This window comes from Hemibagrus wyckioides, linkage group LG10, assembly GCF_019097595.1.
Source record: "Hemibagrus wyckioides isolate EC202008001 linkage group LG10, SWU_Hwy_1.0, whole genome shotgun sequence".
Lineage (NCBI taxonomy): Eukaryota > Metazoa > Chordata > Actinopteri > Siluriformes > Bagridae > Hemibagrus > Hemibagrus wyckioides.
This window is the reverse complement of record NC_080719.1, coordinates 13,536,808-13,825,165: the sequence shown is the minus strand read 5'-3', so window position 1 is coordinate 13,825,165 and position 288,358 is coordinate 13,536,808. Positions and strand designations below refer to the sequence as shown.

Below are 288,358 nucleotides of genomic sequence, written 5' to 3'. Positions count from 1 at the left end.
ACACTGAAGGAACTAAATAAACATCCTAATATCCTAAATTACTTCCCAATCCTGTCTCTGGATTAGCCTAAATTGAACAGTTTGCCTTTTTTCCTACTCTGTCAAGGCTTTATTGAATTTGCTATGGCCTTGATATGAAACTGATGAGTTGAAAGAGTTGTGTTAAATCAGAGAAAACATTCAGCTGTGTACTGGGTAAGTGTGGAAAAACAGCGCTGCAGATCATCTGTGTGATGAAAAAACATGCAACAGAATATTTAAAGCATCAGTTCAAGCGAAAAGGAAATTTTCCCCAAATGCACCCAAGTAAAAAAATTAATCAAATTCTAATATCATTAAAATATACTGGAAACACATTAATATACTTACAAACAGATTTCTGTGCTTAATGAAAATATCATAAGCATATATTAATCTTAAATGTTAGCAGGTATGCTTTGATCAGGGGCGGACTTAATGATTTGGGGGCCCTAAGCGATTCCAGGTATGGGAATCTCAAGCATGTGCAGTACAATAGGAAAGTTCCACTATTCATGAGGGGGGGCCCCGCATTTGAAAAGATGTAATACTAACGTTAAAATCTTAATGGTTATAGACAGACCATACAACATATGATAGAAAAGTTATAAGTACTATATGATTTATATAGGCTTCTTGGTATTGGTCGGGGCCCCCTAATTCCCGGGGCCCTAAGCGGCTGCTTACCACGCTTATTGGTTAAGTCCGCCCCTGGCTTTGATTATATTTGAACTTAGCGTGGTCTTTTTTATAAATACTTCACCATAGAATATAGTTTAGTTCGGTTTCATAAATTTAATCTCACTTAAACAAGTCTTCCTTTTATGTTATTTTGCTTATGTTAAATTTAAAGTTTTTAATAAATTTGTCATTTCCTTTGTAAAATGATACCTTCTTTTTTAAAAGGTACTTTGTGTAAATCAGAAGCTATTTATTTTAGGATGTTCAGGAGGTCTTGTTTTTATTCTTGCCTTCTTTTTTTATTCATTTGCCTTCTGTAATTATTTTATTATTTTTATTAGTAGGGGAGGAACTTTGATTATTAGCATGTAATTAGCAAGTCTGAATAAACCACTCTGGATTTTTTTATTTGTTAAAGAATTACGTCATACTTTTTTTTTTTTTTAACAATATGTAATTATTACCACAAAAATAAGGTCATTCTTCTTTTTAATTATGGCTGACAAACTATAAAAAGTTGATCCCTGACACTAAAGTCTCCTTCAAAGAATAACTTCAACAATTACAGTTACAATTTTCGTTTCATGTCACAAATATTGCTTTTTTGGAGGCTCAAAGATTGTTATTTATGCACAGCATGAGATCTTCACCATAAGCATAAAGGACATATTGTGCACACAGATTCTGATCCAGTAACCACTGTTTCAGGATTTACTTACTACTGAAATATTTACTAATATTTTGCTTTTTTGGAGGTATCAATAAACGGTACGAGTGCCTCATGTCTCACACAGAAAAGGTCTTGACGCAGTTCCTTCTATCTCAAGAACTATTCCATTTTGGCAGCAGCGTGCATTTAAATAGAAACTCATGGCTGCCTGTTAAAGATAGCATAAAAGTGCTTTTGTGTGAGGAATATTGGCTCATGTTGGATTATCAGTGCGATATATTTACTTTTTCCTTTGTTTTTCTTTGTTTGTTCTTATTGTGGAGCAGCATAACAGCATGCTGAGGGACAAACATTGCACTCAATATTGACTTGCTACCGAACATTGAGCATGCTGGGACTGCATTTAAAGCCACAAGGAACGTTTTTGCAGCACAAAAGTTTCCTATAGCGGTAGAGGAAAAGGGTGAAAGAACAGTTCCTGCTTAAAATTCAGGGAGCGAGGGAGAGAGCGAGAGACAACGCTCTAAACTCACAAAGCAGGAGTAAGACTGAGGAGCTTTTTTAGTACATGCCCTGTGGGTAATGGAGTAAAGTCAGTGTGTCTTTGGAATACTGTAGAAGGGGATCACTTTGTATTTCTGTATTTTTAATTTTTCACTAAATTTATCCAACACCGGTTGGATGTGTGTATAATTGTTTGTGCATTTCTTTCTCCCTTCATCTCCTGCCTGTCAGTGCTAATAAAGGTGGCATGGCTTTAGTGCCTGTCAGTCTTAAAACGGTATAGGCATTGTGCCTGTAAGTCTTAGCAAGGAAGGCATGGCCTATGTGTCTTTCATTCCCTGGATAGTGGCATGTCTTATATGTTTGCCTTTACCCCTTGTCAATCTTAGTAAAGAAAGCATGGCTTTGGTGTCTCTCAAAAGAGGCCTGGTCTCTGTGCCGGCCAGTTTCAGTGAAGGAGGCGTGGCATATGTTCTTGTCCATCCTAGAAAAGAAAGTATGGTTGTAGTGTCTGTCAGTCTTACTAAAGGGGTCACAGCATTTAGTCCCGGTGAAGGAGCCATGGCATCTTCAAAAATGCAATTTTAAGATATTATCATAATTTCTTCTACATAATGTCCAGAATATGAGATAAAAGTGCAGAAGAAATTTTCAATAAATAAATAAGTTAAATAATTCTCAATTATTAAGAGTTAATCAAGGATCAAGGATGTGGTGTTAATAGAATCGTGAAGGTGTGACTGTCTCAGTATGGCTCAAATGAATATGCATATCCATTCAGCTGCCTCTAATTGCACACAAGCACGACCAACTAAAAAAAAAACTTTTAAACTCACAGAGATGATGATTATATATGAGCCAAAAACAGCAGCAGTTGCTATTGGATACGTTTCTATCATCTTTCCCATTACTGAGAAATGGATTGTAGCATTCTGCTCATAGCATTGCTGCAGTTTGATGCTATTTAATCAGAGAAGCAGCAATAATGTATGCAGCATTGCACTCACTTTCTGACTTCATTTCTAAGTCATTTATAATAATAATAAGTGTACTTTTTTTTAAGCTCAGGTGGTGGTCCAGTGTTCTGTTCTTGCTCCTGTCTCTCAAAACTGATTTGTTCAGTTCAATGAAATGGTTGAGGCCAAACAATTAACCCCATCTGAATTGAGCTGAACAAAATGCACAGCTAAATTAACTGAAGACGATCGTTTTTCATTAACTATCCGAGTGAACTCAACAAATCGGGTTTTGCTGTGTAGTCTGAGGGAAACGTATAGATTGCTAGAGCAGAGCTGAGTTCTGTTCACATGGCAAGGCATTGCATAAACTTAATGCTGTTCATTATGTTGCTTTTGTCTCCTCAAGTCTGTCTTTTGTGTTCTTTCAACAGCTGCCAGTGGCTCTTGGAGACTCATATTGTCTAGTTTTTAATGCTTTGAATAAGAAATGACAGTAGAGGAAATGTTTGTTATTGCATCCTAAAATGAAGTCTGTTTCAGTTGATGTTATTTGAAACAGTTTTATCTTTCAAATGAATAGCAATAATTAAATTAACTGTCCAGTGTGCATACCTAGTTAAAATGTTTGTTAACAAATTCTCAAATCTGATTGGTCAGAAGGTGATTAATTTTCTAAAACAGCAGTTCTGACACCAGTTCCTACTGTAATTCAAACAATATTTTTAGGTTTATGCGATTACTCTAATATGTTATCGATTCTTGCATAGCAGATGGTGGGTGATTAAAAATATCACAATTCTCAAAGGCAATTTTACAAAACACATTATAAACTATATGACCAAACATAGGCTGACATCTGAGCATGTCCTTCTTTTCCTGCTATAAAAGCCTCCACTCTTCTGGGAAGCCTTTCCACTAGATTCAGGAACAAGGCTGTGGAGATTTGTCCATTCAGCTACAAGACCATTAGTGAAGTCAGGCGGTGATGTCAGGCAAGGAGGCCGACAGAATTCCAATTTATCCCAAATCAGTAAAGTGGGGTTGAGGTCAGGGCTTTTTGCAGGCCATTTTAGTTCTTCCAAACTAGTCTTGGCAAACCATATCTTCATGGAAATTGCTTTGTCCACAGGGCCACTGTCATGATGGAACAGGTTTGAACCGCTTAGATCCAGATAAGGGAAATCTTTAATCTCCAGCAACTTTCAACTTTGTGGAAACTGGTTGTGGAAGACCAACATATAAGTGTGAAGGACAGATGTCCACATATCACAATATATAGGTGTGATAAACTGTAATACAGTAGTGTTGCATTTAAAAAAAATGTTTTAATCAATAATAATAATAATATTATTATTAATAATAATAATAATAATAATAATAATAATAATAATAATAATCATAATAATAATCATCATAATAATCATAATCATAATAATGGTTTTTTATTAATTTCTACATTTCATAAACAAATATATATTATAAAGAAATATAAACAATTATTTTTAACAATTATATTTAAAAATACATTTCTTCAGGTTTGGAGCTTTGTTTTTCTTTCATGGGGAAAGTCTTCAGGACATTTCTTAAATCATGCTTCCTTACTTATTTTCCTTGTTTCCAAACTCTGCCCTCTGGCCAATCAGGTAAAGGATGCAAGCAAAAGAAATTAGGAACAGAAAAACTGAGAGCAATGTATTTACCTGAGATGTTCTTGTTTCTCTGCTGACTAATCCAGGTTTTTATTTAAAACATTCTGGAGTAGTATGATTAACGTAAATGTACTAATAAATGGACATAATACAGTCAGACTGATCAAACATTTTAGCATACATGACACTGCTATATGTCATAAGAACCAAAAGTGTATCTTTTAATCTGGATAATATGGTAAAGCAAGAAAATCTAATTCATCTGTTGCTTTAAATCTGTTTTAGTGCTGACCTTCCAGCCTTCTTGAGAGTCCAGATTTTGTGACTCACTGAGGTATCAGTGTTCACCTGCTCCCTCCTTCATCAGCAGCCTGTGTGGCTCAAACACATCGCCCTTCCGCTTCACCTCTCATCCAGCATGCTGCGTGAACCAGAGCGAGGGAGCAGTGATTGACGGCTCTCACAGTCTTTTCCATCTCCTCTGCCGTCTCGTAAGAGCTTAATGGAGCCATCACTTCCTCTTTATGTGGGCCAGACGTCTGGTCTAACGAGACCCCCTGCGTGAGGACGGCCTGTGTGCATCACGCGCCACAACTTTTGCATCACATGACTGCACGGTTGAGTGCTTTACCTGTTTTTTTAAAGCTCTGTGGGAAATTTGAGGACAGGAGAACTTTCTTGAAATCATGAACTTTTGAAGCTAATAGGCAGAGATTACAGCTCAGTGTCTGGAGGGATTTGCTGATCTGTTGATTGTTACCCATTTAATTAAACATTCATGCCGTTTGTCTTGATCCATCATATATTTCTTGTGTAAGTATGTCATATACTATGTCATATACTGTATCATATCATATTATATCAAGTCAATAAGATTCAGTTTCCACCTTGAAGTTATAAATTGAAGAATTAAATTATTTTATTTAAATTTCTTATACCACAACAACTTGACGATAAGTGCTCTTATTAATTCAATAAAGAACAACATGCCACACTTTTTATCCATTTAGAGTTACATTTAATGGTGTTGAATTGATGAAACAAATAATTTTTGTACTTACATTACAGCAACTGTAAACAGACATTCACTCACTACTTTACTTGGGATTGAGATACACCATGTGACCAAATGTACATGTGTGCGTTCCTTAAACTATTGGGCTAAATTGGAAGGACAGAATCGTCTGGAATGTCTTTCCTTTCACTGGAAATTGGGTCTCCTCACCCAACATCAGCACTTGACCTCACTAATGCTCTTGGGGCTGAATGAGCAAATCCTCAAAGCCATGCCTGAAATCTAATGGAAATCCTTCCCAGAAGAGTGGAGGTTGATATACAGGCAAATCGGGACTAAATCTGGAATAAGATGGGAAACTCATATGGTGTTATTGTTGTGGTGTACACATACTTTTGACAATAATTACACATATTTGTGTCTCAAAAGAGGAACGTTTCAGTCCAGGAAAGGCATATCAAAATTTGATCATATGAGAAATTCTAGAAGACAAAATTACAAAGCTGTTCAGTCAGTTCAGGGTATTCCAAAGGTAGTATTGGGAAAACAATGGGAAAATTGAGAAGCTATTTTTGTTCTAGCAATGTAGTATGTACAAATTTAGCTGCCTTTCCTCGCTGATATTCTGCCTGCAGATGTTCTTACTTAGACACCACTCATTTGGCTTTCTAGGTCATTCTTACCAACAGATCTGGGTCAGCCTTAACAAAACCTGCGATACAGAACGAACACAAGAGCTTTCTCAGTTTTCCCTCAACTGCGAAAAGACATACTATCCCTTGACACATTGTCAGCTTTCCCAGTGTTATTTCTCACAGTTTAGGGCATTTTTGCATGATTGGGCCCATTAGCGTCAAAAATCCAAACACAGGCAGCGTTCCTGAGCTGGCGGGAGCAGAGAGGCACAAACAGCTGGGGTCTGATGGTGACGGCACAATTCACAGCTGTGAAATCAACTCAGCTGCTGTTTTACAAGATAGAGAGTTGGGAAGAGGGAGAAGAAGAAGAAGAAGAAGAAGAAGAAGAAGAAAAATCACAAGTTTCATGTTTCTTTTCTCAAGGCTACATTATCACTAAGCTGTACCTCAGAGAAGTTCTGTAAGAGTTTGAACATCTGTCTGCATGCATCACCCACTGGATTCCTTGGTGATTTGCTTCCAATCAGGTGTGCTGTCATGCCTGCCTGCACCCACATGGTGTATTTATAAACTCAAGGTGGTGAACATTTAACACTTCTTCACCCATAAGAGGAGAAACATCCAAGTCTGTCAGTCACAACTGAAAACAGGACTTCTTAATGAAATGTAGAAAAACGACATTTAAATGCATTAATGCCAGAAGCTAGTCATCTCTCTGAGGACACGTAAAGCTTTTATAGATTTCAGTGTTCCTGAGGCTTGGATTGTGTCTTTTCAAAATTCAGAAATGTCAGGGTTACATTCTTCTTTGAATCACCCTTTAAGGGAACAAACTGAGAATCTCAGCTTTTCCATTTTTCTGCATGTTATCCTTATGAAAATAAAGCAAGGTCAATCAGACAAATGTGTGATGTATGGATTTCTGTGATGTATGCAAGTATTCACCCTACACTTCTGTACATTGTGTAGGGTTACCACCTGTAATTGAAATGGATTTCATTGGCATTTTTACTTTTACATTTAACTTTCAGAATTTTATTGGCATTTTGTTGGATTTACAACATGTCTAGATGCAAAATATTCCTATAATTGTGACACTAAAGGTAATTAAACCAAATGCTGGTATATTTGGCAATTGTTTTTGGCAAAATTACAAACACTGCATGGAGATTGCTGGTGAACAGCAATTTTCCAACAGATTCTCATTTGAATTGAGGTCGCAGGCCATTATAACACATTCAAACATTTGGTTTTCAACAGTCAGTGTAGTTTTGGCAATATGCTTGGGGACGTTGTCCAGTTTAGGGTCATCTTATACCCCTGCCTCAAGTCTTGCAGATGGGTTTTCATCTAGAATTGCTTTCAACCATGGCCAGTTTCCCAGTCCACGCTTATGAAATGCATCCATATAACATACTTCTCCCACCACCATGCTTCAGTATGGGGATTGTGTCCTCAGGGTGATAATCAGTTTCGGGGTTCTGCCAAATGTAGTCAGGGCCTAAAAGGTTTTATCTGACTGAAGAGTTGGTCGAATGTTTTTGCTGACTTTGTTAAGGAAATTTGCTTGTTTGTTTAAGTGGATCTTACATGGTAAGCTAGCCTGCAAATTAGAAAAACAACAAGACAGTATGTATTTATGCATTTTCATTACACATTGTGTTCGTGTTCTCAGACATGGTTTTGACATTACTGTCAGCTCAACATGAAGCAGGATTTCATTGTAAAGTTACAGTGTGATTATTGTGTATTTATTTATTTTTTGTTTGACAAAAATGTGCACACTACAGAATGAATTAAGATCATATAGTACTTGTGTGCCTTCCTTAAACTATTGGCATAAGGACAGAATTGTTTGAAATGTCATTCGTTTAACTGGAACTGGAAGCCATGCCTGAAATATACTGGAAATCTTTCCCAGAAGAATGAAGGTTATTATATAAGCAAAGAGGGACTAAATCTGGAATGAGATGGGAAACTCATATGGTGTGATTGTTGTGGTGTACACATACTTTTGGCAATATATTATACATATTTGTGTCTCAACAGAGAAACATGTTTCAGTCCAGGAAAGGCATATCATAGAAAATGTCAAAATTTGATCATAAGAGAAATTCTAGAAGACAAAATTACAAAGCTGTTCAGTGAGTTCAGAGTATTCCAAAGGAAAACATTGGGAAAATTGAGAAGCTATTTTTGTTCTAGCAATGTAGTATGTACAAATTTAGCTGCCTTTCCTCGCTGATATTCTGCCTGCAGATGTTCTTACTTAGACACCACTCATTTGGCTTTCTAGGTCAACAAGATGACAGTATGTATTTATGCATTTTTATTACACATTTGTGTGCGTTTTCTCAGACATGGCTTTGACTTTACTGTCAGCTTAACATGAAGCAGTGTTTCATTTTAAAGTTATAGTGTGATGACGATGTATTTTTTTTTGTTGTTTGTTTGTTTGACAAAAATGTGCACACTACAGAATTAATTAAGATGAAATTGGTTTGTCAAACTTGACTTGCACCAGACAGGTGACTGAAAGTGGCCATGCAAAAATGGTCAATCTGTATCTTATATCTCAGGTATAGGGGGGAAAATGATCATTCTTTCAGTCCAGTTGTGTAAAGTTGTGCAAAGTATTGAATTGCATTAATGAAAGTAATTGCATTAACCAGCCAACAAATATACAAATTGAATCCTATCAAAAGGTCTACATTAGTGAGCCTATTTTATGTCATTTTACAACTCAGGAAATCTCATTGGATACAAAGATTTTTCACAGCCAAGTGACTACAACATTTGTTGTCTACATGCTCCTGCAACCAATAAATAAATTCTTATCCAGTTTGATAAATGAGGCCCATTGGGTGCAGGAAACTGAGTAGGATCTGATTTCCTTTATATTAGCAATGGGCCTGGTTTTAAATTAGCCTACCCAGGCGGCTCCTATGGCAAGTTTTTTCCCAGCATCCTTCTTGCGGGACTGTGTCTCCACATCCCTCGAGCAGGGAATGGGAATCCTGAGAGACCACTAACCCTGTTAAATTTTTACAAATCCTACTCTAATTCTTGCTGCCTACTCCATAAAGAATTCACCTTGGAGGCAAGTGGATATTGCATATTTCTCAAATTGACCCAGAGATCAAATTCAAACCCTTTTTTAACGGAGTGATTTTCTGTAGTTGTGCCAAGTTCAGCCAGTGCAGTTTGTCCGCAGGATCGAAACTGCTGTATCAGTGTCTGATAGTTTGTTTTGGTTTCGGCACTGACTGTTGAGAAGGAATCATTTCATTTCATTTTCTGAGTGAAAGAAAGTAAAGAAAATTGAATTGGACATGGCTTTTCCTTTGGTTTTGAATTCCACCTATCCAAAATTAGCTGAAAACTGATGGTACTGCAGGTTTTTTCAGCCTACTCCAGTTTCAATTTTCCCCAGAGGCAAGTGGATATTACATATTTTTCAGTCTGACCTGAAGATCAAATTCAAATTCAAACTTTTTTTATGCAATCATCTGTAAGTGTGCCAGGTTCAGGGAGCGCATGGTTATAAAAAGCTGGTTTAGATAGCAGCAATACAACTAGACCGTATATATATTTATATATAAATGCCAATCAGGTGCCTCACATAGAGGTGAAAATATCTCATAAAATGAAAAAAAGCAGCTCAGAAACACTGTAGAGGAATAACCCACAGTGCTCTAGCACAGATGGAGGCGAAACCCCACTGAACCTCTTTCAGAATCAGCTGCATTTTCAAAAGCCCACCCATGGGATGTGGTGAGAGACAAGGTTTCACCTTACACATCCAGAAACAAGCTGATGCTTCTAAACAAAATGCTCCATAGGGAACTGCAGGCACAGGATGAGACATGAGGAAACATGTGAAGAGTGTTATCATCACCATCTCTCTGAAGACACCCTCCCATCCCCTTTCTATATTAATCATCTGTTTCTGCAGCATTCGGCTTGATCTGGATGAAGGCCTGGATTTTCTTCTCATTTTAAGACATGAGTTGTAGCACTTTGGTGGCTCTGGAGCAGCATTTCCCAAACGGGGCTTCCTCAAACGGTCCATCTTCTTCAATTCCTCTAGCTCCATTCAAACCCAAACCAGATATTCAGTGATCCTGATGCCATTTAAAAGGCATCATTCAACACTGGCCACAAGGTGGGAGAATTCACCCCGAACGAGATGCAGGTCCATCGCAGGGCACTATACATACACACACATACATGAGAACACAGGGAAAACATGAGAATCTGTAGCACACACAGTAATCTGATCTCAAGATCGAAACCTAGGACCTTGGAGCTCTGAGGTTGAAATCCTACCTACTGCTACCTACTTAGAAAGATCAAAACATGATGGATGTAGTGCACTGTAGTTTGCAAATTTGTTTATGGCCACCAATTTCCTGTCTTCGGATGTTTTACACAGTGGCCTTAATGACTTCCAAAGGTATCCTGATGGTTACCAACATTCATGTTGTACATAGACAATGCTAAGAAGGTTGTATTGAGTTTTTATCCAATTGTTGAGAGATTACAAGTTTGAATCCCACTGCTGTCAAAGCCATCCATAACCTGGGAGTCCAAGAGATCAAACTCTGTGTGGGATGAATGTCTCCTGTCATTCTCTCCTGTCAGTCACAGTCACACTTGCCAATCTTGGGAGTCTGTGATCTCATGTTATGTGGAAGAGGGCAGATAGTATTTTCCATTGAGTGTGTTATGCTGCAGTGTAAAGCGAGTATAGCAGCAGAAGTGACCAAATTAGGGAAATAAGGAGGGGGGGCAATCTGTGTTCTTTAAAACCCTCAGTTTACACAACCCTTAGAAATGATCTGTTTACATATTCTGGTACATATACAGTTTGCATAGATTCATAAAGAAATTCCAGAAGTATCAAGGACGTTTCAGGCACTATCTTTTATTTTCAAGGACTATACCAGAGATGTCATTCAAGCATATTTTTTTTATTTCTTCTTTAAAAGAATAACAATAACTTTTACAACAGACACAATACACATTTGTGGTCTTTTCAAAAAGCCAATTTTTATATGCCACCTTTTCCAACCATGCTGGATTAAACTTGTATTTCCTAGACATTGCTTCATCTTCACAATAACAGCAGTATACTCCAGGTGAGTTACAGGATCTGCCTCTGTCAAAATGAGTGAGAGAATAGCAGAAGGAGAGGGAGGCGTTGCAGCAGTCTGCCATATTTTGAGGGAAAGGATTGTATTTGTGTTCTATCAAAAATAAACACTTCTAAGTTATTTAGCAATTTCTTTTTTTTATTAATATTAATTTCTAATATTTCAGTCACTATGTAAGTACCACTAGATAAACAATTGCTATTTTGGAAAGTTTTCCAGTATTTAAAATTATAAAAAAAAAAGCACCTTATACAAACCCTGCAAAAGTATGATGACAGATTAGAATAAAACATGCTGATCCCATTTACTTTTCACATAAATATTATGCCGTCTTGACTGATTGCAGTTTAGGTTTGGATTAAAATGGTAATAGTTTTACATGCACTGACGGCTGATTAGATTTTCTGTTTTATATGGAGAGGTTGGCAACATAATAATTACTGAGCATCTCTGGGATTTAAGCCTCATCTGAATCTGTCATGTCAGTGATATTTGCAGGCTGTTCTTGCATGCATCTAAAAAAAATACTCCATATTTCACCTTTGGTCAGATGACCCTGTTGACATGTTGGTAAAAATTGTGTTATATTCTGTGGGTAAAATAGGTTCTGTGCTTTTTTTGGAATTGAGACACTCCAGGAAGCACTCTTATCACCACTTGCTTTAACCAAGTCCAATTTCAAGGCACAGAATGACATTTAAAAGGATGTTTCAGAGAAGTGGCACTTCTTGTAAATTTTAGGCAGGTTCCTAGTGCAGGCATAGTATATCTAACATTTTACAGTCATGTGACCTACTGATGATCAGCCACAAAACCTGTAAAAAGGATTTTTTAATGAACAGTTTATTTATCAATGAACAGTTTACATTAAAATTAGTTGCATGTTGTTTGGAATTTTTAGCATAATGGCCAAGTTTACATCATGTATTTATACAGATTGCTTGTCCAGTGCAATTGATCATAATTACTACAGATGTCCAAATATAACAGACATGTCTGGAAATTGTATCCTGTCTGATTTGTACTAAAGTATTTCATGGCTGAGAAAAAAAAAATCCAGTGTTCATCATTCAATTTTTCTGGCCAGTGTCAAAACCCAAAAAAAAATAAAAACTCTGGCAGGACGAGCAGCGGGGTGGGGGGGGGGGGGGGGGTGGGGGGGGGGGTGCAGGGGGAACCCACAGCAAGCATGAACAACAAGCCCAGAGAAATGCTGAGAAACACAGCAAGACTTTGCACCCTACCCAGACAAACAGGGTGGTATAAATACACCAACTAATGAGACCTAACAAGGCTCATAACAAGGAACAGGTGGGAACACTGATCAGGGGGCTGTGCTTATTGTAAAGCTGGAGCAGCTCTGAGCAAAACAGGAAGCACAAACTGGGAAAAACTGTGAAGTAAACAACCAGGAAGCTCAAATGACACCTGCTGTAAAATAGTAGAGAATGTTCTTGAAACTTGTTTTGAGAAAGTTCCGAAATTCGAATTAGGGATGACATTAAAAGTATATTTTTTTTCAGGCTTTTTTCGTATGTGTTGGTGCCAATACTTATATATATATATATAACTTTAGCATTAATTAAGCAGGGACAGCATGGAACACTGTATTTAGCTCTGTTTATGTATGTTTCTGTTAAAAAATTAGTGCGAAGTGCCATGAAGTGCATCTTGACTCCAGGGGAAAGGAAATGCAGGAATGTGTGTGGGTAGTGGGTATGTCTTAGTGCTCAGCGCTCCCTGAACTGACGTAAATCTGCTTCTCTGCACCTTTGTTTCACAATCAAATACCTGTGTGCGTGTATGTGTGTGCAATTTACATCTTGTGTACTTACTAATATCCTCTCTTGCTGATAATGCTCTGTGGCTCTTGATTAAGGAGGATACTGTTTAAAAATTTGAGACATTTTTATTTAGAAGGTATGTTTTACATGGTATGGTAGAAACATTCTGGTGTTTCTTTTCTTATATTTTCACAGAGATCAGTCTATATTCTGCTTGGCATTCATTGCTAGTGTTAATTGTGAATATCTCCAAAAAGGTATCAACACGTGCCCTGACAATGTATGGTGTGGTATCAGAGCTTGTGTGTTTAACCATAATAAGATAATATATTGAACGCATATTTGTCGAGGGATTAGTTGTTAGCACGTATTAGGGTTAGAGGGTTCGATATCTGTCTATCGTGTGTTAGGAGTTTGCCTGTTCTCCCCATGCTCTCTGGATCTACCCCAGTCATGTGTTGTTGGCTGACTGGCATCTCTAAATTGTCTATGGTGTGTTAGTGTGTGTGTGATTGTGAGATGGGTTGGTACAATTTCCAGGGTGTCCACCACCTTGTGCCCTGTGTCCACTAGGATAGACTGCAGGCCCCGTGTGACCGTGTAGGATAAGAAGTACAGAAAATGGATGAATATATTTTTTTCACTGGATGTTAGAAACATTTTGACATGACTGATTCATATTTGAAGCTAAAAGATGTGATAAATGGAAGAAGGTGTGTGTTTGATTTTTTATTTGCTTTTTTTTCTCGCTGTGTTCTGTTCCAGGTGTTCAGTAGACTGTGATCATTTTTACAGTTTCATATGTTCTCACCAGGAACAACCAATAAAAACATACTGTTCTTTCTCTCCCTCTGTTTTATTCTCTGCTGTTTCCATCCTAATTCCTTCTTCTTACTCTCATTCCACTCTCTGTCTCCCTCTTTGTCTATCACTCTATCACTCTTTCTCTCTGTCTATCACACTATCTCTCTCTTTGTCACTCTCTCTATCTCAATCTCTCTCACTCTTTCTTTCAGTCACTCCTTCTCTATGATTCTTTCTCTTTCTATCTCTCTTTCACTGTCTATTATTCCCCATTCCTTTTATCTCACTTACTCTTTCTCTATCTCTAGCCTTCTCTCTGCCTAATATTCTCTTTATCACTATTTCTATGTCTCACTCACTCTCTGTCTATCTCTCTCTTTTTGCTTGTCTCTTTCACAATTTCTGTACGTCTAGCCATCTCTCAACTCTTTCGATCTTTCTATATCACTCTACCATTCTCTATCACTCTCACTCTTTCATTTTCAGTCTAATCACTCTCTGATCTGTCTCTCTCATTTTTGTTCTTTCTCTGTCTCTCTGTCTTTCTCATACTTATCCTGTCTATCTTTCCCCATCACTCTGTATTTCATTCTCTCTCTCTATCTCCTTCTATCAGTGTCTTTCTTTCATCCTATCACCTTCTCTCTCTCTGTCTATCCCTAACTCTCTCTCTCTCTCACACACACACACACACACACACACACACACACACACACACACACACACATTAGCTTACTCATTACAGTAATTACTGTTTGTCTCTTACTGGCACACAGTCACAGAGTACACTTATAATTTTCCATGTTTAAATACATCTGCAGTGAGGGGTAAGAACCATGCAGTTGAGCTTCTGTAGTGTGTGTGTGTTATGCCTCCTTTCTTATACCTTTTGATTAACCCAAATCGGTACAGGTGTGGTAGTGCTTACATTTTTGGTAGTTATAAATGTATATCTTCTTTCACATGTAATATTAACCACTGGTAATCACAATGATCAAGTTAAAGCCACTGCTTATTATAACTGTTTTATAATATTTTGCTCGTGTGTGTGTGTGTGTGTCTGCGTGAGAGAGAGAGATATTTGATTTAATTGCTGCATTTAAATAAAACAGCAAGGCATTCTTTAAATCATTACAGCAGGAGTGATAATTGATGTGCTGCTGGGAGAGTGGGAGTGTCACATCAATGCTGGAACTGGTGTCATATCAGCATCTAACTCTAATTCCTACAAACATGTCCACCCTGGACTACAACACTGAGCCTACACAATCACTGTCACATCCTGTTCACCTGATTACTGATTGTACTCATCTGCTTCGTATTATAGTCTTTCTATACAGACTCTGGCTGCTCAATGGATGAGCAATGCTCAGTGAATTCTTGTGGGATTTCTCAAGGTTTGTTGTTTGCTTGTTTTTTATTCTGGTTTTATCTATAAATAAACCATAAATAACTGTGTCTCATGGGGTTTTTTTTCTGCCAATTTTTAATAAACATTTTCACCTGCAACTGCAGACATCTTGGCCTCCTGACAGTAAGAAGTCATGGGTTTGCTTCCTGATGACTTGGTGTATATTTTTGTCACAACAAGAAGTGATGCGTTAGTATGTTTTTAATGGGAAAATTTGCCAAAAAACTGTATTGCTCATTCTTCCCTGCCACCTGGAAATGTAGTCAATCGACCATGGCATGTTTCGTTTTTGACATTTGCTTCTTTATTTTTGGACTGAAGCTATCTCTCTTGGTTTTCCTTGAATTCTAGTTAATTATTTATAGTACAGATGTACCTTTTGTACTACAGACATCATGTGTTCTTAAGAGATACAAATACAGACATGTATAGGATGCACTATTCATTTTCTTTAGCTTTTATCACAAGGCATTTAGGTGAGATTAAAGGTGTGCATTGGGAATGGGATCCAGCAATTCTGTATACACACTGTCTACTTTAAAAGAAACATGAGTACACCTGTGCATTCCTGCAGTTATCCAATTATCAAACCTGTGATCATGTATAAAATCATGCAGCAACAGGTCAAGAGTAGATTATGTCTGGCTGGTCTGAGTATTTGAGAGGCTACAGAAACTCGAATAAGCACTTTTTACAACTGTGGTGAGCAGAAAAGCACCACAACCGTTCAAACCTTCAGGCAGATGAGCTACAACAACAAATGGCCACATCAGGTTCCACTCCTGTCAGCTAGAAGCAGGAAATATGAGGCTACAGAGTGTACATTCCATGGTCAGTATGGGTTAGTAAAATGCTAACTCACTCTCTCACTGTCCTTATACTGTAAAAGCCATGTTAGCATTTAAAAGAAAATACTGTGTTATTGGGATGTGGCAGAATTTTATCTTATTGTTAGGGCAGAATTTGACCTTGTTGACTTGGTCTCTACATTTTTACATTTGTCCAATCCCTGCAGTTCTTTCAGATTACTTCAAACATTTAAATCATTTTAGCTTGGTTTAAGTTTTTATGTTATTGCCTGATGAAGGATATAAACTGTTGGGTTCAAGAGTTTGAGATATCCAGTGGGCATGTTGTGGAAACTTGATGCAATTTCCAAACTGGCTAGGCTTCAGTTTTGCGTAGGAGCTCTGCGGCTATGAGTTATCACTCAAAATACGCCAAAAAGACTCTTCTTTTCCCCTTCCCTCAGAAAAAAAAGAGTAAAATATTTTGGCATAAAAAAAGATTAAATATGCCAACAATTAACTTTCAAATCAGATACTTTTACAAATTATTTTAATGGTAATGAAAGTTAGAAAGTCAGAAGATGCTGGGTTTTACAAAAATACCAAGTGCTTAGAGTAAAGGAAGATGACACTCTCTTTTTTATTTAAGACACCAGAATGTACATTTTCTTATGAATTACTGTATGTAGAAGAAAGAAAGTGTGCATGTGAACAATGCTAGTGTCTACAACTTGGCTAAACAAGGCAAGAGGCAACTTTTTCCCTCTCTAGCTCCTGGTGGTTACCATAAGAAACTGTATCTGCCCTGGTTTCACCTCTTAAAGACATAGACACACATTTCTATAAATACATAAAAACATACAGTAGCATTGTACATAATGACTAAGTTTTGACCTCATACACAATAAATTCATTGGATGCTACCACCACAAAGGCTAGTCCTTGCCACTCATTTGTTTACCTGAAATAGCCTTAAAATAGAATTAAAACAGGAAGAAAGCTTCAAAATAATCTAGTTCAAACATTTGACCTTGACTCTGATTGGATTTATTCCAAAATCTAATCAGTTCATCTGCTGGTTGCTTCCTTAATTCGCTATAAATCACGGAAATATTCAACCAGTCATTTTTGAGATATAGAACAGTAATCAGGGATGAATGGACAAACAACCTGAAAACGAAACATCTCCATCGCCTAGTGGCAGAGGCATAAAAACAGGAAAAATCTGGAAATATTAGAAAGTTGGGGTAATAACTTTAAAAAAAAACCTCAAATATTCTACCTCAATAAACTTGTCAAGGTGCAACCAGCTCTAAATTACAATCTGAGCTGTAACAGGAAGTGAACAATAGACAAAAAGATGAACTGAGTCTCTGGATTTGGATTCGTCTCAGCATTTGTTCACCGTTCGGCGTCAGAGAGGAAGATTGTAATTAAGTGCACCGATGCATGAGGTTTCGCTATATGCTATCAGGCCACGATAGGTTCTTGCTAGCACTCAAGACTTTAGCTTTCTTTGTCCCTCATGGCATAGTGATCCATAAATCAGCAAAAAGAAGAAAAAAAAATCAAGATAAAGGAAAGTGATTATTAACTTAATGTGTCTGGGTTCTAGGGTGGTAGAAGATTTTCACGGTTCAGTAAATTGCCTGTGAAATGTGACGCTGTTCTTTAACTACCAGCGAAAACATTCTGCAGTGCTTCAGAGACAATTATCAGAGCTCTCAATCACACACACTGCTCTGAAAGTCAAGCAAGGACCTCATAAGTCCGATTCTTTAAAGTGCTCTGCTACAAAGTCACAAAATAAAAAGTTCACCACTATTGTTTAACAACCTCAACCAGAATAAAATTTTCGTGGGACTAATAAATTACGCCTGCTCAATAATTTAATACTCCTAGGCTACTTGGGTAGAACTGTGACTATTAGGGGAAAAAAGAAAATATTACCATTTTTTCAACAGAAAATTTATTTAATGTAATTAGAAAGTTAGAAAAACAGATTAAAACAGATTTAATATGCTTAAGCACCAGAATATAATTTATAATTTAATTAACAAAACGGAAAATGGAGTTTTTGTGTGCAGAAATGCCTTATTAGAGAAGTCAGAGGAAAATAGCCAGATTGGTTTTAGCTGCCAGGAAGGATATAGTAACTCAAACAGAAGACTTGTCAGTCAGGAGCAGGAATCTGAGGCTGTCATGGGCGATGAATTGCATGACTGTTTCTGGAACAGGATCACCAATCATTGCTGATGATGTAAATCATGATGGTAGCAGTGCTTTATTTATTGTTTCATAGTCATCTGTTGATCAAAGCCAAATGTCCTCTTGAATTGGCCTAGCTGTTCCAATACATTTGGAGTACATATGTATGTATGTGTGTATGTATGTAGGTAGGTAGGTATCTCTCTCTCTTTTTCCATCTCTCTCTCTCTCTCTCTCTCTCTCTCTCTCTCTTTCTCTCATATATTTTCTGTCTTAACTCTGTTTCCAAGAACCAGCATTCTGTGTTTTAACTCAACCACCTGGTATATGGAAACATTTCCAGGCTTTTGAAAGTCAAAGCAAGGACCAGACTGACTCACAGGAACAAAGACAAGCTGTGATTAAAGCTGAGCAGACACAGAGTGGTGTCCATTACTCCTTCTTCACCACCCCTCCCACCCCCCATGGATCTTTATGCAGCCTCTGAGATAAAGTAAAGATTATCCTGGCTGTCCAAACAGAGACACTACATGTCCCTAATTGTTCTTGACACCAGCCCATGTTGAAAAGGTTATTACAAACTCCAGCTTTTGTCCAATTAATGAGGGAAAGAGAGGGCGACAGGTAGACGCATATGCTCAGTCAGACATGTTAGATACAACTACAGATACAGTTAGTTAGTTAGTTAGTTAGTTAGTTAGTTAGTTAGTTAGTTAGTTTTTATCATTGTAACAGAGATTATTTTGATTGCATTTCCACCAAGTCCAGTATGAAATAATGGACCTGTCAATAAATTAATAGTTTATTTATCATTGCCAATTATACCACAGTTGAATTCTTGATAAATAAAGTACCTTCAAATCTGTCTTTAGTCACCATGGCCTAAAGACTATAAACAACTGTATGGTCTTCATCAACTTCTGGTAACAACAAAAAACACAAGAGATGTGGTCATATTTCACCAAAAAGTAAACCATTATTTGGGAAACAGGTGGAAAAAATAAGTACTGCCTATAATTCAGAAATGCCTGAGGTAGAACCACCTTTAGCAACAATAAATTGAAGTAAACAGTTTCTGTAGTTGTTTCAGTCACTTACCTCATTTTGGAGAAATTTTGCAGACAACATTGACTCTGTTCATTGATGTTTGAGGGCATTGGTTTAAGATCCAGCCACAGCTTCTCGGTTTGGTTGAGGTCAGCACTTTAACTTGGCCATTTCAGCCCCTTGATTTCTTTCTTCTTCAGCCATTCAGATGTCCATTTGCTTGAGATCATTGTCTTATTGCATGACCCATTTTCAGCTAAGCTTAAGCTATGGACAGATGGTCTCACATTTGTCTCAAGAATATTCTGGTATAAAGTGGAGTTCATCATTGACTCAGTGAAGGCAAGTTCCCCAGGACTTCAAAACAATCCCAGATCATCATCCCTCCACCACCATTCATGACAGTTGGTATGATGTGTTTGTGGTGACATGCTGTTTTTATTTTTCTCCACACATGGTGCTGTGCATGATGACCAAATATCTACACCTTGTTCTTCTCATTCCAAAAGATATTGTTCCAGAAACTTGTGGTTTGTACAGATGCAATTTTGCAAACCGAAGTCATGCTGCCATAATTCCTTTGGGAAAAGAGAGACTTTTTCCTAGCCAGCCTTCCATGAAAGCCATATGTGTTGTTCTTACTGTGCTGTCATGAATATAAACATTTAATGTGCTTACAGAGGCTGTAGGTCACATGATGTAGCTACTGGGTTTTTTCTTCATATCTCTGAGCATTAAACGGTCTGACCTTGGACTGAATCTACTGGGACACCCATTTCTGGGAAGATTGACAGTTGTCTTGAAGGCTCTCCTTTTGTAAACAATCCTTCTCACTGTTGAATTTCAAATTATTTGGAGATGGCCAAATAACCCTTCCCAGATTGACTATTGCTTTTCTGACGTCATGGCTGATGTACTTTCTTCTTAATATAATGTAGACACACACCAAACTGCTCCAGAACTTTAAACTGACATAGATTTAGGATATATTGTCTTCTTAGTTGTTTTTCTATGTCACATGTCCTTATTTGTTTGTCTGTAGAATTTGGTGACTACCAAACAATTGTTAATGAAGAACATAGAACTGGAGGAGGGTGTACTTTCTTTTTTTATGATTTTATATAACAATAGTAAGTGGACTAAAATGTGTTGTTATATAACAAACAAAAACGTAACTGTTGATATGAATAATTTGTGTGATAAAATTGTTCTGTGGACAATCCAAAACAGAATATAATTATAAACTGTTGTATAAAAGTCCAAATGTAAGAGAAATAAAACACTTACCTTTTAATGTTTAAAGCTAAAATACACATTTTAAAATTAAACCTTGAAAATTAGAATTTTGCTCACATTCAGATTTTAAAATTTGAGTTTTGGTGATAAAATCAATTGATCATTGTAGGATTTTCATATAGAACTTTAAAGCAGGTACTTTAGAAATGCAAACAAAACAGATTTGGTGATTTAATGCAGTCAACATTCAGAAAGTGATGTAAGGTGACTGTTATTATTCTATGTTCATTTTTATAGATAAAAACACAAAAATCGGTTGCAAATACAAAAAAAACCCCATCAAGCTGTTTGCAATTCCAGTTATTACAGGGATTATGTAAATGAAAAGATACAGTTTGGCTTTTATGGGGGGAAAAACAGAAAATAGTAAATAGTAAATTATTAAAGCAGATTCAAATAACTAAGTAAGAAGTTTACTTACTTCGCACCAGAACCTGGTTTAGAATTTAAATGATTTTGTTGCAGTAGAGTTGAACATAATCATGAATGAGACCTGTAAAAAATAAACAACAAAAATAAATAAAATAAAACAAAGAATAAAATGATTTAAAAAGCTTATCTGACAATAAGACAACATAATACTAGCTAAAAAGAAAATCTGATTTAATCTCAAAGACACCACGAGTGAAAATATATAAGAAAAGTTTAAAACAAAGTAATTGCTGTAATCACCCTATTATTCAATCTTCTATTTATGATCATCTGCATTGAATACTCGTGTGATAACATTCTAAAGTGTTTTATATTCTTAAAAAATTCTAGTAAGCCAGTACTTAGCTGAAGAGATCATTGAATGTGGGTACTGAGGCAAAAATGTTTGAGAAGCTGTATTAGATCACATCAAGTCATCATTCTTGCACCATCGATTTATCCATTTAATCTTTTCATTCATCTGTTCAGATCTGATCCCATGGCCTCTCAGATCGTGTTATGACTTTTGATGTTTATCACATGAAACATTGTCGGACGCTGCTGATCTGTATCTATGGGAGACTGCAACTGTAAAGAAAATAGAGCTTTAGCAATTCCTTACAGAGATCTCATCTGTAGTAAAAGAATGAAGAAGGCTGGTTCTTGCTGGTAAAGTAATTTCACACTCGGTCATGGTGTGGCTGATGACTCAGGCGCTTCACATGGAGGCAGTACATATGATGTCTATGCACTCCGGCTTGCACTCTTATTAAATATAATGTCAAGTCAAAAGCATATGTAAACTAAAGATACTTGTTGATTCCTCAGGTGAATGCTTCACAATCAGCATTGTTTTACTGATTCAGAAGTACACACAGCATGACCACCTGCTGTGAAAACAAAGACAGAAGCAGAAAATGGTAGTTTCCTGTGTATACAGGGAACAAAAGAGAAAAGGATTTTCATGGAACATAATCAAAACCAATCCCAAACAGAATGGAACTATAAACTGATATTTTTAATAGATGTAAGAGAAATAAAACTTCTTAGTTTTTAATGTTTAAATCTAAAATACAAATAAAAATTTTGAATTTTCTTAAATTTGAGTTAATAAATAAATAAATTCAACTGATATAACCATATTGAACTCTAAAACAGGTACTTAAATGAAGAGATAATGGTAGATAAAGGTAAAGCATTAAAACAGATTTAAATAACTAAGTAAGAGGTTTAGTTACTTCGCACCAAAACCTGGTTTAGAATTGAATTACATTTTCAAAAACGCAGACCAAATCATGATAAAAGAAAATATGATTTTAAAAAGTTCTTATTAAGTGATTTGTGTCTGTAAGATTTTAAAATCTGCAAGGAAAGTATTTTCCTATCTTCCTCTAAGCAGAGTAGGTTATCATATACAGCATAAAGAGTGGATTTAACCTTTTATTTCTGGTTTCCAGCTAAAGGCAAGGAGACGACGACCATGGAGTGCTGGAACAGGAACATGAAAATGTTGTTTCGGTTGAGAACAAACTGAAAAATGAAAAGTAAATGGTTTCTAATCCCTGCTCTAAACTCTCTTTGCTTAAGGTTCATTAAAAATGTTTTTTTTTTTTTTCTCCAAGCACAATTCTGCAGTGTTGAAAGCAATGAAATTCTCATATTAAGTAACACAGTGTACTTAATTGTACGCTTGGACAAATGAGAAGAAAACACAAAAGTAAAACTCCACCCTGAAGCATATAAAATAATTTCATACTGAAAAATATATATTGTGTTCAGTGATTCTAGTTTCTTGGCTGTTCCTGTATTTTCATTACTCCCTTGAGAGGTTAGCTGAGTGTGTCATGCTGACATCACAGGTGGAAAAGTGTTATTTCTACCACACAGGTTTCACCGGTGGCTTCTAAAAACAAAAGTAAGAGCTTTTTTCACTCAACATTTTCCAGCGATGCTAATGCAGCATAAATGAAAAAATCCAACACAGATCTGATGGAGATGTCATGCAAAGTTTGTACACAAAGTTCCAGGACTCGATCCCGCTATACGCAGAGTTACATCAGAGACTCGGCTCGGCGAGTTAGAGCTCCACAATGCTGATATTAGCATGAAAATTGAAGTTTTGGGAAGCTGTTTTGAGCAGATACGGTCTCCACGGTTTATTGGCACATACCTAATTATGACTTGAAGTTTTGGCACTTCAGAGACAAGCAAAGATAAAGAGGAGAAAACAAAGTGAATTACATTCATCAGGCAAAGAGAATGCATGACCTTTAATTTGTTTGTGGTTGTGTGTTTTTTGTCGGAAGCAGGAGAGAACATACTCTGACAGCTCTGTGAAGATTTGAAAAATGAGCATGCTGATGTGTACATTTGTGCAAGCTCTGTGATTAAGTTAGACTCAGCTAATAGAGGTTTATTCCTTTATTTACCCTACATCTGAGTGATGATTTTATTGGTGCCACACTCACACTTCTGTTGAGATTTTTTGCACTCCCGCTCACATCTAATTAGTGTCAAATTTGTCACATTTGCGCATGGATTTCTCCATAATTGAAAATTCATTTACAATTTTATCACATCGTAGCACTGACTATAGACACTGCCCGAAACAAGCATCCAATTAATGTGATGTGGCCTTGTACTGTATAGAGTGATACAAACTTCACTCACTCCTTAATTAAATTACACAGCTCTTTGAAAGAAGCTGTTGATATTGTGGGATTGTTTTCTTCTTACTGAGCTTCTGTTACTGTGAAGAAAAATATAAAATTAAAGAATTCAAAATAAATGTTTTAATTCTATATTTTTTAAGTACTGAAATATCCTTATCTCTGATTTCTGATCTCTGTATTTTGATGTAAACTTGAAATGGGTTTGATCTGAACCAGAAGGTTGTTTTTCTTTCTTTCTTTCTTTCTTTCTTTCTTTCTTTCTTTCTTTCTTTCTTTCCTTCTTTCTTAATTTAAAAACCATGTGTGAATTCTATTCAAGTTCAGCTACGTCACTCTTCGTCTGTTTTTTATTTGTTTTTCAATCCAGCTTGCCCAGTTATAATTTTTGTTTGTACTTGCCCCTAACATTTTGTAATCAATGTAGTTAGGTCTATTTCCAGAAATATATACAAAATAGTAGCCTTAGATAAATCACAGTGATTCTGACCAGGCAGTTACTAAGGATGAATGAAGAATAAATGCATCATGTAGCACCTCACATTCACATTAATGATGCAAATTAACTCTGTTTGTCCTGCAAGCTTCATACCTGACATCTCATTACTTCTTCATAGATGTAAAAACACACTTGTCCAACTCTTTTTTTAAAAACACATACACTGAAAAAAATGACTTTTTGGTGTATTAAAATTTACTAAGTTAACCTTCATAATTATTACATCGTAATATTAAATTTCAACGAGAACTAGAATTTCCTAAGTAAAATTTAACATACATACACATTTAATTCATGTAATAAATTAACTGAGTGGAAGGGTTAAATATTATTATGTGTTCACTCGTAATATTTAAATGTTTTATTGTCATTGCACATAAACCTAGTAGTTTTAAGTATATTTTAAACATTTTAAAAGTGTAGCGTGTGTAGGGCTCTGATGACGTGTTGTTTCATGTATTGTTTTGGTATATTTTATGCCTTCTGTTTTCCAAACAAATGTTATATATGGTGCATTAAATTTATACGTTTTTTGTTGTATGTATCATTTATTTATTTATTTTATTAAGACGTTTTGTTAAATTAAAGGGTTCCAGTCCCTGGCATCATGCAGTTGTTCCAGTTCCAGTGAAATTTCACTATTATTATATTAAATATAATTAAATAAATTTTACTCAATTTATTTATGAGCATCAAGTTAAATATTAAGTAGATTTTACCTAATAATGACAGGTGAATTGCACTTAATTTTAGAACAGTGAAATTTAATTAAAATCTGTGTGTGCAAATTGTTACGAGGAATTTATTAAGTAAATCTTACAAGTTTGTTTTTTCAGTGTACTCTGTGAACCTTTTTTACCGTTTAAAAAAAAGAAAAGAAAAGAAAAGAAAAGAAAAGAAATGAAAAGAAAAGAAAAGAAAAGAAAAGAAAAGAAAAGAAAAGAAAAAAATGTGCCTACTTATGCCTGCATTTGTATCTCTTTATTCAGCTCTATCCGTAATAGATACTACTATTTGCTAGAAGTATTAAAGGATTTTGTTTTAAAGTGTATGTAGGTACAAAGATGGGTTCAAAATAACACTAATATTTTTTATCCCACAAGACATCCAGTTAAGGCTAGAGGTGTAGTTTTACAAATAAAAATGGTAACTCAGGTTTAAACCACACCCACTACAGGTTCTAATCAGATCCTGGTCCAGTTTGTGGCATTGCATTATGCCCCTAGTGCAGACCAGATGTTTCTACAAGAATAGGAATAGCTGACAGTTCTGTGCAGAGATTTGGCTCATCCACCCACGGAAAAGCTGCCCCCTTTTAACAAAAACAAAAGCAGTGTTTATTTAAAAAAAACTAAACAAGCCAAAAGATTTCCCTCAGAAACTCAGGTTATGGTTGGGGTTAGGTTCATGTGTAGCATTGCACTAATTAGCTACATTAGTAATTATGTCAAGGGAATATCTTCACCAGGATAAGACAGATGTTTGTGTGTAGTACATTTTTATGGAGGAAGCATCTTCTGACAGCACTGTTACTCCATTACTCTAAATACAACATTTCAATATTTTTTTTTTTTTTGCAAATTCTCAAAGGCGCTTCCTAACAAGACGTTTTATTTACACAGCCATGAACAATTCATCATCCACAGTCATGCAAAACAAGTTTGTGTTTCAAGATTGAATCGTAAGACATTATCATTTCCCTGCACCAATTCTTGGAGTAAATGGTGCCCTTGAGACATGCTCTTATAAGTTGTGGCTTTCTAATGAAAGACATTATGGTCTATTTCCGTTTTTTATAATAATAACATCGGTTGTCAAGGTTTCCACCATGAAACATTCATTTGAAACTCAACTGATTTATAAAAAAAAAAAAAAATTCTAGTGCAACCCAAGGCACAGAAAACAGTCCAAACAGATAAGCATACATTGCATATTTAGAAATGTTTGGTAAGGCAACATCAAAAAAAGCTCCAACTGAGACTGAGGTGGTGAGAGAGTGCAGATTTAGCATAAGAATTGCTTCTTAGTATGTAAAACATCACAGCGACACCTTGAATTAGTTATGCAATCTCTAGGATGCAGAAGTAAACAATATCATTGCCAGCAGGAGATGAAACATGCTGGTTGATACGTTTATTAGTCAGGATATACTCAATATTGTGCTTTAAAAATCAGTGAAGCTCAGAAATGTTAGGTTTACAGGATCTGGGATAGTTCAAACTTTTTTTTATTGCATAACAGTCATTATTATTAAAATAGATTTTGAAAGGTGATCCTTCTTATTTTCCAACCTGAGCATGAATCAAACAACAATAACAAAAATATCACAACTATAAAAAATAAAAATAGAGGTGGAGTAGATGAACATATGTTCCCCTTGAGCATGCAAACATTACACCATGATCCATAAAATTAAATAAAACAAAAAGGTGGGGGAGGGCAGGGGGCGTTGGGTTAGACAGTAGGCAAGGATTTAAGGGACTTAAAGTAGGCTATAAAAGAAAAAAAATTTCTTTGAAAAAAATTTACTCTGTCCAGAACATCTCACCTTTTCCAGTTTGAGAAAAAACACAGTATCAACAGGCCATTGATATATTTTTGGAGGCTTATCAGATTTCCAGTGGAGTAGAATACAATGCCTAGCAAATCAAGAAGTAAAAGCTAAAATATCGAATTGTTTGGAGCTAAACTATGACCAGACATTTTGAACCCCAGGATCTTATTTTATATGTGCTGCCCAGGCGGAGAGGGACCTAATTTTGGTCATTTTGCCTCTGTACAACACCAAAGTGGTTTTGAAATAGAAAATAGCTTTTATTTGTCACATATACATTACAGCACAGTGAAAATCTTTCTTCACATATCCCAGCCTTGGAGGTTGGGGTCAGAGCACAGGGTCAGCCATGATACAACACCCCTGGAGCAGGGTGGGTTAAGGGCCTTGCTCAAGGGCCCAACAGTGGCAACTTGGCAGTGCTGGGGCTTGAACCCCTGATCTTCCAGGTAACGACCCAGAGCATTAACCATTTGAGCCACCACCGCATATGATATGTAGTAATCCATTACAAGCCATTTAAAACTGGCCCTCCATTTTCAAAGCTTAAATAATTATTAAATATGAGGACTATTTTCAATTTTTAGATGTCTAGAACCCAGGGAAATCACCTAATGGAGAGTTTTCTCCCTTGAGAAGATTCTCCAGGTCTTTACTGCAGCCTCCTGCTTGTTTGTGGGTATTTTTGGCTTCAGATTTGTCTTCACTAAGTGTAAAGCATGCTCAGATGGGTTGAGGTCAGGACATTGACTCAGCCATTTAAGATGCTGCATTAAGAAGCTCTTCGGTTGCTTTTCGCGGTACGTTTTGGGCCATTATCCATCTGTACTTTGAAGAGCAATGGTATCAGTTTTGTAGCATGTGACTGAATCTGAGCAGAAAGTACTGTGCTGTACATTTCAGAATTCATCCTCCTACTTCTATCAGCAGTCACATCATCAATAAACACCACTGACCCAGTTCCATTGACATACATGCCCATGCCACCTCCATGTCTGACAGATGATGTGGTGTGCCTTGGATCATGAGCCCTTCATTTCCTTCTCCACACTCTTTTCTTTCTGTCATTCTGCTACATGGTCCAAAGAATGTTCCAGAAATGAGCAAGCACTTATATTTTCTAATCTGGCCTTTTTGATCTTGAGTGTTACTTGGTTTGGCTCTTGAGGTAAACTCTCTGTATTTACAATGGATATTAAAAGTCTAACTTTTACCACATGATATGAAATTACAATATAAAATTATAGTGTACTCAAACTAAATAAGGAGCAATCAAACATTTTAGGCTAAAATAATATAAAATAGAAGTTACAGTAACCTGAATGTACCACCGTAAATGTCATCATCAACAAATAAAGAAAATAGAGCACCCCAGTGACATTAAGACACCAAGAACAGGATGTCCTTTCAAAAATTTATAAAAGGACAAGAAAAAATGATTATATTGGTTTCATTTTTTATATCACAAAAACCTGCTATTTTAACAGGGGTGTGTAGACATTTTATATCCATTGTTGTTCCTGAAGGTGTCTCTTGATTGTAGACAATGACAGTGATTCCCCAACCTCCTTGAAAGTGTTCTTGACACGGCTAGTTTTTCGTCACCAATTCTGTGATCATCCATTCTAGATGTCTTTTGGTGCTGCTGAGCTCACTATTCGTTCCTTTTTTTAAAAAAAAAAAAAAAAAGTCAAATTGCTGATTTGACCACTCACAAAGTTTCTCTCTGATCTGGTCTGCTTTGTTATTTCAGACTTAATGATGGCTTTCTTCACTTGCATCAACACTTGTGAACTGCATATTGAGAGTTCCCATGAACAGCTACCAAATGCAAATTGAACACTTTGAGATTTTGAGGAAGCAGGTCATAGCTGCTCATACAAGTCTTGCACTGTTTGCACTAAGTTGCACACAATGCACTTTATGTGGCTAGGACAACTTACTTTAAGTCCTTAGCTCTGTGTTGCCCTATGTAGCTCTATGATGTTTTATGTACTACCAGGGTCCTGGAGAAACATTTCATTCCACTGGGTACTGTGTCAGCTATATATGGCTGAAATGACAATAAAAGCTTCTTGACCTAATGAAACTGCTTATCACTCAATTGCCCATTTACTTTTGACTTTATGGAGGGAAAATAGAGGGACTATGGAAAAAATGGCTGTCATTCCTGTCACTCAAAAGGTCACTATCCATCAGCATTATAAGGAACACTGAAACTGACCAGGAGAATTTTTTTTCTGTCTTCAGCTATCCTTTTTCTGTGGGTCTGTGCCCATTAAACCTGATGTGGTCTTCTACTGTCGTAGCCCATCTTCCACATGGTTCAGCCTTTTGTATGTTCTTTTCTGCTCAGCATGATTGTAAATATTGGTTAGTTTAGTTAGCTTAGTCTCAGTAAGGAGTTTAAAACATACCAAACAGCTGCTCACTCGAATTTAGCTCTATAAGTTCCTGTATGACAGCATTTGGTTATTTGATTGAAATGGATAACTCATTCTTATGTCTATTCTTTATTTATGACAGTGATTATAATAACATGAGACAGTTATATGACCTTGATGAAGAAACTGTTTACTGAACCTGTGCTTATAATACTGCTTTATAAAAATGCATGTTTTATAAATATTATGCTTCACAGAAATAGTCATGACACTGGGCATCAGAAGTCATGTATGATGCTATATTTTGAGCTAACGTTTTGGGCCTGTTTTATCATCTATCAATTTATTTATTATCCATCAGTTTTGAATGGCTTTTTTCTGTCTATATAGACCAGGTTAGCTCATTTAAGTCTCCATATATCCATTATCAGTCACATTTTGGTGATCTTCCTGCTCCAACACACCATCCACCATTGTGTTTAATGAAGGGGATCTCTGGTGTCGATCATTTTCACATCAAGCATTCAGCATTCGACAATGATGCTAACAATGGAGCTGTCATTTAGTCATTTGCTTTCCCTAGGATTGCTCCCTTGTTTCACGTTCAGATTCCATTTCCCCTTCAGCAGATCAGGTCTGTGGTGTATTCTCTCCCCACACACAAAAAGACAGATCATTCTGACCTGCGGTTCATGCTTCAGAGCCCTTCATTTCTCATTTATGACTCACATGCACCTGAAGCGCTGTAAAAATAATGCTCAGCTCGCCGCAAACACACACGCCGCTGCAGCATTTTAATAACAGCTAATGCTCTTTCATCCATTTTTCATGTCGCACCTATTCGGTCCGTGCCGAGTGCACACGCCAGGGCCCGTGCAACCCGAGGCGAAGCGCAATATAAGCGCGGCATGAGTAATGAAATAATGACCAAAATATGAAACAGGCGCCGACTCTTGTGCTTCTTGCTGCCTGACAGGTGTTTGTGGAAGGTGTAGCTCGTGCGCCATAAAAGCTCAGCTGGTGTCTTGTGCAGTGCTGACAGAGGTGTCATAATTGCTTAATACCCAAAGGTGAGGTGTATTTTCACCCAACACTCCAACCTTAACTACCCCCATCCTTTTCCCTATGCCTATACAATATAAATAGGATTTGTTAAAGCAATAGAATTACTAAAATATTTTGGTTCTATACCCATCCAACCTTAACCTTAAACTTTCATTTGCTTAACTGAAGATATATAGATATAGCGTCTTCTTATTCCTTAGCAATTCTTTTACTCCATAATTTAAAGAGCAACTTGCAGGACAGACCAAGTTCTTCCCCTTGAAAAAACTGAAACTTTTTTTAAGATGGTACAACATGTTTAATTAAAATCATCACCGGTGTTACTGTGAAGAATTAAAAGAAATTCTTGGTTCAACTGTACCAAGAAGTAGATGAATAAAAGTTTACTAAAAGGCAAATTTAGAGCTCTATATGTTTTTTCAAATTGATCCTTTTGGAGAATCTTTAGGAGAAATAAAAGGGATACCTAGTTTGCTTAAAGAATTTTCTCTCACAGATGACTCTAAGTAGAACCACCTTAGCTCTCCAAATTACTCTTAAGGAATCAGATTTAACCCGAGTAGAAATTTCACCTAATGTTTCCATGTCTATTACTTTTGCATCGCACATGGCTTTTAACAGTGATCAGTGGCTAGATAAAAGTAAAAGTCAGATAAAGCTTACCTTGATTAAACCCGCAGAAAGCTGTCCAATACTCTAATTGATCCCTCTTCATCTCCTTCATCCTATGTACTTCAGCCTGTGACTCAAAAATCAATAAAAGCCCAACGTCTTTAAGGACATATCAATTCTTTAAATGCACTGGGAGGAATCAGGTTACCAGGTTATGGGATGCTTGTAGATCATTGATACACAGGTACTTCCTACACAGAAATCTGTTTTATTGTATAGCACAAGATGATAAGACTATGGTATCAATTCTCAATGTTCTACAAAAAAAAGAGTAATGGATAAGACAAGAAGAAGAACCAGAGTAAGCAAAGAGTCTCACTGAGTAAAAATGTTAAGGAAATCAAACAAATCCATCCCTCTATTTAGTTTTCTCTGCAATGATACACCCACTAGAGCTGGATCAACAAAACACCAGGTGCTTCTGGCAGAACATTTGAAAATTTTCATGCATCCTGATTGAGAAACAAGTAGAGATGTCTCTGTTTCCTGACTGTTTGGATGTTAGTGATCAACATTTGTGTGTGTGTGTGTGTGTGTGTTGAGGTGGAGGGATGGAGGGATGGAAGGGGGTTCAATAAATGACGGATTGTGCTCACTTTGACAACTTTGTCATTTTAATATCTACACACAAGGATGTATAGTATGATGAACTGAACAGGCTCGGTAATTAGCTTTTGACATATTGAGATTGTCTCTTCTGATGTGCTGAATTTGCCGTACAACGTCAAACCCTACTCTCTAGTCGATTCATAACAGGCTGCACTCATGACCAGGTTAACAGAGCTGTCAAGAATCTGTGATGCTTAATTAATATTCTGTATTAGCTAAAGCAGGGTGGTGCTCAGGAGTGAATTTATATTCATTTACCTTTCTTTTTTTTTAAGGTGGAAAAGGAGCCACCTCCTACCCTCCCTCACCACCTCGCTGACATGCCATCATTATACAAAAGATAGAGAGAAGAAAGCCTCATGAATTTATATAACGTTCTGCTGAGAATCCAAAGGAGTAATACCGAGCTTTGCTCAGCGAAGGCCTCGCTGCCAAAGCTTTATAAGTTCATCCAAAGCTAGTGAGGTGTAAAATGGGCTCTTGCGATTTAGCCCGAACACTCTTATGTCTCAAGCTAAGCCTGTAAAGCTGCTGTGTAATTACTGAGAGCCTTATGCACAGAGGAAGGCTTCTTTTCCCTCCAAACATTTGTGCTATGCATATTAATTCATTATCAATAGCCAAGACTCCACATTGACACTAAATCTAGTTTAAGCTGTCCAGCAAGAATAGTTTGTATTAGCTATGATTAATGCCTTACCCTATATTCACACAACCACCCGGACAAGTCACTCATGTCATTTGTACTTTGTCTCTTGTGGGCATGTATCAGCCACTGTAACTGCATGTGAGTAGGGTTTTTTTTATAGTAACCAAAAGGTATATTCTTCTAACACTAACTAGTAAGTCTCAAACTATCTAAGATACTAGAAGTTGTTTGATTCTTGCGCTATAGGCGTTTTACTAGCTTCTTTGGGAGAATAGCAAAGTACCAACGATCTCTACTAATTCTTACTAAGCTTAATTTTTATATATTCCAATATATAACAAAATAAAATGAAAAATATTTGTTGATTTTCTGTCATTTTTAAGCGTCAAACGGTAAACAGGAACTGATTGTTGTCATTGACGAACAAGTCTCCTTGTTCTGACTGGTTGGATGTTTATGGTCCACATCATTTTTTATGTTTTTGTGTTTATGTTTTTCTGCATACACTGATCAGAATCAAAAGGACAAAAGCCTTATAAGACATTGCAAAGAATTTCAGACCCAATGGAGTATAAATGGCCAGACTAATCAAGAGCTAATAGAAGTGAACACAACAAGGTAACAAGCTCAGCAGCTCAGTGATAGATGCCACTACTGCTCTGTTGTATAAATGAGATAAATGTAAGTTGCTCTAGATAAAGGTGCCTACCAAATGACACTGACACTGACTGAGTGGGAAACTGAAGAAACATTGCACCACACATGCCTTAGGATTCGGTCAGAGAAATAATTCAAGCCGATTTCAATTTGTGGTTTTAGTGTGTCATAGCTAATGCCCGTAGAATTGAGGAATACTCAATTCACCTGTTGTTGGTTGTGCTGTTGCTAAGATTCTCTGCCACACATGTATATAGAACATTGATTAATTCCATTTCCTATGCCTCATATAGATACTATTGATTTTGTGTAATGTAGGTTTTGATTGGTCATTGTGTGCACATCATCAAAACCAGGGAGAATTGTGAATTAGAGCAGTGTCCCATTTGCCACATCTATCATTTATATACAGTGGAACCTCGGTATACGAGTTTATTTTGTTCTGGGGGCGAGTTCTTAAGGCGAAACTTTGTAGTGTGGAGCGAATTTTCCCATAAGAAATAACGTAAATGCAGATAATCCATTCCAGCCACCTAATAATATTAGCAATATTACCAATACAAAGCGTATGTAAACTGTATGGCTGCTTACAAAGAACTGACCCAAGACAAGCATTCCACATCAAGGGTCCTTACAGGAACTTGTGCCACCAAGTTTGGGCTAAAAATAGAACAGACCACCCACTGCACCAACCTATCAACAAAAAAAAACACCTGAAAAATCACATAGCTTTTGAACACATGGCGAAGGCAGCGTTGGTATCGTGGGTTGACTCTTTCAAAACAGCTTTCACTGACTGAAAAAAATTTGTAAAATCCGTAAACTTGCTTCGGTTGTCTTTGTTTGGCTTTCCACCTGACGTAAACAACTTTTGAACAGCTCCTGGACATATGCACCACTTAGCCACCGTTCGGTTCGTATGCTGATGCAAATTTCTTGCAAAATTTAAATTCTTAAGGCAAAAATTTGTAAGGGAGGGCATTCGTATGCCAAGGTTCCACTGTATAGTAGTTGTTGTTTCAAAAAAATAGATTCATTATTTTCTCAAACATATGTGTAACAATACTTCATTTTTTGTATATTGATCCTCATCAGACCCCTGACCCTCATCCAGCCAATCTCACCACCCTTTTTTTTTTTTTTGCTTGCACGCTTTTTTTGCAAGATTTTACACAAAATAACAGTTATAAGGATTTTTGCTAGGCTTTAAATGATTATTTATTATCATTTTCTTTCATAGTGAGAGCTTGCCAGATCAAAATTGGGCCATATTTATTTAGACAATCTGATATATAAGAATTTTCTGCCAACAAATAAAGATATTTTTAAAAATCACTGATGTTTTTGAGGGGGAAAAAACATTTCATCGCCTTCCCTTGCAACAAATTATATTTACATACTGTATAATTATCCCTGAAACATTTCACACAAAATGGACTGGAGTTGTTGCTAGGTGTCCATGTGTATTCTGTCTTTCATCTGATTTAGGTGATAATTAATGCATGAAGTCATACTTAAGTGTCTATAATTAATTCTATTGAGCTACAGACCTGAGGCTGCAATTTTGGCAGCATCAATTCATTTTCTGAATTATTTTTATTCTGTAACAGATAGTTGTTAAAAGAAGACCCTTAAATTACAAGTTGTGGTTTTCCCTTAACTTTGGAATTAAAAACAGCACCACCCACAGGGGGATCAGATACAGACAGTTAATGTCCAGGTTTTTGATTAACATGTTCCCTGTTATATAGTACCATTGCTTTTTTTGTTTGTTTACAAATATAGATTTTCTGATATGAAATCATACCATCATTATTTTGATTTTTCTGTACTTTGTTTAAAATCAGTTTTTTGAGATTTAACTTTTTTCATATTTGAGATATTTAAAAAGAAGAAGAAGAAGAAGAAGAAAATCCAGAATATAAATTTAATTTATATTCAAATACTTTTAGTCAGCTTAGAAGCTCCATGCCTTACTCCTTTTCTTACCCTCTCAACAACTTTATTTTGTTACTTTCAGTCTCTATATAGATTGAAGACTGATAAAAATGATGCAGGGTGAAATCCAGACATCTTCATTTTCTTTCGCTTCTCTGTGTGAGTGCGAAAAATATCCCTGGTTCCTTTGCATAAGAACATCCAAGGATCCTCAGTGATAATCATGACATTCTGAACATTTCACCACTATGTGGTGTCCCAAATGCCAATGGAAATGAAGACATTTTTAGTAAAATTTACATAAAAACTTTATTTACAAAACTATTTCTTTGTAAACGCATCGAGTCGTCTCTCCAAACTTTGGCTCCCATTTTGGTTGTGATGTATTTGCCATGTATCCTTTTAAAGTCCATCACAACCTTGTGACAGTTTCCTGATCCAGCCATAAGAATGCTTTTACCTGTCAAAGGAAATCCTAAAAGCTATTTGAAAAAATTGTTCCCCTTATTTATGGAGACTTTTTGGGACACTCTGTATTCTTGTTTTTGTTCTACTCATATACTAGTCTCCTCTGACAGTGAATTTAAATGAGTTTTCCAGGGAATTGTGTGTTTCTACCTTGGATGGTGATAATATCCGATCGGTATTGCACATGATAGCGCTGCGTTTATACCACACAAGGAATCCTCTTGGTGAACGCTGTTTTCTATTCTGGCTCTCTGCATGTAGCACCGCTTGGAGATGTCACATTATACATGTTTGCCCTTTACATGCTCTCTGACCACTTTGAGAATCCATTTACCCAGAGCAAGGGAAGATTTTTTTCCCCCAAACCTGTAGTAGTCTTGTTCCTGGCTTGCGTTATCAACTATCCTGACCTATTCACCTCTGTGGAGAGGAGGACTTTCTTTCTGAAAATGCATTGATTTAACACAAGGAATGCAATTCACATCCATCTGAGCCCTGAGTGCAAATGTGGCATGTTTTTCAGTTAACATTATTTTTTATACAGTAGGGTCTAGTAAGTAAAGAATAAAAATTAGGGATGTAATCGGTAAATATTCAGAAATTGAAAAACAGCATGTTAGAAAGTGTTTTATTAAAGTCAGACAAAATGCTGACACTGGAAACTGCTTCCAAGAATGTTAATAAATGTCTATGCACAGAAAAACTTCATATCAATCATTTATGTGGACTTTTATGTGGACTGTCTAGTATACAACTCTCCGCAGATAAACTGCTACTACGAAAAAGATAACATATCACAAAGAGCGAATTAGTATTAACCTGTGATTTACCTTACCTTCAGAGCTGCTGTCACGGATCAGCAGGACCAGTGACGTCACCTGAGCGCCGCTGATGCACCTGCAGATAATTAACGCTAAGACTATTTAAGTGCAGTGCTCACCAGAGACAGCGGCGAGTATTAGTTAGTGTCTTTAGTTGGTGTGTGTTCTGATGTGCTCTGTTGCAGGCCTCCCGAGTTTCTTTGAGAGCACATCTTCCTGAGTAGTTCTAGCTATTTCAGTTCATTTATATTCATGCCTGTGAGATAATAAACCCTATCTGTTGTGTTCATAACCTGCTTCTCCTGGCTCTTCCCTCTACACACCCTGACAGAATACTCGCCCTAAAAAGAAAGGAGAGAAGGAAATTCTTCGGGTTTACCTGCAAGATGTCAGCCCCGCACGCCGGCGCGCCTTCCACACCTGATCCGCAGCAGCCACCAGCCGGTCCACCTCCAGTACTCAATCCAATCGCTGAACTGGCGGCCTCACTTCGGGAAACCATACTGTCTGCTGCGACTCCCCCGGTCTGTCCTGTGGCCAAGCCAGCACTCTACTCAGGTGAGGTATTGTTTATGATGCAATGTCACCTGTATTTTGATGCTGTCCCTCAACAGTTGCATTTAATGAATGGTTACAGTCTTGGTGTCAAGAACAGAATATACCATTTGTTGATAATTGGAGTGTTTTCTGGCAGCGTCCTAGGCTCTACCGTTACGATGGCCTGCACCCAAGCAGAGCTGGAGCAGCAGTCCTCTCGGACAACATAACCAGGACACTGCGTACCATCTGACTGGTAAGTCATACCTCAGATTACATCTATAATAGCTACTGTTCAACTCGCCAGACTAATACAAGTTCACACATAGCTCGTCATATAGAAACTGTGTCTGTCCCTGATTAGTGAGATTAAAGGATAAATTCGTTAATAACTCTCGAAATAATCTTATCACAATTAAACCTGAAAAAGGCCAAATAGGTATAGAAAAACAATTTCTTAAGTTTGGGCTCCTCAACATTAGATCCCTTGCACCAAAAGCACTTATTATTAATGAAATGATCTCAGATTATAGTTTTGATGCACTCTGTCTCACTGAAACCTGGCTTAGACCAAATGAATACATTGGCCTAAATGAGTCTACTCTGTCAGGATATTCATATAAGCATGAGCCCCATCAGATAGGTCGTGGTGGTGGTGTTGCAACCATCTGTAATAATTCTCTTACCGTTACTCAGAAAACAGGACCCAGGTTTAACTCATTTGAAGTGCTTGTCCTTAATGTTGCACTCTCAGACAGGCATAAAAAATTCCTACTATATCTTGCTCTGGCCACCGTGTATAGACCCCCGGGGCCCTACGGTGTTTTTCTTAATGATTTTTCACATTTACTCTCAGATCTTTTGATCAGTTTTGACAAAGTGTTAATTGTAGGAGACTTTAACATTCATGTAGACAATGCTAACGATGCATTAGGACTTGCATTTATAGATTTACTAAATTCCTTTGGGGTTAAACAAAACATTAATAGACCAACTCATCATTTTAATCATACACTAGACTTAGTTATATCACATGGGACTGATGTTTCTGATATAACCATTCTACCTCAAAGCGATGACATCACAGACCATCACCTCTTAGCGTACACTCTACCTGTAGAACATATTAGACACATCTCTCCATGTTATAAACTTGGTAGAACTATAACTCCGACCACTATAGACAGATTTACAAACAATCTGCCAGATCTGTCTCAACTTCTTACTAGACCCCTAAATGCAGATGCACTAGATGAAGTAACCAACAGCATAGGCAATATTTTTACCAGCACACTAGACACTGTTGCCCCCATCCGACTAAAAAAGGTCAGCGATAAATCACCTGCACCATGGTACAATAGTCATACACACGCCCTCAAGAGAGCAACTCGTAACCTCGAGCGAAAGTGGAGAAAAACCAAATTAGAAGTTTTTAGAATTGCGTATAAAGACAGTCTGTCCAACTATAGACAGGCTCTAAAAGCTGCTAGGGCTGAGCATCTGAACAATCTGATTAATCTGAAATAAACCAGAACAATCCCAGATTCTTATTTAGTACAGTGGCTAAACTAACAAAACATCAGATTTCTGGAGAGAGTATTTCAGCACAGTTTAGTAGTGAGGACTTTATGAATTTCTTCACTAAAAAAATTGATAGTATCAGGAACAAAATATTGGATGTTCAACCACTGATGGTATCCAGTGATCCAGACCAGCCTAAAGCTCCACACCTAAAGCTACAATGCTTTAACAGCATAGGGCAGGAAGAGCTAGTTAAACTTATCACCACAGCTAAATCAATAACGTGTTTGCTAGATCCAATTCCAACTAGATTGCTGAAAGAAGTGATACATGCAGCTGGAGAGCCTCTTCTTAATATTATCAACTCCTTGTTATATCTAGGTCATGTCCCAAAATCTCTTAAGTTAGCAGTTATTAAGCCTCTTCTTAAGAAACCAAAACTAGACCCTGATGAAATATCAAATTACAGACCAATTTCAAACCTTACGTTTATATCTAAAATATTAGAAAAGGTGGTGTCAGCCCAATTATGCTCCTTCCTACAGGAAAACAATATCCTTTTTAGGCCCATCATAGTACAGAAACTGCACTGGTTAAAATCACAAATGACTTGCTTTTAGCTTCGGACCAAGGCTGCATCTCGATTTTAGTCCTGCTTGATCTTAGTGCTGCATTCGACACTATAGATCATAATATTCTCATAAATCGCTTACAAAATCACATAGGTATGCAGGGACAGGCATTAAAATGGTTTAGATCCTACTTGTCTGATCGATACCACTTTGTAGATTTAAATGGAGAACTGTCCAGTGTAGTGCCAGTGAAATACGGGGTCCCACAAGGGTCAGTTTTAGGACCTCTGCTTTTCTCAGTATACATGCTTCCATTGGGTAACATCATTAGAAGGCATGGGATTAGTTTCCATTGTTATGCCAATGATACCCAGTTATATATTTCATCAAAACCAGATGAAATATCTAATTTGTCTAGACTAACTGAGTGTGTTAAAGATATTAGAAATTGGATGATCGATAATTTTCTATTACTAAATTCTGATAAGACAGAGATATTACTTATTGGTCCAAAAACCAGTACACAGAAGCTCTCGCATTTCAGCTTGCATCTAGAAGGATGTACTGTTACTACTAGCTCTACAGTGAAAGACCTGGGTGTAATATTAGACAGCAACTTATCCTTTGAAAATCATATATCCAATATCACAAAAACAGCTTTCTTCCATCTTAGAAATATTGCCAAGCTTAGGAATATTTTTATCTGTATCTGATGCAGAAAAGCTAGTTCATGCATTCATGACCTCCAGACTGGACTATTGTAATGCATTACTAGGTGGTTGTCCTGCATCTTCAATAAACAAGCTACAGTTAGTCTAGAATGCCGCCGCCAGAGTTCTTACCAGATCAAGAAAATTTGATCATATAACCCCAATATTATCATCCCTGCACTGGCTACCTGTTAAGTTTAGAATTGACTATAAATTAGCTCTTCTTATGTACAAGGCTCAAATTGGTTTAGCTCCCACCTATCTCTCCAGTCTTCTAACATGTTACAATCCACCATGCTCTTTAAGCTCACAAAATTCCGGACTTCTAGTAGTTCCCAGAATATCAAAGTCCACAAAAGGGGCTAGAGCGTTTTCATATTTAGCTCCAAAACTTTGGAATAGTCTTCTTGACAGTGTTCGGGGCTCAGACACAGTCTCCCAGTTTAAATGTAGACTAAAGAATTATCTCTTTAGCCTGGCATACACCTAACACATCCCATAACCTTGCACTCCAGTACATCTGATTAAATGCACATTATCATCTAGTACTGCTAATATTATGAACAGCAGCTACGCTAATGCTGTTCCTTTGTTTCCCTTCTTCTATCCATCCCGAGGCATACAGAGACTGTGCTGGCTCCAGTGGCATCCGGAGATGGACCAACTCCAGCTGGGTTCTGCTTGTGAGGATTGGGATATTCAAGCAGCGCTGTGGATAACAACCTCCTTATTGATTTACATAACATTATACACATGCTGTATCTGCATCACACAATTGTCACCCAAATGAAGATGGGTTCCCTTTTGAGTCTGGTTCCTCTCAAGGTTTCTTCCTCTTACCATCTAAGGGAGTTTTTCCTTGCCACAGTCGCCTCAGTCACCTCAGGCTTGGTCACTTGGGATAACATCTAGGACTGTTTGTCTGTTTATATGTTTGTTGTTTTCTTATGTTGTTTCTCATGTAAAGCTGCTTTGAGACAATGATCTTTGTTAAAAGCGCTATACAAAATAAATTGAATTGAATTGAATTGAACAGTTCCCTAATGACCGCGTGAAGATTGCCTTCATTTTATCGCTGCTGTCCAGGGAGGCTCGACGCTGGGCGGAGGCATTGTGGACATCCGAGAGCCCAGTGTTCGCCTCTGGCTGACTTCCAGGCGCATTTCAAGGCAGTCTTCGGCGCGAGCGTTTCCGCCCTCTCGGTCCACGACCAGCTGTTTGCCTTGCGGCAAGGAAACAACAGCATCCGTGAGTACATGCTGCGCTTCTGCACGCTTGCAGCCTCCAGTGGATGGAATAAGTCAGCGCTCCTCGTGGCATACCGGCGAGGCTTACAGCCCAAGATCGGACGGCAAATGGCTGTTTATGACAACTCTGCCAGCCTGGAATCCTTCATGCTGAAGGCGCAGAGTGTGTCACAGCATCTCGTACAGGTTACTGTTTAGGGGAACGACAGACCAGATACCTCACCCCGAGAAGATTAGACCGCACCTGAGACCATGTAGACAGACAAATACCATCTATCTGCTGGCGAACGTCAGCACCGTCGCCTGTGTGGACTCTGCCTCTATTGCGGGGAGTCAGGTCACTCTATTCCCACCTGTCCAGTCCAGCCCCAAAGCCCAGCATTGAGTACGCTCCACTTAAATTCTTTGATGTTCAATCCTCGTTATCATGAGGCTACTCTAATCACTGGCTCTCGCTCTTACCCAGTTAAGGTGTTATTTGACTCTGGAGCTTCAGGAAACTTCAACTCCTCCCATGTTTTGTCCGTCTGCCACATACCCCGACTGCCGAGCCCAAAGCACTACCAGATCACCAATATACAGGGAAAACCGCTGGGCCGCGGACTGGTGAAGTGGATCACTCCAGAGCTCACCCGATGTATTGGAGTGCTTCGCGAAGAGACCTTGTCGCTCCTGGTACTGGAAGATTCGTGTGTGGATATCGTTCTGGGATGTCCCTGGCTGGCTCACCACCAACCCAACATCTGGTGGAGTGAGGGAAGTATCGTCCAGTGGAGTGACTACTTACTCCAGGCTTGTATGCACACGGTCCCAGTCGTAGCTCCTGTGGAACTGGCCCTGGGATCTATGACCATCGAGAGCCCCCAGAGCTCCACCACAGTGGTCCTTCCAGACGAGTATAGTGACTTCAACGATGTCTTCTGCAAGACCACTGCCACTACACTACCTCCACACCAGCCATGGGACTGCGCTATCGAACTTATCCCCAATGCCAAGATGCCCAAGGGGCGCATCTATCCCCTGTTTGTCCCGGAACATGAGGCAATGGAGGAGTACATTCAGGAAGCGTTATGCCAGGGGTTTATACGTCCATCCACCTCTCCGGCAGTGTCCAGCTTTTTCTTTGTGGCTAAAAAGGATGGGGGACTGCAACCCTGTTTTGATTACCGGAACCTAAACTCCCATACGGTGAAGTTCGCTTACCCCCTGCCCCTAGTCCCTGTGATACTAGAGGAACTATGAGGGGCTCGCATTTTTACCAAGTTGGATTTACGGAGTGTGTATAACCTCATCCGAATCCGCCGGGGTGATGAGTGGAAGACGGCCTTTATCACACCTGCCGGACATTATGAATATCAAGTTATGCCCTACAGTCTCACCAACACACCCTCAATATTTCTAAGTTTCATGAATGAGATTCTTCGGGACATGCTTCATCGGTTCGTGATGTACATAGACGACATCTTGATTTACTCTCCAAACTGAACCGACCATGTCCGCCATGTCCGGCAGGTGTTAGCTAGACTTTGCTGTCACCATCTCTATCTCAAGTTGGAGAAATGCGAGTTCCACCAGCCAGTAATACACTTCTTGGGCTATGTCATTTCTGCCATAGGGATTAGGATGGCTCAGGCCAAAGTAGAAGCGGTGAGAGACTGGCCACAGTCACAGACAATAAAGGAATTACAACGCTTTCTGGGGTTTGCAAACTTTTACCATCACTCCATGGCCGGATATATCGCCAACACACAGCCCCTCTTACTTCCCTTCTGACAAGCCCAAGAGACTTACCTGGACCACCAAAGCATGTAATGCATTCCACAACCTGAAAGCCGCCTTCTGCTCCGCACCAACCCTGCTGCACCCCGATCCGAGTGAGCCATCTGTTATCCATCCATGTGCCTTCTTTTCGAAGAAGTTATCCCCTGTGGAGCAAAATTATGATAAAGGACACCGAGAACTGGCAATTAAACTGGCTTTAGAGGAATGGCGGCATTGGCTGGAAGGAGCTAGATATCCATTTGAGGTGATCACTGATCATCGTAACCTTCAATACCTCCGGGACACCAAGCGGTTAAACTCACGCCAGGCTCATTGGGCTCTGTTCTTTACACGATTTCAATTCACAGTCACATATTGTCCGGGGCATAAAAACATCAAAGCTGATGCCCTGTCATGTGCCCACGCTCCGGACCCAAAGTCAGAAGAGCCAGAGCCCATAATACCCCCAGAGCTCTTCGTCTCCCCTATTCTTTGGTCCCTCGATGAGGGGAAAATCTATTTGCCCACATCTCTCCATCTATGCCTGCTGGACTCGCTGCACTCCTCTCCGGGCTTCGGACATCTGGGCAGACAGAGAACCCTCTCACTCCTTCGGGACAGGTATTCATGGCCAGACATGGCGCAAGAGGTCGCTCAATTCGTTAAAGGATGCTCGGTCTGCGCCGTCGTTTCCACACCACGCCGGCTACCTGAGGGCAAGCTCATTCCACTTCCCATTCCCCATCGGCCCTGGTCACATCTGGGGATTGACTTTGTCACTGACTTGCCCTCCTCCAAGGGATACACCACCATCCTCATCGTGGTATACCGGTTCTCAAAGGCATTTAAACTAATCCCACTCAGAGGCTTGAACTACGCCATGAAAACAACAGAAGCCCTCTTTCAATTCAATTCAATTCAATTCAATTCAATTCAATTCAATTCAATTCAATTCAATTCAATTTATTTTGTATAGCACCTTTTACAATGAACATTGTCTCAAAGCAGCTTTACAAAAGAAGAAAACAGAGAAAGGGGAGGGGAAAAATGAAAAATAATAATAAAAAATAAAAACAAAAAATAACTAATTAACTAGAAATAAGAATAAATTATTAAATTCTATAATTAGACTATTTTATCCTATTTTATCCCTAATGAGCAAGCCTGTGGCAACGGTGGCAAGGAAAAACTCCCTGGGATGGAAAGGAAGAAACCTTGAGAGGAACCAGGCTCAGAAGGGAACCCATCCTCATTTGGGTGATACTAAACAGAAAATAATGTAACTGTAACTGATTAATGTCCTTTCTACAACAGCAGTCAATGACCCATGAGGAACTATTAGGTCAGTGTAGTTTCTAAGGTCGTTAAACACTAGTCCTTTGCTGTCACGGGCTGACAGATGAAATGGCATATCTGTGATGGTGTGAAAGTCCCCAAGTGGCTCTATCCATGGCTGTCTCCTGGTCCACACAGATCCATCCACAGCATCAGTGGGCACCATCAAGCGGGGAGACTCCGACCAGGTGTAGGGCAGCGGTCGCACTGGAAACTGGCAAACACTAGGAGCTCAGGAGTGGGGTGTATAGCTCGACAGAGAAGGTAGAGAGAGAAAGAGAAAGATATTAAGTTTCTGATCATGTGATGTTTAAGGACAATGTAGATTATGTGTAAAGTGCAGGCAGGGACTCTGGCAAGACTAGCTATGACAGCATAACTAAAACTAAAAGGGAGAGCCAGAAGGTCACAGACATGAAGGCTTCCCGGGACATAAAGCATCCAACCACTTCACAGTCAGCAAACCTGAGCAACTTGCGAGGGTGGTAAGATGACAGCATCCAACACATCCCAGTACACCAAACACTCTATGACCATGAACCTTCCAGATCTGCTCCTTTACCTAAGAAAACTATACATTAAAAGCTTGACTAAACAAATGTGTCTTCAGCCTAGACTTAAACATTGAGACTGTGTCTGAATCCCGAACACTAATTGGAAGGCTGTTCCATAACTTTGGGGCTTTGAAAGAGTAAGCTCTGCCCCCTGCTGTAGCCTTTGCTACTTGAGGTACTACCAAGTAACCAGCACCCTTTGATCTGAGTAGGCGTGGCGGATCATAAAAGACTAAAAGTTCGCTCAAGTACTGCAGCGCGAGGCCATTTAGTGCTTTATAGGTTAGTAACAGTATTTTATAATCAATGCGAAATTTGGCAATAATCCAACCTAGAGGTAACATATTTCTTATCTTAGCAATATTCCTAAGATGGAAGAAGGCTACCCGAGTGATATTATCTACATGAGCTTCGAATGAAAGACCAGAATCAATAATCACACCAAGATCATTTACTGCTGGACAAGATGAAACCAAAAGACCATCCACCATTACTCTGTAATCAGAAAGCTCACTTCTAGCTGCATGTGGTCCTAGTACAAGCACCTCTGTCTTGTCCGAATTAAGCAGGAGGAAGTTAGTGGTCATCCAATGTCTAATGTCCTTTACACATTCTTCTATCTTAATAAGCTGGTGTCTCTCATCTGATTTAGCTGAAACATATAGCTGTGTGTCATCTGCATAACAGTGGAAGCTAATACCATGTTTACGAATAATTGCACCAAGGGGTAACATATATAGGGAGAAAAGCAGTGGGCCTAAGACAGAACCTTGTGGAACACCGAACATAACCTTGGTATGCATGGAGAAGTCACCATCTAGATCTACAAACTGATAACGGTCAGTCAAATAAGACCTGAGCCAGGAGAGGGCTGTTCCTTTAACACCAACAACATGTTCTAGTCTATCAAGTAGAACAGTGTGGTCAATGGTGTCAAAAGCTGCACTAAGATCAAGTAACACCAATAAGGAGACACAACCCTGATCAGAAGCCAGTAACAGGTCATTTACCACTTTAACCAGTGCTGTCTCTGTGCTATGATGAGGCCTAAATCCTGACTGATACATTTCATAAATGTTATTTCTATGCAGGTATGAACATAACTGCTGTGCTACAGCCTTTTCTAGGATCTTTCACCAAGTCTTCCAGCTCTATGGCCTCCCGGAAGACATTGTATCCGACAGAGGGCCCCAATTCACATCAAAGGTATGGCGAGGCTTCTTTAAAAAATTAAATGTGTCAGTTAATCTCTCTTCCGGTTATCATCTACAGACTAACGGCCAGACCGAACGCAAAGTACAAGAGATCGGATGTTACCTGTGCGCCTACTGCCGCAATCACCAGAATGAGTGGAGCCAATACCTGCCCTGGGCCGAGTATGCGCAGAATTCTCTTTGCCAAGAAACCACCGGGCTCACTCCGTTCCAGTGCGTACTCAGCTACCAACCACCACTGTTCCCGTGGTCTGGAGAATCCTCCGAGATCCCTGCTGTAGACTACTGGTTCAGAGAGAGTGAGAGGGTCTGGGAATCGGCACGCATGCACCTGCACTGCGCCATGCCCCGGCACAAACTTCACACCGATGTGCGCCGGCAGGAAGCTCCGTTGTACCAGGCAAGCAACACGAGACCTGCGGCTCAAACTCCCCTGCAGGAAGTTCGTTACATCGGGCCTTTCACCATCCGACAAGCCATAAATGAAGTGACCTACGAGCTCGACCTGCCAGCGAGCTATCGGATTGCGCCCACTTTTCATACCTCACTCCTTAAGCCTTATGTTAATCCCATTCTCCCTCCTTTCACAGAGACAACCGAGTCGCAGCAACCCAAGGTGGATGCAGACGATGCGGTCTACCAAGTCCGGGAGATTCTCAACTCACGGCGACGGGGCAGCCGCATCCAATACTTAGTTGACTGGGAGGGCTACAGTCCAGAGGAGAGGTCCTGGGTAAATCGAGAAGACATCCTCGACCCCACACTCATCTCCGAGTTCCATCAGCGTCGACCGGATCTGCCCGCTCCCAGAGGCCGAGGTCGGCCTCGTCGTCGGTCCCAGACGTCTGGAGACACCCGTGGGGGGGGGGGGGGGGGTCGGGTACTGTCACGGATCAGCAGGACCAGTGACGTCACCTTGCCCCAGTCACCTGAGTGCCACCGATGCACCTGCAGATAATTAACGCTAAGATTATTTAATTGCAGTGCTCACCAGAGACAGCGGTGAGTATTAGTTAGTGTCTTTAGTTGGTGTGTGTTCTGATGTGCTCTGTTGCAGGCCTCCCGAGTTTCTTTGAGAGCACATCTTCCTGAGTAGTTCAAGCTATTTCAATTCATTTATATTCATGCCTGTGAGATAATAAACCCTATCTGTTGTGTTCATAAACTGCTTCTCCTGGCTCTTCCCTCTACACACCCTGACAGCTGCTTTTAGATTATAGAAAATGAATCCCTTCTGACCAATCACATTCAAGAATGCAGTAGTGTGGTACACACATGCAGTTATAAAATCAGCCATTCATGTGGCAGCAGCAGCACAATACAAAAAAAAAATCAAGCAGATGCAGGTCATGAGCTTCAGTTAATGTTCACATCAATCATCACAATGAGGAAAAGTCTGATCTCTCTGACTTTAACCGTGGAATGGTTGTTGGCACCAGATGGGCTGGTTTTTGCATTTCAGTAACTACTGATCTGGGATTTTCACACACAACAGTCTTGTTTACACAATTTTATTTCCCCATTCTGATGTTTGATGTGAACAGTAACTGAAGCTGTTAAACGTGTCTCCATGATATTATGCATTGGGCTGCTGCCACATGATTGGCTGATTGGAAAAACTGCATAAATGAGCAGGTGTTCAGGTGTTTCTATTAAAGTGGACGTGTAGTAGATAATTAGCAGGGAAAAGGAAGAGACAATGTTTGAATACATTGAATCTCTCTTCTTGCAGCTAATGTTTGATATCCTGTCACAGTTTCCTACAATTGAACATTAGCTGAACGCTGTTTGTTGTCGTCTTTGTTGTCATCTCTGTGCATTTTTCCTAGCCAGCATAAATGACAGGCATGATGTTGAGGGTGTATTGAGAGTGAGGGGATCTGTGTGTGAGGAGTGAGTCATGTAAAGAGCTCCCGTAATTAAGATTCAGCAGCAGGCTCTTCTGCCACTTTCAATTGGCACCAACATGGCAGCCGTGCAATAAATCAGCTGTGCTAAGTTCAGCCCAGAGACAGACGGATAGCGGGGAACATCGTGTCTCGGGTGTTCTTTACGCGTAGTTATGAGCAGCTGTAATCAAATTCCGATTGGAGGGAGGGAGGGTGGCAGCAGAGTGTAGGGGAGGGAAGAGCCATAACAAGCCATGGTTCTGCACGGTACGGATCAGTACAGCACGACACACCATCCGAAAAGGACATAGAGGGAATGTTCATTTGCATGCACCCTGATCACCAGGCTCTTCTGCATGCCGTCAGTTGTTTGACTGTCTCTCTCTCTCTCTCTCTCTGAAATGAGCGTTTTTTCCAAAGAAAAATAAGAGTTGCTTTTTGCTTTACCATTATACACCAGTCCCTTAAGGGAGGGAAGATGGTACAAAGAACATAAACGAGGGATCTCAGGTAGCGCTCGCTAGACACACACACGCGTCACACTAAATCTCCCAAGACCAACGACGCTTAATAGGTTTCTCAGGCACTTCCACTCCCTCTGCTAGAAACAATGTGCAGCCTGGAGGGAGCCGTACGGCCGAGCTGCTGCCCTGTTTGTTTCAACACGCTGAAAGAGGATTCGCTCAGCTGCACAGGAGAGTACAGAGTTGAAAGGCTTAGACGTATGAATATGTAACAGATGGTGTGCCTGTCTTGAAACGAGGAAGAACATTACAGTCAGTGCCTGTGGTCCTCGAATGAATCCGTTTGGAACTTCCTATACATACTAACTACGTCTCGAGTCAAGGTCATTACTATTACATGGTGATCTCTCTGTAATCGCTGTTAACATTTCAGGATTTCTCTCATCATCAGAAAATGTGGAATCTTTCATGTAGTCTGTTCAGATCTAAATGTTTTGTAATATTTCAGGCTTTCATTGTTCTTCCTTTCCTCTCCAACATCATCAGACTGAATAAAAAATCAAGTGGGTTGTTTTGTATAAAGTCTTACAAAAGGTATAAATTAAGGTTGTGTTTTCTTATGAATTCATTTATGTGATTGATAAAGCCTGGATTATTGGCTTAAATTTAGTTAAGGAAGAAACTGGGTAAGGGTGAGAATATGTAAAAGGTTTTCTCCCTTTGAGTGTGTGTGTGTGCAAGACAGACAGAGAGAGAGAGAGAGAGAGAGAGAGAGAGAGTATTGCAGACTCAACCAGCTTGAGGTGATATGACACAGCAAGAAAACTGGATGCCCTCTATTTATTATAATAAGGCTGCATAGTGTGTGCTTAGGTTTTGCTGGTGTTTTAGGTTAAATCATCTCAGAACTCACCTGTATGATTATTGAATACAAGTCTAATGATAAATCCATTTCAGCAATGCAACAGCAGGTTTTATTCCTCCACAGAGGGTCTTTAATGGCCGCCTGTAACGCACTTCCTCCTGTGAGTCTGTAAAACACATGCACACTGCATCCAGAAAAAGCACAGCTGAAGGAACACGTATTCATCTTTCTGCAGGAAAGGCATATTAGATGTTTTGTGAATACTTATCCCAGTTATTATCAGTTCCTTCATTTAAATGCCATCATTTTCAATTATTCAAATCCTTATTAACTTATGAAGTTTTAAGAAGGCTATTTTAAATGCATTAGGCATTTCAGTAAGCATTAGTTTGGTTTAATTAACATAATCTTTTGTTTTCTCACAAAACATTACAGAAGGGGGCGTGAGTAGTATGGATGGGGAGTGTATGGGGTATGGGGTATGGGGGGTATAATAGCTGTGGGGGTGTGAGGGTTATGTGTTGAGACAATGTAAGGAGTATGTGTTATGAGGGGTATCAGGACTAGGAGTGAGGGGTGTTAGGTGGTATATGTGGTATTATGGATATTTGGGGGGGCTATGAGGGTTTTGGGTGGAGAATATGGGGTATGAGGGGTATTGAGGGCCAAGGGTGTAGGTATGGAGGGTATCAGGGCGATGGGTGGGGGATATGGGGGTATGAGGGATATTAGAGCTATGGGTAGGGGATATTGGGTATGAGGGGTATCAGGGCTATGGGTGGAAGATATGCCAGTATGAGTGGTATGTGGGCTATGGGGTATGAGGGGTATCAGGGTTATGTGTGGGGGACATGGGCGGTATGAGGGGTATTAGGGCTATGGGTGGGGGACATGGGGGTATGAGGGGTATCAGGGCTATGAATGGTGGATATGGGATATAACAGGTATCAGGGCTATGGGTGGGGGATATGCGATATAAGGGTTATGAGTGGGGGACATGGGGGCATGAGGGATATTAGGGCTATGGGTTGTATAAGAGGTATTATATCTATTGGTGGGGTGCATGAGGGGTATTTTTGTTGACTTTGTGACTTTGCCTATATTCAGGATATTTCTACTCTATTTACTGTTTTTTTACCCACAAAATTGTATTGGATGAGAAACTCAAAGTAGCTAATACACTAGACCAAATACACATTGTGAGGAACAAATTATACAAAAGGGCAAAATTGTGTAATGAAACTGTGGGTTTTTTGATGAAAGTCTTCCAGCTTTTCTATTTAATATGTTTGGTATTCGGAGGAAGCATAGCATTCAGCCTGTTAAGTATTATGGACTTGAAATATTATATAAATAAAAATCATGTGTGTGTGTGTGATATTTGCCATGCATCATTCTTATTATGCCATCAAAAAGACCTCATGATATAGTGCCTTGCTCAGCTCTATGGATATTACATATCAGCTTCTATCTTGAGCAGCCATCACTGTCTCTCAGTATCTACTTTATCCCTTTCAGCCTGTTTCATACTTCACGTTGCGTGTAGCATGTTGCAAGACATCTGCGGCAGCACGTCTCCCTTATTGTGGACTGATAACATGTCCCAGGGTTTGGTTTCACAGTTTTGATGTTGTGTGATAAGACCTCCAGCTACAGTTCCACATGGAGAGCGGACAATGCTGGGGCAAACACATGTGATGGGGACAAAGCACACGTGCTAACAAAGATCGGCACTTTATCATGGGGGAGGCGTTGCTTTTTAGCACCGGGCATGAATGGACAATTAACCAACTGTTTCGATGGATTGTATCATAGCAACCAGCACTCATTAAGGACTCCATCGTCGGGTGCTATATTGAGCACACTGCCTTTGGGGAGGGCAGACAGTGAGAGGGAGATGTCTAATACTGATAGGAGGAGACAATGAGGATAACGCAGAAAGGACACAAGGGAAAATTTAGCGCTCGACTTCAAACGCTAAACACATGTGTGCTAATAGAGCTTTATGGAAGCGTATATGAAAAATGAGCAGTTAATAAGAATTTATGCAGCAGTCCCACATATGGTGAAGGTAAACAGTGTCTCGTTCTCCAGCTGTCCCCAAAGGACATGGCACTGCACAGAGCTCGGTGGCAGCTTGCTGTCATTGTCGCTAGTGCTTTTGCCAAGGTTGAATCCAATTAGATGAGGCTGGGAATGAGAACAGTGCACTGCAAGGTTGGGAGAGAGCTGGTAAAGAATGGGCATTGAGGTTGTGATAAGGTGTGAGATTATCTGTTGCTGCTGATTGATGCCTTGCCTTCATTAAGATCCCGTATAAACAAAGAGACAGAATCTTTGCATCATCTGCTATACAGAAAGAATAGAAGACAATGGGGTGCGCTCTTATAGAAATATAATCAAGCACAGCGTAGTGTTAGTGCCCAAAATGATTATTTTTCAATCAGAAGCTTTCAGTCTTCTTATAGATTTAAACAGATAGATGATTATTTATTCTTTTTATGGTTTCACCGACGGGGCAGCACAGTGGCTTAGTGGTTAGCACTGTTGCCTCACAGCAAGAAGGTCCTGGGTCCAAGTCCCAGGTTCGAACAGGTAGGGGCCTTTCTGTGTGGAGTTTGCATGTTCTCCCCGTGCCTGTGTGGGTCTACTCCAGGTACTCGGGTTTCCTCCCACAGTCCAAAAACATGTACATTAGGTTGATTGGTAATTCTAAATTGCCGATAGGAGTGAGTGTGAGTGTGTGTGGTTGTCTGTCTATATGTGGCCCTGCGATGGACTGGCGACCTGTCCAGGGTTTACTACCTGCCTTTCGCCCTATGTGCGCTGGGATAGGCTCCAGCAGACCCCCGTGATCCTAATTAGGAATAAGTGGGTATAGACAATGGGTGGATGGTTTCAACGAATACTGTGAAATATCTACAAAACAACCTCCTTTTATCATTTGCATTAATATTTACATAGACAGTCCTTCCCTCACCAGCCTCTGATTTTTTTCAGGATTCAGAAGACTTTCCAGCATCTGAAACACCCTTATATCCGACTGTTACAAAGCACTGTCACTGAACTGTCCTCTAGTTAACAACTCCATCAACACTTCTATACTTCTCTAAATGCTAAATAAATGTCTCCTCACAATAAACTTCACCATATCAACAATTGGTCACATTTTTTAATCTGTTTATGACTATCATCCACCATGCATATCCCTGTGAATGAACTGTTTAGAAAATAGAGTATAGAAAAAGTAATGGTGTACCATTCTAATGACGTTACTATAGAAACTGTAACATTTATGGAGACAATAACATATAAATAATACAAACCAGTGATTTACAAAATGTTACCGAACATTAATCAGCACCATCTGACCAGCGCTGTTAAATAATATTAGCAGATCCTTTTATCCTAAACCAAGCTTAGAAGCTGAGTACTAATTATCTTGCTCAATGTTCCTAAGATCTCTCTTCAGCTATTGTTTGACCTTCAATTTCACCCCACAACCTTCCAGTCGCTTGTTCTGAACCTTAAACTCTGAGGACCTACTGCTAAGATTCATCTGTATAATGCTTCCAACAAGATCACATCAGTTTAAAAGCCCTCATCAATCAATAGTTCCCGAAAACATCATTTAAACACTACACTAAATGTGAAAATATCCATGAATAATCCTCTTCCTGATTATCTAATACCAATCTATCATCTCAATATTTTCACTCTTATGCTGCTTGTTGCTGTGTGCACCCCTGGGAACACAGGATCAGTCCATTCTCCAACCCAGTGAAGAAAAACAGCTCCATTTCTCTGTCATAGCCTAGCGCTTTCGCCCACATGAGTGATGTGTTAAACAGTTGCTATAGATATCTTACTGCAGAGTGTAGGCAATGCACAGAGTCTTAGGGAGTGTGAAAGTCATGCACTAGAGAACATTGGAAACGACTGAGGGCCGCTGAGAGAGTGATGGAAAGCTCTGTTTCTTTACAAGCCCACAAAACTGCTGTTGTTCCACTGTGGTAGTTGCCTGTCGTATTCAACCCATAATCTAATGAGATGTTCCTGAATAGCTGGAGTACAGACTACCCCACAGTCGTGGAGCTGAAAAGGCACATTTGATGGACTCTACTCCACGCTACATTATCTCTGAAACTCTGCCTCGCCTTTGTCTTACTTCAAGCTTTTTCAGTGTAACAGACAAACACAACAGAGAACAGAAAGAAATAAAAGAAATGTGCCTCAATAAAGTGTTTATGAGCGCCAATGAAAAAAAAGAGAGCAAATTGCAAAATATGTAGATTGGTGATTATTACAATTTGCTGCTTTTCAAAGGTAAATTGTAAATTATTCAGAATTGGATCCTACTCATTGTTGACAGCTTAGTGATGATTCCTAGAACTAATGTCTTTTTAAATCCCTATATCAACCTAATTAAAAAACCCTCGCAAATCTAGTTATATTTTGTGTAGATGATTGTCCTGCATTTGATTCAGCTCTTCAGCTCACATCACAGCTGAGAGAATGTGTTCACTAAACTCACAACTAGCATGTAAAGCCTTACTTTAGCACTTGGTCAAGTCCAATCACTGATCACCACTGTTCCAAAGAATCAATCACTGATCACCATTTTCCTGTACAACCAATTACTGATCACCACTGTTCCCAAAAAACAATCACTGATCACCACTGTTCCAAAGAATCAATCACTGATCACCATTTTCCTGTACAACCAATTACTGATCACCACTGTTCCCAAAAAACAATCACTGGTCACCACTGTTCCAAAGAATCTCAATCACTGATCACCATTGTTCCAAAGAACCAATCACTGATCACCACTGTTCCAAAGAACCTCAATCACTGATCACCACTGTTCCAAAGAACCTCAATCACTGATCACCACTGTTCCAAAGAATCTCAATCACTGATCACCATTGTTCCAAAGAACCAATCACTGATCACCACTGTTCCAAAGAACCTCAATCACTGATCACCACTGTTCCAAAGAACCTCAATCACTGATCACCACTGTTCCAAAGAACCTCAATCACTGATCACCACTGTTCCAAAGAACCTCAATCACTGATCACCACTCTTCCAAAGAACCTCAATCACTGATCACCACTATTCCAAAGAACCAATCACTAATCACCACTCTTCCAAAGAACCAATCACTGATCACCACTGTTCCAAAGAACCTCAATCACTGATCGCCACTGTTCCCAACAACAAATCACTGATCACCATTGTTCCCAACAACAAATCACTGATCACCATTGTTCCAAAGAACTTCAATCACTGGTCAGCATTGTTCCCAACAACCAATCACTGATCACCACTGTTCCCAACAACAAATCACTGATCACCAGTGTTCTCAACAACCAATCACTGATCACCACTGTTCCCAACAACAAATCACTGATCACCAGTGTTCTCAACAACCAATCACTGATCACCACTGTTCCAAAGAACCTCAATCACTGATCACTATTGTTCCGAACAACAAATCACTGATCACTATTGTTCCGAACAACAAATCACTGATCACCAGTGTTCTCAACAACCAATCACTGATCACCACTGTTCCAAAGAACCTCCATCACTGATCACTATTGTTCCGAACAACAAATCACTGATCACCATTTACCTGTACAACCAATCACTGATCCCCATTGTTCCCAACAACCAATCACTGATCACCACTGTTCCAAAGAACAAATCACTGATCGCCACTGTTCCCAACAACAAATCACTGATCACCATTGTTCCAAAGAACTTCAATCACTGATCAGCATTGTTCCCAACAACCAATCACTGATCACCAGTGTTCCCAACAACAAATCACTGATCACCAGTGTTCTCAACAACCAATCACTGATCACCACTGTTCCAAAGAACCTCAATCATTGATCACTATTGTTCCGAACAACAAATCACTGATCACTATTGTTCCGAACAACAAATCACTGATCACCAGTGTTCTCAACAACCAATCACTGATCACCACTGTTCCAAAGAACCTCAATCACTGATCACTATTGTTCCGAACAACAAATCACTGATCGCCACTGATCCAAAGAACCACTGATCACCATTTTCCTGTACAACCAATCACTGATCACCACTGTTCCCAAAAACCAATCACTGATCACCACTGTTCCCAAAAACCAATCACTGATCACCACTGTTCCCAGCAATAAATCGCTGATCACCACTGATCCAAAGACAAATCACTGATCACCATTGCTCTGAGCAAAGAATCACTAAACACCACAGTGACCAGCCATTGATTATTATTTCTGAACAACCATGAACACTATTAGTTACAAATGTTTCAAAGGCCCTGACTTTTATAACATTTATCCCAAAAAAACAAAACAAAATTAAGATGAAAAATAAATAAAGAAAATGCAGTTAAATCTAATTTCACTGGTTAAAGTGTAACATGCTTAGAAATCTGACTTTAATACAAAAAATTAATCCTGTTTATATATTTTCTTACATTTTTTATTGCATCTTATTTTATTTATTTATTTGTTTGTTTGTTTATATTTTGCTTTTGACACTACATAAAATCTCTACTTAATTAGTACAGCTATAATGCCTGTCAGATTGAAGCCTTAAAGTGTCAGTCATGTCAAATATGGAACACAAGGACATGACTTTTATTTAATTTACTTTATCATTTTACATTAATTTATTCTTTATTTTTAGATCCACAATTTCTTTAAAGCAATATATATTTATCAAGATCTCATAATAACTGTATTTTTTGAGAATATGATGAGTTTTATTTATTATTTCTTTATTTGCTCCATTCAAGTTGAGTTCTTTATTTGCTCCATCACAAGTATTTTTGTGATTCTTAATGTTATAAAATTATAGGATTTTATCAAAGGTTCACTAGGAGCTTCAGCCGTGCTGTTCCTCTCAAACTTCAGTTATAACACGACTCCATTTCTGCTGAATCTAGATTCCCAGCTTGCAGGAACAGGAAAAAAGAAAAGAGGTGCTTTGTGGAAGGTTTTGCTGTTGTCTTTGTTTCTGGTTTAAAATACTGAATTGCAGAGAGGAGCACAATTACAGCAAACTAATGCCTAATGTTCAGATATTCAAATGCAACTGTTACTAATAAAAAGTCATTTGGAGTGGAAATGTATTCACTGGATGCCACAGCAAATTATTCCAATGAAGTTATTATACTTCATAAACATATTTAATTCTAAGAGTACTGTTTGGATCTAAGCTTGAGTGTGTACTTAGTAATTAGAAATTCATGAAATCTGGCCTACCAGGTTCATTTGCATCCCATGTTGTTGCTGAGAGTGAGGCGTGTATACACCATGGATGAGACACTAGTCATTTTTATTTTGGAAGATAAAAGGAAAAAGGAGAACCAAAATGAATGCTAGTGCAGCCAAATTCCAAAGTAATAACTACCATATATCTGGAGCTGTGAATACGAACTATTGATGATTTAATTAATAACCCAGTTTATGGCAAGGCTGTTGAATACAGAGAAATGGCTTCTAGGGAAGATAGACATTAAAAACATTATAAAATATTGGCAGAAGTAAGAGCTGTATTGTGATTAATACCAGCCCAAAGACTCCTGGTGAGTGCTGTAGCCTGCTGGAGCTGCTTCATAAAAACTACTAAATGCCTAATGCCAGACTGTGATGAAGAAGAAGAAGAAAAGATGAAGACTTGAATATGTCTTAAAATAGGAATTCAGCTCAAAAATTATAAATAGCAACTTGGTATTTTTAATAAAACTCTGTCACAGAATGAAAAAGAAATGATATGGCTGGTAACATTCATTATAAAATGTAAACTATGGAAACCAAAATAAATCAAGAGGTTATACCAAGTAAAAGTGTAATAAAAATCAATAAAGATGGAAATAATAAGAAGAAAGATTCAGAGTAACTGAAGAAACTGAATGTTAGAACATTTGACATTTATAAATTCAGTTGTAATTTTGTCTCGTAAAATGTCTTTTTTTATTCATAAAGTCTGACAGGTGTCACATTTTCTTATAAAAATATAAAGAAATGTTATTGTAGATGAAAAGCTTTATGATGATTGTTATAGTGGTTAGTCATGAAAGTAAATAGGACACAAACATTATATTTCACATCCAGGTTCAACAAATTTATAACTCATACATTCTGCTTATTTCTTCTGTCAGGCAGCAGATAGAGATCCACATGCAGATAAAAAAGCATGATTTGTAAAGCTTGCATACAGATCCAAAACGTGAGACAAAAATCAGGTCAGATAACAGGCAAGGGACACAGGCTGGGCAAACAGAAAAAAACTGAGATAGACAAAGAGCAAAACTGAGAAAACCAGGAACAAGATCTAATAATATCCATGTTTTGGCAACAACTAGTGCATGAAGACAGTGTATATAATTCACAGTGAGTGAGTGGGATAGAAGTCCTTATATAATGTGGCTGTGTGAGTCCAGATGTGAGCTGTCATCAGTTATCATGTGAGTTGAATGTGTGTGATGGGAGTTGGAGGCTTTGGCAGACATGTTTGTAGGCTGTATGGTGTTATGGGTTATGGGTAGTTTAGTAGGATGCTGATTCTGTCATGATCATCCCCATGATCATCTCCTTTCTATATGATTGACATCACTGATATATTGTGTATATTATGTGTGTATTATGCTTATCCAAAATATTTAAACTTATTATTTTCACTCTATTTTCCAACCTGCTTTTATTATTTTATTATTTTCTGCATGATTTGGAATTAATTAATTTCTGTCTGATTCACTGACCCAGTTCTAATTTGAAATGAAAGGTTTTTAGACTTTTCAAAAGAAACAGAGTATAAATAAATGTGTAGTTTGGAATTAAAGTGGAGAATTGCATATATTTAAAGACAACCTGAAATGAAAACCTTTTAACCATGTTAGCTCATGTCCTTGATTCAGTGATTCAGGATGTACCTGTAATAATCACTGCAAAACAAAATACAGTGGGTAGTGTTGATGCCTTCACTCCAAGGTCTCCAGTGTGATTCTGCGCTTCCTGTGATCCTGTGTCCCTCAAGGTTCTCTGGTTTCCTTCCCTCTCTTGAAAACACATGAATGTGTGTCGATGGTCCCCTGTGAGAAACTGGTGTCCTGTGCATGATAAATTCTCCAGATTCTTGACTCACTAGGATGAAATGTTTAATGAAGATAAACACATAAATAACGTTTAAATCATTTATAATTAAAGTTCAAATCTACTAAAATCTACCAACTTTTCCCCACCTCTCTAAAAAAGTCCCTAACATTTGGTATATCACTGTCACATTGGCAGTTAAATCATCATCATTATTGTCAAAGACATGTTGAGACACCTACTTTTGATAAGCTGATCCAAAAAAAACATGGATAAAACCAAAGCCCCACCCACCTAAATATGTTTCTTCAAACGTAAATGTGGCATGTTGCAAGCATGTTTTTAAGGCCTTACATGTCCATACAAGAGATTTAAAATTGATTTTCATAAAGGTCTTTCATTTTCAGCGAGACGTTGCAGAACATTTCTTTCTGGGAGTCGATGGTAATTTGTATAATTACGTGTCATTTTGTGAACATTAGGGTAAATAAATTTCACTTTGTATGTTAAAAGATTAAAGATGTGCATGGTAGGTTGACTAGCATCTCTACTGTATATTGTTGGTAGTGTGTGAATAGGTGTGTGAGTGTGTGTAATTGTGCCCTGCATTGGACTGGCACCCAGGGTGATAGACTCCAGGCTCCCTGCGACCCTGTGTAAGATAAGCGGTTCAGAAAATGGATGAAATGTTTGGTAGCACTTTAGTCACCGGCTGTGAGTATTCCCTCCACAAATTCCTCTGTGTAGGGTTTAATTGTTTCATTTGGGCAGCACTAATAGATCACTATGTCAGTAATATTCTGCTTTCAGTGCTAATTTGTCTTACCACTTCTGTCCCAATGTACACATTTACAAGTTATAAAATTAGCACTACTCATGCCAAGTGCTACAGTCTTCACACCTGTGCTTAATGATTTGTTCAAGATTTATCCTTGTACAGAAAAATGTACTTCATTTGGTTTTCCCTGAGTGGTGTCCATTTAAAATGGTCCTTTAAAGCAATGTGATTTTCATCACTTCAGTCTGGAGCAACACTTGGCAACCCTGAGCATTTTTCTCCTCAAAGTCCCCTGCGTAGGCTTCTTTTATGCCATTTGGATTGTACTCATATTTGTGCCACATGCCGTGTAAATCATCCTTAATATGATTCATGCTTCTACAAAATAAATGGTTATGGATCTTAGAGTAGTGACAACTCGAGTTGATGTAGAACCCTTTTAGCACTTTAACCACTTCTGCATACTGTTTTCAACAGTTCAGTCTGCAGCTTCATGATCTGGTCTGAGAGGCATGATGGGATTCTGTATACGTTGACATATTTGCTTTTGAAACAGGAAGTCAGAGAGGCAGCATGTTGTAGTGCTTGAGTGATGTGAACAGCCTATAGCATTCTAGATACACCACACACCCAGCAAATCTACAACAGTAGTTTAGCAAAGAACCACAGAAAGTATAATGAGAGCCTCTGAGAAGAGTTTCTTACTGTCACCTTCACCCACGGCTGTCAGCTTTAACGAGCATGACATCTTTTTGTTTTTGGAGTTATACCGTACATGTTTGATTGGAGGTCGTCTCATCACAGTTGGTGGTGCCGATTGTGATGGTGAGCCGCAGGAGACGTCAGACAATTTTTAGTGGTGGATAAAATTATATTCCTGACTCTTACCGATAGAGAAACTCTGGCGGTGTATAAAAATGGAATCGTTCTCGATATTTCTAAGGCAACAACATTCTGCATTGAACAGCTCCAAGCTGGTAAAACACTCCTTTGAAAAGTCACAAAACCACCAATTTGCACAAACTCCACCCTCCTTCAAATGAATAAACTCTAACCACTTATTCTCTCTCCAGTTATTGTTGAAAAAGGGAAAAGTGTGTGGGATGAAAAACACAGAGCTGAATCATGTTTATTGCAAATAAGCTGCTACTGTGGAGCAAACCACGCCCCTGAGGGCGGGGCATAGACATTGTAGAAAGTGTTTAATTGAATACAAGACTAGTACAAAATGAATCATCAACCTCTTTACTTAGAAGTTTTCTACAGGTATAAACCTACAAATGTGATTATTATTATTAGCAATAATAATAATAATAATAATAATAATAATAATAATAATAATAATAATAAATGTTCTATCCCAGACTTATACAGAGGATGAAGTGAGCAGCTAATAACTGTGTAATAATCAATGTTTTAAATGCTCTGTAGAGCTAGAGCAAAACTATTTAAATTGCTTAACTAAATGTATGAATGAAGTACACGCTGTTGCGTCTTGGTCATTCTACTGTCCCAATATTAAACAAACACCACCATTAGGATGCTACCCATCCGTGATGTGCTACATTGACACACTATTTAGTACAGTAGTATGCGGTTTGGGAACGCAGCCCATGACTTCATCACGTCGCCAAAACGGGGCAGGGCTGTGGGCGGAACGGAAGGAGGACATGGGCGTGGTTATGTGAGGACGTTGCGAGAGAGAAAGGTGGTGTGTGTGTATGTGTGTGTGTATGACATCACCCTCCTCTCGCTTTCTCCAAACCGGCGGCTTTAGGAGGAGCGGCAGTCCTACCATACACTCGCGCGCGCACGCATACACACACACAGCACACACACACACACGCGCGCGCATACGCGCATACACACACCGAGTCGCGCGACGCTACCGGGGGATTTAAACCTATATTTACCGCCAAATTGAGCGGCTCGGATCTCGGAAAACGCATCCATACGGGATTATTACCATTATTATTATTTATACATTTAGAAGTATATATAATATTTTTTGAAGATGTGACGGGGTTTTGCGCGTGCACGAGGAAAAGGAGAGCGGACGTTTCGTTTAGGAGCAAAAAAAGGTAAGAGCAAGTTATAAAGGCTGATAGTAAAATAAGTACATTTGGGGAATTTATAGCATTGAGTCCACTTGGATTTTTTGGATGTTATTTGACATTAATATGTTTTTAAAGTGCATGCTGAATAACTCGTGCATTTCCATGTGATCGATCAGGACTTGGTTTGTGACTAGGATGCTTTGACTTGCATCAGTTCTTTCCTTAAATGCGCACTAAAACGTGCATGTTTCACGTGCAAATACGGTGCTCGACGTGATGTACAGCGTTTAATAAGCTGTTTAATGTTTAATGTGCGTACAGTACTAAACGCGCCTGATACCCATAGACCCGGTGCCAGTGCATACCCTATCCTATATAGATGTCGGATCTTTCAAGTGAATAAAATCAAGCCTATATGACATATATGAAAACATCACATATATTTTAAAGTGCATATAGTTATATATAGTATAATGTGTTTGAAGATGAAGCTGGGACATGATGCAAATAGACGTTGTGCTCTGTGGAAGGATCGGTGTCTTGTCTCATGTTGTGCGCTCTGGAAGCGCTTTATAGTTTCCCATGTGGTTTGTTTGAAATACATCAACATTCTTATCCTTCATGTCAAGGAATTAAAATTCAAGACGACCAAGAACACTGTAAGTTTTTTTTCGGGGGGGGGGGATAGGGTGGATAGCTCCTGTATCTGAGCTGGAGACTCGGAAAGCCTGTCAGTTTCGTCTTTAGGACTTTGGGAAATCTGATGTTAGATGGAGATCATGATCATGCATTTGCTAGTGGACTTTTGCTCCACCCTAGTAGTGTGCGCGTGACTATATTATATATACACACATATATCTTGAATGTCCAAAATCACGCACAACGGATCTTGCACGACACTGAAGAATAAAATATAAAATTGAAGACTAAAATCACAGCAGAAAATCATTTATCCTGAGGTTTGCGTACTATCTGGATGCTTCACAGTATCTGGCATTGAAATTATCCATAGCTAAATGTTTTGGGCGATGCGCGCGCTTGTGCCAAATTTCGGATAAAATAATTACCGTTAAATTCGTGATCCCTTTCCAGTACAGATGTATGGTATTATTTACCCAATATGAACACAGATTTCACTGTAAAATTGTAATGGTGTAAATAAAAGTTATAGATAAAGATACAGATCTTCGTGGTGGGTCGCGCAGAGCGTGTGCGTTTATCCAAGCAAACCCTATACAGTCCAAATGACATCAAATTATTCATTTACACCACGTAGGTCGATTTATGTGTTAAAGATGTTTAATAATCTAACACTTTCACAGTCCAACTAACTTCTGATCGGGGTTTCGGTGTTCGACAACAGGATTCAGCGCATCATTTTAACCTCAATCTCATATTTAAACCGGGTTGCCAGATAGTTTTGATTGCGTTTACTTCGCCACGAACACTTGAAGACCGTCTACACTACACCAAGGGTTTTCAGCCCTGACCATGATCCTTCTCCGAACACACCTGGGACATCTAATAAAATCCCGAAAACGGCATATCGAAAAACAGTATTATGATTCATTATAAAGCACCTACTGTAACTAGGCTTTTTAAATGTATTCAAATCTGTCTAACTATCTATCTATCTATCTATCTATCTATCTATCTATCTATCTATCTATCTATCTATCTATCTATCTATCTATTTAATTAATGAATTAATTACATAACCAATTAATGTCGAATATCTGGCAACCCAAGCAGTCAGGTAAAGGCGTTCGCGTGACTCGAGTTCTCTCGTGTCGGGTTTCATAATAACGTGTAGAATTGAGCTCAGGATTGAACTATTAACCACACTAAGAAAAGAAATGAGCGATTTTCTGACTTTTTTTTTTTAATCGGAGTGAACAGCACAATGAATAGCGTCTCCTGGAATTAATCTGTAAGACACGGTACATTCACATAGACTCTATCCGAGGATATACTGCACTTTGTTTTTTTATGTATTTATTTTTGAAAGTATGTAATGTTTCTGATGCCTTATAAAATATCGTACTCCGGTATGTCCTACTGAGTGTTCTCCTAGGCAGTGTATTATCCTATGCGGTTTGTCGGTTTGAGACACAGCCATATGGCCAGTACGACCGTTGGTGTGTGACATGGCTGTTCATGCGCACTGAAGAACTATTTCTGGGCACCGTGTTAAATACGGTTGAATGCGGTTTTGGGACGAAGCCATGAGATTGGAAAGTAAATTTGACATTGCAACCGCTGAAGTAAACGGCCTCGTCGGATGGTAAATAGTGCCAGGACTGCGCATGAGCAGTATAGTTTGCTCTCTGTCCGATTTGGAGCATCAGGTTGAATAGGTATGGGTTAGTCACGTGACTTACGCAGTCCAGGATATGAGAAATGACTAAATAAATAGGCTACAAACATTTTACTTGTTTTTGATTTGATCTCTGATGAAGTTTATATCTCATAGATTAGCACATATTACATTTAATTTCAGTAAATTAATGCTATACATAAACTTCACTCTAACCTTAACTTCAGTAGCCAAAAGGAAATATTCGGTCTCTTTATTAATATTATTATTATTATTATTATTATTATTATTATTATTATTATAAATACAAGCTTTTTTTTCTTATCCCCCCCCCCGACACACACACACACACACACACACACACACACAGTGATGTAACCTCACAAATGAACTGCAGGCTGACGTGACTCGACTCGTCTACTTTTTTGTATCATGTTCATTTCGCAAAGCTTTTTTAATCGCAGGCCAGCGACTTGTATTTTCAGTGAAGTCCTTTGTATATTATCATCATTGTATTTTATTTATTTTTGCCCCCTGGCTGATGGAAAACAGAAGTGGAGGCTATCAGTGCTTTGCATCAGGGATGATCCAGCCAGCATCTCTTGAGGCTGATCAATTATCTTAATAAAAATTATAATTACAAAGCAGAATGCTATGATTGTCTTGAAGTCATAAAAACAGTTTATACTGCTTAATCAATAGCAGCACAGTGACATGTCAGCAATCCCTCTGATTCATGGGCTCTGCATATACAGTATTCAGCTTTATACACATGTATTCAGGAATATAAAATGACATTTAATATGTTCAGATACTGTATTTGTCTTGAATTTGTTGGTTGGTAAAGGTACAAAAAGTTGGCATTAAAAATCATAAATATTATTTTCATTTAAAAAAAAAGAGGTTTAATTAAGGTGTGGATTTCTTGTTTCCAGAAAATGATGGGATTTACCTTTTTCATCTAATATTTTGGAATTTCCCAGGATAAGAGTCATCCTGTTGTATGTTTAGGAGTGAAATATGATGACCTTTGTATCCTGTAGCACGCACACACACACACACACACTTTTTCTTATTATCCTTATGAGGAATTGATATTATCCTTATGAGGACTGATAGAATTTTTTAGAGCAGCAAATGACTGCTATGCCTACACTGAATTTTAACCAAAGGAAACATTTTGGCTGTTTTAGATTTTTTTAACCAAAGAAAGACTTGTGGGTACACGTCAAGTCCAAAAATGGTCAGGCATTTCTATCCTTGTGGAGACACACAGAGTACACAGTGTAGCAAGGCCCGTCTAGGTTACACCATCACTGTTAAGTCATTATCAGGGGATCAGAATGTTTATCGTTTTATTTTTCCAAATTGAATGATATTTTATAATGATACAATTTATCAAATTAATGTGAAGACATTTTCTATAAAGCAGGAGTGCCAGAGGCGCTTGGATGTATGCTGCAGCATAATTTATTAAGGCTTTTCCACCAAGCGCCCTCATTACTGGACAAATCTGCAAATTACTCAAAAAATCCTTAATTAACAATCAGATAACAGGCAGCCACAAACAAAATACAGAAGCGTGACAAAATAGAAGTGGCAAATTAATGCAAGATTGCAATCCAGGCTGAAAAAGAGACTGACAGAAACACAAGACTATAATTAAAGCTACTTGGTATAAGATTTTGGAAACAGTTTGTTCTCCAGTCTATTAAAATCCAGACAGTGTTTACATATTAGTCCAAACCTGGACCAGAGGATCATGAGAATCACACATGATACTCACCAGCATGTCGTGTTGGTCACTTAATCCTCAGTCCGTTTTACTCTTATAGTATAACAGTGGACTCTTTCTCCCTCCTGATTGGACAGCTCTACGTTTACTCTACATTCTACACTACACTCAGTACAATAGGAATACCACAGGGATTTTTTTCATTAGAAATTTTATTTTCAGCATCAACCTGAATGAGAAGCAGAATCTAGCAATCTCAGAATTCTTAGTAATTGGTACATCCCATGGGGCACATTTGGCTCACACAACCAATGTTGGGGAATTAATTCCTGCCTCCACCATGTGTGTGTGTGTGTGTGTGGAGCATGTTCACCTGTGCTTCAGAAGTTTTCTCTGGGTACTCTGATTTCCTACCCTAGTCCAAAGACATATATTGTATGCTGAATGGCATCTCTAAATTGTCTATAGTGTGTGAAAAGTTGTGGATTGGCTCCTCATTCATGGTGCCCCCTGCTTCGTGTAGCAGTCAGCAGTCACGCGAAATATAATTGGAAACAGAGTGTTTCTATATACAGCTATATTGCCACAAAGAAGACATATTTCAAAAAGAAATACATGAATTTAAGGGATTAGTTCATGACTCTGAAGTCATTTCATGGACACCTGAAAGGTTTTGTACTTTTGTCTAGGGATTTGAACTTACAAATGCCTGACCACTTGCAAAGCACTTCACTGCACACATTGGTTCTAATGTGTACATTCACAGCTGCTCATTTTCATTAAGTTAATTGTTACTAATCCCGGAGCCAGGATAAAGCACATTTCATGTTCAGCCACTTAATTTTCTTTAATAGTTTAATTATAATATGATATTCAAGTAGTTTTTAACAACCTGGATAAAATGTATTGCTTATTTCCATTTGGTGTATAGATGTGTGGTAAATATAGCAAATCCTGAAACTCTAGTTGACACTAGAATATTGTTTACTAGCTGGAATAATTAATCTGCAACAATGATATAAACTGAATCTAGACAAAACCGAGCAAAATTAAGTTCAGCTAGAGATTGTACTGTCTTATTGTTTATGACACCAACACAAGGTGTTATTTTAACTTTATTTTTAAATAGAATTATGATAATCCTATAATAAATAATAAATAAGTGATATATTTTTGTAGAATAAATATTCTACTTAGCAAACCAACATATTCTGTTACATACATAGAACTTTATAGAGGTAGGCAGCACCCTGGAGGTTTTAGTAGTCTAGCTAATATAGATATCATTTGTCGAGCCTTGAGTAGTCATAGAAGAAAAAAAAAACAACATGAAATGATGTTGAGAGGTCATAATATCCTGCTCAGCAAGAAACTCCTGCTCTGGTTCCCTCCCTCTCTTTCTCTCTGCTCCATGTTCTCACTCATGTGTGCTTGTAACTCTTTGTAAAGGTCATAACGAACAGAACGCAGGGAGGGAGAGAGACGAGGCATAATCTCATGCTGCTCGCCGCTTCATTTAGGTCTCTTGGCGAGACAGCTAAATGAGAGAAAAGCTGTGGGTGGGGTTGCACCCTACAGCCCCTGAGGTCACCACTCCAAAGGTCACATCTCGTCTCGACAGCCTGGCTGGAGTCCGGCGAGGATTTTTGGGTGACACAGGAGGATGAAATTTGTTCACTTTTTTTATTGAGCTGTCGTCTAGTGGGCCTTTACTCACTCACCTAATGAGCATGAATGATTCATCACTCATCTTCACTTTCCTCATGTATTATGCAGCATAAGGAGAGAAGGATATGACTTTTGGGGGGGGGGTGAGAGTCCGGAAGAAGGCTGGGTTGAAGCAAGTCGATGGGCCTTGAGAGTTTTCAGTGGTATTCTGATACCAAACCTGAAAATCTTCATCAGTCTGCTGATCCAAGGGGAGGATACGAAAAGCCCTTTTGTAGCACTATTATATCTTAGATCGAAGTGCTGATTGATAACATAGGCAGAGTGTGTTAAATTTCTTTATTCAGGTCTATTGTTACAGGATCTAAATCATATAATCTAGTATGGATGGCAAACAATTGTTATTCTGCAGTCTGTTATAGAATAAGGCTGAGATTTTCTTGTACAGTGTGACAAGTACTAATCATACCAATCACTGTAATCGCACAGTGTAAACTCGACTTCAAGCAGCTGCATAACCCATCTCTGAATACATGTAACTTATTAACCCAATGTGCCTTTTTTTAATATACAGTCATTATATCACTTTATATAACCATGCTAGGTAGCAACTTGGCAAGTTCTCCTACTTCCTTCTGTCACATGAAGAGGTTTAGGTAAGTATATTGGAGCAGGACGGAAACCTGGTAAGAAACAGAAGTAAGCGATGGTGACAGGGGTGATGGAAAAGGGGGTTGGCCCACTTCAGCCCTTATTGATTTGAGGGCGCTTGGAATTGTCTCACACTGCAACACACATCTCCTGACTGCCTGCTTTTCTGTCCCTAATCTTTCTCTCTGACGAGCGTGGTTAAGGATCAAAGCAGGCAGGTTGAATAAAAGCCCTGCTTATGCTTGTGTGTTGTCAGTGTGAGTTCTTCCCTTATCACTGAGCTCCAAGGATCTCTTTTCATAGACCATACTATCCATTTTCACTAAATATTAATTACAGTCACTGGTGGGTTTGAAACATCTCTGTAAAGGTGTTGAAGAAATTGAATGATACAGGCAGGTGGATTTTAGAGAAAAAAAATGTAGAAAGTGTTAAAAAAAAACCTGTCCTTCACTGTTTGTGTTTGTAAATGTTTCTTTTTAATGGAATATATCTTCAGGGAGATTGTGTGTATACTGGTGTGAACAGTACAATGAGATGTTTTCTGTCCAAATCCCAGCACGTTGGGGTCAGACGGCAGCGTCAGCTATCATTATGGAGTGAGGTTTAAGGGTTAATTAAGGAACCAACAGTAGCTTTGTAGTACATGTATTTCCATCTAAGACCCTTATTATTTTTATTTACAGGCAATCTTTTCCTTTTCAGACAGGATTTCAAGCAAAATCACTAGAAAAGTTAGTTATTTAGTGTTAGCACTCTATTTTTTCAAAACATCATGTGTTTAATTCCTTTTATATTATAGCCCTTTTCGCTATTTAACAGTTTATCCATACTTTCTATTTGTTTATAGTTATATTTAATGTTATGCAACTTCCACGAAGCGTGTATGACAACACTTTAATGATAACAGCTGATAAGACAAAAATGCAGATAGTTCCTGAGAAACTCCAAAGAGAAACCCAAAAGCGATAAGAAGTTAGTCTTACCTCTGATTGGTACAAATCCCTGACACTGGAGACTCCTTCCATCTATGAATGTTAAATTAACCTCTAATGTGGAGAATCTGCTGTAATGTCCCTGTATTTCCATTAGCAGTAAGGTTTTATAATTGTAAGAATGTACTTGAAAATCCAATATGCAAGGTGTGTACAGGAAATCAGGAAATTACTTGTAATCCTTAGCCATATTAACTTCTAATGACTTTACTGTAGAATGAAGTGTTAGAAAAATAAAATAAAATAAAGTAAGTAGTTACTGTAAGTTCTGGCATTTCACTGAGCCCAACATTTCTCTCATGATTTCCTTCTTAATTGTTAGTTTCTCTAGTGTCATTAAGCTCCTGTTTCTCTATTAGCCTTCCATTCTAATCCACTGACACACAAGTGTAGCTGATAACAGAAAAGAAACCTCATTTTCTTAAGATGAGCAATTTGCGTCGACTTGCACTCGCGGGAATTGTGCTTTCTGTACTGGCTTTGATTATAGGATTTTAGAAATTATTGATTTCTTTTTTTTTCACGGCTCTGATTAAACCCGCTTTTGCCCTCGAAGCTGCGTTTCAGTACAGCCCCCGGCTGCACAGGAAGTAGGAAACAAACCTTGTGCGCCATCACAGCCGTAAGTTCATTTATAGTTCTGTCGAGGTGCAGGTTTTATCAGCGGCGGGGTGATGAGGCTTATTAGCACCAAATTACATTACGCATGAATGAACTTAAAACAGCTGCCTTCATGTCTGCAAGCAAATGTGTGCGAGAGTGTGCGTATGCGGTGAATGATGAGAGAGTTTTGCTAGAATTTGAGGAATTTGGAAGCGTTTTCTTATCTCATTTCCATACTTAACTCTCTGTTATTTTGAAGTGCGGAGGTTACTGTAAGTTTAAAAAGGCCTGGGCACAGTGTGTTGGTATGGTGTGATAAGACCAATCTGAAATAATTCTTACCATTTACAAAAAAAAAAAGAAATGAAAAAGCCAAGAACTTGTGGAAGTTTCTCCATCCTTGTAACACATTATAGGGAAATATTGAAGGACATTCTCAAAGGGGGGTTATCACAAAATACAGGGTGGGGCGCAAAAACTTCCTTCTTTTGAAGGCAAATGAAAGAAAAATTGTGGCTGATAAACAAAATTTATATTTTGATAATGAAAGAACATAATTTCAAATTTCAAATGATGCTGTTTTAAACAAAATATCTTTAAGGTGGTGGCCACCATTCTCTATGCACTGATGCAACCAATTTCTGACGTTTCCCTCTACACGTTCCAACATGTGGGAACATTGCCCTCAAAACTGGGTGGGGCACAGAAACTTCCTTTTCCTTTTTTTGAGGAGGACAATTGAGCAGTTACTGTCAATTTACAGCGGTATGTGGACATGATTCAAAACTTTTTCGAACCGGCTCTTTAAGAAATGAACCTAGGAAATGTCTGGTTCCAACAGGATGGTGCCACGTCCCACACAGCCCAAGCTTCGATGCCAGGTTTGAGGGCAATGTTCCCTGGACGGCTCATCTCGATTCGAGGTGACATCCTGTGGGCGGTGCCCTCGCCCGATCTAACGCCCTGTGATTTTTTTTTATGTTACCTCAAGGCAGAGGTTTTTAAACATCGCCCCACAAACCTGCTTCAGCTGAAGAATGTTATTTGGCAGGAAATAGCCTGAATCCCGGTCGACATGATGGAATGTGTAGAGGGAAACGTCAGAAATCGGTTGCATCAGTGCATAGAGAACGGTGGCCACCACCTTCAAGATATTTTGCTTAAAACAGCATAATTTGAAATTTGAAATTATGTTCTTTCACTATCAAAAAATAAATGTTTATCAGCCACAATTTTTCTTTCATTTGCCTTCAAAAAAAAGGAAGTTTTTGCGCCCCACCCTGTATTAAGTTGAAAGGGTGTCTTTTACAAACTTTTTTTGTTGCAAAATAAGTGTCTATAGCTTTTCATATATGTTTCAGCTTAAAAGTTATTTTTTTTCAGATATGTATTATATGATATTAGTCACATCTGATTGGTCAGATGGTGGTGATTAATTTTCTATAACAGCACAACATGATAAAAGATCAATGGCCTTGTTCTTTAAAAAAAAAAAAATACAAACTTCTAATCATATAAACGTCTAGGCAAACGGAAGACATAAATAATCTTATCTGAAAAGAATCAACTTCATGTTGGTAACAGTGGCTCATCGTCATTTCTCACAATTATACATTACAACAAAATTGTGGAGAAATCCAGTTGCTCAGATTACTGTAATCCTCGCCTTAGTGCTATCTCTTCTGAGTCTCTCCCTAACCTCCAGAGTGTTTAAAATTCAGCTGCTTGGCTTTTTTCCAACACTCAGCACTGTATCACACCTTTGCTTCACAATTTTCGCGGGTTTGCCATAAAACAACACTTTCAAGGACTCACAGGGGTTAAATTGCAGGGGGAGCGCAGAGGAGTGCAGCTGAGCTCCAGTACTATAATTCAATGGAAATGTAAATCACAGCATGGTGTAATGGTGGTAATAATAATAATGATGATGATGTAATACGGCTTCACACCGCTTTATAGAGAAATGCTTTCATTTGGAAATATTGTGAAATATATTCCATCACTCAAGGCCATTGTTATTGTTCGAATTTGAAAAGAATCTAAAGACATTTCAATATCATTTTGACAAAACAGACAAAAGGAAACCTGAACATGTAAGCTCTGTAGTTAAATTAATCCATTACAATCAAAAAAATATTTATAATCATTTTCCATACTAGCATTTTAAAGTTTGGATACACCTGCATCATTTTCCCCAATGTTTTAGAAGAATAATAAAGATAAACTTGATTCATAGGATTCTCACATCTTCATTCCATGTCCTTGTGGCTTTCTTTATTTCTAAGGTAACAGGTAATATGTGCATGGTTGCCAGTGATGTACTGGTATCCATAATAAAAAAATAAAAAAATAAAATAAATAAGTAAATATATAAAAAATACATAAATAATAATAATAATAATAATAACAATAATAATAATTGTATTGTATTTGAATTTTTATAATAAATAATTTTTATTTATTTATTTACTTACTTATTTATTTTCTTCCCATTAGTTCACCTGCACACTTATCTTCATTCGTTTTAGGGACCATAACCAAATAGATTCTAGGTTTTATTGGATGCTTATGGCTTTTTAACTTCCAAAAAAGGGCTGTACTTGGAATACTTTCTGGAAACAAAAATCCTAGCACAATAAAAGAGTCCCCCAAAGAGACAACTGAACCTTTTAGTGGCTCTTTCTCAGAGTTTCTACAGTCATTATTACAGAAAATGATCCTAGTTGTAGTTGCAAATGCCTCTTGGTACATCACACAGTGATTCTAAACACATTCCTTCTTATTTTACATGCTTTTTGCGTTGTCATATCCAACATGCTGAAAAGTTGCTTTTAACGGTTCATTTGAACTTCATTTGAATCAAATGTTGTTTTCTGAACATTTTGAGAGACTCACTTCATGATTTCATGACGAAGAGAGCAGTCTGTGTACAAATGGTGCATCCCAGATAAAACTTCATTTTCTTTTTTACATTTTCTGTTTCGGTAGTGTTTGAGATGTTACTTTATTTCTCTGGTTGAGTCTCTTTTCAACTCCTGTAATTATTAAATCTCACCTCACAGCAGATTTGTGTTCAATTCAAACCGAAGTCTCTTCTGATGTTTGTCTGCAGTGTCTGTAGTTCACACCACTGACTGTAAATGGTGCATCATGGGAAACCTTGTTGCCCCCGACACCTTCCTGTATCAGGCCATTTACCAGCTCTCCTTTACTGTGTGACTTAAGTTGTTAGTGTGTTCACTTGGTTGATTGAGTGGCACCTAGCCAGGCTGCTGCGTTTAAAGGTAATGCATTGCCGCAACTGCTTCATCAAGCAAAGAGGAAGCGACAAAGCCGCAGGCTGTTTATTACTAACTGCTCGCAAGCTGCTTTCCAGAAAAAGTAGCGTGTGCTTAATTCATGCTGAGATTCCTGTTAACCAACAGGCATCTTTAAGACACATAGGGTGATGATGGATTCAAGCTGGAGGATTGCTGCCCTGTTTTTGTTGTTGTGTAAGAAAGTTGAATCTAAAGCTTTCATATTGATATTTTGAAGTCTCTTTTTGTATGGTATATTTGGCCATGCATCAGCACTGAAAAGTTAGATTAAGTTTGTTTATGTATAACTATAATTTATTTCTATGTATTCATTTTGGGAAGACCCAGAAAATTGACATTTTTCCTACTTGCAAAGAAAGTTCCCGTAAAAATATAGTTTACTTTATAGTTTTAATATCTCTAAAAAAATAAAATGAGAGTTGGTTTGTTTATTTACATAATAATATATTAATAGTATGTTTTATTATATATAATTATAATTAGCTAGCTAACAAATCTCTCTGTTTTTGACAACATACTGTTTTCATTGTTAGTTTTTATATTTTCTGCTGCAGTATATTCCAACATCAGTGTTTAGGGTGTTTCCACAAATAGAGAAAGAGAGAGAGAGAGAGAGAGAGAGAGTAACAGTTTGTTATCTAGTTAGCTAATAAAAGTTTGCAGTGTTGTTTTTTCTGCTTTTCCCTCAATAAACACACTTTAAGGTTTGAGTTGAAGGTGTATCGTAGCTGAATTTCATGACTGTGAGAGAAAAAATATTCACAGTCTCGCAGTCTGGTGAGAGTATGACTTTATAGCTGCTGTAACATAAGTGGTAACAGGAACTAGCTTGCTCTGGGACATTTCATAACTATAAAAGGATAAAAACTTTCCAAAGTGGCATTCATTAATGAATACAAAATTGTCATTGTTAGTATATTGCTGTGTAAAAAAATAAATAAAAATGCAATCCCATCTGCTTTAGAGGCACTGTATCATGGCTGACCCTGCGCTCTGACTCCGAATTCCTAAAGAGCTGGTAGATGCGAAGAAAAGCAGTTTTGCTTTACTAGAATGTACTCATGCTTTCTAGCTTTCGAAACACTGGGATGATAATCAGCTTTCGGGTGGTAACGGTAACCCTGTTACTGTGCTTTCCTCACATCCCCCTGACATAATAATTACAATGCTTATGGTTTCTCAGGTGTCAAAATCAAAATGTCAAAATGTAGCTCCTGAAGTTACTTTCTATTACAGCTGCATGCCTAACTTGCTTCTTTCTGGATGTGCTGGATGTATGTAATGGATGTAGACTGACACTGAGTACAGATGAAGACTCCTTGATCGAAAATAATTACCCCTGTGCTAGGAATGATGTGATTCTGTGAAAACTGAAAAAGCAGTTTAGTGTCAGCCAGGAAACAGAGCTTATCGATCGTTACTCAAAGTGAGATATTTGCTTTCCACACAGTTTAACTCGAACAAGCCCATTAATGGGGAAGCTAATTATTCTATAATTACACAGGGAAGCTCTTTTAAAATGAAATGTGAGTACATAAATTGTTACATTAGAGTATTAGAGGAGCTTCAGTACATGGCTGTGACCTGCATGCTTGGTCAAATTTACCTGCTTCATAAAGAATTTCTAGGAATTATAACACACTATTAGCGCTGTGGTAATAAATGGGTAGTCGGTATTTCATTATATTAAATGGATTCATTGGTATCATAATGCTTTTAAAAATTCCAGTCATGAGCTAGAGCTGTGTAAGCTTTGATGGTCAGTAAATAAAGGAAAAAAATAATTATTTACAGCTTGGTGTGATTGATGTAACTGCAGTCAGTCCCTCAATGATTTTTTTTTTTTTTAATTTGTGATTGTTGCAGCCAAAATGCTTGACTTGTGCTTTACATTTTTGTGGAAAACTACTCGAATTGCTGAAATTCGACAGGATTTGTCTTGTAGACTATTACAGTGAAAACGCATGTGTAATTGCTTTCTATGATAGCTGTATGACACATCTCAGCCCAAATCTGTGGGAAATCTGTGGTCATTCTGAAAAAATTGCAAGCTCAAGAGTTTACTCGATTTTGCAGTAATTTCTGCAATCGCAAAATCCTCGCTTGCAACCCCAGAGTTGATTATTTGCAGGTGGGCATTGGGAGGCAAATTATTATTCTGCAAATGGACATTTTATGCTTAACCGATTTTGGTCATGGAACTTTTGTGACACTAGATCCCTGTGAATTAGTTGTTGACCTTGAAATTAAAAATAAATATTTGGCCAAACAGAAAAAAGCAACACTAATTAGAATACCAAATTCCCTACTAAAAGTTAAAAAAGCATTTATGATAACATGAACATTTAACATTGTCATATACATATGGGATATCAACAAGTTGCAGCCTGACTCTTAATCGTTTTTATATACAAGTTTATTCGATTCTTATGCATTCGTAATCGTGTCTTCTCAAGTGCACAGAGTTAATTTACTCGATTTACTGCGTCTAACTCATTCAGATTCACGTCTGCTGCTCTCTCCATCATCGTTTCATCCTCACTCATGGAGAGCCATTATCAACATCAGAGAGGCTGCTGAATATACATGAGCACTTGTTGAATATGCAGGAACGCCAGGGAATATGCAAACAGGCTCGCAGCATGCCATGCAGGGTTGTCCGTGGCACATGAGCCAAGTGGCTTTTGTTTCAGCAAAAAAAGGCGCCGAATTGTTGACCATCGTGTGTAGAGATTGCTGGCCAGTTTGTGGAAAACCTTTGCCCATTGGTGTTAAGCATTTATAATTGCACACCTGAGTTTCCTATTACCTGATCTCACGTTAGCTGTTGTCTATAAATATACGTAAATGGGCTGTCTATGCATCACTGGTTGTGTTTAGCATCTGCCTATTAATAATGATATGTGTGTGTATCGTATTATAATCATAATAAATTTTAAAAAACTGTTTTTGTGTGTTGCATGTTGTCTTCGCAGTGTTTGGACAGCATAATGGATGAGATGTCGTGATACACTTTTATTTGCACCACTCTCAATCCCTGCACCATGCTCTCCATGCCTCTTTCCTTTGTGACAAATTTGGGCCAATTTATGGTTGTGTATAAAAGCTACGAGGCAATCCATTCCGAGCTCTCACTCTCTGATGTGCTTCTCTCTGATCAAACGCTCAGTCATTCATCAAACCCACTTCACCAGCTCTTAACTCCCTTCAGGATCTCTTCTACTACGAGGATCTCAATACACTTCCTCAGGCTCTCAGTGCATAAAGCCCAGACCTGGGACAAAACCTGTGTGCTTAGACCAACATATTTTGAACAAATAGGCTTATTCCTATTACAGTGGATCCTTTAAGCTTCCGCATGTTGTTATCACTTCCATAATTCTATGATTGTGATGGTGGAGGTTCCTTAAGCGTGGGATTAGAGTATATAGAGTGGGTATTTTTATATCCTGCATAACCTCAACATTGTCCAGGGTTATCAGTGGCATTTTATTATCTTGTTTTTTTATATTACATTTTGAATGTTTAGTGTGGTGTCAAATCCATCAGGACTCGTAAGATTGGTCAACATTGCTTAAATTAGCCATTTCTAGTAAAAGCCTTGGCTCCAAAGACAGCAATGAAAAATAGGGTTTATTTCCCTCATAGTTTTTGCCCACTTTTGATACCTAGCTTTAACAGTGGTTTTATATAACATGTATATAACTGTAACTGCATGACTTATGATTAGAATAGGGACTGATTATCAAAATGTAAGATTGATCAAAAGACTAATATCTGATTAATATCAATTGAACAGCTAAATCTTTTGCCTTTAACACACTGATCTTTGTGAAAATACACAAAGTACATTTCTTTGTCAATTCATCCCTAAATAATTCTTGGACATAATGATATTGGAGCTTCTAAAACCTCCACCCATCCATTTTCTTAACAGCTTATCCTACACGGGGTTGCAGGGATCCTGGAGCATATCTAAGGGAACTTGTGGTGCTAACCAAGCACAGGGCACAATCACACACCCACACACCCATTCACACATTACAGACAATTTAGAAATGCCTGTCAGCCTAAAAAGCATGTCGTTGGACTGTGGAAGGAAACTATGCTACCCAGAGGAAACCCCTGATGCATGAGGAGAACATCCAAACTCTCATTAGTGTGTGAACCTCTACATTCCCCCTGCCTACCAACAGGCTTTTAGGTTAATATCTTAAATGAATGCTTGCTATTTTTATTCATTTGAATCTAATTCTACATCAGGACTAATATATGTCACTGACTGCTGGTCTATACACTATGTGAGTTTTGTAGTTAATTGAACTTTGGCTTATTTCTCTGGTCACTGCGTCTGTGCTCCTTGGCACTGATCGATAATTCCATCTGTGCCCAAACAAGTGTGGGACAAAGTGCTCTTGTGATTGCAACCGGATGATTCCTGTATCGATCTGCACCAGGATGTTTTAGTACAGTTGATCAAAAGAGATGGCTGGGCTTTCCATTTGCCCTGTGCATCCAAAGAACACATACAATTATCTCTGTGGGCTAATCAAGTCTCAGAGATTACAGTGAGCAAACTGGCTTCCTGCTGCTTGCCTTTCACCAGCATATGTCTGTGCTGATACCTTTTCATCTGTAATTGATATTAATAAAGAGGGTATTGTAGTGGAACTGACATTTTCGATGTATTTTACTGATTCGTTCGCTCTGTCTGTCCTTTGGAAATGGTATTATATTCATTTTTAAATTGTAATTTAAATCACAAAGTGGTTCAAGGCTCTCACGTAATAAAAAAAGTAATTTTATTGGATGCACTGAGAGAAAAGTGTTGTTATGAAATTAGGATAAAGCATGGCCTTGAAGTTGCATTTGGGACTTAGTGATGTTCTGTGCAGAGTTTTAGTTTAATGTACTCCCAACTCTTACTACTTCAAGGTTGTTGTAGATGTCCATCACATACACACACACACACACACACACACACACACATATGCATACACACACACACTCCACATTACCATGAGGCATGTCCCGTCTGACATCACTGCCTTGTTGTGACAGTTTCATCTGTGCACTTAGTGCCCTCGATCCCTTCACTTCCTCTTTTTGTGCTTCACCCAGACAAGCGGAAGCCTTTACAACACCTACAGACACTATCCATCATCCCCTCCTTAAGACGTAGAGCCATGCTTCATATTCGTCTCCTCTGCGGTCAGTCTGTTTTTTTTCCGCTGTGGTCTTAAAGGGTGATTGCTCTGTTCTCTCCACCTTGTTCCAAACACAGTAATGGCTTGAGGTATTCATAATTCAAGCATCATTGATTTGTGGTTGCAGCCGTGCATTAGTGCTAAGGTGAAAAGAAATGTATCTTCATTAGCTTAAAACGCACACAAGCACACACCATTGAGAACTCTGAGTGAAGAAGAGAGATTTGAGAGTGGATTTTCTAAAAATTTCAAGAGGATTTTGTATCACAACCTGAGTAAACCAGTACACAGTGAAAATTTTGACATTTTCTACTGTGCCAGTTTTGTCAGGCAGTATCTGATCACAAACTGACTTGATTAGACTGTATGTCAGTATCGGCTCAGCCTGTAGCTGTGCAGCAATGTGATCAAATCCTGGTATTCACAATGTAAAGAAATCACATTCATCCAGCAAGGTTTTAGACATCTATAGGCAGACAGACTTTTTCAAGGACTGTATCGGTTTGTTGATCTGGCATGATATTTACAGAAAGAAAGCCTAGGTAAGATTAGAAAGTAAATAAAATATCAGATTCAGGGCCTCCTGAAAGTACACCTGGAGTAAATCCGCCTACTCAGAGCCTCTGGGATATAAACAAGCCACAAATGCTGACATCCTGTGAGACCTTGGCATTGTTTTCTCATCAATACGTTGCATATCCACATTGCCTTTCTGTCACATAATAATTATGTTGGTGGTTAATCAGAGGTGTAAATCAGATATGTAGCTCCTGTAGTTGCTGGTGGTATAGGCAGGACACAAGTGTGTAAAATGTTTGCTTTATTAGGACCACTCCAAAAATTATTGGCAAAATACACAGCAGTCATTAGAACACAGGCACGCAACATAAGCATAACCATAATCCATAACCAGAAAACAGGCAAGTGTGGAAAAAGAAAAACAGGAACTGCTAAAAGAACAGGGTATAGTAAGACAAACTTCTTAAGGGCTAACACAAAACAGGAAAACACAACATGATAGCAAAGCAGTGAAAGGAGTAGAACGCAGCAACGAAAGATGTGAAAACAAACATGAAAGAAGCACTCAGAAATACATTGCAAGCTGGGAGTGGGATTTTGTGACACCTAGACAAAATGAAACAAAAAAAAAATTATTTGATCATTTCCATTTAAGATTGAAGCTGTTTGATTCCGAGGTAAAACTGAACAATGAAATGGGAGCATTACTGCGGTCCTCAAGTGTGCTGGAGAAAATGCTGATAAGGAAATTGAGATGCAAGACGGATAAAATCATATTTCATTAATAAGTGTTCTAGTGCAATTTGGGACACTCTCATACACTGAAGTTCTGTCTCGGCAGCATGGTGACAGTTCTGTTGTGCCTATTCCCAAAGTAAACTTGCCTTGAAGTAATTACACTGTGGGTCAGCATCTAATTAATAAGCTAGAACAATGCAATCAGTCATCACAAACAGTTGTGAGCCGCCACGAGGCTGGCAGGGGCTGAGTGTATTACTATTATTAGTGCACTGTCGCATGCTAAGCAGGATGACTTTTTTCTCCAGTCTGGCCATTCAAATTACATTATTCATTGGGCTGATCTTTTTTGTTATCCACAGTGAAGCAGAATGTAACACAAAAATCCACTTCTTACTGATGAACAGTTGGAGGGTTAGACACCTGGCTGTGTAGAGAATTTGACCTGACAACCTTCTGGTCGCAGAGCTAACACTCCAGTAGACTAATTACAATACACAGGTGGTTTCAGGTGTTATAGATCAGGAAGTATTATGAATGTGTGCAAAGATCTTACAGTGATGGGAATTCTGGATCTTTTCAGTAAGTGAGATCATTTGGCTCAGTTCTACTCTGACTTCCTAAGCGACTCTGTGATTATTTTTTTTCTTTAATCTAAGCAAAGATAGATCAGTCATTGTTTTTCTTTGACAAACTAGGGCTAAAATTATTATTAAAACCCTAGTCTACTGTTTAATCAACACAGAAACATTACTTTGCATTGTATTTTATAAAATTAATTTTAGAGAATCTCAATCATCCTGTCATACGACTACTGATAATGCCACAGCCGGCCATATCCAGGACACTAAAGAGCAAAATTGAGTGGTAGGGATAGCATACCCTGTCTTGCCTCACTCTTTTATCAAACTAGTGAGACTAGCCAGTCGTGGGCATTGACAAGCTCTTGTATATAAAAGAAGGCAAATAGCACTTTCCTCTGAGTTTATTACGCTGTGCTTTGATGATCCGTATTAATGATCAGTATTATTATAATTTATTATAATTTGATGAATTTGATTATATTATTATAATTTGATGATCAGTATTAAAAGATGTCTGCTTCATGCATCTTGGAGAAAGCGTGTGAACCTTCATACTCCCTGGTTGGTAGATGTTGTATGATGTGGGAGAGCTTTTTTGGGGACAAAATCAGCATGGGACTACAAATCCCCTGTACAAATCCTACTGTACATTGAGAATTAAAGTAAGTATCTCTGTATCTTCTGTGTGTGCTGTATTTATATTTATCATGCTAACTGATTTCTCCTAATACAATTTACATACATTATATCTTCAATAAGGCTTCCATGGAATCATTTTCTGTGTGTGGGGCGCATCTCATTCCTTTTCCCCAGTCATAGGTAAGTAGGCCAGACAGAGTAAGGAGGCCCAGTTTCCAAAATTGTCTCAGGCATAACCCTTTCCTTTTATTTATGTTTGCCATTTTTATTGCTTGGACAAAACAATTATTTATGCAGTTGACCTCCAAAATCCAGCATTCAGCATCTAGGCAGCAAGAGCACTAGCTTATTGATAAAAAGTAAATACATCTGAAAATGTGCAATTTTTCAGTGCCACAGATATATTTGCTTTGTGATATCTACAGATGGTGAACAATTTCTGTATCAGAAATTAATTTATTATTAGAATTTTTGAATTATCTGTATCCCCCCCTAAGCTGATATAATATACAACCTCTACTCTTCTGGGAAGGTGAGGCCAAGCACTGATTCTGATGAGGAGACCTAGGTTCAATCGCCATTTTAGTTCATCTTAAAGGTGTTCAGTAAGGCTGAGGTCAAAGCTTTGTGCAGGCCACTCAGATTCTTCCACTCCTTGACTTGTCTTCATGTCTTCTTGTCAATCATGTCTTCATGGAGCTTACTTTGTGCACAGGGCCATTGTCAAACTGGAACAGGTTTGGGACTCTTAGTTCCACTGTAGGGAATTTGTGCTTCCAACTATGTGGCGACAGTTTGGGGAAGAAGCACATATGGGTGTGATGGTCAAGTGTCCACAGACTCTGGGCATATAGTGTACAATGGGAGAGAGAGAGATGAAAGCTAGTGATGGACAGCTCATGCACCGGAGGCTACATACTTCCTGCCTGTTAAAATAGAGGAGTATGTCTTCTCGAGAGCACTGAGTTTGTCTTCCACACGGATTCGCCTCATGTTGACTAAGAGCAGTTAAGAGCCTTTGCTTCCTCCTTCCTGCGAGTCTGATGGACGCTGATGTACTTGGTGGGATTTAAGTGCTAGGGCCTGCAACTTTCTTGTCATCTCATTACAGCAGAGATTCTCAAGGCTCTAACCTGCTCAAAGTCAATTCAACAGCTAATTTCTATTTATACCTTCCCTCTTAGGTGGGGTCCTATCACAGGGCTTTATCTGGTCAAAGCTCAGTGGACTTTCAAGTGGACTTTTTAAAAACTAGCTAGATAAGAAAAATGTAGGACTGATAGGTATTAAGTAACTCAACTTTATTTTGAGTTAAGGTAGTGTTGTCAATTGTCAAAGGCTTGTGAGATTTCCTTTGGTTATGCTTTTTGGGTCGGACAGAAACAGACAACCACATGTGTAACAAGAAGAGAGATTGTAACAAATCGCAATTGCAGCAAAAATAAAATAATATTAACCAAAAGTGCATAAGTAATTGAAGCAATATGATTGCAACAAAGAAATTGTACTAGAGTCATTTTACTTGTTATTGACACACACCGTGACAAAGAAACCGTTGCCTCTAATTTCTGCATGCAGTGATATACGCAAGAAGCTTCACTGGATTCATTTTGCAGCAAAAGAGTAAAACTACCATTTATGAGAATGCCTGCATTCTAAAGCATTTTCATTTACTGTGTGCTTGTGTGCCGGTGGGTAAAGCAGGAAGAATGAGTGGCTTCTGCTGAGCTGAGACCTGGCCCTGGGGTTGACCTTCTCCATGATAATTTCCCAGAGATTCTGACTCCTTGTGGACAGCTAATTAATAATTCAGCTGGCACGTTATCTATCCAGTTCATAGAGTAAGAACGAGGAGAAGGAAAGTGCTTTTTGAAACAGCAAGTCCACTCTCTTGGCCTTCTTACTTTGCTCTCACACTCCTTTGAGCTCCACTGGGTCATCACCCCAATAGCTAGCTGTCAAACACGGTTTGTGTTTTGCTGGTTGTGTCTTGGCCAACAAAAGCTTTCTGACTCTGGAGAGTATCATCTAGGGTGGAAGGATAAAAGCAAATCCAGAGCCAGGCTTGCATTTTCTGGAAGCTGTTTGAGGTAATGAGTTTTTATTATAGGTTGTCCACTCTCATTTTTCAAAATATATTTGTGCTAGGTTTTTTTTAATTAGTTAATTACAGTTTGCTTATATTGTCTCATTTACCAAACTATAATCATGGTTTTGTTGTTGATTCTTCTTCTAAAAGATCACAGACATGACAATCCTGACTATTTTTTGTACAATTTGAAGCAGGATGTAACTGAAAAGAAAAGAAAATGAAAAAAAAAAAAAAAAGGTCGAGATTCGTCTGAGGAGCCTCCACACTCAAGGCTCATTATCCAAGACAGGAACAAGGAGGAGGGGTCGTATCCTTGAGCAACATATTGTGTCACCATATTGAGTGGAGTGTAATTCGGTGCAGCCTCCAATGGCGCCAGTTAAAGGGCCTTGTACACTCAGCTTCTCATCACTACTCCACTCAGCCAGGTTAAAATTGTCAGGAATACCGAGGCCAAGGTTGTGTGCTTCTGCTCTTTTTGAAAGATGAAGCTTGCTTGTTTTGTTTTACCAATGTTCTTCAATGTTCTAACCCATTTACACAGGTTCATATTTATCAAAAAAAAATTATCCACATGCTAACATTAAGGGCTTCATAGAGAATGCTGGTGTTGCTGTTTGATGAAGAATTTTGGTGTTTGTTCGGGAACATTGGTGTTTGATGAAAAAATATGAAAAATTTTGGTGTTTGGTGGTAAGATTGCTGCTGTTTGATGAGGAATTTTGGTGTTTGATGGTGAATGTTAGTGTGTGATGGTATGAACCTTGGTGTGTTGATGGAGAATAGGATTGTCTGATGAATGATGCTGGTGTTCGGTAGAGAATACAACATACAAAAGAATGAAGACAACACACAAAATTGGAATTTTGGATTTTTTTTATTTGTTAGCCAAAATGATATTGAGGCAATACCATATCATGAAATTCCTTGATTACTGCAAAGTTTGTTATGCACTTGTTAAAAATGCAAGGTACAGCCTGGCCCCAAACATGATTTGGTATATGATCCAATTAAAGTAAAGTCTTTGTGGTGCGCCTCACTGTTTGTCAGCCCTCAGCCGAGGGTGAAATTAGAAATTACTTTCATTGATCTTTTCCATTGTTTTTCATGGCTGTGAACCTCTTGTGGCTCTTAGCTGATTGAAAAGCCAGATTTGGAGAGTGGTGGAGTTTTGTCATGCTGTTTGTTAGAGGCCACCATTACAGTTTTTATCAGCCATGAAATAGAAGGCAAGAGAGGCGTGGTATTTTAATATTCTGAACTATGCTAATGATTGCCCATATTTGTGGGAGCTTATGTATGTTTTTGTAGATGGAGTATTAAAGCGTGCCGATTAACAGAAAGTGATTCATGGCCTTGAGGTCTTGTTATCGCTTCCCCACACTTTGTGAAGAAAAAGAAAGGGTAACATTTTCAAGCCAGCCTGAAACCTCAGGAGCAATTTCAAAGGGTATTGTTAGCTATGTAGTTATTTACAGTTATGCGTTTTCAATAAAAGTTGGTGTCAGAGACCTTATTTATAATATTGAGACAAATGGATACGCAGCCATGAAAGGCACTTGGCTGATTAACTTGCCTGCGATGGCTTTTTATCTGTTGCCCGTTTGATGTATTACGTCTTTTTAAGGCTCGGTCGAATGCAATCACAAGCTGTTTCATTGCACAGAGCTCTTAGATGCACAAGATTGCCTGTCGCTTCCCTGGGGAGGTGCTCCTTCAAAATTATTGACTACCGAATGGTGAGGGAGTGTGCAAGCCGAACATGCGTCTGTTTATGTATGGGAAGGCAGGGTCATTAAAAGGACAGAGGTCAAAAAATCAGAATGTTAGGCCAAATGCCTAATGAATAGTGTGTTTGTACAATTTATCATATATGAAATGGAGCAGGACAACCTTGTGAGGCTCATTTTTATTATTAAAAAATTTGAATTTTATTATTCTTTTGCATTTACCATTGTATCCAGACTGTGGCTAATTTTCTTTCTTTGGTCATGTTACTTGATGAGAAAGCACAGGCAAAAAAAAGAGCAGAAATAGGTATTTGCTGAAGGTCTGAATCCCCTTCCCCATGCTTGGCCCCCCAGAGCTGAATGTAGCAAGACGGCTGACTCAGGTTTCTCTAACTAACCCGTATTGTGTAGAGTGGACTTTGTGGCCGCCCTCTTCATGCCCTGTTGCTAGAGTGCTAGTGGGGAATTTCCTGCCTCTTCTAGAGCTATGAATGGCCTGTGTTTCCCTGCCAAAGCACAGCTGCATAGTCTCGCCAGGGGTCCTTGTCCTCCACCCTTCATTCCCTCTCACTGTGACTGACAGTGATTGTCAGTCTGCCCTCCAGTAAAGTCTCAATAACAACTTTTTATTGCCCGAGCCTAAACAGTGTCTTCTATCGCTTCTAATGCCAGCCCAGGAGAACACATGGCAATGTCCTTAGTGGGCCTCTTAAGCACAGAATCAGTAATTGTCTTTACTTGATGCATTATTCACCAACGAAACCAAGCACTGTTGAGACAGAAAATTGAATGTCACTCAGATAAAGGGTAAAACATGGGCATGTGAATTTGAACCTGTTCTGAAATCAATACATTATACATACATTATTACAAAAAAAAGAAAGTAAAATGTCAGGAAGGACCATGGTATGTTGCCAGTGGTAACCATCTAAGAATGGTCCATATTGTTTCTTTGTCCATATGGAGCTCTGAAGAGGTCTGTATGCCATCGACCGCTGACAGGGGTCAATAAAACAAGAGGCCCGCTCTGTGAAGAGAAACAGCAACATGCACTCGGCGTTTGACCTTGGCCCTGCCTCTCCCTGCCACCGCAGCAGTGCTCTTCCATTACTGTGTCATAACAAAAGCGGAAGGTCCTGCCCTTTTAAACAGGCTAATGCCCCCCTGGGGCTGATAATATATGGCTAATCCTCTTATCCTCTGTTAGGGAGGATACCTCTGCAGTAACATTACTAGCAGGCTTGGTTATGTTCCTGCATCATCTTTCAGCAACAACTGACACAAGATCCTGGCACTGATCTGCAGGAATGCAAGGCCGTAAAATTGTTAAGGTCAGCTCAACACCAAAAGTTGCTTTTAAGTGATCACTCCAATGCCGAAATGATTATGTCGATGATTATATTGCTACACATAGTAATCACAATATGTATTTAACTGGTGAACATGTGATGTCATGGATAATTCAAGATAACTAATCAATAAACTGTTAATTATAACTAATCAAAAAGTCATTATTTTTGGACATTGTTGACACCAAGAGTTCTTAGGACAGTAAGAAAATGAAACTGGAGCCTCTGAGGTTGGTGAAGATGTGTAAGCAAGACAATAACTAATTACGATATGTTAGAATATCCATTTGCATATTGCGAGCCTCATTGATATTTGGATTGCAAAAGTCAAACTGAAAAACAAATCAAGTTAGCCTCAGCAGAGTTACAGTCACGGTACAGGTCTGTGGTGGTCAAGCAGGTGCTCAGTTTGTGGTGTGTGGAAGCTCACTCTTTACCTGTCAGGCTATATCCTTGTCTTTAACCATAGTCATGAGCTGTAGGTAGTTTCTAAAAGAATAAGATGTACAGACAGTGGGAAAAAGGTTCCTCTGTAGGGCTGCTGGACTTACCCACTGTGAGGAGCTTTAACAATCTGGGAGTCTCAGACAGAATAGCACTGTTGCTCATTTCAATTGGCAGTAGCTGGGTGAGGTGGTTTGGGCACCTTATAAGGATTGCCCACTCGTAGAGTGTTATCAGGCACATTTACATTCATGGCATTTGACAAACACCCTTATTCAGAGCAACTTTATTTCATTTCTACAACTGAGCAGTTGAGGGTTAAGGGCCTTGCTCCAGCTGTCAGTAGTGGGAACTTGGTCAGTCTTTCGATTTGAACTCACAACCTTCCGATCAGTAGTCCAACATCTTAATGACTGAGCTGGATATTGACCCAGTAATGTATACCAAGGACCTGTTGACTTGGGAACGTCTGTGGCTTCCCATGAGAAGCTGGAGTTTGTAGCTAGGGACAGAGAAGTATGCAGTATCCTAGTATGATAACAATAACCAAAATGTCAATCTTATCATACATACCAGGTAAGAAAACTATCCAGATTATCTGTGCTTGTTGGAAAGAGAAGGCAGGCTTTGGGTGCCAACATAAAAATAAGCCATAAGTGTTATGTGATCAATTGTAGTATGTAAGGATGAAGGCATATGGTCCAATCTGAGCTTTCTGATTAATGATTTTGTATTCCTTATGTTTTGCTAACAATCACTTGCTGTATAATCCCAATTTTCCAAGAGGTTTTTATGAGGCCAAAGAAAAGTAAATCATGCGAACAATGTTGGGGGACTTGGTGTCAGCGGTGCAAGACTTGGTCATAACACTCCATCTTGGATTAATCCAGCGTGTGGCCTAGTCGCCCAAGGACTTCCATACCTTCAAAGTGTCACACTGGGTGTTTAATGCACTCCTTTGTGTTGACTTTATATCCTGTAGTGTGTTCTAAAATCACACAGATAGATGTGTCAACTATTGACAAACACGTGTGGCGGCATTTGTTAAGTCGTTATCGATTGCATCTGTGAATTCATATGAGTGACAAATAGGATGGAAATACGATGATGGATGAGCAGGAATCCTATAGCAGTGCTATATATTTTAGCAGGATGTCAATGTTGTGGAGATAAGCGCCATATATTTCTACTTTTGACAAGAGGTGAGAGAGGAGCCAAGTAGGAATGATTACCACTACTGAGGAGTACAAATAAGCACGACTGGACAAGATATACAGAGAGAAGATCAATCCACATAAATGCCTCGTTTTACACGTTGCTCGTTTGAAATGCTGGAAATTGAATTTAGATGAGTTGCATCCCACTTATGGTAATGGCCGCTGCCTTTCTGCTCATCTTTGAAAGCACTTTTACTCTGCGCTCTTTCAGGTTTGAGCTTATCGAGATTGATGGGTAAGTGATGCACATCTTTAGAGATGTGTAGTGAGGAAAAAACACTTAATTAACTACCAGACTCAGGTATTTTTGTACTTTCAGTAAAGCTGAAAGTTGGATTCTCTGTAAAATGTGCTATTTTAAGACGAGTATGAAGGAGAATGAAATGTACAGTTACCTAAGATGAGCACAATATGTTCCTTCTAATAGGCTTTTGCTTATCAACAGTAAATTATTCATAGCCTATTCACAGGGACATGGACATATGGAGTACGATATATAATCTAAGACCAATAATTAAATGTTTTTTATTAAGTGTATTTAGCAAAGGAAATTCTATAACTGTTAATGTTTCTGTAAGGAGTTGTTCATTTAACATTTACAAGTAATCTCCAGTGTCAGTCCTAAAGAATTTTGGTATTTGTTGATGAATGTTAGTATTTAATGAACACTGTTAGTATTTGATTTTGAGAATGTTGGTGTTTGATGAAATTTGTTGGTATTTAGTGGAATATTTGTGATTGATGGTGTTTAATTGGAACTGTTGGGGGTTGACAGAGACTGGTGTTTCGTGAAGAATATTTCTGGTTAATGTTAAAAAAATTTGGAGATTGTTGGAAAATGTTGGTATTTGAACAATATTAATGTTTGATAGTAACAAAACTGATGGTATTTGATGGCAAGAATGTTGACCTTTGATGGAAACTGATGGTGTTTGATGGTAGGAATGGTGGTGTTTGATGGAAACTGATGGTGTTTGATGGTAATATTGTGGTGTTTGATGGAAACTGATGGTGTTTGATGGTAGGTAGTGTTTGATGGAATCTGATGGTGTTTGATGGTAAGAATGGTAGTGTTTGATGGAATCTGATGGTGTTTCATAGAAACTGATGGTATTTGATGGTAAAATGGTTGTGTTTGATGGAATCTGATGGTGTTTGATGATAAGAATGGTGGTGTTTGATGAAGAAAGAAGTTTGATAAAGAATGTTTGTTAAAATGCTCTTTTCTTTCAAGTCTTGAGGAGTCTTGCTAATGCCACTTTGTTTATCACTGAGCCTGACCTTTTTTCTTTTTTTCACTTTTGTTTTGTCTGGAGTAGCCAGGTGGTCTTGTGGTTGGTGGTTTTGTGGTTTAAGACTAGGTGGCTTTTCTTATAGCTATGCATTTTCTGACGGGTATTTAAAATTATAGGTACCGAAGATACAGTCATTATATATCATTAACAACAATGGAATTCATAATGCCTGTTTTATCTCTATGCAGTGAAACAGGCTCAGGAGTTTCACACAAAAGTGGTGAGAGAAGAAAGAGTAAAGAAGGTAAAAGGTTTTAGTAATACTTCAGTGTATAGATGTAGCCAAGGTTCCAGGTAAGCACATGAAGTTTCTAAAATAACAGGACAAATGTTTTTCATCAGCAGTGCATGGAGGTTAATACATGTATTCATATGTGCTTATGTGGTGTAGTCAAGTATGGGCGCTTGAGAGCTGGTCAATACAATTCAATTTGGATGGAAAAATTCCATATATTGATTCTTTGATTGATGCTGATGAATATTGCACAGCAGGGTGGGGTGGAGGGATGATGGTGGGATTGATTTCAGGTTGTCATTACAGGCGTTTTTTTTTTTTTTTTTCGCTTGATAGTATTCAAGGGTGGGGTTAGATTGTGTTTTTTTCACCCACAGGAGTGTAAATGTCATTAACAAATGCCATTTTAACAACTATGGGAAAAACATGTTTTGTTTTGTTTTGTTTTGGGGTTTTTAGGTCAAGTGATTAATATGAATGAGTTGTGCACAAAGCAAACAGATATACAGCATATTTATCCATATATCTGCTTCTTTAGCTATAGTATTTTATTATAATAAGACTTGTTCCTTCTTAGATTAAAATGATCAGATTACAGTACAGGGTCTTTTCCAGTCCTTTAGATGAAAACAGAATAGCAGTGGTTAGTAATAGAGAAAATATAAATAAAATCTAACCACATTGTGTCCTGCATGTTTTTTATTTTTATCAAGGAGAAAATCTTTCAGGATCGATTCGACACTGGAGGGCTTTTGGGAGATCAGATAATCTGCTTGCTCTTTAGTTAGTGTTTATTCATGCACATGATGAACGTTCCTGAGAGAGCGCTATCAAAGCTAATGATCACTCCATAAAGGCCAATGAAAAAGTAAACAGCAGTGAGTGTGTTGTGGTTTTGTGTCCACTTTTTTGAGTAATAAGTAATTGAAAGGGCCTTGCAGAGTAAAGCCATGCTAATCAATATGTGAATGAATGAAAAAGCTGAGCTGAAGTTAGCCGTTGCGCGCTAAAGTCTCCATTTCAATCAGTGTGGGAGAGTGTGTGCTCGGATGACGGCTCATGGTGAGGCAGTGTGTGAGAAAAGCTCAGTCTCACTCCTAATGATCTAACCCATATTGTGAACTATGATTGCTGGATTTACTGACGCAAGAGTTTGCTACGCTGTGGCATCAGCATTCAGCTCAGACAGATGGAGAAGTAATTCCTGTACATGTTTTTTTTTATTATTATTATTTGTTTACTCCATCCAGATTACACCTCTATCACTCCTGCTCTCCTGAGTTTTTATTCTGTTTTCACACTGTGATATGAAGATCTGATTCCTAGTATGCTTACAGGTTTGATCCTTGTTGAAGGAAATGCTAATTTGCACCACTTTTGTGGCTAATCGCACTTTCAAATCCCTTTTAGACTGAGGATTTCATTTAATATGCCATGATACCTACTGCACTGAATACAAGAATAATAGTGGAGGAGAGAAAAGTTTAGTGTGTTAGCATTAAATGAGGCACCAGGTCTGTTTCCTTCCAGATGGTTCTGTAAAACTTGCTTTACTGCTGTGGTGCTACACAATTTTTGCATATGGCTTTGCAACATGAGCTCTGGGTGGCCAATCCACCCCGATAATTGGCCTCAGTCTCCCTAGATGGAAAATTTACATTTCAGGTGTTTTTTTTCCAGGAGAAACAATAATGTTGCCTTGCATCACATGATTACTTCCATGTAAGAGCATGTCCCCAAGTGTTTTATTCATTCTGTTTATTTATGAATGTAATTTGTCTATTTACATTTGGCAAATTGTGGGAAAAAAATCAAGTTTAGTGAAAGGACCAGCTGTATGTCCTACAATCTGGAGATTAGCCCTGCATTTACGGTCATTTTTTCCACCTTAGGTTGTTCAGATTGCTAGGTTGGTATTTTGCTAAGTTCCTGGCTTGAGCTTATTAAGGGTTACAATATTCCCTAGCCTTCTACAGAAATAGTGTAATTTTGCGTTATTTTCTTACATTTTCTATGGAGAACAATTTCTTCATAGGTAACAGGAGAAAATACCCCTATACTACAGGCAGTCTGTTACCCCGATGTGACTGCTAAACATCCCCCGGTATGGTAAAAATAAATAAATAAATGACATGTGGCCTTGATTGGCTGTCTGAAGAAGTAGAAGTCTCCAATATTAGCCCTTTTTCTGTGATCAATGGGGTAAGTAAGGGTGTGGGAAACACATCTGCAAGCCTCCTGGTCCTCATTATCCCCTCAGAGGAGGTAAAGGGGCCATCAGGGTTGCCTTCAGGGCTGTCAGTCGGATTCATGTTTTGATTAGTTTAATCCAGCAGTCCAAGAGAAGAGAAGCGCCTTCTGCTGACCCTGGCCACAGGAGGACCTCTGTCTCTTTCTTTCTCTCTGTCTCTCTTCTTCTCTTAATTCGTCTCTATTTCAGCCTTTCTTTCTCAGAATGATGAGAACGAGCTGTCACTCTCTGAGAGATAGCATCGCGAGCTGACGCCCTACACAGCAGCCGTATCTCAACCCGGCCACTCAAGCATGCTTTTAGTTATCGGGGCCACCATCAAGGTCAAGGCTGATGGATCATAGAGAGGCTTTTACATTAAGCAGGAAGGGGAAGAGTCTTCCCATGGCCGTGTGATGCTGTATCATACCTGCAGGTTCAGATTCGATGCTATTTTTGGGGACGAAATAATGGAATCTGGAATAATGGATTAATTAACAAAGGTCAGAGGACAAAAGGTTTGTCATATAGTTCCTGCTGAATCTCATTTATTCAGGTAACTATTTACTGAGAAGGACGCATTATCTGAGAAAGATTTAATTTTTATAATGAGTTTTTTTTTCCCTACTCTTTTCTAATTAGTTTTCTGCGATAGAAGCCTGAAGAAGAAAGGGATCTGAAAGGAATAATAATAGCTGGTTCAGACAAGCAAAACTATCTCCAATTCATTACAGGTTCTTCTTTTGTCACTCATAACAGGTGTATGACAGAAATGATACTCGTACCAACACGCATCTCATGAGGCCTAAAGCATTGCACTCTTACTGTCGTACCAGATGACTCGCTCATTTTTGTGTAGTCTCACTTCACTTTGCTGTCTGACTAACTGACGATATTCATCTGCTTGGCATATCCTCTTTGTACACAGCACTTTCACTTTAATTCTGATATGTCTGTGTTTCATTTTTACTGACTCATATTTACTATTTTTTTTTCCCTAAATGATGAAGTACACCTGGATAAAAGCTTTCCTTGACAGTGTGTGTAACATTGATATCTGATAATAGAAGATGACAGTACAAGTAATTATGCTTTTTGGAAATTCATCGACGATTGAGTATGATGCTACGCAATGCAGAGTTACTTATAAGTTTTCTAAACCTTGTTTCTATAACTGCATGCCTAGTCTTATACCACAGCAAGTTTCCAAACTGTGACAGTATTTATTTTTGAGGGTGAGTCAAAAGAAAACCCTAAAATTTGACATAAGTTAGAATTTTAAACAAATGAGATTTTTTTTTTAGAGGAATGCTGTTACTCATTAAGCACTAGAACATTCGCATTGAGTAGAATGGAGATGATTATATGAACTAGAAAAATGTAAAATAAAAAATAGGATTTTCCATATTTAATCATTTATAGTCATATTCATAGTCTTCAGAAACTTCAGAAAAAATAATAAAAAACCTAGTTCCTGTTATCACTTACGTTATAGCAGCTATAAACAGTCGTTCTATGACCAGCCGTTCCTCCTCTCTCTCTCGAAATTAATAAGATGTAGATTGTCATGTTACGGAAAACAAATTTAAAAAGTTACAGATTTACCTCTCACTTTCCAAAAATAAGCATCTAATCAGAGAAAACATCATGTCACTGATTACACATGATTTTTAATCCGTTTAGCTGGAGTGTCTACCATACAAGTTCCTGTCTAAGTTGTTACCATGGAAACAAGAACATGCTAGAACGAGTGCATTAATTTAAACCTGTATTTGCTCTATTGTCAGAGCTGCTGTTCTAAAAAAATGACACCTTCTGAAAGTACGTTTTGTGTAAGGTGTCTTATATTTACAGAATAGTTTGACATAATGATATGAAAGAGCATTCACTGACTATTTATGTCATTTCAAAGAATTTTCTGCAAACCCCAAGTCAGACTTTATGATCAGTTTAAAAATACATGAGCATAAATACATTAGCTGCCGTGTGTTCTTTCTCTGTTACTTCCAGTTTCAGAGGACGCCTGCAAAGAGCCAAAGTCAAGGTTCTGGCGGATTATCATGGCTGTCAACGGCACTGTTTCAAGTTACTCTGTGCACCTTGCTAAATGGGTTTAAATTTTTAATTTGCTCAGGAACAAAGATCACATCATTGGAGGATAGCGTAGCGGTAATTTATTTAAGACGTCCTCTCTGCGGGGAGAGTGAGAGTTATTTTTGTTTCAGCTGAGGAGGAGAAGCGGATGTGGAAGGTCTCGCCTGTCTCTGCGTACCTGAAGGTCACACCATGAGCCTCAGCGGGTGAACAGAGCAATCAGAACAAAACAGTTTGCTTGAATAACGTGCTGTGGGACATGGGAGAAGGTTTGAATGCCGACATCTTTATTGAAGTTGTTCTAAACAGAGCATGGAGAACGTTCATGACATTTCACGCTATTTCCGAGACTCTAGAGTGAAGGAATAGATTAGGCAAATGTTGTCTAACTTGAAACTTTATGTCCTAGCAAAATAGAAATGTCTAACAGTACTAGGTGCCAACATTCACCAGAGGAACCAAGCTCTATTTTTAAGCTGCATTTTTTTTTCTTATAAGGATTAGCCAAATGTCCAACCAAAGTCGAACAGTTGACATTTGCCCACATGCACAAACATGCATGCCATTAGGAATAAATGGATGTTGTAAAATAACTGCATTTTCTATAAAAATCAGTGGTGTGGTCCAGTGGGAGACAACATCACTGTGTAATGAACAGACAACGACAGTTAAAAGTGCAAAAGCATCCAACAAGAAAATGTCTGAAAAGAGACAGAGCAGCGGGGTGCAGAAACAAAAAAGAGAGAAAAAGAAAAAAGAGAAAAAAAAAGATGTATGTGTGTGTGTGTGTGTGTGTGGGTACACTTAAAACATATTCATTAATCATTTTAATCCAACGCTGCTAAAGAAGCAAACATGTTTGATATCAAAGATAAAAGTGTATAAATTTTTGGACAATGCTTGTGATCCACTGCAAAAATATTAAACCCCTTCTGATTTTCATTTCAGTAAAAGCCTCCCACTGTCCGTAATTAACATTTCGAACACTTTTTTCCCACTGAACACACATAACCAATGTAATCAGCATTACATGTTAATGCATATGCCTAAGCACTGATCAGCAGTAATTTATTAAATTTGCCATCAAAGCTGCCACTTATCCACAGTGGGGATTTTTTATTTTTTTTCCAGCTCCTGGACTTTGCTAGTGCTTTATCATGCAGTTCATCCTTAATGAGTGGGGATTAAAGAGGATGATCCGAGCTTTGCAATCCGAGACTTGCCCCAGTCCTCTGGAGGTCAAAGTCCAAATCCTTTCAAAGCAGATATTTTAGATTTAAAAAATATTTTTTTTTCCAAATCCAACCTGTGGTAATGAAAGTTCCACTCCTCCCATGAGTGGATAAACAGTGATTATAGGTGATTATATGCACCGCTAACTAATATCCCGCACATATTTGGCAAATTGAAAAAGCTACAACGGCTGATTTCCGACGTTCTTAATATCTCTGGAGGTCGTCCACAGATTTACAGTAAAAGAGAAGTCTAATGGCGATACTGTTGACTTCGCCAATCAGTGAACAGTCTGTGAACTTAAAAAAACCCTTCACTAACAATGAAGAGCAGCTTGGCTATAAGAGGAAGTCATAATTGAGTGTGTATGTGTGTATGTGAATGATTTATCATAATTAATCCGCCAGGCCCAGTCTGGTAGCCTGAACACAGATGTGGCCTTGTGCTAGTGAGCTGATACAGTGTCACTGAAGGACACTGGTCATTAAAGCCGAGCTTAATTCCTTATCCAAATTTGATTCTCAATATTATTGGAGTAACTTGTCATCATTTACAGTAAGGTAAATAAACGATGTGGTTATGCTTCATGCTTAATAGAATCATGATTATTCAACTAATAAAACAAATGGGAGCATGCTGTTTTAGGAGACTAATCAATGATAGGCTGGTGTGATGTGGTAGAACAACACAAACTTTTTTTTTTTATTTATTAAAGAATGACACAACTTTTTTTTATCTATTTATAGTTACATTTAATGCTTTGGAAACAAGATAGCTCATGTTATCACTTACATTATAGCAGCTATAAATAGCCTTTGCTTCTCTTTTTCTCCCTGTTAACACGCACCATAAACCTATCTTGTCAGACACTGTAAAACATTGCAAAAAAAAGTTACAGCTCCTTCTTTAAATGTGAAAATGTCAGAAACCAGAAAAGCAGAAGTCCCTGTGTAAGTTGTTATTGCAGAAATCATAACATATTAGAATGAGTACATTAATATAGTTGTCTGATAGTCATTTACATAAAATTACATAACGTCTGACCAATCAGAATCAAAAAGTGCTGTGGTATAAATTATTATATTTACCAAATAGACAGCATTAATGTTATTTCTATGCCGTGGCTTTAGAAAACCGCAATGAGAAGGTTCTCATGTTCCATAACTTTTGGACAGGAGCCTTGGACTACATTGTGTATGACTTGGAGGGAGAAAAAAAAAAACATGTGGTGAAGAAATAAAATGCAATGTAACTATAGAGTTACTCTGGTACTGTTGGCTGTTGTCAGTGTGGTGTATTTAATATCTTCAAATTATTCATTTCAATCATTCAGCTTTTTCAGTTCCCTTTTATTGTAGGCCCTCCAGATTCATTTTGACCCTGACCCATTGTGGTGATTATTATTCAGTCTTTCCAGAGAGCTGCTGCTTAAATAATGAGTGCTTTTGCACTTATCTGCACTGAACATTGTCGCTAATGCAAGTCTGAGTCAGAGCGGCTGGAGCCAGAGAGAAATTTACAAGCCGAGTGATGCGTTTTGGGAAGCGTCGGCTCAAGAGAACAATGAATTAGTAGAGTGTATTGGCGGCGTGTGTTAGACAACTGGACTGTGGCTTCATGTCTGTCTCTCTAAGTGCAGGCAGATGATCACTTCCCTGTGGTTTAACATTGTTGCGCTTTGTAGGCCTGCGTTCACAGTACTTGGCATTTGTTCTCCGAGTCGACGCCCACTATCGTCTTCTGGTAAATTGCTGTGTGAAATCTGTAGTGCTGTAACTGCCAGTAAGCCTGCGCTACAAAGTGTTGCTAGAAATTAGCTTAACGTAATTCCATATGTGCAACCTGGCCGTGACTGAGCGTCGTGCATCCGGCATGATAACGAAGCGTTCATGCCATTCGTATGTTACCCAAAGTCTTGGCTTCTGACTCATATCCTCGCCTGCAGTGTCACCGTCACGCCTTAACGAAGGATTTGTTTTCAAATCCGTTTTTTATATTCTAACCCATTTACTAGCATCCCTGTGTGAAATGGATGTTGGTGCAGGCCAAACAAGTGGTCATGTTGTAGTATCGCTTTTATGGCCCAAAATCTGAAGAGTGAATTGCTGGCAATCCGTGTGCCATCTAAGAACATGGCAGATTTTTCTTTTTTTTTTTTTACTAATCAGAGTCATATGGCAGCTATATCAGACCACGAGAAGGGAAATGCTTTACAACTGTTCAATTACCCCTGCGACCTCATCACATTAATTGAATTCTGTATTAATGTTCCAGAATGAAGTCATAGTTCCGTCCACTGAATGCCCTAATCTTTGCCCTGTATGTTGCTTAGCAACCAAAGCTTATTGTTACCATAACTACATTGAACAGTGGACAAATTATGAATAATATTAACATGACCACTTATGTGACCAACAGCCATTTTATACAAATTGTTTATTGTATAATTAATGTTATTAATAATAAATTAGCTATTATTTATTGAACATTGTGGCATGCCATATTTATTTGGCATTCTTATTATTGAATGACATTTCATACATTTTACCCATTTAGGAAACTAGGCCTAGTTTTCACTTATAGTATTTATAGCGGTTATAAACAGTCATTCCCTCACCAGTCTATATTTAATCTCTCTCTTGTAGTTAATAACCAGAGTAGAGTTAGCTCATTTGATGTTTAGAAGACATTTGGGGAATTTGATTGGTTATAAATAACTGCAAGTTCCTGCATTTTGTGTTCATATGTGTGTGTGTGTGTGTGAGTGGAGTGGAGGAGTGGAGTGGAGTGAAGTAGGAGGTACTGGGTAATTTACTAATGTATCCGAATAAGTGCATTAATATAGACCTGTGATTTGCCTTGCAGCCGGAACTACTGTCCGCTTTTATAGAAAATTTCCAAGACAATCAAATCAAACCTTCAACAGCACTGTGATATAAAGACCTCAAAGAGATGCCAGGTTCAGAGAGTTGGGATAATTGTTCATTGTACATGGTCTAAATATCCCTCAGTGCAGAACAAACAGATCTGAGGGATTGAGTGTGTTGCAGGCTGGATGTAAGTGTTTGATATGTTATTGCATGTGTTATTCTATGGGGTAGAAGTAAGGGCTTAGGGGTTAGGCTTAAAAGTAGAGTTGGATCAGATGTAGCTCCACCCCCTGGACTTAAAGTTTTGCAGTCATGACTATTCCTCATAGTCTGGTGTTTTGTTCTGGGGAAATGTTGCAATGAGCACATGAATTTGATAGTTGAATGTTTTGTGTCAAAAGTCTGTGAAATGTTATATAAAAAACATACTAAACAATTCATTACTCATTTCAGATTATTTGTAATAGTTTAAAATGAGTTCTGTGGCACTCTGAATGAAGTGTGTGCCATATGGATGGTTTGCAATTTATAATTATAGACAATTAGAAGCTTTGGGGCACTAAATCAAAAAGCGGAATAAATCATAATTTAGTCCAGTATTCAAAAGCCACATTGGTGAAGCAACACCGTTTTTCTTATCTAATTTCCCAAGAGCGGCTGTTCATAGTAGCAAGGCTTTTGGAGTACTGGTTCATCACAGATCCACCATCTCCCAATTTACCATACCCCATGATGCTTTGCCATCTGTCGCTACAGTGCTTGCTTTCCACTCCAACATGTTTGAAGCCGTGAGAAAACAAACGTGATTGGTCTTTTACTTGGGTGTTGAGAGGGAAACAGGATTCAATGCTCCACCCGTGTTATATAATCCATCGTGCAGCTATTGATAGCTTTCTGACTGCATTCTTCTTTGAAGTTAGCATTAGCATATTAGTTATGTAACCATCTGATTATCGAATCTTTACTTGCTGTAAATGACACTTTATGTGGATTACTTGCACATCATATGGCACTATTCAAACTTCACCTAAGATGTGTGATATTGTGTTGACAGAGAGAACCTTTTGTTAGTCTGGGATTGGTGTTAGCATTAGCAGAGTGCTGTCCTGTAGGGTCCATGTTATATAATAAAGCATTGCAATGACTCAGAGCACATAACATCCACTAGCATGGTTAGAATTAGCACCAATAGAGAATGTGATAGACAGGAACGATGTGTGTGTGTGTGTGTGGAGTAAATTGCTGTACATTAGACATATTCCCAGGACAAGGCACTTGGCAAAGAGGCTTATAAGGACGCAGTGCAGCCCCACAGCCCTCAGGGATTGCTCTCAGCCGTTAGCTGTTATGATTGGCTAGGCTCGAATTAGAGAACCCTGCCAGGAAGAGGAATCGTGTCCGGGCTGGTTGTCGTGGAAACCATTCCCCAAGAGATTCCTGGGAAGAAAGAAGGAAGACAGGAATGAGTTTGATGAGGGAGCATCTCTGGAGTGTGAAACATCTAGATATAGCAGAACAAACATGACTTTAACTTCACAATGCTAATATTCAGTAGCTGATGTCTGGTTTTAAAAAAAAAGCAAAACACATTCACTTTTCTTCACGTCGTGTACAAGCATAAGACATTTTTTTGTGGTCAGTGAACCATAGCCAGGGAGACGGTTTTTTTTTGTGATGCAGGCTAAATACTGCAAAATTATGCTGTTATAAAAATCTTAACACAATCTTTGACAGTTAAAAATGTACTTTAATGAAAGTTACATAGTTATGCTAATTAGATATTAGCTACTTTTACATATTCTCAGGTATTTAACATTAAAATGTTATTAGTATTACTTATCTAAAACCTTTATTGCATTTAAGCTAAAAACTAACCCATTTAGCTTGAAAGCATCATTTAGCTATGTAAATAACCAATATTTACCAGGAGCTAGAATTTGATTTGCCACACAGCCAATTTGCAGTCGCTAATTAACAGTAATTAATGCTGGTCTAGCTGGTATTAGCAAAGAAAACCAGGCTAACTTTATTAAAAAAAAAAAAGTTAATATATAATATAATATAATATGATATAATATAATATAATATAATATAATATAATATAATATAATATAATATAATATAATATAATATAATATAATATAATATAATATAATTATTCAATAATACAATTCATTTTATCAAATAAGAGAAAATTGCTGCCAACTGAGCTCAGGAAAAGTTTAAACTGACAAATGTGGATGATTTTCATCTAAATGGAACTTGAAATGAATGGATGCTAAATTGAGTCAATTCAACTGATATATAGAGTACAATATCACAGGCTTAATGAGAGATGTTTCATATTTGGAATCAGTACTTTGATGGTCTAAATGGAAATGTAAGGAGTTAAAAGAAGTTTTCAAGTTTTCAAGAGTTTTAGATTTCAGTAATACTCAAGTAAAGTATAAAATACCCCAGAATAATATGTTACAACAAAGTACATTTGCACATTTCCCAGACCTGTTATTGAATATTGAGTTCTTACAGGATTTATCCAGTTTCATTGTTCACTTTAAGGTTCAAGGTTGTTATGTGATACATACATATTATATTATATACACATGATGTAAGGTAGTGAAATCGTGAGTATAAAAAATAGAATAAAATTAATCATAGAAAAATATGATAGACTTATGGTAAAATATAATAAATATATAGTACAACTTCAGGCTATACTTTTTTCTGTGTCTGTGTGTGAATTAAGTATATGCATATTTTAAATATCTATTTCATTGACTGGGTTTAAGCCAAACCTCAATGAATCACAGAGAGACGCAGAGTATGAATTATGTAAACGTTGATCTAGTGTGTTCAGGAATAGAAAGCTCTATAGCTTCAATACACTATGTCACAGAAGTCTTCATACATAGGGAAAGTGATGACTTTTTTGCCTTTAACTTAAGTTTAACTTACAAAACATCCTCCACACGATTTCCGTTACTTGTCGTGTTTCTGGCTCGTGAACTGGCGTTAACACGTCTGGTGTAATGCATGTAATTGTACTTCGAATGTGTTTCCTGTTGAAGTGGATCACAGACAGATTCCTAATCCAGATTCCAGATCCAGCCATGAGAATTATTCAATGCGTTCTTCTCTTGTCAAAGGCATTCTTAAATGTTATCTGTTTAAAATTCATGTCAGGAAGGAAGGAAAGGGAAGGAAAGGGAAGGTTAACCTTTCCTGTTATTACACACTTAAATAATTTAATTCATGTAAATAATTGTGAAATAATGAAAAAAGATGAATGAAAATGAAATAAATCTCGGCTGAGGAGGTTCATGGAAGTTAAAGTAAAAAAAGCTCGCTGGTTACAAAAAGTTTGAGAACCCTTGAAGTAAAGGATACATGATTGCAACAGTTTGAAAAATGGTGCAGCGTTTAATGCAGATTTGCTCTTGTCTTCTTCTGTAATCAGAGCACTTGGTCACTCTAGAGCGCATTCATCACGTTGAAGTTTGGCTCTAGAGATCTATGCATCATTTGGTAATCCTCTTCATACGTTTCTCTTTCATTCTCTGCTCTTCTCAAGGTGCAGGCAACTCGGGCAAGACGGAAGAAAAAGAGACGCTGAAGAGAAGAGCTGAAGAATGAAGCTACAGAGCCTTTAAAAACAACAGAGAGGTAAGAGCAGTGGATTACGGTCTAAACCAGACACGCTTCATGTATTTGATATTTCTGCCTATTCTCAGTCACCCATACTGGCCACATTTTATAAATCACACATAATTAGGTACATTTTTAATCCAAGCAGTCTGGAGGTTACCATCAAATTTCTTTATTTTTAAAAAGTTCACAAAGCAAAAAGCATATTTTTCTGTTTATATGAACTGATTTAATATTATTTACATAGACATGAATACATCTGCCTTATACTTTTATCCACAAGGACTTAAATGAAACAGAAGACTACTTTTCTACCTACTCCAGATGTCCCTGATTAGCCAGGACGTGTCCAACATTTTCTCCTTTAGCTTTGCTAATGTAATTTTTTTCTGCAAATACACTTTCAAATGTCCATAAACCTGCTTAAAAAGACATTCAGCTAATGGAGCTCATTGTTTAGTTAAGACTTTTATCAAATAGAATGGGTGGAGTGCTTTTTTTTTACATTTAGAGTGAAATTAAATAATAATCCACATCATTTCCTTCTTCCCGGTACTATTCCATCTTCATACCTAAAGAGGCACAGCCTAAGGGCAGAGTGATCCGAACTGTGCCGAGGAAAAAATTCCAGTTATCCAAAATGGCTGCCTCTAAAATGTTCATGATTTGAATATTGGTGAAATATTTGCTGAAAAAATGAAATGTTTGTTATGTACTTAGCAAATTTTTGTACTTTCTTGTACTTTAAGTAAATATCATGCTGAAAACATTTGCCACACTAAAGCGTGGTGGTGGTGTAGTCATGATGGGAGTTTTCTCTCTCTCTTTTTCCTCCTTTTATTTATTTATTTATTTATTTATTTATTTATTTATTTATTTATTTATTTATGTATTTATTTATTTATTGTCTCCTCTAGGACGTCAGTCACATTTGTGTCATATTCTTTACATTTTTAGCAATGAAATTAATGGCATTTTGCGGAATGGTCAAAGTTTAGAATATTTTTTTAAACCCCAATTAATTTTTTTTCTGGCCTTTTTTCAGTCTTAGATAACTTTGCAAATGATGTTGATTTTTGCGTAGATTTATTACATATAATTACAAGTAAGTCCTTTTCACTTTTAGGTTGTAAAGCATTAGAAAATGTGGAAAAGTTCAAGAGGTGATGAATACTTATACAAAGCGAACCATGACATACAAAGAGATTTATTAACGGGGGAAACAACTGTCACGCCCTTTGAAATGAGATCAGGGGCCTGCAGTACTGATATATGACATTTAAAGCAACTCATACTTAGAGGATGTCTTTACCTGAATAGCTGGTATGTCGTCTCTGTAATTATGTCTCCTCCTCCAGTGATCCAGTCAGATTACCTACCATCTATACCTACCCTGTTATTACCTTTACTGCCACTTGCCTATAAAGTCAGTCAATGTTCAGGCCTAGGATGTCACAGAGGTCTGCTGTGCCTCTGAGATTGACATGCTCATCATAAACACAAGACATTTCCCCATGTCTGAGTCCATCGGCGTGGTTTTACAGAGCTGAAGAGACTGATACATGGTGCCGTATGGTTCAGTGGAGGCCTTAGGCTTACATCATCCATACCAAAGTGCTGATAGATGTAGTTAGTAGTAGAAGTGTGTGTGTGTGTATGTGTGTGAGATAGAGAGAGAGAGAGAGGGAGAGAGAGAGAAAGAGAGAGAGAGAGAGAAGGGGTTGCTTCTGGGAGAAAAAGCTATACGAACACATTTTTGGTGGTGAGAATGAATACAGCAGCTGAATCTACAGCCACAGTGAGCATATTGTGAAGGATAATAACTTTAGGAGCAAAGAGCCTGGGGCTTATCTGGATGTATGTAGGGATAAATTGTAACGGCACACATATGGGTTTAAGAAAGATGCTGATACCATAAACAAAGGCTTGTATCAAAGTAATGGTGCAAAGGAAATGACCCTGAATGACTTGCATATTAATCTTTATTATTAACATTTCTTTTACTGCTTTATTTTCAATAGCACTCTCCTCTTTAGCATTGCACCTACTGATTGTGGTACTGTGGGATTTGGCCTCTTGTTGCGATGCAGCGGTGCTTTAGTCCTGTACTCTGTCCAGCTCTCTTACCTTCTTAACAACTCTGATCAAACAGATCAGCTTCCAAAGCTTTAACTTTCATACAAATTTCATCACCAACAGCATCAGGCTTATCATTTTGGTTATTGTTAACTAGCTGAGCTCAAGTGCATCATATAGCTGCATTGCATCCTGGTACTTTGAGTCCAGTGTTTGAAGTAACATCAGTATTTTCACATTGTCTTTCTCATTAATATGAGTTAAAACACTGATATAAACAAAATGGTGAGTTGGAACAGCTTTTTTTGTTATCCGTTATATTGGAGATTGCTTACATTTTTTTCTGCTGTTAAACACCATTGGAGCTGCTATTTCTGTCAGTAATGTCAACGAGAATAACAGAAATACAGCACCAATCAACAACTTAGCATCAGACTCACTAGACATTCAGCAAGCATCTTCATGTTGGAGGATTGCTTTAACTCTTAATTCCATACCTCAGAGTCATGAATTACACACAGTATCATTTTCTCCTTCTTCCTCATACACTGTTTTTTTTTTTTAGCTGGACCTCTAACACACAAGCTTAAGCACTGTTAACACATTTGTTCTTGGATTTGCCTCAAGAAGCAAATGAAGATCCAAAACTCCAAATGAAATGCATGAAAACTGCTTTGAAAGAAAATCTTTTAAGCATCTGCATGTATTAAGGGTTATCCTCCCCGATGAGCAGGGCAGGTGTGTGCTGATCATCTGTAGTATGTGTGTGTGTGTACCTTGTTGAACAAAAGGATTAACTCCAGTTGTGTGGAATAAGCAGGAATCAGCGCCGCATGACACGAAGCTCTTCGCCTACGAGGCTCACAATTAAACCAAGCTCTATTAATCTTTATGGCCAGCGCCTGAGGCATTGTGCACGGGTTTGCATGCCGGCGTGCCTGTCAGGCTGCTTAATGCACCCTCAGGGCCTCCCTCGAGTCCCTCCTCCGATCTGTACCGCACTATAAAGAAACGGCAATAAATTACCGTTATTCAATTATCAACGCTCCAGTTATTTACAGCAGTATTTAAAGAAATGTAAATGAAGCTTTGCGTGTCTGGAGGTGATGAATTTTTTATTGTGCCTGGTTATATTATTTCATGGTATTTGGGAATCAAAGGCACATTGCTTTTTAGAGGTAGCAGTAATAGAGGTGCTGATTAAGTGGCGTGTCGCATACCTAAGAGGATCATTTTTTATTCATGTTCATATTTACAATCGGGTTTCGACCCAAGAGCTTGGGTTTGTGTGTGTGTGAGTGTGAGTGTGTGTGTGACATCATTTTCTAATATATTGCAATAATTGCTTAAGCTTTTAGCACCATTTAAAATGTTATAACGGTATTATATCTGAGAGACAGCTTTATTCACCATGTTCCTCAAACTGCCTTACTTCTCATTTAGTGATATAAATTATGGGATGCCTGTGATCTTTATGGAAATGGTCACGCTGTCAGACACAAGGATACTAAACTATAACACTGTAATGTAACAACATTGTTGTTTTGCATGAAACGCTGAACATCAATACCAGTAGTGTTGAGTATGGGTCTGATAAACCATGCCCATTTACTCATACTGGAAAAAAGAAAGTGTGATAAACCATGTTGTTATGTTATAAACACGACTTGACATGACTGCCAGCCCGGGATATGTCACCATTCATAATGATGTTCAAAGTGCACTGTGAAAATATTAAGAGGAGGAACTACTACATCTTCCAACCTGATAAAACATCTTTAAGATGCATTTAAACAGCATGATTAACAAAGAGTATAAGGCCTGACCAGAGAATGTGGACATTACAAACAAGAGTAAGATGTCATCAGTTGTGTCCACACAATGCTACTAAATAAGGCCATGCAGTGAAACTGTTGCACATGAAAGAGAGCAATTTACTTCTGCGAGAACTGAGATACGCATGCTTTCTAGCTTGCCCAGCCTTTCACTTGCCAGTTACTACACATTGCTCATGAGTCAAAAGGGCAATTTATCTCTCTTTGTTCTCATTTTTAATGCACACGCTCACTGATACTGCTCTGCTCACTCAGGTTGGCCATTATCATGCTGTCTATTAAAGATATCATTAAACGGCATATACGTATATCGGTTTAAAAACGAATGATGATAAGCGAAACAATTGCTTGTATCAAAGTAATGGTGCAGAATGATGTACAGTAAATGAAAAATGAAACATTCACCCTGAATGACTTGCATATTAATCTTTATTATTAACATATGACTTCTTTTACTGAGATGTTGCTCTGTGTTCACTTTAGTTAACACTCTGATCTGCAGTGTACTACCAGCTGATAGCGGTTCAATTTAACGGATTTAACCCCTCGCTTCATTCTATCTAAATAAAGCGCTGCAGCGGTGCTTTATTCCTTTACTCTGTTCAGCTCTGTTATCTTCTTAATCTGCTTCCAAAACTTTTCATGCTAATACCATCACTGCCACCTTGTTTCTCACTAACTAGCTGAGCTCATTTGCATCATATAGCTGCTTTGCATTCTTGGAAGTACTGAAATATATACTTGGAATACTGAAAAATGGAAGACTTCACTTTTCAACACTAACAGACCTAAATAAAATGTTCCATGCTCTGACTGAATAATACTTAGTCAGTTACTCATTTCAGCATCAGTTTCATGTTTACTACCTTACTTTAGTTCCTTTTTATTCCCCCATAATGCTCTCTGCATAGCGAGCCTCCTCCTGAATATATGTGATTTCTACTAGTTTAGGACTTAGCAATATTCTTGTCCGAACAAATGGTTGATAAGTGGGGAAACAATGATGATAATTGTAAATGAGGTATGATTTATAACCTGGAAAATAAATGCATTACATCAGGACTGTTTTTTTCAAGTTCGGATCATGTAGTTGACACAGAAATCAATGGCAGTAATAACTGCAGTTTTGGAGATGATGAGCTCTGTTAATAACCAGGTGAAGCGTGCCGTTGGTAATTCCACACAATTAAAATGAATGGTGGTGCTCTGGCGTGCCCGGTCCTGTTCGAGCCATTTGAGGCCAAAGTGCAGCGTGGGCGATTTCTTTTCTTCCATCGAATCACCCAGGTCTTGTTTTGATTAGTCTCTCTATTGTGTAAGCCACGGGACTTCACTATAATCACAAACAGCGAGAGGAGGGAATAGGGCACAGACTAATGGTGTGTGGGGTGTGGATGCATGTATGGACCTCGCCCTTAGTCTGAATCCAGTTACACATTCAATGATTCTAGAAAATGAAAATATATCTTAAACAAGATTCTATCATTCTGCACTAATAAAAATCAGACACTGTTCTTATTATTTATGAAAGTTCATGACATTTTCGTCAAATGTATGCAATTTTTTTTGCAATGACAAGTAGGTCAGCGTCTAAAAATACCATCAAGCTAAAACCTTGTTATTTGGTCATAATTATATCCAGTGAATTCCAAGAAAAGTGACAACACAAGCTGTAACAATATGTAACCCCAGTTTACAACTTTAACAAGACACTTTACTTATTTTTGCTTTGTTTGCATTAAAACAGCTCATAAAGCCGAGAGAAAAATATCCGGGTTCAAGTATTTCTTATTTAGCTGTTTCTAACCAAAACATAAAAAATCAGGAAATAATCAGTAAAAATAAAGGTAATTGCACTACATTTAAAGAGTTGTGTCCTGGGAGTGAAATTGTGAGTTCAGAATAGAATATGAAGCTAAAATATTAGCTGCTTATAACATGGGTGATAAAAGGAACAAATGAACTTCATGGACATTTCACAGCATTGAATTATAAATGGATAAAAAGTACAGTATGTCATAGTTTAATGAATAAATTCATATTTATGGAGGTAATAGTAATTCCGCTTAGCACCTGGGTGTCTTACCCTACCATTTTTTCTGTAAGAGCCACATACCCATTGTGTTTTATTCTTTACATAGTGCGTAGAACTGCATTTGAGCCACAGCTATTCAAATAGACTGAACTTTTAGACTGAGTGCATGCATAAGAACAGGTGCGTGTTCTATTCTATGGTGTGTGTGTGTGTGTTTGTGTGTGATGATAGTAGTTGAGGCGCTGTTTGCTCTACAGTGGCACGTTGTGCTGGGCCTCTGACCTACCAAGTAAACAGAACAGGAGAAGCCTCATACTCCAACCCTCCCCTACCAAATAAGGCCAAGACAGGCACTACACAGAGGAACAGTCTACCACACTCCACTGCACACCCACACACACACACACACTTTCTTCTCCCCTGTCTGCTTGCTCACTCACTCACTCACTCACTCTCTTTTTTATCTCACGCTTGCTGCCTCTTGAGTTTTTTTCCCCTTCGCTTCCTCCCTGTCACTTTAAGTCTCTCATTCACCTGCTCCTTCTCCATGTCATGTTTACTCTCTCGTTCTGCCGCTCTCTCTCTCTCTCTCTCTCTCTCTCTCTCTCGCTCTCTCTCTGAGTCTACCGCCTGAATTTGTCTCCTTGGCCCTGCCATTCTCAAAATGGCGTCTGAGTTGGTGTATTGTTTGGTTTAGTTCTACTTTAGCTTCCTGTCTGAGGATCTTTAGATTAGAAACAGCTTTCCATGACCTCCCATAGTGTCAGATTTCCTCGGCATGGAGCGAATTTTCCTCCACTGCACTCTCGGAATTAAAGGAACCAAACTGCACTTTTGGTTAATATTTTTTACCTTTTGTAGGTCAAAGTATTTAAAAGTAATGCTTTAGAAGAACGTCAGCCATCCAAGGTCCAGTTAGGTATTGTATATTATTTGCAACAGGATTCTATTCCTGCATTCAACTTTACTCGGAATTACACAAGCTTCATGTGTGTTCGAGCTACCAAGTGTGTTTGATACAAGCTAGCCAGCTAACATTAGTGATTATAATCATGTTGTGTTTTCTCAAAACAGCGAACCGTTATAAATGTATCAACTAATCTGTCAGTGTTGCTGGACCTAAACTGAATGCTACTTTAAACTCACATAAAGAAGTGAAGTTTATATTTGAAATACTGCACAGCATCTATGTTTATTTAAAATCATATAAACTTCCCATTTTTCCAAGTAGGAATTCCAATTTTATGGTATTGAGGGGGCGTTTTCTTGTTTTTTTTTTTCCTAGTCACAGGTAAAAAATCTGGTAAAATACAGCATGCATTAATATCTCTAGGTAAAATAGTCAAGAAAACATACTGAAAATACTATAGACAATTTGAGTAACATTATTTAAAAAATTACTGTTTGAAGTACAGACATTATCACACTATAAAATAAAGGTTTATGGCAGAAGATTTGTCGAAATGCAACTAGTATTATTTATTTATTTTTGTCAAATTTGCAATTAGCTTTACTATTCTGAACTTGTCTCTAGGATCACTTCATGCACATAGACGCTGTCGCATATATATAACCTGGTCGCAATTTACATTAACAGTAAAAAACGTAATACACGAGTGTCTCCTGGTTTGTTGTGTGTCTTTGTGTTTTCGTGCGCACGTCCATCAGTGTAATGAATTCGTACTCTTAGCGGAGGTCTTCATAAATGTTTATCAGTCTGTGCGGCCGTGCGCTAATGGACATCAGTCTGCTCTTCATCCAGCGTTGACTCGGGCGAACCTCACACAGAAGCTCAGTGTTTTCATATGCATCTTATCTGCACGGCGGACCAGGGAGATGAAAGCCGGTGAAATCTCTGTCACAGGAGATAATGTGTATGAGATGCTGGTGTTGAATAGAGGTCCCTCAGGGCTGCATGTGAGGCCCCACAATTCATCGGCTCCAAAAGCCAAAGTCGCTGCTTTCAACCTTGAAAATGAAAGGATGTGAATGGGAATCCAGAGAGAAACTGGTAAACAAAACGACTGCTGCAGTGAAAGACCAGGAAATGAAAAAAATGTTATTAAATTCTGTACTTATATTCCTCCTCAATGATCGGCTTAGAGAAAATCTAAATTTACATTTATCACTGTAGTAGCAGAGTCATGAGTGTTTGTTTAACATTTTCTCCTTTAGGCGACTATCACTCTTTTCGTAATAGACTTATACCTGGTGCTTAGACTTATAACTGCTTACTGCTACTAGCTAGTATTGGCTAACTAACTACCATAACTTGCCTCTAGATTATATTTGTTATTTGGGATGAGTAGGGTATTTGTCTTTGCTGTAGCCTTAAATTTGCGCAATTTGCCTGTGAATGTTGCAACAACAGACACAATAGACACATTATTTTTAGTTCAGGATATTGGAAATGAAACATTATCTGTATATTTTAAATCTCTTTGTATAATCGCTCACTGACATGACTAATTTGACTAATTGCTCCATAGTTGTTTTTCTCACTTGACCTCAATCTTTCTGGAAACTTAGCTTTGCCTTTGAGCTACAAGGCTATTGTACAGATTTAATGTGCCACTCAGCTCTACCACTTTTAATAGATTACAACTTAGTCATAAAACCAGAGATTTCAGAGGCTGAATAAGCCAACCGGTTTACCAAACACAAATCCATAAACGCTTGTGTGAAGCAGTCTTACATTAAAAAAAATAACACTTTGCTAGAAGGCTTTGTCTATCACTAGCTTTATAATTATAATTGCTTGTGTCCTGTTCCCACGCTGAGTTCAGCCCTGACTTAATAACTTTCGAAAGAGCACAACTTTTTTCTTGAAATGCCTGAATCTGTTATACAATCAGGAATTAGCTGTGAACTTAGCGAAAAGCCAAACGCTAACAGCTGAAAATAGGAATGCAGGGGATGCGCATGAGGAGGTGAGGTGCGATGTGAGCCTGTAGCTCACAGATCACAATCATCGACTTCTTTCTGTGGGTGGTAAACAAGTCTGATAAAATATATATATCGAGGAAGTAGAGAGGTATATATTTATATTTGCTTCACATTTTTTCATCCGAAGCAGCTTAAGTGAGGCGGAATCCAAGCTAAGCATAGCGTATTGACGCAATACACAAGTGACTCATAGGCAGGTTTTAGATTTAAACTCGCAATCTTCAGGTCGTTAAAACCTCAACCACTGAGGTACCAAAATGCTGTGACTAAAGCAATACCTGACGTAGGTGTCCATGGTATTATTAGAGTCAAAATTGTGGTGTAAATAATATAAATATCATTCCAAAGGTGATTCTTTTTCAATATCAGCACATCCTGAGGTCACAGTGATTTTCAAACGATTTCTATTATTCATTCATAAATAAATGGCACATCATACTTTTATTCATTGAGAGTTCTTAATGGTACATTTATGCAATTATCCAATCAAGCAATTATGCAGCAGCAGTGCAGTTCATAAATCCATACAGATATAGAGGTCAAGAGCTTCATTTCAGAGTTTCAGTGATATTCACATTAAAGATCAGAATGAGGAAAAGTGTCAGTGATATCTGTGAGTTTGGCATGAATGTGCCAGGATTGTTGGTGCCAGATGGGCTGTTTTAAGTATTTCAGTAACTGCTGATGTCCTGGTATTTTGTATGGATTTGTATGAACAAAAAACATCCAGTGAGCAGAGGTTCTATAGGCAGAAACTCCTTGCCAATTAGTAAGGAGAACAGCCAGACAATTACTCAGATAAATACTCTTTACAATCCTGATGAGCAGAAAAGCATCTCAAGATGCGAAACATGTCAAATCTTGAAGCCGAAGACCACATCAACTTCCCCTCCTCTTAACCAGAGCAGGAAAGAGGAGGTTTAGAAACATCCATCCATCCATCCATCCATTGTCTATACCTGCGTATTCCTAATTAGGGTCACGGGGGTCTGCTGGAGCCTATCCCAGTGCACATAGGGCGAAAGGCAGGGGTACACCCTGGACAGGTTGGTATAGAAACACATTACATGTAAATGGTCAGGTGTGCAGGTGTTAATAATAAAGTGGTCAGTGAATGAATGTGTACTAGAGAAATAACTACCTTTTGTGTGCCTCTATCTGCATTTTAGCTCATCTTAACCCCTGTCTACACACATAAACACATTTGCAGCACCCAAAAAAAGGCAGACTCTGAGTATACAAGGCTCATTACACCCTTATGGATTGCCCTTGTCGAGCAGTAAGTGCTCCTTTATCATTCCCAACACACTGGTGAAATTTACCACGCTAAGCTCAGCTCAACACCTGGGGACAGCACTGTCGAGGAAAGCTGTAGATTTATACGCCTGATTAAAGCAGGCAGGTGTGAATAAGAGGCTCTGGGAAAATCAACATGAAAACCACAGTGGCACTTTTACAGGACGATCGTATTGATTAGCTCCTTTACCTTTACGCCGGCGCTGCATCACCTGGGGTTTTAAACAAGGGCTTCTGTTTGAACGATGCCACATCCAGCAACCTGATCCTCCTGATTTATTCCCGTGCTTCAGCAAATAACAAATAGCATTTTGGGGGCTGTGAGGTTTGGAAAATCATTTGAACTCATCATTTTAGTGTAGCATTTAATAATAATAATAATAATAATAATAATAATAATAATAATAATAATAATAATAATAATAATATAAATTCTTATTCTTTGAAATGATTCCTGTAAAATTGTCTAGTAGCCTGCTTTTTCATTTTAAATCTTTTTTTTAATTTTTCCTTTTTACTGTGTTACTTATTTTGCTTCCTGTGCTTTGAGTCACATAGAGAGTTTCATTATGTTCATTGTGATTATAATAATAATAATAATAATTATTATTATTATTATTATTATTATTATTATTACGTGTGTCACATTTCCTGTGCCACTGTACCTTCACTGTATCCTCAGTCAGTAGCTACCTCTTATTTCATTAGCTGGTCCTCCAAATTTCCCAGTTGCCTAGCAACAGCATTTTCATTACTAACCACATGTTTACCTTCCCGTGTTAGAAAGCATTTCCAAAGTAAGTAGAGCGCCCTGACATTTTAAAGTGCCCAAGATATCAATGTCTTGTGTGTTAAATATCATTATACACAACATTGCAGCTGTTGCGCTGAATTTTAATCCCTACGCACAAATCTGAGGCTCAGCATATTGAAGGGCAGCCAATAATCCGCCTTCAATGTCCACAGTCTGTTCTGTCTCTATCCGAGTCCCGTCTGATGTTTTCAGACACTACAAACAGCAAATGATGTCATCCATCCCCAAATCCTGAAAAAAAAACCTAACCAAAACACAAAATAAACCCCAAGAAATTGTCATTGATGTTTCAGTGTTGGTTTTTTTTCCTCCTTGACCCAGCAAACATCCTCAGGGTATAACTACAAGCATCGCACATTCACAGCTTTGAAGATCTGACTGCCCTCTGCCTCCCGCTGCTTTGATTCAGTGCTTGGAGGAATATTGATCGCCTGCCTTGGCTCTCTGCGATATTTCATTCTTCTCATATCATAGTCATACCATTATCACAATGCAATGCAGTGCTATTGTCTGTGTTTGCTAAAAGGATTAAGAAACCCCTTTCTGTTGCACATTATTATTATTATTTGTTATCCTATGTAAAAAAAAAACAAAAAACAAACACAGCTGGCTATTCTTTCATGTAAAAAACATGTTCTCTAAATGTTTTGTTCATGCACAGGGTTTTGTTACAGCCAAGCTTTATAGTGCCTTTAACATGGTAGCTTCACTGCTAATGTACCTTCAACAGGGCGTAGATACGAGACTGAAGTGAACAAAAGGTGTACAAAACACGTGTGATCAGTGAGGAAAAAGGTTCACTGTTGTTAAGAGACTTACGCACGCATTCTTGGCATTCCAAACACCATTCAAATAAATACTGCATGGTTTTATTTAAAGATTATCTTTAAATAATGTGCTACATTTATTACGAAACTTCTGCACCATTAAAGGCGACATGTGAGATAATATCTAGTGGCTCGCAGGGTTAAGAATTGTAATAAATTAGTGTTTATTGTTATTAGCCTCTCTTTTTAATTTAGATATACAGAACAAAACATGCTTTTTATCCATTTATACTAATATGTGAATAACATGTGGATCAAGTTATCACGTCCATTAGAGCAGCTACAAACATTCACTTGTTCGTGATTAGATTAAAAAATGCAACTTGTCACTTAGAAACCATATAATAAAATAATGAGATAATAATAAAGTATCCTTTGTATAGATAATAACACCTCCCAGTGTTCAATATAATACAAATATAATGTAATGAGGCGTCATGAAACTTCAAAGTGTGTTTGATAGGACACAAGGCTGTTACCTTAAACTTTCCTTTTTTCCACGTCTTTAACTGTCTACCATTTTGCTTCTTTTCGGATGAAGTTGTTTTGCTCCCGCTCAACTCAGCGCTTTTAATTCTGGCACTTTTTGAGTCCCATCAAAAGTTTTGCAACCCTCTCCTGAAGTTTTTTTTCCTTTCATTTTCACCACTGCTCTTGTATATTTAGTTAGTAACATAATACTGTGCAACTATGATATATTTAGTAACAGCTGTAACACACCTAGTGTAATGTTGTAGAGATTTATGCTACAGCTACTTTATCAGAAGGAAGTGCTACAGCTACTTTATCAAAAGGAAGTACTACACTAGGGGTGGACAAACGTAAGTAAGTAAACAAGGGGCCACACATGCTGATAGCAAATATAAAATATACTTGTATTGAACTGCATACATACCCACAGATAAATCACATACTGAATAACAGCTTACTGATTTAAAATTTTGGGATTGTATTGTAGTGCAAGGCTGAATAGAGCTGATGCCCGACCAGTCTCTTCAGGATAAAGAGAAAAGTATAGAGCCATTTAATGAAAACAGTGGTATGGTTCTGAACAATAACAGCAGTAATATAACAGAAATAATAGTAGCAACAACAATATTTAAAAAAAAATATTGTTAGCAATAAGTATTACAAGATATAACACAAACTATTTTAATTATATACATGGATTTAGACTGTGGAGTTGCACAATCCAGTACACTCACATTGCCAGTCCCAAGCCTGGATAAAATAGGAGACCTCCGTCAGGAAGGGCCAAATTACGTATGCGGACCAACGATCCGCTGTGGCAAACCGCTAATGGGAACAGTCAAAAGAAGAACGTAGTTTTAGACTAGTAACTGATTGAAAGTGTGCCGTTAAAAACATAATTATACAAACAGGAGTCAAACATGCCTGCCCTAGTCTTATGAAAGAGCAGTAAGGGTGGTGACATTTTTGATATTGCACAAAATATTTAGTGTACTTCATCAGAGACATTTGTTCAGACACACATGTGGAACTGAATAAAACAAGCATCCTCTGAATGTTCTGCATGTTTGGAAACACAACAGGTCTAGCATCACTACATACACCAATCAGGCACCACTGCCAGGTGAAGTGAATAACACTGATGATCTCCTCTTCATGGCACCTGTTAGTGGGTGGGATATATTAGGCAACAAGTGAACATTTTGTCCTCAAAGTTGATGTGTTCGAAGCAGGAAAAATGGGCAAGTGTAAGAATTTGAGCGAGTTTGACAAGGTCCAAATTGTGATGGCTAGACGACTGGATCAGAGCATTTCCAAAACTGCAGCTCTTGTGGGGTGTTCCCGGTCTGCAGTGGTCAGTATCTATCAAAAGTATCCTTTACATCGTGTAAGTTGCAACTTACAGGACTTAAAGGATCTGCTGCTAACATCTTGGTGCCAGATATCACAGCACACTTTCAGAGATCTAGTGAAGTCCATGCCTCCGATGGGTCAGGGCTGTTTTGGCAGTAAAAAGGGGGGACCATCTCAATATTAGGCATGGGGTCATAATGTTATGCCTGATCGGTGTATCTAGCTCACATATTTAAAATAATAGAACTGATGTAAGAACTGGGTTAACAAGAAAATTAGCATGGTGTCCTGCTGAAGATGAATGACAATACTTCAAGGTCCAGATTTGGTTGGGAATCTGTGTTTTCGTCATGTCTGTAATAAACTATAATTTTCTTTGTGAATGTAGTATTATGGTCATATTTTGTGTACATGGTAATATGAATAGAATGGAATAGAATAGAATAGAATACTTTATTATCGTGCTTGGCTCTCTCATTTAAACGGTGCACACATTCACACATACATAGAATGTAAACAGATGATACAGAAAGTATGTGTGAGTAGATGCAAATGAAGATGTAAACAGACGGTAGAAAATGCAATTGTAAACAGATATACAACAGCAACGTGGTACATGATTGGACGACTCTGCTACCTTTAATTGGTTTGTTTTAAAGTAACACGGTTCAGATAAAAGATAACACAAACCCATCTTAAAAGATGTACTACCCCAGTGACAGAGAAAGGTCCAGTATGTGTGTGTGTGTGTGTGTGTGTGTGTGTGTGTATATATATGTATAGCTGTAAATCTGTACTGGTTCCGCTGGGTGTCGTCGTTTCCCCTCGAAGCCCCAGAGGCTCTTTTTCTGATTTTTAACCGGGGTAAAAGGGGGAAACAGAGACCCCCCTCTCCCTCTCTCTCTTTCTCTCTCTCCACCCCCAGCCGGGATTCACAACCTGAAGAAAAGTGCTCGGACGTGGACACACAGCAGAACCTAACAACAGCTGAAAACAATTTAATATCCGTGGTTTAAACTTTGCGCTGCACGTGCATTCCAGCCTTTAGCTCGAGGCACAAACCGGACCATGGTGCCGAACTAAAAGGCATGTGGCACCGAGACGGATCGGAGATTTCTCATTTCCACCTAAAGTTTTAGAGGATCCAGGGCTTCGTGTGGATTTTTTTCTTCTTCTCTCTCTCTCTTTTTTTTCATGGATGCAACTTAAACGCGTTAAGCACGAAGGAATAGTTTATCCCGCATGCTCCGTTTGGACCGGACTGACCTGGAGATTTGTATTGGGTCAGAAACTGCGCTTCGGTGAGTTCGGCGTTGTGTTTAGAAATCATTATGTGTTTTTGTCTTAGGCTTTAAAAAATAAACCTTGTACTTGTAGGCTGCTGGATGCATTCACGTATTCGTTTATGTCTCATACGAAAGACCTTCTTTAATGAAAATGGAGCTTAATGGAAAACAGAGCAAAGTCATTATTTATTTCAAATTGAAGCAAAAACGAACGGCGAGTTTATTGTTAATTCAATTAAAAAGTAATTATTTAGTATTCAGGTCTGTCTTTTATAAACTTCTACCATGCTGATCAGTAATATTCCAGCATCATGTTATATTGTGATGTTTCCCGTTAGTTACCTCTCTTTTATTTTATTTTATTATTTTTAGTTTTTTAAACCGTTATCTTTAATATTACTTCTTTATAGAAATACTTTACTACAAAGTTATGGCAGTTTTTTTTAACAATATCAGTGCGTTATCTTAGCTGTATAACATTCCCTCGACAGAAGAAGGGTAGAAAGTATAACGTCCAAAAATACCACACTAGCTTACTATATAGTAGATTTAAATAGCACGTCGCCAACGGTCGCCGCTCGCCGGTCGCCATGGCTACCTGTGAGCATGCGCACTACCACACTAAGCAGTATGCATTTCCACTGTAGCGTTCAGTACTGCAGCACTGCCAATGCGCACTGTTTAGTGTGTTAGTATGCATAGCGTTCTTTTCTCAATTAGCTAAATAGCTTTTTCTTGAATTGTACATTTATAAATAAAAATGTTTGGCCAAAAAAATGGCTTATACATATGACGTTAATTTACAATTTGCTATTACATATACAGGTAGAATTGAGGTAATAAAAGAAAAGACGAATTTATAAGCTTTGGCCCTTATTTAAAAAAAAAGCCTTTTACTTTTTAAGCATTAGTACCTTTATTGTCCAGTGTCATTATGAGTCAGTTGCTAGTTTTACACAAAAGTCATAAACGTGGTCTAGAAATGTAGTATGCTGTTTATTCTGTAACTGATAATTGTGAAAAGTTAATCACATCTAAACCCTGACCCCAGCAGAAGGACGGTGTATGAACTGGATGGATTAAAGCTGAAATCCTCTTCATCCACATTAAAATAAAACCCAAATCATGATTGAAGGTAGCCCTAATGTGGTATTTTTTTAACTGGACTAAGGGGAAAAAAAAGATGCATGGAAATCTTGCTAAACAAACCTTTTTGATTTCTAGTGTGAAATTCTGCTTTGTGAGAAACAAGATCCTTTTATTCATGTCGTCTGAATGTTATGGTTTGATTTTTATTTACTTTTTTCTTTTACAAAGGTTTCACTGAAAGCACTTAGTGGGTGTATTTTATTTGAAAGTTGTATTTTATCGTTTTCTTCTGTTACGCTATATTTATCGGCGTTAGTGTTTTCGTCTGTCAATCATACATTTTTAAAGAATATGTTCATCAAATTCTTGTATCTTGTATGGAGACTTTAGTTAGTGCAGTTAGGTTGCTTTGCTGATCTGCCAGAGAAGCTTGTACAAGGTCTAGCATGTAAAACATAAATTTATTTATTGTAAATTCATTCTTGTCGAACTTCATTTACTTGTTGGATAGTAAACACAGCTTAGTGTAGGGTCGGAAGCTCAAGTGTTTAAGCCTCTGGGTCATTGACCGGAAGATCGGGGTTCAAGCCCCAGCACCGCCAAGCTGCCACTGTTGGGGCCCTTGAGCAAGGCCCTTAACCCACCCTGCTCCAGGGGCACTGTATCATGGCTGACCCTGCGCTCTGACCCCAACCCCCAAGGATGGGGTATGTGAAGGAAGAATTTCACTGTGCAGTAATGTATATGTGACAAATAAAGGCAACTTAACTTAACTTGTGTGAGAGCTTTCCCACTAACTCAGAACTAATAAACAGGTGCTGATATAAAACTGTAATATTTTGTTGATAATTGCTATGCCCATGTTGATCCTGTGAGAAGTTTGCTTCCATCATGCTTTGATCACATCATGCCTCTGATCTGCCTACTCATCCCGGTGACTGTGATACCTGCCGTGATCCACTGATGGACATCAACTAATTAGACTAATCAAAAGAAGAGCTGTTTTTTGTCAGGACGCCAGCAGGATGTCCTCTAGACTCCCGTCAATGCACTTAATTCAGAATGGACCAGCTTTGGTCAGGCATAGCGCTCGGAAGCAGTAATGAAGGAAAACACGCTCTACGATCAAAACAAACAATTACCGAGGTTGAAAAGACTCAAACCCTTCAGAGTGGTTATCCTAAGAAGGCCGTGTGCCAGGCAGCTCACTTGCATTCATGGATAAAATGAGCGTTCTTTGTGCACCAGTGAGAGATCTGCAATTACCAGCGTTTGTCTTGAGTGGCAGAAACATTAATGGCAGCTGCACCAGAGCGCCTTGTAACACCAACACACAGAGAGAAGGAAAGGGGAAACGTGTGATAGAGGCGGAGAGGCAAAAGGAGAGAGGCATGTATGCGAGTGCATCTGCGCTGCCAGCTAATTGTGTTTATTCCTCTTAATTTGTCCTGAGTGCTAAATCGGTGCTCTTCAGAGCTGGGTGGGTGCAATTTGTCTGGCGGTAATAAAAGAACAAGCGCTGTGTCTTTGAAATCGGCCCTCCTCCGCCTGCAGCCTGCCGAGCTAATGGATCTACGGCTTCCATTTGCTCGTGTCCATTTGGGCTGGGTAACTGCATTACACCTCCAAGGACAAAGGTTCAGTTGGTTGAAGCTATGAAGAGCTTGTTCTAAAATGCCATCATACCATTCAAGTACCTGAAATCTGTTCAGCTGCTCCTGTTGATGCTTTCTTCAAAATATCTTCCATATTTTGTTTGGTCTTGCTCTACAAGGTTGCATGCATTCTTCTTGTAGCAGGCAATCCTGCTGATATGGTATCGTGATAATATTATGAACCAAGATCATAGATTATCCGGCCATGATATCATGAAAACACTTGAACAAAACACTATAGGGTGTGCTGCTATAAATACAACCAAGCCAACAACTGGCTGGTGTAATGAAACATTTAATCTGACCACCCAAAGTGTATGTTTTCCAATTACAAGTGTTTTGTTTTACTTACACCACAGTTTCCATTCTAACAATGTTTTATTTATTAAAGAACTGCACATAATAATACTTATTATGCACTTATAATAAGATTTAATGTTGTGCATCGTCCACAAAACAAGTTGGTTCCTGTTTTCACTTATGTTACAGTAGATATAAACTGTTGTTCTCCCACCAACCTCTCTCTGTTTCCTCTTTTCACATGAATAAGTAGTAAAAATTCAACAGCCCTATGGAATCAATCTATTTGTTAGCTTCTGTTTGATCCTCAGTTTAGGAGCATGTAAAATATCCATTTAATATGCTGAGTGAGTGTCTGAGGTTTGTTCCTGATTGTATTCTTTTCTAAGAATGAGAAATAAAGCATGCTGTTCTCCAGATCAGAGCCTTTTAACCTTTAATTTTATTGCTGCAGGCGAGTGGTCAGTGAACTGTTGTTAGCGCTGGTGTCTGTATAAACATCTGCAAACGACAGACGATTTGAAAGCCTGGTATCTCCTGAAGCAGGCCATGTTGAAAAAGAGAGGAAAAAAATAATCTCTGAGAAGGGAACAGAAATTGTATTTACTCGCTGGCCTCTTGTACAGAAGAAACGGCGGGTTAGCGGCTCTGAAAAGATAAGGAGCAGAGCTACAGGAGTCATCGCAGGCGAAAGGATTGATCCCACTAGTTTAATTTCATCCTCCTCTTTCGCCGCTTGCCTGCGTGTGGACGTGGATGTGGAGTGACTGGCTGATGTGGTCCAGTCCTGAGGCCAGCTGATAAAGCTGTGACGTAGCATTCACCTCCACAAAGCGAAAGGGTCTCGGATTGAACAGACACTTTGGATTTCAGACAGCTACGCTAGATGGTTGTGATAATGCGTCTTGATCCAGCAGACCTTCACACACCCTCTGTCTCCCTCCCTCCCTCCCGAGACACCATTTTTTTTGCTCGTACCATTCCATGGTGTCTCCTGATTAACACATGTCAGGGGCAAGGGAGCAGGTTGTCCTGTGCACATGTGATTTTCTTTTTTCCACTTGGCCTATGTTTAGCGTTTTAAACATGATGGCCAGCTGGCACGCCTGAGCTGATGGAGCCTGAGTTATGAGGCTCAGGAGCTTCTCAGAGCAAGTCCATTCTTCACAGCTGGAGGTCATGGGGGCCATATGCGAATGGCCCATTTATTCTCCACTTTGGGTGAGAGCGGATGGTTTATATTCCATGTGGAGGTGCCGTCTGAGTCCCAGAGCTTGTGAGTAGATCTTAATGACTAGTTAGAGCAGTGCATCAACTACAGAGCAGCCTGTTTAAGGATTTAAGGAGTAAATAACCAACAAATTGAGTCCTGCGTTTACAAGATAAAGTAACCATTAAGACAGATTATTTATGAATATTAAGGGTAACAGTAATTATAGAAATAATAATGTGTAATAATGGTGTCTTTGCAAAACATTTATGACTTGTCAGTCCTGCCTTTGTGTCACCCAGACTTTACCAGTGTTGTTTTAAGCCGAGAGCATTAATAGGGACACAATTTGAGCTGGACTAAGCTTGCTAAAGCTGTCGTTGCATTCGCTTGGCTTGGATGTGAGCCTGGGGGCAACAGGGCTTTGTCTGGGGTGATTGAAGAGGAGAAAGAAGGGTACAGTCACTCCATCGCTGCCAAACATGAATCTGAAGGAGTGGTGGTGGTGTGGGGGGGGTGCCTTTTTCATGTGCTAAAAGCGGCTAATCCTCTGGCTTTTGTATGAAGCCTTGGGGGTTGGGGCATGATGGGTAGCCTGGGAGGTTTTTTTCAAGGGCTTTTGTTGTCATTTCACTCAAATCTGAGGACATCTGTTGGGAGTGGGTGTGGCCTCCCAGCTGACGGTGTGGGGGCTGGTGGAACAGCGGCACCAATGGGGAACCAGAGAGATGTGTGTAATTGTTTGTAATGCGAGTATGAAAACATGGCCTCTGGGAGCCTGGTAGAGGCGGGAGGGGAGGGAGGCCAGCTGAACATCCGTCAAACCTAGATGGGGTTAAACATTAGACCAAATATCTGCCTGTTAATGAAAGCCGTGTTTGCTTAATTAGGAACGACAAAAAGATTCGGGTGGAGAAGCAGCGAGCTCAGCAGCCTCTAACTAGCATGGTTGTCACCGTGTGATTAAGCTCTGCTGGAGAGCTCTCTCATTATTATAGGCCCAGTTTTGGAAATAAAGACCTGTGTTTCAGTGGAAATCACAGCTCCCTCTCACTTTCCAAGAAATTCAGGTACCAAACTGTACATTGGCTCGTTACTAAGCTTGGGACATCAAGGCCCAAGTTCTCGTGCTTTGTACCTTTAGAATGTATGCTTTACTCTGGAAGTTGCAGGTAATTAATGCTTTCCAGCCTTTAAGCTACAATTATATCACAAATTTCATAATAATAACATTAAAAGACATTTGAAATTGTTCAGTCTAAAACCGTGAAGCATTCTTGACACCAGAATCAGGATGCAACAGCGACTCTAAATCAATTGTTTGGAAAGATCGTAAGCAAGGACGTGAGCAGGTTTTATATCTAGTAACGAATCACACTCCTTTCTCTGAACTCAGACAGAGAGAGCATTTATTACGCAACTTTACACAGACTGTGAGACCTCCACAAAGCAGCAGTTTTGGTATTGCAAATATCCTTAAAGCTTATTAAGGGGATTTTCTTGATAAATTACACAGAAAACGTCATCTGTTTTGATTCCCTTCATGCTCTGATGCTCAGATGGGTGTGTGATAAACCACAGAAAAAAAAAGAGCTCGACTGCTGCCTGCTCAGTCTGCCAGCAACATGTCCAGACTCAACCACCCCCCTTTTATAATATAGCCTCCGGTCTCATTTTTTTCCCCTCCCCATCTCCTTTTCTGTAAAGGTGCCTCCGAATCTCTCGTGCAGTTCAGCGTAATTGGAAAAAGTGAAATGCATCTGAATAAACAAATGAACTCTCAGTGTCAGTGGAGATAATCCTGCTTAAAAGTGATGGCGCCTTGGGAAAAAGCGGCAGCGCAGCAACCCGTGAGATTCGCCGTGGCGGAGATTACGACAGTCGCACCTTATTTATCGATTTACTCTGAAAGAGCAGGTTTTGTTTTTCATCTGCCTCCAGCAGTTTTTTTTCTCATTATTTTTTGCTCTTTGGTAATGGGGGAAGATGGGAAGTGAGGCGTGAAGCCACGTTTTGGCTTTTGCTACGAAAGTGGGGATTTGTAGGGGATGAGCCGGCCGCTCCCCCTTGATAAATCCCCACTTACAAATCCTAACGACACCTTTTCAGCTTTTCCTGATCAGCTCCTGCTGCGTTTCCTTAAAGCTCGGGGACATATCAGTCCTTACGAGGCAGATACATTTTAAGAAGCGAGCTGTGATTAGATTATCGTGTTGTTGACCAAACCATGAAAGCTTCAATATCAGTCTCATGTGGTTGTCCCGAGACCTATGTATCTAGGTTTGCATACTTGAGCTTAGTAAGCTAGTTATGTTCCTTTCTTACAGACTAATTGAAAAATACCTAAATGAGTACTCACATTCATTGGGGAAGGTAAGATTCAAGATTCAAGTGTTTATTGTCATATGTACAGCAAACAATGTGTTACACCATACATTGGAATTCTTACTCTGTGAATCCTCCAGCAGCCTAACAAATAAGTTAAGGACATAAAAAGAAACACTAGAATATACAATATGCAAAGTCCTGTGGAGGTAGAAGAGTCCTTCTCCTTGTTGCTTAAGACGTGTATCTCCAGATAATGTGGTGAACAAATCATAAACCTATTAGTTAACTGCCCAGGCAAGTGAAAGTTCCAATGTTTTCCCTGGTCCAGACTGAATGTTATTGTGAGCATAGTGAAGAAGAGTGAGAACGTCAGCAATCAGGGAGGTATCGACTGCAGAGAGGATCATCACAGTGTGCTCAGGGGACACAGGTTAAGCCGATAAAACGGGAACGCAGGGTCTGAGAGAGGTGGTGAGGGTGAGACGTCTGCTCATATGGTCTCCTTCGGTGGGGCGAGGTCTCCCTCACGAGCTGAAAAGAACTCGGAAAGAAGCTATCCATCTGGCACGGGAGCGAGGAATGAATGCTAATGGCAGTCTGGTGGAGGGAAAATAGGTACTAACTGTGTGTGGGGAGACAGCAGGGAGATTGAGGTGATCAGCGTAGCATTAGCATAAAGATAAAGATGGCCTGATTAATCGGAGACCCATAATGCCCAAGGCCATGTCTGCACGTGTCTACAGTGTTGTGTATGTGTGCATTATGAATTTGAGCATTTTGGCACAGGCTGGTATGAAGACATATGACAGTTAAAAAGGAACACACACACACACACACACACTAGAGCAATAAGTCCTTTTTAAGCAAAAGAGCCAGATCAGCATGCCAAAGAAGTGCCGCTGTAAATCATCCTATTCCTGTGTTGTGTGCGCATCGTTAACAAAAACGTCTCTAAACCAAGAAGAGACAGATAAAGGAGTAACACAGTGATGGGGGTTTTTCTTTTACTTTTTCTCTTTTTTTGGCTGTTAAGGATATCTGAATCTTAAAGCATTGAGTAGGAGGTGGAAGAAAGTGCGAGGCAGTTGTTGGATTTGGCAGCGCTGCTCCAGGAGCTTAAGGTCAAAAACTAGCTGTGTTCTTGAGGTGCATATGACTCAGTTAAGAGCGTTTGAAGTGGGAGTTGTTTTGCCCCAAGCTAGATCTTGTGGATTACGTGGCACTACACTATGACCTTAGAACGTGCACATTCAGTCAGTTTGCACTTCTCAAAATCACTTCGTTTATATGACTGATAGTTTTGGCTCTGAAAAAGTCTTTAATCTTGCACAGATTGATGAAGACTCTTAATTAGCACTAAAAAACTGCATAGTTTCATCGTCTTAGCCTAGTCTATATCATTGATATGTCAGCATTAAAGGTCTACAAATATTACTTTTTGCATTCTCGTGTAGATTGGCGTCATCTTCCCCCAGTGGAATTCAATTCCAATATTGAGGTATTAAGTATAAAAGGCAGGGATAGAAAGTTTGTGAGTCTCAGGGAAAGAAAAATGCGAGAAAAATGTGAGGGAGATATGAAGGAATTTAAAGGGAATTGTGGGAGATATGCAAATGAAATGTAATAGAAATGTGAGGGAATGCAAAGGAAATGTGAAGGAAATGCAAAGAAATATGAGGGAAATGTCAAGGAAATGCAAGGGACATGTGAGGGAAATTCAAAGAAATGTGAGGGACATGCAAAGAAATATGAAAGAAATGTGAGGGACATGCAAAGAAATATGAAAGACGTGAGGGAAATGCAAAGAAATGTGAGGGACATGCAAAGAAATATGAAAGAAATGTGAGGGAAATGCAAAGAAATGTGAGGGACATGCAAAGAAATATGAAAGACGTGAGGGAAATGCAAAGAAATGTGAGGGACATGCAAAGAAATATGAAAGAAATGTGAGGGAAATGCAAAGAAATGTGAGGGACATGCAAAGAAATATGAAAGAAATGTGAGGGAAATGCAAAGAAATGTGAGGGACATGCAAAGAAATATGAAAGAAATGTGAGGGAAATGCAAAGAAATGTGAGGGACATGCAAAGAAATATAAAAGACATGTGAGGGAAATGCAAAGAAATGTGAGGGAAATGCAAAGAAATGTGAGGGAAATGCAGAGAAATATGAAAGAAATGTGAGAGAAATACAAAGAAATGTGAGGGAAATACAAAGAAATGTGAGGGAAATGCAAAGGAAAATGCAAAGGAAATATGAGGGAAATGCAAAGGAAATGCAAGAGACATATGAGAGAAATTCAAAGAAATGTGAGGGTAATGCAAAGAAATGTGAGGGACATGCTAAGAAATGTGAGGGACATGCTAAGAAATGTGAGGGACATGCTAAGAAATGTGAGAGAAATACAAAGAAATGTGAGGAAAATGCAAAGGAAATATGAGGGAAATGCAAAGGAAATATGAGGGAAATACAAAGAAATGTGAAGGAAATGCAAGATACATGTGAGGGAAATTCAAAGAAATGCAAAGGAAATATGACTGAAATGCAAAAGAAATGAGAGGGAAATGTAAAGGAAATGCAAGGGACATGTGATGGACATTATACTGTAGCTTTAATCACTTAAATGTGAGGGAGATATGAAGGAATTAAAGGGAATTGTGGGAGATATGCAAAGGAAATGTAATAGAAATGAGAGGGAAATGCTAAGGAAATGCAAGGGACATGTGAGGGAAATGCAAGGAAATGTGAGGGAAATGCAAGGAAATGTGAGGGACATGTGAGGGAAATGCAAAGGAATGTGAGAGACATACAAATAAATGTGAGGGAAATACAAAGAAATGTAAAGGAAATGCAAGGGACATGTGAGGGACATGCTTACACTGTAGCTTTAATCACTCTAAGTCTTTAGTACATCTCAGAGTCTGACAGATGCATTCTCCTTACTCCATTCTTGGCATGAACATCATTCTCAGGAACACTAGTCCATTCTTCACATTCTTGGCTCGGTGTCCATGAGCAGTGATTTTTAATCATTAATGCTGACTATCAGAGAGGACTACATGGTTGAGTGCGCCACGAACTCCAGGGATTCGGCTTTCGTAGGTGGTTTCACAAAGCCCTAACGATGACGGAGATTTCCTCAGACAAGCACTTCCAAACCGTTTTCACAATGCAGCAAGATCAAATCTGCAGGCTTCACACACTCGCCTGAAATAAGCGGTTAGTTGTCTGCGCTTTGTCTTTTTCTTTGAAAGATGACGGCGTCATGATATTGATTTCTCCGGCGTTCCAGATACGCTCACGTGCGTGAAACTCGCTCAGACACACGTGCACATGCACATGTGAACTCGCATAAGAATGAGAAGTGAAGATATGAGAAACACACACACACACACACAGAGGAGCTGGATGATGCTGCTTGCTTCACTAAGCCTGAATTAAGCACAGGCTTCAGTGTAGAGTGGTATGTAAGAAAGGAGAGGGGGAGGACCACCACAATGACGCTGGAGTCTGGAAGCCTCCATCAGATCAGTGTTCCACTTCTTTTTGTTCTGTATGTTTTTATATCTCACGTGGGTGAACAACTCGCTTTGTTACCGCCGTGTTGCTTGGGAGGTCCGTGTGTTTTCCCCCCAGGGTTGAACTGCGATTAAAGTTTGGGTGTGCACATATGTGTGGTTGAACTATGGGGGGGTGGGGGGGGCTGATTTTCATTATTTCTGAAGGGTATAGGCATAGTGTGTATGTTACAGCTGGATAATGATGTATACACGGTATATAATTTGTAACATATGAGATCTACTCATTCATTTCTTTTACGGCGTTTGGGCAGACGCCCTTATCCAGAGTGATTCATTCTCAAGGGTCTAGCAGCAGTAGCTTGGTGGACCTGGGATCGAAACTCGCAACCTTCCTATCATTAGTTCAACAACTTAACCACTGAGCGAATAATCATGCATTATTAATGTGTTATAAAGTGTATTGTGGCTAAGGAATAATTGTGAGTAAGGAATAAAGGACATAGGTGTAAAACTGTTCTAGAGCCATAACATTAACCATCTGTCGTTGATTATTTTCCTATAACTGCATGCCGTGAAGTGTTTTATTCATACCCCGTGAATGAGCTGTTGCTATAGCAACAATATTGCATTAAAATAACCCTGTGTTTACAGTCAGAGCAACTGTCAGAGCCGTCATCTCCTGACCAGTCGGAAATGAGAATTCAGCAGCACGGTGATCAGAAAGCTAATGCTAGCTACTTACCATATGTTATGGTTAGTTATTAGTAGCTCACTAATACGTCTGAACACTTTCTACTGGAATGGACCTGCAGTTTGTCTTTAAAAAAGTTGCAGTGTGTTTCATTCGTCCTGTAAAAACCCTGAGGGAGCTCTCAGCTCACACATCCACACTGTAGCAGGAGAGAAGAGTACACACGCGGTGCCCGTATAGATGTCCTTCCTGTTATCGCTTTTCCGTCAGTGCCCAGTTCCCCTCTCTCCTCTTAATTATAGAGCGTCTAAAAGCAGCGCCGGGCTCGGCACGCTAAATAAAGCCTAACACCAGGAGAGCCTTCAGTCGAGTGGCTCAAACGATGCTTAATGGTGAAGTGTTTTGGGACCTGTGTGGTCGTGCTTTATCATGAGCACACACACAGACACACACACGGACACAGTCGTTTATTACTATCATTGTGAGGCATTTCCATAGTGTTGTGTGTTACTGTTACAAAAAAATGTTGTGCCTATTCCTAACCTTAAAGATCTTTTTGAGCCCAAAGTGTCAAAATTGATATGTGCTCCTGTTTTAATAAAGCCCCCATAAAATCATACACACACACACACACACACACAGCCGTTTCCCCTCGTCCTGCAATGTCTGCTTTCTAAAATAGCCAGTGTCATTGTTGGGAGACAATGAGCTCACTTCATCTGGGTTTGTGTTGTCATTAGCATAAGTGATTGCTTGCACTTGACCCAATTACAGGACAGTGTGTATTTGGTGTGTGTGTGTGTGTGTGTGTGTGTGTGAAAACGGCATGTTGAACATGCTCTTACTCATGGCCAGAATAAGATACCAGAAAGAATGTAAATGTTTTAATGACAGTTGTGACCCTGTAAGGACATTTGGCTCATCACTGTATTATAATGTATATTTTCGTTACAAGATTTTATGAAGGTTTTATTTAAAGAAGCCCAAGGTTTAAGAGTTAAGGTTAGGTATAACATTATGTAGTAAGGATGTGAAGCTCAGGCTTCTTACAATACGATCTGGTATTTTGCAATATGACTGAATCTGCTATGATTCAGTGTAATTCATATATGAACAATCTGGATATTATACCACTGAATCTACTGAATATGATTATATGAATAATAATTCATATGATTCAAACGTTTATTCAGAATTGTTAAACGTTTATTCAGAATTGTTAAATGTTTATTCAGAATTGTTAAACGTGATGTTTGACAATGATAAAAAAGGATCTTTTTTAATAATAATCAATTTATAATCAAAATTTATTCATTACCTTTTAAAATTAAAGCATCAAGCTGATTCATCAGAGGAAGTATATGGAGGTGCAGAACAAAGAAACCACTGTGTGTGTGTGTGTGTGTGTTACATAAGATATGGAGGGCAAAAAGACACTTTCAGTTCTGACTAGTGAAGTGAAGTGGAAGAGAGAGAAGAAATACTGAGAGACACTAATGACTGTTCGCCACAAGTGCTTTCAGACCACAAAACTTTAGGCAGCAGTGTCATGAAGATAGCAGTGTGTATTAGGAGTGTAATGATTTCCTCTTTCAGATCAATGCACCCGACACTGTTTATCATACAGCTAATAAGATGCAGGGGGCGTGGCTTCTGTCAGTCCCACTGAATGGGGTGTGGCCTCTGTCAGTGTGAGGTGTGGCTTCTCTGCCCATCAGTCTCAATGAAGGAGGTGTGGCCTCTGCGCTGACACGTTTTTTTTTTTTAGTTTAAACACTAAACCCAAAGTTTATTTAACCCAAAAATCATTTTCTTATTAATTTTTATAATTTATCTTTCACTGAATTTGTTTGCCTCCTGTAACTGTGGTAATTTACTGATTTTCAGACATTTATCTCCATGAAACTTCCTAATGAACTGCACACTGCTGTCTTTTAGACACTTCTGACATCTGATATGAGTAATAATGCAGAACTACTTAATACAGTTCTGCTTAAAAATAAATGTAAAAAAAAGTTTCGGAAAATCTCAGCGCTGTACTCAGAGTGAAAAGAAGCACACAGCAGAGAGTGAAGTGCCGCTGCAAATGTATGTAATTAGTCTGCTCTAAATACGTCGTCTTACATTTACAGTGTATAATTTTCACTTAACCCCGACTGGACGCACACGGAACAAACCAAACGAGATTCCGTCAAGAGTGAAAACTTTTGTACAAGAAAAAAAAAAGCCCAAATAGTACAATGCTGTGTTTATAAATTGAAGGGAAAACAGCCTGAAGCCTTCTGCCTGAAAGCAGCCTCACTCCATCCTGCTTGCTTTGACCTGTTTGTAGTTTGTTCCCATCCTCAAGCCGCGTCTTACACCTCCACGCCTAAATCAAGCTTTTGATGCTGGCTGTCATCATGAGGCTCACGATAAGACGTCCCTCACTGTGAGCACGGCGCTGGGTTCCCCATTTCCCGGGAATCGTTACGAACAAGGAATCAGCATGACCACTTCCTTTGACTTCTTGCTGGCAGTAGAAGTGATGTAGGATTTTCCAAAGGACAGTGTTGAGCAGCAGTGAGATTGGGATTGACTCAAGGGGAAAAAAACTCAAACACATTTTACAGTTTTCACTACATCCAGCACCGCCATGTTGACTCCTGCTGAAATATGTCATCTTGGTCGAATCCCTGTTGCATTCTCAGATAGTGATATTTAATCATTTATGTTACATCAGAGTACACTTTGGGGCATTTTCTAGTGTTGTGTTCTAACTGGGGGAAAAAGGAAGGTGAAGCTGTTTTAATCAAATATTTAAAAATTTACTTTAAAATAAACCACATGTAGAATTACAGCGTTCACATGTAGAACTTCATTCAAGCTTATACAAGAAATAAAACTAGTAGAACTGGAACCACCCTGAAGTTTAGTGTTTTACAATAACAGTAAAGTCGATGTCCTAAAAGAAAACAGACCACAGCAACAATTATTTTCTGTGTGGGGAAAAAAAACAACACGTTTTTGTAAAGGAGTTCATTATTGGTCTGAGATTTTGTTGTGCATCCAATACACCAGTTCCTGTGAAGGAGCTGTTACTATAGAAAAACTAGACCAACTTTAGAAACTGTTACAGAGAATTAAGCAACGCCTTCCGGCCAATCAGAATCAAGAATTCATCTGCATCGTGTTACAAGAAGGGACGTTTACATGCTCACAAATTTGTCACAAGATCTGGTAGAACGGTCTACAGGTCAGAGACAGAGGTGTGGCATTTTACTATGGAAATCTGTCTGACTTTTCTCCCAGCTGTTTATTTAGTCTCTTTTCCTGCAGCGGTCACTTAGTGTGACCTTGACGCTTTTGCTCTAAACGATTAGGTGTGTTAAAGACACTATTGAAGCCCAGGTTGAATGTTTGCTTAATTTAACTTTCAGTAACCCGAGGCTAAATGAGACGGACCCGAAAATAAAAGCAGGGTCGAAATGAAAGTAGGTTAAAACAGTGGTTCAAAGTGATTTATCCTTTTTTTATCCTAAGATGACCGTTTTGCTCCGGTGCTCGGGAAACGCAGACCCGCTGTGTGTTTGCCCACAGTCGTTTAGCATAATTGCACCTTTGGTGGATTTTTTTTTTTTTTCAAGGAGAGCTATCGATTTCCCTCAGCCCTGCCTGTCATGGTTTCCCTATCTTTTGCGGCTCTTTATTTTGCCTTTGAATTCCTCCGGCGTGGCCATTCTTGGACGGCATTCAAGTTGGAAAATAGTAACACGAGAGAAATTCGATTAGCGCTGAAGTGCTGCTCACCTAAAAGACATGAAAGCAACTCCCGTCCTCATGTGGAGCCTCACGCAATAGAAGCGGCTTGATGGAGTTAAAGCGACTTATCACACACACATTCAGAGAGAGAGAGGCATGATTTATGACAAACAAATGTTTTTTCTCCCTGTGAAGTTCTGATACCCTGTCTCTCTCTCTCTCTCTCTCTCTCGCTCTCTCTCTCAGCTCCCTGAGGAGTGAATTTCTCGCTAATTCTCCTCATGTGGCTCCTCAGTTACAAAACACACGAGCACAAGTACAAGAGCATGAAAACCGACAGTTGGTGCCCAATTTGTGGTTGCGGCGTCGTTAGTGATTGTGTTTTGGTCATGCTCTTATTTCTTTTGAACAGGCAGCTTATATACAGCTGATAACAACATCGGTTATGTCATTTTCTTGCTAACAAGCTCATTTGCATGCTAAGATTCACAACATCCCGAAGACCTACTTTGTCAACTTTAACATTTCATCGATGATCAAAAACATTCAGCCTCCTTTTTTAGCATTTCCACTAAAAAAGGAAAGTTTATTACAGCTAGATGTCAAATTAGTTGAATGCTTTAAGGTTATTTGGGGATGGTAAGAAGCCTGATATAGCAGAGCGTTTTGAACTGAACTGGTTCTGTATCAGGAAAGTAAAGATTTGATTTATGTCGCTGTAATTAGGGCATTAGTGAGCATTCAGGTGGCTTTCACACCAGACTCATTTGCTGTGGTCCGAATATACGTGATTGTTCCCAGCGCCCCCACAGCGGTGCTCTAGTTTCACTTGATTCTATCAAACTCTGGGGAATTTGTGTTCATCTTGCATCATCATAAATGTGCATGGAGAACACAACATGGCTCGCTATAGATGTATTAATTCATTATTATTATTATTATTATTATTATTATTATTATTTTGGTGTTATTATGTGCAGTAAGACATCTCACCTCTTTTGTGTCCCACAATGTTCCTCTCCCACTCTTGACACACGTGTGTTGTGGAAACTACTGATGTCATCATCGGCTAAAGCACAAGTTGTGTGTCTGTGGTAGCGGAATCGCTGCAGTGGCTAAGCTACCGTTACTGGAAGATTTAGCACACGCCATGCCTTTAAGAGGTGCTCTTTCACCGTTTCACCATGATAACGGCATAACTACAAAAGCACACAACATCGTTTCTGCTAGGATATCGTCCTCTTTAACGGCAGTGAGAGATCCTCCACCATACAGAACGATCCTCATCACTTCCTGTTTCAAAAGGAAATACATCAACATGCAGAAACAAATCATTGCTCACTAGCCATTCCTTGGGGACTTTATAGATATGACTAATATTTAACGTAATGGGTAGACTAATCTAGTCTAATTCTGCCGTGGTGGTGGTGATAATCTGATTAATGACAGATGAACGAGCGGGGAATAAGTTGCACAGCTGACTCTTAATCTCTATTCATCAGTAGAATCATCCAGCCTGGGCAAAGCAAAGTTACTGGATTAATCCAAATGAAAATTGGAGCAAATTAGGAGGAAGTCTTGAACAATGTATTGAGACACAAAATCTCTCTCTCTCTCTCTCTCTTTTTTTTTTAAGTTTCATCAGAATCAGCAGTTTAGCACCGGTGTCCTCGGGTCTGAGCTGCCAGTTTAATCCTTTTCAGCCAACATGTGAAGAGGTTTTACACACACAGCTGGTATGTCTCATACATTTTTAATAGGTGTGTGTAAGTGCAGAGAGCACAGCGACATGGCTTGAGAGTTAACGTAGAGCCTACAACAAAAAACACACTAAAACACACACACACACACACTACAGCACTACAGTGCTACTTCACCCTGCGCTAATTACTTTATAATTTCTTCACATGCTATTATATATTTGTGTGCTTGGGCTGTGAGTTTATTAGTAGGTTTGTGTTATTATTGTTAAATATACCTAGTTTCTGGGTAACACGATAAAATGCATAGGTTTGGGTCCACAGCATTAAATGTAACTAGAAACGGATAGAAATCAAGACGTGGTGTTTATTTCTAAACTAAGATTTAGAAGCATTGGCAGATTGCTGTGGTATAAGCGGAATAAAGGACGCTTCAGGCCTGGCTGTTACAGGAAAATAATCACCTTCCGGGTGGTAACAGCACCTCGGCTTCATCTCACTATGCTGTTGTGGATTATTTTCCTGTAACAGCACCCCCCCCCCCCCAAGTGCTTTATTCCTTGCTAGTCAAATTCAGTCCAAGAGATGCATTCCCCATAAATGGATTTATAAATCCCACGGTGCATATTTCCTCGTTTTTATTTCCAAGAAAGCTTTTTTACTGGCTTATTTTTGTCTTGAATGAACCGCCAACCTCGGTTATTTAGTTTCTTTATGGTCTGTTTATTGTTTAGATGCTTCTCGATTCATCCGACTGAACGGCTGCTTGTGACTGATATTTTTATTCTCATCCCAACGAGGCTGTAAGGAGCGCAGCGAGGGCAAAACCCCCCTCTCGTATTCTGCTCCCTGCTCCATCGCTGCCATCGTCTATAAATACACACACGCGTGCGCATACGCACACACACACACCTCTCTACTCGAAGCTTTGAAGTCAGCTCCTGTGCCTTCTCTCCCTCCTCCCCATCGAGCGGCAGGCAGCAGACAGGAAATCATGCAGTCCTCACCGCTTCCGGGAGTGTGTGGTGAACAGGAACGTAGTGTGCATGTGCATGTGGACGCACACCAGGCGCGGACCGATATTACATTTTCACGTCACGATACTTGCCGAACCCTTTTATTTACAGGAAACCTTTTATTTAAATTAACGAGCAAATGGGTTGGCTATGCTGCGTTCATAATAAAGCGCAGAATATGATTTATAGTTATGAAAGTTATTTAGGTTTAATATATAAGGGATAAAACAGGTGTACTGTTACAGGACAATACAAAGCACTTTTATGGAGTGTCCACGAAACAAGTTTCTGTAATCACTTATATTATAGCAGCTATAAAGAGTTGTCTCTCGTTTTTCTTTTAATAAACACTTGTCATGTTCCCTAGAATTAAAAAAAGTACAGATTTGTCTGTCCCTTTAAGGCTTTTCCCTTTAAGACTGCTCCAAAGCACTGACACTGGACCAATGTTATTTATTGAATAAATTATACACTACCAGTCAGAAGTTTGGACACACCTTTTAATTCAATGTTTTTTGTTTAGGGATTTATTTTCTACATTCTAGAACAATACTGGAGATTTCAAAACTATGAAATAACACACATGGACTTAAGTAATATGTAATGACAACAAAAAACAGTCAGTTGTTATTTTAAGACACGAAGGTCAGGTGTTCTGGAATAGTTCTTGCAAGAACAGTATTGTCAAGTGCATTTACAAAACCCATCAAGCACCATGATGAAACTGGCTCACATGAAGACCATCCCAGTAAAGCAAGACCAAAACTGACCTCTGCTGCAGAGGAGAAGTTCATTTAGAGTGACCAGCCTCAGAAATCACCAATTAACAGCACCTCAGATTAGAGCCATTATGAAGGCTTTACAGAGCATCAGTAGCAGACATATCTCAATATCAACTGTTCAAACGAGATTATCGTGTATTTCGGCCGCCTTCAGCATTGTTTTACAATGTAGAAAGAAATAAACATCAGGAAAGACCATGGAATTAGATGTGTCCAAACTGGTAATGTACGTGTTAAATAAATGTCTTCTGACAGAAAGATTCACCATAACAACGAATCCTAGTTAACTAAATTCTTTTAAAAAAATGTATTATTTGGCTTAGATTATGTAGCTCGTCCTCCGTACTTCTCCGTCTGAACGAGTTGTTGGTTTTTGAATATAAATATATAGCTGCTGTAATGGAGCTGTGTGCTGTAAGATCATGAAAAAAAGCATGGCTGGAATCTAGCCAACACACATCAGCCTCCTTCTGTTTCAGCAGTTCCCTTCAAAACGTCAGACTTCATCTCACCTGATATCATTTCATTTCTATAATAAGATATCTAAAGCAGTACTTTTTTTTAGCATTTATTATTTAAGGCGTTACGGATAAGATACGACACGGTAATTAATCCTGGAGGTGTTGCTCGGCACGTTGCCAGGTAATTCTTTGTTCCTTCTTCTTATGAAACTGGTAAACTGGACACTTTAATTGGTACTCTCTCTCTCTCTCTCTCTCTCTCTCTCTCTCTCTCTCTGTCCGTCAGCTCAGTTTCAATCCTCATCCTCCACATCACTCCAGTCAGAGTTAAAAAAAACAAAAACACAAGAGCTTTTTCTCAGTCAGTCTATATTTAGCCTTTGCTGTAGGTGAAACTCGAAAAGGAGCTCACGAGCAGGAGGAATTTTAAGCTTTTCCAGAAAAGCCCTTATTTACTTTCTGTTTATTCCATCGTTTTCATCTGGAAACATTTGCCTGCTGATGGTTTTTGCTATTGTGATCACTGAAATTGCTGTTCCGCCCCTTGTTAAGGGATTCCCACATCATTATGGCAGCTCTCAAAGGTATAATAAACTGTATAATGAGCACGTACCGCCTATGATCAGGATAACATCATGTCTGCACTGTGTGTGTGTGTGTGTGTGAGAGAGAGAGAGAGAGACAGAAAGATGGATGTGTTTCCTGGTGTCTGTACTGTTCTCTTTTGTGAATCTGCACTTCGGAACACAGTGACAGTTTGACCATGTACACACATACAGTATGTACTCATGTCTCACAGATAAAACATTTTACACTATGGGGGATGAATAAAGAATAAAACATGACAGGACATGCAGGAAGATAATCCAAAAAAAATTATTATTTTTTTTTTTTTTCAAACAACTCTGATTTAATAAATAACCTGAAGACTTTACTGTGGTGGAAAACCTACTCACTGCTCCATGGCACTAACACCTGCGGTAATGTTCAAGTCTTCTTCAGAAAATCTCACCGTATCACTGAGGATATGTTTTTCTTAGATTTCCACAGATTATGTGGAGCATCTGCTGTACAAGTCCCTGCGAATGATCCGTTGCTCTAGAAACATATTAGAAAAACACACACACACACATACATCACCTTCTGACCAATCAGATTCAAGAATCTGACAACACTGTGATATAATAGTGCACAGGGTACGGTTTAGGAGTATATTGATTTGAGATACAGTCAAGGAAGTATCTAAATCTCAGAGCCAGGTGTGTTTGATCTTTGTCGATCTCCATGCTCACAGCTCCTCACTGTGCTGCATGTCTCAGCAGGTCTCCTGTACACTGTTCATGTTTGGTATGCAGTGATTTTGTTGATTTTTTTCCTTTTTTTTTTTACATATATTTTTGTTGTTGTTGTTGCTGTTGCTGTTTTGTTCCCTGGGAAGATGCTATCTGCCTCCCGCATGTCAGCTCTGAATCTGAAGTGAGCCACTTGACTTGCAAATGCTGAGGAGGTGAGTGACACGTAGCACATGGCCAACCGACCAGGATTAATGATGCCACACACAAGCATTAGATTTATCGGAGCACTGTTTCTCTAGAGGAATGTGTCAGCCATCCTTCCTTCGTGCAAGTGTGTGTGTAATCAAGCAAACCCGGAAAGCAGCTCTCGCATTTATATGTGATGGAATTTAACAGAACAGCCTTGCCTTTCATACGGTACCGGATATCATAGAGCTGACCGGCTTTTAATTGGCTTTGCCAAGAGAGTGGTTCGGTGAAAACAACGTCCCAGCTGATGGTTTGGAAAAATATAACACCTCGATATTCACCGAGAATTTCCAAGATATATGGTGTGTGCCATTATATTTAGATTTCCTGCTTTTTTATTTACATTTTGCTGAAATGAAGTAAATCAGTCAAGAAATGCTTGGTGTGAAAGTGGCTGATCATTCATCTTAAGGGTCAGGATTGTTGTGGATCCCGAGTCTATACTGGGAACACTGGGGCTAAGGCAGGAATACACGCCGTATGCGATGCCAGTCCATCTCAGAGCACCGGTCACACACTCATTCACAGATAGCACAGCCGAACCACCTACAGACACGACAGACAGTAATGCAGTCAATCCAATCAAACCTGGGACCCTGGAGCTATGAGGTGGTGATGCTGCATGATGCATCCCTGCACAACCCTAATGTGGAATCACATTATTTTATGAAGCGCTGGCTGTCAGTCTAGTTAGCTACACTACTCCTTTAGGTCTAGCATAAAACCTAGGAAACCTCTGACACTCAGCGAATCTCAGCCAACCATCATAAATTCAGAATAATGTTTCATGATGGAATTTATCTCAGTATCAATATTCATATGCTATCATCCCGCCCAAGTCCTCACTGGCTGAGAATAATCGCTATAAATGTGAGTCATTTCACTGAAGAGGATGAAGCGTTGCAAATTCCCAGCACAGCAGACCTGGCTCTCCATCCAGGAGCCTCTCCTGCACCTCTGCGCTTGCGGTTTTCTTAACTTTTAAATAGCAGAATGGTATAATGAAACGCCGCCTGTGAACCCACTACGCACTGGCGAATTTGAGTCAGAGTCGTAATCTAAGCGGACTCCTGCCGTGTGTTTGACATTGACTCCTTTCGGCGCTTGCTTGGCTGCTTCTCTCAGAACAGGGTGAGATTGAGGTTAAAACCGGAATTGCTGACTTGAGAACGCTCGGGTCGCTAATGCACACACACGCTGAACGGTCTGAAGGCGGAGATGGAGAAAACAGCTCAGATTGCCAGCGTGATTAAATCGCCGCAGGCACCGGAAGCCCTCCCCACACGTTCAACTTCTCTTTAAAGGTTAATATAAGCAGCATGTCTAAGGTTAACTACATGGGCAGTGCATTGCAGCGGCGGCGCTTTGGTTTTCATGCATTGTTACTACACAAGATGACCAAATGATGTGTGAGATATTTTGACACTTAAGGATTTGATGAGCGTAAGAAACTTGTTACTTGCAATAGTGGAGTTGTAACCACACTGACACCTGATGATTCCTCAGAAAATTGTACAGTCATGTCAGTATATTGTGAGGTCATGCTGATGTATTATCCAGCCATAGAGCAGTGGTGGAGCTCATTTTTAGTCCACTACTGTGGAGCTCAGTTCACTAATTTTAGCATCTAGAAAGGTTTAGCTTTGACAGAGGTACCACACACACATACACACACACACACACAAAACAGCTGAAGAGTTTCATGTGGAGCAGAGAGGTCAAAAGTGACAAACACTACAGAGATATCTATAAGAGAGAGCACGATAAACTAAGTGAGAAAGAGTAAGAGAATGTGTGAGAGAGAGAGAGAGAGAGAGAGAGAGAGAGAGACAGAGAGAAATGAATAAACAATGGCTCACTGTGATTGCTTTGTACTTTGTTAACCAACACACAGTGTCATATTTGCACAAACCTATTTGGATGAATCTTTCTCTGCCTCTCTCTCTCCTTTTCTCTCTCTCACTCATTCTCTCTCTGTCTCTCTCTGTTTCACTCATTCTCTCTCTCACTCTCTCTTTCTCTCTCTGCTTTGGTTTGAGTGAGAGAAAGACAGAGGGAGGTGAGGGGGAGTGATGGACATTGAGATAAAGAGACTGAAAGACAGGAGAGATGGAGGAGGAGAGCGAGGACTGATTGAAAGATTGAGAGACGGAGAAAGAGCTAGTGAGAGGAACATGAGATTTAAATCTAGGACTTTCTCTCTTTTCCTACTTTTCACTTTCATTTCATTCTAACATTTTTTCCTCATTTTTCTCTTTTCCTTCAATCTTTTTGTTTTCTTATGTCTATCCATCTTTCCCTTTTTGCCTCCCATGTTCTTTCTTTCTCCTTTTCATTCTTTCATACTGTCTCTTTCTTTAGCTGGCAAACAAACCAGCTCCTATGTCTTTGTGTGTTTATGCGAGGCAGTGTGATGTTTGTGCGACTCTGTTTCATGTTTGTGTGTGGGAGTGACAGGCCCCGCCCACCAAGAGTCAGAGTCATTTACTCCGGCTGAGTTGCAAGTATGCGAGAGACGGAGAGAGAGTACAGGAGAATAGAGCAACTTGGAGACAGAGACCAGAATGGGAGCTTGCGATTTGGAAAGGGGGGGGAAAGGACTGCAAGGAGGAGAGAGAGCAACAGAGAGAGAGAGAGAGAGAGAGAGAGAGGATGAGTGTGTGAGTGCCGGAGAATGAGGCAGTGGGAGACAGGGTCAGGGGTTCAGACCGGATGGACAAAAGGCCCAGTGTTATCAACTCCAGCAGATCGGCCCCCAGAATGCCACAGCTGGTTCACATTTCCATGGGGAGACACACACTACACACACAAACACACACATATACACACACACACACACACACACCACATTAAACCTGCCCTAGACAATCTCTTGGACACGAATCATGTTTTGAAATATCTGTGGAAAGGGAGGAACTTTTAGCTGCACCTCAACCTGCAGAGACAAATGAGGAGCCGTAAAAATCTTCATCTGGGTGCGCAGACACACACACACACACACCATTTTGATTTATGGAACTATATACACATTATAGGATGTAAATTATAGTCAGTATGCACTTCTCCATCTGTGTGCTTTGGGCCACATCGTCTGTAAGTGATCAGCCTCAGGTACTGCCTCCACTTTTGTGCTAGAAATTTAACTGTGCCTGAAATTTTGATCCAGTTCACAGCACCGAGTTTCAAATCAGAACCCAAAAGATGGCATATATATTGATAAGGTACCAGGTTTCTTTTATCATTCATGATATATTAGGCTTTGATGTTATCCATACATATGCTAGCGTTGGAGTGAAATCCACACGGTCGGCCTGCCCACCCTCCTGCATGCCCCCTTGGGTCTTGTTATCCTCCACACCACGCTCACACACGACTACACAATTCCCCTAGCTCATCCAAATCAGAACAAAAAGAGTTGTGAGGAGGAGCTTTATATATCTTCTTCACTGCTTCTTCATTTCACTTGCTGTGATTTACACAGTGGACGCTGGTGTGGGTTGACAGCACCCTGTACAAAATGGAGTGACCTCATACCCTTTTTTTCTCCAAGTACTACTGATTCTCTTTGGTCATTTTGTGAGTTGTTTGCTGGGGATAAGAAATAGAGTGAGAGGAAGACGGTGCTCACTTGGGACAGTGCTCAAAGTTGCTAGGGAAGGGATGTGGTTGTCTCCCAAGGATGCTGCAGATGTAGTCAGTTTCTTGTGGGTGTGTCCTACTATTGTGGTCACATGCTATTGCGATTTTTTTTTTTTTTTCCAAAAAAAAAAAAAGGTAGTCAGCAATATTTCACAACGCACTATTGTTTTTTACATTTACTATCCGTTCACAAAGCTGTCACTCACTTCTTTAAGTAAGTGCTTTTTCTTTATCCTGCTCAGAGTTGCGGTGAAAGTCTGTCCGAGAAGCACTCGTCATAAAAGGACAATACAGCCTGGTGGGATGCCAGTCCATCACGAGACACCATGCACAAACACATTCACGCCGAGGGGCAAGTGAGCATAGCCAGTTCACCTAGCAGCATCTTTTGGGGAGGTTGGAAGAAAACAGAGAATCAGGAAGCAATTATGTGGAGAGATTTGTGTGAAATTCCACACAGGCAGTAAGCAGAACTCTGAATAGAGCTCCTTTTCTCTATGATACGTAAGGAAATGAGGGAATCCCTGCTCCCTCGGGAAAGACCAGATAGAAAAGTTACAGACAAGACAGTTTCCTCCATATTCCTTATGCACAGGGCTGTGGTTTAGACCTATTGTGGATGCTAAACTGGTGGCTGTAAGCTTCCATTAGCCTTGTAGCTACAGTTAAATCCAAAGAAGCAAAAAGAAACATTGCAGTGCTGTCACTAAACTATAATCATCTGCTTACCTGGGGTCTCTCTCTCTCTCTCTGTCTCTCTCTCTCTCTCTCTCTCTCTCTCACACACACGCACACACACCTCTCCCCTGAGACAGCGGATCTGATCAGGCCATATGGAGCAGACGGTGTCTTACTGAGTGCCGCTGACGACAGCTGAACAGATCAGGCTGTTAGCGGTGCTGCAGGCTTCATTTCTTCACCGGGTCCTTCAAAAAAAAAAAACCTGCCTCTCTTTTTTCCTTCTTTCTGAAGAAAGAAGGAGTTTTCTCCTTCACAGTCAAACAGATGGAAAGAGACAGCACTCACGTCACATGTTTACCAAGCAAATACACTTATCCACTGACAGCCCCATTCTAAAGTTAACAATTGGGTCCTTTCAAGCGGCACCACGTAACGCCACTCAGCTACCATCCCTGAACATGTTCTCTCTCTCTCTCTCTCTCTCTCTCTCTCTCTTCTTTAAAACTTGGAGTGTTGCCTGCATACATTTCAAACACGCCAAGGGGCTTTTATTTTTAATTCGTTGAAGAGTTGACAACGGGAGTTGTAACGGCTCTGCTTCAGAGAAACTTCGCTTTGAATTCATCCCTTCTCAGCGAGCAGCTCTTTGAGCTGGAATTCAGAGCTGTGCCAAAATAACAGAGAGAGAGAGAGAGAGAGAGACAGAGAGTCCAAGTACAAGACGGTCTAAGGTTGTGTTGTTTTTTTCCTTTCCTTTTTCCCATAAACACAGCTGGTTATCCACTTTAAATTTCTCTTTTTCCTTTTTCCATGAAAACAGCAGGCGTCCCTGGGAGGTCAGGCCTCAGAGAGGTGATCTAAAGAGTAATAAGAATGCTTTTGTTTAAATAAATTAGGCCTATTTAAGGTATTCATATTGCAGTGATTAAATCAGCTCATAGTGTGAAAGCAGGAATATGGAGAAAAAAATAGAGAAAAAAAATGAGTGTAGAAAAATGCACCACAGCAAGTGGCAGCTTACTAATAAAGATCTAACCAATAAAAGAAGACTGATGGAAGGCAGCTTGATCGACAGATTAATTTGATTAGGACAAGCATTATGTTGCATTTGTGTGTGTGTGTGTGTGTGTGGATTTGGCCAGAGTGCAATCCTAAATCTCAGAGGTGGGCCTTGTGACCTCACAGGCTAACAGCTGAGCTAACAGCACAGTTACTAATTGTAGGTCACACAGTAGTGCATGGATCAGTTCCCAGCCGTTCTCGCTGCTTGGCTGATTGTTACAGTAATGAAAAATTGATCAGTGTGTAATCAGGCTGTGTTGCGCCTGGGGGGAAAACGGGAGCCACATCCCCTTTTGCTTGGTGGAATGATTGATCGGTCCAGTTGGCTTGAAATCTCTCTCTCTCTCTCTCTCTCTCTCTCTCTGTCTCTGGGTCTTTCCTCCACTCCTTCTGGCAGAGGGCAGGATAAGATGAACTCATCTTGTCTTTTATCTCTTTATTTGCTAGTTATTGTTTCAGTGATGCTAGTCAATTGAGCGTAGCCAGCGGACAGGGATGGTACAGCAATAAGCTCGCATTGTAGCACTCTGTTCTTTTTGTACCTGTTTTTTTTTTTTTTTTTTTTTTTAAACCGGCCGAAAACCCTGGCTTGGCCTGAGGGAGCCGTTGGCATGGGGCTGCTCAGCTGAGCTTTAATGTGAGGAGCTGTCAGATCATTTCAGAGATGAGGAGCTGAAGACTGTACTCTCAGTTCATGCCCCACTTGCCTCATCAGTCCCTATATTGCACGAGAGGTCTGGATTCACTAAAACTAAGAGAGGAACGAGTGGATGTCCTACAGGCAGAGCTGCTTTCTTAAATGGAAGGCTCTGCAGCAGTGTGTAGTCGGTTGGGGGTTTAAGGTCATTAATTGATTTGTACTCAATTACTCACTTTCTGCTGTTGTGGATGATCCAACATGACTACCATAATGATTTACATTTCCCAAAACTGTGCACTCTTTCGCTTCAGTGAGCAAGTCTTGTACCTAAGATTTGGTGCTGTAATCTTAAAGACTGTCCTGTGCTTGTGCCAGCTCATCTTACTTACAATATTCTTTAGAAAAGTAATGATTTATTGTACTTAGGTCACAGTGTCTTAGTGGTCAATTACTGTTTGTAGTCCAGAGACATGTGTGATTGTGCCCTGCAATAGATCAAGACCCTTTCCAGGGTATCCTCAGCCTTGTGCCCCAAGTGCCCTGGGATAGGCTTTAGGCTTCCCAATGACCATGTGAGGAACAAACAGTTCAGAAAATGGACGGATGGATTTATATTCTATATTAAATTTATGGATGGATTTATATTCTATATTAAATTTATGGATGGATTTATATTCTATATTAAATTCGCCTAAGATTCTAAATCTGGTGTCACCCAGAGAAGGATGTTTCTCTGGTTCTTCTCAAGATTTCTTCCTCAGGATCAATATCTATACTTTTTTTTCGTAATATATACTGTATTGTAAAAGTGCTATTCAAGTAAAACTGAGGTACATTTGAAATTTGCTGAACCAAAACTATAGACCACTTCCTTCAAATGGGAGATTTTACAGATATGTCAAACAGAAGACAAAGTTTTCCAAATGTCTCTGTTCATAACTGAGCATAAAGACCATGTGAAATCCATCAAATGGAAGGTCTGATCTTGGAGATGCCGCCTAGCTTTCTAAAAAAAGCCCTCAGATAAGCAGCAGCTTTCTTCCCAAGCCTCGCTGTGCAGGAATGCAGTATCGTAAAGCAAAACAAGACTGGTGGAGCACTGCCAGCTGCTTGACCCTTCAACTCTGAACTCGCAGCCTGTGCAGGCGGTCAGGAGGCACTTTTATGGGGAAGCAGGCACAGAAGGATAGTTGGGAGACTTTTTAGAGAGCTGGTAAAACAGGCCGGCTGCTGCGGTGGCTGAGTTTGGACTTGGGAACACACTCTGCCCTCATGTGCCGCCCACACAGCTCCACTTTCAACAAAAGCCTCATGTGTATGAGGTTGTTTACAGAGAAGTACCACACAAACGCAACCACTGTCCCCTCAACCCCTTGTTTTGGCCGTAGGGGAATATATTACAGTCCGAACAAGCAATCCATGACTTCTCCCTACAGGGAATTGCTCTTGGTCCTGTGGGTAAAGTGCCAGTGGGTAGCGCTGCCAAGACCCTGGCACTGGCACACATGAGCACTGGGGTCATGGTGCCTCTGACACGCTTCTTCCATTCAACAATTCCTTTCTTGTGCAGTCCAGGACAGAGTCAGCAAGAACGACATCAGCTTTTAGGAGCTCAGAAAGCATAGCGCATGCTTTGAATGTTTCTTTTTCCACCTTCTCATGGCTTTGAGAAGAGAACCAAAAGGGGCCAGTTGTTTTTCTAGGCTGAGTCAGAGGAAAGGTGAGGAGCAGGAGTCCTAGCCTCAAAACCTGGCCATCTGTTTTCTGTCTTCAACACTTGTCTTTCTCTTTCAGTACTTCTGCTTGGCCCATCCATGAACCTATGCTCCTTTTTTGTACATGCCTGTTTCTGTATTCTCTCCCAAGCTCGGTCTCGACTCGAATGTGATTATAGCCTCCCACACCCGCTCACCACAACGCTGTCGTGTAATTACAGCAGTGGGGAAGTAAACGAAAGAAAGGAAAAAAAAAAAACACTACAGTCTTAATTCCCCTTCACTTCAGCAAGTCTGCTGCTAGTCTGAGTGGTGTAGGGTTCAGTCGAGTCAGGAGCGTTGGTAGAAAAATGCACTAATAACCTATATACTGTTGATTAAACAGACAATGCCGTTTCTGTTATTTTTGTTAAGAAATAGATAATAACAGTGTCTCTCTTAAAACATTACGATTGTTAAGAAATTACGATTTTTTGCATCTCTAACATGCATAAGTTCTTGCACCTTTATAGTGTCAATATGTTTATTTTACTTTCAACCACTCCATTATTTAAATATTTCAAGGTAAAAATGGCAGTTTTGTCATTAACATCTTCTCTTACACTGTAATGGTGAAGAATATTTCCCAGTTTTGTTCCATTCACAACCACTACTTTATCTCCACTTTAAAAAAAATGGAGAAGACAACTTTAAGCTCTTGTCACAAATACCCCTTGTATTACTTTTCATTATTATTATTCATTTCATTATTAATATATTTTTTTTTATTTTTCTTATTTTTATTATAATCCTTATAAACCCCTCATGTGTAAAATCACATATTTTCAGATTATTTACAGTTTTCCTGAAAATCAGGTTTTTTCCTACATTTAGATAGAAAATGTCTCAGTCGTGGTCATTCCTATTACTATTTACAAGAATTTTCTGAAAATGTCTATAACTGTTATATTTTCTACATTTTACACGACTGTGTGACTGTTTATCATTTTTGATTTAGCAGATCAGTCGAGTGCTATAAAGTTATATCCAGTGAAAAATAAACAAGATCCATTGAGTAGATTTTTTGTTTTTATGAAGCATGCAAGTTTAGGATTTAATTAGAAGAGACATTTGCATAAATTGTTGAATTTCAAACTTAGAAAATATCAGCAATTAACTGGTAATATGTATATAGGGAGAGAGTTATATATATATATCCCTGATATGTTCAGAGAGAAAATATATATTACTGCATGCGTTAGACAGAATATTCTTCTTTTTTGGCTTGATTAGACATTATTATGGGCATTCTTCACCTGTGACCTGATACAGACAAATAATAATTCAAAACTGACACATGCCTGCAACTGAGAACTCATTCCATCCTGCTGAAGGTTAAGGATATTGCTCAAGGATCAAGCAGTGGCTTTTTTGCAGTCCATTTAACAGCCATGTTAGCACTGCCGCCGTTGTTTTTCTGCCAAATCAATAACAGGACTGGAAAAAAAGTGAAGTGAAGCCTTAAAGACAACACCTGTCTCTTCCATACATCTGATTGCTAGGGAGCCCTGTCCGTGTCTTTTTGGTCTCCTTTCTTTTCGTGGATGAGAACAGATTTTGACGTGACCCTTACGGTGACACGCTGCCTTCAGCAATGCTGTTAATCCGATACGTATGCTAAACAGATGCATAGCACTGCTGTGCTGATGTGAACCCCTCCCCAATGCTTCACGTTCACCTGTCAATAGTAGTGAGTGGCAGTGTAATTGTGTGTCAAGAATAATTACAGCGGTATTGCTTTCCCGAACAGCCTAGCAAAATCGATCAGGTTGCCAGGTGTCTAAATAAGGCTTCGCCCTCAGATTCCAATCCCCTAGCCGAGATTTGCATCATTCTAATAATTTTGCTGATGCAGCTCTAAAGATGTAATTCCAATTTCCAGAGGAAATCAATTTCAGGTTTCATCACGTCAGAGTGGTGTAAACTGCCCGCCTTTATGCTCGCCCTTTAAAACACTCTCGGCTGTGCCCGGAAGCCTGACAATCTCATCTTCTTCTTAGTGTCTGGTACTCTTGGACAGAAGCCAGATCTTGATGTCACCCTTTTGCCAAGTACTGATGTGTCTGAACAGGTCTGGAATTAAACAAAACTTGACTGTAAGGTGTCCTGTCTGAGCTGAAACAGGAGGTCAGACTATCTCAATGCGTAGCCACAACCTTTAACCTCAATGCACTGGGAGATAGCCGGCTCTGAAATCTGAACAGCTTCGGTCTCCGCCATCCACGCAAGTCTCGTCCAGGTCACATGCCCTTATGATGAGGCCTGTCAGAGTTTCTCTCTGCCGGTCAGCTCGGCAAATGTGACAGTGTGTCACAGTTTCTACTGCAAACATTTTTATCTGAATGGCAATCTCTTTGCAGCTCCCTGAGGAGAGACAGATTGAGAAAGATTCTCAGGTTGGAAGTAAATCTTTGCTGATGGCCGTGGTGAAGGAAGGAGCTGGAGAATGAGCTCAAAAGAGGTTTTTTTTTATCAGTGTGTGTAACAACCTGTCCTCCATCTTGTTCATATTAGATCCTTGTTGAAATTAAATTGTGTAAAAAATGAAACCACATTTTGATTTTAAATCTGACCTTCGACATATTCTTTTTTTTTTCCGCATGGGAGGGATGGATATTGTTCCTTTATTCCATTAGTCAGAGTGATGCTAGCCAATCACAGGGTCTGTTAGCTCATGTTTACAGATTAGGACAGTTATGTTGTATTTGACTAAAGCTCATTACTCTATTCCAACCTCCCACTAGGAAAATGCTCTTTCGACTCGGAATTCCTACACAGGAAGACAGAAAGGTTCATTCCAAGGTCAGCAAATGATGTCACATGATGTCACCATGGCTGGACATGCCAGAAAATATAACTTACTTCATTCATTCAGTCATTTTTCTATTTATTCCATTTATTATACTTCATTAACTACTTTATCATGATGGATCTGAAGCCTGTCCCAGGGAACAGTGTGCCCAAGGCACAGCATGCACACATTCACACCTGTCTTACCTTTCTTTCAGTCTGCATCTTCCTTCTCCTCTCCCTCACATGTCCTCCTCTCTCTCACACACAGCAGACTGTGAGAGGCCTCTGTGTGTGTATGTGTGTGTGTGTGTGTGTGTGTGTATGTGTGATTCATCATCGAAATCTCTCTAGCGCTGTGGCCCATCTGCAGCCCAGCGATCCTCCATAGATCATCCCTCTGCCTCAGTAAACAAACAAAGGATAGAGCGCCTTGCAAAAAAATAAGAAAGTCGATGTGGTGTTTGTCATCTCCCTAATGCATCGGCATTCACTCACTCATGGACAGCAGGTGCTTGTGTGTGTATGTGTAGTAGTCTGTGTTGATAACTGCTCAGCAGTATATTTTCATCTGATTTGAAGAGAACAGGAGCTGTGGGAGAGAACAGGGGATTATAGACAAGCTGGCAACCCACATTTACACAGATACATGGAAATCCATGCAGGTCTTCAACATACAAGGTTTTAGTTTTAAGCGTGTGTGTGTTTTTGTGTGTGTGTGTGTGTGTGTGTGTGTGTTGTGAGAAGGAGAGATTGGAAATGCCATTAGAAGTTTCCTGCGGCTCTAAATGAAAAAAGCTGCGGGATGCTGGTTATTTGCATGTTGTATTTATTAATACACATTACTAACGTTTCAGGCTTCCTCTCACTGAATGTAAAAGTGATCAGTGTTTTTTATTAAACAATCTCAATCACACTGATTAAAACGAGAAAATTAGCACAAAGCCGCGAGAGGTTGTGTGATTCATGATCTGTTTCTCAGGTATGGTTGTTCTTTAGCGCAGTGCACACACTTCATGCCCCTGAGTCACTTATTGCTTTTATAAACTGGAAAACAAAACAATATGATAAAAAATTCAGTGTTTAATAGATTATGCAATTCGTTGTTATTAGTATTCGCTATGAACAAATATTATGCAACATAGCCTGTTAACATTAAGGTTTGGTTGCTAAGCAACATAACAGACGAATGCTAGGGTATAATGGGGATAGAAACATGGCTGATGGTTTGGTTTATAATCTGAGACATTAAGACTGAATTTGATTCACTAGTTTTAAACAGCACAGCCAATCAGATTGTAGAGTTAATGTGCACGCTAGTTTCTTTGTCTTATTAGACCGGGCCATCGTTCTGTGATAATATGCCGTAATGTACCTTTTTTTAACATAGGTGTTGAAGATTATTTGTATTTGAAGTCCAAACTGTTAAAAATGGGGCTGGAAAAATGGTCTTTTCAAATATTCCAGTTTGGTGATATTTATTTGCATTGTGTCGAGGGTGAATAGGCATTTATAATGTCAGTTGGACCGTTAACAATGTGAGCGTGAAGAGAAAATGGCTGCTAGGCACTAGGACCGGCGTTGCTGATTGGCCAGGGCGGGTGAATTTGATCCTCCAGTTTGCCACTGGGTATGGACCTTTGGCAGTCGCCCAAGCAGGCACCCTAAAGGAGAACGCTCTTCGTCACGGCACGCAATTCAAAATGGCAGCGGGAGCACTGCAGCGGGAGAGATGCTGGCACCTGGAATACACACCCAAATCTGGCACTGAGATGAAAGCCAGATGTGTGCGTGTATGTGTGTTTGTGCGTGTGTGTTCCAGGTGTCTCAGATTACAGCTACGGTCAGGGAGCCGCGAGTATGAGTGGGCACCAAAGGAAGCTGCGTGTCCTTGATAATTGGACAGAATCAAACGAGGAATTCAGACGCCTCTTTGTTTTAGCGCAGGATGTGTGAGACGGCACAGAGCAGCCGCGATCTTTAGAGGATTTCTGTACTCGGATCACTGTCTCATTGTTCTCTAGACAATGCTGATTTGAGAAATATTCATATGAGCGATTCAGCTTCCTCACAAACGTTTAGATCTGGAATTTATACCTAGAAAGCACAGAATGCCTAACAGACGGCAATTCCAGTGGAGATGTAGTGATTTAATTAAGGAATAAAGCACGGCAATATGTTATTAGAAAATAATTAGTGATGTGGTGGTGTGATATGTGTATGCTAATTTTCCTCCGACAGCCCAAAGTGTGTAAAAAGTTTGTTATTCGTCTGTTATATCGACATGTGTGTTATTCCTCTTACATCACAGCAATGCCGAGAACTATATTTTAGTTTTTTTTAGCCATTTAAAGTTACCTGTAATGTTAGGGTTTAGCTATAAGCCACTGCTCCCCTGTTTTTAAGTTAATAACTGCAACACTAAAAACCCCTTCCATAAATGTTTAATAATTGTCTCCTTAGAGAAATCTGTACCATTTCATCCAGCTCTTCTATGTTTTTTTATTTTTTTTACCTGGTTTATTATTAGATTCTGTGGAACATCCATCATACAAGTCCCTGTAATTGAGTTACTATGGAAATGATAATGCATTCAAATGCTACATTAATATAAACTTATCATTTATGTTAAAGATGGATCTGTTATAAGAGCTTCTCTTATAGAACATTAATATACACTTCTGAGAATTCACCCGCGCGGTGCTACAGAGTCTATATATAAATTGCTACTGGCGATGTTATGTGTATCATGTTTTGCATCGTATTTATTCAGAATCCGCTCTTATAAACAAGCTGTAATTAACTAACCACTTTTCACTTGGTGACGCTATGTCATCTATGTACATTCCCCAAAAGCGTGTCTATTTTACTTGTTTTAGTGCTTTCAAACAATTCTTCTATCAAACCCCAGCATTTTGAGTACCCATTTGATTTGACTTGGCCCAGCTCTTTTGCTTAATTGACCGGATCTGTTCCATTGAGATGTGCTGGAGAGTAACATCCACATCCACACTCACACTCACCAGCCCAAAGTGGGACCTGCTTAGTGATTTAGAGGAACATGACAACCTGAAGTAATTTGGCCTCATGCCGCACTTCGAGTCACATTAAGGACAATCGACAGTCCCTTCATGCACAATTAGGCTTGTTTGCCTCATTTCATTTAATGGCTTTTGGGTTTCTTTGGGTTTTTATGTCAGTGGAAGAATGAACACTGTCTGCTTCATCGATTCAATTAGGCACTATGATAGAGGCTTTACAACAACCTTCTTTAACCTGTTTGAATCCAATAATATGCTTTATATGAGAATTAAAAAGTAAACATAGCCCTATGGAAGGTTGAGGCATGGACACAGTGGTTTTGGACTAGGTTTAAAATTCACATGATCTGGCAACTCGTCTAAAAATAGCAGAGTATTAAAGCAACCATCTAAAAAAGCTGGCAGTGCTTTCAAATTACAAGAAAAAAGATTTCTTTACAAAGGTGTCCTTGTAAATACAGTATAATAAAAGTCAATAGGAGGCAGAAAAATCCATTTTTCCATCTTAGAAAGATATTTTGAGAATATTTTCCAGAAAATCAGCTACAATTTCTGCATTTTTCATGTAGTTGAGACAAAGGAGAGCTATGATGAAGGTCTAACCAGCAGTCTGCAGCACAGATTAGCCCTAAAAATAGATATTTGTTTGGTTTAGTTATGAACCTCAAGGCCGCGTTCTTCGTTTGATAGCCGACGCATACAATAAAACAGCGAAGATGCTAGAAGCAGGAGCAGAGGTAGCGGTGCAACACTGTGGATTACACAGTCAGGGCTAAATATTTAATAATGAGGCCTTGTCTTGTATAGTGTTTGACTGATACAGGGAGTGAAATGTGTTTTGGTTTTAAATGGAGAGGAAAAATGACTGCAGTCCATCCTGAAATTATCACAAAAACTGCTCTCGGAATTAACAGCTGTTTGGAATACACGTGAGCGTGATTTATCAATATAATTTTTTCATTGCACAATCACTGACCTATGCAAATGAGAAGTATCAATTTAATACAGATTAACCATTTGTGTTACATTCCCTGCTTTTTCTGTATCTTACATAGCGTTAATGGTCGGTCATATGTACAGCTTGTACACCTTCATGACAGATACACAAGCATAGCTGCTAATTTGCTCTCTGCATTGAGTCAGTCTCTAGAGCTCTGAATCTGGACTTTTAATTGGAGGCTCGTTATGACTTTGTTCTGTTTAATTCACATGATCTGACACACAAGAGACCGCAACCTGGATTCTGACTTCACACTTATTACCCAGAGCTTACACACACACACACACATACACACACACACTCTGAGAAAGCTTAAAACTCAGGAACACAGAATGTTCTCCTATCAAAGCAGAACGCACGTTTTCCTATCAACATAGGGACACTTGTTCCCCACAGAGGTATCAAAAATCACACACACACACACACACACACACAAACACACACACACACGTGCACAAGTTTTCTTTTCTGTTTCTGTTTGTCTTCCTGCTGCATCTGCTTCTTTCCTCGATGCCTATGCTGCATTCCTTTTGTACTGTTCACATTTTCATATGCATATTTGCTGCATGCACAGGCCTTCCTTTGCTTCTTTTGTGGTTCAACACGACAGGCCTTCCATTTGAATGAACACACACACACACACACACACTCAAACACACACCCCTAGAGTGCCTGCAGGTCTGAGCCGCAGGCAGAGCAGGGAAACGTTGCCATGTGTCAGCGCCTCTTTCTCCCTAAGGATAAATAGCTCTGCAGTTTTTATAATCATAACTCACATAAACGTAGACGCCTTACACACAGCACCGTGGCTCTGCAGCTCCCAAACGGACCCGCCCTTGTTTTGTTTTTTTTGTTTTTTGTTTTTTATCCACATTCATTTGTACGCACGAGTATACAACTGTAGCTCACACTTTACTGCGTAAGACAGTATTATTTCTCATGTAAGAAAAATAAATGGACGATATTGTTTGTTTTTTGTTAATCAGATACTTTTTCTCTCATTAACGTTGCTTCATATCATTTCACAGTCAATTTCAAAAGCTTGTTCGGCAGGCTTTTATTTTTCATTTGGATTTCTCTCATGCCGCTCTGAAGTGTAGCTTCTGCATAGCGAGCTCACTCGTTTCTTTTAACTTTTATTCTCTTTCCTTTTACTCTGTGTCTCTCACTCTCTCTCAGCCAATCAAACATGTTAGCATTAATAATGCATGGCTATGCGCAGGATTAGGCACCCGGCGAGTCAGTGTGAGCAGCACTGATTACATCTGACTGCTGGAACTCACAATGATAAAAAAAAAAACCCAAACTGGAAAAAGGATGCATTACTAAGCCTCGTGCCTTGCGTTTATTCTCCACCCCATGATGCCACTGTGCAAAAGTGACTCTCGGCCATCTCGTGCTCTGTGACGTCTCTATTATTAATCTGTTCAAGCGATGATGTAAAGAGTTTTCTCCACCTAGATACAGAGTGTAGTTATGCATCCATTTGCGGTCTGGTTGATATTCCTGGCTCACCTCCATTTCTCTCCACCTGTAAAGCAGCGTGACAGCGCTCCTCCGCCAGCTGACTGTGCAGAGGTTTGAGCAAGTGATCAACAGGAAGATGAGCATCAGCTCAACGTGACACACCACCTGCTTCTTCTCTCCAGGGACATTGAGCTAGCTTTTAGTTAGGAGGTTGCAGTGCAGAAGGATTAGCATATCAGGTGCCCCCCCCCCTCTTTTTTTTGCAGGTGCATGTCTGCATGTGATGCTGATACTGATATTGGCAAGCACTCCTCAATGAAAAACAAAAGGTCCAGGGGATGGAGTCAGACCTGAGTTAGCACCTCCTACTTGGGGACTTGGGCAAAGGGAGTAAACGAGTAAATAAATAAATAATCCAGTAGGTAGAGACAGCTCTGTCTGTTTCAGGGTTATGGGTTAAGCTGATAGGAATCAGGTGCATCTCATCCCCTTGGATTTTTGCTTTTGCAGCGAGGATTATCTCAGCATTGGCAGTAATACTGAAGAAACAATTCCTGTGACCTCAAAATTTATATTCACTCACATTTACACATAGAAACGTGTCCCCTATTTGTGGATTATTTACACTACACAAGTCACCAGCCTTGCTTTTAGAGGTCCAGTGTTTGTGCTTGAGCTCTAAACTCTGCTACATTTGATCCAAGCAATCAGAATCTTTCAAAAACATTGCTGCCTAATATATCCCACCCACTAACAGGTACCATGATGAGGAGATAATCAGTGTTACTCACTTCACCTCTCACTGCTCATAATGTTATGCCTGAACGGTGTATAGTGTTGAAACGACGTCCCATTTCATCATGGTTTTATGATCAGATGATAATCTTACTCTAGTTGTTTGGTTTTTTTTTATATGAAAATACAGACTCAAATACACTTCTGAATCCCCCCCCCCCCCCCGCAAGAATCAAGTTCCTTACTCCAGTGGGTTTAATGATTTTCAGTCATTTTGTTTGACTCTGAGTCCACAAAATATTTCACAAGCCACTGCCTGCTATACCTCACTCCAGACCACGCCATACAGCAATCCAGCTGTGTCTGCACAGGGGATGTAACTGCACTGAAACTCTTTGATTAATCTGCTAATCTGTAAACATGCTACATTGCTACCTCAGACTCCTAATCTTCCTAACTGTAATGTACATGATGGCTATCAAATGCACAGAAGAACATGACTTAGCTGACCAGAACTAAACCAAACAAATCTATTTTTGGTGCTGCGCTGTGCTTTGCCAGTTTATTTTAAAGGCTTTTTGGACTCAGTATGGCGCTTTTCCTCACAGCCACTCTGTTTTTCAGTTTGTACTGACAGCACAAGAGACTCGATGAAAACGTTGCTCTCAGAAAAATCTTTTTTTAAGCATAGGAAAAGGTAAGGGATTTAGTCATTTTAGATTCCACCAAAGAACTCGACATTATGTTTAAATGGGAGTGAATATTTTTAGACTAGGTTATCAATGTGAAATCATGTACGGATATATTAAAAAAAAATCTTGCACAAAATCTTCTCCAAGCCCATTTTTGATTTCACGTGCAGTTAAACCAGGCCTCCAAACAAGAGGAGTGATGATGGCAAGTTGACGAGGCCTGACTTGTTAGATGTGTCAGAACTGCAGAATGGAAGATCTCCAGCAGAAAGAGTTCAGTGTGAGCAAAAGAGGAAACAGCGTCCCGCTTCTTTAGCACTTGACTGTAAACGTGACAGCAGACTCACCGAGCCTCATAGAGCCAAGGCCCTGTCACTTCCTGCACTCTCGGCACGTGGCTCCTGCAGTCCTGGCGCTACACCGCTGCTGTCTTTTGTTAAGGTGAAGCTGAATGCAGGTGTTGCTGTGCGCTTTGACAGCGAGCTGCTCTCTGACACACTGCCTGTCAGCAGGCCCTCACTCTCACGTTGTGACTGCATGGCCCTCAGGAAAGGCCTGGCAAACAAAGGGCCAGATTGACACATGTGTATTTGTGTGTGTGTGTGTGTAGGTATGTGTGTGGCAGTCATTGTGCCGAGTGGTGATCTCAAGGGAGAAAGCATAAAAGGCTTATTGTTAGAGTGAGCGGTGCATAGAGTGCACCCTCCGGGTAGGTGTAGGAAGTGAAGACGTCGAGAGGGTGTGTTAAACGTGTGTGTGTCTGGCGTGTTATGTAAAGTGCTGCAATAAAGTCATCATTATTAGCTTTCAGTCTGCTGAGATCTTGCCCTTAGTATGTCAGGATTTTTCCATGTGACAGCAGCAAGGTTACATTATATTGCATTACATGACATTAGCGAATATCGTATTAGCGCCTCCCTTTTGTTTATCACTGGTTTAATGCAGTGTAAATATTAGCAGCCTAATGCTAGCTCACTAAGTAACTGACACCAGGATCCACGTTTCCTAGCAATGTTAATGTTAGCTAAGGTTCTAGGTATAGTTGAGGTTATGGTATTATATCGTGTAGCTAATTAAAATCTGGAGACAGCTAGAAAATATAGGCTAGTCTTTATACTGTGACATGTGTTAGCAAGCAGCACTCCGAATGTGCGCTTAGCATCTTTTATAAAAGTGCCAGCTAACAGCACATGCTAGCGTTTCTCATCCCGTGTTCTACAACCTCATCAACCAAGTCACTCACAGAGGATTAATAGCAATTTGTTGTCAGCGGAAATATCAATAGGTGCCTCTGTAATTACAAGATTAGCAGATTAGTGAATAATGGGAACTGGAGATAAGAATGTGTGTGTGTGTGTGAGGTGAGAAAGTAATAGGAGTTTGGGCTGGTCTGACATATTAGGGTACTGAAAGAAAGTTATTGAACCCACACTTTTATTTTCACCTCATATTTCTTTAGATATTTGGAATATAAAATAAGTCTGGATAATTAGGGTTATTAACCATAATCATGTCAGGGCACATTTAAGACCAGTCACATTTCTGACTCTTCTGTCTGAGCATGATATGAATGAGGATGATATAAATGCTCTCGTTCTAATACAGTATCATTTCTGCAGTTTGCACATGGACTCGTAGCAGACATTTCACATAAGTTGGTCAAACAGCACACACATGATATTAGATTTATTGTTAATGTGTTTTTTTATTTTTAAGATGCATGAAACAAACGTGTGTACTGGGATTGCCTGAAATGGACATTTTTTTTTGTTTGTTTGTTTTTTCTACCTGCATTATGACAGACAAATAAATGTCTTCACCTGCCACTGCTGATTCTGAAATCCACGTGGAAGTCCCCGGAATTATAAAGTGACACAATTCACTGACACATTTATAAGATGTAGCTCCTCAGTTCTGGCTGCTTGGAGGAAAAAAGTCTGATTCTGTCACTTCACTGTATGCCACTGATCTTGCCTTAAACTGTGCAATTTTGTTCATTTTATAACATTCGGCATGTAACATGTGGCCTTCAGGAACATTCACGCACCTGTGCTGTAGTTCTAAGCCCAGAGCTTATAACTGTCACAGTGCTGAGTACTTTATATACAGCTGTCACCTAGCTGATACCAGTTTCTTTTCCTGACAGTTTCAAACACATGGCCAGCACTTATATTTTTTGTTTTTATAAATATATTTTGTTTTTATAATGTATATATATATATATATATATATTTATTTATATATGTGTGTGTGTGTATGTGTGTGTGTGTGTGTGTGCGTGTTTCCCAGTTCATCTGTTTTTAATTTCATATAAAAATATATATAATATAATTTCATATATTTGCGTAACGGTAGTTTAATAAATAAATAAACAGTAGAAGTTTAATAAATAAATAAATAAATGGTGGCTTGGATAGTGGAGAAAAAGGAATGAATGAAGTGGAATTAGGAACTAGGTTTGATTTTTTATTATTTTTTTTAAATTACATTTACACTTTATTTTATTATATTTGTGATGTAGATGATTTTGTGTTTATATGCTCCAGTTTAGTGTAAGTGATACACTATAGTGTAAGTGAGTTTCCCTGTATATTTAAGTGCTTCATTTTAAAAAATAACCTGTTTTTCTTTAGTTGTTTTCAAAGAAAAAAATATTTACATATATCAGTGTTTCCAAAAAAAATTAAAATGAAATTTCCTTGTTTTCCCAATTTAATGAGAAACAAATGCATGCAGCGTATAAGAAGCTTTTAAATAACGTCTGCTTGAATCTGATATGTAATTTCAATGGGAAGTTCAGGGCCAAAAAGCCAAAATGTTGTTGTACTCATTTAAATGATGAGTTTAATATGCAAATAGTTTGATCATGTTCATAAATCAAGCTTGGAATATGTATTATAGATAAAGTTGCCCTGACTGCAAAAAGGTTGCCATAAATCACCTGTAGCTGTTGTTGAAGAATTCTCAGTGGAGCAGAAAAATAAAACCCTTGCTAACAGACTTTGTATTATTTTTATCTTTTGCAGAGAGCTAAACATCCAGCGTGCTGACGCCCCCAACCCACCCCACCCCATCCCCTCCCCTGCTTCGCGTGGGACCGTGGCTCTTCTGCCAGGTCGAAGGTCATGTGCAGAATGGTGCCCAACATGGCCGCGCTGCTGTGTGTGAGCAGCCTGCTGCTGTCTCCGCTGCTCGGTGGCTCGCTTGCCTTGTGTAAGTCCAAAAAAAAAAAAAAGCATCTTAACTCGGAACAGTGTTTGTTATTTCTGCACACATGCTGTAGTGAACTTGCTGGAGTTTGCTTGTTTTGTTTTTTTTTACCTTTTTGTTTGAATCAGTATGTTTACATGGACACAGATAACTGATCTGGCACCGACGCCTAGATATGCCTGATCACAGTATTTATAGTGCGTGTTAAACTGACTCTGAGCTTAATCTCTGTAAAATATTTTCAGGAAAATGTGTGGAATAAATAGATGAATAAAACATCAAAGGTGTCTCCCAGCAAAGACTTAAATCTACATATTAACTGGCCACTCTCAGATCCTAATAGGACTCTTAATGATTGCTTTATTAAAGGCAGCGGCACTTTGAGGGTAAACTCATTAAGCCTGTAGATAAAACACAAAAACTCGATTAGTAGCATCTGTAGTCATCTTTTCCCATTATCATTACGTAAATATTTCTATATTTCAAGAATTCAAACCAATTCATCAAATCTTACATTGTGGGAAGGATGCTTTTATAGTGATAACAAACAAAAAAGAAATGGGTTTAACAAAAGCATCACAGTGATGGAAATGCAGTATAACACAAATTCCTGCTCATAACTGATAGTTTTGTGTGTTGTAATTTTGGTAATGCGTACCTATGACATTGGAAGAAGAACACACAGCTCAAGTAGTTCAATTTGTAGGCTGTTGCTAGGCAACTGAGAAATATTGACACCAAGCATGAACTTGCTAATGACTGAGAGAAATAAAATTGCTAGCTAGCATGTAACTGTTTATTCTTTTCTGAACACCTCAGCCTGTTATTGCTTCAATAAAGTCAAACCGAACCGAAAATCTGTGCCCGATTTGCTAACATCGCTTTTTCACCACGGCTCGTTTTTAATACCTGCAATCACTGACGCCGAATCTACTATCGACATCGACGTGTCCCCGAATATAAGAATTCGTGGGCAGAGTTTGCAAGAAGAAGTGAGTCATTGAGAGATTTTATTCAGATTTTACCTCACTAGCTTGCAGGTCACATCCTGTTACGAGTCTCTAGGAGATAGATGATAAACATGGGCACACACTGTAGAGTACCTACACTCATCAAAGGCTTTTCTTTAAATGAGTTTATGAGTTGTGTTAGTGCAAGAAATTGAATTAAAGGGACAGAGTCAGGAAACATGGCTCTGGTTTGGAGCTTGCTGTGTAGAAAACCGGTTTGGACCAGTTTCCCACATTAAAGTGTTCACTGTATAAAGTGTATTTATTTACTTCTAAAAGACTGGGTCTTTATTTAACACACTCAAGTGGATGTGGACGCACACTTTTAGGGAAGAAGCTAGGTGTGGAACTGTTTTGTTTGTCTCTTATTTGCCCTGTCTCTCATGCACTCAATCCTGAGTTCTGTACTGGTTCTTTGCTAATACAAGCAGAGAGAGAGAGGTGAGGGAGCAAGAGAGAGAGAGAAAGAGAGATGAGAGCTCACTGTTCCCCTGCACTGACTCCAGGTAAAAACAGGGATAATTCAGGTGGTGAGAAAAGAAAGATCAGGAGAGATAAGGATGGAGAGGATGAGGAGGAGGTGCTGGCTGCTTGTCTGTGTCTTTGTTAGCTTGGGTGAATTAATATTTTTTCTTTCTCTTTTCTCTGTTTCTCGGTTGGGACAGTAAAGCCAAGCGCCTGGCTGATGTTTGTCTCTGAGCAAGTATTTAATCAGTCCAGCTTGCCTCACTGATCCTTTATTCACCTCAACCTCAGAAACAACAGCAAACCTCTCTCTTTTCTTCTCCGTCTTTATCCGTCCAGCGACCGTTCTCATGCTTTGTCCTCTTTTCTTTCATATCCCCCATCCTGCACAGGATTTTTTTTTTCTTCAGGAGAGGATATGATTGCTGTGTCTGCCACCTCTCTTTCTCTCTCTCTCCCTCTCTCTCTTTCTTTCTCCCTTGTTAGTGTTCTCTCACCCCAACTAATGATTTTAGGTTATCAGCATCCCCCTCCCTTTTTTTCACAGTTCTAGGAGGTTTTTTTTTTTTTCCTGTCAGAGAGGCTGAGAGTTATAAGAGCGTTTCATGTAAGGTTAATATCCCAACATTTTAGCTGTATTAAAATGAATTCTGTGTCACATTGGTGTTTTCATATGAAACTTGAGTTTATTCAATTGGCATGAGAACACTGTTGCTAGGAAACTAGGAAACATCGACGCCAAGCATAAACTAGCTAATGACTGAAGCGGATTATTTCACTTTTGTATACAGACACCATAAAGGCAAAATGACAGCGGAAACAAGACACAGCTGTCAGGAATATTAACATTTCCCGCAGATTTTGTTGATGATTTACTAAAAAAAAGACTATATGCAACTTGAATAACACAAATTTCACTTAGCATCAGAGGAGGACAGTTTAGGCAGGTACCACATAAGCTGTAAGTCTATTAAACATATCTATAGACTAAACCCTATTATTCATAATATCCACAATTACCTCAGATTTGTTGATAAATTACTAAACAAAAGACACCATGCAAATACTTTCTTACTCTTAGCATAGACAGCAAAGTGAACTTCTATGAGAGGATCATTTAGCTAGCTTTTACATGCCTGTCCTTCATACAGACACTGTGACTGTAGAAACGAGACAATAATAATAATAATAATAATAATAATAATAATAATAATAATAAAACAGTGAAATTTTTTCCTCACATATGTTGGTTAATTGCTAAGAAACGACTGAGCAACTATAATTGTGCTCAGCATCGGCCACTCCGTAAGCTTCCACTGATTCTGCCATTTCGAGAAACATTTTCATTGCATAAAAAGTCCATCCAGACTTTTGGAAAAATTTGCCTCAAGGCTTCAGGATGAAATCTTATAAACACAGTGAACATATGAACACGTAAGTACATGTGAACAAAGCAGTACTGAAAGAAACGGTCATTTTTTTTACTCTTTCCCTTGAAGTGTGTAACGCTGAGATCATGAGCAGGCAGGGCAAAGTCGGTCTCCCTCTGGTCCACGACTGTAATCACCATTCTGTATCCTACACACACACACACGCACACACACATGCACACACACACACACACACTGTGGCCAGTGCTGATTGGATGGTTTCCTGCGTTTCTCCCAGTCTCTGAGCTCTAATTGCTGCTTAATTATGAAGTCTTTCATACATCCACCTGTTTTGATGAGATCTTCAAAGCATTAAACCCCACATATGCACACACAGGAAAACATTTACGAAACACACACACACACACACACACACACAATAAGCAGGTGGATCTTCAACTGTCTGAACATGTATGTAAACTATCTCTCTCTCTCTCTCTCCCCACTTTCTTTCTGTCTCTTTCTTCACAAACTCTTCCCCAACCCTAGTGGGTATCTCTCTCTCTCTCTCTCTCTCTCTCTCTCTCTCCCCACTTTCTTTCTGTCTCTTTCTTCACAAACTCTTCCCCAACCCTAGTGGGTATCTCTCTCTCTCTCTCTCTCTCTCTCTCTCCCCACTTTCTTTCTATCTCTTTCTTCACAAACTCTTCCCCAACCCTAGTGGGTATCTCTCTCTCTCTCTCTCTCTCTCTCTCTCTCTCTCTCCCCACTTTCTTTCTGTCTCTTTCTTCACAAACTCTTCCCCAACCCTAGTGGGTATCTCTCTCTCTCTCTCTCTCTCTCTCTCTCTCTCTCCCCACTTTCTTTCTGTCTCTTTCTTCACAAACTCTTCCCCAACCCTAGTGGGTATGTCTCTCTCTCTCTCTCTCTCTCTCTCTCTCCCCACTTTCTTTCTGTCTCTTTCTTCACAAACTCTTCCCCAACCCTAGTGGGTACGTCTCTCTCTCTCTCTCTCTCTCTCTCTCTCTCTCTCTCTTTTTTTGAAAAGATTGCCAAAAGCATGATGTCATCCTCTTTTCCCATTCAGTCATTCATCCCCCCAACACACACACACAGACACACACACACCGCAAGCTTCTTCTACCATGTCGACCCTTTCCCATAAATCAATAAGTGGAGGAGACGTTTTTAATCAAAAAGGAAAAAAAAGAGCCCTTGAATAAATCTTGTCTGTGGTAATAAAGCCTAGTGTGTGTGTGTGTGTCTGAGAGAGTGTAAGATCCAGACATTACATTTATTAGATTAGCTGCAAACAGGTTCAGAAACACAGACAAGCACTCCTTCCTGGCTGAAGGATACACTGTGAAGGAGGCGTGTCTTTTAAGTCTGTCAAGCCCAGCAAAGGCTTGGCCTATGTGCCAGTCAGTCCTAGTCAGTCCTAGTGAGGGAGGTGTGGCCTGTGTGCCAGTCTGTCCTACAGGACTGAAGAAGGTATGGCCTTTGCATCTGTCAGTCAAGGTGAAGGAGGTGTGGCCTTTGTGCCTAGCAGGCCTAGTGACATATTATTATTATTATTATTATTATTATTTTATTTTTATTTTTTAATATTAATAATAATAATTACAGTTATTAAAGCCTCTCTCTCTTCATTTGCATATTGTGGTGATAAATGCCTAATAATTTTTTCTTGCAAAAGGTGCCCCAAAAAAAAAGTTAAATCCAGTTGAATTCATTGTATTATACTGTATTACAGCTCAACAAAACACCTTAACATCATATTGCTGAGTATCTTTCAAACACTGAACATCAAGATGTGAATCGTATCAGTTAGGAAGTTGTGATACACAACCCCACTTTTTTTTTTTTATTCAGCTCCTCTTATCTGTCGCTCCCCAAGCTCCTCAGGGGAAGCAGATAATCAGATAACCCCTCTATCTCCCCAATCTCCCGCCAGCAGTGGCAGTCATTTTCCCACACTCCTCCACTGTAATGCACTCTAAAAACAGCCAGCCCCATGCTTCCGGCCAAACCGTGCCCAGACTACACCCAGCCCCTCTATTACACTGCTCTCTAACACCCTCTAAAACCACCAGCCACCACACACCCTGTCCAGTGAGAGTGTGTGTGTCGCCCAGAATATCCCTGCTCACCCCCTTGCGGTCTGTTCAGCGCCAGAAAAATCCCTTGCTTTGTGTTTTCGCTCGCCTCAACACACACACTGGGTTATTGCTCAATAAATGAGGCCTCTGTTTTTCCCCAGGTTCATGGCTAAAGCACAATAAGACTGGTAAAGAATCTATATTAAGGTATATGGGGCGAGTCAGAAAGCATGCTATTTTGCATTACTTTTCTTTTTGTAATGGCACATTACCACAGGCTGCTTGTTATTTCGTGATATTTTAGGGGAAGCAGAGTATAATGGAATGTTTTTATAGAGGACTGACACCATGATACTAAAATGTTCTTACTTGGTATTTGTGAAAAACTTTGAGCTCTTTCATTAAAAGAGGAAAATTGTGAGCTCTTTCATTAAAGGTCTTCAAGAATTTCTTAAGTAAATACAGTCGTAATGGTGGCACACCACAAATGCAGGATTTTCATTCACACTATCTGCACAAAAGAATTTAACTGCTTGATTCTTTGTCTGCATTCATTATACCAGAATCCAGAATATATCAGGCAAATGATTTTTGCATTATCATGCATTATGTGAATAAGCAACTGGGGAAAAAATGCACACAATTTTCTGCTTTGCTCCGAAGTTCACTAGTAATTCATTCATTAATCTTCTTTAAGTGCTATGTTCTGGATCCCAAGCATGTCCAAAGACCACTAGGCTCACAGGACGGTATACAAGTCCATCACAGGTACCAAAAGAGTTCACACCCAGGGGGAGTTTAGCCTAGCCATTCCACCAACTGCATGTTTTTGAGAAGCACCTGGAAAACTGGAGATTTCAGACAATAACAGAAACTCAGACAATAACAGACAGTAACTTGATCTTTAGAATAAATGAAATTTCAGACACAGTATGTTCAAAAATGTTATTTATTTTGCTCCATCCAGAAAAACATTTCCCAAAAGAAGCCACAGCTGGATTGAGCATCACATGTTGCCATGTAACACATGGACTGCCCACTGTGAATGTAGTAGCGTGTTCAGTGTAATGCACCGTATTATAATTTTATTTCATGAACACAGAAGAAGTGAAGCAATAGAAGCAGTAAAATACCCCAGTGCTACTGTACACAGTTTTAGAGTTCTAGGGACAGCACTTCTTCCAATCAGGTTAGTGGACCAGAACTGACTGTTGTATAAGTTAATGCAAAGAACCAGCTCTGGACATTTGACATGAAAAGCTATTCAATGCCTATAGTTGATTACAGCACCTCTGGCTATATTGTTCAGAATGCAGCCTGCATTGCCTTTTAATTTTAACAATGTCACATTTTGAACATAACCACAGATAAAACATACTCAAAGCATATGTCAATTCATAAGGTATGTTTCATCTCTGAAAATGAACGAAAGGATGTAGAAGAGCTAAAAGCAAATGATTCAGTGTATTATCGTAAGTTCGGTTTACATTCAGAAGCAGATTTTTTGTTCCCTAACCTTAAGGAGAATTAAATTGGTCCAGTCCCAGACCACATGAACCAATTCTTGGTCCTACTACCAGTAAATCATTTCCCCTTCATATATTTCTATTTTCAATCCCCCTGATTTATTTGCTGAGTGATTTTTGGTCTCATGCAATCTTTTTAAGAGTATGTCTCCAAAGCGTGTCCTCGCCAACACCTCTTAATTCTGATAGACTTGGGTTGAACATGACGGGGTGATTTCAGTAATTAATTTTTCTGTGAAGCTGCCAAGTGAAAAACTTCAATGCCCCTGGGAAAGCTCACCAACTCTCTCTTCAGCTGCCTCTCTCTCTCTCTCTTTCTCTCTCTTTCTCTCTCTTTCTCTGCCTGTCTCATTCCCTCTGCATGTCTACTCAGTTTATAGGTGGCTGCTTAAAATCTCTCATTACCTGTTTCCACTCTTAGCCACTCTGAAGCCCACCTGCCACTCTAAATTCCCAGTCTGAAATTTCCCTTTCAGCTCTGCTCAGCGTCATGTCACCGGCTTCGGCAAAATGACAGAGGTACTTTCGGGATGCTTATTACATCAGATCGGTTTTGCTCTCTAACTCTTTTGGTCCTTCTTGCTTGCTCATCCTCGCTGAATCACGTCTCACAGAGTCTTGTCTGTCACCACGTTTTTGCAGTAGTTGGCGTAGTTGTCACCATCTGCAGCAGATGGCGTCGAAGTTGACCTTCCTACCTCGCCCATCACGCATCACCTCCATCCTCACTGCCTCTAAATCACTCCCACTGCTTCGTCTGTAAGCAGATTTGCAGCTCTCATATTTAAAGTGCGCCAGAAATTTGCACCCCTAGAACCCTACAGGGCAACTAAATGCTGTGAAGCTGCTGTTACAATGAAATTTCTTACTTATAAATGTGTGGATATTTTTCCCTAGTATATATTTTTAAGATTTCTATCTTTGAAGTTTCTGATTTTTATTATAATCTTAAAGGAAAAAATCCAGCAAGTCCTGCAACATTTTCATTCCAGTGTACACTTTTACTGAGAACAGATGAGACATTTGCTTTACATATTGTAGCAGAGAATACTTCCTTCTGTCTAATCATCTTTAACCATCACTATACAGGTCTGAATAGAAAGTGTCATCGAAGCTGCTTTAAAAAAACCTTTCTGCTGGCTTTATCTCTCTCTGTAATTAGTATTTTTGCTACATTGAGCAAAATAATTGACAGAACTGCATATGATCTGTCTGCTGCAGAAGCCAGAGTCATTGAACTATGGCAATTTTGTTGATACATTTTCATCGACTATGTCTTTTCGAGCATCTGGACCTGCGGTCCAGTAACGGTGACCCCTGCTGTAGGATAACTAGGCAAGCCGGCAGGTTTTAAAGAATACAGTGCAGAATAATAATACTCTACTGCTTTTCTCTTTCTAATGATAAGTTGAGGGCATTATTCATCAACAGGGTGAGGTTTGGCTCAGTTCTGTGGTTTGATCTTGAGATTCTTTGACAGATCTATCCACTGGTGGCCTCAAAGAGAGACAGCGAGAGAGAGAGAGATTGAGGGCATTTTCAGGATCCAGTGCTCAGCATGGAATGCTTTGATATTGAAATGTGGTGAATGCTAACAGAAGCACTGTCCAGAGTGAAGTGGCTGCAAAGTCTTACACAGCTACTGGCTCACAGAGCGATGGCTCATTGCTCCATTTCAGTGGAAAGGTGAAAACAACAGAACATCATTTTCATACAATTGTTTAAAAACATATATTAACTCGTTCTTGAGAACTGCTTCTACTTGTTTCACCACACAAAAGAAATCAAATATTCATGAATGCAAATATGAAAAAATGCCACTGCTGAATGTCGCAGCAGTCTTGAACAGAGTCGGTCTGGAAATTCGGTCTGTCTATTTCTCTGGTTAAGACCGTACATTGGTTGTTAAATTCTGGTTGTGTTTCCGATCATATGTGTGGGTTTGTGGTTTAGCTAATCTATTGAAATAACTCAGACTTAAGCATGGGCAACAGGAATTGTTTAGTTTTTTACAGAAAGGCTTTTTTTTTGGAAAGCCTTAAATATTCAGCATCTCATTGTTTTAGATTTATTACATCCCTGCTTTTAGCTTAATTTATTCATCTCATTTCAACATTTTTACAGCTACAATCATCAGTATGGTCATTATATACCCACCTCAGTCGAGCAATCACACATGAAGCTAAACGAAGAGGAAAACATTTTTTCTTTCCTGAACCCTTATTTCCTTTTCTTGCCGAAAGCAGCTTCCAAAGCACTTAGCAAAGTCTGCAGGTGGCCATTCATGCAAACTCTGTGAACCATTTCCTGTTCCCTCAGGAGGCTTTGAATAATGTTAGATTCTTCCTTTGAGTCTCTAAGACTCTTGTATCAGACAGACATTTTAAAAGCAGCCACCACATATGCCTTCCCGAACATCTACCGAGTTTTACCTGTTGAATCCTGACTTGTGTAGCTGTCCCCCAAAACAATATCTGTACACCGAATTTAGAAATAATATGAGATGCAGAACTTGAAAGACAACATCAGAAAAGAACCCTCAGATTCGTCTTGTTAATGCTTCACTACTTCTTTATTATTATTCTTCCTGTTCCCAGATTCCCAGTTGATTCTGCTGTGCAGAACACTGTGAGAGCAATAGAAAAGGATGAGACGAGTCATCATTATCTAGCAGAAACAGAGTCTACCACACACTGGGGCTACGTGAAAGAGGAGACAGTGAACATGCCTTCTCTGATGTCACCTTTGAGGATCCCGCTGAATCACATTAGGATATAGAAAGGATAGAGCTCTATGTTCAAAATGACCTTGTATAATTCATGAGATTTTCTCCTACTGTCATATCTAGTCCAGCATGTTTCTTTTTTCAAACCAGTTTTCTTCTGATTTAGGTGATACCAATTCCCTCATCATTATGTAGCTGTCCTCCATCACAGGACGCATTCTAATTCTAGAGGGTGAAGGCAAAGACATGCTACCTTTGACTGATGTGAAGTCAGCCGCCATTTTTAGTTGTCACTTATGCAATATTAAAAGGCGGAGGTGCCAATTTTTGACCGTCTGCTATAGTGATTTGGAGGACACCTGAAAACTCTGCTTTCTAGGACTGACTTGTTAGCAAATTTGGCACATCTGATAACGATGATGAGTTTGTTTGGAATTTGTTTGGAGGAGCGCACTTACTGCTCGATTTTGGCCCGATTCTTTTTGTGAACAGACGTCCATGATTGGCTCGTGTCCCACAAATCCTCAGAGAGAGAAGGAATCAATGGCATCCTTCTGATTCAGAAAGCAAGGCCATTTCTGCTCTCTTGGACTCCGTCTGGATTTAAAAAACAGCAAAGAAAAACTTTAGACAGCTACACAACTTGTAAGCCGTTTGATCAGAGAGATGAGAGTGGGCAAATTTAGAACACAAACGTGGCCTCAATTTTCTGCTATGAAGATCCTTAGAGTCTTCCCGCATGCCTCTACACATGCACACCAAGGAGATCTAAGATTATTGTTTTTTTTTCCCGTCTGCTCATTAGAAAAACCTTCACAGCAGTCGACTACCCATCACGAGAGAAAGTGAGAGGATGGGAAGTTTCCATAGCGATGACCAGGTCTTTGTGAACGTTGTGTCCTGATTAATTATATTTGGTTACACTGGGGACAGAGGTGCTGCTGGTTAGTGAGACACAGAGAAAGCGAGAGATACGAGAGTGTGTCTGATGAGACAGGTGGCTTCAGAGCTGAAGACCCATGCTGAAGCAGCCTCTTTTCCGTCCAGCAGCCAGTAAAATACACCCTCGTTCTCTATGAACTGCATGTGCATGTACAAAAGAACCTTGTCCAGTCATTACTTCGAGTAGCTATAAAGTGGACGCATGCCGTGCACACTTAATCGTACGTGGTTCTCAAATGAGCTCTTTGCTTCTTTTTTTTAAATCAAGAGCACTAGTGTGCACAGGGAACACAATTCTGTAATTGGGCCTTTGAAGGAGAAGGGTGTGTAACACCCTCACTATGCCCAAATGTTCCGTTCACCCCTACAGATTAGCATCAATCAGTGTTTGAAAGGTACCTATTTTAAAAATAAGATAGACGACAAGTGCCTTTCATTCCCATCGCTGCTTGTAGGGGGGAAAAAAAACAGTAAATAGTGCTGCCATTTTGTGCTTCCACGTCTCTAATTCCACTCATAATGGAAGCCTTTTTTCAGCTCCGAAAGGTTTTTATCGATTATAGTGTTAGTCATCTAACTGTGTGTGTGTCACCTCTGGCCTCCCATTAGAGCCGATAGTGAGAGGCACACTGAACAGAGGGGCCAGAAGGGGCCTTCTTATCAAAGAGGTCCAGCTGGAGCTTCTCAAAGAGGATGATGTATTTGGAAATAAAATGAAGTGCCTTCATGCCTAGAATGGCCAAAATCCACCACACACAGTGCAGCTCTTTTTCTTTCTCTACTTCTTTTATTCTTCCTTACTTTCTCACTTGCACAGTCCTTCTCCCTGTTAGCAGTGGGCGGTTTGCCTGTTATTGGTTTGATTGTGCGCTTACAAACACCAACGTACACTGTCTGGTCACACATTTATCTCCTGATAAGTTAATAGACTTGTAAACCCAGTGTTTATAAGTTCTGTGAATGTGGGAGAGGTTAAGCCCCACTGCTCTTTATATGTCAACATAATTAAAAATATATATATTTCGTATCCAAGAAAAGGATGTAGGATGTAGATTCAGGTTCAGGAACACCAGGCCAAAGAATCAGATCAAAGAATTTCCTTTTTTTTTACTCCATTTTTTTACATTGACAACCTACCAAAGTCTCGAAAGAATCATGGCAAAACATCTGACTGTGGTGTGAGCTTTTTATTCTCTTATTATTAGCAAGTATTAGCAAGCCTCAAATTGCCCAGCTGGGTGGTGGTCATTACCATGGTGGGAAAAACCTGAACCTAAGGTACTCTAGGATACAGCGTACAGAGGAAAAGTGTGTGCAGTAAATCAACAGACAATGCAAGTTTCCATTTCATAAACTCCTTGGTGTGTATGCAGTCTGAACCTGCAGCAACATTATTCAACTTGAGCAACCCTTTATTTGTTTGTATCTACCTCTGAGTTGGTCTTGTGGTTGTCAGATTCATGTGATGAAGTGCTAAAAGCAAAAACTATTGACAAAGATGTAGCCTACGCACTGATGATAAGGTAGTGAGTCATGTAGGCTTTATGGTTGCGCTAGGTACAGGCTGCTACAGGTATCGTAATTACCTTAATCATCATTTCTAATATTAATAATTACAAAATACCACAAAGAAATGAATGAAACGGAAGTGTGAGTGCTGTTAGAAGAAAAGATGATAGGTGATACAGCCTGATGCAGTTACTGTTGCTACCTCAAAGTTGATCATTTTCCTAGTATTTGACCACATGAACTTGCCAGTGAGTGTAGTTTTTATTATGTGTCATTTTTAAAAAAAAAAATCAATTTATTGTTGTGGAACATCCTCTAAAACAAGTTAGTTCCTGGTAGTGTTATTGTATGAGTATTCAAGAACAGCCAGTGAGGGTATAACTCTAGATTGTTCTCTTGTGTGTATTATTGTGCTTGTGGCATGGTTAAAAGATTAACTTATAGGATATAAACAGCTCTTTTATTCTCTTGCAACTGATGTGTCATTTTCAATACTCATTTTTCCCACCCTTAGCTCTCTCTGACCTTCTTTTCATTTTACTCAATGAGAAATGGGACCTTAGGCAGCTTGATGCTAGCACAAAGTATGTTTATATAGTTGATTTCAATAATAACGGGTAGCTTAGTCAAACACACAGGCTGTCATGTTTATGATGGAAATATCAACCCTGTAATCCTTAACATAGGTAAACAAGGTCACTTCCATAAAACTCCAGAGACCTGAGATACCTGAAGTCTCTTGCTCCAAACTATGAAACTGGGAATTAAGAAAACAATAGAAACATGGTTTATTGAGTTCAATTCAATTTCAATTCAATTCAATTTATTTTTGTTGAAATGGAAGTGGAAACAAGTGAAAGACAGATGAACACTTGATCAGGGTGATGATCACAAGCCAGAGTTCTTGCTAATGAAGTTGTGAAGCCTACACAACAGAATATTAAGAGGGAGTATCCATAGAAGCTATTAATAGGGTCTACTTTTATTTCTAAAGGTCATTATTGAAGGATTAAGCCAACTGATACCATGAAACATTAATTCTACATTTTATAATAGTGAATAGGGAGCTTAGTTAATTTAGCAAGCAGGTGAATAGGAACTGAATGATCAGTGGTTAATGCTTTGGACTATTGATTAGAAGGTTATGAGCACTACCAGTACTGCCAAAATGTATCCTTCAGCATGCTTTAACCTATAAATGTTCCTTCTGCTTGTCCTTGTGAGGGTCAGCAGGCTGGGAAGGTAAGCACAGACTTATCTATACCTTACCACAGATTCCAGCTCTTCCTCTGGGATCGTTAGACATTCACAAACCAAGTGTGAGATATAATCTCTCCAGTGGGTCCTTGTTCTGCTCAGTGGTCTTCATTCAGTAGGACATGCCTGACAAAGCTCTGCTGGGAGCTGGCCAGGGGTCATCCTTGTAAGGTTCCTAAACTACCTAAATTGTCTCCCCTCAATTTAGAGGCTGGATTTTTGAGGCCAGCAGCTTTACAGAGGAACTTCATTTCTATTGCCTGTACTCACAACCTTATTCTTTCAGTCACTATTATAGATAAAGATAGGGACATAGACTGTACAGAGAGCTTTGTCTACAAACTGCGTTCCTGCTTCACAACTGCAGATGAGTACGACATTGCTGTCTCTGAGCTGCTGTCCTTTCCAAAGGTCTAGTCGGTCTAAGACCGCCCACCGAATAACTGCCTCCCTACACACATTTCATTTGACCCCTATCCTTCATCTAGCAGTTAGTGTGCTCACAAATCTCTCTTAATTGTAAGCTTTGCATCAAAGTGTCAGTCAAATTATCAACTGGGATGAAAATGTCTGTTGGTTTTTTTAGAATAGCTTATATCATTTTGCTGAAAAGTTGGGCAACCTTAGGCAAACTATTTCCCCAATTTTAGTTAACTAACAGAGGCGAGAGTATTTGATTTTGTATCTTTACAGTGGGGAAAAGTCTTATTTTAGATGGCCTACATTATGGCCATAATCACTTTAGAACCATAGAGTGACTAAGTTGTGAAATCTTGGTTCATGTAGCTCACAATGTCACTGATGTCAGACATTATGGGATTGGTACTGTTTTTACAATAACTCTGATATGTACTATGCGCAAAAGACAAAGAACCCTAGAGCACAAATGTCATATTGGTCGAGTCATTCTGGTTACGGGATACACAACCACCTCTGCTTCACCCTGTGATCAAGCTTGACTCAGTTCCTCATACAGCATGACTGATTCAGAATATTTGCATAGAATAAGTTTATTGGCATGCGAAGTGTGTTCTCTCCAGCCATGCGGTGATGGAACCCAGCCATTGCTTCAGATTCCAAATACAACTGGGCATTTGGGCGGTCAGTAGCTATCCAGTGCATTTCGGTGCCCTTTACAATGTCATTGTATTAAGAAGCTTGACATCCTGTTAGAGTGTGTACTGCGTTTGGTTATGATCCTTAATTCCCGACAGAGGAAATAGCTTTGGAAAGCCTCGTGGCAACATGACATCAAAGAGTGGCATGACCACTTTGATCCTTTCTGCAACAAGCCATATGACTCACACAATTTAAAATGAGTGCAAGCGTGTGTGTTTATGTCTGTATGATCAGGGGGTGATGGACGTTGGACTTGCAAAGCAGCCATTTATTTATAATGCTTTGGTTCCATCACACTCCCGCTTTTTGCTCCTCTCCTTGTCCTGCATAAGTACAGGAACTCGCCTATATGTGTGTTTATCTCTTCCTCCTGCTCAGGCTGCTCAGCCTGCGGACTCTTAATAATTAATCTGATGTGCTCGCTCACTCGTTTGATCATCTCTCCGTATATGTGCATTTGCTGGATTTTAACAAGTTACTAGTGAGACTTTCTTCTTACATCTAGTTGTGTTTAGATTGGCCTTCGATCCAGAAGAAATTTAGGCACCCGGGAGAGACAGAGAGATATTAGAGCCTGCTAATGTTGGATTGGATGAAATAGTGATGCAAGAAGAGTTAGACGTGTATTTAGTCTATCCATATTTCATTCAAAAGCTAGTATCCATTCTGCCCTATGCAGTAACAAAGCATTAGCTGTTCATTTATATGAATATATCGGTATTTATTATGGTTTAGAAAATACTGTGTTTATATCATCTCTTGTCTTGCTGAAAACCTTGATTAATATGTTTCCATGGATGCCATTAGTTATTCAGGAATTTGTGTGAGCTTTTGGAATGAGTGCAGTAACAGGGGCATTAGAAATCAAGACAAAAGGTTTTGTGATTTTTTATTCATTGTTCCTTTCAAATATTAATGGTCAAAATGTGCAGATTGTCTGTAGCATAATTACTGCCATTTTGATGCATGGGACCAAGTCATCTCTTGGCTCGAGCGCTATTGGACCATGCTCTCTCTATTATGTTTTTTTTTTCTTTCTTAGTACTCCCCACTATTCCTAACAGCTCTCCATTACCCAGATGAGAAAGCCCCAAGCTCACTCAAATTCCAGACCCTTGTTATGCCTCCTTTATGTTATGGCCGATCGCACTGGCAATAACAGTGGGGGCAAATAACATGCCCCCATAACAATAATTTATTGTTACTCTAGTAATGCAGTTATTGCTATTACAGCAGACTTCCAATGAGTGAGCCCAGTAATCATTCTTCTTTTTTTGTCTCCTCTACCAGCTCCACCTAGGTTCACCAAAGTTCCTGTAGACATGATTGGCGTCTCTGGAGGAGTGGTGTCCTTCGTATGCCAGGCAACAGGGGACCCCAAGCCGAGAGTGACCTGGAATAAAAAAGGAAAGCGTGTCAATTCTCAACGCATCGAGGTGAGGCACAAAGTGACGCTCTACACACCTCGCCACGCTAAAAAACACATACTGCATAAAACACTATCCTGTTCTTGTATTTTTTTTTGCCTGCTGAATGTGAATTTTGCTGTTAGCATTGTGTTGTACTCTGTGTGCAGAGACAAGTTGTACCATATTTATGATGTTTGTCTGCTGTGTTCCTCTGTCAGAGCACAGATGGCAGCTGTAGAGTCCTGATTGATGCTCAGCGCGCCTTAATTAAAACTGGCTCAGTGCTAACCATGCCGTCAACGTTCAAGACGGATGGAAAACTTGACTTGACAGATTCCATAATGTGCTCACAGATTGCCAATCTCGTCCTTTCTCCTTTACTGTGTGGTTTCAATCCCAAGTGTTTTAACGATCTTGGCTCAAATGATCATCTTATCATTTAAAAGTGGCTTCATGAGGAGCTTAAATTGATTCGAGTTTCCTTCCAGCCATTGTTTTGATATTGATCCATGCACTCGGCAGGCCAGTGTGTACCTACTGCACTGCGTCTCGTTAGCGATGCCTTTAGAGCCTCCTGTAAAAAGCCACCCACAGTGTCAGTCACTAACAACAGCGCTTTGTCCATGCAACATCCACTTAGGGTGATGTCTGATGAAATAGCACGGGGGAAAAAAAGTCATTCGCAATATAAGGTTTATTGTTTAACATACATAAAGATCTTGCATTAAAAGTGGGATCTGAGAACTAACGGGGGTGAGTGAGAGTCCACAGTTTTAGTACTATAGCCCTAGTTGTCCTAGTTATGTGATCATTTACTCATACTCATGAAAAATGGTGATGTGACTATGTGACGGAAGCCCAGCATATGTTGCCGCACTGATGATACAGTTGAAACAATAAAAATCTGGACATATTTCAGAATGAATTATGACTATTTGCTTAGATAATCACTAGCAGCACACAGCTGTCATACAACAATTATAAACAGAGCTAAAGATAATGTTCCATTGTAACCCTGATTAATTCTAAGCAGTCGTCAACGCCAAGTAACAGAATTTTGTACTCGTACTCTGTCTAAAATCTACTCCGTAATAATGCTATGCCTTTGGAACAGGATGTGGGTGCCCTGGTCAGGACTCCACATACATTTGGTCTTATGGCGTATTCTGTGCGATCATAAGAGGGGTTTTCTAACCAAACACCTTTCTATCTGCAGACCATCGAATTCGATGAAGGTGCTGGAGCCGTACTTCGTATCCAGCCTTTGAGAGCTCCACGAGACGAGAACATCTATGAGTGTGTGGCAGAGAACAGCGAAGGCGAGGTCAGCGTCCAGGCCAAGCTGACTATCATCAGAGGTAAAACCGCCTTTTCAGTCCACATCCGTACAGTCCTCTATGTGTGAAAAGAAAAACAGACATTATATACATTTTCTGTCTAAATTCTTTTTCAGCTTTTATTGGCAACGGATGAAGTGTAATAAAATACATAAATATATTTTTTGTAATACCCAGAGGTCTAAATGTGAAACAACTGGCAGTATTAATAGTATTTTGTTCTCATACTTGTGCCCTATAGCGCAGCTGCAACCATTTAATTCTGACAAAAAGAAATTCCCCGTTTCAAATGCGATTGGGCTACTGTTTGCAAACAGCAGGTGTGGGGATACGTCTCACATGGACATCTTGCTCTACATAACGTGAACCTAACATGGCCCCTGCTAACAAGGTGCGGTCCAGTGGGGCAGCCCCATTCAGTCTCCTAAACAGTCCTGTCGTCCCATCTGGCCAGAAGAGGCAGTGTTTCCTCATTCTGCTTTGTGATATTTATTTCCTGTCCACGCGCTGAGCCCCAGCCATCTGCCTTGTTACTGCTGAGCGCCTGTCCTGGCAGCGGCAGGGGCTCCTGGCTCGGCCGTGGCCCAAATGCACCGTTCTTGTAGGCAGCCCAGTTTTACATGAAAATCCAGGCTTTGGCAAGGCCCAAGGAGCTCAGCAGGGAGTAGAGGTCCCAGCGCTGGGGGGGAGTGACTGCCCATCCTCCTCCCTCATCCATCTGCTCAGAGCCTTCCTGAGCGGAGAGCTTTATCAGAACAGCAGCCACGTAAACACACACATGCTTACGCAGAGATTCAAACATGAATTCCCAGTGAACTGCACTGAGCATGCTTAGATACCCAACACAATGTCAACGCATACAAATGCTGTACATTTTTACATGCGTCATTTACCTCCTACATTCTGCCTGGCAGGAGGGCTTGGGATGTTTCTCAGAGACAAGATTATTGAAGTGTTTCTTTTTTCCACCCGTTAGCTTTGTTGACTGCTTAGTCACCTTGGCCTGGGCAATCCAGCACTACCTGTATTTGACACACCAGGCTGGCTTGGCTGCAAAGCTGCTCGGATGCGTTTTTATCCACCTCCTGGCTAGAGCAGCGCACAACACCCGTGAGCCGAATGCATAATATCGGCCATCTGCTTTTCCTCTACATCTCCTTTACAGAGTCCTTTGAGAGTCCTTGGTGGACTCGTGACGAGAAGACGGAAAGAGACACCTGCACTCTTCCATGCTTCTTCCTCGTCATGTCACTGTGTGAGTGCACATCATCTGTGTTTCTCTCTCTCTCTCTGCCTCTCTCGATTTGTTGACCCTGGCATCTTGCCTACTCATCAACTGCCAACCTGGAGCACTTGATATGGTCCAACGCAAACAGCAGCCCAGGTCTCACCATCTGCCTGCTTCCTGATATGTGTTAGACGGACACACACTGTTCTGCAGCCTGAGGTGGTGCTGACGTTGATTCTGGGAAAATTATTCACCATGGTACAAGATCACAAGATCAGTGGTTTCCAGATCATTCTGGGGATCCTACCTCTCCCTCCCCCCTAAAGCATTCTGCTGTTCTCTTCTTCTCTTTTAATCTTTGTCACACTTCATCTTGTTGCCTCTGAAGTGATATAGGCATGCGTTGTGTGTGACACTGGCTGCTCTAAACTCTAGTCACAGGGACCTCGTTAGTGCAGTTAGAGCCTGAGAAGACATGCAGCTCACAGCCCATTCCTGTTTGATCAGGAACCCATTTAATTGGCCATTCTCCTGTAGGACAAGACGTGTTTGTTGCACACTCCTTTGTGCAGTTTTAATTAGACCGCTCTGACCCCTGCCATCAAAACCCTGCCAAGCTCTTTTATTCCCCACTCATCTCTGACCTTTTCTGACTCGGCTATGCTATTTTTGAAACTACACTCCTGTTTATCGTGTAGAAAATACTTATTTGCTTCTCTTTTGATTGCTGTGTTTGAGTGGCACAGAAGAGAGAGAGAGATGCCCATGCTCTCACGCTGCTCTGTTGAGCCTTGCTGGTTGATCCGAGTTACTGAGTCATCCCTCCTCACAGCTCGTCTCTGCATTCCCAACAGATTTTACTTCAGACTGTGCACCAACCAAATCCCAAGCTGCCCAGGCCCACAGCCACTTTGGAACACGGCCTAATTCCACACCCTTTCTGCCTTTTCTCCCACTCATCTTTCTTCTTGCCAACTAAAAATTAGAAAGCCTTACTGTGCATGAAGTAACTTAATCATAATAATTGAAATAACTTACAATAGTAATGCCATCTTAGATGACAAGCTGATTAATCAGTCATAGAATTCTTAGTCAACTAAGATTTTCTCCATCTATTCATTTAATTCCTTAATTCTTCTTTTTTTAAGTGTTACAATGCTTTATCTTGATGGCTATTAGCAGGCAGAACTGAGCTAGAATGAAAAAAGCATTAAAGAATAAAAGCTAGAACATACAATATTTTTCAAACTTTAAACATGACAAAGCACTAGAAATCCATGAAATCATTGGGATGACAAATAGTATGATATGATATGCACAACATAACTCAGTCACGTTTTGAACATTTGCATTGTATAAAACTTAAAGCATACTATTACGTTCATTATACTTTTGGTGTGTTTTATTTGACTGGAAATACTCATGGCAGAAGTATTCAAAGTCTTGAGTGACTGCGTGGGGCCTCAGGTACAGCATGAGTTGGAAAATACCAAAAAATAAATATTTAAAATCATCAGACCTGCCATTGCATTTCTCCTAGGAGTTCTGCATCAGAGTTTGCTGGAACACAGAATTACTCCAATGGAGCTGTCTTCATTTTTCCCTAATAAAAGATTAAAATAACAGATAAATCAATCGACATTTGAATCTGGAATGACTGACAGTAGCCCAGGTGTTTTAACACATTCCCTAGAAGTTTGACTTAGCTAACAACAGACAAATAGTGTTTAGTTAAGGTCAGGGGGTAGACAGGGTGGAGCTTTGAATATGTCTAACTTTGTAACAGTCCTACAATCCGTATCAGGATACATGTGAATATAGAATACAGTGGATATACACACTTTCCAGTCGTCACCATTCACAGGCTGTGGAGAATGTGTGGTGGGGGTCTGTCTCAGGGGGGTTAGTATGAATTTTTTTTTTTTTTCAGGAATGGTATGAATGCCTTAGAAAGACTAACAGAGTAAGGCTGATTATGATGTTCTCTGAGCATTGTGGATTGGCTTAGCCATTAGCAGACCCAAAGTGTTTTACTGTACATTAGTGCAGCAGAGAGTGAACCCATTCCGGACTGAGAAATGCATGGGGTCAGGCTGGAGGAATGAAGGATGAGGTACAAGAACACGACGTTGAATTAAAGGTGCACTTAGTCTTGGTCTAGCCTCAATTTCCTGGCAACCGTATTGCTTAGACAGAGTAATAGAATTTGGAGAACAGAGGAGCATGCCTGAGTTACAAATCAGTCACTATTTCTAGTAGCAAGCCAAATAACAGCCAAAACTTGACAAGATGGGACTCTTCCTTTATGTGGTGTGCTAACAGTGAATTATGGACATCACTGTGGAACCAGTGACATCGGGCTTCCCCAAAGATAAGTTGAGAATCCTTTTTTGGCAGACGCTGTACAGAGCACAGAGTTTACCTGGCCACAAATTTTATTTGGAGACTTTTTGCAGTAGAAATATTGCACTCCCTATTGAAGGACCAGTTTCCTCTCACACATTTACCTTCTCCTCCTCACTGATTATGATCAATCACAATCCCTAGTCAAGGTCATATATGTATTAATTACTGTTATGGAAGAGAGTAACTGTGATAAATAAAGTGCCCCTGAAATCCATATAAGTGTTTCAGAGTTTTTTGTACATTTGTGTTAGCATTATGGACACCAATATAATAGTATTTCTGGACAAAATACAAAAAATTGAAGATATATTTTTATTTTATAGTTTGTTGCTTCCAGGAAAATTATGATAAACTTTTTGATGACTCAAGCTGTAGGGGTCTGGTGTTCATCTAATTAAATGGTCTGTAGAATGTATATGTCCCACCCACAGGAGTGGGTGGAGTTGCTGTACAGTAGCAGGTAATTAGCAGCTAACATGGCTGGTGCCTTTTCCTGCACACTATAACCATTATGTGGTTAAGAAAGTGGACAGGTGGAGTGAAGGTGGAGCTGCGAAAAGGACACACACTGCTCTTTATATTCAGCCAGTTTGCTAGGCTACTGGTGATTTTTTTTAGATTTGGCAAGTGTGTGGTTTATCTAAGTTGCTCTTGGCTGTTGTGTAAATCAGTCAAGGACATCAATATGCCATCACTCTGACTTCCTGTTTCAAAAGCATATGTGTGTAAATATGTCCACCTGTGGAATCAAATCAGAGTTCTCAGGTCATTTGTTGGGAGACGAGAAATGTTTGTTTAATGGTTCAAGGATGGAGAATATTTTTCAGAACTAAAACTGTAAATTGTTCCCATCTCCCTGTATAATTGATCCAGTCCTCAGCGTCTCTTCCATTAATCTGTCTGTCGATTGCAAATCTTTCCTTTGTCAGTAAAGGTCTATAATTAGCCGGGAGCCATGTGACTAGCCAGCATGACCTCAAGTTATGTTTTTGAGATACTCTGCCGTTAGCGCTAGTGGAGAGTAGAAGATGCTGTGCCTGCCATGCTAGCAGCAGTACACTAATGAACTTTATTTCCCCATTATCCTTGCAGTGGGGGCTCAATTGAAATGTTGACATGCATACACTCACAATCCCTCCTTTCTTTCCACTCCACTAAAAATGCATTAAATGAAACAGGTTGCGCTTTCAGGCTAAATAGAATGGATTATGTATCTCACCCATTTTCAAGATCATTAATTCTAAATGCAAGCTGAAAACCTGCCTTCCTGCTTACTGGTGCTTTCTGGGGATGGGCTAATTCTGTGCCCACAGGGATAGCCACCGCACACCAGCAGCTTTATTAATCATGACCCTTACGGACTGCTATCCATGAACTGGTCGATGGAATATCTCTTGACACAGATTGGTTTAGCAAAGTGACAACCCCAATAGTTTGTTACATTTCTCAAGTGGGTAGCAGGCAAGAATAAGGGAAAGACAGAATAAAAGCCACCCATCACCATTTCCTTCCTGCCCTGCCAGCCAACCATCACCATTCCCTTTCTCCTCTGCCACCCCCCCATTGTAACTAAGGAAACATGAGCTGGGAGGCAAATGAAGGCGCAAGAGATAGAGGTAGAAAACGGTACAACTCTCTAAGGAGGAAGCTTGCATCAGGGTGGATTTGATTAAGGCTGATCTGAGCTGGTATTATCACGCACACAGCTGTATTTGCCCAGTGTATCATCTGCATCCCGCACTCATAAACAAGCCAATTCCCAGGCCCACAGGCTCAGCTGCTCCCTGCTGCATAATGCATTTGTTTAGCAAAGCTAAGATCTAGCAGAAATCTATGGACTCTGTCACCGGGAAATCCATTATTGCAAGTGTACTATTTCAAAATGGAAGTTAGTCATTTAGCAATTGATGTCTATTTATATTGTGCGTCTGCTTCCACATCTGTCTTTTGGCTCATTCCATGGGCAGAGGGATTCTCATCACATTGAGCATGCTCAGCATTTTGTATACTGTTGTTTACTGCTTCTGCTAATAAAGACATCAAATAATTGGCAGTAGTGAGAAACCAGGATCAGGCACTATTGCAGAATCAAACCACTCCTTCCAGATGCATGGAAGAGCTTGCTGGTTCTGTGGCCAATCTGTGTGTGCCTAGTTTTCAAGGATAGTTAGCACCTTGTTGAATTCTTATACTGTGGTTTCTGCCATTAATACTGAGTTCATCACATCATACTTTATTTTAATCCTTCATGGAAGTTGCCAAGAGTTTCTCTTATTATGGCACTCAAAATGACATTGCAGCACTTGTTGAAGTTTAATATGCCTTCAGAAGCAAAATGATGGTTTGTTAGAACTATTTTCTTTTACAGAACACAGTGGGTTTTCAGAAATAGCTACCCAAAGAATGTTTGTAGCTTTATAGACCCTCCAATCCTTTCATCCAGGGTACCTGGGAATCAGTAATCAAGCGTCATTGGGCATTAGGAGCAGTGAGGGAGATAAATGGCTAAAACCCTCATCTCTGAGGGCATTCATTCTCCCCACTCTCACCAGCAATTCATGCAATGCCTGCTCAAGTAGGTCAATTTTGTGCACCCCTTATACGAGGCAACCAAAAAGCAAGAGAAGGCTATGGGGAAATGGGGAGGGAGAGAGAGAGAAAGAGAAAGAGAGAGAAGGTCAGGGTATCCCAGTTGTTTTGCTTTTCTTATTTGGGATAAATGTATAGACTCCTTCCCACACAAAAAGTGGGCGATCAGGTTGTATAAGCTTTCTGGGTAAAGAGAAGTGCTTAGCTGTTTGATTGCCTGCCACTGACAACACAGACTGTAGACTCCTGCTTCATGTCTCTTACCTAGCTCTACTTTTATTAGGAGAAATGCATTGCCTTAGCCTTTGGTTTTCATTTGCAGTGTTTGCTTCTGGCAGTGGGACGGGTGAATGAGAATAGGCATAGATGCTTTGGGACCTGAAATAAGAGATCAATAACAAGACTAGTGGGAGATTAGGATTGAGTGGCAGTCCTATGCGGGAACCTTTCATGAATAAAGAGGAGCTGGAGCAAAGAGGTACATATTTTATTTCCTCATGTATGAATATGACTTGGAGAAGAAGGGGTTGCATTTGATTTCCACCCAGATTTTCTTTGAGCACCCCATTCTTGGAGCACGAGCTTAGTTTGCCTAGTGCAAGGGGCATCTGCTAATAATTAAACAACAGCTTGTTGCCCTAAAAGGGCATTATGAACTCAGGCTAGTGCCTGCAGTGTCTCTCCCCTTTTTAGGCAGCTTTGGCACTGGAGCAGGAAAGACGAACATCTTTTCCACAAACATTGAATTTTACTTTCCTTCCACTATTTTTTTTCTTTTTCTTTTTTTTTTTTTGCAAGCATCTTGCTGAAAACTTGTTGTGCCCAAAAGCCATGTTATTCACTGCATGTAAAAAGCATAGCACTGCCACGATATTTGCTTAAGGCACATTCTTGCCCAGGAACAGTGCTTGCTGACAGCTGATTGGAGCAATCCCAAAATGGGATGGAATGTACCCAGAAACCAACAAGTCAAACAAAACGAGGCACTCAGCTTCCTCTCCATATGCTACTGGAGGTTCTTGCCATTCCACTTGCACGTCGGTATGTACATGTAAATAAATTAATTGATTCCTGGTGAGAGCCTAGGCCACAATTCCCTCCCTTGTCTAATGGCTTCTTAGCAATTATCAGCAATTATATCCATTCAAATGTTTTCCATTTACCCCCAAAAAGGCTTCATATTTGCTCTTTTACTCTGTGTGTAGGAACAACCCTGTTATTATAGGGTTAATTGCTTTTGGCTAAAAGCACAGATTTAAATGCTCATGTTTGGATACAGCACTTTCAGTGCTTTTGCACTGTTGTTTCTCCATTTATGTATTTTTTCTGAGCAAGGAGGGGATTGGAAACTATTTGCATTGTGGCAATTGTTTGAATCCAAGTGCTTTTTTCTTTAATACCAACGCTTTTTGGCCACAGCTTGGAGGCAAAACAGTTATCTTAAAAAAAAGAAAAAGAACTTTGCCAGTGGGTTTATTTTTCAAGAGATGTTGCACCTGCCCACGCATCCTCTGTCTTGTCCTTTAGATAATGCAAGTCTTTTGTTGTGATTTGGCAAAACAATGACAAGAAAAGTAAGACTCCATTTGCTGAGTTTTTTTAACTCAATAAAAATCGTATAAGGCATGCCATTGTTTTAATCCTTGTAACTATAATGCTATGGTTTTGTACAGTAGGTACTGTGCAGTTCTTGTGCTCCAAATAAACAGCACAGGAAATAGAAATAGCTGGATAGGAAATGTTGTTATTGACATTGTGCACTGCTTGCTTTAGCTTTTGTTAAGATTTAGTGGCCAGGTCTTGTCCCTGGTCTCTCTGCAGCATGCCTCTTAGGAACTGGCAAAGTACAACAAAGGTACTTCAGTGGATAAAAATAAACTGAAAAGGGTTCTTGTTTTGCTTTCTGACAGAAGATAGAGAGGTGCTATAAGCACTGTGCACTCTGTGTTTCTACAGTCCCACAAACCTAATTTACTAAGGTCACTAACATGATTTAAGAAAAACAACAACTGATACATTTAGGCTGTCTCGCCTTAATTCAGTTACCTTTTTTTTTTTCTTTGCCTTATTAGTTGTGAAGCCCAGATTTTCATAAACTATTTGATCGACCCCAGTTAGTGAAGTGAACTGTGTTTTCAATTTCTTCAGAAGCAGGAGCTTGGCCTCACATACATACTGTATTCATGACAGTATCTCCAATCCAGCCGTCTTTCCAAGCGCTTCCAGGAACTTCACTCCAAGCATGCACATTTCAGTCACTGCCGATAAAGGATCTCTGGTGGGAGCCACTTAATACACAACCTGTCAGAACATCTCTGCACCTCTCTCTTTATCACTTCAGAGTTTGTTTGCTCAACCCTTCTGATCTCCTCTCAAGACAGCTTATTGGAGAATGACAGAGCCCAGCCAACCCTTTCTGGTTTCCTCTCAGCTTTAGGCACCTCTGCTATTCTTCTTACATGTACCTACGTCTCCTTTATTTGTGCTGGTGGTGTATATATTTGCATTTATCAGCTATTTATGTTGGAGAGTGGGGGCAAAATGAAAGCAATAATATTGCTTCTATAAGGAATTAGTTGTCATGTCATGTCCACATGCTTGTTAAGAGCAGCAAAGATAAAAACATGCATGACATGATTCCCAGTGACACACAGAGTAAACGTAACTCTGTTTCTTTTTAATATAATTCCAGTTCTTTTTTGTATTATCTTCCACTCTCGAGCAATTCAAGCACTCTTGTTTCCTATAGTTTGCACACCTCTGATCGCAAGTCATATAGGTTCAGTGATTTTGAAATTTTTTAAGTCATGAAGTGCGCACTCAGCTTGACAGTTGAGACAGAATACATCGGAGCAGAGCATTTACAGTTTAAAGGTCTTACCCAAAAAGACTTAATCATTGCCTGGCTGTGTTGTGTTTGAACTCATAACCTTCCAAACAGTAGCCCAAAACCATAACATCTGAGCCATCACTTTCCACCCCACTAGTATTCACTACCCCAGCGGTTGTGTATGGCCCCGCCTTCTCTACCACTGACAAGTCTCTGTGACAGCTGTGTGGCAGAAACAGCTGGGCTTGGTCATGAGTGAGACGAGGCGTGTGCAAACATCGCCACATGTCATGGCTTAATTGTACAGTGCCTGAAAGATCCCGGGCTCCTCGAGTGATTGTTGCTCTATCAAAACTCAATAGGGGTGTGCTGGCAGATACAGGGGCATCTGTTTAGTGTCACCAGCGCATCCACATGCAGCCTGCTCATTTGTATTCCAGAGGTATAACGTCTGCATCCTGCAGATCAGCAACAGCCATTTTTGGCAGCACCAGACACTCAGGATGTTTTTCATGAAGGCAATGGTTAATAGCATGTAGCTGTGGCTTCAATCATAAGAGTCCCTTGTGTAGTAATGATATGGATGACTGAAAATCTTCAGAGAATCTTCAAGCCCTCAGGGCCTATGATATACTGCTCCCACTAATGTCTTATGTTCTGCATTCCAGAGCCTTTGGTCAACTTTTGCACTCAGAACTCTCTTTCACGGTCAGGAATTTGGTCAGAAACAGAACCCTTTTTTATTATTGCTTTGGGGACTTCTTTTTGAAGTTTTATTTCAAAAAGAACATCAAGACATTGTTGCATCTTTAAATAGTTGTATGCTTCCTTGTGCTCAGGTGATGAGTTTTCCTGGTGCCATGTCCCTGTCGCCTGTGCACTGTTGCGTGCTGACTTAAAATGACAGAACGTTTAACCCCGACCAAACCAGTTCCTATTTATGACCACAGCATGGCTGACAGAACTGCAAATGTTCTCTTTATTTTTTAAAACGTACCTTCATGCATGCATCTTAAATGCATGAATTGTTTTAAATGAAATATGCTGTACAAACACAGGTAAAATGTAACATTCATTCCTAAATCTATATCTATATAAATCTGTCTCATCTAACTATGTGCATCCCTCTTCCTGTCTTTCTTGCTTCGTCATATATATTTCTGACTCTCTCTATCTCTTCCTGTCTCCTTGCCTGTCTCCTCTGTATCTCTAGCCTTTCCACACATACCACTATAATAACAATGCCTTTTAATGGCCCATCCCTGACTGTGCTGAAGGCTGGTCAGTTAACCTGTTTACAGCACTGATTAAATCAGATCATTTCAGTAAGTGAAAGTAACAGGATTGACAATAAGAGCACAGGATATACTTCTAAAATGTGCTGCAGCCTCAGCTGCTTCTCAGAGGCTCTTTTATAGCAGTATTTTTATTGCGGTTATTTTATCAATATTTATATAGGTTAACGCATTTATTTATTAAAATGTACAAACTGCAATAAAGCTTTTAAAGAATCTGGCTTTATTTTATTTTTTATTTTATTTTATTTTAATCTGGTGTAATTGTGATGTGTTGTCTGGAAGCTTATTCTGTTTTCAAAAAAGATGATAAATATCCAACAAGCATATGAAATACATTTTGCCACTATCAGGCAGCAATCTTTAATCAATGGTTTTTGCTACTAGCGTCTGAGTAATTGCTCATACATATCCAGCTCATTCAGAAAAATCTAAAATAATGAAAACCCAGCAAAGGAGAAATAAAAAAAGAGCTTTTTGTGTTTGCATGCTGACTTGTTTGCTGTTGAATCTGCAGTGGACAGAGACATCGCAGGCCTGACTAGCAACAGTGGCCTGCAGCATGAACCGATTACCACCATTTTTCCCATAATAACAGTGCAGAGGAAACACAGATCCAGCAGATCAGAGCTCCCAAAGCAATTGAATTAAAGGCTTTGCACCTGTTTCTTTGCATAATGCAAGTCACAGACAACTATTAAAAACAATTACCCATAATGACATCACCCTCGATTTACACTGGTGAGGGTGGGGGGGCAGCTAATGCCGCAGGGAGCAGCACTTTGCTGGATTGCATGAACACACAACCAGCTGTTGGACAAAGTGGCCAGTGCACTCAGCCCCCTTCCTCCCAGAGTGCTCATCATAACAGCACCATTATCACCGCTGCTTAACAGCTTTTATGCCAGCCCAGAGCTGACCGCCTGAGCTACCCAGATATCAACCCCCTGTGAACTTCACCACTGCTAATTGCATTTCATTTGGAATTTTAGGGTGTGACACGACCCATAAGTCCTCTAAAATAGCAAAAAAAACAAAAGCACACAGACGTCAGCCAGCAGTGGCACTATCTGATCACTGAGAGAACAGCTTTCAGACAGCCGGGGGGCTCATTTGCACTCGGCGTATCACAAAAGGGGTATTTTTAGGCTAATCATTGGCCATTTGAAAACCCACCAATTAAGGCTCCTGTGTAGAAGGTTATCAGGGGAGTGACACATTGGTGCTTTGTGCTAATCAAAGCAAGATGTGAATAGCAAGGTCAGGTGGTAGAAGCTACCAGGTGTGTAAGAGTGCTGGTGCCTAATATTGAATCCTATACAGTTGTGTGCTTCCAACTTTGTGGCAACTGTTTGGGAAATGCATACAAACTTTTGCCCATATATTGTATCACCTGAAAATGATCTTTTTGTTTTTCTTGCACTCAGTCCTTGTTCATTATTACACTTGTGTCTTTATTGCCATGAAGCTGTTGCTATAGATGCAGTGAACTATTTGCCTTGAAACTGCTGACACTACATGCAGCAACTTTTAAATACTATACATGAATTAAAATTCTGTTGATCACCTAAACAACTGTTAACAGTGAAGAGACGTTTCCTTTGGACAGAACACTTGTTTTTTCTTATTCCTAAATGAAAAAATAATGGCTGATGCAATCTTTTGCTGTGCTGATCTACTGGCCACTCAAACTAAACTGACGTGTAAACAATCTTCAGTTCTTAAAGTTGAAATTCAATCTTATGTTATGGCTTAACACGCCATAAATTTTAGTGATAGAAATTTGATTCATCAGATATCAAGCTCTGCTGTTCACTCTAGGCTCCTCGACTCACCTTTTCCTTCTCTGGGGCTGTTTAATTAAGCATAGATCCAATTATTCTTAGTGTGTTTAAGACTTAATTCATGTGTCCAGGAGCAATCCTCTACTACACTGTCACTCCGTCACTAATCTACCCTCAAGCCTCGACTTTAGCACATTCCTTTGCCACCAAAACACTTGCTGCTGAGTATCTCTGAAACAGTTTCAGGTTCAGAGTAAAATGGAGTGAAAGCAAGTGTCTCTGCCATTCAGAAGACTGATTTGCAAGTAGACTGGGAGCTAATGAGAATGACAGGAACATCTCTGATGAGGAAGAAACAGAGGATAGGAACACTGAGTGTGTCGTTCTACACTGCTATTGTGGGATTTGTTGTTCAAAGAGGTGCCATATCAGCATGGGTTAATAATCACTAGGTAAAGTTTGTCCATAAAGCCTATACCAGCACAAATTCTTTTCACACCCTGAAGCCTGTAATGAAATATTTATCTCATAGAAAAAGGTGCCCTGGTAGGAGATTTCTCTGTTATGCGCATATCCAAGACAATTGTTAGTGAAGAGGCCATGGCTTGCTCTCTGTAGCAACTTTATCACTAGTGAATAGTGTCTTACTACACTACTCAGACATTTTCCTATGTTCCTCCCTGGCTGCTATGCCATGTGGGGTTAAACACGGTGACCTCTGAGGTCCGACTGAGCCACCCGGTGCCCTCAGGGTATCCACAGGGACTCTGACTGGCATATTGCATGTTTCCATCAGGCCATGACTTTTGTCTTTGCCCAGGGGCAGTTGGGTCACAGAAATAAGAGGTCTGTGTTTCTGCTGTCTTCTTCTTTTTGTTTTTCTTCATTTATTGCATTAAGGAGGCCAGAGAAGACTTTCGATTATTAATCTAAGCTAATTGTTGGATTATTGTTGGTCTGTAGTACTTAGGGAGGCAACCTTGTTCTTGCAAGTACTTCTTATAGATTGAGCACAACTTCTAATTTGTTCATTTGCTCAGTGAGTTTGTGTTAATATGCAACTTTTGTCTGTGCATTGACTTAGTGTGGTACTCAACTTTAAAGAACTTCTGGCTTAGATGTCATCTGTAGTCTCTGGGTGTTATTGTAGGGATGCAGTGAGAGATTGCAAAAATCCAGAATGGAAGAACACCAAAGTAAGATGATCCTACTGAGGCCTTATCAAGATTATCCCTCTCCCCCTGTGCCTCATTATATTGCCACTGAAGGCACTGGTGGCAAGAGAGCAAAACTGCCCATGCTTTGTCGGGGGGATGGATATCTGTCAATCATAGCAAGGTTTGCCAATCATGGGTGTGATTATGATTTTGTGTATTTGGAAGAGGGCAGATAAAAGTTTTCTCTGATTGTGTTACACTGCCCTGTCGAAGTCTGCCGTTTGTCTGACTTCATGAGACGGAAAGTGTGTGTTTTTGCCTTCACCATCTCTATTGGTAGCTGTTTGATGATAGAAGAGAGTTTACTGATCGGTGGTAATTAGGGAGAATATGTGTGGGGGGTATACAGTAGCACCCCATTATTCATATATATTATTTTGGAGTTTCTCATTCTTTCTTTTCGTTCCCACAGAGGACCTGCTTCCTTCAGGCTTCCCTAACATTGACATGGGCCCCCAGCTGAAGGTGGTAGAACGCACCCGCACAGCCAACATGCTCTGCGCCGCAAGCGGTAACCCCGACCCTGAGATCACCTGGTTCAAAGACTTCCTGCCGATTGATCCCAGTACGAGCAATGGGCGGATCAAACAACTCAGATCAGGTAAGATGGTCACGTTCCACTTTCCGGCAGGGTTTCTCGAACATGCTTACTTTTGCACCAAGACTTTTGTTGCAGGATTCAAATTGAACCCTCCTTGCAAACTTTACAAAGCTGATACCCAGAGGCTGTTATTGAACTGAGGAAGGTTAGTGCAGATTTCATGGTAGAATACAAGTCATTTCAGTTTCAGGATTATTCAGCTGTGCTGAGTGATTCAGGAACAGTCTGAGTATATATTTAGGAATAGAAGTTGTTTTTCATCATATTAAAGTTAGGTGTTGTTTTGTAGAAAAGTGAAAAACACCTAATCATTGCATATATGACTCATACCCTACATAGCTTAAGGCACACTATCTGTTCACCAGTATTACCCTATGATATGTTATTCAAGATACCAAAAGTTCTTCTTAACTCCTGTGCTGTGTTCACGGCTTAGCAATTCATGCCCCAGTGACCTGATTTTATGGCAATACAATTGTAAAATTTACCTATCTTTATTACACTATTTAAAATATAAACAACACTTATGGAAATAGGCAATGGACATTATCTCTGTAATAGAAATACTAAAAAAAATAAATCTGAAGGGAAGTTTCAGCTTTTAGTCAGGCACTGAACAATGTCTGTGTAATATAAATACAAGTTTATACATACATAAATACATGTTTGACCCCTTCATTAGTATGAAAAAAATAGGTCATACTCCGAGGGTCAATGGTAAAGATATATTTTTTATTTATTTGCAATTAAGCCGCTTGAAAGATATTTGCCGCAGGTATTAACACAGCTTTCCCCGGCAGCTCTGTGAACTCCCCACCCATGTGCGTCCTGTCCTCACCTGTGTGTGGTTTGTTTACAGGTCTGCTGTCTTGTTGTGTCTTAAACAGTCTTCATTTCTGTGTTCTGTGTTGTTTGCTATGTCTGTGGTGGTCGGAATTATCTGATGTCCTCACTTTTTCCCCCACTTGGTTTCCAACAGCAAAAACTAAGCTATTCAAGCCATAAAGGCTAATATTGAATTTGAAGATCTTAATGACTTTGGTATAATCTAGTTAAAAAAACTGCTGAACTATATTACTTGTTTTTCCTAATATTGTCAGCAGTCATTAAATTGTTAAAACAACAATTTAAAAAGCCATATGTTTCGAAAATGGCTCAAAACTTTAATTGCTTTCTTGCTGCGATAATTACTTTAATAAGAACTGTTGTTTTTAACTTTAAATTAATTTGCTTATATGCAGTATGTACCAAAAAGTGTCAAGACATTTCTGGTTTGGCGCTATGAATGTTAAGAAGCAAAAACTTTAATATAGTCCAACAAGAGCAAGAAAGGCTGTTCCCTACCCAAACCTTTTGGATTCAGGCTGTGTAGTACCAACCCTAAATCTTCTATTCTATTTTTACTTTTTCTTTTCTATTCTTTGTCATTTTTCAGAAGCTTTTGGTAAGTGTCTTTTTGAGTCCACCAGCTGCCCACTGTCCCTATAGCAGATGGCATTTTAAGTGCTTTTTGAAGTGCATGACCGTCCCTTTACCTCTTCTTTCCCCTGTCCTCCACCTTTCTCTTTCATCTCCTGCCCCACTAACATAAGTGTCTGTTCTCTGTTTTATATCAACAGAAATTTTCATCCTTTTGTTCATTTTTTAGATATTGATAAAAGGTGAACTCTTGCCCTGACCTGAGCATTGCAATGCACAAATTTGTTTTAGAAGAAAATAAAGAAAGATCTAGGTCAAAGATGAGAGTATGTGTTGCATTCATAAGTCCTAAACCACCAGTTTATACCCACACTAACAGAATATTAAAAGTATATCCAATCACACAAAATTGCTAAAACAATTTGACAATCAGTGTGATAGTATGTCACTGTTCTGCAAGAAGTTTCAGGAATAATATTATGAGCTGCATATCAATGGGAATGAAAAGGTGAAATGCAGAAAAACTGACTAAATGATGACTAGAAGTTCATTCATTTATTTATTCATTCAGACATGTGGACTGATGATGAGGTGGAACTACTGCTTAAATACAAAAGTGTTCACTGTGATCCAGAAAATCAGATTGCAGTACAGTTTGCACCACGGGAACAGTGGATTGAGGATCAGTACGATATCATATATAGAAACACATCATATTCTGGCACCTTGGCATGAAGGTGTTATAAATAAAAAGAAAAATAATATTCCAAAAAATTACTGCAAACATATTCCAAAAAATCACTGAGCAAAAGATAAAGAAGACTTTATTAATCACACTTTTTTGTGCATATCTCAACTTGTTAGGAAACAGGGGTCAAACCGAAGGATCATTGCCCCTGGAGCAGAGAGGGGCAGCTTGGCAATGATAGAGCTTGAGCCTCCAACCCTTGGACATTGAAACCTTTTTCAGAAATGTTGTTTCCTTGTAGATGGGACACCAAAAATTGCAAGAGAAAATACGTTGACATGTAGTGTCTGCTGACCAAGTGCCCATGTCAGCTATAACAATCCTTAACCTGCTCTCATCCATCTTCTGGAGCTCTGCAGCTCAAGGCCCTGTTCCCCTGGCCTGCACTGGTTGGAGATTTTCCTCCCGCTAAAGCCAAGTATTATCTTAAGTCTCCATGCCCTGGCAGAATAACGCCTTGGAGCTTAAGTCTAAATCTTAGGCCTGGTCTGGCTCCATATCATCTGCTTGGCTTTCAAGTGAAACTTTTTTTTCCTTTGCACAATTGTTTTTGTCCTAAGGATGCGCACATTGAGCACATTGTGCTCATCCTGCAAAGCAGATCACGACTTCCAGAGTGCAACTAGGGGTTAGTTAGCCCTTGCTGTTTACTTTTTATGGCCCACCAACTCTACCAAGACGCTGTGTGTGTTGATCGGGTGCCTTCTCTCACAGCCTGAGGGATTTAAGATGATGAGAAAAAGGCCTGCAACGGCCCTCCCACCCTCCAGATATGATTTCCCGCCAATCTCCCCGGCTTGGACTCCGCTTCTTTTAATCTCTGCTCCAAAACAGACTGAGGGCGAGAGAAATATGTTTTTCCTATAGTCTTTTTTAAGGATGGTTGTGTGTATGGTTTTTATAGATTTTTTTGACTCTTAGAGGCAAGTCTGTCCAGGTCTCCCTAAGGCCTTATACAGTAATCTATGGTGCTTGTTCTTTTGTGAACAGTCATCAGCTCCCAGCCATAAAACCCAGTAGCTCAAGAGAAAATTTGCTGCTGGTCTCTTTCACTGATCATGAGAAAATCAGGTTCAGTCCTATCTGTTTGCAGGGTTGGCTGTTTGTTAGGATTCTCTGAGCTGGTATCCAAGAAGTTGCAACGCCTGGACATACCAGCTCATAAATATTCTAACGGTAGTGTCTAAGTGCCACCAGAAATGGTTCATAAATAAAGACCAACGTACTGGGCTCAAGCTTAATGCCATGAGTAATGTCTTTATTCAAGTGCCTACAGGCTACAGTCGTGTTATTTACACGGCTGGCACTCGAAGACAGCCTGATATTCCCCCTATGCCGTTCCCATGGTTCCAAACCTCAAGTCTCACTTGCTTTGTCAGGTGCTGGAGATTAACAGGCACTACAGAAGGAGGGCTCATGTGCTTTATCTTTCAACAAAGCTTCTCCTGTTCTTATTTTAGGCCCAAACTATCTTTTGCTTACAAGCAAAACGTGGGTCATAGTTCTAAGAAGTGCATGTCAGCACCATCCACTGGACAACTGTATTGGGCGACAGTCAGAACGAGCATGCAGAGAACAGAGGACTAGAGATTTGTCTCAGCGGAGGTGCTGGTAAGGTCACTGTGGCCTTGCTTGGGCTCGTACATGGCCTGGAGCCTGTTCTGTGTCCCAGCCATGCAGATGGACAGATGCTACAGTCAGATTGTTGTTTCCTCCACCCTGTCCTATGGGTTTTCTGAGCAAAGATGCAGTGGAAATGACAGCTCATTGCCCTCTAAAATTCCAGAGGGTACAGGATGTGGGTCTCTGAGATTCCTAAGGAAACTTAGCATGGAGAATGCTTGCTTGTGAGACAGTGAGTGAATTTTACTCTAAGGAGAAAACTGGCTGGCTAAAGCACATAATACTAATACAGACACACTTCTTCCAACTTTTCCTTTTGATTTTGTAGGTAAATAAACTCAACCCAAGGATGTTTTTTTTTCTGTTATAAAGATTATGTCTCTTTGATGCATCATTTATCCCTTATGTTTATTGTTTTGCATTTACTCTCCCATTTTTCACTCTCGGGTGGTGAACATACCTCAACCTTTAACAATTAACCTTATAACTAAACTTACAGCTCTAACTGTAGTCTAACCTCAGCCTAACCTCACCTAACTTGATCTCGTACTCCTCACCCTTAACCTTAACTCTGATTCTAACCTAAACAATGCTTAACACTGCAGCCTCTGAAGCCCTTTAAGTCTAACAGATCTCTAACCACTTATCTCTAACTTAACAATCTTCCTGATTCCTTTAAACCAATCCATAAAAGTTTCAAGTGTAAATGTTTTGCCTGCTTTTCAAAATTAGTGCTATAAACCTTATCACATGTTGAGTGATGGACCTTCCACTTCATTATTTAACACACAGCAGGAAAAACAGTGTCCTGTGTTCTTGTTCACTGCTCCTGAAAAGCAAGGTGAGGTATAAATACTACATGAAACACATTTTCGTAGACCATTGCCAAAGAACACACTACTTTTCACTTACAGGTCCATGCCTTGTTTCTGAACTACAAGCAGCTCTTTCTGTTTTTTTTTTTGTTTTTTTTCTGACCTACACATGGCTGAAATATATCAACACACAGATGTTATCTTACATCTGAGGGAATTCCAGTATTATAACTTACTTTAGGTCTGAAAGTGCAATTCCTTGAAAGTCAAAGGATTGCTAAGGGAGTCGTTTGAGAAGCAGGCAAAACATCTTTTGCAGTACAGTAATGACCTCTTTTTGGCTGAGGTGTAAAGGAGCTTTATCTTATAAAGTTAGAATGTCTTGGATTTTTCTGAGTGACATACGTTCTTGGGTCAGCAAGGGGCGGAGTATGACCGAATTTGATCTCCACAAGCTGTTTTCCTTTTTATCACCTCTTTGTTGTACTTATATGTTGTGCTTATCATGCTAACACCTAGCATAAACAGAACTGTTCAAATGTGCAAAGAAAATAAGATATGTGATGTCAAATGATTAAGATTGCTATTGGTCAGGTAAATTTTAACTTTTTAACTTTTTTAACTTTTAACCTTCAGCCAGTCACTCAGAAAAATCAGGACATGCATTGCTCTGATTAAGTATTAATGAATGGGTTTATATTGGGAAATTCAGTTTGTCAGAATTTTTAAGACAAATACACTGTATCTCTATCTCACAGACTTGAAATGAGACAAAAATCAGTAATCAGTTACTTATATGTTATTATATGTTAATTGGTGATTAACATATAATCTCAAAAAAAAAAAAAAAACATTTATAGGTATCATGTTTTTTTTTTTCTTTTTTGGTGGGGATTTTTTAATGCCAAACTACTATACTTTCAATAATTAGGACGTGAGTAAGATAGAAACTTAAAACAAGGAAAGAGAAGAGTACAGAGCTTCAGTCTTGACTTCTGGGACATCCAAAATTCACACATTTTCTGAATCTAGTTTTAAATACACCTGAGCCAGGTAGTGCAAATACTGCAGCTCTTATTTCCCTGGTTCAGGTGTGCTGGAAGCTTCAGCAGAACAAAGATCAGGACCAACAAAGGAGGTCTCATAGGTATGGCCTGGGAAAGTGGTGTTCCAGATTCAGTTCATCTTCCTCCTCAGCCTCTTCTGCCACCACACACAGTCTTTCTCTTAGCTTGTAGTGTCAATCAAAAGTTTTTGAACCCATGGAGTTTGTTAAGCTTTTCTTAAGATATATTATAGTTTGGTCACACTTAGTACCACCGAAAGAGCCAAAAGAACAGAAACAAGAACAAATCAAAAAGAAATCAGCCACAAAAGATCTTTGTATTTTACTTATTAACTCTTAGTTTGCATGCTCTTCAGACCAGATTTCTCATCAACAGAAGTATAAATTCAGAAAGTCTACACCAATGCCATTTCATTATTGAGAGGCAAGCGTGTGTAGAGAGAGAGAGAGAAGCAGTCTGAGCCAGGAGAGTGTTATCAACTCTGACCTTGATGTGTTCTGAGACTCATCATACCAAGACAAAAGGAATGAAAAATGTGGCATGTTCAGAGACATAAGTCATATTTGATATAGATAGAGCCAACACGAACATAACATTTTAACAAATGGTCAGAGGCAAATAATTAAAGGCTGTATTTCTTCTTTGGCTAGATAAAATGTTCATAAACAGAGCCAACTGAAATGCATAAATTTGCTGTGTACTGGCTGTTATTCTGACATTATTACAGATAGTTAGCAGTATAATGTCAAAATTCCACAAGTCTTCACTCGCTTTTCCTCAAAACACGAAAGCCAAATATGCCCGACATACTAAATGAAACAATCAAAGCACTTATTTCAACAAAGTATTAAGCTTGAAGAAGCCTACAGCAATAATTATTTGATAATATTCCAATAAATGGAGTGTAGTGAAAACCTACATTTCATAGCAACTGGTTAAGATATGTTCCGCATTTCATAGCCCAGGTTAGTCTGTGTAGAATTGTACAAGCCCCTGACTAGGCCTCAAGCTGCCTCGTGCTATGTTATATTTTTTAATGTGTGGTTTCGGGAAAGCCTGAGATAAAGGAAGAGCTAAGAGAAGAAAAGACAGAGAATAAGAGCAAGTAAAAGATAAAGCTCCAGCCCAGCCGAGTGAGGTCTTTAAATCTCTATTAATGATTTGATTTTTAACAATTTCTAACAATATCAGAATCCACAGGAAGTTGACAAGAGCTACTCGCGCTCTCTCTAATAATACCTGTTGTGTTTTTCACTTGTAACTCTCTTTTCAGTGGGTACTCCTATCCGAGGTAAGACATTAATCCCAACCACATGATTAGCCTTAATTACTCACAAACTAACCAACTGCTCCTTCTGACTCCTAAATGATGATTAGCTCTCTTCTTCTTTTTCCCAGTAAATGCACATTCTCTATCTGTGTGTTTTCCTTTCCTCCATTTTCAGACATGTCCTTTGACGTCCATGTGTTTCGTCTGTCTCTGTGTTTGTGTATGTGTGTGTGTATATGTTTCTGTTTGTTTACCCCACAATGTGTGTATTCTCTGGTGATTGGCAGGGTGAGACTGAGAAGGTTGTTTGCGTTACACTGTGACATTTGCAGTTTTAGGAGACCAGGTTAATGAGGGGTCTGTTGCCCTGTGTGCCCACGTTATGTATGTAAATATCCCATGGATAAGTTCAGGCAGCGAGCATGCGCTGAGTGAAATGCATAAATAAAATAGTAAAATAAGGAATAATCTTAGAGCTCTGCTACATTTTCTCTTTGTCCACTGTGTGAGCTTTGCGCAATTACACTATATGCTACTGTATTTTCTGGACGGAAATACATTTAACCTGGTGCTTATACAGCGAACTCATGTATTTGTAATATTTTGCATTAGGCTAAATTTTCCTATTTGCTGCTGTATTTACAGAAGAGCTGCCACTATGACCTATGAATTATGGTACGCTTAGTAAAGTAGAATTTACTGCTGTACTCCAGCACTTACAATAGGATTGCTATACTAAGCAATGATAGTAGCGATGAAGTAATGATATACCTTTATCACCAGCACACGTGGTTATAGTGAGTGGAGAGGGCATGTATGATCGGTATGAGAAGATGGCAGTGATGGGTATAATGTTACATCTGGTATTCCTGATTGGATCTCTGTATGCTACTTACATTACATTCAAACTAAATAAATATTCAATTACAAAAATGATAATGCTTAAGATCAGCACTGGTGTGAGTGTACTAAAGTCTTCAGCTTAGTAAATTGTATAGAATTGAGCTATGGCAACACTAATGGGCCAAAAATGGAAGTAGACTACACCTATATAAACCATACATATCATGAAATAAAAAATAAATAAATAAATAAATAAATAAATAAAAAAACATGGAGCACTGATTTGACTTGATTGTTATTAGGCAGGTGTGTCTTCTATTCCAATGTCATGATGTAAATCATCCGCTTTACTAACTGACGTTCTTCTTCACAGGCAGCAGGTAGGTGTGCATTTTTGCTCTGATCTTGATGTTTACTTTATGCTAAACGAATGGGTTTAATAAAAAAAGAAAACATTCCGGTTTAGGCTAAACCCACATGCTACTACTGATAGTGTAATTGCTTTAGACCCATAATATCCTGCATAGGTTTCAGAGTTGCATGAAATGGCCCTCAAACTAAAGCTCTTGTATTCTGCACACACCAGCAGCAGTATCCCTAATGCCTGGCCAAAAGGAGGACATAAATCATAGTGTTGCTCACAAAAACCAGAGTGACTTATGAACTCTGTATTTGCATAATGGGATTAGAGGGCCATAAAGGGGATTTTGCTGAAAGCCAACAGGCCCAGGCTGAGGAAGACTTTCTTAGGCAGCAGACTGGTGTTGTAGCCTGCGGGTATATGAGGAATATGCAAGGTAGTTTTGTGTAGTACAGAGATCAGTTGTGTGGCGTCCCCTTTAACAGTCTTGCTAAAAAGACTAACTGCTTTAGGGAAGCAGGCTCAAGTGTTGTTCAAATGACAGGAAGACAGTATGCTAATTGGCCTGGGGTCGCTGCACATCACTGCTGAGTTTATGAGAGTATTACAAGCCAGCAGATGGAACATGACAACAATCACGTTGTCCAGCCTCATGCTGCTGCTCTCACATTTAATGACCTTGGCGTCAAGCTTGTATGGCCAACAGTGTGTGTGTGTGTGTGTGTGTGTGTGTGCTGTTTGCCTACTTGATTGTGGATGCGTGGTTGTGTGTGCACATTTGGCCACTTGTTGGAAGCCTTCAAGGTGCACTGTTGAGCATGTACACACAGACACACACACACACACACACAGACATACACACACACACACACACATGCACACAATGTCACCTGTCAAGGGGTGGGATAAATTAGGTAGCAAATGAAAAGTCAATACTCAAAGTTGATGTGATAGAAGCAGGAATCATGGGCAAGAGGCCGGATCTAGGTGGCCAAGTTTTGATGATGTCTGGGTCAGAGCATGTTCAAAACACAGGGTCTTGTGAGGGGTTCTCGGTATGCAGGTGTTAAAAAAGTGCTGTATGCAGTACCTAAAAGAGTGATCGAAGGAAGGACAACCAGTGAACCCAGCAACAGGGTCATGGGTTGATCCTGCAGAAGAGCTACTGAAGCACAAATTGCTAAAGTGGCCAAATTTTAGACAATTTAGAAATGACAATTAGTTTATGACGCATGATTTTGCACTGGGGACAAAGCTGGAGTACCAGGAGGAAACCATTGTTGCAAGGAGAGAACTTGGCTATATGAGTCAAACCTGCTAAACACTAAGCTACCATGTCCCATATATACAAAGAGAGAGAGATAGAGAGAGAGAAGTTGAAAGAAAACAAGAAGACTGTAAAGCTTATGAATAAAGTGATACCAAGAATTGAGAGCAAGGACAGATGAGCAATTCTCCAGGCTGTCTTTCTCTCCATCTAATCAGTTCCACCTATGCAAGAAAAAAATCATCCATGCAGTCGATCCTGCAAAACAAATCAATCACAGCCTGCCAGCACCCACTAATTGAATAACACAAATAGGACTAGAGGTGCAGGGTGTGTGTGTGTGTGTGTGTGTGTGTGTTTAAAGACGCTTGTGGGTGTGTGAGCAATATAGGTTGGCTACTTTTGGCTCTGAGCTGTTATTGGAATTAATCAAGTATGCCATCCTTTCCGCTACTGCCCCGCACACACACACACACACACACACACACGCACACACATTTCCAGAACATCTCAACTCAACTCTTGAGCTTCATGTTCATTTTACCCATGCATCACTAGTTTGCTCAAGGTTCACCAGCATTGTTTTTCTGCTTCACCTACAAATTGTTGTTTTTTTCTGAGTCAAATAAAAAATACACAATACGGGATAACCCCATATGACTCCATAAGACAATTTTATGGCAGTACTTTATATAGCATTAATTTTAACCTCCACAACTATGCTCAATCTTGGTTATTAACAATATGAAGACTAACCTATAAAATCCTTTCTGAAGATCATTGGACTCAGCAATACAGCACATAAATGGTTTCATGAAATAGAAGAATATGACAGTAAATAATACAACATATAACACATGTACAAATCATATAATTGGCCAAAACCGGCAGCACAGTGGTGCAGTCAAGCATTGTTGCCACCTCACAGAACCAGGGTTTAATCCTGATGTCTCTGTGGGTCTCTGTGTGGGTTTGCTCAGGGTTCCCCAGTTTCCAACCACTTCCTAAAAACATGCATTCATGTTTTTGAAATGAAAAAATTCATTTTTGCTTATGCAAAATTGCCCCTAAGTGTGAATGTGTGTATGCATTGCCCTCCTGCGATGGACTAGAGTCACCAACAGGGTATTCTCCCATTTCCTGTTTTCCATTACACACTGTATTTTTGGAATAGGCTCCAGATCTACCACAGCCCCTAACCATGATGAAGTGGTTACTGAAAATGAGTAAATGATCACATGATCAAGTGAGACCATGTACCAAACTATCTCTACAATGTATCATACAGTAAGAAACCCTGAAAAACCCCAGCTCGTTATGGTTTGAAGCGAGAGATTTAAGCATGCAGTTTTATCAGTTTCCCTTGGTCCCGTGTAAAACCCAGACATTTTTAACCCAAACGGAAAACCAGGATTAATAACCAAGAAGCTGTTCATTTCACGGCTGGTTCGATATGTCTCCAATTTCGTGATGACCATTGTCCTTGCAAATGTGTGCCTCCACCGTGGCAGCATTTGTTCATGGATATGTAATGCCATGTTCTTCTCTCAAATCCTGTATTATCTTTGTTATGGTTCTGTTTGTCGTAATAGGTCTCAGCTGGAGGGTTCATGCTGGCTGGCCTGTTTGGACCGTTTCCTCTCTGTTTTCCGCAGGCAAAGCCTGGGCACTCTGCTGAACGAACGTTTATCATAAAGAAATGTCACACGTCTTTGATCACATTGCATCCTTTAAGCCTTTGCTCCACTGGCTACCATGAGATAATTTCCCCTTTTTGTATATATTTTCTTGCAGTATTTTGTTTTTTCTCTCAGTGAAAACAACATGCTGTGCCAGCTACCCTACAGTCTTGGAATCAGCCACAGGCAGCAGGAATTTTGGGAATTCAAAATGGTCACGCTCATACATAACAAATAATAATTAAGAACAGTGCTTTTGAAAGATGCGACATCAAAAGCATTTTGTTTTGGATAGCAGCATGTCAGAAATGCCCTCGCTCGACACCGTTTAATGACACCACTTTTCACTTGGCCGGGGACTGCATGGCTGAAAAGAGAAAATTAGATGTTTTGGTTGAAGGAGGGAAAGAAGCTTAACGTCCCATATCAAGAAAAAACATGCACATTGTGTGAATGCAAATCATATTCATTGTGTCCAACAACAAAGGGTTTCCACAAAAAGCTGGTGAAAAATTAAGCAGCCTGAGTAAAAGAAAAGATAAGATATAAGCTAAACATGTGCCACAAGGATACCTTAATGAGCTTTGCTGTGTGTGTGTGTGTGTGTGTGTGTGTGTGCGTGTCCCTAGCAGCATCATGCTTTAATGATAAACCATCACACAAGGCAAAAACAGTTTGAAAAAGAATAAAATAGTATCTTTGTGGCTTTCTTGACTCAGGAATTCTCTGTGTAGTTTTTCTACCCCAGCTTTGAATGAAGAAAAACCACAGGCAAATCCATAATGAAGTCAGTAGGGATGGCCGTATCAGCTGATCCTAAGTCTAATAAAGCCCGTCACCTAAAATAACCCAGTTCAGACAATTAACAAAAAAGACAGAGAAAATTTATGCTCTTGAGTTGCTGCTGGAATTTAAATAGCTTTTAATTTATTTACCTCCCTTGTTTCGCTGAAGGTTTTCTCACCAGCGATCTATAGCAGCTCTCCCACAGAGTCATTAGCTGATTAAAAGTGGACCCGGTTCTTAAAAGCCCTTTGAGGCTGGTCACAGAGAGGGCAGCACAAGACTTATTGCCCTTGTGAAAAAGAGCCTGTGAGAAAGAAAGCAGAGCCATGGCTTGTTTTAATTATCACAGCCTGGTTAAGTAACATTAAAATGCAGTTAGCAGCATGGCTGAGTTTTCTGCATTCATCCGTATACACAACAGGCTGTGTAACATCACCTGAGGAGTCTTCAGAACACACTCCAGTTTCACCTGCTACAGCCAGGCTACCCACAGAGTGCATCAAACGATCCCTACACACACACACACATCTATAGGCCCACCTGCTCCCGTTACGTCGTATGCTATTCTGGCCTGGCCTCCCTGATGGGATCTGAGTGATTAGAGGTGTGGTAGGAACACCACTTGGATAAGGCTGTTATTGACACCTGTGCTTTTGAGTGTGAAGGACTGAAAATAGGCATCTAAGAACACAGCATGGGCTTTAGCACAAAGCCCTATGTGGCTGGAAAGGATCTTTATTTGGCCACCAATTTCATGTCCGAGTGGTGAGGTCAGACTGGATCCAGGTGTAGAAGATGAGATGAGGACAGAAACGATTGATCCAGGTGACAAAATATAGCTCTCCATCTGGCTTATAGCTAAAATAGTGCTTGATTAAAGGGCAGAGTTTATACAGAAATATCATGTATTCTGAGTAAAGGATGATGAAACTGGTTGGAAGATAAAAGGTAGGGAGGATGAACTGGCATTCCTGGTTTAATGGACCAACATTGCATGGCAGAAAAATGTTGATCTGCTCTATCTCATGGTCAGTTTGATCTGTGTCACCATGCACTGCCCTCTGGCAAGCCTGCAGATGGAAGAGACTTCTGTATCCAGCCAAAATATTTAAAAAATAAACACAGATTCCAAATATGACAGTCACTGGAAGATTCCAAGGCCTTCTTGGTCTCATACACGCCAGAACATTTTACAGAACAAAGTTCTTGGCAAGTGCTTCATGTCATGGTCACGTCGATCTCTGTCAGAGAAGACAATACTTCACCAAGCCTGTAACTACACTCTAGCACCCCAAACTATGCTTCCCTTTTCAGAAACGGTTCATGTTCAAAATACAATCCATAAAATGTTTAAGGACCCCCTTTTCCCCTAAGAGTATAAGATAGTCTTTTATGTCAGACACATATCAAAATGTTCAGTAAAGGTTCAGGGCAGTTAATCAAAAAGTTGAAAGTTCACTTCCCAGTACTGTCAGGTTGTTGGCGTTTGAATCAGACCTTTAACCCTCAACCGAACCCAGAGCATTGTACCCTGGCTGACCCTGTGCTCTGACCCTGGCCTCTTTCCAGTCATGGGATATGCAAAGATAAGCATTTCATTCTTCTGTAAAAATTGGTCTTGGGATGGGGGGTTCTCATCTGTACATTTACTGCTGGTTTCTTCCTGTTGGACAGCTCTCAAGTGTATGTAAAACCCTACAACAAAGTTGAACCCCTTTAGAAAACTAAAAACCTTGACTTCTTGCTATTGTGGAAATGACAAATTGCCTGAGCAATTTCACCTAATTAGAGAGAAAACATCCAATCTCAGATATTGTATGGAGACAGCTGAGGGAACTCTGCTGAACCTGTGATATGATAGCATATGTGATTGATGTGAGTAAAGAATGTCTCTAATTTCATGGACTAGATATAGACTCAAGTGATGAAGCTGAGGTTAAGGAACTGTCTGAGCCAGAATTCACATATTATGCAGCCAGTGCTGTTGTTTCTACATATGGGTTTCAAGTTTAAAATTTTGGGCCATGCCTGCTTCAGGGTTCAATCACATACAGATACAAATATTTGGAGGACTAAACAGATGCAGGTGCATACTGTACATACGTACATACATACTCGGACTATGGACATCTATGGACACTGGTGACACAGGCACAGGGTCACAACATACATACCTATGAACTAATCAGTGAGTACTTCTGGGTCTTAGAACAGATGTTATATTTTAGTAGTGTGGGTTAAATGCTAAATTTTTACAGCTAGCTAAGAAACTAACTATAGCTTACGAAACATGTGGGCTTACCACCGATTTACACTGTACAATCTGTTCTCTGATGGCCTGGGCTCCTGGTGAGATCACAGAAGTGTCTGACAGAGCGAGCTTCACAGACTGTCAGAGGCACCAGATGTAGTGTAATTGTAGTGCACCAAAGTACATTTCCACCAGTTAATTTTTAGGGCCTCTCAAGTGGCGCAGCTGTTCGAGGTGTCACCCTGTCTTTGGGAGAACGCAATTTGAAACCCTGACAGTGACACAGTCATCTGTGGGTCCAGAGTCCTGGGGAGTGTAATTGGTCTTGCTTTCTTGGTGAGAAAGATGGCATTGGTCTCTATCTCAGATGATACAGGCTCTGCTAGATAATTGTGCTGATCTGTTAGTGAATAGAACAGGTAGTGCTGCTTCAGATGTGTCCAGCTGTCAGTGATGTTATACAAGCAAAGAAAAATGAAGGTGTTGAAATGTCTTGTAGACATTTGTAGCTATGAATTCATATGGACTAATTTGTGTAAAAACAGAGTGGACAAATTACACCAGGCGATTTCAAGAGCATACAAGAGCTTTTGATTTGTCGTTGCCAAAAGGACAAGTAGCTTGAACCACCATAATGCACTTCATGGTGGTGTGATGCATCTCGATACTGTAACTATAGCAGGTGCTACTTGTTCTGAATCCCACCATCTGCTGCCCAGAAGTGATCTGGTGATCAGTTCTACTAGGCACTAGACACAAAAATGCAGAAACTGAGCTGCTAGCCCCACATTTTTGTCATTTAAACTTATTTGGGAGAATAGATGCTAATCAGATTCAAATAATATTTTAACTTGTGATCAAAAGACAAACCACTGCAACCCATAGCAAAAACATACGCTTATTCTGACTTTTCAGGATGCAAACACAACATGCTACATCAAAAACTTGATCAGAAGAGGATTAGGAATATAGCTACACAAATATACCTCCCCATGTTTCCAATTTTCCAGTTACATTACATTAATGAATATTTTTCAGCCTTAGGTTTCCGGGTAAGCAAAAAATAGAAGCTTTTACTAATGAAATATTTCTGAAATAAATATAAGACATCATCCCTATTCTATAGAACCCTCTCAGAGCTCTTATGAATCATCAGTTGATTGTACAGCACATGGTTTGGGAAATTGTTTCTTTTTTCTCATCATCTCCCTTTCTCTCTCTCTCTCTCTCTCTCTCTCTCTCTCTCTCTCTCTCTCTCGTTCTCTTTGGGCGTTGCCCTCTTCCCAGGGGCCTTGCAGATTGAAAACACTGAGGAGACGGATCAGGGGAAGTACGAGTGTGTAGCGACAAACGTGGAAGGCGTGCGCTACTCAGCCCCTGCCAACTTGTATGTGCGAGGTAGGGAGCAACCTGGCCTCGGAGATCCTCTCCGTCCAGTCCGTCACTATGCATCAATGTGGGCTTAAACTACTCCAGACGTGTTCTTTTAGACCGTAAGAGGAAATACTGAACTGGGCTTTGTCTAATAGAATCAGTTACTTTTGCTCGAATGCTAAATTAATGTTTATACAAAAAAAATCATAATGAATATATGAGCATATAAAGTCCTCCGCTGGTATTTTCTCTATTGAGCTTTTCAGGTACAAGTGGATGATGGTAAGTCTAATTTTGATTGGCTGACAAGGCAATCAAAATAAAAAGGTAAAAAAAAAAAAAATCAATTGAGGATGAATTTGTTTATGAATGAGTATTCAACTCATATACACTGCAGACCGCACTCATAAATCGTGTATAAAAAATAAAGAGTCATATGCCCTTTCCAGGAAGGGAACAAGAAAAACAATATGCTGTAATGAAATATGATGTTATTGTTATAAGCAGCAGTTCTCAGTGCCATTGTTGCTGTTTTTACTATTTTAATCCATCTCATTCAACTGATTATTTCATTCTCACTGTATGACCTGAATCAGGTGTGTTAGAGCAGGAAACACATCCACACGAGCAGGTCAGCAGGCTCGGCTTTGAGAACCGCTGGCTATAACAACCATTGCTTTTTTTTTTCCCAACCAATTGCTTTCATCAATAACAGAAGATGCTTATAATATTTTCTACATAATATTCTTCGAGTAAGACTGTTTCTGATCAATAATTCAGGTTTCTGCTAGATAGCATTGATAAGTCTGAGGTGTTGTTTTGCTGTTCTAGCTATTATTCTGCTTTTAAAAGAAGTGTGTTCATTTTCACTGATACACCTACCGCACTAAAAAAAAAAAGTATCACATGTCTCCTTCCGTTCATTTTCAAAGCTTGATTCTAATCTCGACTGTAATCAAATGTGTTTTGGTTTCTAGAGTGTTCTGCACTTGAAATTAACAGCTACAATGCAAAGCTACTCCAAAACTGCACTGCTAACCCACGAAATTCGATGATTTCCATTTTCAAAACCGATCCAATTTTATTACGAACTGCTAATAGACGTGTATTTAAATTCACTCTCATTGTAGCTGCTAAATTTAATAAAAGTCATGCTTTTTGTGCAGCAAGTTTATTTATTGTTTTGTTTTTTTGTTTTTTTTGTTGTCGTTTCATTGGTTCCGTTTTTGTTTCTTTTCTCTCCGTTCTGTTTCTCTAATTTTAACAAATGGGCCACCATGGGAGCTTTTTAGGTGGCTAAAAAAAAAAGACGTTGTGATTTTCTTTACTGTGATGACGTGTTTAAATTAACCCCAAGTGCTTTGTAGCGAGCACTGAGGGGAAACGGCGTCCTTCTGGGTCAAAAAGCAACGGGCAAGATTGTGACAAAATGGGTGTCACTGCTGTAAGATTGTAGACTTCGAAAAGGGAAAAAAGCAAAAGCAGAGATATGCAGCAGCTTAAAGCCTTGAGGTGGCCTTTTTTACTCTCTCTGTGTTTCCCCTATTTTTCTCTTCTCCTCATGTCATTGTGTTCTGCATCAACCCCTTTACATCCCTCAGAGCTTCGAGAAGGTTGGTGTGTTTTTTCTTTTTTACTTTTTTTACCCACATTAAAGGCGAAAAACGTTGTTTGAAACTTTTTTTTATATATATTTATTTATCACAAGGCTCATTAGCAGTTTGAATGAGCATTAACTAAATATTCAAACCTGCTAAATAGTTCAGTAGTTGAAGGAAATTTTTATTTGTTTGCAAAAAAAAAAAATATATATATATATATATAGAAATAATATAAACCCGCAATGTTCGGGCTCTTTTTAAAAAAAAAAAAAAAAACCTTTACATTTGAGTTTGCATTGTGGGGCCTTTTTGTGTATGCATCTTTTGGTATTGCTTCTGCTCAAGATAAAGCTTTATTGCATTTGATGTCATGGGAATAAGCATATGGAATATACGTGCATGATGGGAGAATGTAGCTTTTGCTCGTCGCATGCCCAGAATGAACATATTTGTGGGCACTCTGTTTCTTTTCATGCTCTTGTGTGTTTGTGTGAACTTGTGAACTTCTCTTTACTTCCTTTTTTTTTTTATTTCTAAACATATTACCCTAATTAAGTCATCTGTGGCCTCTTATGGAGTTAATTACATGTTTATAGTAGTGTGTGTGCCTTTGTCTTTGTTTGGTACGATTTTTAACTCCTTTTATGTTGGAATTTTCTCCGTGTTAAATGTGGTATGTATTTTTGTGCGCACTTGTCCGTTATAACACGCAGCTGTTTGTAGTTCCAACATAGACGTACTGCAAAAAAAGAAAGATTTAGGTTTACAGCCAGTGTTCCTGCCATCTCACTACAAAGCTATTGTGGCAAATAAAATCTGATTGGGTGCTATTACTTTTTGTGGAATTTTCTACACGTGGATAAATCAGATATCAGCAGCTAATATAATGATCTCTAAATTCCTGACAGTCCCCTCAGGAGAGAGAGCAGGAGCTTGGCTTTTCTAACTGGCAGCGTGCGAGCAGGGACTGCTTTGTTGACTGACTGCCACTTGTCCTTTTCCATTCAGCCCGGCTCAATCAAACCAGGATTTATGATTCATTTGATCCCCTCGGTGACGGCACACTTCTGAATTGCTTTTCAGAAAATGATTTGCCTCATTAAGCCACCTAAATTAGGCCCAAACATAAATCTATTGGCTTGTTTTTTTTTTTGTTTTCTCTTTTTGATTTGAGTCTAATCCTGGTCAAATACTATGGAGAAGCAGCCAAATTTAATTGGGGCCCAATTCCAACTCGGTCCACTGGCGTCTGCATTGGTTAAATTGAGTTTCCGATTCACATTGACCCATCAGTTTTGCGAGATTTACACACTGAACATAATGGCCCACATGTGCTGGGCTGTAGCTCATCAGGCTGCTTTCTGAAGCATGTCCAATTCTGTATTACATCTCCAGTTACAGAATCTAGCAAGTTTAGCCCTGAGATTTTTTTATTTTTGCACCAGCATTCGTGAATTCATTATCTGTCTAAGAGAGCAACGTGAGGAGAAGAAATAGGTAGAAAAGGAAACCAGATACCTCAAACCTTGCCATGTTCTCCTTCTAGAAGCATCAAACGATCATAGGGTGGATTTTTCAAGCAAAATCATGCCAAATTGCCCCCATACTAAACTGTGGTGCTAAACCAGCACGTAATGTCTGTGCTGAAACAAAATGGCCTCTTCAATAATTCATCCGCAGAGGAAGACATGGCGGCGTTAAGGGGGAAGCGTAGTCGTCACGCAGGCCCCTAGCAGGAGTTAGAGCTATAAATAATGAAAGCGTAGCACTGCGACTCCCAGGGCCTGGCATTTATTGGCAAGATTTTATTTGTCAAATCTGGTCATACCCACCACAACTGATCTCTGCTAGCACACATGAGGGGGCACCTGTGTGACACCAAAGCTTTAAATTAGCAAGATTGCCTCACTAATAAAACAGCGTGGCCAATGGCTGAATTTCTGTAGCTCCTTTAATCTTTTCTATCCCAAAAATCATGCAAGTCAATCCACTGCTAGACTTAATTATCAGGGAAATTAGTTAACATAGTATGTATAGTAACGTCCTTTTGAACTTTGATTTACCAGAGCTCAACTCCCTGGAGTAAAGACTGTGCGAAATGAACAGGAATGACAATTCTACCAGTTTGAATACGTCTCTCCTTGTGCCTGCCAATATAGCTTTGAAATTATTTGTCAGTTCTGCTCAGTGTAATAAAAGAACAATATATGGTTTTAATATTTCTGGGGGATTACAAAAAGAGACATACACACTTATTCAGTGATGCTGGAAGACTGCGCTGTGCTAAACCGTGTTATGTTAGAATTTCTTTCTTCCTTTTTTTTTTTTGTTTTGTTTTGGGTTTTTTTGCTAAATCGCATGTGCATGTCTACGTGTATGCATGCTCAGTCCCCCTTCTGCTTTCTGCATGCCTTGCCTTGCATGTGCTCGCATGTGCTCGCATGTCTTGCTGTGCATTTTGGTGTGGAAAATGGAAAAGAAAGCTAGATTACACCCTGTTCTCTGGTGGGCTAAAATGTGTGTCTAAAATCTCACAAGTAATGCAGTCCCGGACTCTATCAGCCTTGTATTTGCCATAATCAGATAAACCGGCCACAGATGTTCGGCGGCTTTGTACCAGTAATAACTTCCATTACTGGTGCCGAATCCTCTAAGCCTCCACTGAGACTGTCTAGCATTTCAGTTAATGTGAGCAACCTCCTGTGGCTGGAAATGCCCACCAACCCCCTTTGCCCAGGTGGAACGGAACCTTCCAGGTGTCAACACCGAAGCAAGGTGTAATCTCAGCTTCAAGGTGGCACTATGGGCTGCGAGTTTTGTTCGCTTTTCTCTTCTTCATTTTGGGGCTGGACAGACTGTCTCACCAAAATGGCAGATAGTGCTCACCTTCGAAACACTGGTCTGGCGCAACTCCTTCCTTCACACCCTGTCCAAAAGCAATGTTTAAAAAGTACCAGAAGTGGCGTTTTCTCTTTTTTACCTTGCCTTTCACCTTGTCTAGTATTAAAAACCCTTGATTTGTCTTTCTCGCCACATCGGGGCTTGAAATGAGGATTTGACTTTTTTTTTCTTTTTTTTTTGCTCTAAATCTGTTTGGTCCAGCCTCCTGAACTCTTGGTTTTAGTGAAAGAGGACTTTGTCAATTAAGTTTGGATTCAAGCACACTAACTCATCCTGTATATGACAGCAGAAAGCTCAGACTGTTACTGCGTGTTGAGGCTCAGATAAAGCCTGAAAACTGCACTCTGTTTCATGCAGCACTTCTTCAAAGCCGGACAAGCCTGATGGATCGATAGGCTAGGATTCAAATGTTGACATGTACTGGATGAGTCGAGACTCGTTTGGAGTTGGTCTTTTGTCAGTGCCAGATGGATAAACTGTTTTGAGACATTGTTGTCTTAACTTTGAAGTCAGAGAGATTTTCACAAAGGGTTTCATAAATCTAAATTTTAATCTCTGCATGGTAAAGAAGACTCAAGTACTTTTGTAGCGAACTTTGGAGCTGTAGTTTAGCCCAAGTACTAACATAGCTATTAAGAAGTCAAATTTTCTAAGGTAATGCTTATCATTTTATTTACCCCTGTTCAGAAATGAGCATATCCCTTCAGCACATAACAGTACTGCCTGTTATCCTGGCAGTGATTAGCGTCAAAGGGTGAAAGGTTGCAGCCCTTGTTCACTCACTCTCCAAAGTTGGCTGACTCTCTGCAAACCCAGCTAGGGTTAAAAAAGGGACAAAAAGCCAAATAAAATCTCTGGATATCTACAGTTACTTACATCTTACAGTTACAGATCTGCCAACCTTTTTTTGTTGGATCGCTTTAACAGTGCACTAGAACATCACTAAAAAGATGACAAAACAGCATGCTTTCCTCAATGCTTATATCAGATGAGCAAATGGACATATAAATCTCGATTGACTGACAGTTATGTAGGTGCTCTGAAACAACCCTCACCTCCTTGCCCCTGCTCCTTACACTGGATAAGTATATTTATAACAGAAACATAGGACTCTTTTTGGAAACAGGAAAATATACAAAGTATATCGCCCAATAAAAGCTTAAATAGGCCTACAGTGAAGCGGCAAGTCTAACACTTTACAGATAATTATAATGGTGATGATAGATAGATTAGCCAGTGAGCAAAAATGCCATTTGTTTGCTTTGCTCTCCTGCGATGCGTTCATTTGGAGCAGCTGATCAACAGTGAAAAATGAACAGCTGTGTGGAAACATTTCGTGGTGTCTGCGCATGACATTAAGCAAGCGATTGTTAAAAAGAATATATCAAAAATACACGAAGCGTTAGTTTTCTTTAGGGTTGGCAGGTCTGTAGCTCCATTTTAAAGATAAAAAATTGCTGCTGTAAATCTGGTAAGAACTGGAACTCTACCTATTAAAGGTCCATTCTGTCAGATTGCTCAGACTGTGATCAGTGGTCAGTGCCTTGAAGAACACACCTGCACTGTAAAATCTGTGTGTGCCTTGGTGATTTTCTTTTATTTCTTTATATTTCTTTCATTCCAGCACCATTTTGATTGTGTGTATTTATATGTGTGTCTGTGTTCCATTTAAACTGTTGCTAAAGTTGCACTTGCTATATATTTATTTTGGGTTGCATGCTTTGATTGGCTCGGCCAGTTCCAAGATCTGGTGGACGGTTTGGTTCCATACTCTTTCTCATGCAGTCACACCCATGCATGATCTTGTGACATCTGGGCTGCCCTTTCACCTTTTCTCAAAAATTGTTGGGTTTGCGCTTTTGGGAGGGGTAACTTTTTAAAATGTCTTTTTTATTATTATTTTTTTTGAATATGTAATATTGATAATTAAGTTGTTGTATAATATTATGTTTCTTTGGAAAGAAAATATGTAAATTTGTAAGCCAGTACATATAAATATATAATAATAATATAAGAAAATCTTAAATAATTTGTGTCCTATGTTAACATCAGTTATTAGACACCATAGAAGAGAAGAGAAATCATCATTTCCAGTCTTGGAGAGCCAGGGTTCAGTTTAAGTTTCAGTTTGCTGATTGCCTGATAATTAACTTGTGTCTTTGAGAAGGCAAATCAGCAGATTAGCCCCAGGACTGGAATTGATGACCCTGCCATAGAAGGTCTGAACTGTCCCACTTAACAAAGACTGTAAAGGTCACTTCATTCTAAGAAGTAATTATAAACATGATTGTGATCTGAATTGTAGGAAAATATGTGGAAGGATTTAGAAGCTTTCACAGTGCTGGTCGGAGTCGAATCTTGGATTTCAAGCCCCTCTGTGGGAAAAGTCAAACCCACTGAGAGCTGTAATTTCTGCTCGAGTTGGACCAGGTCTCCTCTGTGTCCTCTTTCCTCTTGCATCCTTTTTATCTGTCCATGTCCCATGTCTTGTTTCAAGCCCCAAGTAAATGTAGAAAAGGTTCATCTCGGTCTGTCCATCCCGTAACGTCTGTTATTCTGCTGCCTGAGTCCTGTCTCCACCTGTTGTCTCTGTCCTTTTGTGTCTTTGTCTTTTAATTTCTTTTTTTTTTTTTGAACCAGCCCTAGCACCTCAACCTCCATGCACCCCCCCGGCCTTTCTCTCTCTCTCTCTCTCTCTCTCTCTCTCTCTCTCTCTCTCTCTCTCTCTCTCTTTCTCTCGTTCTCACCCTCTCATGGGAGTACATATGTCCCCATTTCCCAAGTCCAGAAGTCTCATTAGAGACTCCTCATTAGAGCAACTTCCGAAATTAAAATAAAAAAAAAGTCAGAGACCGTAAGCATATACACATAGTATATATAGTAATGTATATAGTAAAAAATAATACACTCTGATCCTCTATTTTGAACAGTGCAAGCATTAGATGTTACTTATCCTTCCTTGACAAGGATGTTTTCACACAAATATCACAATGAATAGCCCAAATTCAGCCAAAAGAAACAATTCAAGGTTACCAAGAACTAATGAGTTGGACAGGTTATGAAAAGAGCATTGTCCACAGTCTGGCCAACCGAGAATTCTTCCTAAATGCCCCGCCCCCTCCTGTCTGTTTGCTTTCCATGCCATCCTCACTCATCCTGAGTTTCATGTGTGGCTTTGACAGCCCTTGTTGTACAAGTTCCTAATTGTTCCCATTGTAGACTAGTGTATTTCCTGTCTAATTTTTTTTGTTGTTGTTGCTTGAGTTTTGTAAGTAACCCCTTGTTTTTATATGAGTTAAAATCAGCTACTTTTCCGATGTCGTTTTTGCAAAAACGATGCAAAAAAAAAAAATGCGTTTCGGCTTCTGGTCTTGACTGCAATGTGACAACGCTCCTGTTACATTCAGTCCGACTGGCCAGAGACAAAAACGAAACTTTGTCAGCATTGAAGTGGGTTTCCCTCCCCCTCTCTCCTCGCTCTCCTTCCTCTTCTTTCTCTTCTCCGTTCTCTTGTGCGCGTTCTCTACCCCTTCTGCCTTTCCTTTCTTCTTCTCCTCTTCCTCCTCCTCAATCGTCTTTGTCTGGGCATGCTAGCAACCTTTGAGTTACATTCCTCTATGCATTTTTATCTCAAATCTCTATTTGGTTTGTTTTTTCCACTTTACTGTTGAGTTCTTCTCTCTCCCCTTTTCCTGCATGATGTCTGTGAAAATGATAGCTGCATCTATCAATGGAACCGTGTCAAATCTCAAAGAGGCTTTGTCCAGTTGATCTACCCTTGATCACAAAAATCTGATTAAGGTTTCTCATCTTTACTTCCTAGTTAATAAACTAGTTCACACATACATGAAGTCACATACACGTATTTCTTCTTTTTTTTCGAGTGGAGGCTGAGATTAGGTCAATTTACTCCACTGGCCTTTTTAATCCACAAAATTTTTGTTCCATAAAGTTTCTATCCAGTAGGAAATGCTTACATGAGCCACTTCCTGCTCAGCCGCACACGATGTAGAGCACTGAAAGCAGTCTTTCAGCACTCTACCATTATTTCATGCTCATTTCCGACTCTTAGTACATTGCTTTGCATGTAGTTTAAACACAGAGCTTTCGGGTTAAAAGATGAGAAATTCATAATAGATTTTTGTGTAATTAAATGTGTTGTGATGGGTCAAATATTAGTCAATGGAACCTTGTTGCCATGAATTTGTTGCTTTAATGTCAATCTATATTGTTGGTGAAGCAGTTCTGTTAGTTTAGTTACATTATCCTTATTTTGAGTTACACAATTTTAGAGTTTGTTCTCACTTTCTTATGATTTATCGTCCTCTCTTTAGACAACATCTGTGTTCTAAAGAAGGACTCATTTTCATCGCCCTGTCTTGTCACCTCTCTTTCTTTCTTTCTCTCTGTCTCTCTTTTTCTTGTTTTCCATCCTTCTCTGGGCATTTGCAGTCCGGCGTGTGCCCCCTCGTTTCTCCATCCTGCCCACCAATCACGAGATCATGCCAGGCGGCAGCATCAACATCACCTGCGTGGCAGTGGGCTCGCCCATGCCTTATGTCAAGTGGATGCTTAACTCGGAGGACCTGACACCGGAGGATGACATGCCAGTCGGACGGAACGTTCTGGAACTGAACAGCGTGCATGAGTCAGCCAACTACACCTGTGTGGCCATGAGCAGTCTGGGCATCATCGAGGCTGTGTCCCAAGTCATTGTTAAATGTAAGAGGGAACATGCTTGTCTCTTGGATTGCTGAACCATTTGGAGCATTTAAATGCTTAAAACAAAGAAAATATATTTATTTTACAATAGGCATATTTAACTTCCCATAGCATCAGCCATGACACAGCGTCTCGTTCCCTTCTCAAGGAACTGGGTTGCATTCATAACCTGGTGTAGATTTTTAGATTAAATGCCATTTTTGTAATGATGCTTTAGTAAATTTGAATTTTCCTTTTTACCTTCCTGCAGCCCTGCCCAAGCCTCCAGGAACACCAGTTGTTACTGAAACTACAGCCACCAGCATCACCATTACATGGGACAGTGGCAACCCCGAGCCTGTTTCCTATTACATCATTCAGTACCGTGCCAAAATCCCAGACAGCAAGTTCGAGACCATGGACTCCATCACCACCACTCGCTATAGTATCGGCGGCCTCTCGCCCAACACTGAGTATGAAATCCGTGTCTCAGCCGTGAACACTATTGGCCAGGGTCCAGCCAGCGAACCAGTGGAAGCCAGAACAGGGGAGCAGGCTCCTGCCAGTCCTCCACGGAACATCCAGGCCAGGATCATCTCCCACAGCACCATGATGGTACGCTGGGAAGAGCCAGAGGAGCCCAATGGCCAGATCAAGGGCTACCGTGTTTACTACACCATGGACCCTTCTCAGTCAATGAGCATGTGGCAGATCCACAATGTACAAGACAGCATGATCACGACCATTCAGAATCTTGTAGCCTCCGAGACCTACACTATCCGTGTGCTGGCTTTTACCTCAGTAGGAGACGGACCATTTTCAGATTCCATTCATGTCAAAGTGCTTCAAGGAGGTCTGTTGAGTACTCGTATTCTTGTTTTTTTTTAATGATAGCTTAAAGTTTGCTATAGAAGCTTTATTTTTATGAAGCATGAGTGTCCTGCGCATGCTGTTGTGTTGTTGTATGGCCTTTGTATCATGCTGTCACTCTGGATTGTCTCTTAGTTCCGGGACAGCCATCCAAGTTTCAGATTGGCGAGGTGTCGGACACCAGCATCGAGCTGACCTGGGAGCCAGCATTCGACAAAGAGGGGATCATTAGCTATGAGCTTCGTTATAAAGAAGGCAGTCAAGGGAGTCAGGTGCATTAGATTTTATCATTTCTATCCTATATGTAAGAAACAGTACACTAGGAGGTGTGCTGTTATAGGTAAATGATCAACGACATGGTGTGACAGCGTGAGTTAGTGTTGTCACAGATATTATTTTCCAATAACAGCACATCACAGTGTTTTATTCCTCTTGTACCACTTTGGACCTCTTATATATTCCTCTTTTTGTCCATTCCATCTAATGAATGTACAAGTTTCTGTAATTACGAAAGTCTGTTCATGTGGAGTAACCGTCTCTGTGTAAGTAGTTACTGTAGAAGCAATAGCGCATTAGAACAAATGCCTTGTTATGTGTTATGCAGCTGCACTACAGTCAGAGCTGCTGTCATTAATAAAACGTTTAATACCTTCTAACAAATCAGAATTAAGAATTGAACAGCGCTGTTATAAACTTCTTGCTTAAACCTTATAGGGTTTTATTGTTATCCTTCTCTTAACTCCAACATTGTGTTCACACTGGCAAATGAAAAACGTGATGGGAGATCTGTTCAATTTCTATGTACGTTTCAGACCTGGAGCTCTGATTGATTACATTAATGTTAATTATTTTGAATGTGGTAAAGTGACAAGCTAAGACCAAACACATTGTTTGACACAAAAATGGGGGGGGGGAAACCCTACATTCTCACTAGCAAGCAACGGAGTGTAACCATTTTCCACATATTTTCTGTATGTGTGCATGACACAAGGGCACAATTTCAGCAACAAGTGGTGTGCGAATTGAGATTTTCTCAATTCTATGCAAATTAGGTATGACACGGTATAGTAACAAATCCAAACAACTGGCTCAGTCTACCTACAATTAGTTCCCATTTTTCTGTTTGACATGCAATAATGGAAGAAAAAACATGGTTTCATTTTACCCTGGCATATGTACATGTGCATAGAGATTATGAAGAAAAATAACTCTCGGAAAATCACTGGTGCCTCTGATGAGTGCGCATGGTTAGTGCTTGCTTTGCTAATCTGTCAGCAAAGTTATTACAAAGCCTAGTATGTAAGACATAAATCAAACTTAAGTACATTTTAAACAGAAATGGTGTGTAATTATTATATATTGGGCTGTAGGCTTTGCATTTTGTTTACTGCCCTGACCACACCCACAAGCTGTAGTAGTACACACATACACCTGAGACAAACTACACAGCGCTTTCTAGAGTGACTGTTACTTATTAGTGTGAATGCACTATGAGTTATGGACAAAGCCCACTAAACACTGGACAAACTTCTATGTAACATATAATTCAATTTCACGTTTCACTTACTCTTCCCCAATAAATAGGTAACAAAATCATTCAGCCCGACTTCGTCCTATGTGGTGGAGGGTCTGCGACCGAACACAGAGTATTTCTTTACCCTGGCGGCTGTTTCCAACAAAGGCATCGGTGCCTTCACCAACGAAATCTCTCAGAAGACATCCCAAGCCAGTATGTACCTCTTTTACTTTCTTGTTACTGTTGGTTTTCAGAATTGGACACCTTTGCAGTGTGTTGTTTTGATGGTGAAATGGCTTTGGCCATATTAATTCCAAGCAATTTTATGTGACCAGTCAAAGTAACTCTGTTTGCAAGCGGGGTGTGTATCTCTCAATAAAGTCCCCAAATCCAGGGCATTGTAAATGTCAAGAGTGAATGTTAACAATTTGTGTGTGTGTGTGGTGTGTGTGTGCGTTCATGTGTGAGAGAGAGAGTCTCCTGTATGGTCATTTGAAGTGGCAGGGTCATACACTTTGCCTAGCCCTTTAAATCTACAAGGGGTATTATTCTATCCTGATGATGGGTTTTCAGTGGCTCACAAAAAGAACTGCTCAGTTTTCTGCTATATTATTGTGTGTGTGTGTGTGTGTGTTTGATGCTTTAGAATAACACAATGTCTATTGCTTTGTAATTAAATGTTTTCTACACAACATTGATTGTTTAATGTGAAAGTAATTACCGATTATTCTTTCCCAATAATAACAAGCTGACTTCTGATGCCTTTCTTTTCAGTCTGTCTTTTCACTAGGCTTGTGCAATATTAATTTATTTTTTCTCTAAAAAAAAAACTTCTTTTAATGGTTTAATTGATTTAATGTAAGACACACTCAAATAAAACCGAAAAATACACGTAGTGCTTTATATGTAAACTTCATGGACGTCACCACAGCAGCACATTACAGTAGTTCAGCCATTAAAGGATGACATGCAGGACTTGTGACCTGGGGTTTATGAATCAGTCTCAAAGAAGTATCTTATTATATACAGCAAAAAAAAAAAAAACTGCTAGCATTTTGGCTCATTCCACAGATTCATAGTGTTGGAATCCTTCGTGAAGTTCTGTTACCAATTTTGCACTTCATTCAGATGATGTGCTCGACCTTTTTCATCGATTTGAATCGGAAAAATTGCCAGTTTGAAGCATGACACTTTTGATTTGCACCAGTTCTGCCATTTTCTTCCCAATTACAGCCACCACTGATGAGTTCGTAACAAGGTGATTGAAAAGGTATTTTAAAAAGCTATTTAATAATAAATGCAGAGTTAACAAGAAAAAAAATGGAAATTGAGAGTAATATCTTGTGGAATTTAGACCATTTAAAAAGAGTAAATTCAAAAGTTGAAAAGTTGTACAATTAGTAATATGATATATAATTTTATATAATGTAATATAATATATAATTGGAGTAAATGTCACTGGATATTGTGGAAGTGGAAGATCCTCTAGGAAAGTAAGTTATATTGCACAAACTTAGTTTTTATTTCGTTTTCTATATAAGTAGAGATTCATGAACTAGATGATAAATATTAGCACTGATTATTTAGTTTAATGGATTCTTGTGTCTTCCTGCGAGGGTGGTGCCACTGGCTGTTCCTGCACAGTTCCTCCCTGTTTTTCTCTGCTGCCGTTTATATTTTTCAGTTTTCCTAAATGTGAAACCAACAGATCAATATGGTCACCTGTTTTCTTCCCCCTCCTTTTCATTCACCAGCAGCTAGTGCACCTTTTCTCGCTTGCGACCAAAATGCACAAAATGTCATTGACTCCAGTGTGTGCCATGGCTTTCCGCTGTGTCTGCTCCCTCTCGCTGAGTCGGACTGAAGGCCTCGCTGTTGGCGGCCGCCGAAGCCCTGCTGCTAGGCGGCGTGCATGTCGGGAAGACCAGTGAATTATTCAAAACCTCCAGCTAAAAATACACACTCAACTCCTGACTTCATGATTTGGAGTAGATACCCAAGTAATCGAGTAGTTAGTTTTTGTTACACATCTTTAGTACGGTCCAAGTGCCAATCTCCTGTGTGGTGTTAGGATGCCTGTGGTTTCAGAGTTGTCAGAGTGAATTAGCCCGAAATTGAAAACAAAAATGATTTCAGCAAAAGAAAGCCATGGCAGAAGGAGCCAGCAGTGTTTAAAACATCTTCTGTTTCCACTAGTGGAGTGTGTGTGGTGAAGCAACAAGCCACAGCAGATACACACACAGTAAAGGCTTGAACGTTAGAGAACACAGGCAGCATGCAGCACTCCTCATTGCCTGACGATGGTACTGTAGGGATCCTGTTAACACTTCCCTTCCCTGACCACTGGCCTAGCCTGGCCAGGCATGACTAACCTGTGTATGTCCACCTTCCCCATCTCAATATGTGTCTGTGCTTTGGTGGGTTTTTTATTTTGTTGTTCTTGTTTAATTTTTGTTTGTTTGTTTGTTTTTATGTGGTCTTAATATATCTTCACAACATATGTGTGTGATATATGTGTATATATTTATATGTTTCATATATTTGTTTCCTGCTAAAATGAAACCAAAGCTTCCATTTGTATGGCTCAATGTCACTTGGGTTTCTTTATTTCTTTCAGTGTCAGTTAAAGAGACTTTGGAGAGATTTTAGTTTGTTTTTTGTTTTGTTTTTTCTCCTTCTTCTTCTTCTTTTTTTTGTTGTTGTTGTTCCAGTCTATGATTTTTTTATGAGACACATATGGTTCACTTCACAAGAGAAGACAGCTTTCAGTGAGTTCCCTTACCCACAACTGGGTTTTCTTTTCCCTTTTTGCCACAACAGTCAGCAACTTCAGCCCTGTCCAACTTCCCCAGCAGCACATCATGTAGCATTCTCCAAAAAAAAAAATCCATTAAACTAAAGGTGAGAGTAAGTATCTCTGGGGGGCAGTTTTAGCCTTCTGCTTGGGACTGTGGCGCTCTGGAGGCCTCCACTCTGGCCTATGACGCCTTTCATGGTCTTTGCAGATGCACAATTTGGCTCTCAGAGAGCCCTCGCTCAAGCAGAAAACCAAAATAAAAAGATGGAGTCACTGTGAGAGAGGTCAGGAAGGTGACAGTCAGTCCTGTACAAAACAGCATCCAAAACACACAAAACCAAATCATTCTAGTGTGAATTCCTCAGAGGTAAGTGCTCGCTGTTTGGAAGAAGTCCTCTCTGCCGCTGCACTTCATGTCCTTGTCAGTGTGAATATTTTACTAGCCTAAAACTAGCTTATTTATTGTAAAATCCTGTGATCAGCAGCACAATTTTGCACGACTCAGTTTCAAATTTTTGACCGGATTTATGACACAGGTGTGTTTTTGTTGAAAATGTACTTCTACATCCAAAGTCTGTCACCAGCAGGGCTTTATGCCAGTGTACACACCTTTAAATTATGCTTCAGAGACTGCTGCAAGAGGCATCTGGAGATGGTTACAATTTCTGTGTCCTCTTAAGCTGCTTCTGCTTTGTCTGAATCAAGACTAAACAGGACTGCGTAGCTTGTTTATAGTCTGATAGATGACCCATACTTCTGTAGTTGGACGTGTGACCTGTCTTCCATAAATCACTGTGGTAAAAGCTCGATAGCGAGAAACGCAGGCCTGAGGGAAATCACTTTTCCCTACACATGCTTCCGGTTGTCCACGTGTCACACGCATGGATGGAGCTCCTACCGCTCTTCCATTTTTCTCACAATGGTTCCGATTACAATTTAGATCGAACAGGCTAGTCCTGACGGAGGTCGCCTGCAGTCCTGCTTGCAGCTCGTGACAAAGCTTTCCTGCTTCGCCGTTAATGGAGCGAAGAACCACAGGAATAAAGAGAGGTTGTCTTTCTTGAGTGCAGCCTCGCTGAACGCGAAAAACAAACTGCCGGCTGTGGCTGCAGGGAGATAACGCAGAGAGATAGAGGAGTCATCTTTTATCTTTCTCATCCTTTATGTCTTTCTCTCTCTCTGCTAGATATAGTTCCAATTACCTCGGTGCAGCGCTGCAGCCGCTATCATTAAACACACAATGCATCAGAACACTCACCTCACACATCACCGTAATGAGAAGACGCCTTGATTACTAGTACACGCTCAAGACAAAATGGCCATTAAGGTTAAAGCTTCCCATTCATGCAAAGCTCATTTCAAGTCAAAGCGGCAGCGTGGATTTCTCCCGAAACACGAGGAAGCAGGGTAAAACTTGTGTATTGTGTATCTTTTTCCTCTGTGGTGCCGTGTACAGTTTAAAGACTATCAAGTTGGAGTACAGTGTGTATCTGGAGGCCATCGTTGTAGGCTGTTGTGAGTCTGCAGTAACAAAGCAAAGCCCCCACTGACAGGCAAAGAGTACTTTTTCACCCCCACACATCCCCCAAACCAAAGCATTTACAGCTAATCACCAGAATAGTCTGGGTTTATTGTTATCCAAACACACCTTAAAGACAGGGGGATGTGTCGACATAACTGGGGGTCAGAGAGATAGACACTCCTGAGCCGGTCAGACGGGCGGCCAGAACGTTGGCCTCTGGGAAAGATGTTCAGACCGTGGCATTCACTTCAGACGTGCTGATGGAGGGTCCACACAGGCTGAGATCCAGAGACCCTGCTTCTGATAACACCCCTGACACCTCTGCATTTAGAGGGATAGATACAAATAAATGGCAAAAGACAAAAATCCCATTTCACTTCTAAACAGCTTCAGGACATCATGCATGGTTACACCTAGAGATTATAACAAAGCTGCCGGGGGCCATCACAGTGCCATCGCTCAAATCACAACAGCAGATCTTTCATGTTTAGCCAAACAAGCAGTTTAGCTTCCCACTTAGCTTAATTGCAGTAGGTTTTCAAATGTACTGGAATAATTCCGTTTGCCCATCTGTTTGACACAATTTATTAAATAACTGATGAACAAATGAATGTTTTTTTTTATTAATAAAAGAATGACATTAATTAACCCCGAATTCAGCAAAATACATAAAATTAACTTTGATAATAATAATTAAAATTATAGTCTAAATTAATTATATTAGTAAAAATACAAATAATAAGAATAACGTTTTAGTTGCATGAATGTTATGTGGGTTCAGGAGTTCTTAATGCGTAAATCATGGGCGATGAAAATGGGACTCCAGTCATATTGAGCAAGTAAATAATTATTGATACTTATCATGATCCTATTCCTGTTACCAGTAGGCAAAAAGATTATTTGGGGGGGCGACGACTGTGTTTCAGTACTTACAAGGCGACTAAAAGTATAACATGGGATCATCTGGGATTTTTTTGCATTACAGGGAAACGGCGCTGGCTAAGCTGCACAAGGTCAACTAATTTGTGATAAACAAACTTCTGAACTGAGTGTCTTATGTAGCATAAGGCATTAATAGAAGAAGTGCTACAAATAACACAAATAACCACCTTTAACCCAGATTTGTCCGTAGTCTGAATTTTCCCATCAGCAAAACCAAGCTGGACACACAATAGTGAATAACAGTGTAGGGAAAAAAGATGTTAACCTTGACATTTAGATCAGCAGTGAAACGGGATTCTGTCTGTCAGACGATGGGGTTTGGAGGATGTAAATATAGATGAGGGCGGGGCTATGAAGTGATGGAGGAAAGCAAAAAAACAGTGTCTCTCTCGCTCTCTGTCTCTCAGCCATGTGGACCCCTCAACCTAGTATAAGCAGTGTAGACTACTGTACAGTCCTAGCTAAAGCACTGGGACAATTCTCCCCCTCTGAGCACCACAAATCAAGACAAAGTCCAAATCTTTACATCTAAAGTCTGGACATGCCTCGAATATATCGCAAATCAATCCGGCTGCGGTCTCCGGTGCACTGATCCGGCATTCGGCTGAGAGGTTTTGTGAAGAAGGGGAGAGTTGATACCCGCCGGCTCAGGGAATATTGTTTCCTCGTAGTCGGGTGCTTGTGGTAAGAAAGTCTTTTTTTAAAAAACAAAAGTGTGTTTGATGGAAGCCAGGTACGTATGATGTAAAGGAAAACAATGTTGCTGTTTTTTTTATATATATATATATATATATTTTTTATTTTTTATTATATTTCTTATTTTCAGTTTGATGCCCAGCAGCTTTCCATGTATCTTATGAGTTGACATTTTGGATTGTAGTGTTTTTTGTTTATTTTTTTTACTTTCAGTCATTTATTTTGCAGAGGAATTCATTTTCCTGTAATCCCCTAGTCACATTTGAATTAATTTAAGCTTTTTTTGTTTGCAGAAGGTGTTCTGTTTGAAATTCCTATCATGTTGTTTCTTGATTTGTTTTCTGCAAAATGCCCATATCACGTTCTTTCACAAACAGAAATAACTGTCACTTTGATAATTAGCAGGGCTTTTTTTTTTTTTTTTTTTTTGCAAGGCAAGAAATAATTTTTTGGCAGAAACACCAGCACATAGCCTTAGCAAATTAACCAGTCACTGGAGGAGGTTAGAACCCCATCATCTCTGGTCTTTTAGAGATCACAGGCTGTGTGACATAATAAGATTACCACAGAGTTATCGTATCGATTCAGATCCTCATACACGTAGCCTTTGTAATATAAACTACAGACAGCACATGTTCATTCAGACTCTGATAAACAAGGACGCAATTTTCCTTAGAACCAGATAAGATCTTGCCTTCAAGTGATCACAGCATAATGTAAAAGGTAACCACTAGGGATGCGTCGATACCAATACTGGTATCAGATACTGGTGCTTATTTACTTGTACTCATTAAAAACGCAAGCCTAGTGTACTTTGTCAGCTCAGTAAATGTATGAAAACGCATTTTACTTGAAGAAAAACAGGAAAAAGGTACAATAACCTGGTTGCATAAGTGTGCAGACCCTCTTATATTTGGGAATGTAGCTGTCACATTCAATCTCATGCTCAAATGATCATACAGTAAATATCACACAGCTGCCATTAATCCCAAATAAAGATCATCTGTTTCTGTAGGACGTCCTTCACATCTTGACCGTTTCATCCGACTGCTGAAGAAGAGCTTAAAAATCAGGCATGCTCTCTCACTTGTTGAAAGTCATTGATCAGGAGTATAAAAGAATTTCCAAAACATGGAACACCATAAAGGCCATCATCAACAAACAGAGAAAATGCAGCATCACAGTAACATCACCAAAAACAGGATGTCCCTCGAGAATTTATAAAAGACAAAAACTGACCAGGGAGGCTACCAAGAAAACTACAGAAGGAGGAGAGGAGGCAGGAATATCTGACAAGTACTGATTACTTCCTGAACATGACAACAATCTCTAGTGTCTGGCTATAGTGAAGGCTGGCTAGACGGAAGCACTTTCCCAATAAAAAACTCAACTAAATCTCCCCAAACCATGTGGCAAATGTGTTATGCTTTAATGAGGCCAATTCCAAAAGGTATAACAATTGCATAATTTCTGAAGGTATGTTTGGTGCAAAAATGATCATCATACCCACATCGCAGCATGGTGGTGACAGCATTATGCTTAGGGCTGCCAGAATTGGGACTTTTATCAAGCTAAAGGGATTTTAGTGCAAAACCTTCAGGTGTCTCCTAGTAAACGGAAGATGAAAAGGGATGTCACCTTTCAGCATACATCCAGCAACAAAGGAATGGCTGGACCAAAAGACCGTCACTGTTTTTAAAGGACCTAGCCTGTGGGGTGACCTGAAGCAGACTGTGGACAGGATATGCTCTTACAATTTGATGGATTTGGAAAGTTTCTGCAAGAAATGCTGATAGACTCTTACCCAAAAAGTCTGAGTGGTGTAATACAATCGAGAGGTGCTGATATTCAACAAAGCATTAGTTTAGGGGTGTGCACACTAATGCAGTAGTTTTTATTTTTCCTTTATGCCCTAAAAATTTTGTTATATATTGTAATTTCATACTGAAGATAGAAAAAGTTGACCTGATTTATCCTGGTTTAATTTTTTTACATCCCAAAAACCTGCCATATTAACAAGAGTATGTATCAGTTGCAAATAAAATTGTCTATAATTGATTAATACTAATTGATGAGTAGGATACACTTTTCAGTATTGCTATCAGTAAGCACTAAAACCATGTGCTGATCCTTCATCTGACAATCATGGCATCAGTGTCTGCTATATCCGTTACTCAGCACCTCATTTGTGAGGTGGTAAATATTTCTGGTCGAATCTTAGCCCTGTGGTCTAGTCAACCTTTTAAAACCAGCGCGGTTTCATCTTTCATTATTATGCATGTCATGTTACATTCCTCTTCTGTTCCCATTTGCATTTGCCCTTTGAATCAGTTGATTCTTCCTATTTTTTTGCCTTATGTTTGGTACTGTCGTGGCTTGTTTTTTCAGTTTGGTTTGTTCCCTTTTATCATTTTCTTTTTCTCTTTCCCATCTTTTCGTTTTTTGTTTCCCCTCCCTCCCTCCTTACCCTCCCCTCCCCGCCTGCGCAGAGCCATCCGCCCCCCCTCAGGAGGTTAAATGCTCCAGCCCTAGCTCCACATCTCTGCTGGTAAGTTGGCGCCCCCCGCATTCAGAGAGCCAGAATGGCCCGCTGGTCGGGTACATAGTGCGCTATGCAGTGGCAGGGGGCGGAGCTGGGCTCGGGGTCGGCGCTGAGACCACGGAAGAGCTGCAGGCACCAGCAACCGCCACCGAGATAACGCTGCAGCGACTGGAAAAGTGGATGTCGTACCGCGTGAGTGTGGCTGCAGCCACTGCTGTGGGCCCGGGACCAGAGAGTGCAACACTGCTATGCCGCACTGACGAAGACGGTACGAACCACACCCCATCATTGCCTAACCTTTTTGTCGGGGTGTTGATCTATAGAAACGAGTAGTTCTATAATATCGAATAGACTCCCCGCCCTTGCACTTCTGTAATTGAAGGGTATACAGTAGCCTTATCTAGTTCGTCCTCACAGTAATAAAGTCTAATTAGAGGCTGTTTAAATTCCCTCAAAACTACAGTAGGCTGTAACGGCTCTTCTCAAGTCAATTAGTGGAACAGTGGGTTCCAAGCAAAAACACTGCTTTTACCCACTCTCGTTTTATTTCTCCCTATTTCTTGGAGTCACCGAAGCAGACAGGCAACTTATGAGCTCTGAAATGATCTTCAGCCAGCTGCCGGTTGTAAGAAATTGTGCCCGACATCCCTGGCGACAGCAGTGCTCCAGGCTGAGTGACAGCTGGAGTTCAGGGGACAAGCTGCTAATCGATACACAATGCCCAGCAGTTCCCCCACCCTGCCTGGCGCTCATACACATGCTCCGTGATGGATGTGTGTGTGTGTTGGGGAGAATGTTCTGGGGTTTCCAGCATGGAACTCATGCAGGCCAGATAGGGAGCACTGGGCCCTCTAGGGTTCATTTACTTTGTTTGCAAACAAAGGAGTAAAAATTTGAGTGAGACATTTTAAAGAATAAATACATGCATTTTAAAACAATCTGCTACGTGCTAGAGGTAGATAACATGGCAGAACGATCATATAACAACACGATACGTTATATGCATAACAATATGTTTGTTTTTAAAAAAAGGGAAAATTAAAAACATCAGTTTTGAGATTGAATCAGTTTTATTTCACTGTGAGTAACAGAAGAGTTATATTGTGTTTTGTCACATCATAATATAAATATGATACTAATATTATAATTTCACCATTACCACACATACACCCCCCCCCAAGTAAATACAGAGCGAGTGTTTTATTGACAGTGCCGAGAACCTTTCCGCTCCTGAGAACGATACACAATAAAGGCAGCATTTAAACGGCAAGGCTTCATATAAACAGATTTTTCATTAGCTCTCGGATCCGAGGCTGCGGGGCGACAGGAGGCAGACAGTAGATTGTTCAGCGGGGAGCAGAGAACAGCGATAAAGCAGGAGCAGCTTGAGTATGAGTAAAGGCAAGAGATTTGATTTCAAAGTCCCTTAAGTCCGTAAGTGCATTTGAGACTTGTATCACCTAATCGGATGGTAGTTGCGCTGAAGGCAGCAGGAAAGCGTTTCTGCGAGACGCCGGTGTCAGTAGCCTGTAGGTGGATGACTCCATCATAATAACAGCAGTCAGTAAAAAAAAATAGCATACAGAATTGATCTGTTTTGTCTCTACCTTGAAGCAGCTTCTCTGCGTTTGTCCCTTTGTCTGCTGTGGCGCACATAACAATATGCATAACAGTTAACAGGATTAACTCATATAAACAGGATTTTAAAGTAATTTTTAACTCAGATCAAACCGAGATTGAAATCAGGATCATAAATCAAATAAAACCAAGATTCTTACTCAATACCAGGATTTTAACTCAAATACAACCAAGGTTCTTACTCAAAACCAGGCTTGTGACTGGGATTCTAACTCGAATAAAACAGGGATTCTAACCTCGAATAAAGTTCTGTCTGCAATAAAACTGAGATTTAACTCAATAAAACCAGGATTCTAACTCTGATTTTCCCACAGTTCCCAGCGCACCCCCTCGGCGGGTGGAGGTGGAGGTGATCAACTCCACCGCACTAAAGGTGATGTGGCGCTCGTTGTTGCCCGGGCGACAGCACGGCCAGATCCGTGGTTACCAGGTGCACTATGTACGGGTAGAGAACGGCGAGGCACGCGGGCTCCCGCTCATCAAGGATGTAATGTTGGCCGACGCCCAGGTACACACCCCTCACACACTCTTCACACTGCTCAAACACTCCATCCACTTCTCACATGGCTCACACACTGCTTACCCATTCCTCACACACACACCTTCTTTTAAAATGCTTAAAAGTTAAAAAGAATCAACAAAAAAGCTAATAATATGCACATGACCGACAAGCTCAGCATACAATAAAATTCAGGAAAATGTAAAAGTATATGAAGTGTATTACAGAGAACAGGCATGGGTTAATGCAACTACAAACATGCATATCTCAATATGTTAAAAAGCTGAAACACGTTTGTTTGTAACTACAAATATGAAGAAAAGCATGTTGCAATTGTAGCTTCATCTTGAAGCTGAACCACTTAAAGATTTGGCGTCACATCATCAGTACCAAGCTCCAGGAGGAGGCGTGGCCTTGAACGTAATGGCGGAATTCTATAAAGCTAATTATATTAATTATAAAGTCATAAGTTGTAATATGACACACAGCTTTATCTCTGACTGTTACAAAGTGCTGACACGGGAGACTCCTTCCCGAAATGTTAAATAAACGTCTCCTCACAGGAAACAAATATACGATCTGTCTTTGATAAACAACAGGTTCAGTTTATTACTAGGCTTTGATTATGTAAGCTATCTTTTATACAAGCCTATGAGTTGTTGCTATAGAAACAATAACATATTAGAATTTGAATAAATACTGCTGTTATAAAGATTCACTCTCTGACCTGAGAGAGCCAAGCGATGTCTTTTAAGGGATTGCAGATTCCTCAACCTAAGAAAGTGAATTTCAGACAACAAGTACGTCTTAGCGAATCAAAAAAAAAGGGGGGGGGGGTTCATTTTTTGGTCAAACTATTCCTGGGGAATTTCTCTATCTGAGAAACCCACTCGCCTACTCTTCACTATACCCCAAAGCCACTTTGAGAAAGTTCTCTCCCAAGATCCATGCGTGCGTTAATGGAACTGAACGTCCATAAGTGACTATAAATTAATGCACGCTTTATGGCTAATGCAAATCTGTAGTAGACTCGCAGATGTGAAAAATCCAGTTGATGGAATACATACAGAGCGGACATGCAGAGTGCAGAATCCTTGAACAGAGCAAATTATTGGCTGCTCTTATCTGTGAACTTTTTTCTCCCTCTCCCTTTACATCCCGACCTACTTTTCAAGCGTGCTTCGGAGTGCTCTCCGCTTCAGTGCCACTCTCTTCCTCTCTGTTCATGCCTCTCTCTCTCTTTCTCTCTCTGTCTCTTACTTTTCTCTGTATGTCTCCTTTTCTCTTTCTGAAATTGCTTTCCCATGCTCTCTGCTCTGGGTGGGGGGAATCAGTGGGAAACGGACGATACAGCTGAATACGTGAGTAAAGAAAGTGAAGCAGAGCATTCTGCGTGGTCGTGAAGCTCACGGTGTTGCATCACTCCCTACCGAGGGTCACTCTCAGCTGAGATGGAATTTGATTCGGATTTGATCTGAGAGCAGTGTGTCAAGCAGCAGTGTCAGTCAGAACACTCCACTGATGATGCACAGAGGGGGTGATGCAACATGAAGAGCTCATTAATGTCTCTGTGTGTGTGTGTGTGTGTGTGTGTTGTTTTGCAATGCAGCTCTGAAGTGTGTGAATATGAATATTGTGTCACACTGAGCTCAAGAGAGATAAACAATAATCTCTTGACCCACTAGAAGTCTTTTTTTGGTTTTCGTGTTTGTGGTTTTTTTTGTGCTTTTGGATGCAGCAGTAACCCATCACTCACACATTTGCATGATTTCTGTCCGTTGTTTGTTCCAGTCTGTATTAGGACCCACACTTGGCCGTCTTTCTGTTGTGCCCGGCGTTCATTTCTGCCTCTCTCCTAATCTGCGTTAAAAGGACGCTGTGAATTCTACAGCCATCATATTAGATTATGAACCCTGATGACAGGAAGTGTGCATTGCTCAGCGCTCGCAGACCGGAAGTGCTCACACACATACGTATCTCTGCACGCTCGCTTCTCTTTTCCAAGCTCCATGACCAATCACAACACTTTGCACCTTTCTTATACCACATTGCTTTGTTACTAAGTATAACAATGTGCATACAATCAGGTCACAGAAGCAGTTTCAGCGCTCTGTGTTTTCAGCCGCTAAAGCTACAGAGAATGGAAACAACCTCCTCATTAGCAAAGTGTTTATTAATTCTTATTTATACTTCTATAGTCTTGTTAAGGTTACGTAGTTTGCTTTGTGTGAGCACTTAAGGCACTCAGGTCAACTCTTTTTCTGTAAATAAATGCTAGTATGAAAGCAGGCTTGCTGTTATCAAATGATAAAAAATAAGAGAATAATAAAAATTGAAATGAGAGAAAAACTAATCTGGAAATTAAAAAAACGGGGGAAAAAAGAGAAAAGCATTGTGCATTCTTTTAGAGTCGGGTCTAAGTGACACCCGGGTGAAAATAACTAGCTACCCAAAGCTTGTGTGACAGATTAGCAGCCGTTCAGCGAGAATTCATTACTCAGCCCGGGTATTTGCTCAGGCTCCTCCGGCATTAATTCCTCTCTGCTCATTTTCTAGAAGGTTCACGAGACAGAGACAACCTGAGAACTTTACTTAAATCTGCTTTTCTGAGGGACTTGCAATGCCAAAGTAGAGCCAGTGTTTGGAATTTATTCCCCCATTCCACATCCCTGTTACCTCCCAAATGATGCAGGGATTCTAATTATATTCTGCAAGAAAACTAACAAGAAAATGTACGCAGTTGCCAGAGTGGGTGAAATGAAAGCTGTGGCAGCGTGTACGGCCTTCCCCTTAGACGTGTAGCTGTGTTTTTTTTGTTTTTTTTTTAATGACTTAAACCCAAAGCACCTACACAGTCTTTTTCCTATTTTTCATGTGTTTGCTGCAGGAGATGGTAATCGGGGGCCTGCAGCCAGACACCACCTACTCCATCACAGTGGCAGCCTATACCATCAAAGGCGATGGAGCACGAAGCAAACCCAAACTGGTGGTGACCAAGGGAGCAGGTGAGTGCTAATGCAGTCATCATCATCTCACACACACACACACACACAAAGAGAGAGAGCCCCACACACTGCCTGCTGCCACCTCCAGCAGCCAAATGAACCCTGGGGAAAAACAAGAGACACGAACAGAATACATAAGGTGCTGGAGCATGGAGAGACAGCAGTAATAACACGGGGTGTGTGATGTAGGTATTATCTGTTCTGTGTGAGCTGCTGATTACACCTGTGAGATTTTCTTATTACAGATAACGGAAGGGGGCAAAAAGAAAGTGCAATATAGGTTATTGCAGTTGTTTGTTCGCGGGTAATTTGAAGGTGCTTCAGACTACAGCTATATTTTAGGGCTTTAGAAATGTGGAGTCAGGGCTGGGATAAAAGTCAGGACCAGCGTGGATTTGATGATCTCGATCCTGAAACAGATGTGTGGATGATTAGTAAGTCAATAACAAACAGCATCACCAGAGATTAGAGGCTCTGTGCTGTGCTGTTTTAGTGAGATGAGTATCTCTTCTCCTGAGATGATGCAGTGTGCATCTCAATATACAACGTGTGATAGACAAGCAGGACACACCTCTTTCACTGGTATAAGCAGGCACAGGGGACACGCCCTTTTTCACTATAGGCACAGAGAGTCCGTGCGTTTTGCACTCCACATAGCACTACATTCACTAGAACTGACAGGAATAGAAGCCACGCCTTCATTTCATTAATACTGACAGCCACATAGGCCACATGTGCGGTCACATCAGCCACAGACACAGTTTCACCAAGAATGATACTCACAGAGGCAACACTTTCTTTTCGTTAGAATTGTTCAGCATGGAGGTCATACTTTCTTTTCACCAGGTTTTGACAGATACAGAGGCCACCTCTCCTTTACTAGAACTGACAGGAATTGAGGCAACGTCTCATACAGAGTCTACACCTTTGTTTAAATTATACCCAGATGCCATACCACTTTTACATCTGCAAGACTGTGCACATTGTAGTGGTAGTGCACTGATTAGAGCCTGTGAATCTTTGCACTGTCCATATCTTAGAGCTGAGAGCAGGAGGTCAGGGCAGCAGTGCAGGTTGCAGGTCAGAGGAGACTCAGGAACACATCAACGGCATGTTTTTGTTGCCGGTGAGAGTCTTAGCTCTGCCGTGATACGTCTAGAGTGTGACAGGTACGCATATCGCAAGTGTCATTGTGTGACAGCTCCACTGCAGCTGCCCATCACACTCATCACACACACTCACACACACACACACACACAAAAACTCAGACTGATATGCCTCAGCCACACACAGGATCTCAAAAAAGCACGCTCGTCGTCCCCCAGTCCCCCCTCCTTTTCTCATTTCTGAGAGTGTGGAGAAAGAGCTTAAACAAAATAAATAAATATATGAAGCGAAAAAGAGAGGAAGCGGAAAACGGACTTAAGCCCTTCTTGGGTAAAGAGCATCACGGTCTTTCATGTGACAGCAGGGCAGGGCGGCTCGGCCAATGGGCGCTCAGAGGAGGCACTCCAGGCACTTTCATGCTTCATATCGAGGGTATTGTGCTGTCAGACAACTTAAGCCTGCGCCTCGCTTTTTAAATGCTCATGGACTCTCCACGGCCTCCACCTTTAGCCTCCCATCTGCCAATCAGAGATAGACTTCAGGGCTCCAGATGCATGCTAATCATCCAACTGGGGGCCGAGCCATGCCCATTGTACAGCGCTGCCTCAGATTTACACTAAAAATGGATTAGTCTAAGGGTCAGAGACAAAAAGAAGTGTGTGCTGCATGTCAGAACGTATAAGATTTAATGCTAAAACAGAACATGACTTTTATTGACTCAAGAATATAAAAGATTTAAGTCATAAACGTAAAACTTTAATCGTTTTTTAAGTGCAATTCACATCCTTCTTCGAGCAAAGAATTATAAAAGAACAATCTAGGAGATGTGACTATGGCAGGAAACTATGAAGTTTTTCTCATGCTCAACTCTTCCAATGTTGTTTTTGTACATTCAAATGCCTTTTGTACAAAAGAATGATATTTTATTTTTGACAAGCCGTTTTGTATAAAGCCATGAAACTCATTCATATTTCATTTTAAAATTTCCGCTATTTTGAAAATCTTTCTTCTCTTTTGAATCATATACGATGTAATAAATGGATCAAGCTGAGAAAAGAGATTAGAAAATTGGGAAAATTTACCTGTCTGAATTTGTTTTTCTGCACTTTATTCATCATGTCCCTGAACAATCCTGATCATGACACACATGGCACTGTGTGTGTGTGTGTTTTTTAAAGCGGATCGTGAAATCACAGAGGAGCTTTTTCAATATAAAGATTAGAGTAGTTTACAACACCTTCATCTCCACAGCAAATGTCCCTGTATTGATCTGTTTGATGCTGCATGTTGTCCAAGAGGAATGACATGACTGTGATTGATGTGGATGCTGTTATTGATCTGAAAGCATTGGGTTGTTGATTTGAGCTCCGTCTAAGACTAAAAAGTATTTATTTTTATTAGACATTCAGATATGACAGGAAGTAAAGGTCAAGGATTTAAGAAAAAATCTATCCTGAAACGCAGTAAATGTTTCTTTTTGAATGTTTGTGGTGTGTTTAGTGCTTCTGGTATTAATTTGCTGGTTGGTGCTGTGTTTTTCTTGTTCCTGTGAGAGATTAGCGGTTGTATCTGATGGCAAAGGGAACATCATTATTATTAGCACAGTTATAGTGGAGTTTTAAGAAAAAAAAATATTCAACAATCTCAGAGTCAAGTTTCCCAAAACAACAAAGCAAAAGCTTTTTTATCAGACTATTTCCCGGTGAAGTTGAGAAATTGAGCACAGGAGAGGTGATACAAGACGTTGGTGCAAAAAATGGACTTGAAGATCCAGAATGCAGTGCAGCTATACAACGTAGTCCCGACCAAACACAACCACTTTCAGTACAAAGATTCCTTTGCAGGTTGTTCATCCTAAATTTTTACCTTCAAGAAAAACGGTATCCATATTTTCACTGTTTTTAAAATGTGATTAAATGGAAATGTTTGCCCACAGCATGTATCTGGAATTAATACAGTACAGGAAGAAACTGACACGACAACTTCTGAAGCCCAGCATAACTCACTGTGAAGCTTAGAATTAATTCCTCCATCATCAAAGGGCTTTTTTTTCCCCCTCCTTTCCCGATCGCTCCTCTGTCCTCCTCCCGGCTCCACTGGAAATGAGAAGGGCAGTTAGGGAGCTGGAAATTAGAGCGCCAAAGAGAGAGAGGAAATGAAAGTGAAACCCAATCCGTTCTCAATCAGCGGCTGTGTGTCAACAGCAGCCATTAATGCAGGCTGTGATGGGAAACGTGCCTGGGGCCATGGAGTGAGGGATTGAGAGAGGTGTGCGTTGGCCAGCACACTGGGCTGAAGTGGAGTCGGCGTTTACCGCCTCAATCACGGAGACACTGACCCCCGCCATCCTCGCCTTGCACCGTATTGCACCATGTCCCTCATCACCTTCATCCCTCCCTTTCCCTCTCACTTCTGAGCCTCTTCAGTTCCTCTCCTTCATCCTTCTGTGGGAATGATTTACTTCGGTGGATTAAGTCTTTATTAAAAAATGCTTCTTTAAATACAAGCACATTTCTTTTTAATGGTTTGTGCTCATTTAAAGTTGCTCTGTTAATGATTATAGATTGTTGAAATGTGCAGTTAGGAGTATGACAAAAGTGCGTATATTCAGGGGTTTTTTTAGGGACAATACAAAATAAAAGTCACAGTCACTGTGCCTTGAAAATGCTTATACTACAGAATGAACATAGACATTTTTCATGATGGACATAAATTATGATTTTTTTAAAATCAATTCAGGATCATACTGAACCAAGGTCAATACTTTGAAAACTTTTAACATTGAAAATCAAGATCTTATTTTGGCACCATGAATCAAATTTGAAGAAATCACAACATGACACGACACGGCAATAAAGCCATCTCTCAGCTCTGCAATGACCCTACACTCAGGTTACTGTCTGTGTGAGCTTCAGTGTTTTCCCCATGTCCATGTGGGTTTCCTTGGTGCCTCAACATAGTGCTCATGCATGTGAATGTTTGTGTGCTTGGTCCACTACAATGGACTGCCATCCCCTCCACCTTAAACCCAGTGGCCAGGCTCTGGACCCACCTCCACCCAGACCAGGATAAAGCAATTACTAAAAATGAATGAATGAAGTGTCTGTCACCCCATAACATCTGCATGTTTTTGAACATCTGCTCTGTGAACCAGTCAGTGTGTGAACACTCTTTATCTGGTTCTAGGTCTAGGTTTCTGCATAAGAGACTAGTGGCTTAATTTATAATCAGGTATAAATGATGTGTTTGTGTTCAGCACCACTGGCACTCACAAACACTCATCTTGTTCTACCAACTTGTCAGTCAAATCCATGTGACTTTTAGCGCTATCAATCTGTACATCTGGAGACACATCTCATTAAGGCTCTTTGTCATACTCACTCCATCACTCTATCATGTTAATTATTGTTATACAGAGGGACAAATGCGTGTAATTGCTAATTATTATTGCTATTCATTTTCATGCTGTTATTAGTATGTAAATGTATTACATTAATGTGTTTTGTGTGTTTTTCGCCAGTACCAGGCCCTCCCTCCCTCTGGATCCATCAGGACTCAGAGAGCTCTGCTGTGGTACGGTGGCTCCCTCCAGAGATTGTCCCTCCTGGTCTCAACCTCCTTGGTTATCGCCTCCAGTTTGGCCGTAAAGATGTCCCGCCATTGGCAACGCTGGAGTTTGCATCACATGAGCGTGAGTTCCCTGTGTCCAGCATGCACCGGGGCGCCACCTACATCTTCAAGATTTCAGCCATGTCGCGCTCTGGCTTCGGCGAAGAGGCCAAGCAGGAGCTGAGCCTTGACGAAGAGGCGCCACATGGCTACCCACACCTCAGTGACGCTTCTAATGTCACCTGCTGCTCGGTGCAGTTCTCCTGGCTGCCTCCGGTTCTGGCCGAGCGCAATGGCGCTATCACAGAATACACACTGGCGTACCATGAAGCGGGCACTGTCAGCATGCCCCTGGAGCTGCGCTTGCCAGCCACTGAACACAGCTACACGTTGGACAGCCTGAAACCGGACTCTGTTTATGACGTCAAAATTCGCGCACACACCAGCGTAGGTCCCGGGCCCTACAGCCCGACCATCCAGTATCGCACAGTGGCCCTCGTCACAGGTAGGGCTTGCTTTTCTGTCTCTCTTTCTCCGGAAAACCAAAACCAAAAATCCAGACAACATCACAACCCCTGCACTGAAAATCCAAGCACCTACACCGTGAATCGATTATACTAACGCGGGGGGACGTTCACTAACCCCAACCAAGGTAAAAGTCGAGTCAGTAAGTTAAAAGTCAGTCAGTTTTGAAAGGGAGGAACGCCGAACTCGCGAGGTAAGTGCTGAAAGGTCAGACACGCTTCTCACAGTGCAAGAACACACACACCCTAATTTAGCCACGCCCCCTCAGGTATGGCCAGGTAGGAGCTGAGAGGAGAGTCGCATCTCAGTTGTAGGCAGTGTTAATGCAGATTTTTTGAATTTGTTTCTTTTTGCGTCTTGTTTTTTTTTTTAAAGTTCACCCACCCTTTCCCGTCCTATTATGGTTTTGTGGCATGGAAACCCAAGACACTCCTAACAGCTGTAGGCATGCTGTGATTTGGGCTGTCCTCTTGTCCCTGCCTGACTCAGTGGGGCAGTGCCAATCCAGAGGGAACCCAGAAATGGAGAAAGTCTGTCTCTGGGGTTTGTGGTAATTTCTTAGCCACTCTGGGTTGGTAGGGTCCATCTGACCAGGCTGAGTCGTATGTCATCCTGTGTTCCATGGGTCTGTGTCCACAAGTTGGGAAGTGTCCTGTTCTGTTTGTCCTAACACCTTTAATCACCTCCTTCACAGCGATCACCACACACCACGTACTCGTCGGAACCCATCGGGAATAGAGGCTTCCAGTCTCTTTTTCTCACTGTCTCTCGCTCTCTTTATTTCCTTGTTTTTCTCTTCATTATCCCTTGTCATCTTGACTAAAGCAGCTGTCTGTTTCTTTTTTTTTCCATTCTTATCCGCATTCGTGCGGCCAGATGTTCCTAAAAACTTCACAGTTAAGCTGGTCACCAAGACAACAGTGCTGCTGGCATGGAAGTTTTCTGACAGCCGCTACCCATACCGCTGCATGGTGAGTGAGACAAAACCAGATCCTCAAAACAACAGTCTGAAAGTGTCACATTTATACATGCATATATCTCTATGCATAATTTCTAATCTATATCACATTTTTCTTCCAAGCTGCAGAAATCCATTCAGATTTAAAATACTTTACACTGCCCATTTAGTTACACTGACAGTCATCCGTGCAAATTCACCACAAGAAGAAAAACAAATTTGTTTTGCAGCATTACAGTACGCCACTAAACGCTGTCTCACATCCAGCCTGAGACGGATTACATGCTATTATATAGTTATCCATTATGTGCTAAGTGCAACCTGAGGCCTTCGTCATTATATAACAAAAGGCCAGCTGGACACAGGATCAGCACTCAGAGACACTCTTTCACTTGAGGTCCTTCACCTCTATCCTTTAGTAAGTCGTCTTCGATTTCTTCCGGCCACAGATCGAATACAACCGCCAGAAAGTGGACATAGATGCCCGCATGACCAAAGCTCTTATCACCAACCTGCGGGCCAACAGCACCTACGAGTTCCGCATCACATGTCTGGACAGTGGCGACGGAGGCCCCAGACACCGGCTTGTGGCTCGCACCGCTCCCTCCCTCCTCAACAGCAAACCAGAGCTGGACGTGAGGAGAGAACCGGACAACACGGTCACTATCATCCTCCCTCAGCTCGAGACCAGGGACACAATCAAGTGAGCATCGTCCACATCTTTCTCACTCTCAATCACTCTGAAATCAAAAAAATAAATGTTAACCGGAGGCTGCTGCCTTACTATCAACTGCATTTAGGTTTACTTGAGGATGGATCTTGAACTAGTGGGATTCATTCTATGTAACTACTCTAGATTTCAGTTAGAGTAGTTATTACTTAACATTACATACATAACATTAATAGCTAACTAGATGTTCCACTTAATCTCGAATCTGGGAATTTAAAGCTTGCAGCATTATGCTAGTCGGCTAACGTGAGTGATTATGTGTTTACCTTCTCAAAACATTCTAATATGTTGATGATCGAAAGCAAACACTTCTATAATCTCATTCAAAAGTAAAGACTATTGTCTATACTGTCGACTATGAAGAGTATTGTCAAGAAATAAGTCAAGAGGATGTTTGCTTTGGTTTTTCCTACTCAGTATGTTAGAAGTTAGTTATGGGCTTTAGTTGTATACAACATTTGGTCTTACACAGAGAACAAAAATAAAGATGCTGCCTTTCATAAGGACCGGGTTTATCTCAGGACAGTGCAAATGCTACCCAGATATTGTAACGCTGGAGCTTTCTTCTGATTGGAACTCTGTTTGGCTGGATTTAGTTTGCTGACAATCATTTGAGTGGCTTTGTGCCAAGTCTCACCCTGACTGTGACGGTAAAGTGTAATTGTGGCACAGAGCCGGATCTGTATCGGAGACAGTCACTGCTCCAGTGCCGGACAGCTCTTACTTGTGGTTTTATATTATTTATTCATGTGACATTTTACCTGTGCTATTTACAGATCTGTCTATGTGGTAGTGGTTCCACTGAAGAAAGGCAGAGGGCCGAATAGACACATCAAGAGCCCTGATGAAATGGATCTGGAGGAGGTACACAGCAGTGAAATTCCCTGTCTGAATACTGTGTGAATATTTACATATGCAGAAGCAAAAAAATGTACATTCCAGCATTTACGATCCCATGTTCTACTTTTGGTTACCTAATGTGAGTCCACAGAAACAAGATTTGGTGTTGCTTGATGGGGAAAAGGCTCCATTAATACATCAATAACGTACCTTATTTTTCACATTGCTATTTCTAATTAAACAATCCTAAAAAAATACCAACAATCTGAAAAATACTAAAGTGTCCTTGAAATTTATATTAAATGTAACTGTAGGAAATTGTTACATTTAATATAAATTTTGAGGACACTTTAGTATTTTTTGGATACACTATTTTTTGGCACACTTCTTGGAGTCTCTGGTGACAAATCAAATCTGAAGCATTAATATTTCCAATAAAGTTATGTAATGAGATGCACATATACACAAATGTGCCGATAGCCAATCAGATGGAAGCCTCAGAGATTCTGAAGATCTGTGGGCGGAGCATCTGTGCATAAAACTAGTTCCACTGCAAATGTTTAAACATTTAAAGTGATTAAAGTCTCATCCACACGCCAAATCAGTCCCCAACACAACACAGTCCCCAGCCGAGCATCCTTGTTACCTCAGGAGAGCTCAGGCTAGACCGAGCCAAGCGTTTCCGAAGCTTTCCCCCGGGCCAGGGGAGAGCCGAATTACTCTTCCTCTTCTTCACCACTCTGGGATGCTGCTAGCCACTCAACCTTGAGCCGTGACTGCCACAAGGGTATATTGGCTACTGAATGATTCGTTCCTTCATTGTTTTTTCTCCGCCCTTTTCTTCTCCAAAGCAGATGACTCATTCCATTTTAATCCGGGCTCACAGCCAGCAAATATCCCATTGACTCCAGACCAGAGGGAGAATTAAGATGAAAGAGCTTAAAAATATTTTTACAGGATGAATGGGAACTTCTGTTGTCCTATAGATTTTTCCCTCTCTGTCTCTTCTCAGCTGTTGAGGGACGGGAACGTGAAGCAGAGACACACGCGCACAACACGACAGCTGCGCCAGGTAGACGTGAAGAAGCCGTACATCACCGCCAGCTTTAAACCCAGCAACATGCCCCCAGCCTTCACGCTGGGCAACCAGATTGTCTACAACGGCTATGAGAACCGTGCTCTGGAGCCGGGACAGGACTACATCTTCTTCCTCCTGGCCGAGCTCAACTCCACCAGTGCGGTGAGTGGAAACGTTCAGCGCTCTCACTACTCTGAGTCACAACTCAAATAAATATCATGCATTCACAATATAAAGAGTGAGTGAAGAATCTAAATAAAATAAAAATAAACCGATAAATAATAGATAAGCGTGCTATAAGTTCTCTGGTATGCGTGCACTTACCAACCAAATAAGATTCTTCAACACTCCTGTGCTAAACGCTTACTATAATAGGTTTTAGAAAGCAGTTTAGTAAAAAATAAAAGCTAGATTTGTTTAATATTGTTACATAAGTCTGTTTCATATAAAGTATAAAGAATCAGCTCAAGTCTTTTTTCAAGTCAAATATCATGACTGTGGGTGTTTTTTAGAAAATGTTTGTGGCCAGCCCTTACTCTGACTCCATCATGGCCCCTGACATGGACCCCCAGCCCGTGGAGACGGGTGGAGACGGCCTCATCTGGGTGGTGGGACCTGTCCTGGCTGTGGTCTTCATCATTTGCATCGTCATCGCCATTCTGCTCTATAAAAAGTGAGTGAAATGGATTGGGTGAGACTCTTGCATGAGGCACTGACTCAGATGTGAGCATAATTAATGAACACATGACAGTATGATATGTGCAACATAGGGATGTCACAATTCATTATCTATTAATGTGTACAGATTTCTACAGCAGCCAATAGTTTGGGAGTTTACAGTGATCTACACTAATTTGGCCCAAACAAGTTTACAGTTTTCCCTTTACCGTCAATGTCACATTCCCTGTCCCAAGAGTGTGTCTTCAATTTTGCAGTACAGCTGTTAGGCTAATGTAAAGCTGCATCTTGAAGCTGAAAGCTCCTCAGCACTAAATTACTATCTGGACAGTCTGAATAAGGCATTAGTTTAATGTCACACCTCATAAGCATCAGACTCAGGTAGGAGTTTGAAGCCTGAAACCTGCATTAGAAATGATTTGGATGATGATACAGTTCCAAATTCATTTATTCATTTTCAGCAAACTGCTGAGGTTCACAGTGGACCCAGAGTCTATCACAGAAGCACATGTTTTTGGGAGAAAACCGGAGAACACTGAGTGAACATGAAAAACTCACATACGGACAATAACCCGAGCTCAGGATCGAACCCGAGACCCTGGAGCTGTGATGCAGCAGCGTTACCATTTTAATATAAATGATAAAAACTGCTTCTGTATTAATGACGTTACCGAGGCAGCTGTGTGATCATTTATATGCAGCGGGCATGATGGTAAACCCAAGGCCATAAAATTATCTTACTTGTTTGCAGCATTAGTGCAAAGCTGAATAACTTGGGACACAGAATATGTCCTGGTTAACCGATTCCATTTGGGGTAAATTTTTCAATCTTAGCAGAGCGGTTAAATATTTAAACTGATGTTTCCTGGTGTACAACAAAGCACAGCCTAGTGGAAGTGAACTCAGCATTCTGAAATATTAAAGCTGAACAATGTCCTACTAGGCACAGTCGTGCCTCTGTGCACAGGTGCATGTGTGTATGTGATTTTTTAAACGGTTTTGTATCTCAGAGTGAGTGACTGTAAGATAGTGTTTCCCCTCCAGCTGCCCTTGATCCTGACCTTAACCGCTGTGAGATCATATAGTTCCACACTGAGCCATGAAACACACACTCCGCCTTTTACAGGTCGCTCCTGATGCAGATGAGTTCTCTCTGACACCTGCTCTGTGAATTTCAATGCGTCGTATTGATTCCCCCCCCCTTCTTTCTCCTCTTGTGTTATATATTTATTTCTCTCCTTGCTTTCATTGGAAACAGCAAACCTGACAGGTAAGGCTCTGCTGTACTTTATTGCTGTTTTCAAAACAAGACGAAACAAAAATAACCTGCCTCAGCATAAAGTGCTGGAATTAATTAGATGGGGGGAGCCGCATGCCACGAGGCGAAGTCTGCTCACGCTTAATACCACTTTCTCTTCTTGGCTTTGCTTTGTTGGGAGTCTGTTTGTGGAGTTGTGGAGTCTAGCTGTGCATGTCTATGGAGGGCCAATGTTTTGGTCTTTACATATGTGTGTGTGTGTTTGTGTGTCTGTGTGTGTGTGTGATTTTCTTTTTCAAGCAGCAAAAGGAAGGAATCAGAGCCACGCACCAAATGTCTGCTCAACAATGCTGAGATCACACCACACCATCCCACTGACCCTGTGGAGATGAGGCGCATCAATTTCCAGACTCCAGGTACACACACACAAACACACAGACCATCACACTGGGTGGACTCTGACATGCATACACAGTATGGGCTTTCATACACTGGAGCATTCCTGCCATGCATTCCTGGACTCCATTAGGTTTTACTCACACACAAACACAGACACACACACTGGGTGAACTCACACATGCGTACACAGTATGGGCTTTCACACACTGGAGAACTCCTGCCATGCTCTTTTAGCTTTTTAAATAATGCTGCAAAAAGCACTTTTCCTTTCGTGTATCAGCTGAACAATTCAAAACTGCAGGATTTACCTATCTTTATGGGGATATTCACTCTCCACCAAGAAGCCAAGATATACAGAATGCCAACAGACACACACACACATTATATCCTAACACATTTTCACATTTTCGTCCACAAGGCATGATTTACATTCTGTCAATAAACTCAATGAAGAAGAGTAGCAAGGAATTCCTCAGCTCATGTACACTCAGACAGTTTTGCTTATGGTTGCGATGGTATACTTCTCCTACTCCACATTACTACTTACAATATTTTCTGGGCCGTAAGTTTAAAGAAATTAACTGGACTATAAGATACTCACCCTAAATTGTCTTTTAAGTGTAATGCTTGTACTGTTTGTGCTGTTAAGGGGAAATAATCAACAGGAGTGATTCATTTCTATAATAACAGCACAAATCTAAAATGCTTTATTTCTCTCACACAACAGCAATTTATAATAAATTATTATTTTATTTCAATTTGAGAGAAGTTACTTTACGTTATAGCAGCATTGCTCCCTATTTTTGTGCTAATTCCTAACATCCGTCACTTCACTGTAGAAGTCAGAGCACCTGCTCGAGAGCAAAGCTGTGTCTTACAGTCCGGATAATACGCTACACTGAGCTGCACTCATCTGTGTGATTAATGGCAGCTGCCGCAGCTGCATGAGGCTGAAGCTGGACTTCTGCTGGCCTTCTGCATCAGAATGTCTCCGTCCCTACCGAGACAGTGCTGAGTGACTGTTCACCCTGGACCCTCTCTCTCTCTCTCTCTCTCTCTTTACTTTTCATTTATTACAGATAGAGTATTAAATTCATTTATATAAATGACATAGATCTGTCTCTCACACTTTCTCATGCTGCATCTGTTTCACTCTTTTTCTCTCTGTAGTATATGCTCTCTCTTTCTTCATCTCTTCCTCTCTCACTATCCTTCTCTTTCACTGCTTCTTGACCTATTTTTTCCTCATCCTCTGTCTTTCTTTTACTTACATTTTTCATGCTTTCCCCGTCTACTTCACTGTCTATCTCTTCTCTCTCTCTGTCTCTATCCGTTTCTGTCTCACTATCTCTCTCAGTTTATGTATGTCTCTTTCTTTCCCTCTTTAATTCTCTTCTCTTTATTTTATTCCTTGTTTCTCCTGTCCTCTTCCCTTCTCTCAGCCTTCTCTCATCTCTTCATCTTTCCCCTTGAGTTTCCCCTTGCATTCTATTTTACTCTCTCTCTCTCTCTCTCTCTCTCTCTCTCTCTCTTTCTCTCTCTCTCTCGCTCTCATCCATCTTTAGCCTCTGTCCATCAATGCCTCTCATTTTGCTCTCAATGACTCAGCCACTGTTGCTCAGTCTTGTATCTCTCCGTCCTCACAGAATAGAAGATAAAGAGAGATGAGAGAGAGAGAGAGGTGAAGACAGAGAGAAGGAAGAGGAGGGGGAGCCTCAGTAATCACTGCTCCATCCGGTGCTCTCTTACTAATGGTTGTAAAATGAGCAGCGTCGCTTTCATCTTGTTTGGGTTTTTTTTTTTCTTCTTCTTCTGCTCCATCCCTGCTTTATTCTCCATCATGAAAAAACAAGGTCCTTTTTAAAGCCGCATATTCACATTCCACTTTATTAATTGAGTCACATTCCTCATGGCTCGCATGGCATCCTGTCATACGGAACAGCGTCATTATCTCTGTGCACGGCGGATTTCATTTAAACGGATGTTTTAGGCCAATTACACTGAGCGCCTGAGTGTTGTGCAGACGCTTCCATTAGCTAATAGCGGTTATTGGTCAAACTAGACTTCACACACACACACCACATAACATGAGTACAGCACGGAATCAAATCTTCATTTCCACACACGTTTCATGCAGTGTGTGCACATGGGACATGGCGTTTATTAACAAAAATGTTTAGGCATTCTGTCAAATTATACAAAGTCAAAAATATTATCTCTGAAAGTTAGCTACACCTCTCAGGGTGTTTTTTAGTCTTTAACAAGTTTAAAATTTATTGTTTTTAATTTCGTCTTTCTACAATACCCCGTCTCAGTGTCTCGGTTATTCGGATTCATCCAGGCAGCAACTCTATAGAAACGTTAGCATTTCTGTAGTAACAGCTTCCACAGAGACGGGCTTCAGGTAACATAAAGCTGAGTATCATTTTGAAATGTTTTAAGAATTTGTTAGTATGGTGATATTTTCTGTCAGATTTTATTTTGTTAGTTTGAAAGGAGTCTCTGCTTTGTAACAGTAGGAGGTAAAGCTGGAATCTCCAGCACACAGGAGTTTAAGCTGCTGGGAAACAGACTGCACTTTCTTCTGTCTTATTAACTTCAAGACAGTAAGTAAAGGAAAGGACTGTTTACAGCTGCTGTAACATAAGTAATAACTGGATAATGTGGAAATTCTTTTAATTCTATAAACAGATTCTATAAACAGATCAAAAGAAAGATATATCATTTAACAATAAAAGAAATGCTGGCAAATTGCTGTTGTAGGGGGAATAAATGATACTGAAGCTGTACTTGTACTGTACTTGTACTTGCTGTACTGTACTTGTAGCTTCTTTCTTTCTGTCTTTCTTTCTTTCTTTCTTTTCATTTTGTTTGTTTTTCAGTAATATCATTTAAAGCAGGCAGTTAATATGGATGAGTGAGTGAATGCTGTAAGTTCATGTTAGAGAACATGGTGTTTTTTTGTCCCTGGAGCTTCATATCTGACCGCTTGCTCATGCCCGCATGAAATTGAAATCCTCCCACTAGCATTCTGGGTTTTTTTGTGTGTGTCCTGCGGGTCCCGGTCCAGATGCAAACCTCTAATCTCAGCCAGATTCCCTGTGAACCTTCCAGGCAAGCATTCTGAAAAAATGCTAAAAATAAATCAGGAATAGAGCACCTTGAATTCATTTCTGTATTTGTATCAGTAGCACATTATCTGTTGATTCAGTTTTCATATTGAGCTCCATCCTCAGCGTGGACGTGTGTGTGCTGCTGATGAGCGTCCCAGTGGGAGAAAGTCCACCATTATTCTCTTTAAGCTCATTTGTGTTGGGGCTTTACGAGGGGATGTGGCAGACTAATGAAGGGATTCCTCTCGCTCTCTTTCTCTCTCTCTCTCTAGCACATCCACCACACTCTCTGTCTCTCTCTCTCTCTACCACACACACAGTGTCTCTCTCTTTCTCTGTCTCTCTCTCTACCACATACACTCTTTATCTCATATTTGTCTCTTTCCTCTCTCAACAATTTCATTCTTATTCTATCACTCTGCACTATTCCTCTCCACCTCTGAAGGCAAATATACTTCCTTAAGTACCTGTTTTATGAGACAGACAGACACAAACACAGTAGGGGATGACATGTTCAGACTGAAGATTTGTTGATCCTGTCTCGTCCTGTCTGTGATTTTTCTCCATCAAAGGCAACACCAGGACATGTGTCTTCATTCTGCTCGTCTTCCTCGCTCATTACTAACCTTCTGTTTCACCAAAAGTCTTCATTCACACTCTTTCGCATAGAAGAACAAGTCAAACAACAACATGTAGATTCCCAGATATACCAGGTTTGATGGAAGACAGAATGCATCAGATGGTAAACGCTGGACATCTTGTCATCTGATTAGTGCATGCTGCACTAATCAGATGACATTTAAGTGTTTTCTGTCGAGTCATTTGTGTCGAGTAGGATTCACACACTAGACATAGGCGTCATCATGTTCTTCTTACATGAAGTGCTGTTCGGCCTCATGTCCTTTAGCTCTTACCTTTACTCTTGTCCCATGTGGAAGAAACAGGAGTTACAGATGTTCTTTATCGTATCCTTCATGGACTTCTGTATAAAAACAAAGTTCTGTATACTGTAACAAAAAACAGCGTTTTTTATTTTAAACAATTTAGGCTAAGGTTTCTTTTGTGTATAGTATGTGAACATCTGTGTCCAACCAATAACCTTACATTTCACCCTAGCAAGCAACAGAATGAGAAGAAACCATTCATCTTCTGCGTATTAGCAAACACAGAGCCATGGTTTCATCATCACAACCACATTAGTTAAACTCTATGCTAATTAGGGATCATGAGAAGCGACAAACGCAAATGATTGTTTATCTATCTATCTATCTATCTATCTATCTATCTATCTATCTGTCTGTCTGTCTGTCTGTCTGTCTGTCTGTGTCTCTGTCTATCTATCTATCTATCTATCTATCTATCTATCTATCAGCTCACTTTTGCTAGTGCAAAGCCCAACACGTACCAATTTTCACACTAATTAGAGCACTAGAGCTAGATATAGCTACTACTGTTTCTAATCAGAACAAAAACGAACGGTGAACAGGCCACGCCCACAAGAGGCGGCACTATCAGTTGCTTCAAGCAACACGAGGCAAACCTTCACTATTCAGTCCAAGCGTAAGGGAAGTGATGACTGTTTTGTGGTTTGTTTGCGTATTGTTTTGCATTATTATCAGTGTAATCCATTTTAATCTTCCTTTCTTGCATATTAAGAGGAGTTCTTGCCTTCTTGTCTGTTGTGCTGTTCTTTACAGATTCGGGTCTGAGCAGCCCTCTAAGCGAAGCCACTTTTGACTATGAAAGTTAGTTCCTCTTGCGTTTCTGCTTTTTGCATTGTTCCTGCTTAAACACATCTCTTTTTTCCTCCTCACAAGTTACACATTCAGCACTAATTTTTTTTTTGTAACACAACTTTGGTTGCTGGTTTTGTCCTTCACTCGGCTGATGGGTTGCCTGCTGTTAATCCACTTTAGAACCCTGATGTCACTGCTTGTGTGGGGACGAGGGGTTTTATTCACTCTCCTGTGTGTGTGTGTGTGTGTGACACTGTGCACTTTGTCCCTCACTTACATTCCCCCCAACAGACACACACACACACAAACCAAGGAGAAATCTAGTAAAAAATAATCAAGACTTTTGATTGAATGCACTCACACAGGGAAAAAAAGCAAGCTGTTTCTGCCAATTATCAAAACCTGACCTAGAGTGTGGAAATGTGTAATTGTGGGGGAGGGAAGGCTGTTGTTTCTATTGCGTTCGCTGATCGCATCTTGATTTCATGGGATAAAAGGACGACAGAGAACAGTGAGAGAGAGAGAGAGAGTGAGAGAGAGAGTATTCTGAGGAAAAATGAGGGGGATAAAACCTGTCCTTGAAAAAGACAAGCTCTGTCAGTCTGATATTGAATATCCTTCAAACAAATACCCACAGTCCTCAGTGGTGGGAAAAAGAGCAGTGAAAGCCGTTATTTGCTGCACTGAGAAATGGAAATACGTGTTAAGCAAAGAGTGTAAAATGAATGATACCTTGAGAGGGAAAAAAGATGAACAAAGATACAAGGGGTGAAAAATTGGTGGGAAAAGAATGGAAGCCTGTGAAGCCTATTATTATTATCATTATTATTATTATTGTTACTGAAGTATACGAGAAGGATGAAGGATACACTGAGCATGAAATGTAACGGTGCACATCCTCCATCTCAGCCCGGAGACCATGTGGCATTTAGAGCACAGCGCTACGAAGTGCATGGGAAATTGAGGACAGCTAATGTGATTATGCAGATTATGCATGCTTAATTAAATCACAGGAAGTTTCAGGGGAGAAAAAAAAGAGATGTCAACCTTTAGCCAACTTCTGACCTCTCTCTCTCTCTCAACAAAAGCCAAAAATGGCTAAAGCACAAGCCATAACTGTTGATATTAGGATTAACTTGCATAAATAGCCAAATAGATGAATGTCCTCCTCCCCCTTGTTTCCTATTTACATGGGCAGTGTTGTGCTGGTAATGGGATTAACTCCCAGCATGCTCAGCTGGTGTTGGCCTCTCTCTGGTTCATGGCTGAAAATATCATGCTGTATTTGTGTTAAACGACTGTAAGGGTATGTCATTCATAATATCCGCACTAATGACTGCCTGAGCTGTTGGTTTAAGGGGTCGGGATGGATTTAGGTGATGCTGTGGCTTGCTTAGCTTTGGCTGAAGTGAAGTGAAGCAGCGTGCACATGCAGTGTGTGACCCTGAAACTGTCCCAACCCAGGCCAGGGCTCCTGCACACACACCCAGAGGAACCTCCATTTAAAAAGTGCACTAAAACAAAGCTTTTGCTTTCATCGTCATTATATACAATTTCTTATTTAGCCATATACCACAGCGCTGCTGAATTTTCCAGACTGGTTAGTCAGAAGGTGTTGATCAGTTTTCTGTTCTAGCAGTTCAGACGGTTTTGGCTGGAAGGTTAACATTTTCATACTTTCCCATTTCTATAGTAAGAGCTTAGAGACTTGCATGGTAGACGCATAAACAACACAATCCTCAGATTAAAAATGTTTATAATCGTTGATATGACAATGTTTTCTGTAAGGAGACGGACATTCTTCATTTAAGGACTCCAATGCCACTGCTTTGTAACAGTAAAGCAATTTTTCCCCACGGTTTTCAAACATGGAAAAGACTTCAGGACAGAAGGCTGTGTTTATACAGGCTGCTACAAACATCCACACTATAAAACATAGCTATATGTATATGTAATGGATAAAATGTATGTGCCATACATTAATAAATACAAGCTACAGGCAGTTTGCTGTGGTATAAGAGGCATAAAATCCTTCAGATGTGCTATTATTACAAAAGAATGAACTTGATATGAAGCGTGATAACAGTAACTCTGCTTCATTGTTGATTCTTTTCCTATAACATCAAGCCCCCAAGGGTTCAAGTGTGTTCTTCCTTATGTTGTGAATGCTGCAATATTGTAGTTCATTTTCTAAGCCCTTTTCCTACCACGAATTGAATTACAGTAATATTAATTTCTATTGTGTGGTTATGGGGATTTAATCATTATGTTAGCGCAAAGTTAATGATGGTGTAACTTCCCAAATCCTCTAAGTGCTAGAGAAGCTGATCTACCATAAAAAAAACAGGGGGAAAGGCATATTACAATTAGTCTAATGCAAACATATACACAGCAGTAACTGCTAAAAGGCAATTATAAATAATAAAATTAAAAAAAAAGTAAAAAAAGGAATGAGAAAATGTTCAGCCCCAAAAGAAATAGAAGTCTTTTTTGTTGAGTCTCCTTTTCAGCCACTTAGACTAATTTCTTTCTCTTTTTTTTAATCTGCTTAAATGATTTGGTCAATACATTCTTTAGAGAACACACCTTCATCTTTCCTCCTGTGGAAAAAAATAGGAAAAGTTTGATTCCGGATGCACATTTGATTACATTCATTAAATATTAGTGGATTGGGAGATGCTCTTTGCAGCATGGGAAATATTTCTCAAAGCCAATTTTGGATTTGTTTCAAATCATTGATTCCCTAAATCAGTTTGAGAAGAGGGTATTTGTCAACAGGAAAGACCGATCCACTTTTTTGGCTGGCGCAGAGAGAGACATATGGCTGTGTCTATGCTGCACATATCAGCCGTTCAGAGAGCAGCCATCATGCTCTGGGGTATTGTTTTTTCTCTCCCTTTTTATTATCATAGAGCCCCAAAAAATGAATTTCATCACTGTGCTGCTATTGCGAAGCTATTAAAAGCCACTTTTCCCCGTAGCATTAAGAAGTAATTGGTCTGTGGTTTCTCCGTCACCTTAGCAATTGCCCATAGGTCCCCTCCTTTATATCCTTTGGATAAAGGCACTAGGGTTTTGTGTGTGTGTGAGCGCCCAGAGTGAGAAAAAAAAATGCAGAGCTCTGGCCTGGTCAGACAGCAGCCCCTAACACCAGCTGCTGTTTTATATTTTATATGTCTGGACTGACTTTCTGAATCTCTCTCTCTCTCTCTCTCTCTCTCTCTCTCTCTTTCTCTCTCAAACACACACATATGCACAGGCACACACACACACATACACAGACACACACACACACCAATTCATGGTATTTTGCTGTCTTCTGTATTTGACTGTGTGTCTTTATCTGCTGATGTAGGAATGATGAACCATCCGCCCATCCCCATCGCAGAGCTGGCAGAACACACCGAGCTGCTCAAAGCCAACGACAACCTGAAACTGTCACAGGAGTATGAGGTGAGCCCCTAAAATAACGTTTAACACTCGTTCTGGATTTCTCATTAATATGATGTTCGGTATCATTGGACAAAGAAGCCCTCGCGCTTTTGTTTTTCAACGTGAAATCTGACTGTTTTTTGTATTAAACAGCATTGAAACTGTGCCAGCAGTATCAGTGTCCCAATGTGGCATCAGCACAGCACACAGCTGCTAAATACTTACAGGAAAAAAGCAACACTAACCAACAAATTAGCACCAGAATCAAAATTTTAATCAAAATATTTCATTATGGTGGAATTTTGATGTTTTATAAGATGAATCAAACCATGTCATTTAAACACAGCTAAAAGCTGCTGTTACTCATCAGTTTATTACGTTAAACTTATACCACATCACGACTGCATGCTCAAATGTGATTGGTCAGAAAGTTCTCACTGTAACATGAACACTAATGACACATTTGGAAAGGTATGGCAGTCACACCACATAATCTAAGACTAATAATAAATTGATTTAACAACATGATTTTGTTTAACAAAAAAGTAAAAAACTGTTGAAGTTTATTGAATATTTATGGAAGGAGTTTTGGTTCTGTTTTTGTTAGAACTGTCTGTCTCAGTACCACTGTCCGTTTTCTCAGGACAGGCTGCACTGTGTGTGTGTGTGTGTGTCAGAGAGAGAGAGAGAGGGTGAGGCTGGTGAATCTCGGACAGAACAGAAACTTCCACAGCATTAAAATCTAACTATAAAACTGTTGTATCATTGATTGAATGTGTCATTCATTCATTAATTAAACTTTAATTCATTCATTCATTCATTAAACATTGTCATTTTGGGGATAATGCTGTGGTATAAGCAGAATTACACACCAGTGCCGTTATACAAAATTAATGCACTTTGGTGGGGTAGCAGCACTCAAAACACCAAACATGCCTAATTAATTAAATTACTGTTATTGTTCATTTAATGTTTGTATAAAAAGAGAGAATCTCATTCTGAGGATAGTTCAGTGCTATTACTCCAGGTCATAGACGTGATGGCACTGTCAAAAATGTATTTGGTCGGTTTTTACCTGAAGCTTTCCTTAATTTTCTAAAGCACTGACATCATCCACAGGTCATGTCTAATAAATGGTTGTCCTCTCATGGCTCAACCTGAAGCTTTGGATCTGTGTGAGCGCTGAGTCACAGAGCTGATCTGCTTTCAGAGACGCTGTTTAATCTTGAAATTTAATAAAGCATAATCATTTTTTCTGCTAAATATTTCTGGTATAACAGCATTAAGCAGTGATGGTAGGGGATTGTGGGTCGCCATGATAACGCATTGGACTAATTATTCACACAGCCACCATTAAAATAAGGATGAGGGGGAAATTATTGTCAGAAAATGAGCTCGATTTACATGGCAGCAAAGAATCTGTGGTCTGATGAAGAAATGCTGGCATACATAACAAACGGAATATGAGCAACAATGCTGATGCTAATACTGAACTCAAACTGAATAAATAGCTGAAAGCAATAGTAAAATGTCATTTTCTTGTAATTTGTGTGTATCTGGGCACAATGACGGAGTGCGTAGCGTCGCTGGCTCACAGCCCCAGGGTCCCTGCGCTTGGGTTATTGTCTGTCTGGAGTTTCACATATTCTCCATGTGTCTGGGTTTGTTTCCTCTGGTCTCTCCTCGCGCTTCCCGAAAACTTATTAGTGGTTGATTGTCTACTCAAGTGATGGCCTCACATCTAGTGATTGCAGGAAAGACTCTGGATTCACCCTCACCAGCATGCGGTAGTTACTGAGTGAATGATGTACAGTGCTGCCCCTGCTCTGTTCGAAAGGGATAGACAGATAGGACATCAGCTCAGCTCAGACGTGTAGAGAAATTTAAAGTGTGTGACTTGGGTAAATAAGCATAGCACAGCAACATTCCTCATATTCAGCTGGTAATTTAACACCTACAGTGTTCACTTAACACAAACAGAGACTTGATTGAAAACTGTAAGAGTCGCTTCACTCCTGTAATTAAACACTGGGGATTTAATATGTTGTTTTTATGAGTCGTGTTAGACGTTTTTTTCCCCCCACTAGTTCTCCGTCCACCGAATGTATAGTACTACGTTATATCAACAGCACTCACTGTCCTCCATCTCATTTATGAGCTCATGGCAGAGTGAACACATGTCCCATAAAGAGGATAGTCTTATTCAGTGGAGCTCAACGTTTTGAACATGAACCGCGCCTAAATGTTGGTTTTTACGACCTCGTTATAAAGTAGCATCATTAATCAAGTCCATTTTTTTCTATTATGAAGAAATCAATGTGGTGTGATTCGTTAATGTTAGCTGCACAGGTTTGAGTGCTGCAGTAAAAGGGGAAAAAAATGCAGTAAAATGACAAAGTCGTCCTCTGGAGGAGACACAGAAACACATCACATCACGGCTGAGAAAGAAGTGCCATTGCTTGTATGGACTCTCCGTCTCTCTCTGTCTCCCTCCAGAAAAATAAATGACCAAATTAAACGGAGAAGTGTAATTTTAATTTTGTTATTTACGTGATGAATGGCTGCTCATCGGGGCGCCTTAGTGTGCCAAGCGGAGCTCTCTGGTTCCTGAGTGATTGGTTTTTAGTCGCAAGCTGTGAAGGAGAAAGATGAGAGCGAGAGAGGCAGAGGGAGAGGAGGAGGGAGGGAGGTTATTCTTTGTAGCTCTTAAGGTCGGGGTGAGAAATCCCATTCCACGAGAGCCAGTTGTTCAAACTGTGTATTCCTGTTCAAACACCCGATTAAATTTGATTGATATTGATGATCTGACTCTGGGATGTTAGAGAGGAAGAAAAGATGGAGATGTGAGTGCAGTCTGTTCTGAGAATAGAATTTTTACCAGCTATTGCATTTCTAGATAGGAAGCTTTTCTCCTTGCTTATAAAATATTGCATATTATTATGTGGTTATAACTGGACAGGATGGTACAAATTGCAGGCAGCTATCATTTATGTTTCCCTCTTGGTAATGGTGAACAATGCCAGTGCCTGTAAAGGAGCAGTACTGGGCATGTTCTCTGTGTAGGAGGTATGATAACGCTGCTGTCCATCAGAGCATCCAATCATGAATGTCTGTGTGTTCATGTATGTGGAGGAGGATAATTAGAGTTTCCTCCAAATAACGCTGCATGAGTATCAGTGTGAAAAGGTAGTGTGGCGCTTGTGTCTGAGAGGAAGCTTGTGTTAGCCTCCCTAGCTGCAAGCTGTGATAGCTAGCTAGTGGGTGGGAAATGACAAATACCAAACTGGGAGAACATGGGGTATAAAAGGCAAACCCAGTTGTCATTAGATTGGTTTGTCCTTCTGTGGGAACCCATAACGGTTTCTCTTTTAAAAACTGTTCCATGTATAAACCTCTCTGTAAAACTAGACCTGCTAACATTCCACAGAACTTTTGGAACCAAGGAACCCTTTTATCTTTTTAAAAGTATAATACAGGATCTGTCCTCAGGTATAACCATAAACTAGCAATAGAGTAATAGCAATGCCTGGCAGTGTTCCCTTTTCATTTATATTTCATTTTATATGATGCAGAATGGGATACAACAGTAGACAAAGCCGGCACTTCAACTATTCTTGTGAAATATAGGTCTGAGGAATTAATAAGGTTGGCCTCATATCAGATTCAGTCCTATCAACTGAGCCAACAACTCAAAACATTCATCACTGTAATTTATACTTATGATACTAATGACATATTTAACCAAATCTACGTGGTGAATGAAATGTGTCGCTGATTGGTGGGATCGACTCCATCCTGCACAGTCACACTGTAGTGATGTGTCCCAGCCAGGAGGGGGCATCTAGCAAGAGCCTTGACAGTCCAAGCTTGAACAGGTTTCCACAATCACAACAGGAAAAACTGCTACATCCCCTTATTGGTCCTCATTTAGCCCCAGTTTTATTTTGCATGACCACAACTGTAAATGAAAACATCCTTCAAGGCCCAAAGATGGGCGGAAAAGAGAGAGAGAGAGAGAGAGAGAGAGAGAGAGAGAGAAAGAGGTAGAGAGAGAGAGAAAGAGGGAGAGCATGGGGAGAGTGCAGATGCAGAATCGTAATGGAATAGTAAATTACCCCAACAGGGAATAGAATATTTATGCAGAAATTCTTATATAGGGAATGTGATGGCATTTATCTTGCAAGCGTCAAGGCAGTGGGAAACCCCCTCCTCTTCTTCCCACCCTCCTCCATTTCCTTCTCGGGGCGAAGTGCAGAATCCTTTATCAATATTTCCACTGCTATTATTCACTGTCGAGGGAGTGATCTGTCTTAAAGCACCTGGCTAGTTGCTTTACAGTGAGACCAGACTAACGTTTAATTAAAGCACCACTCGGAATGTTTTTGTCACCTGTTTATCACTCTCTCTGGTGCTGTGGGTTTTTATTTACACTAATGGTATTGTAGCACAGCGTAGCCTTGAATGATTCCTCTCCTTCTCTTCCTACAGTCCATCGATCCAGGACAGCAGTTCACCTGGGAGCACTCCAACTTGGAGGTGAACAAACCCAAGAATCGCTATGCCAACGTCATCGCCTATGACCACTCCCGCGTCATTCTGGCTCCAATTGATGGTGAGAATCAACATAACTACACCACCCACAAAGCTCTTCTATTCATTTTCACAAATATGAAATTCACAGGGATTATATGGGGAACTCAGCTAAACTCTGAACTGATAATCAAGTCAAATGAACTGTTATTCATGCCCACTGAGCTGCTTATCATGTCAAATGAGATGCCAAATCTCAATGATCTATTAGTCATGTCTGAGGAGCTGCTAGTCAAGTCCAACGAACTGGTGGTCAAGCTTAATGAGCTGCTAGTTAAGTGCATTGAACTTCTGGTCACATCCAATGAACTGCTCCAGTGAACTGCTCATGAAGTCCACTGAGCAGCAGGTCAAGGAGAGGCATCCAATCACAAGCCAGCTAAAAATAATATAAATAAACTTTGGGGAAGATGATGCTTTGATGGGTTGAGACATTAGGGTCTTGGAGCTTCATGACTGAATGAAGACTGTTTACATTTCCTCTTCCCAATTTTTCTTCATCAGTGTTTCTTATTTTCATTTATCCTTGATTTTGTAGTCTCATTTGTGGCGCACTTCCTCGACAGCCCTATTAAAGCCAAGCCTTAACACAGCGTAACGGAATCATCCCAAAGACAGTGCAGTAAATACATAAATTACTCAAGTTTGAAATTTCTATTTTACAGCACGGTGATTTTGCCATTAGTCGCAGCAGTGGAACGATTCATGCACGCATTCGTCTTTTGTTCACTGAGCTATGACTAAAGCTGCGCACGTCGTCAGACAGAGGAGACGTGTTTCAACGTCACACTCTTTCTCCCTGATTGCTCGTTTTTGCCCGTTTCTCTGTTGTCATGGAGTGCGAGAGATGAACCCAGCCGAGAATTTCATTGCACTTTGTTTAAGCATGAAAACAACAATTTGGCAGCGCGGCCTCGTGTTTGTTGGCGCTGAGTGTATAATTAACTTGGCTGTGTCTTTTGTTGCTGTCTTATATTATTCTACAGAGTTTTGAATTGGAAGATGACCCCAGAAAACAGCAGGCACTGAAATGTTTTATGTGTTTGGTCTGTTATCAAATTACATTCCCATTTATTTATTTGGATGTTGCTTTTTTCAGTGTGGGGCAGAATCTAATCTCAGTAATGAAAAGCAGTGCTTTAAGGGCAGGCTCAAGCATCAACAGTGTCATAAAAGGCAAAATCTACAAACCAAAAAGGTTGTAGGAAAGAAGTATTCAACTAGAACTTGTGAAAATCTAGGGTTAGCATTAGCAAGAGTTAACAGTTACTTTCTGATGCTTAACCATTAGAGACTTTTGACTTGCTCTAGAGGCAGATGAGCTATCTTCTGATTTTGAATAAATGCATTATTCTTCGTCATTAACTTTGAATTACAGTTAATTTGCTTTGCTTTCAACAATCGATTTTTCTTTTTTATGCGTCATGTTGTAGCTTCAGTAATCAGAATGAAAAGGAGAGAAAATAATGAGTATAAAAATAACTAGTAAAATAACTTAGATGAGTAGAAAATAGGATCTGTTACAAAATTTCTGGTTCCACTATAAACTATAACAAAAAATAAAAAATAAACTATAAAATTAAAAAATAAAATAAAAAAAATTATAATAACAGGAATATTTTTTTTATTTAAATAAATGTTGTTAAATAAATATTGTTATGAATAACAATAATAATAATAATAATAATAAACCCAACTCTGGTTTTATTTGTTTTGGTGGTTTTTTTGTTTGTTTTGGTTATTTATTTATTTATTTATTTGGATTGTGGTCCTCTAGTGATGATCCTTGCTCTGAGGAATCTCTAAAAGATTTAGGGTTAGAAAACTAGAACACAATGATTAGAAACTCATCAGTAAGTCGACCTTTTAATTTTAAGTATATATTTTTTCCATTTCCTGCTTTGTAGGTGCTGTAGATTAGGAAATAGTTTCAGTCTTAAAAACTGCTCAAATTGCAGAGCATAAAACTAGCTTTAGCTACATTTGCAATGAAAATTGAAACTGATTTCATGGGCAATAAATCATGTCACTCTTAATAAATACGTATAAATTCATTACAGTAAACTGTGCTTAGTATTTAACACATCCATAAATGCATACGCAGTGAGGAGAAAGAAACACAATCATGACAAAATTAAAGGAATAAACGTTAATAAATGAATCAATTGTATGCATTAAGAGGCTTCGACTAGTTAACCATTGTATATTTTTTGCACCAGTCCTCGATCATTGTGTTATTCCTTTCATCTACAGAGCGCTGTAGTGTAGGCCATGGAAAGAAGAGGAGCTGCTTTAGGGGAAATTTACAGCTAGCTGGAGATGACAGGCTGCTATGGCACAGAGCCTCGTCTAATTCCAGCTTGTAGCACCATCTGAATCAGGCACTAAATCACACCACTATATGCCACGGGCCACCAGATGAGAAAGAGAGTGAGAGAGACAGAGAGACTCAGGCTTGATGGCTTGTCTTCATGGGAATTATTTTGTATAATGGATAACACTGCCTCAGCGTCATGTCAGTGCAGCCCAAACCTCGGTTTCTCACCAGCTCCCAGAATAACACAGTAACCACAGCTACTGTTTCAGCCCCAGCTCAGTTGTTTTGGCTCAAGCATGTCTAACCAAAGTTTCCACCATTTTTTTCCCTACTCTGCATTCCCAGGCATCGCAGGCAGCGACTACATCAACGCAAACTATATTGATGGCTACAGGAAGCAGAACGCCTACATCGCCACACAAGGCCCGCTGCCAGAGACATTCGGGGATTTCTGGAGGATGGTGTGGGAGCAGAGAGCAGCTACTGTTGTCATGATGACTCGCTTAGAGGAGAAGTCACGGGTAAGACTCGTAAAAGACCATATACCTGCATTAATATACCTTACCTATTAGAGCATTAGAAGGTAAGCACTATTCAAGCCACCACTCCACTGGTGCATATTATCCAGATGCAAGTGCCCTCATGGATTTGCACTGATTTTAAAGATATATTTTATTAATATACATCACAGAGTTAACTTCCCCTAATTTTTCTGCACATAAAGATGCAATGACCTGAAACTAGTGGTATGAATTTTTCTTTTTCCAATTCATAAATCTTGAGTTTTTTAAATGATTTTTTTTTATTGAATATGTTACTCGAAACCACATGTCAGATATAAATAATATAATAAAGTATATTGAAATCGATATAATAAAATAATAATTATTATAATATAATCAATCCTAACAGACATACAATTATGTTTCTTTATTTGGAAACATTTACAATTCCCCAAATTTTTCAGTTTGTTCCAGAACTGGATTCAGAACTGGAATTTGCTGTAAAACTGACAATTTTGAAGGTTTAAATAATCTACATGGTAAAAGTTTGGACGTTTCACAAGAACACTGGAATGGAAATCTCAGTGTGAAGCAGAATATTAAACACATTTCTTCCTGCAACATGACACATTTTTGAGTGAAACTGCATCCTCATGTGGGAATAAAAACTTTGGACTCTAGTCATCAGTGTAGTCCATTGTGGAGAACTGTTTGCTTCCTGCAGCAACACTGGCACCCATGTTGGAGAAGGTGGTGACATTCATGTTAACGTCGCTGCATGCGAGTTGATGTTGATGTCACCGCCACTGCTGCACAAGCTGCCGACTCTTCTCTTGTTTAATGACAGCTGTGTGGTGGAGAGGGAGGAGAAGCATGACATGATGTGATTTTTTTTGTTTGTTTGTTTGTTTTTGTAACCCTCATGTGAGTGCACATAGTCATGGCTTCCCACTACTTAAAGCTAAAACCTTTTGTAACTGTGTATATGATACGGACTAAAACATGATAAAAGTGTGCTGTTACGAGAAAATAAACAGGTTGCATTACTGCTTGTTATTTATTTTATTATTATTATTATTTATTTTAACTTGTACGTTAATAAAGAACTAAACAGTAATATTTATTGTCAAATTAATATTAATATTTAGTGGGATAATTTACTGAGACAGGCTGTTTGTCATATTACAGACAAAGCGCAAACTTGAATCTTGAAGACTTTCCTCCTTAAATCTGTTTATGTTTGTATGAACGTCTACCATACCAGTCCCTTTTGTGTTTTTCACTGTAATAATGAACGTCACCTCACAATTATTTCTCTCGAAAACTTTAAAACTATCATTCGCATCGTGTCATTTCAGAAGGAGAGAAACTGCTCACAGGTCCAGAGTTTTTTGCCCTGTCATGGATAATAGTAGAACCTGTTGACACCTATTTCTTCTACGCTGATAATACTCTGTTTTCGGAGAGAGCTGGTCAGAAACTGTTTAAGTACTTCCATTAGTGTCTTATAGTTTTTACGCGAGTACTTTCGATGACAAGTGTCTTGTGAAAAGCAGGGTGGTTCACGTCACACATGGATAGACATAATCTTTGTACAAATGTCAGCTCTGGCTGAGCGAGTGAGAAAATAGTGTGTGCAGAAAGAGGGAAAGATCATAGGCGACAATTATCTCTCACTTCCGCCCGGCTCGCAAGGACCATTTAGCAAATACAGAGGAAGACAGAGTAAGTGACAGAGAGACAAGTGGAGAGAGGAGAATCCCTCAGTGGGTGGCTTTTCTTTCAACAGCTAGAATCCCAGCACCTTGGGCACCTCATTTACCTGATAGCCAATCCCACTCCTTCACAAAGAGCATTAATTAGAACCTGCTTAGCATGGCCTAAAATTATTCCACAGGAGGTCTGCAACACATTACTCACAGGGGGGTCTGTCAGTGCAGGAGAAACTTTCACAGGTTGGTTGACCTTAATTTGAGCCTGAAGATGATGTTATGATATAATGTGCTGTAAGACAAACATCGTGCTGTTCTAGGAAAACAGTCAACGTCATTGTTACCATCCTGAAGTGGATTATTCCTTATAGATATGTTTAAATTAGTACAAGCAGTTGTTTGCTTCCCTGCCCCTCTTTTTTTTATTCTTATCAAGTTAAACTGAAACTCTGTTTTCTGTCCTGACTTTCCCATATCAAAAACTGTATATGGGACAAAGCTCTGACACTGGAGTCTCTGTCCTTAAATGTTAATTGTTAAATAACAGATAGTAACAGCACCTCTCTTTTTACCTCTCTCTTAAAGTTAATAAGACAAAAGAAATGCAGCTTCTCGTGTTATGGAGCGTAAACTCCTCTGTCCTGAAGATTTCTAAAGATTTTGAGGTGGTTAGAAATGAGGATGCAGAGGCACTCACTGGTTTGGCAGATGCTTGTCCTTCAACTCATCCATCAGTGTGTGATCAAGTCTGAGTCTTTTCTGCGTCTCTGTGAGCGAGGAGAAACTGGATTTGTCATATGCCTTACATCCAGATTTCTGTTTTTTTTAAACACTAAATAGATGTAGTTGAATTTTTTAGTCAGGTCACTTCAGGTGCTAGGAACTCTGGGTAAACCTCAGTGGACTGTGCCTGTTTTATATTCATAATCCTATTCTCATTCATATTCATGTTTTCCTCATGTTTGCATATTCAGATAAAGTGCGATCAGTACTGGCCGAGCCGAGGGACGGAGACATACGGCATGACCCAGGTCACCCTGCTGGACACCATCGAGCTGGCCACCTTCTGCGTACGCACCTTCTCCTTACACAAGGTAGGATTCAGCACTAAAAATAAGACTCCTGGGTGCATGCTGTTATAGGAAAATAATCCATGGTGTTGAGATGTGTGATGGGTTTCACTGCAAAGCTGATTATTTTCCTACAAATGATTTAATACTGTTTTAATTTCACATCTCTTTTTCTTTTATTAATGAAAGAATTTATTGAAAACATTATAGTTTTTATCCATTTATACATTTAATGTGGTGGCAAGTTAGTTTCTCTCCTCACTTATCACTTATTAAAACTCAGTTTGTCATTTTACAAAGCGTTGTTGACCAATCAGAATTGAGTTTTTGTATATACTGAAGCAGTGCTGAATGAATTTAAAATGAATACTTGCATATCACATTAGTTTCATTTGTTTCTGTTTGGTCAAAGCTGCACTGAATAAATGGAACTGTTTATACATTTATGGCCTGATTTCCACTCTGCTTATTATCGAGGATGGAGACATTATTAATACATGATCAAAGCCGCAACTGCTGCCATCCTTAACGCTTACAATAATATATTAGCATTAGCATTATTGATGAGACTTCAATCATCAAGCACAAGGCAAATATCCTGAATAAAATGTTATTTTACATTAAACAGTGATTTCTGAGTCAACCATTAAGAATCTCTATATTCAGGTGTTTGTCCTCACTGATTATTGAGGATTTACTTCGAGTCATGGATTTAATAAACGTTAGTTAATGTTAGTTTTCGATACTTAGTTAACAATTAATGTTAACTCCTTGCATTCATCTTTATTAAATTAATTAGATTGAAGTTTAGCGATTAAAGTTTAATCTCTGTTTTATCTTGTTTACTCGAAACGGCTCAGCAGCCTTGTTGGAAGAAATATTGTTCACACATACCCCAGAGCTATCAGTTTTTCCACACTTAGGCTGTAATTACACAGCTTTTTATTTAAGCTTAAATCCTTTCACTACAGGAAAATGGACATGAACCTGTGCCAAAGATGGACGTGCAACAGAAATAACTTCCTTCTTGCTTAAATCCAGCAGGCCAAAAGCTGGTTATTAGCTTTATAAGCAACAAAAGCCTTGTCTCGCTCTCTCTCTCTCTGTCTCTCTCTGTCTCTGTCTCTCTCTCTCTCTCTCTCTCTCTCTCTCTCTCTCTCTCATATATACACTCACTCAGCACTTTCCCTCAGGAGTTGGGCACATTGCTCTGCAGGGGGCTCGACACACTCAGTCTGTAGATTAGGAGAAATAAACAGGAAGGCTAGATGTGAAGAGGTGAGGCGTGCCTAAAGGCTTTCTCCTGTCCTTCCCTCTGTGTACGTCACACACACTGTCACACACACACACACGTACACACACACACACAGAGATGTAACCTTTATGCCATGTCTCTGTTCTGAGAAACACACTCAGGAGGTAATTGGCAGCCTGCTACGTGCAAACGCTTAGCGGTCGAGTAGACAGAGAGTGAAAGGGGGGCACTGGGTTTTACAGTCACAGTGGAGCTGAATACAGATGCACAGTAAAGCCTTTCGTGCTGAAGACAAATATTTAGTTTTTGTTCTAGTGGAAAATAGGAATTCTGGCCCTTTTTTGCTTCAAGATAGCTGCTGTCAGATTAGAAGTCCTTAAGTATGTGTCTATGTTTTTATATCTTACTAGGGACCACATGTCCCAACAGTCAGTGTACATTTTTCGGGGACATTTAGCTAGTCTCGATGTGGGAAGTTGTTTATTGTTGTAAAAAAAAAAACCTGAAGCATTTATTTAAAACAAACAAATTATTCTTTTTGTTTGCTGAGGTTAAGGTTATGGTTAGATTTAGGTGTAGCACAGCATTAATTAGCTGCTTTAACAATTATGTCAGCGGAAGGTCCTCACAAGGATAATACAAAGTCATACGTACTTTCACATAATCACACAGTGCTGCAGAAGAGTGTAAAGAAAAACTAGGGCAAGGTGGATTTAATTACCTCGATTATTTATTCATTTATTCAGAGGAGCTTCTGTCAGGCACTAAAAAGTAAAATCTAAAATCTTTGTTGTCTCTTTGTTTTTCTCTTTCAAGCTCACTGAGATCCTTTCTTCTCTCCATGGCAGGCTTCAGACCAGCAGTGTCCTTCTGTGTGTGTGTGTGTGTGTTAATGCAGTCAGTGCATTGCAGTAATGGACATGACAGAGACAGGAGGACACAATTTGGGTATTAAATGTGTAATGTGTAATTACATACTGTACTCTCTCTGGCTCTACAGAATGGTTCTAGTGAAAAGCGTGAGGTTCGTCAGTTCCAGTTCACAGCGTGGCCGGATCATGGCGTGCCCGAGTACCCAACGCCCTTCCTGGCATTCCTGAGGAGGGTAAAGACCTGCAATCCACCTGACGCAGGGCCTATCATCGCTCACTGCAGGTGAGTTTCACATTTATTTTCGTCACCTGTCAGTTTCCACCAACCACTCATACACAGACTACAGCCGGGGAGAATAAAGGCTCATATGTGTTTCCTCTGAGAACCATGAAGCCAGCCAGCTGCATTTTTAACAATCTGCTGCTTCAGCTGCGTCTCAAGGCAGTGTAAATTTTGCATCCATGACCTCACAGATGTCCACGATTGGCTAGTGTCAGATTAATTGACAGGGGTGAGAGTAACACCATCCTTCCCACTTAGAGAGCATGACCAGTTTTGCTCGCTTGGCTACTGGCTACTTTTGGAATTGAAACTTACCTTCTCTTAATAAGAGGGTGAACAATTTTCTGTTGCACCACTCAGCCTTCTAGACTAAATATATATCACTGTAATAGGTTTTGAGCTGCATTTCCTCTATTAGTTTTCTTCCATACTTAATATGCGAGTGATATGAATAATTAATTATGCATTTTGATTGGTTTGCCAGTGATGGATTTGATGCCACTTCAAAGCAACCAAGTTTTATTGGGTCTCCAGTTGGTGGTGTTGGGGTTCAGGCAGGATTTTATGGCTATAGTCAGGTTAGATTTTGGATATATAAAGCTCCTTTAACCTTCAGCTGCAGAGTTACAGTAACACAGTGAGACAGCGCAGAACAGCTGAGAGCATCTTTTTCTCATCTAAGTCCATTTATATGCTAAGTCTCCTCCCGCCTATGTGATAGATCAAGGCTAAATTTGGAAAATCGACTCTGACTTGTGACCCACTATAAACCCCACACCTGCACCTCGCATCTAGACCTACAGTCTAAATTTATCCCTTGCCAGTGTGCACCTACTGGGGATTTATAATGATAAAATGAATCCTTAATGGGTAACAATGTAGGGTAGTTTTTCACTAAACTTCTTGCCAGCTGTGTGGCTCAGCCCTGACTCACTCATCACTCTGCACTATTTGTGTGTGTTTAGTGCCGGCGTGGGCCGCACCGGCTGCTTCATTGTCATCGACGCCATGCTGGAGCGCATCAAGCACGAGAAAACGGTTGACATCTACGGTCACGTGACCCTGATGCGAGCTCAGAGGAACTACATGGTGCAGACGGAGGATCAGTACAGCTTCATCCACGACGCCCTGCTGGAGGCAGTCGCCTGCGGCAACACAGAGGTCCCCGCCCGCAGCCTCTTCTCTTACATACAAAAACTGGCTCAAGTGGAGACCGGAGAGCACGTCACAGGCATGGAGCTGGAGTTCAAGGTAACACGCTAAAACACAACTCTAGTGATTCCTGAAATGAACCTGTATGACTCGAACAACGCATTCTGTATTTGGTAGAAAGATGAGTACAGGGAAATGTGGCAGAAGGACTACAGGATTTTCACATGCAGCACTTAATCCGTTAATAATCTGATTAAATAATCCAATCAGAATATAAAATCCATCAAATACACCTAAATTGGATTTAATCATATCAGCTTAATCCAAATTAAATTTCAATTTCTGAGCTGAATTCATATAATAATGTATTTTATCCACCATTAATGATCAGGTAAACCCTTGAATTCATCTTTTATGAACTAAATAAGATCTGCATGCTCATTTGTGTCAGTGTGAGTAACATAGACTATGAAGTGTGGAGAAGAAACTTTTGAATGGTTTCAAAATATACAAAGTCAGAGGTGCGAAAGGTTCAAAGCAACCATCTGCTGAAGAAAGAGATTTCCTCCGGATATCTCTCATCAGATCCAGGATGTCGTTACAGGACACTAATTCCACAAGTAACACACATCTGCAGGTACTGAAGGTTTGACATTTAAATGCTGATTCGTTCAGCATGCACAGATGGGATCTGTCACAAATCACACACCGTGCACTTTATTCTTCTACCATACTCAAGGGGTTTAACACAGTGACACTGTGTGTATCTTCAGATATCTGCATCTGTGTCCAGATTTCAACCAGAAATTTAGTTTTTTGGGTTTTAGTCTTGTTCACACTGTTCATTTCACAATACACAATATTTTCTTATTAATTTAGTTGGTTCTGTTTTTGAAAATATAACAAAAACAAAAACTAGTAGCATGTGGATGCAGTATAGCAGGATATAGAGTTGCAATAGAACAGGACCAAGACAGATTGACATGAATTTAAGCAGCATAGCCATTAAATAAAATGTATCCTCTGATGTAGCCAATCATACTGTAGCAAAGAGAATGGTAGATGGAGGATTATATGAGCTCTGCATTCAACAACACGCAACTGAAGCATCTATTTTAAGTCGAACGCACTTACATGTCAGAGTCTTTTGCTCTGGTATCCATAGTAACAGCTGCTTTAATCTGAATCTCTCTGGTGATTGCGCTTATCTGACTTTAATCTCCCTTCGTTAGCTTACTATAGAACTCGTAAGTGTTGTTGACGTTGCAGGCTGCGTTTATGAAAGACTTTTGGTAGCCTGTATTTCACTGAAGAGCTGTTGACATCCCGCGGTATGCTACGTGACTAAAACCCATTAAAGCCCACTCATTTCCGAGCAGCTCTTGACCTAATTGCGTGCACCGTATTGCACTACAGCCTGTAATCGTTTGTTAAATTACCCTCCGCAACGGAGAGACGCATCTGTCGGGCAAAGAACAGCGACACTCGTCATCTCCTGGGAAGACGCTCTCACCGCAGTCCATGCAAATGATGTAACTCGAGCAGCACGGCAGAGGACTGAGATTCAGCCAAGTTATTAATAGGAGAGGGAGAACTACAGGAGGCTTTAATTATTAGCTGATGATGATGAATAGACACAGGGGAAGGAGAGAGGAAGAGAGAGAGAGCATCTTTCCTGCTGTTCCCCACTCTTAAATAAATGTTTCATGGAAAAAAAAAATCTAATTTACCTTATTTAAATTGTCTTATTGTAATTGATGAGTCTAGCTCATTCATTAGCGGCTAAAATAGCTAACAAGTAATGAAAAACTATTCTACCCAATAGCTGTACATGTACAAATCTGGATGTTCATACTTAAAGTAATATTAATTCTGTAAATTAGCAGCAATTGACCTTATTTACACATTTATATAGAACTGTATTATCAGCTGAATCATGTGCAGCTTTATGTAGAGCCACTGAAGTGACATGGTGGTTATTTTTAATAAGCTGTGGCTCCGAGTGTATATTGTATTTGCCCGGCTGTGTGCATTAATGTTCAGAGATATCATGCAAGCTACAAACTAATCGAACAAAATACCTCATGGCCTCACGTTTTTATGTGGCAAAACCCTGAAATATCAAAGTCGTGAAACCCACGACTTAATACATTCTGGGAATATTATATTGAAACATGATCTCTGCTTAATTATTTGACAGGAGGGACAAGCTAATGGTTCATCCAGTTCCTGTATGTCGCTATGCGAGTTATATTATCAGTCATCTCCATCTATTTAAACTGATTATGTCTCCGTCTTTTTAAAATACAGTAGTTGCCTCAATTAGTTGCCACCAAATAAAGTCCAGAAAAATACAGCTTGTCATGTTACCAAGAATCCAGAAAACATGCTGTTAAAAAGCACTGGCACTGGAGACTCCTTCCATAAATGTCTCCTTACAAAACACATCAACGTTTCAATCACTGTACATTCTACTTTGTTAAATAACATTCTTATAAAATGTTTGAAGTAAATATTAACATGAAAGATTGATTTTCTTTATTAGTTACAGTAGCATTATAGCTTCAGTGCAGAATTAAAGTCTCAGACACTCAACATGTGTCTACACTGAAAGAGGAAATAGTGTGAATTTTATATTTGACTTTTCTTTAATCCATGGAGTCATTGTAGAGGAAATAAATTGCTTGGTCATGTAGGTCCTACACTGTGTGTGTGTGTGTGTGTGTTTTAAAATTCTATCAGCCAGCTGCATAGCTCTCTGCTTCTTCATGCTTTTCCAGGTGCTTCCTTTGAAGAGTAGGCACCCAGCCAGTGAGACACACACACACACACACAGAGCTAAGCCACACTACAGTGTATATAGGAGCAACTTTGCAAAGAATGAGGGAGAGAAAGAAAAGAAAGAGAGAGAGAGAGTGAGAATGTGAGTGTGTGGATGTCACTCATCCCATAAGAAGAATCTCTCAGACAGATGACCTAGAATCAGGGACGGATTGCTCTGTTGCTAATACATGCTAACTTCAAATTTGGATTATATGACTACACACAAACACACACACACACACACACACATATACAGTACATACATATACGGTCCCCCCTGAAAGTTTTGGCTTTCAAACAGCAAGGCCTTTTTTTCTTTTTCATTTGAGTTAGATATCGAAAGATTAATATAAATTATATGTACATGGGGTTGTCAACTTAGAACCTGGTACCTTTTGGTGAAAGAAACCGTTTTTTTTTAATATATATATATTGGTACATGATTTGTGTGTGTGTGTGTAGGATCTCACCTTTCTGTATATTAGATATGACAGTGACCCATTTCACCAGCACTAGCATTGTTTTAGAGATGATTGTGTGTGATGGATGAACAGGTGCTCAGAGGAACTAGGCTAACACACCTCTATCACTCACAGCCAAGCAGCTGGAACACAGCTATGATTCACGTGTCCTTAAAACCAGACTGCTTCCATTATAAGCTTTTAAAGTCACTCATGATCCACATGGATATACACTGACCAGGCATAACATTATGACCACATGCCTAATATTGCATTGGTCCCCCTTTTGCTGGTGAAACATGCACTGTGTATTCTGACACCTTTCTATCAGAACCAGCATTAACATTATTTGAGCTGAATTTGAGCAACAGTAGCTCGTCTGTTGGATCGGATCACACGGGCCAGCCTTCGCTCCCCCACGTGTATAAATGAGCCCTGGCTGCCCATGACCATGTCGTCAGTTCACCACTGTCCCTTCCTTGGACGACTTTTGATAGAGACTGACCACTGCAGACCGGGAACACACCACAAGAGTTGCAGTTTTGGAGATGCTCTGATCCAGTTGTCTAGCCATTACAAGTTGGCCCTCATCAAACTCGCTCAAATCCTAACGCTTGCCCATTTTCCTGTTTCTAACACATTAACTTTGAGGAGAAAATGTTCACTTGCTGCCTAATATATCCCACCCACTAACAGGTACCATGATGAGGAGATAATCAAACTTATTCACTTCACCTGTCAGTAGTCATAATGTTATGCCTGATTGGTGTATGTTTCATAGACATATTGCACAGGGTAGCAGGGTGCACACTTGTCCAAAGTCGATTTTACATCAGTTTTCCAGACCAAAAAGTTTAAGGTTACAGTTTTGGTTTTTAAAAGCTTGACTGTTATAAAAGTGGTCTTGGAATTGAATGGAATTGGATTTGAAGATATAATACATGCTCTGAACTGTCATCCTTAGACTTTAAGACTTTTAGTTGTGTTGTGATATTTTTTATAGTTCTAATTTAATAGAAAACAAAAAGATACACATTAAATTTGCTTTGTTATAACAAAGACATTATTAAACTTGGCAAATTAGCAAGTTTGTATAGCATACAACATAGTTAAATATCATTTGAGTAATACATGGGCAAGCTAACATCATTGGCGCGCGATAAAGCTTTTACACAGTTACTTACACATTACATGTGTTACAGCACGTCATCTATAATTGCAGGAAAGCAGGTCAGCATTTAGATTTATCTGCTCTGTTTAAGGACCTTAAGCCTAAAGATGATGGTTTCATTCACAGCATGGAGAGGAAGCACCAATATATGTTGCTCTGTATAGCATATAAATCTGTCTAGCTCTTTAATTGTATTTGCTCATGCTGTTGTTCTTAACATCTGCAGAGACTGGCCAACTCCAAGGCCCACACATCCAGGTTTATAAGTGCCAACCTGCCCTGTAACAAGTTCAAGAACCGCCTGGTGAACATCATGCCGTATGAGACTACCCGAGTGTGCCTTCAGCCAATCAGAGGGCTAGAGGGCTCTGACTACATCAACGCCAGCTTCATCGACGGATACAGGTACATAACAGGCACTATTTTTTCAGGTCACTACCGTTCTTTTTGGATTAAGGTGCACAACACAGTTTCAAAACTTACTTAGGGTTAATAAAATCTAGACAAAAACCTAGAAGGCAAAAACAAGAACAAAATGGAATAACAACAAACATGCAGGACTTTGGGAGCTCAGTGTATTTTTAGAAGCATTTCTTATTATATTTTCATGCTAATTCTTGCTGTGCTTTGTATTTGCTAGCTTTATGAACATCATTTCATATCTTTGCGGCAGACATGAGGTTTACAGATCACACTTTAGTTATTCTCAGTAGTCATATTCACACTCCTCTGCACTTTACATTTGCCTCGATGCCCCATCTCGGCAGGATCTGTTATGAATGCAGCTACCAGTTGGAGTTCGGTTTACTGAAGAAACTTTGTATACAAGATGAACTACCTGATATAAATATATTTAACTCCTGTATATGTGTGTATGTGTGTGTTTAGGCAGCAGAAGGCCTACATAGCCACCCAGGGCCCATTAGCTGAGACCACAGAGGACTTCTGGCGCATGCTGTGGGAGAACAACTCCACCATCGTGGTGATGCTCACCAAGTTGAGAGAGATGGGCAGAGTAAGTGTGTGTTTGTGTGTTTGTGTGCTCCACTATAGAAATTCAAAGCTAAACTAAAAACCTATAACTCATGTTCTAACCTCAAATTGAATTTCTGCCATTTAATTCCAGTGTCATTTTCTCAATGGATACTCCAAATAGTAGCGGTTTGTTATTTTCAATGAACGATATTGATCATTTTAACCTCATGGAAGGTTACCATGATGGCCAGCATAAGTAACAGTTCTGTATTAACACTTTAGTATACCAAGTGAACTAATAAATATCATTTGTTAGGAATAAAACACACAGTTAAAGGAAAATAAAGGAAAATAATCCTCTGTCCTCTGAGTGATAAAGCGCTGACATTGGAGACTCCTTCACACAGAAACTTTTCCCATATCAACAGTGAACAATTGTTACAGTAGAAACATATTAAAACATTGCATTAATAAATTAACCTCCTGACCAATCAGAACAGCAACAACAGCAGCACTGTTCATGAACATTTTACTCAGGTCTGTTAGTTCTGATAGCAAAAACATTTTCCCTGTAAAATGTCTTGTGTGTGTTTATGAGACAATAGGCTGGGTTTAATGTGTGTGTGTGTGTGTGTGTGTGCATCCTCAGGAAAAGTGCCATCAGTACTGGCCAGCAGAGCGCTCCGCTCGGTATCAGTACTTTGTGGTGGACCCCATGGCTGAGTACAACATGCCCCAGTACATCCTCCGAGAGTTTAAAGTTACAGACGCAAGGGTGAGCAACTCTCTCTGTCTTCTTTCTCTCTTTCTCTCTCTCTCTCTCTCTCTCTCTCACGCACACATCCATGTACTTGGCATTCACACATCAGACTCCCATATTTACCCAAGCCCTTATGCACATTAGAGTAGCTCCATCATTTTGCATATTTTATTAATTACTTTTGGGCAGCATGTAAAATACTAATGTGATGCGAGTCATGGAGTTGAAAAAAATTAAAACAGCAGCTATTTCTCCACACTTCTAATATAAACAGCTAATCTGTTTTATTTAATGAGTTAATTTAAATCACTTGGCTTGACAGATTCCTCTTAGGTAAAAACCAAACGTGGATAATAAAGCATGTTTGTAAATGAATTTTCCTGAATTAATATCCTAAGGCATTTACACAGACTGCAGTATTTTTTCTGTTGGGAAGCAGTGGACCTGAGAGTCACCCGCTTTAACACAGAGAAAGGTTGTAGCCAGTGGTTTAATTGGGTTTGGACCATCAAAGCAGAGCTGGTAGAACTGTAACACCACCCTGTTTAAAACAGGAGAAGGTCCAGTCTGGAGAGGGGAGATGAAGAGTGAGAGAGGAAGATGAGTGGGTAGCTACACAGCTCAGACCTAGTCACTTATTTAATCACATGATTCGACACACTCTGTCCAAAATTCAGTTCATTACATTCACTTATTAAAGTGTGTGTGTGTGTTGGGGGAGTTAGCTACACAACTGAGAGTAGAGAGAATGAGGGAGAGTGCAGAAGAGTGAGAGAGGGATAGTTAGTAGTTAGAGAGAATGGAGTAATGTGTGGTGGTGTAGCGAGCATGAAAAGATAAGGGGTGAGATCAACAAGAGCCTGAGAGAGAGTTAAAGAGATAGAATGAGGGAGAGAGAGATTTGTGAGTGAGAGAAAGTGGGAGAGAGAGGAAAGATAAAAGTTGTGACAGAGCAAGAGTGAGTGAGAGTGAGGGACGGGACAATGAGGAAGAAAGAGAGAGGGGCTGTAGGGACTGAGTGTGTGAGGTGAAGAAGGGAAGAAAGAGACTGAGAGAATGAGGGAGAATTGATGAGTGGGTGAAATGAAAGGAAGAGATAGAGCTTGTTGTGACTGGGTTGTGATTAGAGCAGTGAGTGTAAGTGTTTGATGTGTAGGCTGAACTCAAGCACTCTGTGGGGAGACAGACGGGTGTGTCTGAGTGGGAAAGACGGGCGTGTCTGAGTGAGACAGACAGGCGTGTCTGAGTGGGACAGACGGGTGTGTCTGAGTGGGATAGAAGGGCATGTCTGATTTAAATCAATGTCCATCTTTAATATTAATATTTCAGTTTTTTTTTATTATTATTTATTTATTTATTTATATTTTTGTACTCTCTATATGTGTTGCCCTTGCCTGTTTTTTTGCCTCCCATCTAATTTTCCTGCTCTGTCCCTCAGGACGGGCAGTCTCGGACTGTGCGGCAGTTCCAGTTCACCGATTGGCCGGAGCAGGGAGTCCCTAAATCTGGTGAAGGTTTCATCGACTTTATCGGCCAAGTGCATAAAACCAAGGAGCAGTTTGGCCAGGACGGTCCAATCTCTGTCCACTGCAGGTACGACACACACACACACACACACACAGATGCATAGGATATACAAGTAGACAAGTATATAACCTCAGACTAATGATTATGACCAGAGGCTTGAGTTTTGAGTACAAACTCCCACACACTTCTCATCAGCATGCTTTAAATCTGTTAATGGCATCATCAGACATGAATCTCACACTTCCAGTCCATTAGCTTTCAGCGGCCTCACTTTTTATTCTGTATGAGATCTAACTCTCTATATCAGCACCATTTCACAGGCAAAACAGCACTACACAGCCTACTTTACTATTATAACACTCTCCATCCATCTCCACCACTCTCTCACACAACAAACCCTCTGAGATCTAGAAATAACATTGCAGATAAAACACAGAACGCTGTGAACCCAATCTAGAACTGTGTGCCAGACTGGTGTTTAAATTCCACACTCATCTACCCCTATACTTAACTCAGTTGGTCAGATTTACACAACTAAAAGTAAATATGTCATTCAAACACAGATATCTAAGGTAACACTTTCTGTGACTTCTGCATGGAGTGCAGTCGAGGCTCAGATTTTATCTATGATTCAACTGGAATATGCGATAGACTCTGTGTGTATTTGCTCACAAATAGATGAGCTCTCAACCTATACCCTTTCGTGCGCACGCGCACACACACTTTCACAAACTGATTGTTTACTCTGACTCAGGTGGCTCATGTCTCATTTTTCCCTTCCTTCTTCAATCCACTGTATCTCTTACACCTTACATCTCTTATCTCTTTTTCTACATCTCACACATCTCTATTAATCTTCAGCTGCTTCACTCATTCTTTTCTTCCTATCCATTTCTTCTCATCTCGCCTCATCTCCCCCCAAAATATCATATCTAATAGAGCCACTGGTCATTAATTGGCTGAGCGAGTTCACTGAAACGGGAGCATAAATCTTTTTGTTCAGTGAGCCTGTCACGTTTCAAACCCGACGTGCGTTAAACAGGTTTCGAGGACGTGTGAGAGTGGCTTCCAGGACAAACAGCCATACAGGCGTTGGGTGATCACTACGGTTTTATTAAACAGTGGTTTCACATAGTGTCGTTACAGCCAACGATGTCTAACCAGAGTCGTTATGATTCATGACGTGAGACACTGAATGTGCAGCGAGCGAAGGTTATGTTCTCTAAGTCAGACACTTTTTATGCACCATTTCAGCCTCGGCAAGTGGAAGGAGAGAAAAATAAATCTGTTGTCATTTTGGTTATTACTCCACAACTGATGCAGGAGTTAGAGAGAGTAAGAAGGATGACAGACAGAAAAAGAGAGAGAGACAGAAAGACAGACAGTAAAGCAGAGATATATGTATAGAGACAGAGAGAGACAGAAACATAAACAGAGGGTGGCAGAAAGTGACTGAAGGAGAGACAGAGCCAGAGCCTTGGAGTGTTACAGGATTCGATATAAGGTGTGGGTTCTGTCATAAAGAACAGGGCTCTGTGTGTGTGTGTGTGTGTGTGTCAGTGGTTATGCCTCAATGTACCTCCCAGTAGAATTGATACTCAGTTCATGATTATTTCTTCGATAATCCTCTCAGAGTTCCTGGATCACTGCATGTCTAAAAGTCAATACTGACATCTTTAATACGAACCTCTGCCCTATTCATAACCCACTGCTGCAGATAAACAGGCCATGTGTAACACCCAAATCACTCCCTGTTCACTATGTAGTGCAGTCTTTTAAAATTCCACAACTGAATATATAGTGGAGAATATCTAGTTTACTAATGAAATCCCAGAATGCAATTGCAGTGGGTTCGGGTTCAAGCCATGTTTCACTAATACCCCACAACTCTTTGACTGCATGTGCACTAATAACACAAACGTTAAGTATTGCGATTTAACCAGCAGTAAATAACAGGTGAGATTTCAAGAAAACCTTTGAATTTATCCCCAAAATTATTTAGCACACGTTAAATACTCTTAATCTGGTATATTTAGTTGTTCTGTATGTGCAGTGTTACAGGAGTCTGAGCTGCACTCACTGCAGGCAGCACAAAACCAACAAATGCCAACACGAGACCCTGTTTTTTTTTTTTTTTTAGAAAATCATGAAACTTGCATTTGTTCCAGTAGAGAAAACAAGGAATGAATTTAGAGAATTTATATCTTTTTCAGTGTAGCAGCTGTGGAGATACAATGTGGTGTATGCAAAAAGAAATATGATTATTGACTGAATCCTGCACTCAATGTTCCAAATTATTTGTAAACTGTGTTGAATGATTTATTGCTTAAAGCTGTCCTGTTATGCAATGATCTGATTATTTAGTATATGTGAAATATATTTCGTTCTGTGATGCAGTGCTGGTGTGGGGCGGACCGGAGTCTTCATCACGCTCAGTATCGTGCTGGAGCGGATGCGCTACGAGGGCGTGGTGGACATCTTCCAGACAGTCAAAATGCTGAGAACCCAGCGGCCAGCCATGGTGCAGACCGAGGTGAGAGACACTGGTCATGTTACAAAAGACCAAAGCAGGTCTATAGACAGACAGACAGACAGACAGACAGACAGACAGACAGACAGACAGACAGACAGACAGACAGATAGATAGATAGATAGATAGATAGATAGATAGATAGATAGATAGATAGATAGATAGATAGAATCATGATGAGAACCTACATAACTGGATGTAATTACTTTTCAGAGTAAACTATATGCATTATACTAAAGATAAAAGATACATACTAAAGGTGGATCTACCCCTGCAACAAGGAATAATACCTTTAATACAATTTTGTTTCATGTTATCTGACAATGAATGCAGTTTTCTCTCATAAAATGTACATGTAAAAGCAAACCGGAACTCTTTTAGACCTATAAATGGTAGAAAACGTCTGAACTGAAATGTCATTTTATGTATTTTTATGGTTTTCTCAGGACATCACTTATAGTTTGTTGGGGATTGTTTGTTTCTGGTTGGTGTACTTTCATAAAGGCAGTACAAGTTACTAAGCCACCTCTAATGTGTAATAAGAAGCTCATAAGCAATTCTGTTTCATTTTGCTGTTTCTACAGGACGAGTACCAGTTTTGCTACCAGGCAGCTCTTGAGTACCTAGGAAGCTTTGATCACTATGCAACGTAAAAAGCCATCTCCTTCCCCCCTGCCCAGTGCCCCCTCTACAGCCTCCTGAGCCATAGGAACCTGCTTGAAACAATTGAAACAGTGTCAACTGTACAAAAAAAATCCGACATAAGAAAAAAAAATGAAATAAATCCTGTTGTGAAATAAAAACCCAATCTACAGAGTGTATTTGGCAGCAGTTTCCAGAACCATCATCAAAAAAATCCTAATTGGACAGAGCCCAAGCCTAGGCAGATGGACAGATCCGTTTAGAAACCAACTCCCTGTATGTCCTCAATCATGAGAGGGAAACAAAAGTATTGGCTCAGGCCGTGGGGTGGGAATGATCTATAAGTCGGACCGCTTACTTTACCTCAAGTGTTCTGATATGGAGGATATTATTAATCTATATGTGGACGTATATCTCCAAACCAATCCTGTAAAGATACAACAAAAATTATCAGTGAGTGAAGGAGGATCTAAAGTTCAGGACTCATCTACGCGTGGGTTCTGAAGCGGGCGTGATCACACTGAGACTGATTGATTGGTGAGGTGATTGAGCTGAGATCCTTCAGTACAGTGGGCACTTGCCAATTCCGGATGTTTCTCAACTAGTTGGATCCTGGTGATGGCAGCAGAAGGTGTTTCAGAGGTTGTGTTAGTGAAGTAGGCAGGATTTTTACCTACAGTCTCTCCAATCTCTACAGTCCCATCCATTTCAAGACATCAAGGCAACTCGTGTTCATCTTTTAGAAAGTGCTAATTCTCCAGAAGTCGTTTCGGTGCTTTTTTTTTTTGGGACAAGCTAGCCAATGTCTTCACAACACGCCAATGTAGCTTCGTCTTGAAAGCGTATGGAGGCGACTGGAGTGCGACCCTGACAGTATCTTCAGCCAGAAATGTGAGGACCAAATGATTCTTGATCGTAGTATACGTTTCCTATGACTGGTTTTCCCACTGCCATGTGCCGTGTGGTTCAGAACCTGGTTGACATGGACCACCACCACCACCACACGCATGGAATCATGGGATTGGTACTCCAACGACCAACATTCACCACGATTCATTGCCTTGAATCTGGAAAGGCTTTTCTTGAGACAAGAACGACGCACTCTTTTCTTGTGTGACCAACCCAACAGCGGAAGATCTCAGACGTTCCTGTCGGCAGCCTACAACTGCTCTCGGGGCTCCCTGAACACTTTTAAGGTCATCATTTCATCATGGCTTCACTGGCCAATCACAATGGATCTGCATACGCAAGCAGAAAAGCGGCGGTACGACTTAACGTGCGCATCTCAGAACTTTTAATTAAGACTTGAACATATATGTGTGTGACAGGAAAAGAGGAAACTTCTGTTCCTTCGCTCTCTGCATAGGTCAAAACGGTGTGTGTGTGTATGTGTGTGTGTGTGTGTGTGTGTGTGTGCACTGGAGAATGCTTGAATGGCAGAGCTTTCAGATTAGTTTGAAATGGAAGATACTGATTGCGCTGTGGAAGAGCCGTGTGTAGTCTTTTCTTATTTCCAAAAAAGCCTTATCGTTGTTGTAACATTATACAAAATGACATTGTTGTATTATTATTACAATTAACATAATTTCACTTTCATTTGATCTGTTTAGTTTTGTAACAGATACAGAGACCGTATTTGTTTTTTTTTTGTTTTTTTTAAAAAAAATAGGAGGAGAAATAGAGCTGGTTTTTGTTCATATTATGTTAAAAGACATTCTATTTTTTCACTATAGAAATGTGGAATGTGGATGTGTGTGTATTTTTATGCATACACACTCACATACACAGTATATTTAAATGCGAAATACAAAGATGTATCCAAATCATAGTATGATTAGTATTTTTTCTGTGTTTTTATTTCACTCATGAACATGTATTCATTTATATGATTTTATTATTTTTTTTTAAATCATGATTTGGGGAAATGCAGCTTGGCCTCATTCTTATTGCTCAAAACGGTATGAACTCTTAGGTTTGGTTTTTATTCTTATCATTAGTAGTGTGTAGTTTGAGGTAAAAGTATTCATAAAAAGAAAAAAAAAGAAGTAGGATTTCTTAACATTGACTTAAACGTTAACTTTTTTATTTCTACATTTTTTTTTAATATTCATGAACTGTACCCAATGTTTCACCTGCCTTTTTTTTTTTTATTTTACATTATCGTTTTTTTGTTGTTGTTTTTTTATTTTTTACTTTATAATCACAAGACTGATCATCGGCTTGTTATGTATGAACAAAAGGTCCTGAATATGAAGTGTAAATAAACAAATCTAGATTATATGTATTTGTATAATTTGACCCACACGTTTTTCTGTCTGAACAATTCTGAATTTAAAAGTGGAAAAAAAAAAACAAAAACAAACAAGCTATCTAGCTTTTTTTCTGAGGAACTTGGTGTTGTTGTAACAATCTTCTTCATCTCCGATCCCTTCACTTTCACTTTTATTGAAAATTTCATTTTTTTTTCATACGATCTGTCCATCCCAGCGAGCTCAGCAGCCATGAAGTTCCTTTTATTTTTCCCTCATAGGTAACTGCTTGAAGCTAATCCTACATTGCATTAACGCTTTTCTTTCCTCCTTTGAATAAAATAAATTATGTTTGGATAATGAACCTGGGAAGGGCTTGTGTGCTTGGTGCATACACTTGAACATGAAGACATAATGGAGTGACTGCACAAATTCGCCTTGGACGAATGTGAATTCACTGGTGTGTGGAATCACATCACTGCCAGTGTAATCAGTTTGCCCATTTACTTCATTCTTCAGTTTTTAACCACTGCAGGCTGAATTACCGAGCTTTCAGTCTGTACACTTGCATACTATTAATGTTTCCTTTTTTTTTTTTTTAATTCTTTTTCCCGAAAATCATTCTTTCTTGCTAAAGTTTGGAAGGAGAAAGAAATCTGAAAATTCCAGCGCTGCCTTGGGAACTGGAGTTCGACTTGTTTCTCCACAAGATCCTCTTCTATTCGCACGGACATACATATCTCTGGAGCTCAGAATAAAAATGTTTGGATCTCTGTTGACATCGGCCAAATGTCTGACATGGAAACGTCAGATTGATTTGGGAAAGTACCGACTTTCACTCCACCACGAATATGAAACCGACCATATTGAGAAAAAAGAAAAGAAAAAGAAAAACAAATAAAGAAGAAAAGCCAAAATTCGAAAGTTTGTCTTTGTACGAAAGCCAAGCGATACTGCTTTCAAACTGTTACTTCTAACGGAAACAATAATTGGTTTAAAAACCACTGTGTATGTAGATATGTTGACTTTGTATTAAAGAAATGTTGTCTGAATCTCTGTTTTATCAGTTATTTCCCCTCCGCATCAGACAGAGAACAGAAACACAGTAACTGGCGACACTTCATTAGCGTACAGAGTCTGTTACGAAATGATCAGATTATTAGTTTTCGGTTTTATTTTCACCTCATTCTTTTCATTTTCAAGTTACACATATAACTCGTAAAGCTACAAGCTGCTCTTGATCAAACTACTGTTTTGATAAAGTAGCTAGCTGCACTACAGTTTACTAAGACGAAGAAGCTAAGGAGACTGAAGCTAATGTCTCGCGCTGAGGAAAAATATACTGCAATGTCATTTTATTGTGATGCTAATTCACTGCACAAAATAAAATCCACGAGAGCTCATTTTCAACTTTTCTATACTTTTTAAATCTTAATTGTAGAATCTGACGCTGTGCCGCAGCTTTTAGTGTTTAGAATTGCACTTTTATTTCAGAAAAGGATTACGTTTTTTCCACCACTGATTATTGGTCATTTTAACTACATATGGGTTTAGGGTACTTCAGCAGTTAAAGCCACTCTTGACACAACGTTCCCCTTATAATTAAGTTTAAATGGTAACAATGTGATGATTTGATCTCTATCTTGTCAGCTACATAGCAAAACTAGATCAGCAAATTGCACTAAAAAACACATTGGACCTGTATTTATTTCATGTATTTATTATGCTACTACGTTTGGGGAAAGAGGGAAATTGTGTAAAGTGATTTTTCGGCCAAACTGTCATGTTAAGTTATTGTCCTATTGACTCAGACAGCAGTGTAGCCAGTGAGCCACTGTTAGGTCCTTAACCCTCAGCTGCTTGCTTTTATCATAAGCAGAAATAACTTGTGACTATGGATTTTTGTCCAGGCAAGAAAACCTTAATAGTGACACAGGCTAACACAAAATAAAGTTGAGAGTCTAGCACACTTATGCTATGTTAATATCGATGCTATTGTACTATCTAGAGAGTTAAAATGTGTAGTCATCCAGCATCTAGCGGCTCACAGCTCACTTTTTGGGTGCTTTTAGATGAACCTGTGTTTGAAACAGTTGGTGTGTTTTAATGTTCATGATAACAGTGTACAAGGCACACAGAGAAGGGCTAATACCATTAAACAGGGTTGCCAGATTTCAGCAGAATATTCAGTCCAACTACAAAAGCTACAAAAACCCTGAAACTAGCCCAAAAAATGTGCATTGGAAACGGGACACACAATTTTCTTCTTTGTCTCAAACTTTGCTTGAGAAACTCATCATGGTGTGCACACATTTCTGATGCACAGGCTTTATTGACTCCGTAATCCCTTCTTTCCCTCTACCGATCTTTGCAATATATCTTTCTGGTTCTGTTCATCATAGACACATTGTCTGTAGTGTCTCATGCTTTGCCTTTGTTTGGGGAAGTGAGTTAGATTTCATTTTTATGATTTGCTTTGAAACACAATCTTGTTGACGAGGCAGTATTTGTAAAATAACCCAATTTGGTGTAAAAGCCACAATACCCTGTCAATACCGGCCTATCTGCTGCTCCTGGGGCAACATAATTCCTGTCCAGTGGATCTCTATATGCAGTTGATGCAGTTCCACTAGGTCCAATAACAACTCTAAATTGGGCAGCGAGCACGCTACTATACACGCTACTAGAGCAACATCTGGAAAGGTGAGCAATCTTGTATTAATTTTAGAAATTGCCCATCACTCAAAAATGGTCTTTAAGTATTTCGGCTGAATTTAAAAACTATAGAGTTGGGAAGTTTTAACATTTGCTCAAGGGCTGAAATAACAAGTCTCTGTAGACAAGCCATCATTAAATAAAAGACTTTGGATTAAAAAAAGAAGTAACAGCTAAATAAACTGATTTAAATGTAAAAAGCTGAGTTTCGTTACACTCTGTGTTGTGATCAAACATGCAGTTCATTAAGACAGAAAGATGGTAATAAAAACCATTCGTTTTTAGCTAGAGGCTTCTAAAAACAGCTATAATGAAATCTGGCACCTTGACAGAACAATCTTTGCTATGTCAAAATTTCACTCGGGGTAGAAATTGATGGCGTCTTCATTACACTACACACAAACACACGCACATGAACACACACACCTCCCACTCACTCTGCCTTCTCTCTGATTTTCCTAAATGCTTTGGACACATTGGTTGCATGTTTCATATTCTGTTTTTTTTTTTTTCTTATATAACCAGGAAACAGCCGACAACATGCGGTCTCTTCATGGAAACTAAATCAGAATTTTCCTATTTACTTTCACGAGCATCTAAATTGCTTGTGGATCCGGTCTAATCAGCGTGTCGATACACAATAGCTGGGATTAAAACGCCCATGAGGATGAAACCCACACCTGTCACTGTTTATGTTATTGCCTATCACATGGCCCATTAGTTTAGACTAGAGAGTACAAAGGCCAGTTAAATTTATTGCCAGTAGCTAAAGCCTCCAGGTTTTCGCCCACGTTAATTAAAATCACAGCATCCTCATATTACGCTGGGAGTAATTCTGCTCTGTTCTCTGTTAGTGTGATATTAAAAACCAAATGTCTGTTCGCTTGCTTTCACTGGGAACACTACACGAACTAATATTACTTCCCAGTCAGTAAGCTCAGTGTGAAGCTGTCCAAATGCCAGGGACCCTGCTGCTTGCGCTCAACCCATCACCTGTTGCTATTTACGCTCCTGTCTCCCCTGGGCTGAGCACATGGCGCTAGCATTCTGCTAATCACACCCTCCATCCAGCACATCCTCTTTGACTGAATAGGCAGAAGAGGGGAAAAACAGAGTTGCTCATTTATTATCGGGGAAAGGAAAGGCGAAGCAGGAGGATGTGGGCTTAATTATGCTCAGAGGCAGGCGCTAGCTCATTAGCGCTTGGCTAAGCAGGACATCAAAGTGGAGTTTGTGACAGAGCACCCAAAAGCCACAGGAACTGGTAATAAATGGCAACACAATTCATGTGATAATCTGCAGCCTGTGGCAGAGCTTGAGTGCAACTGACAAACTGATCAAATCAAGTCCATTTATATATGGATAAAACCATTTGGATGGGGGAGGGTGAACATGGCAGCATTGAGCATGCATGCTAGCCATCATCTCTCTCAGCTTCTCAACTGCTTCTTTATACCAGAGAGTTTTTGCATGAAGCACAATCTTCTTTAGCAGCACATGTATAGAACCAAATAATTTCTATAAACTGGTTCGTATCGGTATTTAATGTTGTTAATCTACAAGTTCAGTTATTCTGAACTTCTATACATCACAGGTTATATACGTACACTATTTTGCCAACAGTTTTGGGACACCCCAAATTATTGAATTTAGGTGATCCAATCACTTCCATGGCCACAGGTGTATAAAATCAAGCACATAGGCATGCAGACTGCTTCTACAAACATTTGTGAAAGAATGGGTCATTCTCAAGTCCATTTGTGAACTTCCCTCACTTCTAAATATTCCACAGTCAAATTTTAGTGGAATTATAACAAAGTGGAAGCAATTGGGAACAACAGCAATTCGGCCACGAAGTGGTAGGCCACGTAAGATCACAGAGCAGCTCCAGCACATGCTGAGGCACACAGTGTGTAGAATTCACCAAATTTCTGCGGGGTCAATCCAAACTTTGTGTGGCCTTCAGATTAGCTCAAGAACAGTGTATAGAGAGCTTCATGGAATGGGTTTTCATAGCTGAGCAGCTGCCATCCAAGCCTTACATCACCAAGTGCAATGCAAAGCGTCAGAGTCCTGACCTCAACCTGATAGAACACCTTTGGGATAATTTAGAGCGGAGACTGCGAACCAGGCCTTCTTGTCCAACACCAGTGCCTGACCTCACAAATGCGCTTCTAAAGGAATGGTCAAAAATCCCCATAAACACACTCCTAAACCTTCTGGAAAGCCTTCCCAGAAGAGTTGAAGCTGTTATATCTGCGGACCAACTCCATATTAAACCCTATGGATTAAGAATGGGATGTCATTAAAGTCAGACGTCCCAAAACTTTTGGCAATATAGTGTATGTAGTTAATAAATTATTTTTGTATTATAGCACAGTGCTGTTAAAATCTTCAATCTGATTTGTCAAAAGGTGTTTGATAATCTTCTATAACAGTAGCTCTGACAGTTGTGCAGCTGCTCGTTTCTTTAGTTTCTATAATAACCAGGATTTGTATGTAACAGTATGTATGAGTTGATTTTGATGAAGATTTCTCTGAGGTGTTGTCTATTATGGTTTGTTGTAAGGAGACTCCAGTGTCAGATAAGTTTTAGAGCAACTAAGTGTAGTTACTGTCACTGTAACTTCAGGGCAGAAAATCTTCAGTTTCTTGAAATCATGACAAGTTCAACTTTTGCTTTTTAACTTCATGAAAGGAAAAAAAAAAACCTTTAACTGTAACTACACTTGGATAAAAATATGATGTTTGTCTTTTAAATAAATAAATAGTTTTACTGCTGGCAAGTTGCTTTAGTAGATGATAAATACCACACTTCAAGATGTGCTGAAAATAATCAACACAGTGATTTGAACACATGGAAAGCATTAAATATCTTTCTGATTAATGCAGTGGAGTGTGATTTAATGACTGCAGTGTTGGGATAAACTTTGGCACAGTTTGCCTCTGTGTAACTATTCATAATAATACAGTAATGTGTAGCTGATCTACAAAAAAAACTCAGATCTACTTATCCTCTCTGTACCGGGTGTAATCATTTTCACAATGGTATTTATATATTATTTTCATTTGAAATGAAAAATAAAGTTTAATTAAAACCATATTTCGGAGGATCTTTAAATGGTATTGGTATTCCTGTAACTTTGTTAGCAAACCTAAATAGTTATGTATTCAATAATTTGCCATTTTACACAATGCTAATAGTTACCATGATGTTTCTTTAGCAAAAGGATTTAAATGATGCAAAAAGGCCCTACAGTCTAATATGTTCTGGAAGTTTCCAACCCCCCTTTAAGCCTTAAATGAGCTTTTGGTTCACAATTGCAATCTTTAATGCTTATGCAACCTCTTGAGGTTTCTTAGAGGCTAATGTTAGCAATTTAGCATAGCCTTGAGCTTTGTGTCTTCGTGGGGTTCATGATGTAAATGAAACCGTACAGCAGTTGGCATGCCACCATCTTCACTCATTCTACTGTGTATGGATTATTGCAGTCTGTGTGTTCGGTTTCACTGAGCTGAGAGTCGAAAGGATAAACAACCCAAAGTGGATTATTTTCTTGTAACAGAATGTCCTGCAGTGTTTTTATTTTCTCGCACTTACGCCTGCATTTGCCAACTCGAAAAAATTTATATTTATTTAAAGAATAACACGTTGAGTGAAAGTTAACACTTCCTTCCTCCAAGACAGGTGACACTAAGCGCATCATTTGGACCTGCTGCTCATGCTGTGTTGCAGGGTGGAACGACACACTCGGAGGACAGCGCTATCAACCCTCTACTGCATACAAGAATTTATAGACGTCTACGATTTTTTAGTCTTGCTATGATTGACAGGGGAGTGAGAGTATACCATGCCTCCCAGCCATGAAAGCATGGCCAATTTTGCTCTCTTGGACACTCGGGTGGATGTGGCATTGGCAGATTTTAAACACACTCCCCTGACAGTGAAGCAAACGCTTCTGCTGCAGCAACACGTGTTTGGAACTTCTTTTACTTGGACGCTCTAGAGCTACCAGGATAATATGTATGATAAATAAACCTCTACACAAATATCTTCCTCAAACCAATTAAGGTTTAAAGATAACTTCAAAGAGAAAATCAGACTGATTGATGCAATGTCTGGAAGCAGATATCTGAAAATGGCTTCCTTTGAATGGCAGTGCAATGAAAGTCAGCCCTGCGTATCCCACGCACTGAAAAACTGAGAGCGAGCTCAGGTGTTTTATTCAGTGAGGCTTCAGATATTCTGAATAAAGTTCAGTCCTGTAGTGAATAGAATCCAAATTCCTGTGATCATAATATAAACCAGGTGAAACAAAGGACACAATTATCTCCTGTGTTCACTCTGTATTGCTCGCTCATTGTCTCTCTCTACCTCACTTCCTCAATGATTCTCAATCCTTTTTCTTTTACTCTTAAGTGCCTGTCATTACTTTCTAATTGTTTGCATCATGCAGAATTTGGAGTATGATTTCACAAATCTCCTGCCTTCTCTCTCTCTCTCTCTCTCTCTCATTCTGTTTCAGGCACACAATTAACTGGAGCGTTATTTCTTATTCAAATGGATGTAATTATTCAGCCCCATGTGCTGTGAATAGAGACGAGGCTGAGGATCAGGTGTCGTAAAGCGGAATGTCTCTGCTGCCCTCTAATGGTCAAAAGCTGAAATACGTCCATTAAATCGGTCATAACTATCAAATAAAATAATATAAAGTAAAATAAAGTTTGTCCTCCTGAGGGCACACAAAACGAACAGAAAAACTCTAATATATATATATATATATAAAAATATATATAAAAATATATATAATTTATTTTAAAAATTTCAGTTTTCAGTCAGTAAAGCCGGTGTCATTGTAGTTGATATATTTTATTTAAATAGCAAAAAACAAATTAATTATATTTTAAATTATTTGATTAGAGTTATATTGAAATTGGCTCAGCAAATCTTATTTTATATTAGCAACATATCCCCATTCGGATAGAATTCTAGGGAATTTAGAGGCTCACTTTGTCTTAGTCTCTCTTCGTCTTTGACATTTTCAGCGATTTATGCTAACAGTAGGCCTCTTGTTGGATCAGACCAGACGGGCTAGCCTTCTCTTCCCAAATGAATAAATAAGCCTTAGGAACCAATCACCCTGTTACCGGATCACTGGTTGTCTTTCCTCGCACCACTTTTGATAAGTACTAAATACTGCATACTGGGAACACCCAACAAGACCAGTTGTTTTGGAAATTCTCTGACCCAGTCATACAGCCATAACAATGTGACCCTAGTCAGAGGTGAGCCTTACACTTGCCCATTTTTCTGCATCCAGCACAACACCTTTGAGAAGCTGACTGTTCACTTGCCGCCTAATAAATCTCACCCCTTGACAGGTGCCATTGTAATGAAATATTCAGTGTTATTCACTTCATCTGTTAGTGGTTCTAATACTTGATTTGCATTAAAATGAGGTTTCACATAGCTGATTATTCATCAAATTCATCAAATTCCAAATCAGTGCAGCTTCGACTTTTCCTCAGGCTGCATTTTAATCTGTTGTTCATGGTGATGGTGAAAATGAATCATCACTTTGTCATTACCCTTCGGTGATTTGTTTAAGTACGTCTCAGTATAAATATTTGAACAAATACTGCACTGGTATTTACTTTTAATACATTCCTATTATACAGCCATTTCCATTACACTCTAGATCTTATTCATTTAGCCACTAGTGTTATCTACAGTCTACACAACCCTGTTAAATAACACTGTCTACATAAATCACAGTTAAAATGTATCTTATCTTATCTTTTCTTATCTTATTCTATCGTATGATAAATAAAAATTACAATAACCTCATTGCAGAAGTGTGCACAAGTATTTGGAATGGAGCATGTGACAGAATCAACCAATCACAATCAAGCTCATGTTCATCAAGTAATTCAAAAGATTCTGATTAACCCCCCAAAAAGAGAAACTGTTTCTGAAGGATTTTCTAAATATCTTCATGGTTTCAAACAACCACTGAAGCCAAAGTACTCAAAAAACTTACAAACATGTACTGTGTATCAGGAGCTGGCAAAAGTATTGGCACTCTTGTTAATGATTAATAAAGGTGCCAGTAATTCATTTACATTTGGCACACACCCTTATCCAGAGTTTCTTTATACAACAGAGGGGCCTAGAGATGGAAGCTTGGTGGACTTGGGACTTGAACTCACATCCTTTTAATCAGTAGTCCAACACCGTAACCATTAAGCTACCACATCACCATTTGATAGTGTTAATGATTTAAATTGTTTGTTTTTTTATTGCTCTTGATCACCATGCACTCTATTGTTGCATTTAAGAAACTGTGGTTTACATGAGTATCTTGTCTTCCTATTCATCACTAAAAAGAAAAACAAAAAGCATTAAATACAAAAAGATTAGATTGTTGAACATAAGCATTCTAAAGAACAGAATATTAAACTGGATTTAAAGATGGCCAAAAAAAAAAAAAAAATCACTTCTGCATGGAGGAATTGAAGTTGTTCAAGGTCCATGTACAAGCATCTCTCCGGGAAAAAAAGATCATTCCTTGCATAACTTTATCTTTATCTCTATAACTTCTATTTAAATTTAGAGTGAAGTGCAAAAGCTCCATCTGTTTTTCCGTCACTTCTCCAAGGTTTATTCAACGGGTATTAGTGATCCTGTCTCAGTGTCAGTGTCAGTGTGCGTGGGTGGATCAGTGATGAGTCTTGGCTACTGTGAGGTAAGAATTCAAACACAGGGCAGCGTCGGGGCAGATTATAAAAAATCTTTCTCACTTTACTATGCTGATGTGTATATAAGGTTTTCATTTGAAATTTAAATGTTTATCTGTCAAAAAATCATCCATACACGGTACGATATGTAGTGAAGTGCCTTTTACGACTGTCCTTGATATGAAAATAAAGTCGGATAGAAAGATTCTATAAAATGGTTAATAAATAAATAAATAAATAAATAAGAAAGATACAAATAAGATACATAATGCAAAATAGAATAAAACATATAAGGAGATATAGTGGAAAATTGCAATAGAAAAATAAATAGATAAAATATAGAAAAAGTAGTATCTGAATACTGTGATTAGATCTGTATATAGTACACTGATGTTGTATGAATGGAATGAATATGAATATAGAATGTTATATATTGTTAAAGTGCAAAAAAAAAGTGGTCATAAATCCCCAGAAATGAACATGATGCAATATTATCATTGTGCCTTAAATACTATGCATATTAATCTGGTGTGCCTACATCTGTCAGTGCTGTCTTGTAGCCTTACAACCTACTGAACAGTCTGTTTTACATACCGATCTTCTGGATCTCCTAGACTAGTAAATGCTTTCGATCAGAGTGCTTGATTTGAGACATAGCTCATGGCAACAATCACAATGACAGACAAAGGTTTTAAAGAAAAACAGGGCTTGACTGTTTAAAATCTATGTGAATGAAATTATTAACATTACAGTGTGATCTGGTAAACAGAATGACTGGGAATGATTTTGGCTATGATGAGCCATTAACGTCATTTTAATCCTTCAGAAGTACATAAACTACTCATGTGAGTGTGTAAACAGTGGCACACGCATAGCCTCTGCTTCTGCATGCACAAGCAAAGTCATGGCAAGTATAAACTGGTCTCAACTGCCACATTCATCAAGGAAAGGCTACCAGAGGGCCCCTTCCCAAATTCTAGAGATTATTCCTCGGTTATCACAGTCATATCCTGTTCAGTGACTGTACAGACGCATCCAAACGTCTGAGGGCACTGGTGAAAATGCTCTGTTATACATTCTTTTTCAGTGTAAGACAACAGTCAGTTGAGTGAAAAACAGAATCTTTTACATTAGATTTTTAGTGGTTGGTTCGTCTTCTTTTTGCTTTAATGACAGTATACACTCGAGCTGCCATGGACTACACAAGTTTGAACAACTTAGATCAAATCATCTGATCATTTAATATAAGTGATGGCATGAGGCATCTAGTGCAGAAATGTTTGTGTATATCTCTGTCCTATTCATTACATTATGAAGTAAAAAAAAATGAAATTCTTAATATTCATGACCTAAAATGGACATTATGAATTTACCCTATTTTTTTGTTGTCCCAGCATTGTACAGGAGATTGTTGGAGGTTGATAGACAGAGATATATGTCCATTTTATTGGTTAACTATGTTACCTGGGCTTAAGTATATCAGGAGGAGACATCAGGAATTCATAATAAGTCAGGTTATTTTATAACTTGGTTTTCTTTTTAAGCTCTTTCTAAATCACAAGACTTACATGGGGTCATTGTCCCTACTCTGGGAAATCCTGTGTTATTTGATCATTTTACCTACAATTTGGGTTTTAGGCAGCCGATGTAGTAATTTTATTAAACTGTTAGCTGGTTGGCAAGATAGAAAGGTAACTGAAAAGAGGAATGCACTTCAACTACTTTGTTCTTGGAAGGAGGAAATCAGGGAAATCTATCCCTGTTACATCTCTTCTCATTGTGTTAAAAAAGTGCTAATGTGATGATGATACACACTTTGAGTGAAAATCCAATGCTACAAATAGACTTGGAAATCAATTCTAGCATGTCCTTGTCTTAGTGATGTGTGTTAGGAAAGCCACATGGGCACTGAGGTGCTGGGATTCACACTATACGTGACTGCTGCCAATTAATCTGACAATATGACAAGCAGCCCAGCGAACCCGACTGACAGGCTCTTAATTTAATTACACACAGTCACTGCGTCAGGGCTAAATGAACCAGAACCAGTGTGTTCTATGTGAAAGGCCACCGGACTCACATCGCTCTTTCATTTCAGCTCATTTCCGTTTTGGTGTAAACTGCAATAACTCTAATTCAATGTATTACTTTATAGTTCTTACTTTGACAAGGCATTGGGCTCATTTATAAAACATACAAATCGTGACATTATTATTATTATACAGCCCAGTCTGGATGAGTTAATCACAGAAACTTTATTTGTTTGTTTGTTTGCTTGATTGTTTGGGGTGTCTGTGACCTCACGCATGTGGAAGTGAGCAGATTGCTGTCTTCTGATTATACTTTATGATGTATAGCAATTATATATTTACAAGTTTGGCTACTATTAATTATACCACAGAGAACATAACAATGCAAATCAAAATTGTCTGCAGTCCTGCCCAGCTCTGGAGCGTACGCCACTCTGTCTCCTGGTGCCAGGGGTGAATTCGCTCCACTTCCTGGTCCTGCCAGACCACCAGAGGGCACTTGTATATTCAACTCTTTCTGTGTTTTGTTTTGTTTTGTTTTTTTCATATACATGCAGATTCTGTTCTGTGTATGGATTATGCTCAACCGCTTCGTGCTTAGTGAATAATTGTTCTATTTAACTTCCTGTTTTTTTCAGTGTCTTTGTCTAGAGTTTGCCTGTGTGTTCTTTGGGCCCAGCCCTGTTCCAGTTTTTAAGTACTCATATATGTTGCTAATTGTTTTTGTTTTCTTTGATACCAGTTATTTTTTGTAAATAATTCAGCCCTGTAAATAAAAAGTATTTTCTGCGTCTGATCTCCTTCAGGTCTGATGTTCGTGAAAGATGTTCCTATGTCATTTTTAATAGTTTATTTATTGTCACAAGGCAGCCTGGGCGTGAACACCAGAGGGAGCCCTTGCCTGAGTATTAACCCTCTCTGCCCTACTTCCGGGTACAGAGGGGTATTTAAGCAGCGCGCCACCTTCACCCCAGTGCGAAGCATTGTTTCTATTTAGTGTCACTTGCCAAGCCTTTATTCTCGTTAGTTACATGACCTTGCCTGTTTATTCTCTCCTACGAGTTTCGGATTTGCGATTTTGTCTAGTTTTCTTAGTGTTAGTCTTTCTGGTATTTTGACCTTTTGCTTTCGTTTTCCTGACCTCGATTACCTGCCTGCTGTTACTCAATAAATCTGCTAATGGATTCTAATACACCGGCGCCTGATGATTCCTTACATTTATATCTAAGCAGTAGTAAATTCAATTAATCTCTTCATTTTCAGCAACTCTGAGAATAAAGTCCTTGTCTTTTATTATATGAAACATATACTGTGTTACTGAGAAGCACATTTTGACATGCCCCTGAATTTCCCACAACACACCCTTTCGTGCCATACAATGATAACATCTCTGCATTTGGAACACCATCAAGGCCCAAAACAGTAGTTCTTCCTGTTTTGCCACCAGTGCGTGTGTGGGGGAAAAAAATGTCAAGTTTCTATTTGACTATATCATCTACACTGTATGTGTTGCCTTTATACATGTGTCCTCTGCATCTGGTTCTGCCTTATTGCTGGATTCCTCTACACGATATTTTAATCTGTACAAACTGCAGTTTTGTTTTTGTTGTCGCTGATTATGATTCCTCTCTTGGGAGATTTGGAATTTAATCTTACCAGAGTTCTTGCTTTAATTGCAACTCCACATTTCCTGTCCCTGCTTCTTTACACTGATGCAAAACAATGATCTAATCTGCACAAGAGGCCTATAGGACTTGATTCTTGTCCTGAGATTCTTTCTTCAAGATATCTTCACAGTTTTTTATGTGAAGATATCTTTAAAAAAAAGGAAAAGATCTCTACTTTAATTCCTTATTGTGAGATTATATAACAAAAATACGGCCATGAAGCATATTTCCAATCATATTTACTACTTTTAAGCTTCAACTTGTATTTTATGCTTTATTTATAAAATAAGCAAAAGTGACCTGCCAATAGGATAAGACAATTTCAAGCTTGAAATAAGCTTTCTAGACTAAGAAAACTAAGCTAGTTGAAGTAAAGGCTTGACTTTGAAAAGGATTTGATGATGTTCAGTTTTGAAGTCATTTTGGCCCTGCCCCCTCAAGGTTGTCTTGACTTGCCTAAACCTGGTTTTGGAATTGTCTTGAAATAAATAATGCCAGTTTTGACTACAGAACTACTACATATATGCCTCATGGTGTCATTAAAATATTCAATATTACATTAACAAAAATATTACAAAAACAACGTAGAAAACATCTCTTTATCTTTGGCATCCAACATCCTTGTTCTTTATTGCCTCAGAGTTGCAAAAGATGTCGAACATTCATGAATTTCCAATCCACAGGTTAAACGATATAAAATCAATTAAACAAGGAAGCATCAGTGAGTTTTGACATGCATCAGTGATGTGTTGGTTCATTGGATCATTTTCATGATCTGATGCAGTAAAACCAGAACATCTTGTTGGTATGTTTACAGTCATTAAGAACTTCTGGACACAGTCCCAACAGACGTACAGGCAAATTTTCTTGAATGACTCTCTCAAGCCAATTTTCTGTGCTCATAATTTAGATCGGCGCACTCCATTAACCATGTTTACAAAGTTCCAGACAAAGTAAATGAAGGAGGTAAACGTCATAAAAGAGCTAGAAAATGTAAACAGAAACAGAATATTGGAGGCTCTCTGGTTTGTACATGGAATAGATGACTGTATCAAACATATCAAACTGCATCAGCTCACAACGGCTTATGGGAAATTCTGTTCCTTATGTCTACTTTTTTTGTTGACTCAAATAATCTGTTGTCTAATAAACATTAACTACATTAATAAAGTAATAAAACAGCAGTTCAGATGGTGATTTGGAGACAAAGAAAGATGGTGAGAGGAAACTGATGAGGGCATGTTTATGATTTAAAAAAAAAAAAAGTAATTGTTGGAAGGCAGTGGCAAGATTCCTGAAGGGTCTCTATCTCAGCGTTGCGGACTTCAACAAAGAAAAAGATGGCTAATTATGCCAAAGTTACAGCTTTACCTCTCATTGTTACAAAGAGCTGACAGTGGAGGCTCCTTCCACAGTGTTAAAAAAACAATGTCCTCAGAGTAAATGCCTCCAAAGCAAAAATTACACACACTTTTATTTGTTGTATGTGTAAGTTGTTACTATGGAAACAATAAATAAACCCATGGTTAGAACTTCAGCAGTCTTTCTTTTGTTTGTGGGCATTATCATTCCTGCATGTGTTTCTGTGTCATATGGGTACTGCCTAAAGCCAATGTTGATAAGCCATCTGCTTAGAACCTTTCAGAGGAATGTGTCTGTG

The 288,358-nt window shown here is 39.6% G+C and overlaps 1 protein-coding gene across 12 annotated transcripts; it reads left to right on the top strand.

Moving 5' to 3' along the window:
- The first annotated feature begins 60,350 nt into the window (after nt 1–60,350).
- ptprsa (protein tyrosine phosphatase receptor type Sa) lies at nt 60,351–274,592 on the top strand. Of its 12 annotated transcripts, none has more exons than XM_058400387.1 (35): nt 60,351–60,668; nt 99,987–100,072; nt 155,559–155,745; nt 171,055–171,200; nt 172,390–172,531; nt 186,272–186,460; nt 201,877–201,987; nt 210,918–211,187; nt 211,438–212,019; nt 212,172–212,308; nt 213,621–213,765; nt 221,999–222,319; nt 224,004–224,197; nt 225,523–225,549; nt 227,076–227,193; nt 231,821–232,414; nt 233,311–233,405; nt 233,842–234,095; nt 234,899–234,986; nt 235,975–236,202; nt 236,553–236,713; nt 238,277–238,392; nt 243,186–243,233; nt 246,580–246,677; nt 251,145–251,268; nt 253,909–254,084; nt 256,753–256,872; nt 259,104–259,258; nt 260,224–260,509; nt 265,092–265,270; nt 265,754–265,880; nt 266,490–266,615; nt 268,039–268,193; nt 270,525–270,660; nt 271,242–274,592. In XM_058400387.1, the coding sequence occupies exons 3-35, from the start codon at nt 155,658–155,660 to the stop codon at nt 271,308–271,310; spliced, it is 5,805 nt and encodes a 1,934-aa protein (XP_058256370.1). In that variant the 5' UTR covers nt 60,351–60,668; nt 99,987–100,072; nt 155,559–155,657; the 3' UTR covers nt 271,311–274,592. The 12 variants fall into 12 exon arrangements, with proteins under 12 accessions (XP_058256370.1, XP_058256371.1, XP_058256367.1 ...); XM_058400388.1 differs by having other exon boundaries at nt 99,981–100,072; nt 238,280–238,392; XM_058400384.1 differs by having other exon boundaries at nt 99,981–100,072.
- Nucleotides 274,593–288,358: the final 13,766 nt, after the last annotated feature.

Bases quoted from the DNA above. Each gene is read 5' to 3' on its own strand.
- ptprsa (XM_058400387.1), top strand. From the start codon at position 155,658: ATGTGCAGAATGGTGCCCAACATGGCCGCGCTGCTGTGTGTGAGCAGC. The intron at 171,201-172,389 runs GTGAGGCACAAA...TTCTATCTGCAG, and splicing joins TCAATTCTCAACGCATCGAG to ACCATCGAATTCGATGAAGG. The intron at 186,461-201,876 runs GTAAGATGGTCA...CCCTCTTCCCAG, and splicing joins GATCAAACAACTCAGATCAG to GGGCCTTGCAGATTGAAAAC.